Source organism: Heptranchias perlo, chromosome 36 (genome assembly GCF_035084215.1).
Source record: "Heptranchias perlo isolate sHepPer1 chromosome 36, sHepPer1.hap1, whole genome shotgun sequence".
Classification (NCBI taxonomy): domain Eukaryota; kingdom Metazoa; phylum Chordata; class Chondrichthyes; order Hexanchiformes; family Hexanchidae; genus Heptranchias; species Heptranchias perlo.
Genome location: NC_090360.1, coordinates 17271822 through 17552183, shown reverse-complemented (window position 1 = coordinate 17552183; position 280362 = coordinate 17271822). Strand labels below are relative to the sequence as shown.

Genomic DNA, 280362 nt, shown 5'->3' with positions numbered 1-280362 from the left:
ATGTCCCCCTTTGCCATCATCCCTCTTCTGGGCCAGGCCCACATCACTCCTACCAGCCTGCTGGAGAACAGTTTGGAAGACAGCTTATGATTGTCACAGAAAACGAAATACTGCAGAAAGCCTAGAGGAGTATAGAAAGTACAGGGATGACTTAAAAAAGGAAATAAGGAGAGCAAAGAGAGGGCATGAAAAAATATGAGCTAGTAAGATTAAAGAAAACCCAAAGATGTTTTATCAGTACATTAAGAACAAGAGGATAGTTAAGGAAAAGGTGGGGTCTATCAGGGATGATAAGGGTAACTTGTGTGTAGAAGCAGAGGATGTGGGTAGGGTTTTTAATGAATATTTTGTCTCTGTACTCACAAAGGAAAGGGATGATCCAGACGTAGTAGTTAAAGAGGAGAGGTGTGAAATATTGGATAAGGTAAACATAATGAGAGAGGAAGTACGAGAGGGACTGGAATCCTTGAAAGTTGATAAGTCACCAGGGCCGGATGGATTGTTTCCTAGGCTATTGAAGGAAGTCAGGGAGGAAATAGCGGATGCTCTGAGGATCATTTTCCAATCCTCACTAGATACAGGGGAGGTACCAGAAGACTGGAAGACTGCAAACGTAATACCATTGTTTAAAAAGGGTTCGAGGGAAAGGCCGAACAATTGTAGGCCAGTCACTCTTACCTCGGTGGTGGACAAACTATTAGAATCAATACTGAGAGATAGGATAAACTGTCACTTGGAAAGGCATGGTTTAATCAGGGATAGTCAGCATGGATTTGTTCAGGGAAGGTCATGCCTTACAAATCTGATTAAATTCTTTGAGGAAGTGACCAGGAGGATTGAAGAGGGTAGTGCAGTGGATGTTGTCTACATGGATTTTAGTAAGGCATTTGACAAGGTCCCACATGGCAGACTGGTCAGAAAGGTAAAAGCCCATGGGATACAGGGAAATGTGGCGAATTGGATCCAAAATTGGCTCAGTAACAGGAAACAAAGGGTAAAAGTCAATGGATGTCTTTGCGAATGGAAATCTGTTTCCAGTGGTGTGCCACAGGGCTCAGTGTTGGGTACCTTGCTGTTTGTGATATATATTAATGATTTGGACTTGAATGTAGGGGGCATGATTGGCAAATTTGCAGACAACCACAAAAATTGGCCATGTAGTTGATAGTGAAGAGGATAGATGTAAACTCCAAGAAGATATCCATGGGTTGGTGGAGTGGGCGGAAAAGTGGCAAATGGAGTTCAACCCGGAGAAGTGTGAGGTAATGCACTTAGGGAGGGCAAACAGTAAAAGGGAATACGCAGTAAACGGGAATATATTGAGAGGGGTAGAGGAAGTGAGAGATCTTGGAGTGCATGTGCACAGGTCCTTAAAAGTGGCAGTACAGGTAGATAAGGTTGTGAAGAAGGCAAACGGAATGCTCTCCGTTATTAGCTGAGGTATAGAATACAAAAGCAGGGATGTAATGATGGAACTATATAAAACGCTGGTAAGGCCACAGCTGGAGTATTGTGCGCGGTTCTGGTCACCACATTACAGGAAGGATGTAATTGCTCTGGAGAGAGTGCAGAGAAGATTTACAAGAATGTTGCCAGGGCTTGAAAATTGCAGCTACGAGGAGAGATTGGATAGGCTGGGGTTGTTTTCCTTGGAGCAGAGGAGGCTGGGGGGTGACTTGATTGAGGTGTACAAAATTATGAGGGGCCCAGATAGAGTAGACAGGAAGTACCTGTTTCCCCTAGTGGAGAGTTCAAGAACTAGAGGACATAGATTTAAGCTGATTGGCGGAAGGATTAGAGGGGACACGAGGAAAAACTTTTTTACCCAGAGGGTGGTGGGTGTATGGAATTCGTTGCCCGAATTGGTGGTAGAGGCAGGGACCCTCAACTCTTTTAAAAAGTACCTGGACCTGCACCTAAAGTGCTGTGAGCTACAGGGCTACAGACCGGGTGCTGGAAGGTGGGATTAGAATGGGAACCTGGTTGTTCTTCGTGCCGGCGCGGACACGATGGGCTGAATTGCCCCCTTCTGTGCTGTATCTTTTCTATAGTTCTATGGTTCTACATGTGTGGTGCCTTGTAAGGCCACTTCTAAAGTATCTGTCAGCCTGTTTAAGGCGGCAGAATGTTGTTCACCCTGAGTCCGAACGACTGTTGTCAGGGCCTGAATGGACTCATTTGTGAGCCGTGCTTGAAGCTCAATGGAGGCTACCATTCTCTCCATCGAAGACATTCCTGCACTTACCTGTGCCACTATTCTACTAATACAGGAGTGGACTCCTCTATCCTCTGCACTATTGTGGAGAGTGTGCGTGGTACCTGTTCCAGTACATTGCAAATGTGCTGCTGTTCCTTGATCATTCTCCTTTTAAGATGTGGAGATTTTATTTAAAATAAAATTGCTGGACTATAACTTGGTGTTGTAAAATTGTTTACAATTCTCCTTTTAAAGGATGGCCCCCGGGGTTCAGCATCTGCATCCAGCTGAACAGAGCCTGGACAGAAATGCGCCCACCGACGCAAACTCTCTGCAGCTGCCCCTGCCACCAGTGTCTGCTCATACTCACCAGGTGCCAACCCAACTAACTGACTACTATGACCCACCAAAGTGTGAGTATCTGCGCTGGTGGATGGCTCGCTATAATGTGACGGTGCACCTTCAGATGCCGGGAGCTCCTCTGAGGAATCGCCCTCTGCTGTCACCGTGGTCGTTGAAGGGCCTGTACAAGAACAGAAGGCAATATTAAGCATCATCACAGATGTATCATGTTGCGATGAGCATACTGAGGTGTTCAACATGGCAAGCACTGTTAACATCAATTCATGTTGTGTGTGATGAATGTTAAAGTTGTGTCACCAGACATTTGTCGGGTGCCAGTCTTGGCGTCCCCGACGTACAGGCACTCGAGGGTATGGCTGATCTCCACGCTTCCTGTTCTGCGTCTTTGAGAACCACTATTTGTTGTGGCCACCCTCCAGTCCTCGCCCTCTCGCGTGCATTTTGCGCTCTCTTCTCCTTGAAGGGGAGAAAGTACAGATGTGTGAGTGAGTGATGGTAAAGTAGCCAGCTGATGTGAATGCATTGCTTTGGGTGAGGCTGACCGTGAAAGAGATGCATTAGAGGGTGAGTAAGAGACAGAGACATCACACTGGACGAGGATTGGGGTGAGTGGTAGTGGTGGGGTGACTAATGGGGAGGTGAGGAAGTGCTCAGTGAGTGCAGGTAAGTTGAGGATGAGCCTTAAGTGGGTGTGAGGAGTGATGTGATGGAGTAGTTTTGGCAGAATGAGTTGGGGGGGGGTGGTGGGTGATGTGGAAGACGGAATGCAGGAGAATCAATAAGTGTACTCACTTTTGCTCACCTAGTTAGGTCATTGATGCGCTTCCTGCACTGGACCCAGGTGTGGGAGAAGTTGCTGCTGCTGGTGACCTCCTCTGCCACCTCGAGCCAGGCCTTCTTGGTGGCAGAGGCAGGGCACTTCCTTCCGCGAGGTAAAACACTTCCCTCCTCCTCCTCACCCCAGCCAGTAGCTGTTGCAGCGAGGCATCATTAAATCTTGGAGCAGCCTTGCCCCTGTGCTGCTCTATTGTGCCTTTTTGGTCTTTGCTGCAGCAAAAGCCTTTGGAGCAATGGCCCTTTAAATAGAACCGCTGCAGCTGACAGCCTGTGATGCAGGTGCGCAGTCCGCCCACTGCGCAGCTTTTGGACGGCAAACCCGGAAGCCACGTTATGGGCCACCAATTAACCCGCGATTGCGTGGGAAATGGTAAGATATTATTAGCCGGGTTACCCTCGCACCCAATGACCCCCCCACTGCCTTCCCGCTGCCCTTTGAAAATCGAGCCCTATAATTATGGTGAGAGACATGAAAAAAGTAGAGTTGTATTCATTAGAGCAGAGATGATTAAGTGTTAATTGAAAGGATTTGATAAAGCAAAGCGTGAAAGATTATTTACACTGGCTAGTATATTGTTAAAAAGAGGGCTTAAATTTAGGATTAGTACTAAAAGCCCAAAGGGGAAGGCTAAAAGAAATGTTTTCGTACAAAGGGTTATTAGAATATAGAGTGCATTAGCACGGGGGTTATTGAAACAAGGTCTATCATTGAACTTAAGAGTAAATTAGATAAAGGCTTGAAGCAGAAAAATATTAAATGGTACAGGAAAGGTGCAAGGAAATGGGATTAGAGTAGGTAGCTCCAACGCGGCCAAATGGCCTTTATCTGTGCTGAAATTTCTATGAGAGTGAAATTGGTCTAGGTCATTCAAATCTAACTCTTATTGGGTTCCACAGGTGTCAGAGACCTTTGGGTACTTTGTCCAAGTGGCCATTCTTTATAATTGAGCCTAGATATTGAGTATTGACAGGCTTTTTTACCATGAAAGGCAACACAACTGAGCCCAATGCTAATCTCAAAGCACCTGCACCTTCCCAGCAGGAGTAACTGGACAGCAACAGACTGATTTCCCCCTCCTCTAGTCCAGGGGCAGCAATTGCAGTTCCAGCATTCAACTGCTGCTTCGACTGAGGCCGATTACCTCAGCACAAACCTGGGACCCTCTGGTCTGTATGACTTAGTATTACGGGAGGCAGGGCCAGAATTTTCAGGAAGTATTCCTTTCCTGTTCTCTATTCTTCTTGAGAACTGAAATTGGCTGGAATTTCATCTATTTTCAGAAACCAGAAACTTTCCTGTCTCCAGCCCTCATTGTTCTAGATAGTAGAGGGATGATTTTCTTGGGGGTCCTGAATCCGGATGCTGGACAGGCTCAACATCCCAAAGTGCACTGCACCTGACTATGTCTCGGAATATCTGAATTTAATGGCCCAGTTGCACCCTCAGTACAGGCCAACCTCCTGGCAGGGCCTTGTCGTTGGAAATTGGGCAGAAAAGTCATGTCAGCAGCACTAATGGCTGCCATGGTCAAAGCCTTTTGGCTGTTGTACAAAAACCTTTGAACTGAGGAGGGTTCAGGCAGAAGGCCCATTGCCAGTTTCTCCAGGGTGCCCCTGTGGCTGGGTACCCATCCAGTCATAGTACAGAAAAATGAACGGGAGGGTTGGGGACATTTCTTCCCACCTCATTCAAACATCCATGTTTTGCCTGCACCCACTGTGGACATAGACTCTGCTCCACTCCTCGGGGGAAGCCCTGGAAATCCATGCAAAAGCGGGCAGAGGCATAGCACTTTGGGTCTCTGCCCACTTTTTCATGACCGTTACACTCAGGAAATACCCCAAGAAAATCAGTCTTTCTGGCTCATGGGACAATAAACGGTTGGCTTCTCTCAGAAATGCACCTGTATTTTCCTGTATGCTACTGTGGCTTAACCTCATATTCCATGGCTTAGATGAAGTCTCTAAATCCAGAAAATATTCTTCCTCCACTAGCTTCAGCGACCCAAATTATGACAGAGTGGAGAGCCTGGCCTCCCATAAGAAGCTGATTCTTCCTTTTTATAGTGCCAGTTCTCAGTGACTCTGTGAGAATCTGCTGAAACTCTGAGTGGTAGGTTCCTCTGAGATTTAAGAGTTACTTCAGGTAACTGAATCCCCATATGTCATGTGAGAATGCATTGGTCCAGGTTGGGGGCAAGAAAGTTCTCACCTTAGAAAGGGAAATGTGAGGCTTTTCCAGTAGCAAATATCCATTTGCATATGGAGAGGTTCTGACTGCCAACTAGTCTCTACCCTGTTCCAAGTCATCTCAGGCTATGAAAAGCAGTATTGTCGTAGAAGACAGCTGCAAGCATATGTCTTAAAAAAAAATTCCACCACAAAACCTGGACAATAAATTCAAGAGCCAATGAAAGAACATAACAGCATATGTTAAGTAACTAGTTGTACAAAAAGACGGAGGTAACATGAAATGACTCTGAGATTTGTTTTTAAGAAGGGTTCCAGCCAGTCTAGATGACCCGGTCAAGACTGGCAATCTTGCCCTGGACAGAAAGACCACGTTTTTTAAAAAATTCGTTCATGGGATGTGGGCATCGCTGGCAAGGCCAGCATTTATTGCCCATCCCTAATTGCCCTTGAGAAGGTGGTGGTGAGCCGCCTTCTTGAACCTCTGCAGTCCGAGTGGTGAAGGTTCTCCCAGTGTTGTTAGGTAGGGAGTTCCAGGATTTTGACCCAGCGATGATGAAGGAACGGCGATATATTTCCAAGTCGGGATGGTGTGTGACTTGGAGGGGGAATGTGCAGGTGATGTTGTTCCCATGTGCCTGCTGCCCTTGTCCTTCTAGATGATAGATGTCGCGGGTTTGGGAGGTACTGTCGAAGAAACCTTGGTGAGTTGCTGCAGTGCATCCTGTGGATAGTACACACTGCAGCCACAGTGTGCCAGTGGTGAAGGGAGTGAATGTTTAGGGTGGTGGATGTGGTGCCAACCAAGTGGGCTGCTTTGTCCTGGACAGTGTCGAGCTTCTTGAGTGTTGTTGGAGCTGCACTCATCCAGGCAAGTGGAGAGTATTCCATCACACTCCTGACTTGTGCCTTGTAGATGGTGGAAAGCTTTGGGGAGTCAGGAGGTGAGTCACTCACATCCCCATTTCTGACCTTATGATGGAGGGAAGGTCATTGATGAAGCAGCTGAAGATGGTTGGGCCTAGGACAATGCCCTGAGGAACTCCTGCAGCAATGTCCTGGGGCTAGAGGATTGGGCTCCAACAATCACTACCATCTTCCTTTGTGCTAGGTATGACACCAACCACTGGAGAGTTTTCCCCGATTCCCATTGACTTCAATTTTATTAGGGCTCCTTGGTGCCACACGCGGTCAAATGCTGCCTTGATGTCAAAGGCAGACGCTCTCACCTCACCTCTGAAATTCAGCTCTTTTGTCCATGTTTGGACCAAGGCTGTAATGTGGTTTGGAGTCCAGGGGTCCTGGCGGAACCCAAACTGAACATTGGTGAGCAGGTTATTGGTGAGTAAGTGCCGCTTGACAGCATTGTCGACGACACCTTCCATCACTTTGCTGATGATTGAGAGTAGGCTGATGGGGCGGTAATTGGCCAGATTGGATTTGTCCTGCTTTTGTGGACAAAATTACCTGGGCAATTTTCCACATTGTTGGGTAGATGCCAGTGTTGTAGCTGTACTGGAACAGCTTGACTAGAGGCGCGGCTAGTTCTGGAGCACAAGTCTTCAGCACTACAGGCAGGATGTTGTCGGGGCCCACAGCCTTTGTTGTATCCAGTGCACTCAGCCGTTTCTTGATATCACGTGGAGTGAATCGAATTGGCTGAAGACTGGCTTCTGTGATGGTGGGGATATCGGGAGGAGACCGAGATGGATCATCTACTCAGCACTTCTGGCTGAAGATGGTTGCAAACACTTCAGCCTTGTCTTTTGCACTCATGTGGTGGACTCTGCCATCATTGAGGATGGGGATGTTTACAGAGCCTCCTCCTCCCGTTAGTTGTTTAATTGTCCACCACCATTCACAACTGGATGTGGCAGGACTGTAGAGCTTTGATCTGATCCGTTGGTTGTGGAATTGCTTAGCTCTGTCTATAGCATGTTGCTTCCGCTGTTTAGCATGCATGGAGTCCTGTGTTATAGCTTCACCAGATTGGCACCTCATTTTTAGGTACGCCTGGTGCTGCTCCTGGCATGCTCTTCTACACTCATTGAACCAGGGTTGATCCCCTGGCTCGTTGGTAATGGTAGAGTGAGGAATATGTCGGGCCATGAGGTTACAGATTGTGCTGGAATATAATTCTGCTGCTGCTGATGGCCCATAGCACCTCACGGATGCCCAGTTTTGAGCTGCGAGATCTGTTCTGAATCTATCCCATTTAGCACGGTGGTAGTGCCACACAACAAGTTGGATGGTGTCCTCAGTGTGAAGACAGGACTTCATCTCCACAAGGACTGTGCGGTGGTCGCTCCTACCAATACTGTCATGGACAGATGCATCTGTGACAGGTAAATTGGTGAGGACGAGGTCGAGTAGGTTTTTCCCTCATGTTGGTTCGCTCACCACCTGCTGTAGGCCCAGTCTGGCAGCTATGTCCTCAGGACTCGGCCAGCTTGATCAGTAGTGGTGCTACCGAGCCACTCTTGGGGATGAACATTGAAGTCCCCCACCCAGAATACATTCTGTGCCCTTGCCACCCTCAGTGCTTCCTCCAAGTGATGTTCAACATGGAGGAGTACTGATTCATCAGCTGAGGGAGGGCGGTAGGTGGTAATCAGCAGGAGGTTTCCTTGCTCATGTTTGACCTGATGCCATGAGATTTCATGGGGTCCGGAGTCAATGTTGAGGACTCCCAGGGCCTCTCCCTCCCTCCTGACTGTATATCACTGTACCACCACCTCCGGTGGGTCTGTCCTGTTGGTGGGAAACATCATTCAAGACTGCACTAGTGCTGTTGTGAACAGAGAAACTTAATTTCCAACACGCATGTAACGTTGGAAATAAGAACACTTGTCCATTTGTACAAAGTGAGGGGAGAGAACTTAATTTCCCCAAACTCTAAACGAGAAACCTGAATTGGGTCCACCTGTGCAGAGTTAGAAAATTTATGGCTTATGCTTACTCAGTGAATAGTATGTTATGTGACTAGGATACATTGAGAGATACATTTTTGAAGTATTTTAGCAGAAGGAACATAAAGCAAAAGAAAACAGAAAGGCAATGGATCAAACAACTAGGTTCTGATTTTAGGGTTGAACCTGATTAAACCTGTTAAATGCACTGCCCAATGAATTCCAAAATTAGGGTTAATCCGAATAAAGCACCAAAATGTCAGTGGCAGCATATTGCAGTTCTGGTGTGATACACACAGGCACTTTCCCTCTTAGCACCGGGAACATTTCATCATCTCTCCATTCTGGCAAGCAGTATTGACCTATCATGCACCTTCACTAAACACATACTCTGTTCATGACACTAACACAGCTGCAAGAAGTTCTATAGAAGGCAGGCTGAAGATGCAGTTAATGATGCACACCAACTCCTTTTAGCATTGCACTTTGTGAAGACAGCTAAAAGTGTTTATTACTTTATTTGTTCCTTCTAAAATTGCTTTTCTGATTAAACCCCCAAATGTTCTGATTAACAACATTTTCATCCGTTCACTGCTGATTTCAACTGATTTTTGACACAAATTCTGGAAAAATAAAACTCAAAAATCCGAAGGCCGATAAATACATTATTCCAAATACACCAATCATTTGTCATGATATAGATTTTGGAACACTTATAGCTGTACTCTAAAACAATATTACATTACTATTTGGAAAATGATTTTAAACTTAACAGAATGTTTCTCACAGGCAATAAAGTAAACTACAATTAAATCCATTCCAGTCAAGCGTGAGTACACCCCATAACAGAAAAATATTGTTTGTTATTCACTGAATACTTTTTTAAAAAACTTTAAACAATTTCCAAGGTCAGAATTTCATATATAACCTGGATGAAATCCTGATGCTGAAGTTTCCTTAAATTTATTGCACCAACCGTTGCTCCATGGTTGAGAGTTGTTCCATGTGAAAGGATGACCACACTGCAGGCTTGGTGAGCCTGGCTCGGTTTCACAAACTAATATTAGGCCTCACAACTGCTGTGGAAAAATTGAAATGGTGAATCTGGCAGCCACAGGTGAGGTAACAGTTTCAAGCTTATAAAGGTGCTGTTCTGAAATTCCACTGTCCCTGCAGGGCAGGCACCCCAGTGGCATTAATGACATGGGCACCTGCCCCTATTATTCAAAGACCCTGTCCCTGGCATTTCGAACAAGGTCAGGGCAAGGATAGATGTGCAGGCTGAAATCACATCTGGCCACACTTCTGATGGTAGAGCCGGGCTTCCAGAATTTCTAGGCTATGAACGTCAAAGCTGTAAATACAGTCCCACTTTAAGGACACTTTCCTCTTTCGAGATATCACTGCCAGTCAAATTTGTTTGAATAAAATATCAATGTATCAATTTTGATATATGACAATAATGCAGACTGTAAAATTAAAATACAGTATTATAGGAATAAACTGTTGTGGAGGGATGAAGTGGATGTGTTGAAAATACAATGGGGTAGATTTCCATCGTGACCACCTGGGTGGTGATCTGGCGGAGCGGGTCACCGTCCTTTATAGTGAAATCAATGAATGAAAATCAGTGGTGTCGACAACGAGCTGGCGATCTGTTCCACCATGTTACCGCCCATATGGTGAAGACACAAATCTACCCCAGTGGGGATAACCACACACTATATAGTGCTGAGGTGTACCTGACAGTAGTGTTAGAGTGTCTGTTCAGGTTCTAACAGTTTGCAATCTTTATTTGCATTTTATGCAGGATGTGATTGATCCACAGTGTGATTGGGAACAAAGAAAACCTTTATATGAATTCATCCCTGATCAAAAGAATCCTCCTACATTCTTGTAGATGGACATCCATTTTAAATATGGGAAAAGAAACTTTAATCTGGGTTACCATAGTATTTTTAAAAAAACGAAACAATAAATAGATATACAAGTTAACCAAGCGATATAAATATAACCAAGGCTTTTAGGGTTTTGATTGGTATCAAATTGATATTGTCAGTTCTGACCAATTATACATGGCTCCAGGTATGGTGAGGTGTGTATGTATTGTGGTGGATAAGGCATCACAACTGTATGGGACAGGCTGGATGGACCAGTAGGTCTTTTCCTGTCCCATATTTTTTGCATCTTCGTATTTTCTGTACTGTATAGATCTAGTACCATAAAATCCAAGACAATATTTCTATTTTTGTCACAGCCCACATCAACCAAAGTCAGAAAGAACACACCAGGAATAATTTAGAATTGCTTAACATGCTAATTAAATGCATTATCCTGGTTCTTCAGCATTAAGTGAAAGTTTTAAACAAAAGCAAACCAAACTGTTAGACAGCTGAGTGCAGAAAATGCTTAGAACAACAACATATATAGTGAACAAAGATTGCAGTATCTTCTCATCTTTCATGAATAGTTTGCCAGTATTAACATGTTTTGAGGCTTTTGCTTTGTGGTCATGATTCATTAATGGATGATGAGGTAAGCTACAAAATCAAAAGGTACAATATTCCTCAAGAAATTCACATAGTTAACTCATTGACAGTGTTAGTTTGTGATATGTGCAGTAAAACTCAAAAAGCCCACAAAGCATTAGGGAAAAATAAAGGTAAAATTTAGCTAGTGTCAGTAAAACAACTTCAACAAATACTTTATGTGATTGACCAGAGAGAGATGTAGTATGTAAAAACTTACACACAGTATGTGGAAGTAAGTAAATGTGTGATTCACTGGTTACTTTAGCAGACTAATCTCCAGTTAAAATCAGTCCAATAATTTTGTTTTCCTGTTTCCTGCTATTAATTTGTGCTTAATTACATTCATTTCCATTTTGTGAAAGGTTATCAACGATTGACGCAACCTGGGAATTCTGTTGCTACTTGAGGAATAAAACATCTCCAAATCAACTTTAACTGAAGTAAAAAGCAAAACACTGCAGAGGCCCGAAATCTGAAACAAAAAGAGAAAATGCTGGAAACACACAGCTGTCAGTCAGCATCCATGGAGAGAAGAGACATGTTTACGCTTGGGGTGCAGACCCTTCTTCAGAACTTGAATAGAACTCAAGTGTACGCAATTCAACCAGTTTGAGAAAGGTGAGATCTTCCTCAAAATTAAGATCTGATTACAGAAATAGACACTATAACATGAAAGATTCTAAGAACCAGAATGAAACTGTTGATAAAATCCCTTTTACTAAGATAAGTAGACCAAAAAATATGACTTTCAGCTTATGTTTTTGTAACCAAGAGATTGTCATTGGCAGAAATACCTGCGGACAAGACTGCTCACAGAACAGACTAAACATCTGAAATTCCTGTTTATATTTCAGAAGTAACTGTACCCACCATCATCCAGACACATTAAGAAAATTCCATAAGACTTGTCAGGGCTGTTGGGGAGGGAGAGGGGAGGGGAGAGGAAACTTGATAAATCCCTCATGCCAATTATTTTCTGAATGACACACATGATGCCTAAATTCCTTGCACTCAAAATACTCCCTCTGCTTTTACAAGCCTTGTGATATGCTAGCTTGTTACAAATATGGTAACAAAACTTCATGTGATTATCACATGACGGCTACAGTAGCACAGTGGTTATGGTACTAAACTAGCAACTCAGAGGTTTACTGAATTCAATAAATGTGGTGATTTGTGGGCTGGAAAAATTAACCATGAAAGCTGGCAGATTGTCATTAAAAACGCAACTGGTTCACTAATGTCCTTCAGGGAAGGGAACCTGCCACACCTGATCTGGCCTACATGTGACTCCAGTCCCCACACAATATGGCTGACTCTTTACACTCTTTGAAGAGATTTATCAAAATCAGTTGTAAAAAAAAAATCACTAGAGATTTTCACCACCTTCTCAGGATAACCAGGGATTGGTAATAAATGGGACCTTGCCATCCATACCCCAAGAACAAATATAGAATCATAGAATGATGCAGCACAGAAGAAGGCCATTAGGCCCATCGTGCCTATGCTGGCTCATGGAAAGAGTTATCCAGTTAGTTTTACATTCCTGCCCTTTCCCCATAGCCCTGCAAATGTTTCCCCTTCAAGTATTTATCCAATTCCCTTTTGAAAGTTATTATTGAATCTGCTTCCACCATCCCTTCAGGCAGTGCATTCCAGATCATAACAACTTGCTGCGTTAAAAAAAATTCTCCTCATCTTGCCTCTGGTTCTTTTGTCAATTACTTTAAATCTGTGTCCTCTGGTTACCGACCCTTCTGCCACTAGAAATAATTTCTCCTTATTCACTCTATCAAAGCCCTTCATAATTTTGAACACCTCCATTAACTCTCCCCTTAACCTTCTCTACTCCAAGTTGAACATTCCCAGCTTCTCTAGTCTTTATATGTAACTGAAATATGTATAAAAAGTACAAATCTAAAAAGGAATTAAAATTTGTGGCCATCCATTTGCTTAAATGTTTGGGAATTTTTTTGTGATTAAAATATTGATGGGACAACCAAAGTCAAGAAGAGGTCACCATGAATCATGTAGATTATCCAATGTGCTAATTAGGTGCATTTTTCTGGCAGTTTAGCACACCTTGAAATTAACAAAATTTTAGTACCCTTTGAATTAAGTCTTGAACATTGAAATTGCTTAACTGTCAAATTTCGTTCTTTCTTGTTTTAGAATCAAGGATTAAATATTAGGAGTCAGTTTACTGATCGTCTCAGTAATTCTGAAAATTCACAGCTTGCAAACCTGAGAGCATATGGTTATGCATGGTTCTGATTCATTTTATATTGTTAGATTACAGGCAATCATTTATCTTTAATTTTAAACATATTGTCTGAAATTGAGATTAGGTTATGGTTCTTATGGGTTCATGGCTTTTTTAGCTTTGATTCAGTACCACCATTCTGAAAATTAAAACACAAGCAATTTTGGTTAAAAGATTGCTATTTATCTCCCAGCTTTTCCCCCTTGGCTCTTGAAGTTGTTGACTCCTTGATTGGATATGCTTCCATAGGCATTGGCAACCTCTGATTCCTTACCAATTAGCCATTCTCAAAGGAAAGCCAAATAGTGAGTGGCGGCAGGTTTTTTTTCATGGAGACCTCACAGCCACACCGAATCTTGTCTTCATTCAAAGTCTATGCATACACACATTTCAGCAAAAGTCACCGAATGGTGATCAGTGAAACCCTGGCTTGCTTTTGTACTTCCTTGTTTAGGTTTGTTACTTCTATCTTAGCTGAGATCAGCTAACTCAGCTCAAAGCAGGAATTGAATGCTCTGTATGATTTAGAACTACACTAAGCAGTACCATTTGCCACTAAGTAAGCTAAGAGTCTAAAATTTAATAGTTTGCTCATAAGTGCCCTCCTTTTAGGGGCATATTTTCCTCCATTTTGTTATTACGTTTTCACTAAAATGAACAAACTAAGGAAAGAGGCCCTTTTGAGCCACATGTAAAACAAAAATGTAGTGGAGAAAATTAGGTTTTAATGGTATCTGTGGGACACCATTGTCTCTCCTAGTGTATTCTGGGTAACATTCTGCAATGGATAATATGTCATGATTTCCTCCAATGCATTTATATAGCAATCTGCACATTACAGAATCCTTACAGAACAGAGCAAGGTGTTAAGAACAGGGAATGGGGCTGAAAGTGAAAAAGAAATGTTTTTAGTAAGCTTTTGAAAACAGAATGGACGAGCTAAAGCAGAGGGGTTTTGGGAAGGAGCTCCAGAGGGCAGGGGGCATGGTGGCTGAAAGAGTGGCTGCCAATGTTGGAAAGAAGAGGCTAGGGAACAAGGAGTAGACCAGTGTGGGAGGTCTTAGGGCTGAAGTAGGGTTGGCAATGTCAGAGATGCCTCTGAAGGAAAGTAGAAGGATTTTGAAATTGATTCCAAATGGCATAGAGAAGCAGGTTGATGGAATTTCAGGACTTTGAGTGGATAAGGACATGGACTGAATGAGTTACAATTTATGGAGGGTGGAAATGGGAGGCTGGCTAGGACAGCATTTGAGAAATCGAGCCTCAAAGTGGCAGTAAGTGAAATTTGAGATATTTAGGGAAGTTGAGAATGTTTATAAGAGAGTACAATGCACTCTTTAGTTTTGTTATGTAACTTTCAAAAGACTTGGCTCATAAAGGAATATATTTTAAAAAGATAGATCTAATAAAATTATTGGACACTACTTTTGTCAAAATTGTAAATTCTGGTGAAATTTAAAATTGCAAGATTTTGCCTTTTTGGTTACTGAAAATGCTCTTGCCACTTTGTTTTCCTTTATTTAAACTGAACCCTTCTGGCAAATCTCTGATTTGCTTTCCTATTGTCAAATAAAACTGATTACGTTGCAGAGGAAACTTCCCTCCCTGCTTGTTGTAATCAGGTACTAATAAAATGTTTCCCAATGAGAAATCTTGGCCAAAGTATCTAAAAGTCAAAAACTTCTCCTTTGAAAAGATTTTTCAAACTCCTTTTCCCATTTGCAAGGAAAGTTGGTTAACATTTTACCCACAGTATTTTTACACAAATTATTCTTTGAGGACAAATTCTGTTTGTATAGCAAAATTGCACTCTATATATAGTCATGATATTGTAGAATGTCATTCAGATTCATGCGGGCCTTAATGGCATGTCAATCATGCTACTGGACATGAATCCAATTAAATTCAATTGTGCACCTTTTGAAACAATATTGCAAACTTTAAGAAATAGTTCTAGAAATGTGTGCAGCAATTTCCTGTGTTTTGCAAGTGATATATTGCAGTGCCATTGAGAAACAGTGCACAGAAGAATTTAAACACAAAGCTGAGGATTTTAGGCAGGCAATTTTAACATCAAAGTTACTCCTACTTTGCTACTTGTTTGTCAGAAATCTCTTTTGGAGGAGAAAGACAATGTCAGACTTCAGCTGAACAACTTAATTTTCTCTTCACTTTTTCAGAATCTTCCCAGGAATTAAAGCAAATGTATCTTTTTATTTAACATGAATAATTTATTAATACTCATTAGCCAGACTCACACAGGAACACTGATGTATTGGAAAGTTTCTGGCACTTCTGGAACACTACATCAAGCATGAGTCATTACCTTCAATGGAGCAGGGGCAAGAGGAGAATATTACTTTTGGGAGAAAATGGTTTATCAGCACTGTAGCACTTAAGATTAGCTTGTTGAGGTATTTATTGCTGGCTTGATAAGTACTTGTCCCATTTTCCAAATTTCTCAAATTGCATGTACATTGCTAGTCAATTTAGTGTTTGAGTAGATCCTGTAGATGCTTGGGTATATTGACATATTATCAGCTACATAGATGAGTTGTAACCTACAGTATCTTGACTAGAATGGACATTGGATGTAACTTTCCACTAGTACCGAAAGTGACTGAAAAGAACCAGCAAGAGCAGGAAAGGGTTGTTTGTGATGTTTGGTGACAGCCATTTGTATGACACTGCCAGTGGCTACTAAAGTCAATGGGCTTTCAAGTTGTGACATCAAATTGGGAGCTAGCCATCTCATCCATGACTACTGCTGGGATTTCACTGCTGCTCAGCACTCCCTCAGCATGTCCGCTGATCTGTCTGAGAGCAGAACTTTGGGCATCTATGTGAATCACTGAGTCAAGGTTGCCTGTATCTAATTTCCAAGTACGTTGAAGCCAGCCAAAAGTGCAACTATAAGGTGAGAGCCAGGGCCTCTAAAGCAACTTTGTAAGCATTCATGAAAGATGTTGCACTGAGGACCCAGTCACAGATGCCACAGGAATTATCACATTCTCTTTGGCAGACTGCACTCATCTATGCCTATACGGATCAGGGTAACGCGAATTGACTCTGGAGTTTGGGCAGTCTCAATTCGGTGCATGGTGGGCAGAAACTGTCCCTACTTTGGCACTAATTGGCAACGGGAAATGGAAAAAGTGCCATATCTCTGTAGTAGGGGCTCTTCTTGAAGTTGGGCTGAGGTCCATTGTTGGGGCTGAATAGAGTATTTGGCTTTGCTATACCTGATCTGGGAGTACTTGATGCTGGCGCTGATTCTTGAAATGGGAAGAGTTCCATTCCCTAGCACTAACTTCCCTCACCTCGATGAGTACAAGAAATTAATTGAATAAGTTGATCTCTGATTATATAATACTGCTATTTCCTAAATTTCTATGCGCAGGTCATTTTTATCTGATATGGACACAAATTATTTTTGAAAGACCACAGTAATTGAACATCTAGTGAATTTGGCATTACTTGAATTATACAGGATGACAAAATCCCAGTTACATTAATTATTCCATCTGAAGGACAAATATGTAAAGGTAAAGTTAAAACCTTTTGATCATTGTAAATAGAAAATTTCATTTGACTTATTTTATTAGTAAAGTGTTAGCCTAGAGAAGGAAAAGTAACAGGGTAGATAATTAGAAGTGACATACAGTTATGTAGCTCCCACTCCTGATCATTACCCAGGAAGATGAGTATGGAAGGAGGACAGGATAAGGCTTAAGGCTTGACTGTGACGCCTTCCATGGGCTTTACTGGGGCAGGGTAGGGGAAATTTTGCCCTGTATGCAGCTGTCTATACCTGGCCTTGCATTGCATGGTGCTGAAACTAGGTGCCCAAAATCAGAAAATGTTCAACATTTCAGTGCTTAAATCAGGCACCTTGGCCAGAACAAAATTTGAATATTTCAGAAACACATTACAGATTCGAGTTTGAAAGATGTCAATAATGGCATGAGTGTGCTTTATAAACGCACTGTTGCAAAATGTGCACTTGGTGCTACTTTGTTCATGATATGAAAAATATGGTGTACAGGTGGCACAATCTTTTTAAAGTACTTACTGATAAACAAGTTCTGGTCAAACAGTCATGCATTTTTAACTTTACAAAAATGCAAAGTTATGGGATACATAATGATATTTAGAATCAATTTGAGCAATTAGTGCACCTGGTGCAAAGCTTTGTGAGCTAGGAGTATATGTCGGGAATTCAGGCACAGAGGTGAACGGGCCTCGCAGAATTTTATGTTCATTAATTTTAGGTTTCTGAAAAATCCTCTGGGGCTCCTCTGACCTCCACAACTGAATTCCTGATACGTAAAATCTATCCTTTATTTTCGTTTTCCAGATGGTAGCAGGTACAATGCAAATAGAAGGCACTTAAACCGTTTGTATAGTCAGCACAGAGAAGTAGAGACTTTGCACCATGGTGGCAAAGCAACACAGAACAAAGGCAAACTGCTTTGCACTATGCCTTCCTTGAAAATTGATCCTAAAATTTGCTGTCCATTGACATAATTAGCCAACTATGTGTTTCATAATCAGAAGCTCTTATTAATGGCAATCATACTAATGTAGCATAGCTTAAAACTACAACAAAAAAAGATAAAATATGGCTGTGCCAAAAAAAAGATCTGAAATTTCACCAATATGCATTCAAAAATATTTGTTAATTTTATTTCAGTTAACTTATCAACATTAATAATTATTTTTAATCCACTTAGGATCCACATTAGTAGCACTGCTAATAAGTTAAGGAAGTGATAGCGCATGGAGCAAATCAAGCTCGATCTGGCAGTCATTTTAGCCTTGACCTCTTTTATCATAGAGTACGTCTGCTTGGCACTGCACACACTTCTTTAAAATACAAATGAAATTAATAGAAGGCACAGCAGTGTTACGTGACATCACAGTTTACTGGCTGTTTTGCTCCTTCACAATGCAACAACACTTTTACAGGACAGAGTACTTAGCAGCTGAAATGGGAACAGTAGGATTAAACTGAATTCAGATCTGTGTTTTTCAGATCTGAGCATTCCTTCCCCAACTTTAAACTGTAGTTTCAATATTTATTGAGCTACTACACCTGTGCTCAAAAATAATAAGGCTGAATGTTCCTCAATTGGCTGTGTACACAATTCAAATTGAAGAAATAAAGTTTAATTCAGATTTTGAAGCTCTTTGGAATCAACCCAGTTTCAAAAATCCACTCAAATAAATCTCCCATCTGCATCTGAAAATTTGTGAAGTAATAATCTGTACTATTACTTTCACAATTTGAAGATCCACAATATCACAAGACCCTTGTGTAGTCTTTGTAGACACTGGAAGATTGTAGAGTTACTGGAAGGTTAGAAACAATTTACTTGTTCTAATTCTAATTCATGTAGCATAAAGTAAATTCTTTAACATTTCCACTGCATTTGTCCAATAACTGAAACTGCTGTGTATACAGAACATAACACTGAAGGAGGCCACTTCAGTCTATCGTGTCTGCTGGACTTTTCTAGAGCATCCAAAACTAATCCCACTACCTTGCTCTCTCTCCATAGTCCTATATTGTCATTTACTTCAAATGTTTATCCAATAAAGTGTCTTATATTTGAAATAATAATGTAAAAGTTCTATGCTTTGTAGTAATTTTTGATTGAATAATCAAATGATTTTCAGAAAATAATACAATGATAAATTTAGAGTAGCTATGTCCTATTTGTTGTTCTTTCAATGGGAACGCTTAAAGGCACAAATCAGTATTATGGAATAAATTATTCACTAGCATCTACTATGATATCACTACTGGCAAAAAATGGACATATAACAACATGAAATGACACAGCAGTATCTGTTCAAAATCCATGATAAAGAAATAAGGATGTACAGGAATAATTTCATCTCAGATTTCAAATGATGGCCATAAGCCACTCAAGCTTTGCTTTGACATTTGTGATGCCATCTGTATCCTTTGATGAGATTACTGCCTTCTAATCATGTCAAACTGTCAATTTTCCTCCGTTTGGTTCACATCAGGAAGTAACCAAAAAAAGTCGATATGGTTCACTGGTTTGCAAATGACAATCCTAGACATGTGTTTGAACACATTATCAACAGAGAGGAAGCTATTTGCATTTTATCAGACTACAAGCATCGTGGGATTGAAGAAAGAGTCAATTGGTAGAGATTAAAGAAGCTTTGTAGTTTATAGTTGCTGAAGGCTAGCGGGTAAAGTGCATGCCCAGCTGAGCTTGTGTTTCAAAGGGTAAGCTGTTCAGTAACATTTGGTGAAGACTAGAGGTTCTTGTTCACACCACAGCTGGATCTCATCCTTTCTAATAGTCTCCATCAGGACAGCTGTTTCTTCCAAACAATATGAAACATTTCCTCTTGTGACTATGACTGAAGAATTAGAACTGATCGTGTTACAACTGAGATCTTACAGAAGGTCTTTACCTCAGATTAAGCAGAACTTTGCAGCTATTTCTCTGTACAATCTACATAGGGATCATGACTGGGAGACTCACACCACACAACTGCATTTACAATATTCAGAAATAACTGTTTCGCTCTCTGGGATTAGGTGTATGTAGTTATCTTTATTAGAGCAATCCTTTAGTATCATTAATGCTTGCTTATTATTATTATGCTTAGATAAAATTATTTTGCTTGGGATTGAAATAAATAAAATTAACATAAAAGAGAGCCTGTACAGAAACATTTGGTTTGGTATATCTGTAAAGATTATTGTAGATACACCAAAACAATTAACATCATCTCTATCCGGCTAACTTTTTGAAAACAGTTATTGAGAGGCACCATATCAGAAGTTTAGAAATAGCCAAGATATTATTTCCAGGAACATCACACAACAAGCAATTTAACAGTGGTGTGTTGAACAGTTGATTGAACACTGAATGTTCTATCAACTATTGTCATATACAAATGGTCACAAGTATATTAACATCCTCTCAAAGGGTATTTTGGACAGGCATTAAAACACAGACTATAGAGAGGAGAATATTATACTGAGGCATTTTATATGGTTTCTGTATTACAGATGGAGCTGTAAGCAATGTAGGTTACGTTAGATACTGTGACATATCAGTCTTAGAGAAAGATTAATGTTCTATGGTAGTGAGGGACACTGGTTATAACTTTTTTGAGTGCTACTTCTGTGAAATCCAGACAGTTATTCTAAATGGGAAATCACAACAAATAGCCAACAAACAAGAACAAGCCCTGATAAAATATGTGTCACGGAAGATTGTACGGTACCAATCCATGTAGCTCACAATGTTTAGTACAGTATCTGCAACACCAGTAAGCTAAACAACCTCCTCGAAAATTAGACAACTTTCTATGTTGCCCATTGAACTTGAACATATGGGCAGATCTATCACTGTTTCTGTTCACATCGACAATACATTCATCTATACCATCATTAATGTGGATTATAGGTGACCCAATAAGATACATAAGCATATCACAATGCTTTCACAGATGCAAAATGAAAGAAATTAATCATTGATAATTGGGCACCTCTGACCTCCACAACTGTGAAAAATGCGACCTGGAAAGGAAGGTTGATAATTATGGTGAATTAGAAGTACACCAAATTAAAATGAAATGGGAGATGAGATCTTCCAAAAAGGAGAGCTCACTTAATGATGCTTATGTAGGATTGCTTCTCGACACAGTATGCCAGAATAAGGACTGGGAAGCTCTAGTTGGGGTTTGTTGGGCTATGTAGATTTGTGAGTTGTTGGAGTGACTGAAAGATGGGTAATGTTTATGATTTTTTTCTGAATTGTTTGATTTTTTATGTTGAATATATTTTTATGGGTACACAGTAGGATGGATGCGGAGTGGTCATAGTGGCTGTATCTCAGCAAGTTTCTTTGCTGCTATATGATCGGGCAGAAATTTTTTTTGTTGCTGTCTGATTGGGAAGAATTTTTTTTGAGAGGGAGCAAAAAGGTTTAGTACCACATGATCGATGCGATCATGAAGGTAGAAAATAACCATACCTAAGCAATGAAGAAGGAAAAAATTTGAAGGATGTGCACTATACAGACAAAACATTTTATTAAATTTTTCATTTCTATTTTATGTTACTTTTTATTTAAAGGATAATATTTTTCCTGCACAGCCTGACAAACCCCATCAGGCTTCATGAACATGGCTGAACTTGAGCATGCCCGCCTCTGATATTTCATGGCTTGGCTTAACTAATTCCCTTGAGCCCAACTTGAGCGATGAATGCAAGAAAGTGCACACAGAATTCATTGTTTCCCCTTCTGGCTGGCTAACTTTTGCATCTGCGGAAATAAGTAATAATAACAATTTTTTTGTGACTGCTGTCCTTCCTCTTCCATGTCAGAGCAGAGCTGAGAGATGTTGACACATTGCCCAGGAAAGGATCAAGCTCCAGCATTGAATTCCTCGAATGCTGCCATACCACATCTCAATTTAATAGCCTACGGTCATGGCTGCTCCCAGATCCACCAACTCTGAGTCCTTCTAGGTCCCCAGCCTCCCTGCTATCAGGCCCCCACCATCCTGATCTTCCAGTCTCAATGTTAGGCTTTCTCTCTCATACTTGCAACAAGAAGGGAATTATATAGTGTAGGAATTCATCACTGGGCACAGGCTCCGTTAGAGGCTGGGTATTCTGCAGCGTGGCTCACCTCCTGACTCCCCAAAGCCTCTCCCCCACCTACAATGCACACGTCAGGGGTGTAATGTCACATTGGTGTAGTTGGAGATACTCTTCTGAGGGGAGCATTTGTACATATTTTTTGGACATAGGGTAACCTGTGCTATTTTTGATCTGGGGATATTCACACTGGGTGAAAAAATGAAATATGTTTAATTTCTCAGCACTGCAAAAAAAATCAACAAAAAATCTAATGAATCACTTAAAGAATTCTAACCTTCAATGGCATTTTCAAATAAAATTCAAAAATTAATATAAAAATATTAAAATTACTTTTATCATGCTGTTAAATTGTTTTGCTCTTACGTAATTAATATAACGGTCCAAATAAGTATCTTAGCAACAGAGAATAACCAATTATAACATCAATAGTGAATAATCTATTATGCTAAATTGGTTAAGTAAGCATACCTCACTATCAATGGGCTCTAAACCAGTTTGTTGCTATTACAGTACAGCTGTATTTGTTAAAAGTTATTTATTTCAAATGGAAATTAAATGCTTCATAGATGCGTAACTCAACTCTATTCTACATGTATGGAAAATAGATCTTCAAGAAGCATTGAACAGGAATCAAAAATTATGTGGCATTGAGGCAAACAACATTATCTGATGTTCAATAAAGGAAGTGTGTCAAGAAGGGGGTACTCTCTGGCATATAGAGAAGGTCATTTCTGAAAAGAGAATAGGGACGCAGAAAGAGCAACAACTGAACTAGAGAGGCTTTCAGTGGCTGCCATTGTTTATATTAGAATAGTTGGTTACTGTTTGAAAGCTAATGTAGAGATATGTTTTGAGTGTGTGGGTTACAAATTATTTTAGTAAATGCATTAAAATATCGGTGTTTATTAATGAGGATAATTGGGATTGGTAAACAGAAAAGTTAATTGTTTAGGGTAAAGATAGAGTTTTTGCCTGAATAACAGAGGTAGACCATTTTATTATTTTAAAGCCTAATATTTTCTGATCAATGTTACTTTAACACTGGCATTAATCCACTCATTTTCAACCGATCAACATCCGTGTTAAAATGGTTGACCCATAAGAAAATCGAGGCTGAAGTGACAATGCTATTGCATTTGTACAAATTACTTTGTTACAGTCAATATTCTGCAAATTACAAAAGTTGTTTCATTACTTAAAGAAGATTCTGAGCTGCCTTGTTTGCCAAGGCAACATTTCATAAGGGAAGTTACTTATATGAATCAATTTCCATGGGACACCTTCTGAGAATTTGTCACTTCTCAAATTTACTACTACATCAGAGACTTTTTTTTTATTCGTTCACGGGATGTGGGCGTCGCTGGCGAGGCCAGCATTTATTGCCCATCCCTAATTGCCCTCGAGAAGGTGGTGGTGAGCCGCCTTCTTGAACCGCTGCAGTCCGTGTGGTGACGGTTCTCCCACAGTGCTGTTAGGAAGGGAGTTCCAGGATTTTGACCCAGCGACAATGAAGGAACGGCGATATATTTCCAAGTCGGGATAGTGTGTGACTTGGAGGGGAACGTGCAGGTGGTGTTGTTCCCATGTGCCTGCTGCTCTTGTCCTTCTAGGTGGTAGAGGTCGCGGGTTTGGGAGGTGCTGTCGAAGAAGCCTTGGCGAGTTGCTGCAGTGCATCCTGTGGATGGTACACACTGCAGCCACAGTGCGCCGGTGGTGAAGGGAGTGAATGTTTAGGGTGGTGGATGGGGTGCCAATCAAGCGGGCTGCTTTATCTTGAATGGTGTCGAGCTTCTTGAGTGTTGTTGGAGCTGCACTCATCCAATCACTTAAAGAATTCTAACCTTCAATGGCATTTTCAAATAAAATTCAAAAATTAATATAAAAATATTAAAATTACTTTTATCATGCTGTTAAATTGTTTTGCTCTTACGTAATTAATATAACGGTCCAAATAAGTATCTTAGCAACAGAGAATAACCAATTATAACATCAATAGTGAATAATCTATTATGCTAAATTGGTTAAGTAAGCATACCTCACTATCAATGGGCTCTAAACCAGTTTGTTGCTATTACAGTACAGCTGTATTTGTTAAAAGTTATTTATTTCAAATGGAAATTAAATGCTTCATAGATGCGTAACTCAACTCTATTCTACATGTATGGAAAATAGATCTTCAAGAAGCATTGAACAGGAATCAAAAATTATGTGGCATTGAGGCAAACAACATTATCTGATGTTCAATAAAGGAAGTGTGTCAAGAAGGGGGTACTCTCTGGCATATAGAGAAGGTCATTTCTGAAAAGAGAATAGGGACGCAGAAAGAGCAACAACTGAACTAGAGAGGCTTTCAGTGGCTGCCATTGTTTATATTAGAATAGTTGGTTACTGTTTGAAAGCTAATGTAGAGATATGTTTTGAGTGTGTGGGTTACAAATTATTTTAGTAAATGCATTAAAATATCGGTGTTTATTAATGAGGATAATTGGGATTGGTAAACAGAAAAGTTAATTGTTTAGGGTAAAGATAGAGTTTTTGCCTGAATAACAGAGGTAGACCATTTTATTATTTTAAAGCCTAATATTTTCTGATCAATGTTACTTTAACACTGGCATTAATCCACTCATTTTCAACCGATCAACATCCGTGTTAAAATGGTTGACCCATAAGAAAATCGAGGTGCTGTCGAAGAAGCCTTGGCGAGTTGCTGCAGTGCATCCTGTGGATGGTACACACTGCAGCCACAGTGCGCCGGTGGTGAAGGGAGTGAATGTTTAGGGTGGTGGATGGGGTGCCAATCAAGCGGGCTGCTTTATCTTGAATGGTGTCGAGCTTCTTGAGTGTTGTTGGAGCTGCACTCATCCAATCAAGTGGAGAGTATTCCATCACACTCCTGACTTGTGCCTTGCAGATGGTGGAAAGGCTTTGGGGAGTCAGGAGGTGAGTCACTCGCCGCAGAATACCCAGCCTCTGACCTGCTCTCGTAGCCACAGTATTTATATGGCTGGTCCAGTTAAGTTTCTGGTCAATGGTGACCCCCAGGATGTTGATGGTGGGGGATTCGGCAATGGTAATGCCGTTGAATGTCAAGGGGAGGTGGTTAGACACTCTCTTGTTGGAGATGGTCATTGCCTGGCACTTATCTGGCGCGAATGTTACTTGCCACTTATGAGCCCAAGCCTGGATGTTGTCCAGGTCTTGCTGCATGCGGGCTCGGACTGCTTCATTATTTGAGGGGTTGTGAATGGAACTGAACACTGTGCAATCATTAGCGAACATCCTCATTTCTGACCTTATGATGGAGGGAAGGTCATTGATGAAGCAGCTGAAGATGGTTGGGCCTAGACACTGCCCTGAGGAACTCCTGCAGCAATGTCCTGGGGCTGAGATGATTGGCATCCAACAACCACTACCATCTTCCTTTGTGCTAGGTATGACTCCAGCCACTGGAGAGTTTTCCCCCTGATTCCCATTGACTTCAATTTTACTAGGGCTCCTTGGTGCCACACTTGGTCAAATGCTGCCTTGATGTCAAGGGCAGTCACTCTCACCTCACCTCTGGAATTCAGCTCTTTTGTCCATGTTTGGACCAAGGCTGTAATGAGGTCTGGAGCCGAATGGTCCTGGCGGAACCCAAACTGAGCATCGGTGAGCAGGTTATTGGTGAGTAAGTGCCGCTTGATAGCACTGTCGATGACACCTTCCATTACTTTGCTGATCATGGAGAGTAGACTGATGGGGCGGTAATTGGCCGGATTGGATTTGTCCTGCTTTTTGTAGACAGGACATACCTGGGCAATCTTCCACATTGTCGGGTAGATGCCAGTGTTGTAGCTGTACTGGAACAGCTTGGCTAGAGGTGCAGCTAGTTCTGGAGCACAAGTCTTCAGTACTACAGCTGGGATGTTGTCGGGGCCCATAGCCTTTGCTGTATCCAGTACACTCAGCCGTTTCTTGATATCACGTGGAGTGAATCGAATTGGCCGAAGCCTGGCTTCCGTGATGGTGGGGATATCGGGAGGAGGCCGAGATGGATCATCCACTCGGCACTTCTGGCTGAAGATGCTTGCAAACGCTTCAGCCTTGTCTTTTGCACTCACATGCTGGACTCCGCCATCATTGAGGATGGGGATGTTTGCAGAGCCTCCTCCTCCTGAACCTCTAGAAGCTCTATTAGCAATAACCATAAACTGGGGCCAGAATTCAGGCTGTAATCCTGTTTTGTTTGGATAGACTTATTAATTATGAATATTTTAATTTTCAACTGTCCACTTGTGCATATAAGTTAGATAAATAATGAGGTTAAGTGATCACAAGCACCAAACATTGGAACACCATGGTTAAGAGCAGAAAGTATGACCCCGAAAATCCATGGGCCGCAATTCCAGCAGTTAGGACAGGGCTGTGTGCACCAATGCCCTCCAGCGTTAACCCCGCTGGCATTTGCGGGGTCAATGGGAGGGCACCTCATATGCATGGGGCCGGTGTCACTACAAGCCCCATGCAGCCAGAAAGTCCAATAACTTCCAGCTATGGAAGGGGGAAGTGCCCAGGGCTCTCCCCCTCCTAAGTCCCCTTTCAGCTCCTCATTGAGCCCCTGTAAGGGGGCTAATCCAAGTTTCTTAAAATAAAAACATTAGCAACTTCTTCTTTGAGGGTCCAGGCTACTTCCCTCACGTGAACAACCTTCTCCGCCCCCCCGCCCCCCGCCGTCGTCTCCCGTGAGGACCATCTGTGTCCGTCTGGAGGACGGTACTCCTCATCTCTCTCGTGCTGGTGAAGTGGGAACTCCCAGTATGGGGAGTCCCAGCCGCTGTCTCTGACTCTTTAATGTTATCGGCAGGGGCTCTGTCCTTTACACGGCTGTCTGGGAACGCTCAAAGTTAGCAGGGACTTGGTGCAGTCAGGTCCCTGCCTTTTCCCGGTTGGTTCCATTAGACTCTCGCTAGAGTTATGGCAGGAGTTTGGCAGAATTCTCAAGGAAATTCAGGGTCTATAGCTTTATGTGGTTATAACAGAACAGCAACAGTTTGGCGGAATGCTTGAGTAAGAGAAAAAGGTGGTGGGAAATAAGCCACCTGTAAAACTCTTTGTGAATTTTCCACTCACAAAAATAATATTGTCTATTGGTCTAATTGTGCAGATTGCAGGTTTATATTTTTCCTCTGTAGTCAGGTTGACACTATGCTGTAATACTTGTCCCAATGTTACAAGTGTAACTAAATATATGAAGTGTAAATTTCATTTTTTTTCTCCAAATTATGCTGAGAATTACTGTCATGACCCTGGATTATGAAGTTAAAGCTTTGAATTATTCTCAAAAGTGTAGCATTCAATTGCCTGATTGTACAAAATGTAGGTTTTAAGTTTTAAATGAGTCTGTGTGAATACTGAATCAGAATCTGCCTTCCTTTCCATCCAGAAAAATTGAAATCACAGCATGTACTAATGTGACCATCTGAATTGCAATATGCATTCATTTTACAAATATATACATGTTAGACTCAACTGTAATATAATGTTGGCAAAAAGAACCCAGTTAGGATTACATTTTAGCAACAATTTGCAATAGTTGTACCAAATGGAATTTTAATTCATTTCTGATCAATTTCTATAAATGCTCATTCTAGTTTGTTGGGCAAGCTCAAATCAAATCAACCAAATCAAACTTAGCTCGCACCTTCCTAGAATAGCATACTATCACTGGGTTTTGCCACTTACAAACCAGACTACTTGTAATGGAATTCCATGATATCCAATAAATAAAGAATTTGCATTTATATAGCACCTTTCACAATCTCAGGACATCCCAAAGTGCTTAACTGCCAATGAAGTACTTTTAAAGTGGTAATGTGGTAAACGTAGCAGCCAATTTACACACAGCAGGATCCCACAAAGAGCAATAAGATAAACCGAACAGATAGTTTGTTTTAATGGTGTTGGTTGAGGGATAAATTGTGGCCAGGACACCAGGAGAACTCCCCGGCTCTCCTCTGAATAATGCCACAGGATCTTTACACCCACCTGAAAGGATAGATGGGATCTTGGTTTAACAACTCATCTTCAAGAGTGCAGCGCTCTCTTAGTACTGAACTGAAGTGTCAGCCTAGATTATGCGCTCAAGTCTCCAGAGCAGGGCTTGAACTCATGACTTCCTGACTCGGGTGAGAATGCTGGCACTGAGCCAAGGCTGACACATAAAAGGCACCACCTGCCTATCGGAGAATTGAACCCTGGTCCCCTATGTGACAAGCAGGGATACTCACTATTATACTAACAATGTACAACATTGGTACTCCCATTCACTTTCTGTCCCACTGATTTTACATGGATCTTGGTTATTTGCAATTGATAGAATAATGAAATGACCAACACAGCCAGAAGAAGATTCTTGTTGAGACTTTAGGAAGAGCAGTGTGAAGCATTCAAGATGTGTTGTGGGCTTCTTTTTACCATTATCCAATTTTCAGCCAAAGATATAAGAATAGAGAATAAGGAATAACTTATAGGTACTTGTGTGATATGATTTTCTTTCACAAGTAAACTGACCAAGCACTTAGGAGTTATGGCCTGTACATGAATAAAAAGAATAATCAGAGAACATGGACCTAAATAACTTATTCTATTTAAAATGCTCAAATAGTACAGAGGCCAGATGTTACACATCGAACAAATATCTATGGGAATGCAACAGAATTATAGTGGGGATCACATAAAATACAAAATAAAATGAATTGAAAACTGCAGAAGTACATAACAGAGTTAATCTTCCATGCCTTAATATATACTGACAATCTACAATATCACTAAGAAAAAAAATTACAGACTATCAGATTTTCATACAAGTGTCATTAGTAATTAGAGGCATGAAGAAAAAGCAGACATTATTTCATATTTCTAGTCAAAAACTGTGTTCTCTTACACAAACTGTGGTCTAAGGGATACCCTGGAGTATGATTTTTTTTTCTTGCATTAGATGACTACACACTAAAGGTTTGAATTTATTTGGTCATCGCACCAGTGTCTTTTGGTAAGGCATGTGCGTTTTACATTAGAGTGATAAAATTAACATTACACACAGATGAACAACTATAAAAGGGCAGTAAGTACAGATCTTTACCTACTTAAATAGTAGGACGATTTGTGATCTTACAGTTCCATTACAAAACTACTGGCAAACTTTTCTTTGTGACTTCCTATATTTTGTGTAGTTTATAGTCAGAGTCAATAATAAACCTAAATATTTGCAGGGGATAATTATTCTTTGATGATTTAAAAAGCTTACCAGGCTAATGTAATTGACATGGAAGTGCAGAGTTCAATATCCAAATTACAATTCACCAGCCTTTCCTGTTTGATAATGATAGGAATAAATGAGAAAGCTGCAGATGATATGTTTAATATCTAATAATTCTAATACAATCCTGGACCAGACAAAATTATAACATTATATGTACTATAACAATAGGGGAACTTTCCTTATAAACACTTGCAAACACTTCCAGACTGTTTTGAAGGGATTTACAATTTCAAGGAAAAAAATTAAAAATCCAATATTTTACTTTCAATTCACTGAAATAAAAGTTATTTTTTGAAACGAAATCAGTTATTTTGAAAACTTCGAAGGGTTGAAATATGGTATAACATTATTCGATCTTTTGTTAATCAGGACCACAAATCTGCATAACATTAGACAAATTATAACATCATACGGCTATAACAATACACAAACTCAAATATGTATAAAACATACCAAGCACAGCTGGAACCAGCTACCAGCTGTCAGTATAACATTGTGCTTAGCAATAGGCAACTAAATGTTATATGAACTCAACTGCATTTAACTTTTGTTGTAATAGAATAAAACTACCCATATCTTTCATAGATGTGTAAAAGGACTACTATTGCAAATGGGTTACTCACACAATGACCGTAATAAATCTGATAATGGAAAAAATTTATAAACATAAATTTTCCTTTTTAATTGTCACCCCTCCTCTACTTAAGGTACTGGCTCATGCTGGGGTAAAGTTGCTCAAGAACTGAGGCCCTCTGACTCATGTATGAGCCCACACAGTGAGTGTTGGCAGTCTATTCGATGACAGGGAAAAGCTGAGCTCAACCTTGTCCTCAAATGGTGTACACGAACACATCCTTTCTATTGGAGTCACAGGAACAGGAACACTGGGATGGGGTGTGCAGCTGTTTATTCAACAATTTTCCGCAACAATAAAGTCTTCCAGACAAGAGTGCTGGAAGCACTACTAGAAAGAGTGAGATAGGAGAGACAGAACTCATGGAATGGAGGTTCCTCCCTCAGAAGTGCCTGATGCAGCTAACATGGATAGAAGGTGCAGAAAAGGTCAATGCCATGTCCAGAGCTCACAGAACCTGGAAAAATCTAAGTAAGATATGAAATCTGAAGAAATCTAAGTCAACATTACTGTTATGTACAGTAAGCATCTACCGCAAACGGGCATGCATAAAAGTCAGCCATGCCAAATGTTAAATTCTTGTCTGCTGAACCATAAGGAAACTAGGGCAATGAATACTTAGCACAAATGGGATTGCTTCTCTTGGGGAAAGATACAATGAGCAACTGCATATACCAACCTTTGTGGGCAGCAACATTTCTTTGAGGGTTCACAACCTAGTAGGATGATACTTATTCAATTTACAGCTGCTTGGTCCTGTTGGTGCTCCATTTGTCAAATGACAACCGTCCATTGTGAAATACTATGGTGTAGGTGCAAAAGAAGTTCAGTTTCTTTGCCCTGCTGCAATATCATGAATGGCTGAAGAGTCCAATTCTCGAGCGACAGTCCTTGCCACAGATGGTGTAGACGTAAATCAGAGCCAATGATGAAGCCTATGCAGCATTATCTCGAAGCCTGTTGCACTTTTCTCTATGCCTGTCTTTAGCCTCTTTGGCTCCTCGATGCAGTGCAGCCCTCCAATGTGGCCTGTTGTTAGCCACATATTCCCAGCTTGTAGTATCGATGTTAAAAGTTTTCAAGTTCCTCTTGCAAGGTCTTTACACCTGAGCCTGGGTCGGCCCAGCGGTCTTGAAGCATCTGCACATTCTCCATACAAAAGCTCCTTTGGAATTCGCCCATCTTCCATCCGATATAGATGACCACTGGAGGTGTCTGTGTTTGAGAAAAGTTATAGACTTGGCAACTTATCTTCCTCAAGTATTTTGGTGTCAGGAATTTTGTCTTCCCACTTGATTTTTAGAATACGACGGAAACAGTGACTTTGGAAAGAGTTTAGTCTTCTCTCAGGCCTGTTGTTGGTGGTCTAGGTCTCGCTGCCATATAGCAGCATGCTCAGAACGAACATTTAGTAGACCCGTATCTTGCTGTTCAATGTAAATTTCCTATTATTCCACAAACACTTAGTCAATTGGCCGAATGTGGTTGCTCCCTTTCTGATGAGTTTAGCTCATCATCTAGAGAAAAGTTATCTGATACAATTGATCCTAGGTAGCAGAAATTGTGGACAACTTCTGGCATGGTGTTAGCTATTGAAACTTCTCGTGGAGTCAACACACCGTGTTGATCACTATCATCTTTAGACTGACAGTTCGTCCAAATTCATTACAAACTAGCAGAAAGCTATTGCAAAGTGGTTTAAGTTCCACTTTACTGTGTGCAATGAGCTTTGCATCATCAGCAAAAATAAGTTCTTTTATCAACAGATGTTTGATTTTACTTTTTGCTCGGAGATCGAGCGATTGCAACAACTGTAAGGGAATTTCTCTCCTTAGTGTTGCTAGCAAGGCATTCGGATGGGTCATTCTTAAAAGATTGCAAGTACTTGTTTGAACGTGTTTATCCAGAGAGTCTGCAGCTTCCGTGCTGTTAAATCAACAATCGACATGGACTTTGCACTAAAGCAACTGCAAGAAAAGTGTCACGAGCAGGGAAAGCCTCTTTACATGGCCTTTATAGATCTTACAAATGCTTTTGACCTAGTCAGCAGAAAGGGCCTTTTCCAATTGCTGGAGAGAGCTGGTTGCCCTCCCCCCACCCCCCACCAACCAATCCTCCTCAGTCTGATTTGATCCATCCATGCTGGTACAAAGGCTACAATCCAGTACAATGGTAACCAATCTAAATTTTAAAATCTGTAGTGGTGTGAAACAGCGATGCATTTTGGCACCAACGATCTTTGCTATATTCTCTGCTGTATAAGCTTTCTCGTCTAGTGCCAAAGGGATATTACTCCATACAAGATCAGATGGGGATTCATTTACTTGCAATGTTTCATTAATTTTCTGCTTGTAAGATAAGATGCCGTATAATCTGCAAGTGCAGATTTGTATAGATGGTGATTCAAAACAATGCAACACATTTGAGGAAACTCATACAAGCTAACCTACAAAACTAGTAAAAATTGACAGTCCCAAAAAAGCAGACAGCTCAAAAACAGTCCTGAAGATAGGCCTTATGACATGTGAAGCAAAGGAATAAGACTAAAAGCGTAGGACGACATGGGTTTGTCATAACTTAAGGTACAGGCATACCCAACATCCCATTCCTTCTATTGCAGCGGCAAAAAAGCTCAAGTTCACAGGAGCACACTTTGCAGCAAATTTCTGAAGGGAGATCCAAATGTCGAAGTTGTGGGATTTATTTTGGGGCAGGGATTAAGGGGATTGTTCCCTGGTTCTGACAGCCTCCTTCCCAACTTCCAACCAATCTAACTGACTAATAATAAAAACCTCCAAACCCTGTGGAAAAAAGTTAATTTTTCTTGCAGATGTTGCTTAACCAATTGCTGGTGCAATGGAGAACTGAATTCCATCCCCATATTAGACAAAATAGTGTAGGTTTTAGCTGAAGAATGTACAGCTAATTTGTCAGTACAGGGAACAGTTTGCAGTCTCTGCGACAGTGGTAGTTTAATATGAGGGCTAGCAATGTACTGTACGTGCACTATGTGAGCTCCGGAATATCATACGCTTTTCAATTACCTTATCTAGTTCTTCAACACTGTACTGCCAAAAAGCAATTTGGCAGTGTGCAATCAACAAGTTGGAAATGTGCACTGTTCCACATTTCCAATATTACTTCCATGGAGCCATTCTTGGAACTCTGACAGTAATTTCTAGCCTATATATTTTACATCTTGAAAATCAGCTCTCGTGGCTTTTGTGGATTTTAATGTGACGGGAGCTCTCACAGTGTCATGCCTCAAATAGGAAAACGTCTAATATGACTTTGGACAGAACGGTATACTTTGCAGCCAGTAGACTTGGGCCCTCTGGAGTGGAATGTGAGCATAGGCCGGGAATCGTGTGGAGAATCCCTTTTTTAGGATCCCTATCCGATTCGCGTAGAATGTGAGCCGGTTAATACAAAATGTGCAGGAGTTTAATTTCAATATTATTAATTGAGGCATTGGGCTCGATATTAGCAGGGCGGCGGGTTCTCAGCGGGGGGTCGACTGGGCGCATGGGTAACGCGCCCGGTGAAATCAGTGTGCTCCGCATGCAATCGTAGGCTAATTGGAGCCACTTACCTGTGCTTCCGGGTTTCCCGCTGGTGAGCTGCGTGGCGGGCGGACTGCGCATGCGCAAGCGAGGTCTGTCAGCTGGAGGAGCCCTATTTAAAGGGGCAGTCCACCAATGCTCCTCCTGCAGCAAACAACCAATGCTGAACCATGGAGCAGGCCAGAGGGAAGGCTGCCCCAAGATTTTCAGACTCCTCACTCCAGCTGCTGCTGGATGGAGTGAGGAGGAAGAGAGAAATCCTTTTCCCGTCTGATGGGAGGAAGTGCCCTCCGTCCACCACGAAGAAGGCCTGGCTGGAGGTGGCCGAGGAGTTCACCAGCTGCGGCAATGTTCCACGAACCTGGGTCCAGTGCAGGAAGAGATTTAATGACCTAACCAGGTCAGGCAAAATAAGTATACTTACGCATTCTCCCACACTCCGTCTTCCAAATCACCTCCACCACCACACAACCCCTTCTGCACTGCCACCACAACGCTCTCGCATCACTACTCACATCCACTATTATCCTCACCTTGCCTGCACGTACTCACCGCCCCTGACCCCGTTCGAACACTACCACGCAACCCAATCCTCATACAATATCATGGCTATGTTGCACACACACCCTCCCATGCATCTCCCTCAAGCTCAACCCCAATGCATGCAGTGGCTCACCATGCAACCATCACTCAATCACGCCTCTGTGTTTTGCCTTGATATCAGAAGAGATGCCAGAATACCCGGGAGAGGGCACGGACCGGAGGGGGCCCGCGACACCAGGTGGCACTAACAGACGCAGAGCAGCAGGCATTGGACGTCAGCCGCACGCTGGAGTGCCTGTCCGTGGCGGATGCTGAGGCTGGGATTGCACAAGCGGCCGGTGACAGAAAGCTAACACTCAGCACTCATGATAACGAATGATCTTAGCATCACTTCACATCTGCAGCACCTCAACATCTGTCCACATGCTTAATATTGCTTTCTGTTCTCTTGCAGGGCCATCTGCGAGCGCTGTGACCGTGGAGGTCCATCGTCACATCTGAGCCATGCATCCACCAGTGCAGATACATACACCTCGGTGGGTCCCCGTCCTCACTTAGTTGGGCTTGCACATGGTGAGTCACCACGCAGATGTGAGCACGAGCAGACCCTGGTGGCAGTGGCAGCCGTGGAGAGTCCGCGTCGGTGGGAGCACTCTTCTCCAGGCTCTGCTCAGCTGGACCCAGATGTTGAACCCTGAGGGCCAGCCGTGAAAAGGACAGTCGTCGAGGGGCAGCAGCACATTGCCGAGGTGCTGGAACAGATGCCGCGTGCACTCTCCACAATTGCGCAGAGGATGGAGGAGTCCAACTCCTGCATGAGGGGAATGGTGGCACAGGTACAGGAGGGTATCTCCGAGATAGTGTCGCAGGGACGTGAAGGCATCTCTGAGATAGTGTTGCGGGTAGGTGCGGGAATGTCTGCGATGGAGGAAAGGCTAGCCTCCCTCGAGCGTCAAGCATGGCTCAACAAGGAGTCCATTCGGGGCCTGACAACGGCCGTTCGGATTCAGGGTGAGCAACATTCTGCCGCCTTGAACAGGCTGACAGATACTTTACAAGTGGTCTTCCAAGGCCTCACACAAGTCCTCCAAACTGCCGTCCAGCAGGGTGGAAGGAGTGATGTGGGCCTGGGCCACGAGAGGGATGGTGGTGAAAGGAGACACGGAAGTGGGGACGCCACCCAAAGCGCTCCCACGTCTCACCCATTGCCCCCCTCTCAACCAGTACCCGCAATGCTGCCCCTTCTCCAGGTGGCCGGGTCTGCCCCGCACAGGTGCAGGTGGAGCAGTCTTTGGAGGGGCCCTCATGGGCACCCAAACCCAGAGGGCGTTGGCCCAAATCATCTCATCGGTCAGGGCATGGACAAGAGCAACCTACCACTACCTCTGCTGAAGCCACAGGCGTAGCACCACATAGAGGTTCCCGGAAACGCAAGGCGAAGGTTTTGTGAGCACAAAGGGAATGCACGAGGGTGTCTGACGATTTGTCATGTTTTTTATTTATATTTGTTTTCTTTCACATGCACAATAAATATTATTATTATCACCACTACTGCCACGTCTTGCCCATTCTTGACTGGCTTGTGGAATAGGTCCCTTTCATGGGGTTCACCATGAACACGCACACTTGATGCAGAGTGGGTGTAGGTGTATTTGCAGGGCTCTTTTGTGCAGACGACTGAGAGACGTCGGCAACGTTCCCGGTGGCACCCTGGAAGGATGCGGAGGAGAAGTTGTTGAGGGCAGTGGTGACTTTGACAGCGATAGGTAAGAAGATAGTGCTCGGGCCAGCCGGGAGCAGCTCGGCATGAAGGAGGCTGCAGATGTCCACGACTACATGTCGAGTGACTCTGAGCCTCCATGTGCACTGCTGCTCAGAGAGGTCCAGGAAGCTGAGCCTCGGTCTGTCGACCCTGTGGTGAGGGTAGTGCCCTCTGCGACGCATCTCTCTCTGTGGTTGCCCTCCCTCCTGCTGTGCTGGTGGATGTGTCACAGCACTGTGATTTGGATCGCCACGTGTCAGAGGTGGACGGCGAGGCTGGTGATACCGTTCACCCTCCGAGGAGGTCATGACTGCAGCTACGGCAGCCCCCATCCGGAAGATGTACGTTTGAGGGGGTCCGCAAGGAAGGTAAATGTGTCTCGCCACCGGGGTAAGTGTGCAAGTTTGTGAATTTTATTGTTAGGAGGAGGGTGGTGGAGGCCAAACTTTGTCCAAAGTGACAGAGTGGCCTCCTGCAATGAGTGAGGGTCTCCCCCCCCCACCTGTCAAATGGACCTATGCAGCTGCCACAGGCTGATGGCTGCAACAGACATATTTTAATGAAATTATAACTTCCACAGTTATAATTTCATTACAATATGTCTGGGCTACAAAGAAATCTATCATGAAAAGTTCCAATGGTACACAGAGTTTTGCTAGGTTTGTCAGTTTGTTTGCTATCTGCTTTAAACTAACCATCTTTGAAAGACATTTAGGCCGTTAACAAAGCAACAACATTTTTGAAAATTTCTGCCTTGTCAATTAGAGATGAAATACAGACAATCGCTGGTCTGAGATTCCCTCAACATGGCACTAACATACAGAAAGCAGCTGTCTTGCACAATTCAGATTTTAACTCAAAATGCAGGGATTTTAAAATGAGATTTTAACCAGCCATGTAAACTATTATTCACATGACTGATGCACTGGACCTCTATCAGATGACCAAGTACAAGGGTGACAAGTGACTCTCAAAACCCTCTCAAAAAATTGTCACCCTTTTGCATCAATATCAAAGTTTTAATATAATATGAAACCCACTATTATAGGTTTCTTTTTGGAATCTAATAGATTTGTTGAAGTTTTCTACTTTAAATTTGTAATTTCTATTCTAAGTAACTGTATAAACTTAGTCACAATGTTGTAATTTGATATATATTTCCTGCATTGGACTGTTTAAATTATTTCAAAAAATTACTTCATTCTAGTAAGTCGCTTATGAGTAGTCGAGTGTCTGGGATGTGGTTTCTGCAGTGCCTCCACTGTGGGGGGGTGAGGGTGTAATTAGAATCATAGAATGCTTACACGACAGAAGGCCATTTGGCCCGTTGAGCTCGTGCCGACTCTCTGCAAGAGCAAGCCAGCTAGTCCCACTCCCCCGCCCTTTCCCCATAGCCCTGCAAACTTTTTTTCCTTCAAGTATTTATCCAATTCCCTTTTCAACACCATGATTGAATCCGCCTCCACCACCCTTTCAGGCAGTGCATTCCAGATAATAACCACTTGCTGCGTAAAAAAGTTTTTCCTCATGTCGCCTTTGGTACTTTTGCCAATTTCTGTAAATCTGTGTCCTCTGGTTCTCGACCCTTCTGCCAATGGGAACAGTTTCTCTCTATCTACATCCCTCATGATTTTGAACACCTCTATCAAATCTCCTCTCAAACTTCTCTGCTCTGAGAACAACTCCAGCTTCTCCAGTCTATCCACGTAATTGAAGTCCTTCATCCTTGGAACCATTCTCGTAAATCTTTTCTGCACCCTCTCTAAGGTCTTCACATTCTTCACATTTTGTGATGCCCAGAATTGGACACAATAATCCAGTTGTGGCCAAACCAGTGTTTTATAAAGGTTCATCATAACTTCCTTGCTTTTGTGCTCTATGCCTCTATTTATAAAGCCCAGGATCCCGTATGCTTTTTTAACCACTTTCTCAACCTGCTCTGCCACCTTCAGCGATTTGTGCACATATTTTTTAATATACGTTCATGGGATGTGGGCATTGCTGGCAAGACCAGCATTTATTGCCCATGCCTAATTGCCCTTGAGAAGGTGGTGGTGAGCCGCATTCTTGAACCGCTGCAGTCCGTGTGGTGAAGGTTCTCCCACAGTGCTGTTAGGCAGGAAGTTCCACGATTTTGACCCAGTGATGATGAAGGAACAGTGATATATTTCCAAGTCGGGATGGTGTGTGACTTGGAGGGGAACATGCAGGTGGTGTTGTTCCCATGTGCCTGCTGCCCTTGTCCTTCTAGGTGGTAGAGGTCGCGGGTTTGGGAGGTGCTGTCGAAGAAGCCTTGGCGAGTTGCTGCAGTGCATCCTGTGGATGGTACACACTGCAGCCACGGTGTGCCGGTGATGAAGGGAGTGAGTGTTGGGGTGATTGATGGGGTGCCAATCAAGCGGGCTGCTTTGTCCTGGATGGTGTCGAGCTTCTTGAGTGTTGTTGGAACTGCACTCATCCAGGCAAGTGGAGAGTATTCCATCACACTCCTGACTTGTGCCTTGTAGATGGTGGAAAGGCTTTGGGGAGTCAGGAGGTGAGTCACTCGCCGCAAAATACCCAGCCTCTGACCTGCTCTTGTAGTCACAGTATTTATGTGGCTGGTCCAGTTAAGTGTCTGGTCAATGGTGGCCCCCAGGATATTGATGGTGGAGGATTCAGCGATGGTAATGCTGTTGAATGTCAAGGGGAGGTGGTTAGATTCTCTCTTGTTGGAGATGGACATTGCCTGGCACTTGTCTGGTGCGAACGTTACTTGCCACTTATCAGCCCAAGCCTGGATGTTGTCCAGGTCTTGCTGCATGTGGGCTCGGACTGCTTCATTATCTGAGGGGTTGTGAATGGAACTGAACACTCTGCAATCGTCAGCAAACATCTCCATTTCTGACCTTATGATGGAGGGAAGTTCATTGATGAAGCAGCTGAAGATGGTTGGGCCTAGGACACTGCCCTGAGGAACTCCTGCAGCAATATACCCCCAGATCTCTCTGTTTCTGCACCCCTTTAGAATTGTACCCTTTAGTTTATATTGCTGCTCCTCGTTCTTTCACTGTATGTATCACTTCGCACTTCTCTGCGTTAAATTTCATCTGCCATGTGTCCGCCCATTCCCACCAGCTTGTCTATGTCCTCTTGAAGTCTATTACTATCCTCCTCACTGTTCACCACACTTCCAAGTTTTGTGTCATCTGCATATTTTGAAACTGTGCCCTGTACACCCAAGTCTAAGTCATTAATATATATCAAGAAAAGCAGTGGTCCTAGTACTGACCCCTGGGGAACACCACTGAATACCTTCCACCAGTCCGAAATTACAGACTGAAAAGTTTTACATTAAGAGTTTCCTCCAGTCCGAAATTACAGCCTGTCAAGTTTTACATGAAGAGTTTCCATTACAAATGTGAACGTAGGAATTTATAATGGAAAAGTCGACAGGAAGTGCATTTTTTCTTCCTGGCGATTCACTGACAGCAACGTGGAATACAAAAGATCAGGCATTTGAACATAAAATTTTTAGTCAATCTCACAGTAATCAGTCAAAAGCTGTATATCGTAATTCAGACTTTTCATTTCCATTATATAAAATGAGCATCGTCCCAAAATAGCCTGTAGCCAGTCACACATGGAGGCCCGGAAGCTAGTGGGAGCAAATGAGTGAGTGAGCGGGGTGGGGAAACCAAGGGAAGGAATGTTGCACAAGATCCGATTATGAAGCTCCATGATGCAATGGGACATGCAGGACTAAGACTAAGACAATGGGAACTCTGTCAGTAGGGGAAGGCTAAGAAGACATACACGTAACAGCTGAGGCTGGGGTTCTGGTTTAGGTGAGGAAAGATAGCAAACTGTCATGGCTGCTTGGAAGTTCAAGTTTTTTTTTCAAGGATGTGTTTTCTTTTTGGTGAATTGGGACTTTTTTGAGAGGTGGTGAAGTTATTGTGTGTGAGTTTTACATGTTTTTTTGATTGGTTGCTTTTTAGTGAATGTGCTTTTTAGCAAGTTTTGTGCTCTATACACATGCAGCCCGAATTAGATACAGGGTACTGTCTTATACTAGCATTAGAAAAAATAAACGTTGACTATGACTTTAAGTGTACTCTAAAGTAAGTTGTATTGCAGACTGTGAATACACAAAACAGGGCAATGCAGACAGAATTTTATGGCCCTTCATAAAATGTCTGGCGGCGACACCAAAAGGGTAGAATGAAACTGCACATCAGGTCAAGTCCTCTAACTGTTCAGCAAGCTGACTACACTCCACTAAACACTTTGGTCCGCTTAGAAAAAAATAATACTGTAGGTATTGCAATGAAAATTTTGCAAATTTACCCTTTGATACTAAAGATAATATTTGAGCTGGTCTTTATTTGCTAAATCTGCCTCACTGCAAATGTTCTGAATAACTGCCAGGCAGGTTTATGTCAGCTTTTTAAGGATCATATTTTTGTATCAAAGTAAGCAAAATTGTGCACTATAATGGTGTGAACAAATGGATACCCTTGGTTGAAACCCCAAGCATTGTGCCATGAAGTGGCAGGATGTGGATTAATGTTTGTGATTAGATACAGGTTGCATTTTGCCATCTCAGACATTGTGTCATGCCAACGTGCCAATCAACAACCAGGCAAATCATCATTGGCTAGGAATGAAAAGCAGAGAGCCAGTCACTATGACATAATAAGAACATAAGAAGTAGGAGTAGACCATACGGGCCCTCGAGCCTGCTCCACCATTCAATAAGATCATGGCAGATCGTCGACCTCAACTCCACTTTCGCGCCTGATCCCCATATCCCTTGATTCCCCTAGAGTCCAAAAATATATCTATCTCAGCCTTGAATATACTCCCTCCTTCGTCAGGTGAACGGTATGGAAATGACATTTTCGAATCCTTCGCATTTTAAAATCACAGAACAATGCCTGGTGATTACTGCCCATTGCCAAGGCAATCACAGTGAGCAGACAGAAAGGTGTCACCTAAAAAGGCCACCGAATATACAAACCCCCCAAAAAGAAGAGAGAAGGAAGACAGTCAATGACCCGTTATATTAAAAATAGATAACATTTGTTCGCTGGTGGGGTTACGTGTAGTGTGACATGAACCCAAGATCCCGGTTGAGGCCGTCCTCATGGGTGCGTCAGGTGAATGTCATTCACATTCACCTGACGAAGGAGGAAGCCTCCGAAAGCTTGTGATTTTCAAATAAAATTGTTGGACTATAACTTGGTGTTGTTTTACATTTGTCAACCCCAGTCCATCACCGGCATCTCCACATCATGGCTTCCTTAGATAAGGAGACCAAAACTGTACACAGTACTCCAGGTGTGGTCTCACTAAAGCCCTCTACAACTGTAGCAAGACTTCCTTACTCTTGTACTCCAACCCGCTTGCAATAAAGATCAACGTGCCATTTGCCTTCCTAATTGCTTGCTGTACCTGCATGTTAACTTTGTGTTTATTGTACGAGGACACCCAAATCTCTCTGAACACCAACATTTTATAGTTTCTCACCACTTAAAAAATATTCTGCTTTTCTATTCTTCCTACCAAAGTGAACCACCTCACATTTCCCCACATTATACTCCATCTGCCACCTTCTTGCCCACTCACTTAACCTGTCTATATCCCTTTGCAGATTCTTTGTGTATTCCTCACAGCTTACTTTCCCACCTAGCTTTGTATCATCAGCAAACTTGGATACATTATACTCGGTCCCTTTATCTAAGTCATTAATATAGATTGTAAATAGCTGAGGCCCAAGCACTGATCCTTGAGACACCCCACTAGTTACAGCCTGCCGACCTGAAAATGACCCATAAGAAATAGGAGCAGGAGTAGGCCAATCGGCCCCTCGAGCCTGCTCTGCCATTCAATAAGATCATGGCTGATCAGATCCTAGCCTCAAATCTAAATTCATGTCCAATTTCCTGCCCGCTCCCCGTAACCCCTAATTCCCTTCACTTCTAGGAAACTGTCGATTTCTGTTTTAAATTTATTTAATGATGTAGCTTCCACGGCTTCCTGGGGCAGCAAATTCCACAGACCTACTACCCTCTGAGTGAAGAAGTTTCTCCTCATCTCAGTTTTGAAAGAGCAGCCCCTTATTCTAAGATTATGCCCCCTAGTTCTAGTTTCACCCATCCTTGGGAACATCCTTACCGCATCCACCCGATCAAGCCCCTTCACAATCTTATATGTTTCAATAAGATCGCCTCTCATTCTTCTGAACTCCAATGAGTAGAGTCCCAATCTACTCAACCTCTCATCATATTTCCGCCCCCTCATCCCCGGGATTAACTGAGTGAACCTTCTTTGTACTGCCTCGAGAGCATGTATGTCTTTTCTTAAGTATGGACACCAAAACTGTATGCAGTATTCCAGGTGCAGTCTCACCAATACCTTATATAACTGCAGCAATACCTCCCTGTTTTTATATTCTATCCCCCGAGCAATAAAAGCCAACATTCCGTTGGCCTTCTTGATCACCTGCTGCACCTGCATACTAATTTTTTGATTTTCTTGCACTAGGACCCCCAGATCCCTTTGTACTGCAGTACTTTCCAGTTTCTTGCCATTAAGATAATAACTTGCTCTCTGATTTTTCCTGCCAAAGTGCATAACCTCACATTTTCCAATATTGTATTGCATCTGCCAAATCTCTGCCCACTCACCCAGCCTGTCTATATCCCCTTGTAGGTTTTTTGTGTCCTCCTCACTCTCTACTTTCCCCTCCCATCTTTGTATCATCTGCAAACTTTGATATGTTACACTCTGTCTCCTCCTCCAAATCGTTAATATAGATTGTGAAGAGTTGGGGACCCAGCACCGACCCCTGCTCTAGAGGGGGGAGGAGCTAAATACGATTAAAATCACTAAGGAATTGGTACTCAGTAAATTAATGGGACTCAAGGCGGATAAATCCCCTGGACCTGATGGCTTACATCCTAGGGTCTTGAGGGAAGTGGCAGTAGGGATTGTGGATGCTTTGGTAATAATTTTCCAAAATTCTCTGAACTCGGCAAAGGTCCCGGCAGATTGGAAAACTGCTAATGTAACACCCTTATTTAAAAAGGGTAGTAGGCAGAAGGCTGGAAATTATAAACCAGCTAGCCTAACATCTGTGGTGGGTAAAATTTTGGAGTCTATTATTAAGGAGACAGTAGCGGAACATTTGGATAAACATAATTTAATAGGACAAAGTCAGCATGGCTTTACGAAGGGGAAGTCATGTCTGACAAATTTGCTTGAGTTCTTTGAGGACATAACGTACAGGGTGGATAAAGGGGAACCAGTGGACGTAGTGTATTTGGACTTCCAGAAGGCATTCGACAAGGTGCCACATAAAAGATTATTGCTCAAGATAAAGAATCACTGGATTGGGGGTAATATTCTGGCATGGGTGGAGGATTGGTTATCTAACAGGAAGCAGAGAGTTGGGATAAATGGTTCATTCTCGGACTGGCAACCAGTAGCCAGTGGCGTTCCGCAGGGGTCGGTGCTGGGTCCCCGACTCTTTACAATCTATATTAACGATTTGGAGGAGGGGACCGAGTGTCCTCTACTGTAAAGACTGAAACAAAATATTTGTTCAGCATTTTTGCCATCTCCATGTTTCCCACCATTAATTTCCCGGTCTCATCCTCTAAGGGACCTACGTTTGCCTTAGCCACCCTTTTTCTTTTTATATAACTGTAGAAACTCTTGCTATCTGTTTTTATATTTTTTGCTAATCTATTTTCATAATCTATCTTCCCTTTCTTAATCAATCCTTTAGTTACTTTTTGCTGTCTTTTGTAGACTTCCCAATCTTCTATCCTCCCACTAAGTTTGGCTACCTTGTATATCCTTGTTTTTAGTTGGATACTATCCTTAATTTCTTTATTTAGCCACGGATGGCTGTCATTTCTTTTACGCCCTTTTTTCCTCAGTGGAATATATTCTTTTTGAAAGTTGTAAAATAACTCCTTAAATGTACACCACTGCTCATGTACCGTCTTACCCTTTAATCTATTTTCCCAGTCCACTTTAATCAATTCCGCTCTCATACCATCATAGTCTCCTTTATTTAAGCTTAGTACGCTTGTTTGAGAACCAACCTTCTCACCCTCTAATTGGATATGGAATGTAACCATCTATTGAATGTAACCCGTCTATCACTACTCTCTGTTTTCTGTCTGTTAATCAATCCTCTATCCATGCTAATATATTACCCCCATCCCCATGAGCCCTTATCTTGCGCAACCACCTTTTATGTGGCACCTTATCGAATGCCTTTTGAAAATCCAAATATACTACATCCACTGGTTCCCCTTTGTCTACTCTAATTACATCCTCAAAAAACTCTTTAAAAAAAATTTTGTCAAACACGATTTCCCTTTCATAAAACCATGTTGACTCTGCCTAATCATATTATGATTTTCTAAGTGTCTTGTTACCACTTCCTTAATAATGCATTCCAGAATTTTCCTGACGACTGATGTCGGGCTAACTGGCCTGTAGTTCCGTTTTCTCTCTCCTTCCTTGCTTGCTTGAATAGCAGTGTTACATTTGCTACCTTCCAATCCGCTGGGACTGTTCTAGAATCTAGGGAATTTTGGAAGATCACAACCAATGCATCCAATAAATCTCACACATCTCCTGGCAGCCAGTTATATAGGCTGAGGTTAGAGACAAGCCACCAGCCCATTTTTTGTATGATGCAAGGATGGAAAATAATGTACACAAAACAAATAAAAGTATTTAATGCAGAATAAATGTTTTTGAGTAGTACAGACCAGAAAGTCCCAGGTTTGATTCTTGGTCTCTGCGAGGTGTCAACAGTGTCATTACAATTAGCCCCATAAATTTAAAGTACATTCTCATCAAGGTACATTTTAAAATACTGAATTGGTTCTTGTATCAACGTATATAAGCTAATTTAATCTTGCAATTAGATCTTGCACAATTAACTACTTGGCAAATTTACATACCTTGGATTTTTAAAACACCCTAGGGGTAATTCCACGACCTGCGTAGGGAAGGAAGGGAGGAAGCTATGCTTAAAACTAGTGTAGTACTGTCAACACCCTACAACTTTGCAGCTCCGATTCTCCAACCTATGCTTCCTGCGAGCACATCTCTCCTCCATCCGGAGTGCAGTAGTGCAGAATTAGTCTTCATTTGCTCATTCAAATGGGCTGACGCATTTCCATAATCACACATCATCCTTATATGAAATCTGCTTCTTTCACTTTCTGTCTTGTTGAGATAACATAGCCCAGATTTAACAATTAACCCCAACTTCAGTAAATTGTGTACTGGAATTTAGGTAGTACTCCTGCTAGGTATTTATTGCTCATCCCTAGTTGCCCTGAGGGTATCAAGAGTCGAACATGTCATGTGGGACTGGCTTCACATGTAGGCCAGACTGGGTCAGGGAGGCGGGCTGCCTTTCCTGAAGGACGTTAGTGAACCAGTTGGGTTTTAATGACAATCCAGTGGAGTTCATAGCCCACAAATTACAAGATTTATTGAATTTAATTTCATAACTTGCCATGGTAAGATTTGAGCTCACAACCTTTGGGTTGCTACTTAGCTACCATTCCCATATTTACCACTATCAAGTATTAACATAAACTTACCTGATATTGTGCCTTTAACGTAGAAAAATGTCCAAGACACTTCAGAAAAGCGTAATGAGACAAACATGGTTGCCGATCTAAAGGAGATTTAGTGAGCGTGCCCAAAAGCTTGGTCAAAGAGACGGGTTTCAAGGAACATCTTAAACGAAGAAAGGGTGATCCAGAGGTTTAGGGAGGGAATTGCAGAGTGTTGGGCCTAGACAGCTAAAGGCATTGTCACCTATGGTAGGGCAAAAGAGGGGGGGATCCATAAGAGGCCGGAGTTCTTGGAGGGTTGTAGGGCTAGAGGAGGTTACAGAGATAGAAGGGGCGAGGGTATGAAGGGATTTGAACACGAGGATGAGAATTTTAAATTGACTCCAGGTTCCCCAACATCTCCTAATTTAGGTCAGCAAGTACAGGGTTGATGGGTGAGTGGGAATTGGTGCGGGTTAGGATACGGACACCGGAGGTTTGGATGAGCTAATGTTTATGGAGTATGAAGGATGGGAGGTCAGCCAGGAGAGCATTGGACTAGTCAAATCTGGAGATGACGAAGGCACTGCTACTGAACCCCAAGACTGCCTCCAAGAGTTCCAGTTGCAGCTGTAAAGTGTGCCCTGCTATAGTACAGCCATGCATGTCAATCAAAAAATTGTAAAATTGTCTTCAGTGCTTTGCATGAGGCAGCAGTCAATGTACAACAGGTTGCAAGGAAACACTTTGATGCATTCATCTACTTGGTGTAAGTTACTGTCAGGTAACGTTAACTTGGAAAAAAATTGCTGACCTAAAAAAAATTTACCATCACTTCCCATGTCCTCTGGATGTTGAATGACAGCCTTCACCCTTCCTGCTACCTCCTTTCAGGCACTACTCTTCTGTAAGGAGAGTGCCTTTTGCCCAATTTTTGAAGCAGAACCTCCACTGTTGCATCTATCAAGGGACATGTTCTTCACAGACGCTGTTCCATAAGTGAAATAGAAATGAATTTCAGCCTCGATACCATTTTCTGCTGCTAAATGAACATGTAGTTTAGTCAAGGGGTTAGTTCCTGGTGGTTCTAAGCAAAAGGATTAACTTCTTCCTTTATGTGATTTCAGCATTCAGACAAAAAGCAATACATTATATCTAGAAGCAGGTGTTGTTGATCAAAGTGAGATTCTTCCTTTTGGGGTCAAGCAGTCTTGGATAACATTCTGGTCGCCACACTACAGGAAGGATGTGATCGCTTTGGAGAGGGTGCAGAGGAGATTCACCAGGATGTTACCAGGGCTGGAGCGCTTCAGCTATGAAGAGAGACTGGGAAGATTGGGTTTGTTTTCCTTGGAGCAGAGGAGGCTGAGGGGGGACATGATTGAGGTGTACAAAATTATGAGGGGCACAGATAGGATGGATACTAAGGAGCTTTTTCCCTTCGTTGAGGGTTCTATAACAAGGGGACATAGATTCAAGGTGAAAGGCGGGAGGTTTAGAGGGGATTTGAGAAAGAACTTTTTCACCCAGAGGGTGGTTGGAGTCTGGAACTCACTGCCTGAAAGGGTTGTGGAGGCAGGAACCCTCACAACATTCAAGAAGCATTTGGATGAGCACTTGAAATGCCATAGCATACAAGGCTACGGACCAAATGCTGGAATATGGGATTAGAGTAGACAGGGCTTGATGGCCGGCGTGGACACGATGGGCCGAAGGGCCTCTATCCGTGCTGTATAACTCTATGACTCTATAACATAGGAACAGGCCCCTCAAGCCTGTTCCACCATTCAATTAGATCATGGCTGATCTGTATCTTAACTCCATCTACCCACCTTAATTCTGTAACACTTAATACCCTTACGTAACAAAAAGCTCTCAATCTCAGTTTTGACATTTTCAATTGAACTAGCCTCAACAGCTTTTTGGGAGAAAAAGTTCCAAATTTCCACTACCCTTTGTGTGAAGAAGTACTTCCTGACATCGCCCCTGAAAGGCTTAGCTCTAATTTTAAGGTTATGCCCCCTTGTTCTGGACTCTCCCACCAGAGGAAATAGTTTCTATCTACCCTATCAAATCCTTTAATCATCTTAAGCACCTCAATTAGATCACCCCTTAATCTTCTATATTCAAGTAATACAAGCCTAGTCTATGCAACTTATCCTCACAATTTAACCCTTTCAGCCCCGTCTTTAAGAACCAGTGTTATGTGAATGAGTTTCCTTGACTCTTACATAACATATAGGGCGTCATTTTAGCACCCGCTATCGGGTGCGTTCCTGGCCGGGGGGGGGGGGTTCCGAAAATCGGAGAATCCCGGAGTGGGTCGGGAGCCCGACTCCAACCCGCCCACTTCCGGGTTCCCCACTGACGCGCCGGCGTGAGAGTGCAGCCCCCGCTGGTGGGAATCCCGCAGGCAATTAAAGCCAGCGGGATGCCACTTGAAGCTATTTACTTTGCTTGTTCAGGTCATTAACTGACCTGATTAAGGGATTATGTGAGGAGGGGTGGGATTTTAAAGCAAACTGGGACTGTTTCCCACACTGGGGGAAACACTCCCAGTTCAAATGGACCTGTTGCAGCTGAAAGCCTGAGGCAGCTGCAAAGGTCCATTTGACGGGAGGGGGAGACCCTCACTCATTGGGACAAAGTTTGGCCTCCACCACCCTCCTCCAGACAATCAAAGTCACCAACTTGCACACTTACCCCGGGGTCCAGAGACATGTACCTACCTTGCGGACCCCCTCAAATGTACATCTTTCGGATGGGGGCCGCCGTAGCTGCAGTCATGACCTCCTCGGAGGGCGAACAGCATCACCAGCCTCACCAGCCAAGCCGTCCACCTCTGACACGTGGAGCTCCACAACAGAGTGCTGTGACACATCCACCTGTGCAGCGGGAGGGAGGGCTACCGCAGAGAGAGATGCGTCGCAGAGGGCACTACCCTCGCCACAGGGTCCACAGACCGAGGCTCAGCTTCCTGGACCTCTCTGAGCAGCAGTGCACATGGAGGCTCAGAGTCACTCGACATGTAGTTGTGGACATCTGCAGCCTCCTTCATGCCAAGCTGCTCCTGGCTGGCCCGAGCACCATCTTCTTACCTGTCGCTGTCAAAGTCACCACTGCCCTCAACAACTTCTCCTCCGCATCCTTCCAGGGTGCAACCGGGGACATCGCCGACGTGTCTCAGCCGTCTGCACAAAAGAGCCCTGCAGTGACACAATGGGTGGCATCAGTTGTCGGTCTTCATAGTGATCCTCAGGAAAGGGCATTATTGCACAAACCAGACAAGATTCGCGAAGACATGGCAGAAGTGGTGCCAATATAATATGTAATGTGAGTTAGTCAGAAATTCAATATAAGTAACAACCATGACAAACCCTCAAACACCCTTGTGCATCCCCTTCATGCTCACGACACATTTGCCTTACGCTGCCTACTGCACATATGTGATGCATACCCTGTGGCTGCAGCACTGGTAGTGGCAGGTTGAGTGAGTCTGACCATGAAAGAGATGCACGAGAGGGTGGGTATGAGATAGAGCCATGAGATTGTATGAGGATTGGGTTGAGTGGTAGTGGCGGGATGAGTACTGGTGAGGTGAGTAGGTGCAGGTAAGAGGAGGATGAGGTTTGAGTGGGTATGAGGAGTGATGTGACAGAGTAGTGTAGGCAGTGCAGAAGGAGATGTGGGGTGGGGGCGGTGAGGTGGCAGACGGAGTGTAGGGGAAAGAGTAAGTGTACTCACTTCGGCAGACCTACTGAGGTCATTGGAGCGCCTCCTGCATTGTATGCAGGTGGGCGATATGTTGGTGGTGCAGGTGACCTCCTCTGCCACCTCAAGCCAGGCCTTCCTGGTGGCAGAGGCAGGCCGCTTCCTCCCACCCTCCGGGGGGAAGATCTCTGTCCTCCCCCTCCTCCCCAGCCCGTGTATTGATACCTGGAGTGAGGCATCATTAAACTGGGAGCAGCCTTCCCCCTGGGCTGCTCCATGCTGTAATTCTTTCTATTTGTTGCAGCATCTGTCAGTGGAGGACTGCCCCTTTAAATAGAGCTCCTCCAGCTGACAGATCTTACTGCGCATGCGCAGCCCGCCCGACGCGCAGATCAGCAGTGGGGAACCCGGAGGACCAAGTAAGTGGATCCAACTGGGCTACGATCGCGCGGGTGGCTGACTGATTTCGCCGGGCGCGTAGCCCCCCCCCCCCGCCGGGAACCCGCAGCCCTGGTAACATCGAGTCCATAATCTTGTGAAAAATTTGCACAGATTGACAGTTACAACTTTTTAAAGACATGCTTGTGTGCTTGAGTGACATCTTAAAAGGAATCTGTTGCAAAAATGAAGCTATTTTGACTGTGTTAGAACATCTTTGGTTTCTTTATTGCTGGCCGCAGTACATGCAGGATTCCTTTTTGTTTCTGATGGCTGTTTCTGCGAGCTGCAGGTAGACACATTAGAGTTTGGGAAGCAGTGGATCACATCTGATGCACCATAACTAAAGTATTTCAAGTTGGTAATTCTTGACACTTCAAGTACAGACAAAGAAAGGCAAACAACAGTCAAAGAACTTAAATTTAAATAAACTTGGGGGAAAATCACAAACTCAGATGAAAAAAAAATGTCTGTTTGACCTGGAAGACTAAAGACTAACTGGATTAATTAAGGAAAGCCAACACGGATTTGTTAAAGGCAAATCGTGTTTAACTAACATGATTGAGTTTTTTTGATGAGGTAACAGAGAGAGTTGAAGAGGGCAATGTGGTTGCTGGGGTGTATATGGACTTCCAAAAGGCATTTGATAAAGTGCCACATAATAGGCTTGTCAGCAAAGTTGAAGCCCATTAAATAAAAGGGGCAGTGGCAGCATGGATACAAAATTGGCTAAGTGACAGGAAGCAGAGGGTAGCAGTGAACGGTTGATTTTTGGACTGGAGGAAGGTATACAGGTGTTCCCCAGGCTAGAGAGGCATAGAGCACAAAAGCAAGGAGGTTATGATGAACCTTTATAAAACACTGGTTTGGCCACAACCGGAGCAGTGTGTCCAATTCTGGGCACCACACTTTAGGAAGGATGTGAAGGCCTAGGAGAGGGTGCAGAAAAGATTTACTAGAATGGTTCCAGGGATAGACTGGAGAAGCTGAAGTTGTTCTCCTTAGAGCAGAGAAGGTTGAGAGGAGATTTGATAGAGGTGTTCAAAATCATGAGGGGTCCAGACAGGGTAGATAGAGAGGGAAACTGTTCCCATTGGTGGAAGGGTCGAGAACCAGAGGACACAGATTTAAGGTGACTGGCAAAAGAACCAAAGGCGACATGAGGAAAAACTTTTTTACGCAGCATGTGGTTATGATCTGGAATGCGCTGCCTGAAAGGGTGGTGGAGGCAGATTCAATCGTGGCTTTCAAAAGGGAATTGGATAAGTACTTGAAGGAAAAAAAAATTGCAGGTCTGCAGGGAAAGGGCGGGGGAGTGGGACTAGCTGGATTGCTCTTGCAGAGAGCCGGCATGGACTCGACGGGCCGAGCGGCCTCCTGTGCTGTAACCATGCTATGATTCTATGACTTGCACCACCCACTGGTGGAAAGCCTACAATTACAGCGTGACAAGCAAATCTTGACTTAGGGTTTTTCCATTTTAGTTGTTGACATAGGAAATGTTGACTGAGGAATTTTACATTAGAAATGTTGATATAAAAATGTTACTCAAAAATCATGCCACAGCATGTAAGGATAATATGGATAGGAAGTCCACACCATACACAAGACTTTTAACATAAAATCATCTGATCTACCATGGCATTGCTGACGTTGAATTGGAAGATATGCTCAGGTGCAATGTCTCAAATGTGAGAGGGTGAAAGTCTGCCACTTATAGGAAGGGCAGGCTACATGTAAGACTTTTAATATTATCTATAGGAGATCTCACGTGGTGCTACCAAGGTGAGTGAGAAGTTTTGTTATTTTAGAAGTTTGTTAATTTAATAAATAATATCGGTGCTTAGTGGTCAGCCTAGCAGGAATTCCTGGAGTCCATGAATATCAGTAATATCAGAGTCAATTAATTAATCAAATAAATAAACAAATTAAACAAACAATATGGAAACCAATGGAAAAAAAATCTGAGCTGAAGAATTAAATGAATACTGTAGGCCGGGAATGAAATAAATAATTACAGAGTTAGCTAGCCCTTTTAGTAGGCATCCCTGGATTAAATAAATATCAGAGCCAGGAATTAAATAAATATCGGAGTCACATAATTAAATAAATAATATCGGGCCAGGATTTAAATAAATAATTACACAACTGGCTGGACATCTCGAAGGCTTCAAAGCCACAGAATTAACTAAATAATACCAGGTCAAGAATTAAATATTATGGATCTTGTTGGGCCTGCAGGCAGAAAATAAAATGTGATGGAAGCCATGCTTTTCATTGGTAGCAGAGAAATTAATTAAGTAAATAAAAAAGGCAACAATGATTGAATTAAATAAAAAATGACAAAAAATGCAGCAATTGGTGTCAGGAGGCTAGAAAAAAATAGAAGTGAGGCTTGATTTAATTTAAAATGAGATATATTGGGGAAATTAATAAAATAAAAATGTGCCTGACTTGGCAAGAGGCCTGCAGCAATACCATAACAAGCAAATAGGCTTTTCCCATCATAAAAGTGTTCTTGACTAAAAGCGTTTCACAGTAACTTCTCTGCTTCTGCACTCTCGGGAGGTCCCTTAGTGAATTATTATTGAGTTTGTCAACTGATGGAGTCTTTAATAAACATAACTTTCTATAATTAATGGCTTAGTGGTAGCATTCTCACCTCTGAGTCAGTGCAGGGTTCAAACTCCACTCCAGAAAGTGGAAACCGGAGCTCCGGCCTGGAATTCTTGGTTGATATCCAGTGGAATAATCATGTCTGGTGGGTGTGAATGGCCCTCCCTCATCATATGGTTGTGGCAATCCATTAAACCTTCCTGTCATAGAGAACTAGCCACCCTATCGACTGGTATAAAAAGGTCAGACTGTTAATCAGTCTGCAAATTCTTCCACTACTTCACACTATTCTCTAAGGAAAGAATCTGAAGATATGAAAACAATAACCTCATAAAATGATCAAAGGTTCATCGTTTATGCAGTTTCCAAGTTTTCATATTTAAAAAAGTCAAGTTTCAAAAATGGTTCAGAACTGAGTTTTTAAAATGAATTTTCAAGCAAGAGGGAAGTGACTGAAAAAATCTTGATAAACAATCTTTTTGCTTTGTTTTCTGTCAACAAAGAAACCATTTTTGCTCTAATTACAGAGGTTGTCCATCTATGAATAACTCAATGGAAAAGCAGAAATTGTTAATAAATTTAAATAAATTTCAGACTTTCTTGAAATAAAGCTTTGAGAATTCAACCTCCAGTTTGTTTAAAAGTATTTTGTAAAAATCAAAGAAATTCTCAAATCCTTACAGGAAGAGGCAACACATTCTTTCTACGTCAACTCATGCTAGTGCACAGATTGTAATGCGGGAAATTCCACAAACTGCTCATGCTCAGAATGCAGATTGCACACTGGGAAACTTTGCTACACAGGAATGCATCATTGGTCCCATAAGTTATGTTCAATGTAACTGAAAATTAGTTCAGGTTAACAACAGGAAATAAATCATCAAACCTCGCTGATGAGTCAAATGTTATTTTCACAGAGAAAATTATGTGCCAATATTAACTTCACCATATGAAAAAAAGAGAGCACATCCAGTCAGTCCTCTGGATCTGGTATATTCTACATTATCATACCAATAGCTTATTGAAGTAGGAGTGTCATTTTATATATATTGCAGAGCATGATGTATGTGTATAATGTTTGTAAAAAGCAAAACACTGCAGATGTATGTTTAATGTCTACCTTTATCTGCATTCTCTAAACCCCTTTCAGAGAAAGGAGTCTTAAGTCAAATGCTCTTAATCTTTCCTATCTATGCCCATCATTGATCCATATGCCAAACTATGCCTGATGCTGCTCAAGGCACTATCATTGCTGTGCCTGATGACTAGGGTGAAGATAAGGAGAAAGAAGTAAAGAAAAAGACAGTGGATTTCAATAGCACTATAAATATGGCCCAATATCTGAGGTAAATATTAAACAGATAAAAAAATAACACCCAGTGGTAACACTTCACAGGTTATCTTGCAAAAAGACTTTATTCTTGGTTGGACATGAGAAACTCAGGGATATATCAGCCACAGGTATCAAGAATTGGTCCTCAAATCTAATCCTGAAACAGTGAGAGATGGGAGTGGACAAGAATATATTTAATTTTGTGCAGGCTGGCTTCAACTGGCAGAACAGAGAAATTACATCTTTGCATCATAGTATGCAAGTCAACTTGGCACCTGGCCAAACTTGGCTTTCTCGTCAATCTGCTGATTGCATTAGTTTATCACCTGGCACCATGTTGCATGAAGCTCAGAGATCTTACCACTCAGAGCTCCACTGAGATTTTTGATGGCCAGCTTGACGGGATTGTTGAGGTATCAGACCCCCACATCCCTAAAATCCTGTGTAGGGTTCTTATAGTGATGCCAAAGTTATACTGAAAACTATCTGTAGTCTTTGTATAATTATATTAGTACGATTCATTGCTGATTTTTTTTTGAATGTGAAAAATATGATTAACATTCATTTCTTTAAAAAAAATTGATAAATAAAGTCATCTTTCATTAATGGCGGAAAACTTACCTGTGAGTGGTTCCTTTCCTGCACTATGTGATGAAATTTGACCACACTTTCATTCAGTGGATCCTCATTTATTTTATGGATCATTGGCTTACCTTGTGTCAGGTAAAATCAACAGGGTAAAGAATCAAATTAAGAATCAGAATAAAGAATCATTTCCATCTGTGTAATGATTGATACCGTTCTTTTAAATATACATCACGTACAATAATCGTTGTTACAATCAGATTGCTTACAAATTCAAAAGTTCCTCTATGATTGCTATTAATGCAGTCCAACTGTTCAATAAATCAGTGCTTTCATGTACAGATAATATAAGAGGAAAGATAATAAATTCATGCTCAGATGGAGCTTGCTCAAAAAAAAAGGAAATTAATAAATATAAAAGCAGAGGTAATGTTGAATTTGTGCAAAACATTTGTTATGTCATAGTAGAAATAGTGCACGCAGTTCTGGGTAATCCATTATAGGAAGGCAATTGGAGATGTGGAAAGACTACAGCCAAGATTTCACAAAATTATACCAGTAATGAGAGGCTTTGGTGATGAAGAAAAGCTTGAAACATTGGGGACCTTTTTTCAACGGAAACAAAAAAGGTTGGGGGTGGAGGGATCTATTAGAGGATCTCAAAATTAAAATAGGTTTTGAGAGAGTAAATGGTGAAAGGTTGATTCCACTGCTTGGTGAGTCTGTAACAAAGAAGCAAAATTTCATGATTATCACTAGAAGAACAAAGAGGGAACTATTTTTTTTCATCCAGGGGGTTATTGAGGTTGCAAGTATAAGATCATTTAAAAGAGAATGGTATTTGAAAAGGACACATATAAAAGGATACAGGGAAATGGGATTAGAATAGATACTTTCAGTTAAGAAGCCAGCATTAGCAGAGACTCTGGGCCAAATGGCCCCTTTCTGTGCTCTAATTTCTATGATTCTATAAATTAAAATAGTAATAGTTTTTTCTAGGTGTATGTCCTGTTTCTTAGTAACTGGGCTTGGCTTGGTGCTGATTGATACTGGGGTGGTCATATTCAATGCCTACACATCTCAATACAAATTTGCTGTAATAACCACAAAAGTAGATTTATTGCCAAAAATAATTCCAGAGTAGTTGCAGAGCATTAACATTATTGCAAATAGGAAAGTGCTTGGATTCCTAATTATGTTATGTTGTATAAAAATTCAATGTTATTTATTTAGTTCCAGCAACTTTTACTTTGTAAATCAAATTTTTAACACATGAAGAAACTATGGAATGGCAATACTTTATATATGGAGAATATTTATATAAAGTATATATTTAGCCACCCAACAATGACTCTATATAGCTACGGCTAGATCCAGGATCCTGGTCCTGCCCACTTCCTATGTAGCCAATTATTAGCTTGAATAATCTGATTTGTTCCAATTAAATATTGGGAAGACCGAAGCCAAAGTCTTCGGGCTCCGCCACAAATTCCATTCCCTAGCACCACTCCATTTCCCTCTCTGACCACTGTCTGAGGATGAACCAGACTGTTCGCAACCTCGGTGTCCGATTTGACCCTGAGCTGAGCTTCCAACCCTATATCTTTTCCATCACCAAGACCGCCTACTTCCACCTCCGTAATATCGCCTGTCCCTGCCCCTGTCACCGCTCATCGGCTGCTGAAACCCTCATCCATCCCTTTGTTACTTTCAGACTCGACTATTCCAATGCTCTCCTGACCGTCCTCCCACCTTCCATAAACTTGAGCTCATCCAAAACTCTGCTGCCCGTATCATAACTCGCCTCAAGTCCCATTCACCCATCACCCCTGTGCTCAATGATCTACATTGGCTCCTGGTCCAGCAACGCCTCGATTTAAAAATTTTCATTCTTCTGCTCAAATCCCTTCATGGCCTCGCCCCTCCCCATCTCTGCAACCTCCTCCAGCCCTACTACCCTCAGAGATCTCTGCGCTCCTCCAATTCTGGCCTCTTGCGCATCCTCGATTTTCATCACTCCACCATTGGCAGCCGAGTCTTCAGCTGCCTAGGCCCTAAGCACTGGAATTCCCTTTCTACGCCTCTCTGCCTCTCTCTCCTTCTTTAAGTCACTCCTTAAAACATGTCTCTTTGACCAAGCCTTCGGTCACCTGTCCTTATATCTCTTTATGTGGCTTGGTGTCAAATTTTGTCTGATAGCGCTCCTGTGAAGCGCCTTGGGACGGTTTCACTACATTAAAAGGCGCTATATAAATCCAAGTTGTTGTTGAGTAGAATGAGAACCATTAATGAAATACAAGAAAATCTAAGGGCTCAATTAATTTCTACCCAGTGCTGCAAAAAAATGTTTTCTAAGTTGTTCACTGCTGGTCGAATAGGATTTTAAAAAAAAACACTTGCTTAAATTAACTTTTCAATCACCACCAACAGTTATTGGAGCTTTAACCAGTTGAAACTAATCCTATAAAAAGAATAAAATGTACCTTTCCTATTCAGAAGAAGCTACTGGTGGGATAACGAGGATCATATAGCAAAGTAAGAAACAATGAAGGATTGGAGACAGAGGAAGAAATACCATTTGTTACTTGCAAACTTTAGAGTTTCTTTGCAATGTACTGAGCTTTAGCATGCTTTACAATAGCCCAGCTCTCAAGTCAATCTGAAGCCACAACTCCCACTTGAAGCTGAATCAGATCAGTCCCCGTCAGTGATATCATGCAGCAGCGTGGCAGTAAGATCTGATTTGGCGGGCGGGCCTCCATTAAAGTAAAGTTTTGGTATTTTTAAAAAAAATTATCAAGGATAACTTTTATAAAGATGTATTTTTGAAAGTAAGATGGGGCAATTTCTGCAATAAAAAAATATTTTAGGCATTAACTCATTAGCAAGGACCAATATCTACTATAGTTTCAAACACTGTTACTAACAAAAATTTATTCAGGATCCCAAATCATTGATTGATGCATTTTATTGCATACTGTACAATATAAATTAGCTGCACTTTGCATTTTATTTTATTTGTTGCACATTTCAATAGGTATTGTGCAACATGTACAACTTGACATAGTTGTAGTTTAAAGAAGCATAATTGCTCAATGGCAAGTTTTTGCAAAGACTCAGTTCCCACCACTGCCAGGAACAACCTACTCGGAAAATTCTGTTAGAACACCGCCACGGAAAATATGAAGCATCAGACCCAAAAACTACTGCACTATAAACTTTAATCATGTGCATTTTGCTGTTAAGTATTGTCACTAAGTAGGTCGCTCATTCTCTTTTCTAAGAAAAATTTAGATGATGATGACGACAACGATGATGATGTCCCTTTAACTATTGAAGTTGGGTTTTGAGTCCATTAAAGAACATATGGAACAAGATAAGAATTCCCAATGCATTCCACCAGCTACTTCTAAACGATTATGGACAATCTGCGCTATCTTGGACTCTACCAAAATTATTTAACCTCCTGAAAGAAGAGAATCTTAACAGGTAAAAATTTAAAAGAAAATAATTAGCTCGGAAAAGGCACTTACCTTCGTCAATCGGCAGCTCCCGCCTCCCTTTTACTGCTGAGTTTCCCGACCCCTGGGAAACCCGCGAGGCAATTGTTAAATTTAAATCAGGCTCCGAATTGCACTGTGGGAGCCTGATTTAAATATGTAAATGATGTGGGAGTGTCCAAGGCAGGACACTCGTAAACCTCGAAACCCGCCGCTGTGAAAATGGCAACGGACATGTACGCGACGGGTTGGGGACGCATTTCCCGTTTAAAATTCTTTTTAACTCCCCTCCGACCTGTCGGAGGGGAGTTAATATCGAGGCCCAAATATACATACCTTATATCTTGAAGCCATATTATCTAATCAACTTTCTTCCTGGTTCACATTCACACATCTTAGCAGGGATTTCTGAGTCGTAAGCATGTTACATCCTGCTTGTACATGTGCACTGGCTCCCAGTATCTTGATTCTAAAAGTACAACAATGTAATTTTATGTCATGATTGGGTGTGAACAGTGCATCGCTGCTGGAAACGTTTTTCTTGCATGATTAAGTTTAGTGCAGCTAACAACTCAGCTGAAATACATGGTGTGAAACCGTCAGTCATTCACTAGGTTCAAATCACTTGCATCAGTGGATGTAAGGTACTATTTATAAACTAAAGTCAATTATCAATTGAGCTTCAAAATCTTGTTCTGATTACAGCAGAAGCAGTATGAGTTTTATGAAGCTAATGAGCTAGTATTTAAAATGCTTTGAAAGCATTATTGCTAGGCCATAATTATTTATCAGAATACTATACTGCTGTTGTTGCAGCCTGCAAGTGTAAATTGTATGCAAGACGCCATTCTGATCTTTTAGTAAGAGATAGAAGCCTAGAAATTACTGATATTAGCCGATAAATATTTAATATTTTAAAATAAATAACACCTCCATTCAAATAATGGACAGAGGAATGTGATACAAAAACATGAAGTGTTCTTCCACTAATATTGCGAATGGTAATTTCTCACCCTTGGGATTCTGTATCTTAAGAACATAAGAAATAGGAGCAGCAGTAGGCCATTCGGCCCCTCGAGCCTGCTCTGCCATTCATTAAGATCATGGTTGGTCTTCTACCTCAAATTCACTTTCCCACCCTATCCCCATATCCCTTAGTATCCAAATATCCATCGATCTCAGTCTCGAATATGCGCAATGACTGAGCATAAACAGCCCTCTGGAGTAGAGAATTCCAAAGATTCACAACCCTCTGAGTGAAGAAATTTTTCCTCATCTCAGTCCTAAATGTCCTAAAAGTCCTCAGGCTGACCTCTTATCTTGAGACTATGACCCCTAGTTCTAGGCTCTCCAGCCAGGGGAAACAGTCTCTCAGCATCTACCCTGTCAAGCCCTCTAAGAATTTTATACGTTTCAATGAGATCATCTCTCATTCTGCTAAACTCCAGAGAATATAGGCCCATTCTACTCAATCTTTCCTCATAGGACAACACTCTCATCCCAGGAATCAATCTAGTGAACCTTCATTGTACCCTCTCTACAGCAAGGAGACCAAAACTATACACAGTACTCCAGGTGTGGTCTCACCAGAGCCCGATATAATTGCAGCAAGACCTCCTTACTCTTATACTCCAACCCCCTTGCAATAAAGACTAACATACCATTTGCCTTCCTAATTGCTTGCTGTACCTGCATGTTAACTTTCTGTGATTCATATACAAGAACACCCAAATCCCTCTAACTACCACCATTTCTTAGTCTCACCTTTTAAAAAAATTCTGCTTTTCTATTCTTCCTACCAAAGCGGATAATTTCACATTTCCCCATTTTATACTCCATCTGCCACTTCTCACCCACTCATTTAACCTGTCTATATCCCTTTGCAGTGTCTTTGCATCCTCCTCACAGCTTACATTCCCACTTAGCTTTGTATCATCAGCAAACTTGGATACATTACATTCGGTCCCCTCATCCAAGTCATTGATATATATTGTAAATAGCTGAGGCCCAAGCACTGATCCCTACGGCACCCCACTAGTTACAAGCTGACAACACGAAAATGACCCGTTTATTCCTACTCTCTGTTTTCTGTCCGTTAACCAATCGTCAATCCATGCTAATATATTACCCCCAATCCTATAAGCCCTAATCTTGTGTAATAACCTCTTGTGTGGCACCTTATCAAATGTCTTTTGAAAATCCAAATATACTACATCCACTGGTTCCCCCTTATCCACCCCGCTAGTTACACCCTCAAAAAACTATAATAGATTTGCCAAACACAATTTCCCTTTCATAAAACCATGCTGATTCTGCCTAATCATATTATGATTTTCTAAGTGCCCTGTTACTACATCCTTAATAACAGCATTTTCCCTACTACTGATGTCAGGCTAACTGACCTATAGTTCTCTGTTTTCTCTCTCCTTCCTTTCTTGAATAGTGGGGTTACATTTGCTACCTTCCAATCCACGGCGACCGTTCTAGAATCTAGGGAATTCTAGAAGATCAAAACCAATGCATCCACTATCTCCACAGCCTCTTTTGAAACCCTAGAATATAGGCCATCGGGTCCAGAGGATTGTCGGCTTTTAGTCCCATTAATTTCTCCAGTACTACTTCTTTACTAATATTAATTACTTTAAGTTCCTCACTCTCATTAGATCCTTGGTTCCCCACTATTTCCGGTATGCTTTCTGTGAAGACAGATACAAAATATTTGTTTAATGTCTCTGCCATTGCCTTATTCCCCATTACAATTTCTCCTGCCTCTGCCTCCAAGGGACCCCACATTTACTTTTGCTAATCTCTTTTTTACATATTTGTAGAAGCTCTTACAATCTGTTTTTATATTTCTTGCTCGTTTACTCTCATATTCAATTTTCTCCTATCAATTTTTTGGTCATCCTTTGCTGATTTCTAAAACCCTCCCAATCCTCAAGCTTATTATTCATTTTGGCAACATTGTAAGCCTCTTCTTTTAATGTAACACTATCCTTAACCTCTCTAGTTAGCCACGCTTGGATCTCTTTTCCCGTGGAGTTTTTATTCCTCAAGGGAATGTATATTCGTTGAGAATTATGAATTATTTCTTTAAATGTTCGCCATTGTTTATCTGCCAGCATTTCTTTTAATCTAATTTCCCAATCTACCTTAGCCAACTCGCCCCTCATAACTACGTAATTGGCATTATTTAAATTTAAGACCCTAGTTTTTAATTCCTGATTTATACTCTGTCCAACACTATAACTGCTGTTCTAGGCCTATAAACTACTCCCACCAGTGTTTTCTGCCCCTTGTTATCTCCTAGCTCCACCCATATTGATTCTATGTCCTGATTTTCTGAGCTAAGATCCTTTCTCACTACTGACTTTATTTCATCCTTTATTATCAGGGCTACCCTCCCCCCCTCCTCCTCCTCCTCCTTTTCCATTTTGCCTATCTTTTCTAAAAAAGTCAAGTACTCTGGAATATTTAGTTCCCAATCTTGGTTACCTTGCAATCACGTCTCAATAATGGCTACTAAATCAAACTCATTTATGTCTATTTGTGCCATCAATTCATCTATCGGTTACGAATGCTTCGTGCATTCAGATATAGCGCCTTTAATTTTAACTTTTTACTATTTTTCCCTGATGTGACCTTAGTCACTAATGCCCTATTACCTTTGTTAAACTCTCTGTCCCTTCCTGACACATTGCTTGTTTTTACTCAAATCACTACTCTGCTCTACAACCTTGACTTTTCTCTTTAGACTTATAAATTTACTCCTACCTGAACCCTGCCCCCCCCCACCGCCTTATTAGTTTAACGCCCTATCTACCACCCTATTATTCGATTCGCCCGGACACGTCCCAGCCCAGTTTAAGTGGAGCCCATCCCAAAGGAACAGCTTGTTCTTTCCCCAGTACTAGTACCATGCCATATGAATTGAAACCCCTGCTTCTCAAACCACTCTTTCAGCCACGCATTTAATCATCTAATCTCTTTGTCCCTCTGCCAATTTGCGCGTGGCTCAGGTAGTAATCCAGAGATTATTACCTTTGAGATTCTGCTTTTTAATTTGGACCCTAGCTCCTCAAACTCCCTCAGCAGAACCTCATTCCTAGTTCTACCTATGTTGTTAGTTCCTACATGGATTACAACAACTAGATCCTCCTCCTCCTCCTGCTGCTTCCAGTTCTTCTCTAGCTGCGAGGAGATGTCCTTCACCCTGGCACTGGGCAGGCAACACAGCCTTCTGGACTCCCGGCTGCAGCTGCAGAGAACTGTATCTATCCCCTAACACTACCACATTCGTTTTGCTCCCCCCACTTGAATGGCCTCCTGTATTACGGTGCCGTGGTTAATTTGCCCATCCTCCTTGCAGTCTTTGTTCTCACCCACACAGGTAGCAAGTATTGCGTACCTGTTGGACAAGGACAAAGGCTGAGGCTCCTCCACCACTGCATCTGGGGTCCCCTTACCTGCCTGACTCGCAGTCACATCCTCCTGTCCTTGACCACTAACCAAATCTAAACCACTACCTAACTTAAGGGGTGTGACTGCCTCCAGGCTCAAAGTGTCCAGGTCACTCTTCCCCCTCCCTGATGCATCGCAATGGCTGCACCTCCGACTCCAGTTCAACAACTCTGAGCCAAAGTTCCTTGAGTTGCAGACTTTTACTGCAGATGTGGTTGCCTGGGAAATCTTGAAACTTAAAATTTCTAAACATGTGTAATACTGCCACTATAAACAATATGAGCTGATATTTGTGGACTGCGCTAGTCTACAGATATATGCCAGGCTACGTTGTGAACTACTGAATGCTATTCAATATTTAGTGGCCCTCAAATGGTATTTCTCTTTCCTGAAGCACTAATATGCTATGTTTCCATTTTAATTTTACAAATATGCATGACATGCTGCTGTACACTACATTCTGCAGTGGGTTGCAGCATTTTTACTGTTCATAGTGTACCTAAAACAAATCTGAATTTATTGGGGGAAAATCTCCATTGTTAATATTTGCTAATGATTGAGTGAAATTTGCTAGAGCAAGGCTAACTTCATGATTTTAACGGAATTTATATTTAAACATTCAATTATGTTTTTCATAATTCTGGACGTTACAAAGTCATGCCATAATTCGATTCTGTCCCAGGTGCCCATTTTTTCCAAGATAAGAATTTATTTTTTCTATCCTTCTGTATTGAACTTAACTACTGTTGACAGCCCTGCAACAACCTATTAAAATATAAATTACTTAAACTTGCAGATATATTTTCTAGATCAAGTTTTACTTGTAGGGTTGAAATGTCAACATACTGTTCTTTTCTACTGCTCTAAAATACCTACTGTATTTATAAACCTAAGTGATACATAATAAAATTTGCAGATCCCAAAATTGGTGGCCATGTAAGTGGAGATGTGCAGGCGTACTTAACCAGTCTTCAAGAAATTCCACGGTTCTGACAAAATGGCTGACATATGGCATATGCATTGTACTAGGTGTTTATAAACAGAGATGCAGAATGCTGTATTCGGTGATGCATATTGATGGACACTAATGTTTGTTTTATTGATGTATTTTTAAAATTAACAAATCAGTGAAAATCAAGGTACAATTAGCTACTGGATCTGCAGCAGCTTTCCTGGTGGCCCAAACACATCCTCCAAGGTATGATTTAATAATTTGACAAAAGACTAGTAATGCCTAAAAAGAATAATTAAACATTTGTGCAGAATTTAGAAAATTTAATTTAATACCCTTCTTGACTTTACAGCATAAATTTTCACATTAGGGTAAATAGAATTGAATTAGACAGTTGGAATGTGCATCTATTTCCATTTCCTTATGCTTCAATCAATACAGCAGTCAACTGGTTTAGTACATAGAACCATAGATGTTTACAGCATAGGAGATGGCCATTTGGGTCACTTTATCTGCACCAGCTCTTTTTTGTTACAGCAGTCCAAAACTAATGCCAAAGTTCTGCTTTCTCCCCATAGCCTCATATCTTCCACTATTTCAAATATTTATCTATTCTTCCCTAAAAGATACCGCAGTCTTTGCCGCAATTACTCCTTAGGGCAAAGCATTTCATGCTCTGTGCAAAGATATTTCTTCTTACCTCTCTCCTCACTAACAATTTTAAACCAATGACCCCTTCTCACTGACTTCCCAATTAGAGGAAATACCATTTCCCTATTCATCCTATCAAAATTCTTCAGAATCTTAAAAACCTCTATTAAATCTCTTCTCAGCCTTCTGTTCCTGCAGAAATAGTCTTAGTAGCTCACATTTCTCCTCATAATTATTGTTCCTCATCCCTGCTATCATCCTGGTGAATCTATCCAATACTCTCTATGGATTTGATGCCCTTTCTATAATGGGACACACAAAACTGCACACAGCAGTCTGTGGCATAACCATTGCATGGTACAAATTCAGCATAATCTCTTTCAGCTAGTACTCTTTGTCCCTATTTATAAAATCCAAACTGCAATTGGTCTTATTCATGGCTTTATCTACATGCACACTAATTTTCAAAGAAGTATGTATTTGTAAGCCTTGGTGTCTCTATATCTCCACACCTCAAGGTGTCTTTTCATTGGGGAAATATTCCCATTCCTTGTTTTTCCTCCAAAAATGCATTAACACACACTTTCCCACATTAAATTACAGCTGCCACCTGTCTTCCCATTTCGCTAACCTTTTTACATCCTCCTGAGGTCTTTTACAGTCCTACTCGATGTCTGTCAAACCCCCTAAATCGGAGATATTAGGAGGGATGATCAAAAGATTTGTCAAAGAGGTGGGTTTTAAGGAGGATCTTAAAAGGAAAAGAGGGAGGTGGAGAGGCAGAGATTTAGGGAGGGAATTCCAGAGCGCAGGGCCTTGGTGGTTGAAGGCAAAGCCACCAATGGTTGGACGAAGGTGGGGGGGGGGGGAGGATGCACAAGAGGCCAGAGTCGGAGGAACAGAGAGTTCTGAAGGATTGTAATGTTGGAGGAGGTTACAGAAATAGGGATGAGCGAATTTAAATTGGAGGCATTAGGAGACTGGGAACCAATGTAGGTCATCAAGGACAGGAGTGGTGGGTGAATGGGACTTGATGCAGGATAGGATACAGGCAACAGAGTTTTGAGTGAGCTAAAGTTTATAGAGACTCAAGAAGTTTCCACATCTTCAATAAATCCGATAATTTGAGGACTAGCAGCAGAAAAATGCCATGAAAGCTGCCAGAATGTTGTAAAAGCCTTACTGGTACACTAATGTTCTTCAGGGAAGAGAATCTGCCACCCTACAAGTGACTCCACTCCTACAAAATGTGACTGATTCTTAATGCCCTCTGAAGTGGCCTAATAAGCTGTTCAGTTGTAAAACCACCTCATGGGAATTAAGGATGGGTAATGAATACGGCCTTGCCAGCATCACCCATATCCCAAAATCAAAGAAAAAAAACACCCTTTATTAATACAGTTACTTCTTCAAAAAACTATTACTTTCAAACATGATTTGCCTTTAAGAAATCCATGCTGGTTGCCTTTGATTATCCCATGAATTTCTGGAAGCTCACTAATTTGATTTCAGATTGTGGCTTCTAAGAGCTTGCCAACAACTGATGTTAGATTAACTAGTCTATAGTTAAATACCTTATCCTCATCTCTGCTCTTGAACAGAGATGCCACACTGACTAACCTCCAGTTCCATAACACAATTTCCAGATTGAAGGAGAATTGAAAAATTGTAGTCAGAGCCTACTCTCTGGCTTCTTTCAACAGCCTAGAGTGCACATCATCAGGACCCGGTGACTTATTCACTTTGCATTCTGCTAATCTTTTCAGAACCAATTCCTTCTCTACAGCTACCTCTGCCAATTCCACATCCATAGTTACAGAGTTCTGGTTTGTTGCTCTATTGGGAATATTTTGAATGGTTTGATTGGATCAGTTTCTCTTTTACTGGTAGAATTCCCCACTCCTTCTGTGTGATCCAGAAATTTGTACACATAGATGTATGATGCCTGAACTATATTGGATAAGAAATTTGTGCATTCATACAGTTTTTATATATTATATGTTCTCCTGTAGCATTGTTCAGAATAAATTGGATATGGTGTTTTACAAGGACAGCAGAGGAATGTGGAATGTACAATGTATTATTTTGCCACCAAAGGCTACAAAGTTCAACTGCTGTTAAGTAAACACTGGGTGAGGTCAGTTTAATTGGTATTCAGGCTGTAGGCTAGATCATTAGCTTTCATGATCTTTTCTTAAACTGTGTAAGGTCAGTCAGGTTGCAGACATTTTGGCTCCTGTGTCAATTACAGTATTTTCAAGTGCTGGGCAACTTCATAGATTGCAAATGATTGCCTTTATTTCTATACACTTTTTAAAAAGTGCAACAGAGAGTTTTGAATTATGATAATTGTAAGTCTGGTAGACAGAAATTGATGTACTGTTTTATTATATTAGCAATAGATACATAGAGAGATGGATAGATATATAATGGCATTAAGTGACAAAACAGCAATTTATTCTGATACCACAAACCACAGTAGCAAAGCTTGGACGTTAGGTAAGTCATTAGTACATCACTGCCTATTTATTATTCTTTAAATTATGTAGCATGTAGTTTTCTTTTAAACATGGTTTGTTTTTGAATTTTTTTAGTGTTACGTGGCATGGATACTAAGTACAGGCGGAATGATACGGGGTAAGGATAAGAGAAATAATTATGATTTAGGAGCTGAAGATATACAGTATCATGCAAGTAATACTATAATGCTGTGAAGTTTTATATTAGCACTGGTCTCGTGGAAATAAAGCATACATTTATTATAAATATAATGTACAGTATACTGATAATTCAGTTACTTTTGCATTCAAAAATTGAATTGTCCAATAATTCAAATTAAGCAACATAAATAACATAGGAAAGTAGGAACTTTAGACTAAAAAAATTGAATTAGCAATTGATTTGAATTAAATGACTTTGAATTAAGAGTTGACTGTAATTATAAGCAAATTCACACAATATCAAATAAGAACTTATAAAAAATGTTTGAAGGATATGGGTAATGCAGGCAAGGCTGCATTTTATTGCCCATCCCTAGTTGCATGAGTTGGTGTTGAGCCTTCCTTTTTCTTGAACCACTATAGTCAATGTGATGAAAGAAAAGGGCATACTGAATGAAAGTGAGACTATTAAGATGGATAGATACTTACATACACAGGTACTGATAGACATTTTGAAACTATTAAAAAACAAATAAGCTGTGTTCAGTATTGTCAAAGGGCAGGGATCTGCAATCTCTTTGGGTGTACATCAACCCAATCATTAATGGATATAGTGTTATACAACATTAAAGCTGAGCTGTGGCAATTCTGTAAAGACAACAAGTCTAAATGTGAGGTCATCCATTTTGGATCAAAAAAGGATAGAACAGGGTACTTTCTAAATGGTAAAAAGTTAAAACCAGTGGATGTCCAAAGGGACCTAGGGGTTCAGGTACATAGATCATTGAAGTGTCATGAACAGGTGCAGAAAATAATCAATAAGGCTAATGGAATACTGGCCTTTATATCTAGAGGACTAGAGTACAAGGGGGCAGAAGTTATGTTGCAGCTATACAAAACCCTGGTTAGACTGCACCTGGAGTACTGTGAGCAGTTCTGGGCACCGCACCTTCGGAAGGACATATTGGCTTTGGAGGGAGTGCTAGAATGATACCCGGACTTCAAGGGTTAAGTTACGAGGAGAGATTACATAAATTGGGGTTGTATTCTCTGGAGTTTAGAAGGTTAAGGGGTAATCTGATCGAAGTTTATAAGATAGTAAGGGGAACGAATAGGGTGGATAGAGAGAAACTATTTCCGCTGGTTGGGGATTCTAGGAGTAGGGGGCACAGTCTAAAAATTACAGCCAGACCTTTCAGGAGCGAGATTAGAAAACATTTCTACACACAAAGGGTGGTAGAAGTTTGGAACCCTCTTCCGCAAACGGCAATTGATACCAGCTCAATTACTAAATTTAAATCTGAGATAGATAGCTTTTTGGCAATCAAAGGTATTAAGGGGTATGGGCCAAAGGCAGGTATATGGAGTTAGATCACAGATCAGCCATGATCTTATCAAATGGCAGAGCAGGCATGAGGGGCTGAATGGCCTACTCCTGTTCCTATGTTCCTAAAATAAAAATCGGAAACAAGCAGCTGATCAGCCAGATTCTCAAAAAGGTACCTCCACATCAGAGTGGCACTCCTGATTTTGTTTCAATATAACTTATTAGAATGGGGAGGGGGAGGTAGTTTCCTCTGCTGTATTTCTCATCACCTGTTAACAGTGGATGCAACTCAGCTGATTAGCCAATTGGCAAATGGTCTCATTTACAAGGCTGCCTGTGCCAGAATTTACACTCTTCAGTACATACCACCGTGCTGTGCAGATTAACGATGGACGTAGTGCCAACCAAAATCCACAAATAAAACAGTGTGCGGTGACTGGAATGGAAACTTGGCACAACCAAATTTACCTTAATGCAGTCCACTCCTGATAATTCAAAGTCCTTTTTACCCTAAAAATTAAGATGTCCAATAATTTGAATTAAGCAACATCAATAATACAGCAAAGTAGGGACATAGTGTATAAAAATGTATTATCAGACAATCTGAATTAAAAGAAATAGAGTGTCACTCGATCTAAAGTAGTCACCCATGTAAAATATTGAAACCTGGATTAGTTTCAGTGAAAATATGTGTTTAATTCTGCCGGCTTCTGTTGACAAGAACAAACCCCCGGCATGAACTGTGAATCCTTAAGTCCTAACTTATCTTACCTTGAGGAGAGCCACGGTCGTCCCCCATGGCGGCTCGCGCAAATGCGCGAGGCACTAACGCGCGCTCGCTCGACAGTTAAACCCTCAGGGCCGCGCGGCCGACGCGCGAAAGAGAGGCATTCAAATGCTAACGGAAACCTGACCTCAAAGTGTTGTGAACGTCACTCTCCTTCACCTGAACGACGCCAAGTTGTTGGGGAGGAGGAGCATAGCGAAAGCTCTACGGCTGCGCCACCTCACGCGACGATAACGACCTCGCGCAGAGCATCTGGAGCGCGCATGTGCAAAAAGTTATTAAGACGATCGGTGAGCGGCAGCGACGTTTGTCGGGCTGAATGAATGAATGAATGAACAGGAGCGCGCTTCGGCACTAACTCCTGGTATTTTTTTTTGAAAAAAAGAAATTAAACTTCTTAAGGGGGGGGGGGAAAGACGAAACAAGTTTGAATCGTTTAGATAATGGTCTTTTCTAGAAAATCTTAATACCCCAAAGCCTTTCTTGCATCAAAGGACTATGCGGCACTTTTACCGTCAGCTGCAAATACTGTCCTCGTTGCACGTTGAGGCATCGAACATAATTGAGTGAAAAGAAAATAATTTTTGATTCAGTGGGTTATTTTTGTTTTGGCTCGGTTCCTGTCTTTGTGGTGGTGGAGTCTGATTTTTTTTTTGTCGATTTCAACCGCCACACACAGCGTGAATATTTTTGCTAAGATTTTAATTTTTTAAAAAATAAATTGTGCAAGATTTGCACAAGAAAGCTACGCCACAGCCTCTTTTTTGACAGGATTTCTTCAGTTTTATATGTCAAAGTGCGTCCAACAAAAATGACATTTAATACTCACCCTCCCCCCCCCCCCGCCCCCCGCGCCAGTTAATCAAGCAATTTAAACAAAACAAAAAATGACTGTGTTATATTTATAAAGGAAGGAAGGAAAAGGCCGGCAAGTTGAGTTCAGGTAAGTTGTTGCCTGCCTAGTGATTCAGGCTCAGATTCGCGAGTAGCGACACCGGGGTAATCTTGTGAAGTTGACGCGTGATGTGTCAATCATGTGGCGTCATGGCATATCCAGGAGCCGATGGTTTAACTGCTCCTGCCTCCAAGAGCTTTGATAAAAGGGATCGGTTGCCCAAGCGAACAGTTCATCGAAGGCCAAAAATAGTGGATCACCTTTTTGCATTCTGTCAGTCGGAACAGGGGGTGGGGGGTGAAACGTGTTAACAATACCTTTTGCATTGCAATTCCACCGTGCAAGAATTGGAAACGAGTTTGCACGGTTCTTTCCAGATTTGTTTTCTTTCAATCACGAGTTTTTTTCACCAAACGATATGGACTATTTTTATTTATTGTTTTCTTATTTTATTCCGTTCTTACTAGAATGCAGGCTTCATGCAGCAGAAACAGAAGGTAGGCATTTGCAAACTTAACATTCTTTGTCCTACGTGATTAAAATGAATAGGGTTTCTCAATATATTAAAAAAAACACTCGCTTGTTCCCCCGAATGCTAATACGGATGTGTTGTGGTCTTCAAAGTTTAGAGATAAACGATACTGTTGTATTCACATAGCAATGCTAATTCTTTGATGACTGTTACTTATGCGGTTAAAAGTTAGAAAAATCCATTAGTGATATAAAATGCTAATTTTGCAGCAAAAATGTGCAGTACTTGATGGACGTACACAAGTGGTATCTGTTTATTTTCCTACAGATGTGCTTTCCGGGAAGTTTATTGATTATGGTCTGATAGTACCGTTTAGTACTGATGACCGGGGTCGGTATATATCGCACATTGTATCGACGGCAGACGATGAGCTGCGGTCTGGGCGTCGCGTTGCACGGAGCACCCCCCATCAGAGTAGAGGAGACCCAGACTTGTACTTTAACGTCACCGTTTTTGGGAAAGAATTGCATTTACGCTTGAAACACAATGACAGACTCGTTGCTCCCGGTGCAACGGTGGAATGGCAGGAGGATTTTCAGAACCTATTCACGGAACCTATCCATGGAGACTGCGTATTTTCTGGGGATATTACTGACATGCCAGAAGCTACTGTGGCTATAAGTAATTGCGATGGTCTGGTGAGTGTGAAGAAACTAGCTTCTCTATTATTGTAATAGAACTGACGATGTGCCTGTTAACCTGCAGAATGTACCAATTATTGATGCATTTAACAATGCAGTCCTGTTACATAAAATCTCGATGGGGAGACGTTCTAATCAAAGTTGCAGCACAGGAATAAATATATTAGAGAACAAAACTTTTTTCTAAAAAAAATCACCAATGCAGAAAAACTACCTTTAGTCGATTGTAAAAGTTGAGTGAATAAATTTATAAAATCAGGAGCTGGGATCATGGGATATGCTTTGTTTACAAGTTAGATCTCGTATGTATGCGATTATAGATGTTGATGAATATTGTATATTAGATAAGGTGTATGAACATTGGAAGTTTGGTCATTCACTGCCCACAGTAGGTTAATTTCATAGTGATCAAATACATCGCTTCAAAATAGAAGACTTAAAACAGTGTTATTTAACGTTGCGCACAATTTCATATCGTATTACTATGTATTGGGCAGAAATAGCAAAACCTCCGTGAAACAGCAGTCCTTTACCGTACATGCACTAGTGTTGTACTATATTCAGGATTTCAGTTTTTCCGCCTTTCCTTGTGTTGTTCTGATTGGTGAGAAGTTAGGGTGATTGGGATGTTGACCTTCACCTCCTTTCCGGATTGGCTTTTACCTTATGTGCGTTACGACTTTGAACGAGCGCAAGGAAGGATCTTTCGAGTAAGTCTCATCAGGATATTGACTTTTCTTTTGCAAATGTTGGTTTGTCCAGTGACTAAAGGGCTTAGTTTAGTCTCGATGCATTGGACCTAGTATTGTAGTGCCGTAGATAGTCTAATAACGAGATGTAGTGGATTAGTGCATTGCGTAGTACGTTGTTGAGTCATGTTGATTGCATTCTGCTAATTCGTCATCTTGATGGTAGTGGATATGTCAAAAACGTCTTGTGATATTTTTGGGACGGTAAAATGGCCACAACTGTATTGTGACCATTTCAAGGTAGGACGAGAACACCTTCAAGGGTAGATTTCAGAGCGCAAATTCACAGACCGGTGATTAGAGTTTAAAGCTTGAAGCGCAAATAGCAACGTCGACATCAACGTTCAGTTCTACAGAATTGTCTTCCGGGCTTTTTGTGTTTCATTATTAACCATTGTGCTTTTGCGTTAGGAAACTCGTGAAATCAAGATATTATTGATGTAAATTCGCAAGTTATTGTTTTAATGTGAACGTTATTAATTGTAGAACTTCAATCAAATCTAGATTTTTGCCGTTTTAGCTATGACATGCCGAGGACTCAAAATTATGTTAATGAAGGAGCTTAGAGAAAACAGAACCACTGGCCAACCAAGTGTGAATTCCATGTTGCGAATGCCATCGTGTATGAAGCACGTGTTGTGTACTGTCACAAGAACATAAGAAATACAAGCAGGAGTAGGCCATACGGCCCCTCGAGCCTGCTCCGCCATTCAACAAGATCATGACTGATCGTCTACCTTAACTCCACTTTTCTGCCCTATCCCCATATCCCTTGATTCCCTTAGTGTCCAAATATCCATCGATGGCAGTCTAATCTGCAACTTCATAGTTTATCTGCTAATGAGGTTGGATTTACTTGTAATGTAAGTATCCTAAATCATTGAAAATTGCATGCCATCAAGATCTGTTCATTCCATCTCATAAGTTGCACTTTAATTTTTTTTTGATATTCCACATTTAGAATGGGAGGAATGTTTTCCTAAATACGGATGTAAATGTTTGTGATCTGCTTGTTCTGTAGAATCAATGCCAGAATTAACATGAATGAAACAATGGCTAAATTCCCCTTGAAAATGAAGTATTGTGTTCCATCAATTGATCAATATTTTGGACAATATGTCATCCAAAATGCGTACTAAGTAGTACCTCAAGATTTACTTGGATTTGTTTTCCTGAAAATTATCATTGGAGTTTGAAAGTTAGAGGCATCTTAAATACAGTTTTATAAATAATGATCAGATGCTTTCATTGACTTGGCTTTAGTCTGGGTTTAAGGTTGAGATTTTGTTGTGGCAAATAAGCTGTTGTGACATAAATACTTAGAGACTTTAATGGTTGTAAAATTGATAGAGTATTTGTATGTTATTTGTATTCTTTTTTTATTATTATTATTATTGATTGGGAGCAAGGACATGGTATGGCAGATGGAGTGTTTTGCTGTTAACCTGAAGACACCAATAACAAATAGTTTTTCACCTGTTGGAAAGAATATGTTCCAGACATTTGAATGTTGGCACCATCAAAATAAACTACAGTTGAATTGTGTTATACAGGACTAGGGACTTTGGTTAGTGCCCTTTGAAAAATATCAGGTTAAAGCTTCAATTCATCACTTTGAATTTACCATTTAATGAGCTGTTGCTGAGCAAGTGCAGATTAATGTGTATCTCAATTTTGTTGCACTACTTGAAAAACATTGCCCATTTAAAAAAAACACAGATTTTAACTTTTGTACTTGTATAAATTTTATGCTCAAGTTGAGGGATGTCAGTATTGGAGAATGTTTCCTATTGAGCATTCCCAGGTTTTTCATAGTGAGGCAAAATGCAGAGTAACAAAGTGGCTAATTTTATATAAACGAGTCCCTTTTGCAGTCTATCCTCCTTTACACTAGGATGCCATCATAGTGCTTTGTATTACACTGTGGCATATAATACACTTGGTCATAAGTAGGATCATTGGCAAGCCTTCCAACTTAGTTTAATGTTAGCCAGACAAACTGAATATACATAAACTTTTGCAATATTATCTCCTCTATAAAGTTTTTAGACATTTTGCTATTATGATTGGCAACTAACCAGTCATCACTGGTTTTGCAGGTGTCGCAGCATAATGATGCTGCAGTGTGCTGTGTCATGGTATAGTCCTGATCTATAATCTCTGCTGTACTTAAGGAGAAAACAGGCAAAGAAAATCTGAGCAAACCATACTAGATTATTTGACAGTGTAATTGTCACCATTCTAGGCACTTTGTACTGATTGTTATGATGAGAGATACTCATAAATGAGTGAAAGTTAGGTCAGGGCTGTTGATTTTTCTCACATTCCTACTCCCAATAAATCAGAACCGTGAGCTGCTAGGCACATAAACACTCATCAAAAGAACACCCAATGACTGGAATGCTCAGAGATTGATGCCAGTGATATTAATGGATTACAATGGAGCTGCTGAAGGGGGTTTCTCTCTCTAATTGTAGATCCCAAATGAAAGTGTAAGCGTGGTTTTCTGTAGTTCAAGTTCAAAAGCCTATGGTAGACTGCAGGTATGGCTATAGCTTTGTCAGCAAGGCAAATAAAATAGGAAATTTAATGAAAAGTCATGAAATAATTGGACACCCTTTTCTACAGACAATGAATTAAATATTTTTCATCGATAAGTTTAACAATATCGCAATATCACTCCAGTACGTATCAACAGACTTCAGAGTACTTTGAAAATCAGGAAGTAAGAACAGGTTTTCCTAGAGCTAGCGTGAATCAGGTTCCCAAACAACAACAACTTGCATTTATGTAGTGCCTTTAACATAATAAAATGTCCCAAGGCGCTTCACAGGAACATTATCATACAAAATTTGACACTGAGCCACATAAGGAGATATTAGGACAGGTGACCAAAAGCTTGGTCAAAGAGGTAGGTTTTAAGGAGTGTCTTAAAAGAGGAGAGAGAGGCGGAGAGGTTTTAGGAGGGAATTCCAGAGCTTAGGGCCTAGGCACCTGAAGGCACGGCCGCCAATGGTGGAGCGATAAGAGCATAAGAAATAGGAGCAGGAGTAGGCCTCTTGAGCCTGCTCTGCCATTCAATCAGATCATGGCTGATCTTCAACCTCAACTCCACTTTCCTGCCTGATCCCCATATCCCTTGATTCCCCTAGAGTCCAAAAATCTATCTATCTCAGCCTTGAGTATACTCAACGACTCAAGCATCCACAGCCGTCTGGGGTAGAGAATTCTAAAGATTCACAACCCTCTGAGTGAAGAAATTCCTCCTCCTCTCAGCCTTAAATGACCAACCCCTTATCCTGCGACTATGCCCTCTAGTTCTAGACTCTCCAACCTCTCGGTCCCTACCTGCTCAAGCCCCCTCAGAATCTTATATGTTTCAATGAGATCACCTCTCATTCTTCTAAACTTCAAAGAGTATAGGCTCATTCTGCTCAACTTAAAATTGGGAATGCGCAAGTGGCAGTAATTGGAGGAGCACAGAGATCTTGGAGGGTTGTAGGGCTGGAGGAAGTTAGAGATATGGAGGGGCAAGGCCATGGAGGGATTTGAAAACAAGGATGAGAATTTTAAAATTGAGGCTTCCCCCGACCGGGAGCCAATGTAGGTCAGTGAGCACAGGGGTGCGAATTAGAATATGGGCAGCAGAGTTTTGGATGAGCTCAAGTTTATGGATGGTGGAAGATGGGAGCCCGACCAGTAGAGCATGGGAATAGTCAAGTCTAGAGGTAACACAGACATGGAACCACACAGTTGAGATGTTCAGAAAATAACTGACGACACACATAATTCAGTGAATATCTGATGATATGCAAGGATATTTCTCAGAATTTAGGATGCAGTTAATATAACTCTATAGCAAAGAACTTTAAAAAAATTCTTGCTCATCAAAACACATTGTTAAATAGAAAGGAAATAATGTTACAAAATGCAATATTAGTATATTTAAAAATACTTCTTAATGGACAGGATTTTGAGAATTGTAGAAGTTTCTGCGAGGTGAGATTTCCTCCATTTATTTGCATCAAGATTCCAGGTGTTCTTTAAATGTGTTTATAATTTCACTTCAAATAGTGAACAGAAGAAATCTTTCCCCTTTATGTGGTTCTTCATTTTTGAAGCTCTCTGCTACTGTGTTTCATCTGGTACTTTGTTTCAAAGGCCATCAGGAATATCATTGAGCACACTTTAGGACTCTTGAAGCAAAGGTTCTTGGGTGAAGGGGATGAAGCCTGGCATAGCTGGCTTTCTGGCAACATGGGGGACATTTAATGAGGGGGTAGCGATGGAGCAACATGCTGACATCCTGAGAGGGCAACATGTGCTGCTTCTATTCTGCCACTCCCATAGGGCTGCAGCTCATCACTCTCACTAATCTGAGGGAGAGCATACTGTAGGAGATGTGATGCCTCGAAAGCCCCAATCTATGTAGTCCTGTCTTTCCAAAGTGAAACACGCGTTGGGTCTGAGTTTGGATGGCAGCCGTTTCACTTTCCATCAAAACTGCAAAGGCTGGTAACACAGACTCCTGGTGTGAGGGCCCGGCTGCAGCATTCCTAGAGGAGGACATATGTTCCAAAGCAGGTGGCAGATTACTGATGCTTTACAACAGGATGCCACACAAGCTGGAAGAGGACCTCCGTACTTTCAGCCGTGGTGCAGAAACTCCTTGGCAGGCCTTCCGATACCTTGTATAATTGCTTGTGTGATGCAAGCAGTTTTCTTTTCAAGGTTGGTCCCTGAAGTCAGCACTCTGTCCTGTTCAGCATTACTGAGCCGTCCTTGCCACCACTATCTGCTCCTGCTCACTCTTGCTGGGTGCTTCATTAAGTGTAGATCCCCCTAATTCATTCTTTAACCGACCCAGGGTGCCAATTTCTGTGCTGGTGCTTGGGAGGGATGGAGCGCATGATGGAGTATTGTCCTTTTCCAAGATGTCTTCTACGGGATCTTGTTGCTGAGGGACCTAGAGGAAAGAGAAAAGAGATAACAGTTAGCATGGCGTTTGGTTCTGAGCACCACACCTCAGGAAGGATATATTGGCTTTGGAGAGGTACAGCACAGATTTACAAAAATGATACTGGGCTTGAAGGGTTAAGTTATGAGGACAGGTTGCATAAACTTGGGTTGCATTTTCTTGAGTTTAGAAGGTTGAGGTGTTTAAATTGATAAAAGGATTTGATAGAGTAGATAGAAGATATTTCCTCTGGTGGGGGAATCCAGAACAAGGGGCCACAATCTTAAAATTAGAGTTAGGCCATTCAGGAATGAAATCAGGAATCACTTTTTCACTCAAAAGGTAGTAGAAATGTCAAATTCTCTTCCCCAAAAGGCTGTGGATACTGGGTCAATTGCAATTTGCAGGACTGAGATCGACTGATATTTTTATTAGGTAAGGGTATTAAGGGATATGGATCAAAGTCAGGAAATGGAATTGAGGTACAGATCAACTATGGTCTAATTGAATGGCAGAACAGGTTCGAGAGACTGAATGATCTATTCCTGTTCCTATGGCATTGTAGCAGATGATCAGCTTCACAATGCAGCTTGAAGTTTTCATTCTCGCTGCACAATTTTGTTATTTTTTTTAACCTGAAGGGGCACATATAATAAGCAGAGACCTCATTCAGATAAGCCCCCAGACTCTCCATCTCCAATGCACATCACTCTTGAATTAATTTCTAGAGCTTCCTGCTTCATCTCAGTGAGGCCATGACGCTGGGCGCTCCTCCCCAGTCTTACTTCTCTCCCTTGTGTTGTGCCCCGTTTTCTCCTGCAGAAAGGGAGGATGAGAGTTAATGAGTAGCTACTGAAAAGGAAAGTGCACATTTGTGGTGCTTCTAGTTGTAGTGCATATGCTGAGAGAGAGAAGCAGCCAGATGCAAGCAGGATGGAAGGTGTTGAATGGAACGCAAGTGGCTGGAATGTGAAGTGAGGAAGGAATTATGTGTGGAGTTCCTGGTTCTGCAATTGCTACTATGTGAGAATAGAATGCTGAAGGCAGCAAGCAAGAAGTGTGTGTTTGGAATGAGAATGAGGTGCTATAGTGTGCCCTTGTGATTGATGGCAAAGGATGTGTTACAGGGGGAATATATTGTTCAGAGTGCAGGGGAAGTGGGATTGGGGGTTAGTGGGGAGAGGGGACTGTTGCCAGGTGGTGTTGAGAGATGGAGAAATAAAGAGCTGTACTCACCCTTGCTATTCTTTCAGGACATTGAAGTGTTTCCTATATTGAATCCAGGTCCTGGGGATGATGCTTCTGGAACTGACCATCTCTGCCACCTCTCTCCAGGCCTGGTCTATGTAGGTCTTGGGAATCTTTTTCCCATTCATGGGGAAAGAGAACATCCCTCCTTGCCCTCAACTCTTCCTCCAGGAAGGCGTCAGAGAACCAGGGGGCAGCCTTGCGATTCATTTCTCACGATAAGCTCCTTGTAGAAATATAACAGAGCAATATGGCATAAGTGAATGCAACCTCCCTTTCTCTTTAAGAGGTGCATTCACGCTTTAAATAGGTCTGTAGGGGCCCGCCAGAAATCCCACCCGGAAAGGCTGCCCGTTCCCGACATGATCATGTAGGCAACTCGCCAATCAAATGTAAATGAGGTCTGGGAGTTAAAAAAGCTCAAGCCTCAAGCTGATGGTGTCAGCTCCCCCCCCCACACCCATCTGAAAGCTGCTCCCAGTTAAAATCCCCCCTATTAAATGAAACTATTCAGCACATGTGAAAGAGCTATCCACATATTCCCTTTCCCCATACCATTTAATTTTTTTCTTCAAATATTCTGTTCTCTTTTTAAAAAAAAAACAAATAAAACTATTATGGATTCTGCTTTCATCGCTGTTTCTTGTAGGACACACTTCTGTGTTAAAAGGAATATAATTTCTCCTAAACTCTTATTATCCTTTTGGTGATGATCTCAAATTTATGCTTTCTAGTTACTGACTCACTGACCAGTAGAAGTAGATTTTCCCTATTTACCTTATCAAATCCCTTTAGAGTTTTGAATGCTTCTATTGGATCACCTCTTAAACTTCTTTATTGTAATGGAAAGAGACCCATTTTCTCTGGGGTCTCATCATAACTAAAATCTCTCATCCATTGTACCATTCTTAGTAAATATCTTTGTATCCTCTCTGTGGCCTTGGCATTCTTCCTAAAGTAGGACACCTAAAGCTGAACGTAATATTCTAGCTTTCCAGAAGGGCTGCAGCTCTGGGGTGCTGGCGGTCCTCTAGTATCTCACCCAACTAGCCATTTTCACATGTGAGCCTCAAGAAGATCTTCAGCTGCAAGGGGGACAGTGACTGGGAATCACATCTGATTAATCCACATGTGTACCGTCTAGCTAGGGGTTATTGGATAACGACCAGAAACATGAACTTTTTTTCCTCCACCCTCCCCCACACCAACCCAGGAATGCTGAAGCTATACTGCTGCTCTATCCTTTACATTTTTTGATGGTCCCAGAGATGTTAAGATTCAACCAAAGCAGCTTTAAAAATAGCTTGTTACACTGCTGGAGGCAGTGGTCCCAAAAGAGCAAGCCTCAGGCAGTACTGATTGTCAACAAGTAAGACCGTTTTTATTTGCCATAACATATGATGGTGCAATGTAAACACATAATACTAGTGAAAATAAACCTGCAAAATTATAACAATCCAGACTATGTCTGCGCATTTGCAGAGAATGTAATTTTGCCACAAAATCAGGTTCAGAGTTCTCCAGTTGTTTGTTTGCTCATAAAACCTCAGACCATGACATGAAGTTCCAGGTTTTTGTAAAAGGTCATATGTTCATCAGTTTAGTTCCAGCTTGAAAGTCCCAGTAAAGCAGCTATGTCAACAGATTGAATAAATACTATCAGTTGTTGATAACTTGGTTTATGATGTATGTTTTCTATTTCAGAAATGACATTACCAAGTTTGCACAATTTGTTTTTATTTCAGTATTTTGTGACTGATTTCTTATTTTTCCCCTCTGCTTAGCTACTAGGGTGGGAACTTGGCCATTTCTATGGGCATAATTGGTGACACCCATTAGTTAATGTTTTTAGAGATGTGTTTAATGAGTGCAGGAAGGCACCCCACCCACCCCCATCCAGTTTTCCCCCACTCCTCCGTATAACTTGACTGACACTAACAAAACTCTTCCACTAGGGAAAACTGGAGTATGTTTTTTTTTGAAAATATAGTGTATTAATGGAATTTTTTTTGTCTTTTTGAGAAAAGGACATCAGGTTCAATTTTCAGTCATTTTGGGTCTGAGTATCCTTTAAGGAAGCTAGAATATCAAATTTTCAGCTAGACTTATAATACACTATTTTCTACAGCCTATTACAATTTTGATATATTACAACCAGTTTATATTGGCCAACGAAAAAGCAATAAAGCTTCTTTAAAGCAATGCTTCGGTTTTTCAGAATTAGTTGTTTCTGTATGTAAACACTAAATAACTAAGTGCTGATTTCTGAGTCTTGCTGAAGTTTGTCATGAAACCAGCTTCTTAAAGGCTCCTTCTTTCTCACACGCTGAGCAGAACTTTTTGAGCTTTGCCAAAGATGAGAGGTTTTGCTTATAGGTGGGTTCATCATATGGATTGTGGAAATTAAAAATTGGGAAAAGGTTATTGCACCATGATGAATGTTATGAAAATCAAATGACTGTTAAAACAGAAAACATATGCATGATTTGGAGCAAAAATCATGTCACGTTTATAGAGCAACAACACTGATTTAACAGAAGTGAGTTCATTTGTGCTCTGATCATAAGATGTTCAATGACCAGCACTCTTAAAATTCACTGCATTAACAGCTGCAACAAACATTTTTGTAATATCCCTCATGCATAGGGACATCAATGCGACAGAAGGATGTCAAGCAGGAGACCGTGGAACTGGAGTTAAGGCGAGGGGGATGCGTAATTGAAGAAATACGTTTTCAAAGGAAAGAAGAATGGTAGAAAGACAGAGAGCATTCAAGAAACTGGATTTTAGGGACTGAAACAGGGAGAGGTAGAGTTGGGTGATGATTCATTCGGGATCTTGCAGAGAAAAGGCAGGTTGGCGTTAGTGCTATTGTTAGAGCAGGGGATTCAAAGTTGTTTTTTTTTTAGAAGGGGTGGTGATGACTTCTTAATGTGGTGGGATAGTACCAGAGGGTAAGGAAAAATTGACATGAGACTGTTGAGAAGAAGCTGGGTAGTCAGGAGCTGGATCAAGAGAGGGCCAAAGCAAGAGATAGTGGGCTTCATGGAGTAAATGTGTTTGTGGGGGAACTGCAAAATGAAAGGAGGACAGGCAAGTAGCCAGAGGGGGAGTACACACCACTAGTTGAGTGGTGACAGCTGATGAGATCCTTGCCTTTAGTGTCGGATGAGAGTGGGGATTAAGAGGCGGATTGCTGTAGAGAAGAGGCATTTTGGATGGTTCTTGCTTTCTGGGATGATCCCAGGGTAAGAAAATTTGGCTTTAGAGGGAGTGGTTGTAGTGCTTGAGATGGCCAAGCAAGATCTGGCAGTGGATAGCTTGGTCAGCTGAATGCCACATATGCTGTAATATGAGGCTCATAGCCTTAGAGTCTATGGAGGGGGAGAATAGTGGGGTGGGACAACATCTGTGACCTGGTGAGGAGGGCAGTGAAGGTAGAGGCAACGAAGATGTGGAGCAGATTGACACAATTGTTGACACCTGTGTGGGTGGTGGGTCAGTCGAGGAGTGGGGAGCTGGAGCGAGCACTAGTGACGGGTGGGGAAGTAACTTGGTCACTAAACATTCACAGAACCAGAAATGACTGAAGTAGTAATGTAAACCATGTGATCAGGTCAAGTTTTCTTGCTTTTTTTTGGTTGTACTTTGCACTTTTTTTAGAATGTTAGTTGAAATGATAAGTATTCAGAGTTTAGAAAGATGAAATGATTGGTTTCAAGATGGGCAGGAATGAGCCATTGGTATGATAGACAGGCAGTTTGGGGACTACTACTGTGCAACGAGGGGGTAAATTTTCAATTAATGGATGAAAATTCCTGGGTGGGGGAGAGGGAGGAGTATGCACCTGAGACCCCAACTTCAATGCTAATGCACAAAGCTGTGCACTGGGAACATTTACCCCATGCATTTCGTAATTCTTTTACCCCATCTGTTTTGTAACTTATGTATAAGTTATTGTTGCTCATCAATTTTCCATTTAGTTTTGAAATTAGTTAAAATTATTAATGTGTGAGGCCAGATTTAGACATTTAGAATATGGGCCATATTCAAACATTGACTGACTGATTACACTAGGTCTGGAAGGTTGGAAAAATAGCCATGTAAAACTTTTCATTAGGATTGGGTGGGTGAGTAGAATTGTAATACTGTAAACTAACTGCCTCATTGGATGAATATTCAGGACAGTAATAATATGATTTAGTCTGGGTAACTGCAGTGCAGAGCTGAATCCATATGAAGAAATGTGTGAATTGTTGGGACAAGCATTGCTGGTTGGTTGGCACTGAAAATGCTACTGATATTCTCTTAACTTCAGTAAAATTATATATTTTTTTAGAATGTGGAGGAAAGGGGATGGGGTGGTGCTATATATTGGAACACTGGGACCGAATCCAGCCAAGAATCATGGGATGAAAGTCTCCTCTCTGACTGCTGTAAAGGCTGAGAAGTAAAATGAATTTGGATAGTTTTAACTCCATCTCTAGTAGGCATGAGTCCACTGCACAAAGCTGCCCATAGTTCATTGCTAATTAAGAATGTCACTCAGGGAGGCCCAACGGATGGGTGGTGTGGGAATTAAAATGTGATACCTGTGTAGCAGCAGTATTCTTCTGAGGCTGCATTTGAAGCAGATTATTGGCAGTGTAGAAGGAGCTTTATTTTGAATCTTGCTTGTCCAGTCCCTGAACTGGGATTGCTTGACACTGACATTGGACAGAATTAAATTCTGTCTATATCAGTGCAACCCATTCTTTGGTAGTATAAATATTACATGTTTTATTCTCTCCTCCCACACAACTTGCCATGATGCACGATGTTTACAGGTAAACTATGGCTAGTAATAATATGGTGCCTGAGGTGCAGGCACTGGCATTCTGACTGTTCTTTAGCATACTTCACAAAGGCATCCATCTCACCACCCCCTCCCCCGCCATAAAAAGGGTATTTCTCCCTTTCTCTTGAAGGAGTACTGACTCGTTGGGTAAGGGTTCCAACGGTGTTTGCAACCCTCCACTCTCATGTCCGATGGTGGAAGTTGGCAGGCTATTCAGCTGTGGCAAGTAACACAACTCTGATACTGTCCTCACCTGACCAGGTGCCCATGCACTTTCTAACATGGGTCACTGGGTAGTAGTTAGGAGCTGGACCCCCTGGTTGGTTTTTTTTTCTTGTCCTAGCCCAGGGTGTTGATGCCAATTATACGGAGATCAGTAGTCTTTAACCTGGAACTTTATTTATGTCTTAGAAATGCACAATTGATGCCTTTACCCACTAGGCTATTGGAGAAGCTACAACAATCCACTTTTAAGTGGAATGCAAGTGCTGCATAACCAGTGCAAACAAATAAAATGTTTATCCCACTGAGTACAAAATGTAGAACAAATATTCATTGTTTTCTAATACTGATCTCTCATCTTGACTAACAGAAAACATTTAAAGTAAACGAAGCGTAAGGAAAATAAAATCCGTCTTATAAACTGATTTTCTGATCTAAATATTTGTATTTTGTACATATTCATACAGACACACACTGGAGGTAGGATTATGATGAACAATCGAACATTGAATTAGTAAACATTGTTAATTACTTTTCCACTATTACAATCTCATTCTGTCATTTGACGTTTTTCCAAATGCATAAGTTTAAATGATCAATATCCCTAATTTTGCAATGTTGTTTAGCCAGCTTGCTGCCAGAAATAGCTGGTGATTGACAGGGGAGGAGTCGGTGGAAAATTTTCCCAGCCGCTGCCTTCTAACGGCAACGCTGACTACAGATGTTGAGTTTTTTTTATACATTTAAAAACTGCATGTAAGAACCTCTTCTTGTTAATTCATACTGAAAAGTTACTCATTGTGGTGACTAAATTGTGTATAATTGCCCTTTTAAATTTAATAGGCTGGATTGATTCGTGCAGACACTGGCGAGTTTTTCATTGAGCCATTGGAAAAAGGGCAGCAGGCACAGGAGGAAAAGGGTCGTTTTCATGTGGTGTATCGTAGGTCATCTATCAAACAAGCAGTATCAGAAGACCAACATGTTGAAGGTATTAAAAGGACTAATGGCTACTGAAAGTTTCAGCTTAAGTAAAATAAAATTCTGAACTTGTTAAAACATTTTTTTTAAATCCTGTTATTATTAAACCCAAGGGGTCTCCAGAATGCTTTCTGTGTACTAACATTGCACAATATTTAATGATCTTTATATATCCAATACTAATTTCATTAGTGTTTGCTTTCTGGATCCTTTATCTGTTTTTAATCTTTCTACAGTTTAGTGGATGTCCATGTGCTTTCTGCATTGTAATTTTTTTTGTTTTGAAAACACTGAAGAGTTTTTTCATAAATTGATATGGTATATGGAATTTTGCAAAATGTTATTTTTTTTTAAATCCTGTAAATTGACAATTTAAGGTACTATCAGCATGGTTCTGTGATTTCCCCTAAAAGGAGGCATGATTCAGATGAGCAAAGATGATGCTATTGGACATTTGAGGCAGGAAGTGACAGGCCAACCTAGAATTTGAACCTAGAACTTTCTGATCAGAAGGCAAACATTATACCAATGCACTAGGATTGGCAGCCCTAGCTTTGAAATGTTATGTTTTGTACAATATTTAATTTAAGATGCCTAATTGTAATCTGCACAATGTGCAAATTATTTTAATTTAATTGTCTTTAATGTCAGACATCCATTGGTATCTTTTTTGAATGATTTCAAATACCAACTATTCTTCATTACCAACGGCCTCCTCACCTGTGTCGTCAGCTCACCCTGATGTGTTGCAGGCCACATTTCAGGACGGAAAGTAAGAAAAATAGGAACAGATGGTGAGAGTGAATTATTGGAATGTATGGGGTCTCTCCCTGATTTTTGGGCTTGTGCAATTACTGACCCACATCCAACTTGGGACCACCCACGTATCTAATTCATCCCTGATCATTCATTATTCTAAAGATTAATCTCCATTGGAACTCAATTTATACCTTTCCTGGACTTTTTATGGACTGACTTGAGTGGTTGTAAACTGTGTGGTAACTAAATTGGTTATTTATATTATTTATGCTTTTCTGTTCCTTCAGTGCTTCTTCCTTCACTCAAGCATCCTTCCATCAGAGTCAAATTATTTAGATTTTGTACTTCTTTACAGTGGTAATCAATGATCAGCTGATATATGGTCCACTTCTATCAAAACCACTCATTGCACCCTTCTCTAAAGGCCCACCTATGATCTCGCTATCTTCTCAATCTACTATCCTTTGTCTCCAAGATCCTAGAACTGGTTATTCGCATCCACGTGCTCAGCATTCTCTGAGTTCTGACAAACCAGTTTCCTACCCACCCATGGTCAAAGTCACCAGAGATATGCTGTATATCTGCAACTATAGTTCACTGCCATCTTGACCTCTGCTGCTTTTCGCACTGTAGACCATTCCATTCTCCTGTACAGCCGCTGCTCTGTGGTATTCCATAGCACCAGTATGGTGTCAGCCATGGCTTAGTGGTAGCACTCTCGTCTCTGAGTCAGAAGGTTGTGGGTTCAAGTCCCACTCCAGAGCCTTCAGCACAATATCTAGGTCGACACTTCAGTGTAGTACCGAGGGAGCGCTGCACTGTCGGAGGTGCCATCTTTCGGATGAGACGTTAAACCGAGGCCCCGTCTGTCCTCTCAGGTGAATGTTAAAGATACCATGGCACTATTTCGAAGAAAAACAGGGCAGTTCTCCCCAGTGCCCCAGCCAATATTTATCCCTCAATCAACATCACTAAAAACAGGTTATCTGGTCATTATCACATTGCTGTTTGTGGGCCCTTGCTGTGTGCAAATTTGCTGCCACGTTACAACAGTGACGGCAGTTCAAAAGTACTTCCTGAGGTTGTGAAAGGCACTGTATAAATGTAAGTTTGTTCGTTCTTTCCTTCATGATTGCACTCCTAGTGTTTCCAATGCAGTCAGTACATCTCCAAGAGTTTGTCCTTCTTTGTCTGCATAATTGTCACGGGCGGGCGTGCCGCAAGGTTCCATCATTGATCCTCTCCTATTTATCATCTACATCTTGCCCCATCAGCGACGTAATCTGCAAGCATTGGGGCAGCTTCTACATATATGCCAAGGGCACTCTATTCTACCTCTGCTCCACCACCATTGATTCTAGGCCTACTGCTGTACTGGACAGCTGGTTACCCAATATCAAGTACTAGGTCCTACAGCTTCATGTTAACAGGATTGAAGCTAAGTTATTTTGGTTTTGTTATGCGCCTTTAGCTCTGACTCCATCAGCCTTCCAGGCTGTTTCATCACACTGAATTTGGTGGTGCGCAAGTTTGCCATTCTATTCAACTCTGAGCTGAGCTTTCAAATGCACATCTGGTTCATCATCAAGACCTCCTTCCATCGCCAGTACATTGTCCATTTACTTCATCTGCTTGAAACCCTCATCTATGCTTTCATAAACGTCAGCTAATCCAGACATCCATGTTCCACGTCCTCTGCCACACAGAATTGTAAACGGCCATTACCTCTGTCCTTGCCAACCTTCCTGTGCTCCAGTGAGTTAATTTCAAGATCTTTAGCTTTGTCTTCAAATCCCCCATGATCTTCCTCCACCCTATCTGGGAAATTTTGCCAGTCCTACATTCTAGCTGCAACTTCCACTCTTTTTTTCTGTCTATTCCCTGGTTCCTTCACTTCAACATATGAGAAAGAAAGAGCCTTCATTTACATAATACCTTTGATGTCCTTGGGACATCCTGAAGCTTCACTGCCAATGAGTTGTTTTTGAAATGCAATCACTGTTATGTAGGCAAACACTCTTGCAATTTGCGCACAGCCAGGTCCCACAAACAGAAAATGATATAAATGACTAGTTAATCTGTTTTGGTAGTATTGATTAAGGAGTACTGTCGGTCAGGGCACTGAGCAATATCCCTGCCCCTCTTCAAATAATGCTATGGGATCTTTTGCATCCAGCTGAATGGGTGGAAGAGCCTCAATTTAACATCTCACCTAATAGGTGGCACCTCTGACAATGCTGTCGCCCCTCCTTCCCCCCCCCCCCCCCCCCCTGGTTGGCCAAGATTAGGTACTCAAGATATGGAATGAGGGTTCAACCAACCATCTCCTTACTCAAGTGAGAGTGTTACCACCGAGCCACGCTGATACTCAGAAGCTGATCTTTCTTGTATCTCTGCCCTCTGGAATTTTCTTCCAAAACCATTTTGCCTTGCTCCCTCTCCCTGCCTTCAGAAGTATCTGAAAAACCTTCTGTTTCTTCCTCTTTCTCCAACCCGCCCCCCCCCCCCTCCCCAAAAGAACCCAATCAATTCCTTCACTTCCTGTTTGGTCTCAATCTGTCCCCATCATAATGTGCTCTGAGGTATTTTCCAATGTAAGGAAGCAAAATCTAAATGTTAGTTGGTGCTGAGGGAAGTTGGTCCAGACAGCACTTCCTCTCCCAGAGATGTAGCACTGTGTTGCCTTCCACTAAGTGCTCGATCTAGAATTCCCCCAGAGACGACAAAAAGTTCAAGTAACAGTTGAAGTTGGGATTCAAGCGTATAATTTTCTGGGTTGAGTCGAATACAACCAATCTGCTTATGTACAAAACTGTTTTTGTCAGCATCAAGCATTCCCAAGCTTGATGTGTCTCTGCTCTGACTCCAACTTGAGCAGTGCTTCTTTGATTGAAGCATGTAAAATTTTCCATTTCTGGTACTGGCATTCTGTAGCCTGTCAAGTGAGATTGCCAATTTAGTATTGCAAACTCGTGCTCATTAGGAAGTGGGCTTCACAGTGCTGAAATTATTTTAAATTAAATTTCTTTTCTACCCTTAAGTCTCATTTTCCTAAATAAAGACCCATCCATAGTGTAGGACGGTCTAAGCCACCACCGATTTCACCAATGTTAATCTGCTCATCAAGTTTAGATCCACTATTCTAGCCATATTTGTACTGTCCGCTACCCTCATGGTTGCACATTCTGCTGTTACAACGCAGTGAATCAAAGCAACCCTCCTAAGCAGTGTTGAGCCTCACTATAACTCAGTCATGTACCATTTAAGTGATAGGAAGCTGTAGGGGTCAAATTGAAGCCCATCTGACTGCCAGAACAGTCCATGAATCTATTTTTCTGTGGATGAAAATGAAATGTGCCTGATATCTGAAAATATTTAAATATGTCTCTGATTTCTGAAGTTATGCACATATTCTCTTAGTAAATGAAACTGGTTGTGATGCTGATCTAGTCAACTGACTGACCAATGAAATAGTGTATTCTGACAGATTCTTTAATGATACTTCAAACATTGCCTGATTCATAATGGATACATACTTAACCTTGTTAGTGGTGCATATACGTAATGTAGAACAAAGGAGCAGCTTTATAATTTCAAATTGGAGCGTCTTGGCAGGTTTACAAGGGTTTCTTTATAAATACATTCATAAATAGGGTTATGTATAAACTGAAAAGCCAGAAGTGGAGATTATTTCAATTTGGGGTTCTTCAGTTGTGATCGTGCAATCATGGTATTAACTTAATACTGCCCCTTGACTAAAATCACAATGTTTTTGTTTAAAAGTTCAAATTTTCACTTCTAATCTTGGATTTTTGTTCCTTTCCATAACTAAAATAATTGTTATGAATGCTTTGTAAGCCAAGTTGCATTCCTTCATAGAATTTTTTATCTGAAAATGGAGAAATCTATCTCTGTCCTGGTCTGTGAAAATGCTGTGACTAAATTGCTGTATATTTAGATTTGTGGAGCAAAGAAATAATGGTTGTAATGTACGCAAATTGATGGTGTTTATTCCTTTTCCCCTGACTTGACATACCAGACATTTCCCAGGAAGAACATTTTCTTTGCAGTGTACACATGCATGTATGGCTAAATTTTTAGTGTCGTTGAGCAGAGGCACAACCGCATATAAAGAATTGGGGGAATATTTGGCGGAGGGGGGGGGCAGCTATCTGGGGGAATCACTTGACCCTTCCCCTCCCCCAGCCAGTGTTTGGGCATGTAATGTTTCCCATGATTGTTTGACCAGCAGTAATTTTACAGCAATACAATTTAAGGTTTCCGTGATGTTAACCCTGATTTGCAAATTCTGACATTGGACGAATATGGTAATAAATCTTTGACATTGATTAACTAAAAGTCACAATTGAGCCAATTACTTAAGGGATATGGAGGAAATTGATCTACTTGCCTTTGTAATTCTGAACACAGTCTAAGCTTAATTCAAAGTTGCTTAATTCACGTTATGTTAATTCAGTTCATCATGATCAAAGCACCTACTGTGCTGTTTTATTTAAATTGCTTAAGTTGAACTGCTGGCTAATTTGATTTTGTTCAAGTAGGAAACTGCTTTGAATTAACAGGAGTAGATTTGTTACATGGCGTATTATGTTGAGGCATTATTCACAATCAGACCAGACTCTAATTACTCCAGCAGACTAAAAGTCAATGCATTGAAATTATTTTTTAATTATTTTATTATTTTTTTTAATGCTTTTAAAATGAGTGTGCACACCATCCTAAGGGCAGGGGAAGGTGGGTGGAGAATTCAGACACTTATACATTGGTGTATACAGCAGTAGGTACAATAAACTTGTCACTGCATCTTCTTACATTAGTGCATTTTTCAGAATGCACACATTGCACATGGGTACAAGTGCAACATTCCATGGAGGAAACCATTTCTGTGTTGAAACTGGCACAGGTGAAGACATATCCGACATAAATGTACTAATCACAGTATAAGAGGCACCACTTGTGACTGAACAATCCAAAAACTGTTGCTGTTACACCCAGGAGGGTGAGACGCCACCATTCCAAAGAGCCATTCTGCATATAAATTGGATTTGAAAGACTAGCAAGCATGGAGGGGGAAAAGAAGATGCTGGAAAGATAAGTAAGTAAGAAAAATTATTACTTCACCAAGTGAAGTATTTTACTTGACCAATTAGAGAGAATGGTATGTGGGATAAAAAAAAGGGCACTGGAGACAGGAGCAAGAAAAGTAATTCTATAGCAGCTGGTAAATTTTCTAGAGTTAAACCATAACAAAATTGCAACTGTCTTCACAACAATCTGCTGTAGTTAATCTAAAGGAATTGATAACATACTTTAACAATAAAAGTATATTTGTGCAATGTCTGCAGTGTCACCATAATTCTATTCACCACTGCAACAGAATGTGCCAAGAATATATAGTTGTTTCAATGTATATGAGTTTGTTAGTATTAATTTTTGTATTAAAATATATGTTGCTTTGCTTTGTTCACAGATTTGCAGATTTACTGACTGGCATGCTTGGGAGGACTATAAACTATCAACAAGATAGTGTTGTGTGCTGACTTGGCCACAAGAAAAGTGGATGCGGGTCCCCGAAACCCTGCAGAAAGACATTCAGTTAATCTGAGTGCTCTGAATGGTAATCTGCTGGAGCAACATAGAAGAGCGTCACTGGCTTTACGTGAATGTGATGAGCAGATTCACTGGAGAGGCAATTTGCTTCATCAGCTATGCCCATCCCAATTGTATTATGCAGTGAGCCATATTGATGTGTATTTGGGTGTTGCCAAACTGTACATTGGCATGGACATTATTAATGCCCTGATCAGGTCACCCTCATCCAGGAGGCTCTGGGACAGTGATGAGAATGTGGAAGGGCCAACATCTGTCACTTGAGGTTGACTTGTCCCCTGGACTTCAAATCCTCTGTCTTGAATGGTGTTTTCTAAAGAATGCCTGTGGAAGACTCAATGATAGGTGCAGGGTCTTCCCACCACTCAGTCGCATGGTGTGGGTAGCACATGTGTGACCAGTATTAGGTTCTCCCTTGCCAGAGGATTTGACTCTCTCCTTTGCTTGGTCACTGTCCTCCTTTTGAAATGGTCATGGTCTTAAGATGGACGGTGGAACTGATTGAAGACAACTTGTCTATGGAAACATAAAGGGCGTTGTTCTATTAATTCGTTTGGAGTGCATTGGAACACAGAAGTGTAGAAGAAAGGACATATGTCCACAGAATAATTTATTTTAAATGCTGTTGAGGAAATTGGATACAGGACTTTCTTCCTGTGGATGATTTTAGCAAGTTCATTAAGGTAACTACAATGAACAATGCTTTAAAGCCAATATTACTGCATGACAAGGTTGCTTTTAATAACATTGAATTGTTTTGCACATGTCAAACTGCTGAGACTCCAAAAAAAGCATGTTCTCTTCATGGAGTATGTGGAATTGCTTGGTAATGAAGTGCTTAGTATTTTTGACACATCAGGGCTTCTGTACTTTGGAGCTTTTGTTATGTTACATTTACCATCCCTTTTTCTCTGCCACTTTAATGTCATTAATTCGCTAGAAATGCAAATGTACACAGCTATGATAAATGTGCCTCAATTTATTTCAAATCCATCTTTAGACCTTTATTGTAAATAAGCCTTTTAAATCTGAAAACATCCAGTCATCAATGAAGAACATTGTGGCATTTTTGAAACTATTCATTTTCTTTTCCCTACACACGTTTGCCTTGTGATGTTAGTAGCATTGATTTTGTGCCATAAAAGCATCTTTGTTGAAGGAATTATATATCAGAATGTTCAGCATTGCCACCTCGGCAGGAAATTTAGGTGTAAATTGAGCAATTTTAATTTCACAATTAGAATTCATCGTGCATATGCACATTTGTGGTGGGATCTGTTCTAAAACATGTTGCCCAGACACCCACCTGGACTCTTAACATCAATCACCAGAGCTGTCCTAAGGCTCATGATCTATCTGATGTAAATGAAGAATGCAGGTTTCTTATGGATGTGCTGGTAAATGTGGGAGTCATTATGGAACAGAGCATGATAATGCCAAATAAATGATGGATCATATATCAGTAATTTCACTTGGTCCGAAGATGTAGAATTCTAATGATGCTTAACATCAGGGTTTTTGACAACATTGTTTAAGTTTTTATGTTTTATTTTGTGTTCTTCCTTGTTGAATGAATCTTTTCAAAGTTATGGGCCTTATTCATAATAGAGGTCATGAGATAATGAGCATCATTTATATTCCATTTTCACCCTTTCCCTTTTCTCCTAAAGCCGTCAACTCTTTAGCCTCCAACCTCCGGTACCTCCCCCAGGTGGCCATTCCTCATGTGAGTTTAGACAGTTAGTCTTGGTAGGTATTTTAATTGTGGGGCATACTGTTCTTGCCTGATCATGTGCACTTACTACAGGAATTGATGAAGAACACTTCCCCTCCCTCCCCCCCGCCCCCCATATCATTGAGTGCTGACAACAATTGTAGTGCTTCTACCATTGTCCCAGCTCTGATCAGAGTGGGGATCAAACTTGGGGCCTTCCTAGTCTGTATTCTTCAGCTGCTCACTTTGAGCCAGCTGAGCCATCGGGGGAGTAAGATTGGTGAAATTTTAAATCAAAATACATTCCTAATCCTAACCATGTGTGTGTTACTACATCTATTGACTGCCATAGCTAACCATATTTATTTACAAGAGTGTTGAAAATACTTCAGCACTGATTTAAAAAAATTATTTAATAATTAAAAAGATTTCCTTAATAAAGACACTAAAGATCATTTGGAATGCATTTCAAGTTATCAATGTAATTGTATCCAAGCCATAAGGGAAAAACTTGAGTGGCTTGTAGACATCCTAATTCTAAGATTTGATGAAAGTCTGTAGCAATCTCCCAACTATGTTTTCAAAATGTAATACATCTTCCATTTTGGTTTTGTTTCTATTTGAGTTTTTACTTGTAATGGCTCCTTAATTATTGCTGCTAAGATTAGCCATGTTGCTTTGCATCGTGTCTGGAGGGTACATTTATTGTGGAACTAGTCAGTCTCCCATGGTTTTGCACATGGGCAGTCAAGACCAAATGTCTACAGCTAAAGTGGGATTCGAGGTGGGGGACTATTAGACGAGGGTGCAGATCCAATTCAATCCCTATTTTAAAGTCATACTTCTGTCTTTATTTTCATGTTTGCATTATAAATTCCTATGCCCACATTTACAATGGAAACTGCCTATGTAAAGTTATCACACTATCACCCTCCTGCCAGTGGTGGTACTGTAGCACCTCCACTAGCAGTAGGAAGTAATCGCAGTGTGATAAGTTTACATAGGCAGTTTCCATTGTAAACGTGGGTATAGGAATTTAATAATGGAAAAAGTTGACGGGAAGTGCGTGCAGACTTAAGATTTTTAATAAATTATAGATAACGTGGTTCCTCATATAATATAAAAACAGAAAATGCTTGAAACACTCAGCAGGTCGGGGAGCATCTGTGGAAAAAGAAGAAGTTAACGTTTCAGGTTGATGACCGTTCATCAGAACTGGAAGAAGTAAAGATTTAACAGTTTTTAAGCAAGTACAGAGCCAGGGAATATGGTTTCTCATGACTGGAAGGGAAAAATTAACTTTTAAAAAAAATTGCCTTGGTTTCTCTTCAACGATTGGTACCAGATTGTTTTATGAATAATTCTTGGTTGAATATGCTGTTAGAGTCCAGCAAGCTGACTTTCTGCACTTCAATAGACATTTCTTCCCAGTGCCGTAGGCTGTGGTTCTACCTATGCAGTAAGAACTAAAAAATGCAAGCTGTTTTAGGCTATGGATAGGAGTCCAGGGTGTGGTAATGTTTGGAGAGATGCAGGGAGAAGAGGTTTTTGGTTAGCAGCAGAAATGAAGGCAGTTCCTATCTAGTATTGTCTTTGTTGGAAGTAACCCAAAACATTTTTTAAAATGGTTGATGGGCTGGTATCTTGTCCCTTCCCTCACTAGGTCCACTATTTGCTCCCTACCACCAGCACTGAGAATATGTGGATAATGCAAAGAGCATCACTGTCATCAAGAGTAGCACTACCTGCTGCCAGCAGTGGATTGTGTTATAGATTTATTGTCAAGATTAGCCAGCACTGTTGTAAAGAAGATGAAAAATAATTGCGAATGAGAAGGTGGATAAAAGTAAAATAGCAACAAAATAACAGTTCAAGAAGAAAAGACAAAGGAACATGGAAAGAAATACTTTATTCTGGAAAAGCAAAGGGCGAACATTTTCTTGCAGCTACAGTATATGGATCAGGTGATCGACTAGCAGTTTTGTATTCATTGTAATCCTGGACCAGTAAACCAGACTTTGTTTTGAAATTGTTGTCCGGATGTTAATTGTCTTGTGTATATTACATTAATTATATCTGTGGTTAGGTACGTAGTCCAAATGTTTCATTATTCTTGGTTGATATATTTTGTTAACAAATGCTTGTCACAATTTTGCTGTTTTTATCAAACAGGTGATTTTATGGGTTTTTTTTGTTCTTGCCACTTTTACTGGTTAATTGATTTCTGCCTCTTGTACTTGACGTTTTTTAAAAAAAACTTACAAAAGACTCTCTTTGTATAGTCCACAACAACTGAGCTATCATTATGACATAAGAGCTTTTCCTGATTGAGGCATCATGATTCGGGCAACAGGGTTTTCCAGGTCAATGGTGACCATTCCAAACAGGCCACCAGCACATTACTGTACTTCTATTTATAACTATAACTCTGTTATACTTGAGAATTAAATACTACAGTATCATCTTATCTCAGCTAAGCCATTTGGTGAGCAGCCCATGTGTTTCATGCTGGATTGATTTCAGTGTTGTTGAGTCCTGACTGCTGGGAGGGGGGGTGGTAGGGTGGGGTGAGGGGTAGCAGTGAAATATTGAGTATTAGCAGCCTCGAGCTATGAGAATTTCTATCATGCTGTTTCATTAAAAATGAAGTTGGCCAAGTTCTGACCATGTTGATTTTCTCTCTATATCGCTTCTGTTACTAGTTATGTTCAGCTCTTTTTGGAATTCTGCAACTGTGCAATTTACCACAGAAATAACTTCTGTCTGCAGAATTCAGCCTGCCCTAAGAACAAAACAAAAGAAAAATAGTTCTCCCTTCCATCCCTATATATTAAAGGCTATTAATTTATTACCCTTGTTAGAGAGGCATTTTTCTTTGTTATAAGATCCAGCTGTTTGGGCTCCTATTCTTTTGTTGGGCACAACAATTATTAATCTGTTGAATACTGAAAATCCAGCTCATCTTTCAAAATATGGAGGTCTTTTTATTACAAAGTGAAATTACAAAATGCACATAGGCCAAATGCTCAGGAAATTCCTACTTAAAACACTCTGCCTCTCCATCTTTCTCTCCTTCTTTAAGACCCTCCGTAAAACCTGTCTGTTTGACCACTCTATTCATCACCCCTCCTAATATCTCCTCCTTTCGCTTGATGTCGACTTTTGCCTGATTCAGCTACTGTGAAGCTCCTTTGGATGTTTTTCTACATTAAAAGTGCTTTTAAATGCAAGTTGTGATTGATGACCCAAAATCTGCAATCTTATGGGCTAAAGTACCATGATTAAACAATTAACCTCTAATATATTAATCATTGGATGCTCACCATGCCTCCTGCCTTTCCACAAGGTATCTCACCTTCAGCCCACTGTATTTAGGTTAAAACTAAAAGAAAAAGTCTGAAATCCTTCTTATCCTTTACAATAATTTTTGAATAGTAGTTTCTGATGGATGCTATGTAGGACATAACCCACATGGAGACCCTCTCAGCCCTTTCACATGTCGTGGCATAACCCAACCCAGAACTAAAAAGCATGGGTAAATTTACCAATCTCACATTCTCGGGAGAGGGAGAAGGCTGCACTCACCGGAAATCTGTGTTGTAGTCCCATGTTCACTTCAAACAGCAGCTCCCCACTAGGAGTGCAGGATTGATCAGTTTACCCTCCTGAGGGTGTCCTTTCTTTAATTTAAAAGCAGGACCCTTTGCTCAAATGATTTCTTCTCCATGGTCAGGCCATTATAATGTTAACTACTTTTAATGCTTAAGTAGATGATGAATGAAATTTGTTGGTCATCTAATAGCCTATCTTTGGCAGTCTGTGTGCTTAAGATGGAATCAGCATTTGGAGAAATTAGAATCATCTGTTGCACTGTGTATATGAACGTATTAACATTTCAAATAAGCAGTTTCAGCCACTGAACTGGTTTCTGAACAAAGGCATTGGCTGTTTTCCCATCGATGCGGTGTCTGCGGTCCTCCCAGCTGAATTTTCGGGAGAGAAAGATGGCTTTCTTTTTACTCTAGTTCTTCTGAAAACTATATGAAGATGGAAATTTTCCTATTTGTTACAGGTTAATTATGGTTCCATTGAGTATGTCCATGAAAGTGGAAAGAAATTTATACTTTGTTAGCAGGAATCTTTCTCCAAGATAAAAACATTGACTTTTAATTGAGAAATCAATGAAAATAAATTGCAGTAAGAGAGACTAGTGATACTGGGGTAATTTTCAAAGTTAATAGATCGTAAGTAGTTAGGTGCTTTCCTATTGCCAGTATTATCAATCAGCTGTTGTCTGTCGGCAGAAAGAACCAGCTGTGTATTACATATGTACTGCCAAAGTGAATGCAATGAATCTTATCCCAAAGACCACCTGTATAGAGAAGCCATGTGTTCATGCTATGCAACTGATGTCAGTATCGGCAATAAAATAATGAATTTGATTTGAAAGTTGCTGTAAGCACCTATATAAAATATGAAGATCATCTGAAGTTTGTTGCAAAGATGGTTGTTCTGAACAAGTTTAATTGCAGTCCTTGTGAAAGCACAAGTTTAGCAGTTAACTTCTTGTACCCTAAGGTGTCTTTCTTCCTAATGTGTTTACTCCAAGGAAGTACATAGCTGGCATGAAGAAATCAGAGAATATCAGGAGATATGCAGCTTGGCCAGAAGCAGCAACCGTTGCACTTGCAGTGGACAGAGCTAATTGCCCCACTGGAAATGGCCCAGCTTCAGCCAGGGCAGGCATCAGGTAAGCCATATGATATGGCTATGTATCTGGTAAATGAGTACAGCAGTGTCACTTTTATGCAAGATATACACTTAAAATCTTTATCTGTATAATAGATAATTTTGCATTGGTATGAAGATTAAGATGCTGTAGAAAAACAAATTTTATGATCTGAATTAAGCATTTCAGATTCCCACTCAAATTGAGCCCCATTTGGGTTATTTTGGGTTCTGATTGGCATGTGTCCAATATACAAATAAATGGCTCTGCAGAATGGACAGGATGTTGGTTGCCATTTTACAAATTCTGTTTGTTTTTTCCCATCATGGTGGGTGGGTGAGCAGTAATGTTTTATGTCTGCAGCTTCAGCAACAAAGGTAGGTGTATTAAAAAAATATATATTTATCAAAGAACAGCTGAGTGTATCTATTATGACTTGTTTACACAAATCACTAAAAGTAGCATCGCAGGTTAATAAGGCCATAAAAACAGGCAAAATAAGTCTTCATTTCTGGAGGGATAGAATTGAAAAGCGGAGGTTATGTCCCAGATTCACAAGGATGATACCAGAACTGAGAGGATATACTTATCAAGAAAGGCTGAACAGGCTGGGGCTCTTTTCTCCAGAAAAGAGAAGGCTGAGGGGTGACTGGATAGAGGTCTTTAAGGTAATGAAAGCGTTCAGTAGGGTAGACGTAGAGAAAATGTTTCCACTTGTGGGGGAGTCCAAAACTAGAGGTCATAAGTATAAGATAGTTGCTAATGAATCCAATAGGGAATTCAGGAGAAACTTCTTTACCCAAAGAATGAAAAGAATGTGGAACACGCTACCACAAGGAGTAGTTGAGGCAAATAGCATAGATGCATTTAAGGGGAAACTAGATAAGAACATGAGGGAGAAAGGAATAGGAAGGTTTGCTGGTAGGGTTAGATGAAGTAGGGAGGTTCGTGTGGAGTCTAAACGCCAGCATAGACCAGTTGGGCTGAATGGCCTGTAGACTCTCTGTTTTTCTTTTCAATTACTTTAAAAGTCTTATGTCTGCACACATTCCTTACCTGTACAACCTTACTTCCTTTTGTCAACTTTTCCCATTATAGATTCCGAGATCAATATATTAGAAACTGTCTACGTAAACGTATCCCACTGTAATTGCACCTTTCTGCCAGAGGTAACATTGTAGCACCCCAGTTTTGCAACTCCATGACTTTTTGGGAGCATAAATCCTTTTCAGGATGTTGGCACGTTGTCAAGGTCGGCATTTATTGTCCACCCTTATTTGCCCGTGACAAGGTGGTGGTGGGCCGCCTTCTTGAACTGTTGCCATCTGTGTGGTGAAGGTACTCCCATAATGCTGTTAATAGGGAGTCCCAGGATTTTAACCCAGCGACAATGAAGGAATGGAAATATAGGCTTAGGATGCTGCCCTGAGGACCGCCTGCAGTAATGTCATGGAGCTGAGAAGATTGGCCTCCAATGACCATAACCAAGAATAATGCGCTATAAGACTTGATCTGCACAACTGCTTCTGCCTGACCTTCCCCTTTGGCAGCCAACTAGCTATGAATGCATACTCCCACCTGCCCAGCAGCTTCCCCGCTCACCACGAAGCCAGAATTAAATGTATCCCAGAACGAACTGCTTTTCAAGTGTAGTCACTGTTGTAATGTATGGAAACGTAGCAACCAATTTGCACATAGCAAGGTCCCACAAACAGCAATGAGATAATTACTGTTTTAGTGATGGTTAAGGGATAAATATTGGCCAGGATACCGGGGAGAACTCCCCTACTCTTCTTCGAATAATGCTATGGGATCTTTTACATCCACCTGAGAGCGCATTTCTGACAGTGCAGCTCTTCCTCAGTACTGCACTAACGTGTCAGCCTAGGTTATGTGCAGTAGTCTCTGAACTGGGTCTTGAACCCACAGCCTTCTGACTCAGGCAAGAGTGCTATCACTGAGCCAAGGCTGACACTTAATAACAACGCACAATAATCAAACAGAAATGAAACTTCCTAGGTTTGTGGTTATCATTGCTTTTAGTTTTAGTTCATCAAGGTTGATTTTATCATAAATCTTTTCTTCATGCCAAACCAGGACCTGGTAGGGATTTGTTTCAAGTTCAAATTTGGTTTCAGTGCAATGCAAGTGATCCAAAACCTAATTTGAACTGAAATGGCACTTTTCCTCTTGCAGTTGGCTCAAACGCTCTGAAGCCAGCATTTGAATTTTCTGAAATTCAAAATATTCAGCTCCAACGTCTAAACCTAAAAGCTCAACTCTAGTATCCATTACACTAAAACCCAAAGTGAGTACCCATTTTTTAGTCATGATTGTTGTCTTAACGATGGGAAATGATGCCTCTGTGTTGTATCGTAAATTTATACATCTTTTGAATTATTTGAGAGGAACTGTTATTACAAAGACCACCAGGATTCAAAGATTGTGTCGGTCTGCAGTCTGCCACAGAAACTATAAGGATAAATTTTTTGAGGTCCTGCTCCTGGTGCAGAGCCTTACACGCGAGCATGGATCACAGAGGTGAGCACATCTGATTGGTGGAACTCCCAATTTTTCAGTGATTAAAATTACTCGCTAGCAAATTGGGAGCACCATGAGTTGGGCATGCTGACCTCTGTGCTCGATTCTCTGACTCGCACTCTTATTGATGAGGCTCCATGCTGGGAGGCTGGCCAAAATTCTAAAAACATTCAAAAAATCTTTCACCCCAGACCTGCAAAAGTGGTTGGTTAATCTTTGAAGTTTGGTAAGTTGATTCATTCACAGTTCATTGTGTGCAAAAGTATACCCGTTGCACTGTTTATTGCTCTTTGCTGAGACATCATTATGGTGTTGATGTCCAGTTGGTGGCAGGATCCAATCTATGTTCAGTATCATGTCTTTATTAAATGTTTGCTTTAGAAAGTAGTCAGGTTTCAAATTCAGTATGTTATATAGTCTTTTATTTGAAGACTGTGCCAAGAAGACAACTATTTAAAATTTCTACAGAATCTGTTCCCCTCCCCTGCAATTAAATAATTGGAAATCCCTCCTGAAGAATTTGAGGGACCCTGGACATTTTTAATTTGAGTTCACTCAAGTTATGTGGCGAGACTGGAGAAGCTGGGGCTGTTCTCCTTGGAACAGAAAAGGTTATGGGGAGATTTGATAGAGGTGTTCAAACTCATGCACGGTTTTGACAGAATAAATAAGGAGAAATTGTTTCGAATGGCAGAAGGGTTGGTAACCAGAGGATGCAGATGTAAGGTGATTGGCAAAAGAACCAGAGGCGACATGAGGAAACATTTTTTTATGCAGCTAGTTGTAATGATCAGGAATGCACTGCTTGAAATGGTGGTGGAAGCAGATTCTATAGTAACTTTCAAAAGAGAATTGGATAAATACTTGAAGGAAAACAATTTTCAGGGCTATGGGAAATGGAACTAATTGGATAGCTCTTTCAAAGAGCCAGCACAGGCATGATGTGCTGAATGGCCACCTCCTGTACTGTACCTACTATGATACTAATATGATGGTTTGCTGCAAAAATATTGGTATCTGATGTCTAAATGGAAGATACCAACTACAGAGTACAACTCCTAAATCCACATTTTAATAATTAGTCGCGGAGATAGTTTACATTTCTATCTGTGAGACTCATAGTTAACTTTCAAAAATGGTATCCCATGAAGAAAGGTTGGTTGGCAGATTGATATTGTTAGTTCTACTATCCATTGTTGCTGTTCATCACCAAGGTCTCGGGTTGTGTTTATGGGTACTGCTGTTTAGTGGGAAACTGTAATGGAGAAACTGGAAAGGCTGGCTGTATGCAGAATAGAGACAGCCAGGGCAGAATGAGAGCAGAGCAGCTTGTATAAAGACTGAGAAATGTTCCAGACAGCAAAATGGAGATTCTAGGAATAAAATGGGAAACAATTGGTGGTAAGTGGTAAACTATTGGATAAAGCACCATGTAACAGTGCTACAGTTTTGCTAATGCTAGCGCCTGTTCTGAGGTTTCTGCAATTAGGTTGGATATACATAACAGAAAAGGTTATGTGGAGATTTCATAGAGGCGTTCATGAGTTTGAACACCTCTATCAGAAAAAGCTGCTCGTGCAGTGGTCTTGTGGAAGAAATTATGTTGAAGCTAGTATGAGTCTAACCAACTCCTTCATGAATATAACAAACATAGTTATAGAGAAGGCATAGTTATAACACAGGTAAGACATGTCCTATGACTGTACTTGTAGTGCTGTGACTCTGTGTTCAGTTTCCAGTCATCGCTTGCTTCTTGCATGCAGTATTGTGCTTGCCAAATTGCAGTGCTGTGACTGGGGCTGACTCTTTGTGGATACAAGGTGAAACTATACTTGTGGTACAATGGCAAGTACAGCATTCTAAAGTGGGTAGCCAGAGCTGAACATAGAGCCATAACAGTTGGCAAATACAGTATTGTGAGCAGTATGGTTCAGTCAGAGAGTGCAATGTAATTCAGTCTAATGAGCATCTTGCCAATACAATCACATTTGCTGTTCCCTGATCTATTTGTGATAGCAAGGATATAGTGTTTTACCAGCAGCAGAGTAAAAAAAAAAGCACCATGAGAAACAATATATTTTGAAGTTCATTAAAAAAATTATTTATCTAATATTTATCTTGTTCTTTGAATAAGCATTTTTTAAACCACCTTTTCCCATTTCAGTACTGCACTTTAAACTATGAATGAATTCCAGCTGGTTTACCATCACACTGTTTCCAAAAGACTACCACTGATAATGTATTTAGTTAAAGTACAGCAAATGCTTATACACACATAACATTGTATCAGAGTGATTATATCAGAGTGTAAAAGACTATTGTAAACATGCATATTATTGAAGAGTTTATGGTTTCTGGTCTGATCTAATTTATTCATGAGAACAAATAGCATTTTAATAAAAGAAATAGTTATTTTATTAAAAATAACATTTAAAAATTCTTGACCAAAGTCAGCTAATGAGATGTTGTATGTAATCTCACAAGCTTGTGCTACCAGAGTGGAAGTTACATAGAATTACATAGCATGTACAGCACAGAAACAGGTGTTTATGCTCCACACGAGCTTCCTTCCTTCTTACTTCACCCCCTGGGAGTGCCTGGCAGAAACTCAGGCGTGCACTGCCTATAATTTTCCATCTGTTACGTGCAGGACAATTGTGGGTAACGCACAGCCAAATTTCCTGGAAGTTGAGTAACACAAGCTTGTAAGATTGTCCCTGTGGTCTTCCTTGCCTTGGAGATGGAACAGTTGAACACTTGGACAGATTTGGAACATATTGCCATTCAGGCCTGCTAAAGTCTCCAAGATTATTATTTGCTACATTTTAAACAACTTTGAGATCCAGAGGCCTAACCATGGAGAAGGAGGTCCACCCACAGTCAAGGGTAGAACAGGACCCTAACAATGATATCCAGAAGATACCCCTGCTGAAACACCTTTACTGTGAGGAAGAATCATACGCCAGGTCCTTGCATGCGAGACCTTCATCTAAGTGCCTGAGCTGGCAGGTGCACTAACCGTCCTATTAACACATGAATAATGCAGTCACCCAATACAACTGTTATTAGATTGATTCCTGGGTGAGAGGGTTGACCTATGAGGAGAGATTGAGTAAAATGGGCTTGTATTCTCTGGAGTTTAGAAGAATGAGAGATGATCTCATTGAAACATATAAGATTCTGAGAGGGCTTGACAGGGTAGATGCTGAGAGGTTGTTTCCCCTGGCTGGAGAGTCTAGAACTAGGAGGCATAGTCTCAGGATAAGGGGTCAGCCATTTAGGACCAAAATGAGGAGAAATTTCTTCACTCAGAGGGTTGTGAATCTTTGGAATTCTCTACTCCAGGGGGCTGTGGATGCTCAGTCATTGATATTATTCAAGATTGAGATCGATAGATTTTTGGACTCTAATGGAATCAAGGGATATGGGGATCGAGCAGGAAAGTGGAGTTGAGGTCGAAGATCAGCCATGATTTTATTGAATTGTGGAGCAGGCTCGAAGGGCCGTATGGCCTACTCCTGCTCCTATTTCTTATGTTCTTAACTGTTACATTTTTTGGGTCTTTGCTGCATTTCTTCTACACACTCCAGCTTCTGTATTTTAGATTATCACAGAAGAGTCTTAGCTTCCAAAAGTCTCAAGAGTATCTTCAGTAGCCCCGATACTTAGGCAAGTAGTCAGTCCATTGTAACAGAAAAACCTTCTGTAAATTATTTCAGCTATTGGATTGATCGAGTATTCCACAGGACCTTACTCACATCAACAAAAAGCAGCAGAGCATCCCATAAGACCTTATTTTAGAGTGTAGTAAATTTATTGAACAATATGTAAACAAGTGAACACATAGCAATAACTTGCATGTTATGCATTTACAGTAGATATATGGTAACCACCTTTCTAACTGAGTTATCTTCGAAGGTTCTAACTGAATCGACCCTCTGGTTTGAACCATCTCATATATATACTCTTCAAATCAGTCATGGATATGAATAACTATCAGCTATCGTCAAAAGTAATTGCCATTCACACAGATAACTGAGCAAAGCCTATTTTTGTTTGCTTCTCCCTCAAGCTTAAGTAGCTATGGAGACAGCCGCCAAATACTCATATTTGTATCAAGTTAAGGCGAGGGCCCAATTCTGACTGCATTCGATTTTGTGACTGATTTAAAGGGACTGCAGAAGAGCAGAAACTAAACAAAAATGCTTCCATTTGTCACAACAACTTCACCAACATTGTCCTCTATATCAACACAATTACCATGGATGCCCATCCTTTGATCTATTAAGACTTTGTTATGCTTTGTCAGAAGAAAACTTTCTGGACATGGTTAAAATGAGGTGCAAGCAAGTTTAATACAATGAAAATGGTGAGTGTATGTGTCTAGTGTTTACCTTGGTGACAGCATATGATATGTATGTTCTAGAACCTAGATGCTATTTCAGTTACGGTGTAGTGAAGTGGTTGTCTGCTGGGTATTAATGGGAGCCTCTTTCAGCTTGAATGCGTGCCTTGCCACTGTATGGGTATGCATGGTACGGAATGAAAGAATTGTAGGTTGTGTGAGGGCTTGATGTGGACCAGTAGTAAATGTGGGACCAGTTGGCGGGCTCCACTTTGGGTCATGCACACTTGGGCCATCTACAGGGTAAACGGTAACGTTGGGTAATCTTAGATTGGCAACTTTCTTAAGTTCTGCCATCGTCTTCTGCATCTGTTCCCAGGTATTGCGAGTAATGTACACAGTGTTGAGTGTGGCTGCCACCTCCTGCACAGATGTGCTTTAGGGAGGGTGGCCTGGAGTGCCAAACATCGAACCCTCATGTCCAGCTCATGCAGCAGCACCTGCACTTTGCCAGCCAACCAATAGCGTTTGGGTGCCGATTGACTCCATCACTTGCCCACAGACTCCATTTCCTGCCTCCACATTTGCTTTGCCATCCATTGCTCCTTGCTGTATTTGATGCCCCATGTAAAGGCTGAAAAAGACTCTTGTCCCTATATATGGCCACTTGCCTTTTAATTCTGTTGTGCAGCCCTTTAAGGACTGATGACAGGCACTATATTTCTTCCTCATCCTAAAGGCCCATCCAAGATAGGAGGTTACTTTGCATATGAAATGAGGGCCAACCCAATGATCTGGTGATCAACCCTTCTTGATTTGGGCCAGCAAATGCTTGCAGTGCTTCAGTATCAGGACTAGAAAATAGGCCTCTATTGGCTATATCATCTTATTATTTGCCAAGGTAAATGCAATACATTTTCAAACAGGCTAGAAAATATCTATCTAAATTACCTAAGCTCTAAAGTACTGCTTTTGTAGGGTTATGTTTAATACTGGCGTAATGTATACATTTAAACCGGATTTAATTTAGTTTGTTTCTTAAGAAATGTGTACAAAAAATGTCCTAATGCATTTTATTACCATTCAAAGCGAATCATAATATTTGTCCACTGTCATTTGAGCATTTTAGGTTTTTTTCCTGTAGTAAATCTCTGTATTGAGGAATAACGAGACTAATCTCTTAAATAATGATTTGATCAAATTTAATCAGGCCCTCAACACAGTTGTCCTGGTTCCAAATATGGAGATATTGTTTCTAGTCGTATACACTTACCTGGGTGAACAGGGAAAATGGCAGCTGGAAACAGTGTGAAGAAATTACTTCATTGGTCAGTTTTATGGCACTTGCTGTTATTAAATGGTAGCTTTGAAAAGAAATTGAGGCTTTTGATTGCTTGATTTTTCTATTGGTTACTAATTCCTCATTGGTACTTTTGCTTCTTTTTGATTTGTTCATCTTTAATCAATTAAATATTTGATAGGTAACTTCAAAGGGTAAGTGCTAATTTTTGCATTACGGACATGTGACTCTTCGCGATATGATGGTGCCCAAGATGTGATACCTATGAGGTTATACTTTCAGGTGTGACATCTTTGGTGTGAAGCGAGGAACGGATGCTAGATGCAAGTTTTTTAATTATTTGGGTATCATTTATCCTGTGAGTTGGGAGATGCCTTTGGAAATAAAATAAAAATCTTTCCACTGGTTATGACAAAACAAAAAAGTTTCATCTACACTAATGCTATCTCTTAGAGTTGAAAATCCCTACAATATATTACTGTAAGTACTATGAAATGATGAACATTATGATATGAGACAGTCTAACTTATCTGTAACTTTGTTACTTAGTCAGCCTCACTTATGGAGATATTTATCACACTACTTGCTGGCTATGAAATGTCTTTTATATAATCCTGAATGTGGAACTTATCACATGTCTGTCTGGAATTATATATATATATATCTATCTATCTATTACTCACCTTTGACCCTCCTCCCCTAGTCTTAAAAAAAAGTTATGTGATATGCTTACTGTTGTGTACCCTAGATTATACTGCTTATGAGTCAGAACAAGACTGTGCTCCTTGTATTTTACTTATGTAATGTACCTGAATACCTACAAACAACTTCTCATATTTTACTCTTCTGCTTAAAGTACATAGTTCATAATGCATGTTTAGTTTCATGTGCAGGAGTAATTGACAATGTTACAAATTACAGATTGAAACTCATTAAACATCAAAATTCTGAGCAGCACCCTTCAATCGATGACTGAAATTTGATTTTAATGATTTTATAGGAAAGGATCTGAAAATCTCTGAATAATTAACTTGTAAGTTTGGAATTAAATGTAAAATACCTATGTTTGAAAAACTATAACTACGATATTAAATTGTTTTATATTAATTATTGCTAGATCTGGCTTATAAACCTTATTGACAATGAGTAAACTGATTAGGCAATTTTTTGCACATGGACTGTTTTTGGAACTCCGTATAAGATACATCATTTTAATGGTATTTATGTATGTCAATTAATTTATTATAAAAGCAATACTGATTTTATTGTTTTGCTAAATTTATTTCTCCAAAGCCACGAAATTTGGTGTTGGTGACCTTGCAAACTCTTTAGACATCATTGAGGGGAAGTTAAGTCATCCAGCACGAAAAAGAAGACATGCAAAGAAAGATGACTACAACATAGAAGTTCTATTGGCAGTAGATGATTCTGTTGTTCGCTTCCATGGAAAAGAGCATGTGCAGAACTATGTTCTGACATTAATGAATATTGTAAGTGGTCCTATATGCTATTTATTGTATTTCACACTTGCTTTATTAGTAATAGTTGAATTTCACATACCTGCATTTTATGCTATAAATTCTATTATATTATTGACATATCACATGCCATGTGTAATAGAATTATATTATGAGTTTCTTTTTCTGCATTCTTACTAGATTTCAAATTACAATGTGGGATAATAACATATATATGAATTCATCTGAATTTCCTCTCTCTGCTGTTGTAGCAGAGCTGGTAACCTGTTTAAAGTAAATGCCGTAGTACCTCTGCTAAAGTAACGGGGATGAAATTCAACTGAGCGGGTTAAGTGCACAGATGTTATTCCAGGGAGTAATTTCAAGATCAATGTGTTTAATTGTCATTTTTTAAATATATATGTCCACAGTAAATGTCCGTTGTGACCGACCTAATGTGCATCTTCGATTGTTAATAGTGTTCATACAGTAATATTTAAAAGTAGATATTGCATCAAATCGTGAGGTCATAAATTCTGAATTTCACAAATATGGTGCATGGGGTCTATCCACAAAATTAACTCATTCTTTTGTTGTCTTCAACAAACCATTGATAAATCAGGTAATCTGACAGTGGGAATCCATAAAGGTGATTTATCTCATCAGAAATTGTCTTTCTGTACAAGGTTTTCTCATTTCCTAATCTGAATTGCCCAGATGGTTTTTAGTTATGTTTTTCCCATTGTTTTCAGAACTCGTAAGTCTGAGATTTCTTACCAAGAAATCATAGAATATTACAAGCTGCTTGAGCCTTCAAATTAGTGTCTGTATTTTTCTCCACATGAGCCACCTAGTCTAATCCCACTTTCCGGCTTGGTGTACATTTTTGGCCTCTGGGGTCAAGATTACTTTTACCAGCATGAATTTGAACAACTCATTTTATTGCTAAGTTCAAGCTATATTGAGTCTTGGTTTAAGGGAAGGCCTTTTCCTATAACTGATCGTCATGCTTGGTGACTTCTAGATCATGATCACATTGTATGGGTTCTTGACAAAAGTTCTAAAACAAAAAAATGAACAACAGTTTAAAAATTCATGTGGCAGAATTAGACTTTTTCTAGTTCAGTCTGCCACCAGGAGGTATGTGAGGAAAGAGTGAGTTGGCTCACTTTTCTCTTCCTCCTTCATGGGAACTGCTTCGGCTTGGAACCTTCTCAAATGGCCCCAGCTGAGAGCAGCTCACCATGTGTAAAAGTGTGGCACTATGTTTGTTTGCTTCAAGTTTTAAGTATGTGAAATGCCTGTTCTGTATTCCACTCTGTAGATTTCCAAATAGTCTCCTTCTGCACAGAAAGGGGCATTCACATTGGTTAAGAATTTTTTTAAAAATCTGTTATGGTGACAAGAAGGATACAGAAGAAAGCACCAGAATGATTGTGGGGATTGGACTATGAGGAGTGATTATGTAAATTGGGCATGTTGTCACTGCAAAAGAGAAGGTTGAGAGGTGATATGATTGCTATTTTTAGGATTCTAAAGGGACTAGATAATGTAGACCATGACAAGGTATTTTACCTTGTCTAGAACAGTAGAACTATAGGACACGGCCTGCGCTTGAAGGGGGGTAAATTCAAAACTGATCTGCGGAAACAATATTTCAATGAGCAAGTGGTCAATCTATGGAACAGGCTCCCTAGGGAGATGGTGGAAGCAGTTAGAATTGATTCATTCAAATGCAAATTAGATAGATTTTTTTCAGAAAATAACATTTTGGGATATAGTATATGAGTAATTTGTGACATGACGTAGTAAGTGTAGCAATGTTTGGGAGGAAAAAGGTGACCTCCTATTTCTCATCTACACGCTGCCCCTCGGCAACATAATCGGAAAACACAATGTCAGGTTCTACACGTACGCTGACGACACTCAGCTTTACTTCACCACCGCCTCTCTTGACCCCTCCACTGTCTCTGATTTGTCACACTGCTAGTCTGACATCCAGCACTGAATGAGCAGCAATTTCCTCCAAATAAATATTGGGAAGACTGAAGCCATTGTCTTCGGTCCCCATCACAAACTCCGTTCCCTAGCCACTGACTCCATGCCTCTCCATGGCCACTGTTTGAGGCTGAACCAGACCGTTCAAAGCCGTGGTGTCCTATTTGACCCTGTGATTAGTTTCCGACCACATATCCATTCCATCACCAAGATTGCCTCCTCCATAACGTTGCCCGTCTCCACCCCTGCCTCAACTTATCTGCTGCTGAATCCTTCATCCATGCCTTTGTTACCTCTAGACTTGACTATTCCAATGCTCTCCTGGCTGACTTCCCATCTTCCACCCTCCATAAACTTGAGCTCATCCAAAACTCTGCTGCCCATATCTTAATACGCACCAAGTCCCGTTCATCCATCACGCTTGTGCTTTCTGACCTACATTGGCTCCCGGTCCGGCAAAGCCTCTATTTTAAAATTCTCATCCGTGTTTTCAAATCCCTCCATGGCCTCACCCCTCCCTATCTCTGTGACCTTCTCCAGCCCTACAACCCTCTGAGACCTTTGCGCTCCTCCAATTCTGGCCTGTTGCGCATCCCCGATTTTAATCGCTCCACCATTGGCAGCATTGCCTTCAGCTGCCTAGGCCCTAAGCTCTGGAATTCCCTCCCTAATCCTCAATGCCTCTCTGGCTTTCTCTCCTCCTTTACAACGCTCCTTAAAACCTACCTCTTTTACCAAGCTTTTGGTCACCTGTCCTAATATCATCTTATGTGGCTCTGTCGAATGTTTTTTGATAAAGCTCCTGAGAAGCGTATTGGAACATTTTACTATGTTAAAGGCGCTATATAAATGCAAGTAGTTGTTGTTTGGACCTATGGTTCCCAAAGCTCTCCACCACTGGGGTTTTTCTCGTGTCACGCCTGGGTAGGTTGTAGACTGATTGATAGAGATCGATTGCTACGATTAGTCAACAACTCCATTATCATTGTATCAGGTGACTACCAAGCTTGGTAGAAGGCGCACTAGATGGGCCTATGTCTTTTTTCGTCTAGTTCCTAAGCCTTTGTGTCTTCTCTTGTTAGATTGTCTGACTTATCCATGTTTGAAGACTGAGAAATACTACGCATTAAATGAGAGAAACATACTGAATTGTCATTGCTTTTTTGTGTGAGTGTAGGGGTGGAGAATTACATGCATTGCTGTTTCAGTGATGATCAGCTGCAGTTTTCATGCAGTGCATGGGAAGCCCTTCTGAGACTCGAGGTGGTTGAGAATGTATCTATTTGCACAGGCTATGTGTTTGCTTATAAGAGTCAGTGTAAATCAGTAATAATATGCATGTGCTAAGTAGTAGGGACAAGTTTTTAAATATTAGTATTTGTGTCGTAACTTCACTATGTTAAAGTCACCATTTAAAGGATGAAAACGCACTGCGTGATGTTAGAGTACGGGTGCTTAATGTGTTTGGAGGAAATTCCTTTGCCCAACATTTTAATGTTGTAAACAATTTTACAACACCAAGTTATAGTCCAGCAATTTTATTTTAAATTCACAAGCTTTCGGAGGCTACCTCCTTCCTCAGGTGAACGATGTGGAAATGAAGTCCTCGAAATGAAGTCGCATTTATAATTCACAGAACAATGCTTGGTGATAACAGACAGTTTTTTCAACTGCCCGTTGCCAAGGCAATCAGTGTGCAGACAGACAGGTGTTACCTGCCAGGTCTCAGAATATACAAATCACCAAAAAAAACAACAAACAAAAAAAAAACAGAGATCGAGAGGTAGAAACATAGAAAAGACAGCAACTGACCCGTTATATTAAAAACAGATAACATTTGTTCGCTGGTGGGGTAACGTGTAGCGTGACATGAACCCAAGATCCCGGTTGAGGCCGTCCTCATGGGTGCGGAACTTGGCTATCAATTTCTGCTCGACGATTTTGCGTTGTCGTGTGTCTCGAAGGCCGCCTTGGAGTACGCTTACCCAAAGGTCGGTGGCTGAATGTCCTTGACTGCTGAAGTGTTCCCCGACTGGGAGGGAACCCTCCTGTTTGGCGATTGTTGCGCGGTGTCCGTTCATCCGTTGTCGCAGTGTCTGCATGGTCTCGCCAATGTACCATGCTCTGGGGCATCCTTTCCTGCAACGTATGAGGTAGACAACGTTGGCCGAGTCACAGGAGTATGAACCATGCACCTGGTGGGTGGTGTCCTCTCGTGTGATGGTGGTATCTGTGTCGATGATCTGGCATGTCTTGCAGAGGTTACCGCGGCAGGGTTGTGTGGTGTTGTGGACGCTGTTCTCTTGAAAGCTGGGTAATTTGCTGCGAACGATGGTCTGTTTGAGGTTGGGTGGCTGTTTAATATAACGGGTCAGTTGTTGTCTTTTCTATGTTTCTACCTCTCTATCTCTGTTTTTTTTTTGTTTGTTGTTTTTTTTGGTGATTTGTATATTCTGAGACCTGGCAGGTAACACCTGTCTGTCTGCACACTGATTGCCTTGGCAACGGGCAGTTGAAAAAACTGTCTGTTATCACCAAGCATTGTTCTGTGAATTATAAATGCGACTTCATTTCGAGGACTTCATTTCCACATCGTTCACCTGAGGAAGGAGGTAGCCTCCGAAAGCTTGTGAATTTAAAATAAAATTGCTGGACTATAACTTGGTGTTGTAAAATTGTTTACAATTGTCAACCCCAGTCCATCACCGGCATCTCCACATCATTTTAATGTTGGTATTAGCCCAGCACATTTTCAGTGTGGAAATATTGAGCACCACGGCATTGCCGTCTATATTTGGCTAATTAGAGATGTTTGGTTTGTCAAAATTAATCATGAGTTGATATCAATAATTTTGAAGGGCTTATGCAGTAAATTTGAGACTCTTATTAAGTTTTTAAAAATTCATGCCAAAACAAGAACATAAGAAATAGGAGCAGGAGTAGGCTGTATGGCCACTCGAGCCTGCTCCGCCATTCACTAAGATGGCTGATCTTCGACCTCAACTCCACTTTCCCGCCCGATCCCCATATCCCTCGATTCCCTTAGGGTCCAAAAATCTATCCATCTCAGCCTTGAACATACTCAATGACTAAGCATCCACAGCCCTCTGAGGTAGACAATTCCAAAGATTCATAATCCTTTTAGTGAAGAAAATTTCTCCTCGACTCAGTCCTAAATAGCCGACCACTTATCCTGAGATTATGCCCCCTAGTTCTCGACACTCCAGCCTCTCAACATCCACCCTGTCGAGCCCCCTCATAGTCTTATATGTTTCAATAAGATCACCTCTCATTCTATTAAACTCCAGAGAATATAGGCCCATTTTACTCAATCTCTCATCATAGTACAACCCTCTCATCCCAGGAATCAATCTGGTGAACCTTTGTTGCACCCCCCTCTAAGGCAAGTATATCCTTCCTTAGTTAAGGAGACCAAAACTGTACACAGTACTCCAGGCGTGGTCTCACTGCAGCAAGATTTCCTTACTCTTGTACTTCAACCCCCTTGCAATAAAGGCCAACATGCCAATTGCCTCCCTAATTGCTTGCTGTACTTGCATGTTAACTTTGTGTTTTGTGTAGAAGGATACCCAAATCCCTATGAACACTAACATTTCTTAGTTTCTTACATTTAAAAAATATTCTGTTTTTCTATTCTTCCTACCAAAGTGAATAACCTCACATTTCCCCACATTGTACTCCATCTGCCACCTTCTTGCCCACTCACTTAATTTGTCTATATCTCTTTGCAGACTCTTTGTGTCCTCCTCAGAGCTTATTTTCCCACCTATCTTTGTGTCGTCAGAAAACCTGGATATGTTACTCGGTCCCTTCATCTAAGTCATTAATATAGATTGTAAATAGCTGAGGCGCCAGCACTGATCCTTGTGGCATCCCACTAGTAACAGCCTGTCAACCTGAAAATGAACCATTTATTCCTACTCTGTTCGCTAACCAATCCTCAAGGCATGCTAATATATTACTCCCAACCCCATGAGCCCTTATCTTGTGTAACAACCTCCTGTGTGGCACCTTATCCCAATGCCTTTTGGAAATCCAAATATACTACATCCACATGTTCCCCTTTATCTACCCTGCTAGTTACACCCTCAAAAAAAACTCTAGTAGATTTGTCAAACATGATTTCCCTTTCATAAAACCATGTTGACTCTGCCTAATCATATTATGATTTTCTAAGTGCCCTGTTACCACGTCCTTAATAATGGATTCCAGCATTTTCCCGACATCTGATATCAGGCTAACTGGCCTGTAGTTCTCTGTTTTCTCTCTCCCTCCTTTCTTAAATAGCGGGGTTACATTTGCTACCTTCCAATCCACTAGAATCTAGGGAATTTTCTGCAGCCACCTCTTTTAGAACCCTAGGATGTAGGCCATCATGTCCAGGGGATTTGTCTGCTTTTAGTCCCATTAATTTCTCCAGTACTTTTTTTCTGACTAATCTTAATTACTTTAAATTCCTCACTCTCATTAGACCCTTGGTTCTCCACTATTTCTGGTGTTTTCCGTGTCTTCCACTGTGAAGATAGGTACAAAATATTTGTTTAATGCCTCTGCCATTTCCTTATTCCCGATTATAATTTCTCCTGTCTTAGCCTCTAAGGGACCCATGTTTACTTTTGCTACTCTCTTCCTTTTTACATACTTGAAGCTCTTACAATCTGTTTTTATATTTCTTGTTAGTTTACTCTCATATTCTATTTTCTCCCTCTTTAACCATTTTTTGGTCATCCTTTGGTTTGTAAAACTCTCCCAATCCTCAGGCTTACTATTCTTCTTGGCAACAATATAAGCCTCTTTTAATCTAATACTATCCTCAATTTCTTTAGTTAGCCACGGATGGATCACATTTCCTTTTGGAGTTTTTATTTCTCAATAGAATGTATATCTACTTACATAGTAGTACTTATCTACCGTCATATCATTTACTCTAATTTCCCAATCTACTTTAGCCAACTGACCCTGCATACCTATGTAATTGGCTTTGTTTAAGTTTAAATCTCTAGCTTTGGACTTAAGTACGTCATTCTCAAGCTCAATATGAAATTCTATCATATATTATGTTAACTCTTCCCCAGAGGATCCCTTAAGAACATAAGAACGAGGAGCAGGAGCAGGAGTAGTCCATACGGCCCCTCGAGCCTGCTCTGCCATTCAATCAGATCATGGCTGATCTTCAATCTCAACTCCACTTTCCTACCCAATCTCCATATCCCTTGATTCCCCTAGAGTCCAAAAATTTATCTATCTCTGCCTTTGAATATATTCAACTACTCAGGATCCACAGCCCTCTGGGGTAGAGAATTCCAAAGATTCACAACCCTCTGAGTGAAGAAATGCCTCCTCATCTCTGTCTTAAATGGTCGACCCCATACCCTGCGACTCTGCCCTCTAGTTCTAGACTCTCCAGCCTCTACCCTGTCAAGCCCCCTCAGAATCTTATATGTTTCAATGAGATCCCCTCTCATTCTTCTAAACTCCAGAGAGTATAGGCCCATTCTACTCAACCGCTCCTCATAGGACAACCCTCTCATCCCAGGAGTTAATTTAGTGAACCTTTGTTGCACTGCCTCTAAGGCAAGTATATCCTTCGTTAGATAAGGAGACCAAAACTGTACGCAGTACTCCAGGTGAGTCCCTTACTATGAGATTGCTAATTAACCCTGTCTCATTACAGAAGACAAGATCTAAAATAGCCTGTCCCTGGTTGGTTCCATGACATATTATTCTAGGAAACTGTCTCGAATGCATTCCATGAACTCAACCTCCAAACTACTTTTGTCAATTTGATTTGCCCAGTCTAATATGAAGATGAAAGTACCCCACGATTATTGCATTACCTTTGTTACAAGCTCCTCTTATTTCTTGATTAATAACCTGTCCAACAGTATAACTACTGTTAGGGAGCCTATAAACTACTCTCAACAGTGTTTTTTGCCCCATGTTATTTCTTATCTCCACCCATACTGATGAAGATGATGAGCATAAGAGCTGGGTTACCTTTTGTCATCCTGGATACTACTAAAGATGATTGGACTGTCTGTTTTAGGGTTATTGTTCATTGACTTGTTTTTGTTGTTTTGAGTCCATTTTTTTGTTACTAAGGAGCTCTTTTTTTGTGTTTTTGCTTTTTAACATGCAGTTCTGTCCTACAAATGAAAGGACCAACTTTCCAAAATATATTCCAAAATTAAAATGTAACTGCAATTTGCACTTCCAGAGCAGAGAATAGCAAATGTATCATGATATTCAAAAAAGGAGTGGGACATAAAGCTGAAAATTCTAGACTGGTTATCCGGACATCCATAATTGGGGAAAATACTTAGTGCTATCAGTAAAGAATAAGGAGTCGTCTGTATGGAGTTAGAAGCAATAGCTCATCCCTCACAAATCTATTGGAATTCTTTGAGGAGATATTTAAATCAGTTGAGGTTATCCTGTGTAAATAGTTTGTTTCAACTTTCAAAGGCGCTTGATAAAGTTCCATATGTAAGACTTCAAAAGAAAGTTGAGGTTAATAGAATGAATGTCATCTTTGCTAGCTGAATTTACAACTTCCTTGACAATAGAAACTAAAGATAATGAGAGGTAGCAAAAGCTTTGTCTTTGGGTGGTAACTAGTGAAATTGTGCAGGGTTGGGCTGAACAGGGTGGCTTCGGTCTTGCCATTTTGAGCTGCAAAAAGTTCTGGCTCATCCACTACTTTTCATTCCCTGTTGTTCACACTATTCATGGCCGTTATGGGGTAACTTCCACTATACCCCAAGGTTCCATCCTTAACCCTTCCTATTCCTCATCTATATGTTGTCCCCCAGTGACATTATATGTAAGCATCAAGTGAATTTTCATGTATATGCCAACAATACCCAGTTTTACTTCACCACCACCTGTGATTTGTGACTTGTCACTGTGCTGGATGACTACTTGTCCAACATTATCATGAATGACCCAGAATTTTTTGCCCCTCAATATTGGCAAGACTCAAACCATCCTGTTCAGCCCCCTCCAAAAACTCCACATCTTAGCTCCTGATCTTGTTTTCTTTCCTGGATGCTAGCTCAAGGTCATTCTGATTGTGCATAATCTCGGTGTCATGCTCAACCCCCAGCTGAGCTTCAAACCCCACATCCAGTCCATCACTAAGACAGCCAACTTCCACCTCCGAAATATTTCCCTCCTGCTTCTGTTCCAATTTGACCCTGTGTGTTTGGACATTTTGCTGTGTTAAAGATTCTATATAAAAGTAATTTGGTATTGGTCAGTTGATTTGCTTTTATTACTTTGTTACATCAAATATTTTGGTGGATGACATCAAATGATGTGTATGTATTTATGCTTGTGTTTGTGTATGTATGTATCTATCACACGCGCACACATGCCCGCGCATGCAGACACATGTACAGGTGCTATATATAAAGCATTTACTATAGAAGGAAAGGTAGATTTGATCATGACAATAAATAAATAGTAATGAGTTTAGGAATAGGAAATCCAAAAGACGTACACAAGTAAGGAGCATCGGTTAGCAGAAGTGCAAAAAAATTGTGTAATTATTATCCAATTACTGTAAGTTTCCAGTCAATATGAAACTGTAATCAACAAGGCAAATCAAGCACTGAGATGCATCTTGATAGTATTTGATTATAAGTTAAGCAAGTCATTCTAAAGTTACATAGATCGCTGACAAGATTATAGCATGCAAGGAAGAGGCAACCTACCTCCAAGAACATCAGTACATTATATATTGTGCTTCGGCAGCCAGCTCCTGTAGCCCAGGTCTCCAGGCCAGATTTTGTCAGACTGGCTGCCGGTCTAACTGTGCACTGCACTAATGGCGTCTAGACGTGCCCTCCTTGACATCATGATGTCTATGACTTTCTTCTCTTCCCCCCCCACCCCACCCGCCCCCCCCCCCCCCCCCCCCAGCCATCTGTTTCCATTTTGAACGTTGCATTGTTTTTAGTTGGTGTTGTGGCACAATTAAACTGCATACGGAGTGTCCAATTTTTCACGCCACTATATGCATGTACTTCCCCTTTTCCTTCAGTTCACAGAGAGACTAGCGGCATGATTTAAAAGTATATTCAGGAGAGCTCTGCTCCTGGGATGCTTTCCCGAGACCTGGTCAATAATATAATGAGATTGACTACTATTTAGGGGGAAAGAGTAATTTTGTTGAATTTGTTTTCGTTGGAGAATTATAGAAAGTTACAGCACAGAAACAGGCCATTCGGCCCATCAAGACGGTGCCAGTTTTTTTTACTCCATATGAGCCACTCTTCCAAATCCCTGCTGTCTCTCCATATTCTTTAATATTCCTCTTTTTCAAATAACTGTCCATAAATTCCTTTAAAATTAGATAATGAAAAATGGATCGATGGGCCCAATGGGTAACGTAGATGCAAATATCCTATTTAACTTTTGGAGTGGGGGTGAAAACTCTGCCCAGCTGGTTTGTGGAATAATAGCACCCTCCTCACCCCAAGTGGCTTTAGAGATTTGCAAATGACTTTGAAACAAAAATTGTTTTCTTCCCACTCCCTAAAAATACTCTGTGGTAATCTACTAGCTGGACAGAACTCACTGTTAATTGCTTCAGTGTTTCATTTTTATTTCACCAAGCTTTTTCCAACTCAGTCACAAGATGTGAAGAAGAACAATCTGCTGTGCTTTCTGATCACAGATTGAGGCGTGGAGGAAATCTGTCCATAAAGTCAACACACTTCTGTACAATTGGACAGGCTTCTGTGACTTCACAAACAGAATGCATGTTATGATGTCAGATGAATGAATGAGTCGACATCTGGCAACCAGATGCTGTTCTGTAGAGAAATACAGGAGAATTACATTTGTTTAGTCAATACTGAGACTCATTCTCAACAATGTTAAAAGCATGAATTGTGAAGTCTTTCTGTTCGTGTTCATTTATCTTCAGTTCGGGTCATGCAGATTTACAAAGCAAACAGAAGTGTAAGAACTATCATTTAATTTGTAGAGTTTTCTTATATGCTCTATTATTTATCTTTTGCCAAATTTTCTTCCCCTCCCCACATGATACTCTTTGCTGTACAGTTTCACAGGCATGGGCAGCTCTCCGCTGCCTCAGCCAAGTGTCCATTCTTAATATGTGAACCAAGACAGTGAATGTGTGCAGGCTATTCAACTGTTTAGAACATCACCACTGAGCCCGATCCTGTTTTCGCCCGATGTCCACATGCACTTTACTGCAGGGGTCACTAGATAGTAATCATAGAACCATCGACATTTATAGCACAGAAGGAGGCAATTCGGCACATCGTGTGTATGCTGGTAGATTTGGGAAACCTGTCTTTTTTTTCCTAATTCCTGGGGCACTGAGGTCAATTGTAGCAGTAATGGTGCTATGGCTGAATGTTGTAATAGTTAAGAATGAAGTTGAAATAGACAGATATTAGGACAGGTGACCAAAAACTTGGTCAAAGAGATAGGTTTTAAGGAGCATCTAAAAGGAGAGAGAGGCGGAGAAATTTAGGGAGGGAATTCCAGAGCTTAGGGCCTAGGCAGCTGAAGGCACTACCGCCAATGGTGGAGCGATTTAAAAAAAAAAAATCAGGGATGTGCAAGAGGCCAGAATTGGAGGAGCACAGATATCTCAGGGTTGTAGGGCTGGAGGAGGTTACAGAGATAGGCGACAAAGCTGATGCCTAGTCTTAGAGGTATGAGTTGTGAGGAAACTCTTCAGCCAGTAAGGAAGTATCTGAGAGGTGATCTTGGAGGTGTGTAAGATTGTTAACAGCTTGGAAAAGGTATAGCCTGAAAACTACTTGGAATTAAATTGCGAGAGTAGGACAAGGGGTCGCAGATTCAAACTTGTTAAAATTAAGACTAATATCAAGAAATTCTAATTCAAATAGAGTGATCAATACATGTAATGAATACCTCAGTAGTGGAGCTGAAAACCCTGGAATCATTTAAGAACCAATTTGATGCTGCAGTGGGTTTTGTGGTTGGGGGTGGGGGGTGGGAGAACAGAATTGGAGGTCATTCTGGATGGATAAACTAAGATGGGCTGAATCTGTAATTATCTTGTGAGCTACCTTAGCAGATACTGGAAATTAAACCAGGACCCTTCTGCTCTGTCCAGGCTAGTGCTGCAAGCACAGTGCCTTTTCTCACTCTGCCTCCAGAGGAGCCCATCTTGCTCTTCATTCAAAGTTATAGTATTTTATACTTCTAAACCTATGTCATTCTGGGTGTCTTTGTTAATATTCACACTTTACTACACCCTCTACCCTCTACCCTCCAATAGAAAGACTTGCATTTATATAGCGCCTTTCATGACCTCATGACATCCCAAAGTGCTTTACAGCCAATGAAGTACTTTTTGACATGTAGTCACTGTTATAATGTAGGAAACATGGCAGCCAGTTTGCACACAGCAAGCTCCCACAAACAACAATGTGATAATGACGAGATAATCTTGGTTTTTTTAGTGATTGTTGGTTGAGGGATAAATATTGGCCAGGATACCGGGGAGAACTGCCCTGTTCCTCTTCAAAATAGTGCCATAGGATTTTTATGTCCATTTGAGAGGGCCGACTGGACCTCGGTTTAACGTCTCATCCAAAAGACGGCACCTCTGACAGTGCAGCACTCCCTCAGTACTGCACTGAAGTGTCGGCCTAGATTATGTGCTCAAGTCCCTGGAGCGGGACTTGAACTCACAACCTTCTGACTCTGAGGCAAGAGTGCTACCCACTGAGTCACAGCTGACACCAATGAGACACCCTTTCTACCCAACTGCCTCCCCCACCTTGGCAACTGGCCAACTCCTCCTCCTCCCCTGTCCCCACTGAGGCCCTGTGCCAACCCTCCCACTGGGATACTTTTCCAACCCCCTTTCCCCTAAGAGCTACTTTTCCAATACCCCATGCAACTGAAGTAGTTTTTCCCCTTCCCCATTACTCCTTACTTCCTCTCCCCTCCATTTCTCTTCTCTCCCATCCCTTCTCCTCTCCCACCCCTTCTCTCTCTTCCCCACTGCTCCACCCCCGCCCCTGCCGCCGTCACTGAAGCAGCTCAAGGACTGGGAGAGCATGGGTGAGAGCTGCTGAAACAGCACAGAGTGGGCCGGAGCAGCACATTGAATGGAAGGGAGTCAATTGGAGCAGCAGGTTCCAAAGTGACAGAAATTGGCAATGGAAGCCCAATAGTAAACAATATAAAACAGTGTTGAATTGTGAGGTGCAGCAAGGTGCATTCACAGTGTGGGGCTGATGGGTTCTGAAGTTGAGCCTCTTTATTTTAATATTAATGCAAATACCTGAAAAATATCCTCAGTCACTGGAGTAGAAGACTGGGCTGAGATCCATGAATAGAAAAGTTGTTGGAAGGGCTTGTAATGGATAAATTTATTCGTTTTTCCAGAGTTGTTAAATTCGTTATGTTACAAATTTTATTTTTAGGCGTATATAATGGAGTCAGTGGAGAACTAACACGATTGCTGAAAGCACGTTGAAACATGGGGATCAATTAGTTGTTTATTGTGATGTTTGCTGATTGCTCACAGGTTACTTTCTAGTGAATGGAAAAGAGTAGTTACTAGTGGAAGATGCCATGTGTAGTTCTTGTAGTTAAATTATAAACCAGTTCTTCATTGGAAGATGTATGGTTTTATTACACCAGCTCACAGAGGAAATGTTTGCACTTATTCAATTTTGATCGGTTTAAAAAAATTCAATCAACCAATGATGGTTTTTGATTGGTTGAGTTTTAGTAAATGAAACCTCTCAGTTAATCAGTATGCTTTGTACCTCATGGATATGCCAGAAAGGTTCCCACATTTACAGGCACTTTCCAGATGCAAAACTTTTAATTATATATAAATAGGTATGTCAAAGCTCAACACCTAACTGTGCTTTAGGCTTCCGTATTATGGTGGACACCTGGAATGCTTCAGGCATTTGCTACATGAGCAGGCTTTTGGTTTTGTTTCTCTTTCTCTCATGACTGCATCATGCACCTCGATTGAATAGTGTGGCTCCTTCTCATGCAGTGGATATGAGAGCAATTCCTGGAACGCTATCAGTGGGAGGGGCTACCCTAATCTTGAAATCAGTCTATCCACTGTAGCAATTCTCTGTTAATTTCAGGGTGTGAGGGAGTTTGGGTTAGTTCTGCCTACCAATTGCATGCCTTGAATCTCACTTTTGTTGTAAAAGTTAGAGTAGGAGGAAGAGCATTGCTTTATCAACGTGCATTGGGTAGTTAGCAAGGGAACTCTGAAGCAGAGAGACAAGGATAGTATGACAAGAATCTGAGACAAGTGGTTATAAGACAAAAGCATAGGGAAGAGAAACAGGTGAGAGGGAAAATAAATACCAATGTCTATTGTTTTTAAAAATGAATTAAATCCTAGGATTCAAACAGGGTTATTAAGGCACCCGAGGGTGTTGGTAATCCAATTCCAAATGGTGCTTTAACAAGAAGCTCTGTTTGATTTTTAGGATTTAATTAATTGGCAAAATATAAACTAGTAATGGTGAAAACTCATTAATTTGAGAGGTAAGGCAGGTAGCTGGGCATGGCTAATAAGGTTAACAAGCTCTCTGTATATAATCATAATAGCAGCTGTGTGAGTGTGTGCTGCATCGGGTAACACAATGAGGGGGTTCTAATGATACGATAAACTGTGAGAATGAAGCTCATGCAATTCATAAACTCAGAATCCCAGAGATTGTATTACAGTCTGAAACACATTTGCAGACAGCTGGACGTAATGCCTATGACCTTCTGTTTTGCCATTTGTGTTGATTTCTTTTACTGCTGTTACTGCCATATTTTGGTGTTTGAGTCAGGCCTCAGAGGGACATATGATCAGAAGAGGTGAGAGAGTTTTTTTAAAACTCATCGCATGATGGGAAGTTTTTTTTAATCTGTTGTTACCAGAACAGTCATTATAACCTGAAATTACTGTTAGTGATTTTAGTGGAGAATGCTTATTGTGTTAATGTAACATTTCTTAGTCTGCAATTTTGATGCAGGTATCAATCCATTCATTTTAAATAGGCCAATAGCTCTGCTAAAATGATGGACAACAGAATATCATGTGAGCACATTAATTGTTTGCTAATATTACCAAATATAATTTTTAGGCTTATTATTTTATGAGAGTTCCTTGGCATGAATTCTTTTCAAATCCAAATTTTATTAATAACCAGTTACCAATGTGATTATACACTTATTATACATGAGTCTGGCTGTATGGAAGTTTATTTTTCCCATCCATCACGTATTTTGTGAAATCGAAGAATAAATATCTGGTTTTTCATCTCTCCCAAAAGATCACATGGTTTTGGGTGGGGTGGGGAGTGTATATATTGTGATGCACAAGGTATCACAATTGTGTGGGACAGGCTGGAGGGTCTTTTCCTGTCAGTCATTGTTCATAAAGTAATGCTGTAGAACTAGAAGCATTTGCAAGGTGTGATTGAACAATAAGAATAATTTGCGTGTGTGAAGTTGTACCAAACTGGGGACTTTTGAGTTTTGGTTCATTTCTCTCATTCAGTGTCCTATCATAAGTTTGGTAAGATGGTCCAAAGATACATCCATTTTTTTTTTTAGTTTTACCTGTCTTCTAAATATGTTCTTTAAAAAATAAAATTGTGCAAATGGTCAAGTAGCTACTACATCATCTTGGATTACATCCCAAAGTTCGTTAAAAACATTCTGTATACTTAGCACTTAAAAGTGAAGGGTTTTTATTTTCATTATAAGTTGTGGCTGTAACTCTTCTCATCTATTCTGCTGAATGATGGGGTTCATAAGTTAATTGTAATGGTTAGAATCCTTTTGCATTACTAAAAACTGAAGTATCAATTAAAGGACAACTCTTTCAACTTGAGAAAAAGAGAGTTGCTAAATATGATACTATATTCTGGTCTGCTGACCTATTGATTAACACATGCTGAATAATTTTTGCCACTATTTTAATCCCATAAATAGACATGGAAACAGAAGACTAATTCAAACAGATGCACCAAAGTTGTATGAGTCATTGCAACTCAGCACTTCATATAGAGTTCTTTCTGCATTCCCACAACAACTGCACTCCTGCACACATTGAACAGATAGCTAAGTCACCAGACACATTCATAAGAGCAGTCAAGGACAAGAACAGGCATTTTCCTCCAACAAAGCTCATCTCTCTAATACTCTAACTCACATAGCCCGGCTTTCAGCTACATTTTGAGCATCCACAACGTTTTTGGCCTTAGTGTATTGCACAACAGATTATTTCAAACATTTATCACTTTGGCCAAAAACAAACATTTTTGCATGTAAATTTATTCATTTGTTTTTTTTTCATTCATTCACGGGATGTGGGCATCACTAGCAAGGCCAGCATTTATTGCCCATCCCTAATTGCCCTTGAGAAGGTGGTGGTGAGCCACCTTCTTTAACCGCTGCAGTCCATGTGGTGAGGGTTCTCCCACAGTGCTGTTAGGTAGGGAGTTCCAGGATTTTGACCCAGTGACGATGAAGGAATGGCGATATATTTCCAAGTCGGGATGGTGTGTGACTTGTATGGGAACGTGCAGATGGTGGTGTTCCCCTGTGCCTGCTGCCCTTGTCCTTCTAGGTGGTAGAAGTCGTGGGTTTGGGAGATGCTGTCGAAGAAACCTCGGCGATTTTCTGCAGTGCACCTTATAGATGGTACACACTGCAGCCACGGTGCGCTGGTGGTGGATGGGGTGCCAGTCAAGTGGGCTGCATTGTCCTGGATGGTGTCGAGCTTCTTGAGTGTTGTTGGAGCTGCAATCATCCAAGCAAGTGGAGAGTATTCCATCACACTCCTGACTTGTGCCTTGTAGATGGTGGAAAGGCTTTGGGGAGTCAGGAGGTGAGTCACTCGCCATAGAATACCCAGCCTCTGACCTGCTCTTGTAGCCACAGTATTTATGTGGCTGGTCCAGTTAAGCTTCTGGTCAATGGTGACCCCCAGGATATTGATGGTGGGGGATTCGGCAATGGTAATGCCATTGAATGTCATGGGGAGGTGGTTAGACTCACTCTCGTTGGAGATGGTCATTGCCTGGCACTTGTCTGGCGCAGATGTTACTTGCCATTTATCAACCCAAGCCTGGATGTTGTCCAGGTCTTGTTGCATGCGGGCACCGACTGCTTCATTATCTGAGGGGTTGTGAATGGAATCGGACACTGTGCAATCATCCCCATTTTTGACCTTATGATGGAGGGAAGGTCATTGATGAAGCAGCTGAAGATGGTTGGGCCTAGGACACTGCCCTAAGGAACTCCTGCAGTGATGTCTTAGGCTGAGATGATTGGCCTCCAACAACCACTACCACCTTCCTTTGTGCTAGGTATGACTCCAGCCACTGGAGAGTTTTCCCCGATTCCCACTGACTTCAATTTTACTCGGGCTCCTTCGTGCCACACTCGGTCAAATGCTGCCTCAATGTCAAGGGCAGTCACTCTCACCTCACCTCTGGAATTCAGCTCTTTTTTTGTCCATGTTTGGACCAAAGCTGTAATGCCTTCTGGAGCCGAGTGGTCCTGGCGGAACCCAAACTGAGCATCGGCGAGCAGGTATTGGTGAGTAAGTGCCGCTTGATAGCACTGTCGACAACACTTTCCATCACTTTACTGATGATTGAGAGTAGACTGATGGGGCGGTAATTGGCCGTATTGGATTTGTCCTGCTTTTTGTGGACAGGACATACCTGGGCAATTTTCCACTTTGTCAGGTAGATGCCAATGTTGTATGTGTACTGGAACAGCTTGGCTAGAGGCGTGGTTTCTTAATTGTTGGCCACAGTACACATGAGGTTAATTAAATAAAAACAGAAAATGCTGGAAATAAATAGTAAGTCAGTCAACATCTATAAAGAGAAAAGACTGATGTGTGTGTGGCGTTTCAGGAGTGTTACCAGATCATCACAACTGAAGACCTGTTGAAGGACCGCGCCCCCAAAAAATTATAATCTTTCTCCTCTCTTTATAGCTGCTGATCAACCTGCTGTTATTTCTAGTGCTTTCTGATTTTACAGTATTTTTTTCTTTTTACCACATAGGGTTAGTTTCTGTTGGTTGTTTCTGCAAGGTACAAGATTATATATTTCAGTCTGGCAAGCTGATTTAATTATTATATGGTTGAGTTTAATTCCTGTCAAGCACGGCTTTAATATGTTTAACTTGCCTAAACTATTCATTTTAAACCTACTAACCCACAGGAGTTCCAGAATTGTTACACAAGCGTTGTCTGTGTTTGAACCCTGCAAATGGCAGTCAATCTATGTACATATAAAAGCCAGTTTGTTCTGATTTGTTTTCACAGGTTCTTAAACAGGTAGTTCAAGTTATGTGGCATAGATCAAAGAACCAATCCAGCTTAGAGTGGCAGTTTTGATTGACGGCTGTGCCTCAGACCTATGACAAGGGGCAAAGTGAATGATTGGATGTGACCAATAGACAGATTCATGGCTGGAAGTTTCTAGTGTAGCTTATCACAGTTTGTGTATTATTTGTCCAAATTCATTGTTTGGATAAATATTGCATCCATTGAGACTAAGAAGTGCCCTTTTTATCAAATGGAATTATAATGGCCAGTTTAGATTGTACAGAACTGCTTTAAGTGGAAGTGGTTCTGTATGGAATTTGCCCTAGTTACGTTGTGGTCCGGATTTCAGTGTGAGTGCCAACACAAAATTAACTACCATGACTAAATATATGCCTGCACAGTTCAAAAGTCACAATTGCAACTTTAATCATCTGACCACAAACTCCCCCCAGATGTCTGGAGAAGGTCCATTCAGATCATCATTGGGCTAAACACCATAGCCGGAAGAAATGATAGCTTGCGGCAACTTACATCACCAGAAATAAGATTGTCTCTGGTCTCATGGGGAAAAGAGTGCCTCTTCAAGCACCAATCTGTGTCCAAGGCTCTATCCCAGCTTGATTTAAGTTGAAATGCTGCTTTTGAAGTTGGGGCTTCGGGTCAACAGCAATGCTGTAATGCAAGATGAGTTAACCAAAGGCAGCATGCTAAGAACGCATATATTGTATATAATATAGAGATAGATAGATATGTACAATATAATCATGGAAATTATCTTGATATATTCCATTATATTGTCATGAACATGGGATTACATAGTCGTTTCCATGGTATGCCATTTGCTGCTAGAGGAAAAATGGTTTGCACTATTTGCGGGTAGTGCCTCTTCAATAGAGAGAGGGTGGGGGGTTGGTTCGGTGATGTTAGCCATTAAAACATATTTGGTTGCCTGCCATCTCCCCAAAGAAAATTTAGCCCCACCCTTTTCTTCTCCAGTACTACTACATCCCTTGCTGGAGATATTGACTCGTATTATCATTTGGTTCCACACCGTTGCAATCATATAGTCTCTCCGCTGTTCTGGCTGAGTTTGAATAAATTAGCACCGACCTACGCTCTTGATCAGCATGATTCAGTGCTACGTTATGAAGTGTGAGGAGAGACTTGAAGGGCATGATTTTGACCCCGAGCCAAGAAGGGGGCCGGGGGTCAAATTGTGGACGGGAAACCCGGAAGTACAGGTTTCCCAGATATCCTTGCAATTTTGACATAAGAGCGTCTTTTTTTTTGTCTGTTTGCTGTCCGACTGGCCAGCCTGATTGACAGTCGGACGGGAGAGCTGCCAGGGAGAGGACGTGTTCAGGTAAGTCTTTGATTGGATTGGGGTGGGAGGCAGCACGTGGGCATAGTGCATTGTGGGCATGGGGACACTGGTGGGCATGGGTGGGTGTCAGGATTGGAGGTCACGCAGGGGTCTGCGATCATTGGGGGGGAGGGGCGATCAGGGATCATCGCGGGGTCCCACGATTGATTGGGGGGGGGTGATCGGCGGTCATCACAGGGGCCCGCGATCGTTTGCGGTGGGGGGGGGGGGTTGTTGCAGGTAGGCTTGTTGGGCCTAGGGGAAGCACTGCTGCTCCTCCAGGCCCACAAGCTGTGCCAGAAAGGCACTTACCTGCAGTCTCGGGCCTTCTTGCCTCCTCTCATGAGGTGTGAAGGAGAAGGCCTGGGAATCCCCCCCCCCCCCCCCCCCCCCCCCCCCCAACCCGGGTTGAAATTGCAAAATCTTCATAAATGGAGGCCCGCAGCCGCCTTGAAAAGTTTTCGTGACCAACCCACCTCCTGGGAGCGGGTTGGTCGCCCGCCCCTCGTCCCGCCCTGGTGAAAACCGGAAATGGGCGGGTCTGAAATGGTTGCGATTTTGAATGCCCCCAACCCACCTGTTTTCAATGTTAAAATCATGCCCGGAGTGTCTGATCTGAATGGTGATGGGGGGGATCATTGCTGCAAATTAAACATTGTCCTGAAAGATGAGTAAGTTTTATTCAATTGTATAGATGAGGAAGTGCATTACTGAAGGGAATTCTCCCTTACTCCCCCTCTTTAATGCTCATCTATGAGAAAGAGAAGATCTACAAAGTGGCAGGTTAGTCCTGATCAAATCCATGCCATTTTGGTAAACTAAACTCTGTCACAACAAAACAAGGCTGGAGATGAACTAAAAAATAATAATTGATTTTAAAGAAATTGATCGTGGCAGAGATTTGATTTTCTGAGAGGTGAACTCTGTAGCAACTGTATAAAACAGGAGAACAGTAACCTGATGATTTAAGAACAGATTTGTATTATTTTACATCACCTGCTAATTCTGCAGTGCTCTTTTCATTGATGAAAATATGTATATGTTTTAATAACAGAAATCTCCATGTTGCTGCCAAATGAGCACAACAATATACTGCAGTATAATAAAACTGCTCAGATGTAAGTTTGAATTACGCAAAAACTAATTCAGTAACTGGTTACAAGCCGCGTCAATTCTGCTTTCATTAAAGGTTCCACCAGTTCCTGACACCGTAATCAGATTATTTTAGAAATCCTTCAAGTCAGATTTTGTAGCAAACTGGTTTCAATCTGTAACAGTTACGATTTGGCCCCAAAGGTGGTCTGATTATTATACTTGGTTAATTACTGCCTGGGGAGGCAGAAGCTGCTACAGAGGTCTAATTAAGTCATGGGAGAAAAACACGTAGCAGAAATGAAATCTCAGTTGGTTTGAAGTAGTGAATAAATGTTTTCTCAACTGAAAGCTATTCACAACATATGAAGCTTTCATTAAACACCACAGCCTTTCTTCTATTACTTGTGGTTAATTTAATTTTACATTTAGAATTGCACACATCAAGCTTGGTCATGACTTTGATGTTTGAACTGTGAGTTAGCTCGTCTATGTGCATATAATCCACAATCAACAATGTTACATTTGATACATGAAGTTAGATTTTCTACCTCCTGCTCCCCCCGCCCCCCCCACCCGATTTTTTTTGTGGGTGGAAACTTGCTTGACGACGTGCTCCGCTCCGTTTTCCAATGGGTTGATCCAGCAGCCTAAGATGTGGCCACCTGCTAGGTTCTGGTGTCCAGCACTCAAAGATCGGTGGAGGAATAATTGTCAAGAGGCCATGCGTGGACCCCAGCAGTATCACTGAAAGTTTCCAAAATATATATTTTTTTCAAGCAGCTTGATGACTGCCTCTTCCATTGCGACAGGCCCCAAGACCTGCTGCAGCAAGTCTCCGCCCCCAGTTTGACGCAGCTCTGGACGGAGGCCTGCATTCAAATTACCCCAGGACCAGAAATTTGGTCAGAATTGAGAGGCATCTCGAGCAGGCAGTAGTCCTGCTTTGCTGAAGATGCCCATCCAATCAGAACATCCAAGCCAATAAATCAGTGCGTACACTGGAGGTTCATGCCTTTTGGGATGCCTTTTTACATACTGAGAAATACTGTTAACTTTGTTTTGTTTTAACTTCTAAGATTCAGTTCCTAAGATAATGCTTTGTTTAAATGATATTTTGCTAAAGGAATTTACTTTAACCTGATTTCTCATTTGAACAGCCTTTTTGGTGAATTAAAAGTCTTGTCGGTGAGGGTAAAATATTTGGACGCGACATCATTACTCACCCAGCAAACCTCATCATTCTTTTGTAGGAGCATGTGCACAAACTAATTTATTGTTGTAATGCATATCATTATTACTTTAATATTTACTATTTGATATTTCATACCTGTTTAAAAGTAGATGGCATGTACACTGGCAAAAATAACAATCCCTGTTTGAGTATTGTATTGTAGCAGTTTCTGAGTGACCCACCCACTACACAAACCTGAGTATCATACCATTCCTGAATGTCATAAAATAAAGCAGCATTAATACAAGAACAAATCTCAAGCCTCATCATGTGGTGATAAATTAAGCACCTGCCAATAGTTCAACAAAGTACAATAATACAAATTAAGAATTGTTTCAGACCATCTCTTTCCTTCTGGTCAAACAAACCTACGTATAATAGAACATTACCCTTTTAGTCTTGAATTCCTGGTGAAAACAGGATCAGGCTCATCTGTGATGGATTCTGCAGCCGAAAAGCCTGCTGAAACTCAAGAAATTCTAAATCCGCAGTCCTGTTGCAAAGCTTCACTCTCCAGGAACACCCATTGGGAAATTGTGAGTGAGTTCCTCATGGTTTTCTCTCCCATCAGTTTTAATGGATAAAAAAAAAATCATGGGGAGCAAACCCATACTGACATGCGCTCCAGGCAGGCCTGAGGCTCTGCAGCAAGAGTTCTCAATTGGAAAATCGGTCCCGCGTGTCAAGATTCATAATTGGAAGAACGGTTACTCGGGTGAAGTCCTGGAGGGCAGCTAGTACCAGTGGGACCGTACTCTCGCAAGGGTCAGCCTTCAGGAGAGAAGGGGAGAAAATTGGAAGAGGTGGTAGGAGGGTTGGGGAATGTGAGAAATATACAATGAATTGGTTTTCCATTTAATCCTCTTTATTGATTCAAAATGTGAAAATTTGCTATTGTGAAAATTGTATTTGTAGAATGTTTAGTCAGTGCTGTAGTAGCAAGTTTTAGGGCCGATCTGAGTGGTGTGGCGTACCAGACAGGAAGCTCAGTCTGGAATAATCATCACCACAAATATAAACAGCTGACTGGAGCTGAATGCCATGGATTGCAATCATGCCTGTAAGCAGAAGCACTGCATGTCTTCAGCAATAAAAGCATTCTGGTGCACCCCTCCAGACCAGTCTTTACAAAATGAGAGTTGCTGTATAAGTTTTGTCTTGGAATAGTTAAGAGGAAAGCTGGAACTTTATGCAGATAAGAAGATAAACTGAATGCTGGAAGTTGAAACACAGGCAGAAAAGTTTGGAAATGCAGTGTGGCTCAGAATTCCAAAGGAACCCAACCAAAATGTTAACCTTTTTTCTTTATGATACTCACTGACTTACTCCCTGTTGTCCTGGCCAACTGTATTCCTCGACCAGCATCATTAAAACAGATTATCTGGTCATTATCACATAGCTGTTTGTGGAACCTTGCTGTGCACTAATTAGCTGCCGCGTTTCCTATATTACAACTGCGCCTACATTTCAAAACTACTTAATTGGCTGTAAAGCGCTTTGGGACATCCTGAGGTCGTGAAAGGTGCTATATAAATGCAAGTTCTTTTCTTTACTGTGGTTTTCCAGCATTTTGGATTCTAGCTGTTGCTGGTGTCACTGCTTGCTGTAAATAAAGGAGTTGTTGGCAATTAGTTGAGTATTTGTGGACAGTAATTTTAACAGCGTCTTTAACCTAAATAATAGCAACATTGATGTCTGTATGTCTAAATATTGTGCCTTTGTGCTTTGAAAACAGCTGTTTCCAGCGCAATCTTGGAATTGTTCAGACAGAGGATTGAGAGGCGTGTGGTCTTCTACATGTAATAAGGGTGAAACCAGCCAGATTTTCAGGTTATTGTGTGGAATGCTGGACCTTTGAACATTGAACATGGCTAGAGAGGAGGCACGATCACAGCTGAGGATGGAGAGAAATGAAATCCGGGCAGTCTGGATGAACAACAGTCATGGGATTATTACTACATCAGGATAAATAGAAGATCAGAGAGGGGGAGACGCATAAGATCAGGGCCAGGAATAATTGAAAGTTGTCTAGGGTTTTGAAATTGTTTTTTCAGCTTTAATCTCCCAGGGTAACACAAGAAGCTTTTAATGTTTGTCATACCCCACAATGCATCATAGGCTTTCTTTATTTTTAACATTAATGACCACATTTTCCTCATTTGCTCAAAAAAGTTAATTATTTTTGGCCAGGCCCAATAGGAATGACAGGTGCTCCCTATTTTGCTTTGGCTGCTTCCGCCCAACTCTAATTCAAAAACAGGAATGACGGAAAGCTGACCTATCACATTGCACCTGCAGTGCTCATTTTGCACTTCTCAAGAAGCTAGATTGGTGCATAAATGGTGACTATCTTGTTCATCCAGCTGTGGAGTGTGCAATGCTTGGTTGATATGGCCAAAGATTTGGCAAAAATCATTTTTCAAGACTGTGACACAGACTGCTTGTTCGCTACCTTGACTGAAATGATGTGTGGTATCCTGACCCGACCCCTGCTGGCAGCTCACCCACTCAAAGCTGATAAGTCAGCCACCCTTAATATGGAGATGATGAATGTACATATAGAATCATACAGCACAGAAGGAGGCCATTCGGCCCATCGTGCCAGTGCCGGCTCTTTGAAAGAGCTATCCAATTAGTCCAAATATGATTGATGAAGTTAGAAGTTTTTAAAAGATATATGTAGCACTGCAATACCTGATCAAGCTGATACCTTTATTTTTCATTCCTTTCATTATAAAGGGTAGATTTCCCAATCCAGTTTGCTGCTTGCCCCAGCTCTCTCTTTTGGCCAGCAACATTTGCTGCACCCACGGTTTCTCAATATTCTTTTGGGGATCACCAAGCTATGTTTAAAAAAAATATTAAGTTGAACCATCATATCAAATCAAGATGTGATTTTTTTTTTTTTTGTTTTTTTTTCACTGGGATCGTGCAGTTTATTTCACGAACCCACTTGGACTGGACCTTGGGGAAGCTCCATGTGCAATGGAAGTCTTAAATGGGCGGAGGTTTATTAGCCATTTAAAAATTTCCACTTAGAGTGCATTTCTAGTACTGGGTTTCATTAATTATTTTGCTATTTTTAGTACAATTTAAAATTGTATCCTTTTGTATTTTTGCTATCACTTTTTCATAGAAGGTAATTTCTACAATGGGTCTTTTTTATTAAAAAAAATTATTGTCTGCTAAGTCACCTTAAAGCTGACTAATAGAAGCAATGGCATTCAGAACCAGAACGTTTGAAAAAAGGAGGGAACATGATACAGGCGCTCTTCCAATACCAACTTTCATAGATGACTCGTTGCTTCCTAAGTTCCTAAGTGCAAGCTACAGAGTTCTGTGGCAGTTAGCAAATTCATCTGCAGATTCATCTTACTATTTCCCTAACCCCCACCCACTTTTTTATTCATTCATGGGACATGGGCGTCGCTGGCGAGGCCGGCATTTATTGCCCATCCCTAATTGCCCTTGAGAAGGTGGTGGTGAGCCGCCTTCTTGAAAGGCTGCAGTCCGTGTGGTGAAGGTTCTCCCACAGTGCTGTTAGGAAGGAAGTTCCAGGATTTTGACCCAGCGACAATGAAGGAACGGCGATATATTTCCAAGTCGGGATGGTGTGTGACTTGGAGGGGAACGTGCTGCTCTTGTCCTTCTAGGTGGTAGAGGTCGCGGGTTTGGGAGGTGCTGTCGAAGAAGCCTTGGCAAGTTGCTGCAGTGCATCCTGTGGATGGTATGCACTGCAACCACAGTGCGCCGGTGGTGAAGGGAGTGAATGTTTAGGGTGGTGGATGGGGTGCCAATCAAGCAGGCTGCTTTGTCCTGGATGGTGTCGAGCTTCTTGAGTGTTGTTGGAGCTGCACTCATCCAGGCAAGTGGAGAGTATTCCATCAGACTCCTGACTTGTGCCTTGTAGATGGTGGAAAGGCTTTGGGAAGTCAGGAGGTGAGTCACTCGCCGCAGTATACCCAGCCTCTGACCTGCTCTTGTAGCCACAGTATATGGTTGGTCCAGTTAAGTTTCTGGTCAGTGGTGACCCCCAGGATGTTGATGGGGGGGATTCGGCGATGGTAATGCCGTTGAATGTCAAGGGGAAGTGGTTAGACGCTCTCTTGTTGGAGATGGTCATTGCCTGGCACTTGTCTGGCGCGAATGTTACTTGCCACTTATCAGCCCAAGCCTGGAAGTTGCCCAGGTCTTGCTGCATGCGGGCTCGGACTGCTTCATTATTTGAGGGGTTGTGAATGGAACTGAACACTGTGCAATCATCAGGAACATCCCCATTTCTGATCTTATGATGGAGGGATGGTCATTGATGAAGCAGCTGAAGATGGTTGGGCCTAGGACACTGCCCTGAGGAACTCCTGCAGCAATGTCCTGGGGCTGAGATGATTGGCCTCCAACAACCACTACCATTTTTTGTGCTAGGTATGACTCCAGCCACTGGAGAGTTTTCCCCCTGATTCCCATTGACTTCAATTATACTAGGGCTCCTTGGTGCCACACTCAGTCAAACGCTGCCTTGATGTCAAGGGCAGTCACTCTCACCTCACCTCACCTCACCTCTGGAATTCAGCTCTTTTGTCCATGTTTGGACCAACGCTGTAATGAGGTCTGGAGCCGAGTGGTCCTGGCAGAACCCAAACTGAGCATCGGTGAGCAGGTTATTGGTGATTAAGTGCCGCTTGATGGAAGGTGTCGTCGACAGTGCTATCACTTTGCTGATTGAGAGTAGACTGATGGGGCGGTAATTGGCCGTATTGGATTTGTCCTGCTTTTTGTGGACAGGACATACCTGGGCATTTTTCCACATTGTTGGGTAGACGCCAGTGTTGTAGCTGTACTGGAACAGTTTGGCTGGAGGCCCGGCTAGTTCTGGAGCACAAGTCTTCAGCACTACAGCTGGGATGTTTTCAGGGCCCATAGCCTTTGCTGTATCCAGTGCACTCAGCCATTTCTTGATATCACGTGGAATGAATTGAATTGGCTGGAGACTGGCTTCTGTGATGGTGGGGATATCGGGAGGAGGCCGAGATGGATCATCCACTCGGCACTTCTGGCTGAAGATGGTTGCAAACGTTTCAGCCTTGTCTTTTGCACTCACGTGCTGGACTCCGCCATCATTGAGGATGGGAATGTTTGCAGAGCCTCCTCCTCCCGTTTGTTGTTTAATTGTCCACCACCATTCACAACTGGATGTGGCAGGACTGCAGAGCTTTGATCTGATCCGTTGGTTATGGAATCGCTTATCTCTGTCTATGGCATGTTACTTCCGCTGTTTAGCATGCATGTAGTCCTGAGTTGTAGCTTCACCAGGTTGACACCTCATTTTTAGGTACGCCTGGTGTTGCTCCTGGCATGCTGTTCTACACTACTCATCGAACCAGGGTTGATCCCCTGGCTTGTTGGTAATGGTAGAATGAGGAATATGCCGGGCCATGAGGTTACAGATTGTGGTAGAATGCAATTCTGCTGCTGCTGATGGCCCACAGCGCCTCATGGATGCCCAGTTTTGAGCTGCTAGATCTGTTCTGAATCTATCCCATTTAGCACAGTGGTAGTGCCACACAACATATTGGATGGTGTCCTCAGTGCGAAGACGGGACTTCGTCTCCACGAGGACTGTGCGGTGGTCACTCCTACTAATACTGTCATGGACAGATGCATTTGCGACAGGTAGATTGGTGAGGACAAGGTCAAGTAAGTTTTTTCCCCTCGTGTTGGTTCGCTCACCACCTGCTGCAGGCCCAGTCTGGCAGCTATGCTCTTCAGGACTCAGCCAGCTCGGTCAGTAGTGGTGCTACCGAGCCACTCTTGGTGATGGACATTGAAGTCCCCCACCCAGAGTACATTCTGTGCCCTTGCTACCCTCGGTGCTTCCTCCAAGTGGTGCTCAACATGGAGGAGGACTGATTCATCAGCTGAGGGAGGACGGTAGGTGCTAATCAGCAGGAGGTTTCCTTGCCCATGTTTGACCTGATGCCATGAGATTTCATGGGGTCCAGAGTCAATGTTGAGGACTCCCAGGGCCACTCCCTCCTGACTGTATATCACTGTACCGTTACCTCTGGTCGGTCTGTCCTGCCGGTGGGACAGGACATACCCAAGGATGGTGATGGAAGAGTCTGGGACGTTGGCTGAAAGGTATGATTCTGTTAGCATAGCTATGTCAGGCTGTTGCTTGACTAGTCTGTGGGACAGCTCTCCCAATTTTGGCACAAGTCCCCAGATGTTTATGAGGGGAGGACTTTGCAGGGTCGACTGGGCTTGGTTTGCAAGCATGTGTAGGGTGGCTGCCTCCAAGGGAATCTAGGGCATGCAATTTCTCAGCCGTCTGCCAGTTTGGGTCTGTTCCCTTTGTATTGCATGCCATTGTCATGCAAGCAGAGAAGTAGTTTTAAAATGTAAGTTAAAAGAGCACATAGATTGTGGTCAACCTTCGGCCCATCCTGTGTGTAAGTACGCGACTGTGCACCGTGTAGCTGGGTTGAGTTTGAATGATTTAATACGTGAAGCTCTTTGAAGATGTGAGTATGTTAAGGCATTCAATTGTAATTTGGAGCTTAATATGTGCTGTGCTGGAGTATGAGTATGCATGGTAAGTAAAGAAAGAACTTCAAGGTGTGATGGCTTGGCATGGGTCAGTACTAAATGTGCAACAGGTTGATGGGCAATACTTAGTGGCATGCATATTTGATCCATTTACATGTTTAATGGTACTGTTGGGCAGTCTTACCTTGACAGCTTCCTTAAGCTGTGCCATCTTCTTCCTCATCTGTTCTCTGGTTCTGGGGGTAGTATACATAATGTTGAACCTGGCCACCACCACCTTCCAGGAATGTGGCATCTCTGGGGAGCATGCTTTGGAGCGTCAAATAGGGCAGCCCATCTCATGCAGCAGCATATCTACTTTGCCAGCCATCGAATGGGATGTTTGGGTGCTGTGTAACTGCATCTCTTGTCCACATACCGCTTTCCCTGCCTCTCCATTTGTTTTGCCTTGCTTTGTTTTTGCCATCCATTTCTTCCTCTTCCCCCATACAATCTTTTGAAAAGATTGACAAATATTTTAAGATTAATTGCAGCCTTTAGAAAAACAAACAATTTTTGTCCTCATACGGCCACTTGCCTTAACAGGACATTCATCTTTAAATCTTTGCTGCAGCTCTTTATGGGCTTACTCTATTATTTTCCTTTATGTGAACTGCCACCTGCAGACACAAGCTGGACAGGGAGATAATAGGTATATAGCCTTAGATATAGTGTGAGATTGCACTTTGTTCAAATCAATCGGTGAATGACATGGTTGCACCTATGTGATCCCGTGGTCTCTACACTAAGACTAGTTTTTCACAAAGCAAAACTGAAGGAAGAGAGTTGGCATCATCGAGGTTAATCTATCAATTCGGTGTTAGGTTGTTTATGTACCGAAAGCATAAGTGTCCCTAAACTGACAACGAAAGTAACCTTTATTTATTTAAATATATAATTTATTTTCCTGACTTGAAGCAGGCAGTGTGAATTTTGTGTTAGCCAATGAATAACATCAAGGCAAGGCAATCTTTGCAATTGTGTAATTTATTTTTCAACAGTTTTCCTTAATGTGGATCTCTCCTCCAGATATTAATTATTATAATTGGTTGAGTTTATTGGGAAATCTGATCTAATAAAAAGTAATGGGCCACAAATTGCTGCAATGGTGGGTTTGATGGTGAACAACGTTGGACTTTTATGCTTACCATTGACATTGCACTATATTTGCGCAGCAAATTGCTGGAACATCGATCTGCTAACGCCACAGTGATGTCAATGTCGCACCTGGGACCTCGTGAATGTCATGCCCAATGGCTTATCTGTGTGAATTAGAGTCAAATGGAATATATAGAGAAAGAGAAAGAAGAAAGAGAGTAGATTAAAAGGGAGAGAAAAAAAAAGTAAGATAAAAAATTTAGAAGAACAAGCAGAAGAAGAGGATATTGTAACCCAGTTGTGTTTGAGAATTGCTGTATTAGTCCTTGATAAGTTGATGAGTGAATGGCAGGGTAGGTGTGCCAAATGTACAAATATTCTTGACTCATGAAGTATAGTACCAGTAGCCCTGTGCATCATGACCAGGAATGGTGTAACACCTAGTGGATATGCCATTGCACTGCTTTCATAGGAACATAAGAATTGCTAGATGAAAAAAGACTAATGTCCATCTAATTTGCCTTCTACCAATCTGGTAGTCACCTGATATAACAATAATGGAGTTGTTGACTAATCATAGCAATCAATCTCAATCAATTCGCCTACAACAGATCCAGAAATGACTCGAGAAAAAACCCCAGTGGTGGAGAGCTTTGGGAACCATAGGTCCAAAGTCTCTTTTTTTTTCCTCTGAAGCCTGCTACATTTATCAGATGTCAAGTCTCAAGTTACTCATGTACTGTTGCTCAAAATGTTATTTTCTGAAAGAAATCTATCTAATTTGCATTTGAATGAATGACCCTCTTCCGAGTGTTGAAACAGCTTTGTATCCTTAAAATGATTACCTTCCAACACTAACAGGAGTGTAGAAGGCAAGACCAGCACAAAAAAGACAGATAAAAAGTATAATGGTATAATAAACCTCTAGGAGCAACTCACTACCTGCTGGAGTGAGACTACACAGCCTCGCTGGTCCGTTTATGGGCCTCCAAGGTGTCATGTGAGATGTAAATCACACCATTACCAGGGCCTTCTACGACATTAATTACTAGCCATAAATGGCTGCAGCAGGAATAATTCGTAATAATGTAAAATCCAGCAATTTCATCACCATTCAGTTCAATAGGGCTTCTCATGGCGAGAACAAACTTTTATTCGCTTTGGTGAGGTTAACGGCAGAGTGGCACAAATCATCCAGCAATTTACAGAGAATCGGAACTCATGGCGTATCTCTTTTACTCCCTAAATTGCTGGATTTCTCTGAATTAATAATGGCGAACGAAGTTAATACGTCATTCTAATGGCGTGACTTCCCAGCAACTTCTGACCCAATGTTTGTGGATAGTTTCTACCAATAAGTTCCTGTATGGTTAATTTAAACACTGCAACTAATCATATATTACAGCTTACCTCTTTGCAATTAGATTACAGAATATACTGTATATTACTGTAATATCAATCAAATCTGTTATTTCAGAATTCTTTTAAGACTTCTGAGGAAATGTTGTTTTGCCAAGAACAATATAAGTTTAAACAGCAACTTCAAGCCCTCTTAAAATTATCCTTTTGATTTATGGAAAAGTAGACTGGCTGGTAATGAGAAATGAAAGACAAACCGGTGAAAGTTAATTATTTTGCTCCGTTGAATGTTGGTTTAGAAACTCTTTCTTATTACCTTATATGCCAAAATCACCTTTGACGTATGTAGGTTAGGTCAGGTCCTAAAAGTATTGCATAACAGCTATTTTGCCTATTGATTGTACAGTCAGTCACTCAAGATTACCTCACGAAATATACTGCTCCTCTGGGATTGGTGTATTTTACTTTTCAGCCTCCCTAATCCTACTCAATTTTTACTTCCCATTCTTTATCTGCTAAGTAATGATATGTTGTATTTTGATCTGAACTACAATACTGATATCGTAAAGAACATAGGGGTGGAATTTCCTGTGGGGGCGTAATTGGGAAGTTACACCCAGAATTACGCCCAGTTGTATGCCCACATTGCCAAAATCAATTTACACCTAAATTTCCTGCCAATCTCATTTGCACATGTCGGAAGGTAAAATTCAGTGTAAACATGCGGAGATCCGCATAAATAATTGGGGCTGAGGAAAGTATGTAACTTGCACCATATTTTCCTCCTTTAAGTATGAACATTAAAGTTTGGAGCCATTTAACCACCATTCATGCCATCAGGCACAGCATGCTTAAAAATCTGTAAACATGGAAGCTTTTCAATTTTTAATGTGACCGATGCCATAAAAAACCCAGAAAATACAGTGCAGATTTCAGTGAGGATACATTTTTTAAAAATTCTTTTAAAAATCACAACACACCAGAAAAATGACTTTCCTGCTGTGCCTAAAATTCTGGGCTTAATTTTACATCCATTTTGAACCAGTGCAATTGCAGGAAATGCACATGTATGGCTCCATGGCTGTGGGGTGGAACCATTATAATGAGCAGAGATGCATTCGGGCGCAGGGCTCAATAGAAAGATGTAAAAGATTGAGGAAATTCGGGTGTAGCGTAATTACATATGTAACACACTTGAGAGACTAGTAAATGTTGGTATTCAGAGGGATTTGGGTGTCCTTATATACGAATCACAAAGTTAACATGGAGGTACAGCAAGCAATTAAGAAAGCAATGGCATGTTAGCCTTTATTGCAAGTGGGTTGGAGTATAAGAGTAAAGGAGCCTTGCTACAATTATACAGGGAGTTGGTGAGACCATACCGGGAGTACTGTGTACAGTTTTGGTCTCCTGACCTAAGGAAGGATATACTTGCCTTAGAGAAGGTGCAATGAAGGTTCACTAGATTGATTCCTGGGATGAGAGGGTTGTGCTGAGGAGAGATTGAGTAGAATGGGCCTATACTCTCTAGAGTTTAGCAGAATGAGAAGTGATCTCATTGAAACATATAAAATTCTTAGAGGGCTTGACAGGGTAGCTGCTGAAAGTCTAGAACTAGGGGTCAGGATAAGGGGTTGGCCATCTATGACTCAGATGAGGAAAAATTTCTTCACTGAGAGTTGTGAAGCTTTGGAATTCCGTATTTTTTTTTATTCGTTCACGGGATGTGGGCGTCGCTGGCGAGGCCAGCATTTATTGCCCATCCCTAATTGCCCTCGAGAAGCTGGTGGTGAGCCGCCTTCTTGAACCGCTGCAGTCCGTGTGGTGACGGTTCTCCCACAGTGCTGTTAGGAAGGGAGTTCCAGGATTTTGACCCAGCGACAATGAAGGAACGGCGATATATTTCCAAGTCGGGATGGTGTGTGACTTGGAGGGGAACGTGCAGGTGGTGTTATTCCCATGTGCCTGCTGCTCTTGTCCTTCTAGGTGGTAGAGGTCGCGGGTTTGGGAGGTGCTGTCGAAGAAGCCTTGGCGAGTTGCTGCAGTGCATCCTGTGGATGGTACACACTGCAGCCACAGTACGCCGGTGGTGAAGGGAGTGAATGTTTAGTGTGGTGGATGGGGTGCCAATCAAGCGGGCTGCTTTATCTTGGATGGTGTCGAGCTTCTTGAGTGTTGTTGGAGCTGCACTCATCCAAGCAAGTGGAGAGTATTCCATCACACTCCTGACTTGTGCCTTGTAGATGGTGGAAAGGCTTTGGGGAGTCAGGAGGTGAGTCACTCGCCGCAGAATACCCAGCCTGTGACCTGCTCTCGTAGCCACAGTATTTATATGGCTGGTCCAGTTAAGTTTCTGGTCAATGGTGACCCCCCAGGATGTTGATGGTGGGGGATTTGGTGATGGTAATGCCGTTGAATGTCGGGGAGGTGGTTAGACTCTCTCTTATTGGAGATGGCCATTGCCTGGCACTTACCTGGCGCGAATGTTACTTGCCACTTATGAGCCCAAGCCTGGATGTTGTCCAGGTCTTGCTGCATGCGGGCTCGGACTGCTTCATTATTTGAGGGGTTGCGAATGGAACTGAACACTGTGCAGTCATCAGCGAACATCCCCATTTCTGACCTTATGATGGAGGGAAGGTCATTGATGAAGCAGCTGAAGATGGTTGGGCCTAGGACACTGCCCTGAGGAACTCCTGCAGCAATGTCAGAGGACTGTGGATGCTCAGTCATTGAGTATATTCAAAACTAAAATCAATAGATTTTTGGACACTTAAGGGAATCAAATGACAAGATAGGGTGGGTAAGTGGAGTTGAGGTCAAAGATCGGCCATGATCTTATTGAATGGCGGAGCAGGCTTAAGGGGCCGTGTGGCCTACTCCTCCTATTTCTTATGTTCTTTTGTGCCCAAGTTTGCATCTGTTGCCCCAGCCTGTCAGTCTGTTCTTTAAAAATGACCTAGCACTATTTTGCTTTGTAAATCAAAATGATTTTTGTTGGTACTGCCAATCTTCAAATTGTATTTGCATCATGTGCAAATTACACCTTACAGTGTCACAAACAGTGTCCGTCTCTGCCAAGAACTGAAAATTAGGTCAAATGAGGGTGCAAACCGATCTAGACAAGCAGTCCTACTGTAGGATTCTTAATCTTTTTCTCTTCCTACTGATCTGAATTTTATGCCTTGAGAGCAGGTTGAATAGTAGGGATAATATTTGCCATTTATCCCTCCATGCAACAAAAATAGCCAACTATTGTGATCTCTGACTGTCATAATTGATGTTGACTGCTCAAGCTTGCATTGAGTTTAATTATTGCCAGGGAAAATATGTTAAGATTGTTGGAGTTAATCTGGCAGTTGCGTGATGTATGACTGTTAGTCTTTCAGATCTGAAATACGTAATTGCTCGACAAATGAAATGAAACAGCAGATTAGATAACACGTTTGGCAGGCAAGCTATGATAGGAATAATCCTATTAATATCACCAAATGAATCAACTGCTTCCAGGTATCCTTCCAAATATCATGAATTATAAAAGAAACTCTAAGGATGGAAGATACATCATGGAAGTCAACACGGATGGTAATGCTTAACGTATGGAAAAACTAATAACTGACAGGTGATGAAGTCATAAGTGAGTTGTTGAGTGAAATGCAATCTGCATCTCAAGTCTAGAAGTTATTTTTCATGCTAGTGACTGAATTTTGGTACTAGGGATAATTTTAGTATGCTTTTTTTTCTGCTGTTGAGGTGGAAGATGTCAATGGATTACATTTTGGTGTCCAGTGGCAATGTCGAGCACTACATGAGCCAAATACAAATGTAAAGCTTCTTCTTGTCGACTCAACTTTGCCTTAGCTCCAACCTCAAAGAACATGCCCTATCTCACCAGTGGGATTTTCTTATCTTTGGCTGGTGAGCAAAATGAAGAGTGAGATGGCCAATTTGTGCCAAGAAGTTAGTGATTTTGTGTTCTGAATTTGTGCTGATTGAGACCAAGGTTGAAACTGCTCAAATTCAATTCATGTAGGACTTTGGGAGATATGGGACTTCCCTCCCATCGTTGTGGCCAGGGTTCAACCCAGGTCACAAAAGGTAGAAGGATGTTGGGCTAATCCACTGGGCTACCCAGTTCCCTTGCGTGTTTGTCCTTTAGCACGATTACATTCAGTCTTGTAAGGGCCAGGTGATGATGATAAATTATGAGAAGTATGCAAATGAGGGAAGAATTAAGTAACTAATTTCAATTAAGTTGCAAATGTGTAAAGCAACTGAAAAACTTGACATCATAAGAGCAAAAAAATCTTCCAGTCATCTGAGCCCTCAAAACTGGGTTGCAGCCGTCTTGTCCAAGTAACCAATTATTTTTTTTAACTTGCATAAGGTCTCCCATTTTGCTCTTTGCTCAAAAATAATTTCCATCAAATTTTGTCATTTGTCTTTCTCTCTTGCACTTTGCTAGCATCTTCTATAACTATTGTGAGATGCGCACTTATAATAGGGCAGCACCACGTGATGAGGGGGGGAGGAGGTCAGACTGTTAGTTTTTGTGTATTCATTACATGGTAAATTCAGTGATCCCACCTTCCCACGAGGGAGCTGTGAGTAAAGGGAGAGCACTTTGGGACCAGTGATCATAATTCCATTAGTTTTAAGATAGCTATGGAGAATGATAGGTCTGGCCCAAAAGTTAAAATTCTAAATTGGGGAAAGGCCAATTTTGATGGTATTAGACAGGAACTTTCAGAAGTTGATTGGGAGAGTCTGTTGGCAGGCAAAGGGACGTCTGGTAAGTGGGAGGCCTTCAAAAGTGTGTTAACCAGGGTTCAGGGTAAGCACATTCCTTATAAAGTGAAGGGCAAGGCTGGTAGAAGTAGGGAACCTTGGATGACTCTGGAGATTGAGGCTCTAGTCAGAAAGAAGAAGGAGGCATATGACATGCATAGGCAGCTGGGATCAAGTGGATCCCTTGAAGAGTATAGAGATTGTCGGAGTAGAGTTAAGAGAGAAATCAGGAGGGCAAAAAGGGGACATGAGATTGCTTTGGCAGATAAGGCAAAGGTGAATCCAAAGAGCTTCTACAAATACATAAAGAGCAAAAGAGTAACTAGGGAGAGAGTAGGGCCTCTTAAGGACCAACAAGGTCATCTATGTGCGGAACCACAAGAGATGGGTGAGATCCTAAATGAATATTTTGCATCGGTATTTACAGTTGAGAAAGGCATGGATGTTAGGGAACTTGGGGAAATAAATAGTGATGTCTTGAGGAGTGTACATATTACAGAGAGGGAAGTGCTGGAAGTCTTAACGCGCATCAAGGTAGATAAATCTCCGGGACCTGATGAAATGTATCCCAGGATGTTATGGGAGGTCAGGGAGGAAATTGCGGGTCCCCTAGCAGAGATATTTGAATCATCGACAGCTACAGGTGAGGTGCCTGAAGATTGGAGGGGAGCAAATGTTGTGCCTTTGTTTAAGAAGGGCGGCAGGGAAAAGCCTGGGAACTACAGACCGGTGAGCCTGACATCTGTAGTGGGTAAGTTGTTAGAGGGTATTCTGAGAGACAGGATCTACGAGCATTTGGAGAGGCAGGGACTGATTAGGAACAGTCAGCATGGTTTTGTGAGAGGAAAATCATGTCTCACAAATTTGATTGAGTTTTTTGAAGGGGTAACCAAGAAGATAGATGAGGGCTGTGCAGTAGACGTGGTCTACATGGACTTTAGCAAAGCCTTTGACAAGGTACCGCATGGTAGGTTGTTACATAAGGTTAGATCTCACGGGATCCAAGGTGAGGTAGCCAATTGGATACAAAATTGGATTGACGACAGAAGACAGAGGGTGGTTGTAGAGGGTTGTTTTTCAAATTGGAGGCCTGTGACCAGCGGTGTGCCTCAGGGATCGGTGCTGGGTCCGCTGTTATTTGTTATTTATATTAATGATTTGGATGAGAATTTAGGAGGCATGGTTAGTAAGTTTGCAGATGACACCAAGATTGGTGGCATTGTGGACAGTGAAGAAGGTTATCTAGGATTGCAACGGGATCTTGATAAATAGGGCCAGTGGGCCGATGAATACCAGATGGAGCTTAATTTAGATAAATGTGAGGTGATGCATTTTGGTAGATCGAATCGGACCAGGACCTACTCCGTTAATGGTAGGGCGTTGGGGAGAGTTATAGAACAAAGAGATCTAGGAGTACAGGTTCATAGCTCCTTGAAAGTGGAGTCACAGGTGGATAGGGTGGTGAAGAAGGCATTCAGCATGCTTGGTTTCATTGGTCAGAACATTGAATACAGGAGTTGGGATGTCTTGTTGAAGTTGTACAAGACATTAGTAAGGCCACACTTGGAATATTGTGTACAGTTCTGGTCACCCTATTATAGAAAGGATATTATTAAACTAGAAAGAGTGCAGAAAAGATTTACTAGGATGCTACCGGGACTTGATGGTTTGACTTATCGGGAGAGGTTGGATAGACTGAGACTTTTTTCCCTGGAGGGTAGGAGGTTTACGGGTGATCTTATAGAAGTCTATAAAAGAATGAGGGGCATAGATAAGGTAGATAGTCAAAATCTTTTCCCAAAGGTAGGGGAGTCTATAACGAGGGGGCATAGATTTAAGGTGAGAGGGGAGAGATACAAAAGGGTCCAGAGGGGCAATTTTTTCACTCAAAGGGTGGTGAGTGTCTGGAACGAGCTGCCAGAGGCAGTAGGAGAGGCGGGTACAATTTTGTCTTTTAAAAAGCATTTGGACAGTTACATGGGTAAGATGGGTATAGAGGGATATGGGCCAAGTGCAGGCAATTGGGACTAGCTTAGTGGTATAAACTGGGCGACATGGACATGTTGGGCCGAAGGGCCTGTTTCCATGTTGTAAACTTCTATGATTCTATGATTCTATGTTAGAGAATAGGCTCTACAATTCTGTCGCTTTAGTGCCGACCCCACGCCCTTTAAGCACGGCTCATCAATGGAATGATTGAATTTATCTTTATCTTGTACATATTGTAGAATAGTCTTTCTCAGACAGCATGTGCAGGATAACAAAAATGTATCTCCCTGGCATTGCACTCAAACGTAAAGATATATGTAGTACAGGAGCATGTAAGTTGTTATAAGACTTTGTGTAGCATTTTATAATGCTAAATCTCAAATTCATGAAGTCAAGATTCTCTCTTTTTATAAAGTCCTTTTCTGTGACTAATTTGAGCAAATCTATGTGATTTTGATCCAATGCTAATCTATAGCAATGTAAAGCTTGTTATATTTGTTTACCTTTAAAGTTATCAGTCATCCACGCCGAAGGTTGCAGGGTCTGTCAGACTGGAGCCTAGGGTCTTAATTGTGCTCGCATGGTTGACTTAACTGCTCTAAATGTAAACAAACATACCAAATTTTAAATGACTATAATTTCAGTAATATAAGAGAATCAAATCTGATTTTCCACTCTCCCAGTTAAAATTATGTTATGGAAGTGGAGTAAATGAAGTAAAACTCATTATGTGCCACTGCAGCTTTTCAGTTTTCCTGTATAATTTGCTCCTAAATATATCTTTTTGTTTTTATCATAAAATGACAACCGTATTCTGCATTAGCACCTCCAACAACTGCCAGAATATCTGTATTTAAAAAAAACCAGAAGAAAAGCTGTTAAATTAGCGCACATTCAAATGTTTGGTTCTGGAGCCTACTACAGTCAGAAGGGACAGAGAATGTAGTCTGCTCTTGTATGAAGTGTAATTTTGCCACATAATAATGTGATCACATCATAGGTCATTGAGTGTGAACTTAGTTTAGTTGATAGTACCCTCACCTCTGAGCCAGAAAGTTCCACTCCAGGACTTCAGTGTAAAATCTAGGGTGACTCTCCAGTGCAGTATTGAGGGAGTGGCGCATTGTCAAAGATGTTAAACCAAAGCCCCTTCCATCCATTCCAGTGGTTCAGTGGATGTTAAAGATCCCATGACACGAATTCAAAAAAGAGCAGGTTGTCCTGGTCAGCATTCTTCCCTCCATGAACAGCATCAAAAAGAAAATAATATTCATTTGTCTCATTGCTGTCTGGGACATTGCTGTAAGTAAATTTGCTGCCACATCTACCTAAATAACAGTGACTGCATTTAAAAGCAATTCAAACTATGTGTAGTGAATTCAGAAATGTGATAAGGTAATTTATAAATGCCATTTTGTTCTTTAGTGTATGTTACTTGTATACATATATTTACAAAATAGCCAAAATTTGCAGTACAGCCCAGAAATGTTTTGCTGTACGGATGAACCTTAATATATATCCTCTTTTTTTGTAATATAGATATGTATGATTGTTCCTTATAAATCTATTTGTTTGAAATGAAAAGGGAGCACAAGAGGTTAGTACTTTTGTATTTATACACTTATCATAGATAGTATCTAATACTCATTTACAATTGGCGGTTTCCTCTTGAACTTTAGAACAGCCTTTCTGCAGTGCTGTTTTTCCAAGAAATATTTGGCATCATGTGAATTACAGCTTGCATGAAAAATTATTTACTATCTGACTGGAAGAAGTACCGTAGACAATTAACATGCAGTCATTATTATATTGTCAAAAAACATCTAAAATATTTCTTTCAATTTTGGACACAGAACCTAATTAGTATGCAAACTCAGTATTGATACTTGAAATGTTTATTTTTTGACTGAAATACGTCTTTTTGTTGTAGATGGGCCTTGATTTTTAGTTAAAGTAAGAGCCCTAGAAAAATCTGTTTCTTTAATATTGTAGTTGATCTCATTAGAACAGTGTGTTGTTTCAATAGTGGTTTCACTTGTCTATTCTCCCTGCAGGGATTGGAATAACTATAGTTCACTGTTCTATCTTTTTACTAGCTGGACTTGTGCCATGTTCAACTAAAAACAGAAAACTCAAATCACATGAAGGGTGTGTTTTTGTAGTTTGATAAACATCTGGTTTACAGAATTAACTCACAAGAGTAGCGATACACAGTCTCTGCTACACTTTCAACATTTGGGGTTTCCATTCTATTAAAAGCTGAGAATCTTTAAACATTTTAGGATGTTTTATGATTAGTTGCCATAGTCTTACAAAAGAACTTTAGTTATTTTGGATGAATGCGGTATCTAAAATTGATATAGCACAGTATTTTGTTGATAGAGCCTCAGATGTGCTAAATAAATCCATTGTATTTTTTCCTCAGTTTTCTCCCGCTCCACACCTAAAGGTGTGACTTTTGCTGGAGTTCAGTCCTATGGGCACTGGTAGCACTTCAGCACCATTCTTTGTCAGCTTAGTGGTGAGGGTCGGCAGACTATTTGACCATGGAGGGCGGCATAACCCTATTCTTACCTGATGATCGTGCATGTGCACTGGTTCGTAATCAGGTGTGGGAAACTTGATGGTGTTTTGCTCCTTCCGTAGACCGGGGTCACAGGGATAAATTATAATACACCCACTACTGCCCTGGCGTAGGTCGGCTAACTCGGGACAGACTGGGGATTGAAGCTGGGAACTTCCTCCTCAGTACAACTCTAGGGGGTGATTTTATTGTTCATACGTTATAGGGGTATGGGAAGTTCCATTTCCTGGCACAGAACTCTAGCTGCCAGGAGCACATAACGGGGAATCCCCCCTCGTACAATCCTCTATCCATTCATTTTGATTGTCTCTTTATAATAGATATAAATTCATCAGTATTTTTGGGAATTTGCTTTAATTTTTCTGTGTTTTTGAACAGTGCCATTGATTCAGGACCAACATGCGTCTCATTCAAGCGTCACATTCCAGTGGTGCTTTAATTAAATATAAAAATTCTAATCCAGGAATAATGCTTTTTGGCAAACTAAATATGGGTTCATTGGAACTTGGTTTTATTTCAAAAGCTACCTTTAACACAAACTTCTAAGTTGGGCTATAAGTTTGTCATTCTTTTTGACTATGTGGTGCTAACCTTGCACAGCACTGAAGGAGCTGAAACTTTGCTTTTTTTTACTGTTAAGAACCAAAAGGTTTTTTCCTTACTTTATTATCAATAAAATGCTAAATATCAAAACTATAGCTTCCCAAGTGCAGGCATTGAAAAAGATGACTCAATAATAACTCTTTTAGTTGAAATAACATTTCTGATTGTAGACTCTCATCTCACAGAGAAGAATCTTTCCCTTTACCAGAAACAAACCCTGATCCCCTAAAGGGCCCCTGTTTGCACCAGTGAACTTGCAAGCAGCCTGTTGGAAGATTTTGCTCGCAATGTGAGGATTTTTCTTTATACAGAACAATTGGAGAAATTTTTAATTCTTCACTGCATTTAACATTTTCAGAGTATGACCACAGAACTGTTACCATTCACGTCGGCTACTCAGTGAACAGCTACCCCCACAAATAAGTTGATATTCTTGAATGCAGATTATCACGCAATGGAAAACAAAGTTACCTTCCTTTCCGATATGTACACTACAATTAAATAGGATGCATTACTGGAGACTCCTCACTGCCAGGAGATTGATCTGTGGTTTAGTACAGGTCTGTGAATGGGATTTCTGAATGTTAGCTTTGTCCTCTGCTGATGTCAGAACTGGTATATTTATTTTTTCACAACCGGTCAGTTTATTGTTCTACATCAGCAGCCTCTCACGTCTTTCTTCAGCTATTGAACCCCTTCCAGTGTCAACACGTTCATTCTGTATGAAGCTGTTAAAGCACAAGAAGTGTTTTCACAGATTAAGGCAATATTTCTTTTGATTAAACAAGGTTACTATATGCATAGCTAAGGGAGACGGATTTCACCATTCAGGAGTTGAGGGAAGCAAGATTTGCCTTTTTAATCTGACTGCTCAAGATGTTTGCTCAGCAGTGGGCTAAAAGAAAATGCTTAGACTTAAAATTTGCACTCGGGGTTCTGTTGTCTTCATCTCTAACTGCTATGAAACTGGCTTCTTTAGCTTTTCATGTAGGAAAAAGAGGTAGTAAATCTCCAACTTTTTTGAGAGGTAGAGAAAATAGATAAGAGATATGTTTGAGGGCACTACGGCAGTTTTCATGTTAGCTTTGCATAAATGCCACCTAGCCATTAAAATGACATCGTGTGGCTTTTTGTAGCCCGAAGATTGGGAAAACATTAAAAACCAGCAAAGGATGACTAAAAGAATAATAAAGAGGGAGAAAATAAATTGAGTAAACTAGCAAGAAATATAAAAACTCTCAGTAAGAGCTTCTACAAGTATATAAAAAGGAAGAGGGTAGCTAAAGTAAACATTGGTCCCTTAGAGGATGAGACTGGGGAAATAATAACGGAAAACAAGGAAATGGCAGAGGAATTGAACAGATATTTTGTATCTGTCTTCACAGTGGAAGACACGAATAACATACCAATAATAGTAGAAAATTAAGGGGCAAAGAGGAGGGAGGAACTAAAAACAATCATTATCATTAGAGAAAAGGTACTGGGTAAACTAATGGGTTGAAAGGCTGACAAGTCCCCTGGACCTGATGGCTTGCATCCGAGGGTCTTAAAGGAAGTGGTTACAGAGATAGTGGATGCATTGGTTGTAATCTTCCAGAATTTCCCAGATTCTGGAAAGGTCCCAGCGGATTGGAAAACTGCAAATGTAACACCCCCATTCAAGAAGGAAGTGAGACAGAAAGCAGTTAGCTATAGACCAGTTAGCCTAACATCTGTCATTGGGAAAATGCTAGAATCCATTATTAAGGAAGTTGTAGCAGGACATTTGGAGACTCATAATACAATCAAGGAGAGTCAACATGGTTTTATGAAGGGGAAATCGTGTCTGACAAATTTATTAGATTTCTTTGAGAAAGTAATGGGCAAGGTGGATAAAGGGGAACCAATGGATGCAGTATATTTGGATTTCCAAAAGGCATTCGATAAGGTGCCACATAAAAGATTACTGCACAAGATAAGAGCTCATGGTGTTGGGGGTAATATACTGGCATGGATAGAGGATTGGCTAACTAACAGAAAACAAAGAGTCGGGATAAAAGGGTCATTTTCAAAATGGCAATCTGTAACTAGTGGGGTGCCACGTGGATCGGAGCTGGGGCCTCAACCATTTACAATATATATCAATGACTTGGATGAAGGAACAGTGTGTCTTGTGGCCAAATTTGCTGATGATACAAAGATAGGTGCAAAAGCAATTTGCAATGAGGACACAAACGGCTCGATTTTCGGACGTCCGAGCCGGCGGGTTCGTGGCGGGGGGTTCCGAAAATCGGGGATTCCTGGGGCGGGGCTGGTCCGGAGCCCGCCTCCAACCCGCAATTAAAGCCGGCAGGATCCCACTTAAACCAATTAAGTAGATAGTTCAAGTCGTTTGCAGACCTGATTTGTAGGATATTTTAGGAGGGGTGGGATTTTCAACTCAACTGAGACTGTTTCCTGAACTGGGGGAAACACTCCCAGTTGAAATGGACATGTTGCAGCCACCAGCCTGTGGCAGCTGCAAAGGTCCATTTGACAGGAGTGGGGGAGGGGGGTGGTGGGGGAAACCCTTACTCATTGCAGGAGGCCACTCTGTCACTTTGGACAAAGTTTGGCCTCCACCACCCTCCTCCTGACAAGAAAATTCACAAACTTGCAACCTCAACCCCGGTGTGCAGACACATCCACCTACCTTGCTAACCCCCTCAAATGTACATCTTCCGGATGGGGGCCGCCATAGCTGCAGTCATGACCTCCTCGGAGGACGAACAGCATCACCAGCCTCGCCGGCCACGCCATCCACTTCTGACATGTGGAGCTCCACAACACATCCACCTGCACAGCAGGAGGGAGGGCCACTGCAGAGAGAGATGCGTCGCAGAAGGCACTACCCTCGCCACTGGGTCTACAGACCAAGGCTCAGCTTCCTGGACCTCTCTGAGCAGCAGTGCACATGGAGGCTCAGAGTCACTCGACATGTAGTCGTGGACATCTGCAGTCTCCTTCATGCCGTGCTGCTCCCGGCTGGCCCGAGCACCATCTTCTTACTTGTCGCTGTCAAAGTCACCACTGCCCTCAACAACTTCTCTGCATCCTTCCACGGTGCCACCGGGAACATTGCCGACGTCTCTCAGTCGTCTGCACAAAACAGCCCTGTAAATACACCTACACCCACTCTGCAGTGACACAATGGTTGACATCGGTTGTGGGTCTTCATGGTGATCCTCAGGAAAGGGCATTATTGCACAAACCAGACAAGATTTGCAAAGACGCGGCAGTGGTGGTGACAATATAATATGTAATGTGAGTTGATCAGAAATCAAATGTAGTTAAAAACCATGACAAACCCTCAAACACCCTTGTGCATCCCCTTCATGCTCACGACACGTTTGCCTTACGCTTCCTACTACACATATGTGATGCATGCCCTGTGGCTGCAGCACAGGTAGTGGCAGGTTGGGTGAGGCTGACCGTGAAAGAGATGCATGAGAGGGTGAGTATGAGACAGAGCCAGGAGATTGTATGAGGATTGGGATGAGTACTGGCGAGGTGAGTAAGTGCAGGTAAGATGAGGATGAACTTTGAGTGGGTGTGAGGAGTGATGCGATAGAGTAGCGTTGGCAGTGCAGAAGGAGATGTGGGGTGGGGGCAGTGATGTGGCAGATGGAGTGTACTCACTTTGGCTGACCTACTTAGGTCATTGAAGCATCTCCTGCACTGTATGCAGGTGCGTGATATGTTGGTGGAGCTGGTGACCTCCTCTGCCACCTCGAGCCAGGCCTTCGTGGTGGCAGAGTCAGGCCACTTCCTACCGTCTGCCGGGGAGAAGATCTCTGTCCTCACCCCATCCAGTAGGACCTGGAGTGAGGCATCATTAAACCTGGGAGCAGCCTTCCCCTGGGGCTGCTCCATGTTATAATTTTGGCTCCTTGCTGCAGCATCAGTCAGTGGGGGACTGCCCCTTTAAATAGAGCTCCTCCAGCTGACAGCCTATGATGCAGGTGTGCAGTCCGCCCGCTGCGCAGCTTTCCAGCGCAAAACCCGGAAGCCAAGGTAAGTGCCTTCAATTCGGCTGCGATCGCGTGCGGAGCACCCCGAATTCACTGGGTGTGTTACCCACGCGCCCAGTCGTCCCCCTCCTGCCAACCCGCCTCCCTCCTAAAATCGACCCCAAAGTGTCTGCAAAGGGATATTGACGGGTTAAGCAAATGAGCAAAAATTTGGTAGGTGGAATATAATGTGGGAAAATGTGAAGTCATCCACTTTGGGAGGAAAAATAAAAAAGCAAAATATTATTTGAATGGAGAAATACTACAAAATGCTGCGGTACAGAGGGATCTGGGTGTCCTCGTACATGAAACACAAGAAGTCACCATATGGGTGCAGCAGGTAATCCGGAAGGCAAACGGAATATTGGCCTTTATTTCTAGGGGGATGGAGTATAAAAGCAGGGAAGTCATGCTACAACTGTACAGGGTGCTGGTGAGACCACACCTGGAGTACTGCGTACAGCTCTGGTGCCCTTATTTAAGGGAGGACACAATTGCTTTGGAGGCAGTTCAGAGAAGATTCACTGGGTTGATTCCGGGTATGGAAGGGTTGTCTTATGAGGAAAGATTGAATAGGTTGGGTCTATACTCATTGGAGTTTGGAAGAATGAGAGGAGATCTTCTTGAAACTTACAAGATTCTGAGGGGACTCAATAGGGTAGATGCTCAGAGCATGTTACTCCTCATGGAGGAATCTAAAATTAGGGGGCATTGTCTCAGAATAAGGGGTCGCCCGTTTAAGACAGAAATGAGGAGGAATTTCTTCTCCCAGAGGGTCGTGAATCTTTGGAATTCTTTACCCCAAAAAGCTGTGGAGGCTGAGTCATTGAATACATTCAAGGCTGAGTTAGACAAATTTTTGATCAGCAAGGGAGTCAAAGGATATGGGGAAAGTGGAGTTGAGGTAAAAATCAGATCAGCCATAATCTCATTAAATGGTGGATCAGGCTCGAGGGGCCGAATGGCCAACTCCTGCTCCTATCTCTTATGGTCTTTTCACACAATCTTCCACCATTTCTAATTTAAGCTACCAAATAAAAACTAATTTTCAATTACACGCAATATAACTAGCTGGAAATTAGGTCCTTGATCTCGATAAAACTACAATGTGGCAATACTGCCATTGTAATGCAGAAAATGTGTGTTCATCTGAAAAATCCAGGAAACCATAATTTACCAAACAAGAAGTCGAATTAATCACGGAAGTTGTTCTGAAGAGAGGTCTTTGGAATTGTATGAATCCACCAAACCCTGGAGCATGGGAAGAAGATGTTGAACAGTTGAATAAGATCTATTGTAATGAAAGAACCTGTGAGGATACCAAAAAAATTTGGTGCTATCAAGATGGCTGGCAAAATTTCTCATTTACGTCCCTGAGGAGGAATTTGTATCCTGTGACCACTGATGGCTGGAGAGGAGAGAGTGATGGAACTTTTTAAGCAGGGAATCTTTGGAGAAAGTGATGGAACATTTTAAGCAGGGGATCTTTGGAAAGAGTGGTGGACCTTTTTAAACAGGGCATCGTTGGAGAGAGTTGGTGGCAGTGCTGATTCTGGTGAGTTTCTCTGACTATGTATGAAGCACAAATGACAAAGCATGTTGCCCAGTACATAGCAAATGAAATCCTATGTTTGAATATTCCTTAACATTAATAATGAAAACAGTATATATATTTACTAATCTGCCTTGCATGCACATGACAAATATACTGTAGCTATATAAACTTGTAAGCTTATAATATAATTCTCAAGGACTTCATTATCTCTCTTTGTAGATTAACCTGGACAATCTTAAATTCCAAGAGCACAAAATACAACTGATGCATCATAGAATCATATAACGAAGAAGGCGGCCATTTGGCCCATCGTGCCTGTGCTGCACTCTGAAAGAGCTACCAATTAATCCCGCTCCCGTGCTCTTTCCCCATAGCCCTGCAGATTTTTCCTTTTCAAGTATATATCCAATTCCCTTTTGAAAGTTACCGTAGAGAACCTTTACAGGCATAATGATGGCGTGCACTAGAATCAGCACATGAGAATATGCAGCACCATAAGTACAATTTACATCATCTTCACCCCCAACAAGTGCACTGATCGGTATCTGAGGATGTGATGTGAACATTGGAGGAAGTAGATGCAGGTGTTATAATCCAAGGTGATGAAGGCTATGCCTAATGGGAGATGATATGTTGCTACATGATTTCTGAGGCGCATTAGGATTAGAGCACCAGTGTTGCCAATAGGTGTATTTAACTTGTAGGTACTAACACACTATAGAAAAAAATCACATTTAAACCAGTTTAATGTTGTGGGATGCATTTCTTTGATGCTGTTAATTCATCACCTCTAGTTGCTCTCATCACTATTTACAGATGTATAACCACCAGTTCTGCACCCTAACGTAATATAGTTTAAAATGCTCTTCCCAGAAACAGTCCTACTTTGAAAGGGCAAAACCTGCAGTTAGGCTGCTGTGTCTTTCACAATTTAGGTGGCCTTGGTACAAAGATTGTGTTTGTCTACCATTATGCTTTACTGAAATCCTAGTGATACCTCTGAGCATGCATTGATATACATTATGCAGCTAATCACTTTTTTAAATTCATTCATGGGATGTGGATGTCGCTGACATGGTCAGTATTTATTGCCCATCCCTAATTGCCCTTGAGAAGGTGGTTGTGAGCCACCGCCTTGAACCGCTGCAGTCTGTGTGGTGAAGGTTCTCCCACAGTGCTACTTCAAGCATCTATGATCTACATTCCACATTTGCATCATTAATGTGTAAAATCTTGGTCACTCATCATGCAACAGATACAAGGCGGCATAGCTGAATTGCATGGTATATTACAATACTCCTTTAGAGGCCGCCACACCTCTTTGAATTTTAATGTAACTGGTGCTGGTCTGCAATCCACTTTGAGTATTAGATTAGCAATGGGCTGCATTCTTTGGTACTTAGGATTACTGGACCTTCAGGATGACATCCCTATTGGTCTAGGCTAGGTGGATATCTGCACTGAGGCTAGAGAAAACTTTGGCACTGTTATAAGTTTAGGGGCTTGATAGTCTTTTGGATACACCAGTGCTGTCATTTGCATAAATGGTCTGAGCATCTCAGGTTTAGAAGTGGTTAGATTTGAGCACCCTTCTAGCATTTGAGTTGATGTATTGTACAGTTTGAATTATTTTCACGTGGTAAATAAAACTCATGTTCCTTACTCCAGAACTGTATCTCCATGTTTTTATATCTGCAAGTCATAGGTTGCGGTTTTCTTTTATGGGTGGGTTGTTGAATCTGACGAGATCATAATTTAAGAGTGCTATTAGAATATTGTTTAAGTGTCTTACAAGGAACTTCAGACTGTTGACTAGCAGTACAAAAAATGGATGATCAGGATTTTTAGGAATCCAGTAGACCTATTTAGACTTACACCATATGTATTCTATTTAATGATAGTCAAGGAACAATTGATGACAGGTATTGGCTTTTTAATTCCTTTACTACCAGTGGCAAGTGTACTTATTACACTGGTTGTTAAAATCAGTGTCATTTGGGGGTCAGCAGTGAATGAGTTCAACGTTGATTTACAATTCTAGGTGTATTGACCAGTGAAATAGAGGCAGGATTAGCTTGCCACTAGATATCGTTTGACTTGACAGCGTATTCCTAGTTTTCCCCAACTTTAATTTTACAGATGGTCATGTATGAAGTACAATGTTAGAAAACTCAAAAGTAACTTTTCACAGATCTCCAAACCACAACACAATAATGCCTTTTTAATAAAAAAACAGATTGCTTAATTAATAACCTGCTCATTAAGTCAAATGGCAAAAATTGCATGTTTCAAAACTATGCATTTCTGAAATTTTGTTAACTGGCTGTTAATTACAGAGAAAAACTGTCATTGTCCTGTTTCCCAGTTTTGATTTCCCCAATATTAATTGCTTGGGTAAAAAGAGAAAATTTGTAAAAGTAAAGCCTCAACGAGGAAATGTCAGAAAAAGGCTGGAATATGTACGTCCTTGAAGTCAAGACACGTCTGTATGTAGCAGCTTACCCAATAGGAGCACGTTTACTTCAATATACTTGCTGAGTTTGAGACGGTTTGGTTTTGTTGTTACAGGTTGATGAAATCTACCATGATGAATCATTGGGTACCCACATCAACATAGTTTTGGTCAGGATGATTATGGTAGGCTACAGACAGGTGAGTCAGTGTCAACATAAAACTTTATTTAAAGGTAGAGTTCTCCAACTTACTAGTTGCTGGATATTAATTGGAACTGTTGATCACTTATTTACAAAACATTTATTTACCAAAACAGATTACACCATTTTTAAATGAATTATAACGTGTTATGGGAGAGAGGTTTTAGAGTATTATATGAACTGAGCCATCTACTTGTATTGGTAGGGCATGATGTATAGACTGAGGAGACCTAAAGAGAGGAGGAATGGAGCAAATTAATGCCGTTTTCTTTCATTTAAATCGTTTCATGCAACATATATAGATTAGTAAAAGAATTCACATTTGCATGTTTTTTAAAAATTCACGAGTTTTTTTTAATTCATTCACTGGATATGTGCATAGCTGGCAAGACCAGCATTTGTTTCCCATTCCTAGTTGCCCTAAGAAGGTGGTAGTGGGCAGCCTTCTTGAACCGCTGCAGTCCGTATGGTGAAGGTATCTCACAATATTGTTAGGTAGGGAGTTCCAGGATTTTGACCCAGCGACAATGAAGGAACAGAGATATATGTCCAAGTCAGAATGGTGTGCGACTTGGAAGCAATGGTGTTCCCATGCACCTGCTGCCCTTGTCCTTCTATTGTAAACAATTTTACAACACCAAGTTATAGTCCAACAATTTTATTTGAAATTCACAAGCTTTCGGAGGCTTTCTCCTTCCTCAGGTGAATGTTGTGGAATTTCAAAAGCTTGTGAATTTCAAATAAAATTGTTGGACTATAACTTGGTGTTGTAAAATTGTTTACAATTGTCAACCCCAGTCCATCACTGGCATCTCCACATCTTGTCCTTCTAGGTAGTGGAGGTTGTGGGTTTGGGAGGTGCTGCTGAAAAAGCCTTGGCGAGTTTCTGCAGTGCATCCTGTAGATAGTACGCACTGCAGCCACGGTAAAGCGATGATGGATGGAGTGAATGTTTAAGCTCAAATCAGATTTGTATATGTTAAGTGGATTTGATCATATAATGGCCTAGATTTCCTTCAACAGACAGTAACAAGTCATTGTCTGCAGTAAATCTGCCAACCTACCACTCTGGACTAAAATATTCAAATATTCTGGCAGTGCGCCATGTATATTTTGGTGCTAAGTGCAAGAATCAGATCAGATTGCAAAAAATTCTTTCTTGGAGCACCCTTTCCCCATATGCCTTGCTAATGACATGTGCCGGAGCGGTGACAGACCATTTCCATTTGTATTAAATCTTGTCTGTATAGTGTGCTTCTTATCGGTCTTATCTCCACTGACCAGTGGAAAATGATCAGCCTGATAGTTCCTGCCCATAATTACCCTAATACACCCTTTCATCAGCAACAGATTAATGCAGGCATTAGTTAACATTCCCACAAAGTCGATATTGGTTAATTGGGCAGTATTCTAACCACTACAAGGAACATCTAGGACAACTTTTTAAAGCTTCCAAATTATAACAGATAGCTGTCTTGCAGTTTCTGAAATTAGTGTGTCCATATACATGAATTTCCTCCAGTGATCTACCTTTACTGCACATAAGAGTAATGTATACACTCCATGTAAGCATTTTTTGGTGAGATGTTAATGTCAATAAAACATTTGCAGCAATGACTAGTACATTTAAACACTTTGATGTACCACTGATGCAGTAGCTTCGGGAGATGCATGTCTATAATTATTCCATTTCTTTGAACTTCTTTCACAACACTTTAAACTGACCTTTGTAAACATCTTGCTGCACACTGAAGATGTATCTACTTTAAAATTGACACAAAATTGTATTTCAAGGTAGCCACAGACAAAATAGCTTTGGGGTGTTCTTGTGCATGCCTATAAAAACCTCAAATAAGTTCAACTCTGCCAGACGTGTGCTGTGCGTTATGCATTTTTATTGGCAAACATCAGAGTTAGCACAAAAAAAGTTTCCTTTGCTCCAGCTGTCCAACACTTCTCTGAAATTTATTGTCAATATAAAACTTTCACCTTCTGATAGTTCCAATTGTTTCGTAACAATTTTAGTTGTTAACTAAAGAGACATTGGGCCGATCTTGCTGGTAAAAAGCACGTTGTTATTAATGTGCAAATCGGTCAGCAAGTTCAGGGGATTAAGAGATACGCTGTGAGTTGTGAATCTCCAGAATTTGCTGGTCAATTTATGCTGCTCCGCCGTTTGCTTCGCACAAACGACATCTCGTCTTTGGCCTCCCCGTTATTTTTAAGAACTAGCTAGATTTACACATTCATTGCCCATTAAACTCGTCACAGGAAGTTAAGTCTGGTAATTAATAATGTAAGTACCTTTTTAACAAGTGATAATTATTAATGCAGTGCCAATCAAACCTCCCTGGCCCAGAAATTGAACAATTTAAACTGTGAATTCTCATTCCTTCAGGTGGTAAATTGTTCTTGGAGATTTCAAAAATGTCAAATTTTAAATGTTTAAATTTTCTCTTAATTTTCCTTTATCTTTTTTTTTCTCTCTCTTAATCCAACCTTTCTTTCCCTCTCTTTATTTCTCTCAATACTTGATTTGACTCTAATTCACCCTCCTTCTCAGTTGTTCCTTTGTTTATTTCTCAATCCTTAAATCTCATTGGCTAAGGAGATACACTGTTGGTCCCATCGTTCACTGAGGTCCCAGATGCCCTGTTGCTCTCGCTGCCTCATTATCAGCTCGCACTTCCAGCAAGTTATGACGCAAAAAAAATTTTGAGCTGAAGGGTGCAGAGCATGCCGCAAGATACCCTGCTCTAGCAAGACCCGGCCCATTTTTGCAAGAACTCCCTCATCCCCTTTATGTCTCCTAAAGTCTCATGATACACATCCCCAATGACTTTCTTCCCTCTAAGCAACATTTTTCACCAGTTCTAATTAGTTTTTCTTAGCTTCACCATCATTTTTTAAGGCTATTTTTATATTATTAAAAAAGTCTAAATATTTTCCACAAAGAATACACCAAGAGTTCAGTCCCTACACTGAACCACCAAGCTCCACGTGGCCTCAAATGCATACATAAACTCCATCACTAAACGTAGACTTATGAAATCAACTTGTGGTTGTATTCCGCTTGTGCTGTACAAAAATATAAACCATAGTGTAAACCAAGCCGGCACAGGTCGATTGCCTTTCTGTGCAGAATGTCAACCTGTATCTTAATTATTTGGTAATTGACTAAACCCGTGTGCATATTTTATATATCAGTTTTCAAATCTGTTTATTTTCACATTACTTATTAGAATACAATGAATTTGTTAACCTGCCAATTATACTGAAACATTCTCACATTAGGAAGAATTCAGATTTCTATTTTGCATCTCCATTGAGGGGATGTGGGTCCAACCATGCAGTTCCATGTGCAATGAGTTCCTAGCCAACACTGTCTGTAGGAAAATTAAAAGGTGCAGATATCACACACTTAATGTATTCAAGAAGGAGATAGATATATTTCTTAATGCTAAAGGGATCAAGAGGTATGGGGAAAAAGCAGGAACAGGGTACTGAGTTAGACAATCAGCCATGATCATTTTGAATGGCAGAGCAGGCCCGAAGGGCCAAATGGCCTACTCTTGCTCCTATTTTCTATGTTTTCTATGTTACTTCAAATGGAACAGCTTTGTCAGAAGCCTGGGGACTGACTACAAGCTCTCCATTTGATTTTGGGAAGTGACTATGGTGTGGAGGAACCCTGGGAGGAGGAGCAAGTAAGAAACAAAATGATTGAGACATAAACTAAAACTAATAAGTCCTGAGTATTAGAAAAGCAAGGATTTCATTTTTTTAAAAATCTCAATTAATTCGTACTTTCTCAGGATCCATCCCTCATGGGTGCTTGGTTGCCAATACCTCGTGCATTAGACTGTACACCACGAAATCATTTCAGAACCATCAAGCAGAATTATCCACCCTGACAGTGGGAAGAAAATTTCTACGGATAAGCTATTGGTGGTTCTTGGAGCTTTTATAGCAGTTATATTTTTGTTTTTAGATACAAGACACTTTGAGCCCATTTGAACTTTTTTACTCACTGGTCTCTGACATGCTTTCCAAAAAATTTGCAGACTGGTTATGATTCAGTGGACAGGATACTTGGACTTAATGGTTTCGGGACATGTAATTAGCCCTTCTTGAACATTTCCTGCTACATTGATACCTCTCTCAAGGAATGGGTTGTTCATTTCTGAGGATAGTGAACCCAGGGTGTATGATCCCAGTCACAAATTGGTTACACATAAGCTGACTCCACTGGGCAATGCAGCAAACGCTGCTGTTCTTTCATGCCCATTACTGAGCTGCAACTATTGATGGTCTTTCATTCTCTTCAAATGGAATGTTGATCCTGAGGGAGTCTGACAATCCTGTACTTGCTAAGGAAAACTTGGTTGTTGGGTTTGCAAGAGGTGAACATCAAGTGACCTGTAGCTCTTCTTCCCATCTAAACATGGTTCCTCTCAGACCCGCTGCGTGGAGACTCAGCTTTTGAAAGGTGTAGGGGTGCCAGCTGATGACTTTTAGGCTCAGCGATAGACATTCTTTCAGCATCCAAAATATTTTTCCACTCCAAAGGCATTTAGTAGCAAAAGGCTATTTGATTTCTGGTTCCAGGATAATCACTTTATTTCCATAAACTCTGAGAAAAGAATGAAGATAAAAGAAGATTATCAGAATATCAGTGTCTTGAGCAGAACTCCTTTGAAGTTCATCTGATGCCTTTTCCAGCTTGCCATACCTCTGTAGAAAGGAATATCCCATGGTGTAGAGGTTTATGAGAAGTTCTGGTGTTTTGTCAGACACTCGATACTAGCATCTGATCATAATCCTGTTCTCCACACATGTATGTGTACTCCATCATCATGTGTCATTATGTTTTTTCAGTCTCAAAACAGTCATGCTGCTGGCTCTGGTTCCTACATGTTAAGTCAGTGAGCTTTAAGCTATATAATGAATGAGCTATATTTTCTTTGGCACTCGGATAAAGCTATCTATAGACCACATTCAGATTATTGCCTAAAATTGTTTTCAGTATCATCTCTCGCAAGAGATTATGTTACTGAAACTAAACCACTGCCACATCCTTTGAAGGTCAAGTGCAGATTTCACAGGGGCCATATTTCTAGTGTTCTCGGATACACTATGTCAGTAGGATTAAAAATATTTGTGTAACTCTCTGCAATCAAATTAAACAAATAATTCCAAACAGCCCACCTAAATTTATGGCACTACTTTGGTATCATCTAGAAAATAAATAAAGGAAGTTGGATAACTCACCTTCGTCATCTAACACCTCCCATCATTCTTTGAATGTAGTTTTCCTTAAAATATGGTCTGCTAATAATTCAAAATTATTTTTTGTGCTTAAAAAAAAAATCATGTTGTCCAGTAATTCAAATGAAGCAATATAAACAATAATGAATAGAAGGAACGTAGTGCTATTTAAAAAAAAAAATCAGATTATTAGATCATTCAAATTAAGTGACTTTGAATTGACCAGAAACTTAACTGGACTAGCCACGTAAATACTGTGGCTACAAGAGCAGGTCAGAGGCGCAGGGTATTCTGTGGCGAGTGACTCACCTCCTGACTCCCCAAAGCCTTTCCACCATCTACAAGGCACAAGTCAGGAATGCAATGGAATACTCTCCACTTGCCTGGATGAGTGCAGCTGCAACAACACTCAAGAAGCTCGACACCATCCAGCACAAAGCAGCCCGCTTGATTGGCACCCCATCCACCACCCTAAACATTCACTCCTTTCACCACCAGCGCACCGTGGCCGCAGTGTGTACCATCCACCGGATGCACTGCAGCAACTTGCCAAGGCTTCTTCGACAGCACCGCCCAAACCTGCGACCTCTACCACCTAGAAGGACAAGGGCAGCAGGCACGTGGGAACAACAACACCACCTGCACGTTCCCCTCCAAGTCACACACCATCCCGACTTGGAAATATATCGCCATTCCTTCGTCGTCGCTGGATCAAAATCCTGGAACTCCCTACCTAACAGCACTGTGGGAGAACCTTCATCACACGGACTGCAGCGCTTCAAGAAGGCAGCTCACCACCACCTTCTCGAGGGCAATTAAGGATGGGCAATAAATGCCGGCCTTACCATCCCATGAACGAATTTTTTTTAAAAGTAGACTGTATACAATTTGTGCCTTTCTACTCATTCACTAATTTAGAGTGTGTGGAGCTTATTTAACACATTGTAATGTTGTTATTCCTTTGCTGTGTAAGCATGATTTACTCTACAGCTGCCTTCATTGAAAAGATATGAGAACAGTTCTGAAGCTATGGCTCTTATTCAGCAGAAAATAGGGAAAAGCCCCGTGATTTTCCCATTGCAAGCTACGGCTGTGATTGTACTATGCTATCTGTTTGCCATAGGTAGCTATAAGTTGCAGCTAGTGGTGCCTGATTTGTAGTGCCTGCTAGAACTGCACTCTTGCGGCCAGTAGTGAACATACACGCTTACAGGCAATTGCACACATCCTCCAATTGTAGATGCCAAATTTTGATTTGTTTTGAGATTGTGGACAGAAGCATCCATTTTATCAAAACACTGCCAGACTTCTTACACCTGGCATGACACTACACTCAAGTTATACTCCTTATGGTGTCATACCCAAGGAGTGTGAGACGGTCTTCTCAAGGGAGGGTGTCACACAATTGGGTTCCACAGTCAGATTAGGACTTGACTCTGGATTTATACTGTTTTGATTTTCGTGTCCCCACAAAGTGGAAACCATTTTGCTTCAATGCAGTGTTGACAGTATAACTGCATCCTGTAATCTCCTCTCTTTCTCCCCGTCCCCAACAGTCCATTGGATGATAGACCTACGTAATAATACTCGAAATGTCCCTATACCATTAACTACAGTCCACATACCATGGCTGAGGTGGTATATGCAACTGAATCACAGGGATTTCTGACCCTTTCAGAGTTTGCAAGTAGGAGTCATATAGGGCCCGATATTAGGAGGGAGGCGGGTCGGCAGCGGGGGGGTCGACTGGGCGCGTGGGTAACGCGCCCAGTGAATTCGGGGTGCTCCGCTCGCGATAGCAGCCTAATTGAAGGTACTTACGCGTGCTTCTGGGTTTCCCATTCCAGACCTGCGCAGCGGGCGCACTGCGCACCCGCATCACAGGCTGTCAGCAGGTGGGGCCCTATTTAAAGGGGCAATCCTCCAATGCTCCTCCTGCAAAGAACCAATTTTGGAGTATAGAGCAGGCCAGAGGCAAGGCTGCTCCAAGGTTCTCTGACTCCTCACTCCTTGTGCTGCTCAATTGGGTGAGGAGGAGGAGGGAACTTTTTTTTTTCCATCGGATGGGAGGAGGTGTCCTCCCTCAGCCACCAAGAAGGCCAGGCTGGAGGTGGCCGAGGAGGTCAGCAGCAGCGGCAATGTGTGCAGAACCTGGGTCCAGTGCAGGAAGCGCTTTAATGACCTAACCAGGTCAGCCAAAGTGAGTACACTTACGCATTCTCCCACACTCCGTCTTTCACATCACCTCCACCACCACACAACTCCTTCTGCACTGCCACCACTCCTCACATCCACTCAACCATCATCCTCACCCTGCCTGCACTTACTCACCGCCCCAGTTCCCATTCGAACACTACCACGCAATCCAATCCTCATACAATCTCATGCTATGTCTCACATGCACCCTCCCATGCATCTCCCTCACGCTCACACCAATGCATGCAGCGGGTCACCATGCAACCATCACTTAATCACGCCTCTGTGTTTTGCCTTGATAGGAGAAGAGATGCCACAATGCCCGGGAGAGGGCAAGGACCGGAGGGGGCCCGCCACACCAAGTGGTCTTAACACACGCGGAGCAGCAGGCACTAGAAATAAGCCGGACGCTGGAGTACCTGTCCGTGGCGGACGCCGAGACTGGGAATGCACAAGCGGCTGGTGACAGAAATCTAACACTCAGCACTCGTGATAGAGAATGATCTTAGCATCACTTGGCATCTGCAGCACCTCAACATCTGTCCACATGCTTAATATTGCTTTCTGTTCTCTCACAGGGCCATCTGCAAGCACCATGACTGCGGAGGGTGATTCCTTAGAGGACCTGCCGGCCTCTGAGGGTGCATCGTTACACCTGAGCCAGCCATCCACCAGTGCGGATACACACACCTCGATGGGTCCCCGTCCTCACTTAGTTGGGCTTGCACATGGTGAGTCACCACGCACATGTGAGCACAAGCAGACCCTGGTGGCAGGGGCAGCCGTACAGAGTCCACTTCGGTGGGAGCACTCTTCTTCATGCTCTGCTCAGCTGGACCCAGATGCTGAACCCTGGGGGCCAGCCACGAAAAGGAGAGTCATCGAGGGCCAGCAGCACATTGCCGAGGTACGGGAACAGTTGGCACGCGCACTCTCCACAATCGCTCAAAGGATGGAGGAGTCCAACTCCTGCATGAGTGGGATGGTGGCACAGGTACAGGAGGGTATCTCCGAGATAATGTCACAGGGACGTGAAGGCATCTCTGAGATAGTGTCGCAGGTAGGTGCGGGAATGTCTGCAATGGAGGAAAGGCTAGCCTCCATCGAGCTTCAAGCACGGCTCAACAATGAGTCCATTCAGGCCCTAACAACGGCCGTTCGGATTCAGGGTGAGCAACATTCTGCCGCCTTAAACAGACTGACAGATACCTACAACTGGCCTTCCAAAGCTTCACACAAGTCCTCCAAACTGTCGTCCAGCAGGATGGAAGGAGTGATGTGGGCCTGGGCCACGAGAGGGATGATGGTGAAAGGGGACATGGAAGTGGGGACACCACTCAAAGCGCTCCCACCTCTCACTCATTGCCCCCCTCTCAACCAGTACCCACAATGTTGCCCCCTCTCCAGATGGCAGAGTCTGCCCCTGCACAGGTGCAGGTGGAGCAGTCTTTGGAGGGGCCCTCACGGGCACCAAAACCCAGAGGGCGTCCGCGCAAAGCATCTCATCAGTCAGGGCATGGACAAGAGCAACCTGCCACTACCTCTACTGAAGTCACAGGGGTAGCACCACGTAGGGGTTCCCGTAAACGTAAGGCGAAGGTTTTGTGAGTACAAAGGGGGATGCACAAGGGTGTAAGACAAAATGTCATGTTTTTGGTGTACTTTTGTTTGTTTTGCAAAAAAACATAAAAATTTGTTATCACCACTACTGTCACGTCTTTGCAAATCGTGTCTGGTTTGTGCGATAATGCCTTTTCCTGCGGATCACCATGAAGACCAAAACCTGATGCCACCCATTGTGTCACTGCAGAGTGGGTGCAGGTGTATTTGCAGGGCTCTTTTATGCAGATGACTGAGACATGCCGGCGATGTCCCCGGTGGCACCCTAGAAGGATCCGGAGGAGAAGTTGTTGAGGGCAGTGATGACTTTGACAGCAACAGGTAAGAAGATGGTGCTCAGGCCAGCCGGGAGCAGCTCAGCATGAAGGAGGCTGCAGATGTGCACTGCTCCTGAGAGAGGTCCAGGAAGCTGAGCCTCGGTCTGTCGACCCTGTGGCGAGGGTAGTGCCTTCTGCGATGCATCTCTCTTTGCGGTTGCCCTCCCTCCTGCTGTGCAGGTGGATGTGTCACAGCACTGTGTTGTGGAGCTCCACGTGTCACAGGTGGACGGCGAGGCTGGTGATGCTGTTCGTCCTCCGAGGAGGTCATGACTGCAGCTATGGCGGCCCCCATCCAGAAGATGTACTTTTGAGGGCGTCCGCAAGGTAGGTAAATGTGTCTGCACACCGGGGTTGAGGTTGCAAGTTTGTGATTTTTTGTGTTAGGAGGAGGGTGGTGGAGGCCAAACTTTGTCCAAAGTGACAGAGTGGCCTCCTGCAATGAGTGAGGGTCTCCCCACCCCACCTGTCAAATGGACCTTTGCAACTGCCACAGGCTGGTGGCTGCAACACGTCCATTTCAACTGGGAGTGTTTCCCCCAGTACGGGAAACACGCTCAGTTGACCTGAAAATCCCACCCCTCCTAAAATATCTTCCCAATTAGGTCTCCTAACGACCTGAAGTATCAAAATAATTGCTTTAAGTGGGATCCCGCCGGCTTTAATTGCCAGTGGGAATCCCGCATGCTGGGGCTGCGCGCGCACGTCAGCGCGTCTGTGGGGAACCCGGAAGTGGGCGGGTTGGAGCCGGGCTCCGGACCCGCCCCAGGAATCCCCAATTTTTGGAGCCCCCCGCCACGAACGCACCCGCTCGGACATCCCAAAATCGCACCCATAGTCTTCACTTCCTATGTCTTGAGCCACCATTCCCTTCAGAGAAGTCCTTTTGGAACAACATTCTGTGAACAGATCTGCAGTCTCGGTTTCTTTTGCCACTTGTTTCAGTAGCCATTTCAAAAATAAACTTGTTGTGAACACAAATAGAAAGTCGAGACCCATTATATCGGATAATATTTTGAAGTCAGAGAGCTATGTAGAAAAAGTCTGTTTCTACTCTGTGTATGTGCTTATGGTAAATGTGGCTCTGCACTAACACTGGGTATTCAACTCAACATGGAGAAGTGTTACATTTCCCAGTACTGACACCCCTATGTTGATGGACAAAAATACTGTAAGTGAGATGAATGCCAAGTTATACAGCATAGCGCTTCAGTACTTCACTTCATGTGAAATGCCTTGTCACTGATCCTTAATTCAGAAATCAGCATTATTCAATTATCCAAGTTCCTGTTTGTACTTGGAAGGTTATTGATCTGTGGTTCTTAGACATAAATTGATGTTTCTAAAAAATACATATGCTACAAAGCAATTTAAATGCATTAAAATGATTAGTAGTTTTCTTCCACCAGTAAAACAGAACAGCTGTTGTTGAAATGGTCTTTTTCACATCCAGACAATTCACAGATGTCCCTGTTCTTCAGTCGTGAAATAAGTGGACTTTGTATGGTACCTTTAGTTCATTCCTTTATTGGAATATGTTCCTTATTGCCTCTTACTCTCTACTGCTCTAACTGTGAGCAGGAGCCATGATATTTCTTCCTAGAACTGCACATGAATGATGGAATCTGCATTGTTGGTTAGCAAATAAAGTGTGTGTTTTGCAAAATTATTGGAAAATTAAGCTTAAATAAAATCTGCTGAAACCCACAACAACCCCTCTTTCCCCATCTACCCACCCACACACACTCCTTCTCGTACTCGCTTTCACACTAATTTGATCATCAGGAGTCTGGTTTGCCATTCTACTAAGAGATTCATTATCTACTTGTTCAATGGCCGCACTCTAGACATTGTACCTGGCATCACTTTTGCAAGTAAAAATATCTCTCATTCCCTGAAAAAGATTTTATTTAACTTATTTATTTTTTTATTGCTTAGTTTGTACCAATCCAGGTAGTAGGTGTGTGGTGAATTCTTTGCAGTGATCATGGAATACTCATCATTATATTTATTCACCGGGCACTTTGAGTGTTAAATATTGGTGTAAAGGTCATACATTGCCATCATGGGTAGTGTAAAGAGCAGTTTAGCTTCCAAGCCCAAGCCTTTATGTTAGAGTAATCAATGAACATTTTTGTAGACTCTGTTTTCTTGGAACCTGTGTTGTGTTGACCTCATTTGATTTATTTTTATTCTTTTCCTTAAAATATATAGACGAGTCATTAATTTATTGGTCTTGTGGTCTCTGCAACTGCTAACTGTTAAATAGTTACCTTGAATTAAAGCATTCCATATCATTTAAAGCAAATCAGCCCCTTGAATTAATGCATTTCATATCATTTAAAGCAAAGTGGGAGGATTATTAGAAGCAGTTGTGACGTGCTTGGCCCTCACATCAGTAATACCATGCAGGTGGAGAAATTTAAGCTTTCTACACTCCATTGTACATACTGAGCTGATCTGACTGCTATGTTTAATCGCTGAGAATCGCTGGACAAGTGATTTCTTTTCGAACCAAAGTTTTAGCACATAGGGATTAGTTTTTCCACTTGACTTCAAAATTGCTGAATGCCAAAATGAAATGTGACAGCCATGCAAGAGTGCATTGTAACGTACATCACCTCATTCATATTTACTTAGGAATCCTCATACATGAGCAACTAAAAGAATATGGCCTAGTCTAGAAGTAAGCTATCACAACTCTATACTTTTGTGTTGTACCTTTCACTTCCAAATAACTGCAGATAGAGCTAGCTTATCATGATGTTCTTTTGTAAGAACAGGGAGTGGATTGGTGTACCTATAAGTGTCATCATGAATATGCAGACCTTTCAAGCTGCCAGAGTAAATGGACTCTGGACCTTTTTCTGAAGGTTTCTGAAGGGCAGGTTTTCCCAGAGCACCAGTGAGGAGGCTCAGATTTCCATCCTCAGCGAGGTGCTGGGCAAAGAGTCCATGCTGCAGGCAACAATCCCTTGCAGTTGCATTTTCCAGTAGTAAGAGTCAGAAATTTGTGGTGCAGATTTTTTTTCTTTCTTCCCCCCCGCCCCCCCACCACCCCCCTCCCGGGGAGCTCGAGTTATAAGCATAGCCTGTTGCCCGTCCAGAGGAATTTTAAGATGCGCTTGTCAAAGAATCAGTGAGTTTGCATTCTGATGGGTGGCATCTGCTATGGATAGAGGAGATGGAGAACTACGTTCATCATTATTGAGTTTGCTGTTCTGGGTATGATAAAACAGGCTGTTCTGTGCATCTGAGTCAGTGTATATCTTGGCTGGAGTGGGGTCATTTTTTTCTGTAAAGGATAAGAGCTTGGTTGTTCCTGTTACATTTAGGTAGCTGAAGCCTGTCTCTGACTGCAGAGCTTTATGATTCACAACCCAGTATATTTTAAATGGATATATCTGTGTGTCTTGAATCAGAATTTTTTTTAATGCAGGAGACAAAGGGCTTTCTTTGACCAGCAGTACGGTGAGAGACTTTCTACCTGTACACTTTTGGAACGCTTGAGCAAATGAGCTTCCTGTAAGTCAGCTGCAGCTCATGTTGCAGATGACTGTTTGATCAAGATCAAAGCCAGTCCTGCAGAAATCCTAGTATCCAAATGTGTTTCTCCTAGGCAAATTGTTTGAAACTCAATCTTCCGTTTTGCATTAAATTGAACATAATAGAAAAGGAAAAAACATGAATAAAATCAGAAGATGGTGGAAATGCACAGCAGGTCAATCAGAATCTTAAAGGGAAAGACAGGTTAATGTTTCTAGTTGTCACCCTTCATTATAATGATCTGAAGTGTTGTGCATTTCTAGCATTTTCTGTTTTAACATATTTTGTATGAAAAACTGAAGACTAATATTTCTTAAAAATAAAAAAACAAATAAAAAGCAATGTGTTCCCACATTTAAAATATCTACACATGATTTTGTAATTGGAGGCATTTTAGTTATTAGGTTGCCCTGTGTCAATGCTTCATGCATTCAGACTGATCATCGAACTTGTCTGGCACTTAATGCGAAACTTAAAATGTATAGTTAGTTATATTAAAGTCTTGCGTCTTGCATCTATCTATCACATCGTGCCTTTCAAAGATGCCACACCTGAAAGTGCCTCATCTCAGGCTGTCATACCTCAAGATTCATACATCTACAGGGCAAAATATTACTCATTGATTAAGACTTACTCCTTCCCAGTTACTTTCCTCACCCTTTCTTGGAAATATTCTGAATTAATTTTTATTCCGAATTGGCAAACCTGGGTTTAGGTGAACTGTTTAGACCACCTGGGCTTCCCAATCTTCTCACGTGTAGTCAATAATTGAACAGATTGTCACTTTCCTTCCATCATCAGACCACCACTTTACTGCACAAAGAATTATATAGCCACATAGTCCTGGTATAGCTGAAGAGAAAACAGACGGAGGGATTCGAGAATGACTTGAACAGGAAAGAACGGGGCTGTGAATGTTTCCTGCTGGCTTCTGGCTGCTTGCTTGCTCACCTGCCCATGCAAAGTGCTTCTCAGCCTTCCTGTTCACTTGCCCGCTCTAGCTACTTGACGGCCTGTCTGCTTCCTGCTTGCTTGCTCGCACAGCTCTGATTACTTTGCAGTCTGCCCACCCAGCCTGAGTACATCCTGGCCTGCCCACCCAGCATAAGTGCTTCTCTTTTATTTCCTTGCTCACCCCAAGTGCTTCCTGAATTGCCTGCCTGTGCAAGTATTTCCTGCCCCACCAAGACTCGAAAGAGCAGAGTTAAAAAGTGAATGAGGTGCAGGGAGAGAGCAAGAAGTGAAGGATGAGTGTAAAAGATGAAAGAGTGATGGATAATGAGAATTGAATCAATGAAGCAAGAAGTAAAGGAAGAGGACATGAGAGAGAGACTCAAAAGTGAAGGAGGAGGTGAAAACAAATGGAGTAGAGTGTGAGACACTTTTTTGCACAATTTCTAGTACCAGTATCTTTAGTTAGAGGGGTACAAGTCAGAGCTCTAACTATGAACAATGAAGAAAATCTACCAATAAGAAAAGCAGAAACTGAATCATTCAAGTCACTTTTTTAAAAAAACAACCTAAATCCACAGCTGCCATTGTTTTACTCAATAATTAAAATTTCTAATATCAAAAATAAGCTTTGTAATATAAGGAGATTTTAAAAATGACATTTTCCAATAATATGATTACATTTACCTTTATTTTTTCTTCTATGTCTTTGAGCATCTTCATTAATATTTTAGTTAGGAGACTTCAGCCTCTGGAAAGCATACAGTTTGAGTTCATACTCTTCCTATACCTAATGCTCAGTCAGCTGAAGAGAGTTAAGAACTGCACTGGTGTCTAAATCCCAGGACTGCAGTCTGAAGGTGTGTACTGTGGAGGAATGCCAGCATGCATCAGTGCAACAATGCAAAGCCTATTCCATCTCAGGCTATAACAGTAAATATGCATTTGTTTTTTCAACAATTTTCAGCAACTTAAAAAAAAAATTTCTAATCTGAATTTGGTAGTATGCAAAAGCTGCTAATAACCAAGGAAGAAGTGCAACCAATCAAATTTCAAATTCTTTTTTGCTACCATCTTGGAGCCAACAAATCTACAACTGGAAATAGGGTTTGTTGTGCAATAGAGACCTTAGCCTCTCTCAAAAGCTAGATCTTAAGTTCAAGACATTGACTACAATTCAGTTTGGACCAATAGAACAAGGGTTTCAATTCGCTCTGTCAGCAAGGGCCCTCCATGAAATAAGAATGGGCAATCTCAACCAGTTCCCAGTACGTGTGTGCGTGAGGACATACCTGCAGAAGAGGGTATTATGAGGTGGGTTTGAGGCATGTTATTGGGGTAGAGTAATTGATGCTGATACCTGCATGCTTTATTTTTGATGAGCACAAAATTGATATCTTTTTTAAACATTCTTCGTCCCCTTCTCCAGTTTCTTTAGTCCTGTTCTGTTATGTTATGTCCGTGTGCAAAAATGTGCTTTTGGAATGGGCCTACAGGACAAGTAAAACAGATTAGTAGACAGTCATTGCCTGTCTACCCCCTCCTCCCTCAAGAAACTTGTGTTTCAAATCACAACTTTCTGATAACATACTGTGCTATGAAGTTATAAACTGGTGGGAAAATATTCTCCATATTCCATTGTAACAGATGCTGCCTGACCTGCTGAGTGTTTCTAATATTTTCCATTTTTATATCAGATTTTCAGTATCTGCAGTATTTTACATTTTGTATCATCTAATATAACCCTTATTAAAACACAGAATAAGGTTTTGCATTTATATAGCACCGTGTTACATTCCTCACAATATCCAAAAGCGCTGCACAACCAGTGAACTACTTTTGACATGCAACCACTATTATAATGTAGGCAACAGTATCCAATCATAAGGACTCCAAAATATCTTCTCGACGCAATAGGAGATAGTTTCCTCCATTCACTAATGTTAATGGAAAAAGTTAGCACAACACAAAGTGGTTTCCCTATTTTATACATATACCAATCTGGTGAATAGAGAAAAACATGCCAGTAACTAGTAGGTCTGTATTAAATTTAAGAAAATCTTGCACATATCAATCAACCTTCATTGGCAATTGATTTAGGTTATAAATCGGTGTACTCATTTAGGCACTGAATTTTGGCATTAAAGATGCACTGCCTTCAGATAACTTTTGTCCTTTGGAGGAGGAAAACGTGTTTTTTTTGTGTATGTGCCCGACACATACTTCTTAGAAATCCATAACACTTTTACACCTATAGATCACTCAGCTGCCAAATCAGAAAAGACCAGCAAACAACTGTTACTATCTCTACAGCAAAAATGCCAGTGTGTCTGAGTCTCTTGTGTGCAAATGATACTTGGTACTGTGCTAGAGACAGACACCATTAATCTGTCAGAAATGGTGAAATGGTTAGTCCCTTTAACACAACTGAGTGAAATACACAAGTAGTAAAATCCTTTATCTGATTCATGATGTTTGGTGCAGTCCTGCTTCCTATTCATTTGGTTTCATTGCTTACTCCTATGACTCTAATCAATTTGTATTTATGATATACTGAACTGTTTTTATTTGGCTGTATAATTGGAGCATACTGGAACTGATTTAAACTGTATACAGTTGTAAAGAAAATTAAGTCCCCTGATGGTTCGGTGCGTAATTGCACCTCATGGATCATGCACCTCCCGATCACAGTGTTTGTCCAATGAGGGCTTAATCAGCCTCAGCCACATGGTCTGGCCACACAAACTGACACAGGTAAGTGCTAAGAGCAGCCACTTTGGGTGAGGTACTGGAGGGATGTGGGTGTCCATGGAATCACACTGCAGCACATGTCAGTGTTTCAGAACTGAGCAAGGGTAGCGGAATGAAAAAGGGAATTTAAGTTTTATAAGATTGTTAAAGTATAAATCAAAGCTTAAAAGACACATAGCAAGTATTTTCCACGTAAAAGTTAGAAATGTGTGCAGAGTACCAGGATCAGGTTAAGATAGCTTTTTTCCTGACTTTGGAGATTTTTCCACAGTTGAATGTGGATTAATATTCTCCATATTCTAATATAATGCAGTAGTTCAGTGGAATTAAAAGATTTGATAAAGAATAATCAAAATAAAATTGTATATAATGAACTCAATCCGATATAAATGATCAATTGACAGCTTGGTCTAAAAGTGCATTTTGTGATGTGGTGCTAAGCAATGCAGATAAAAGGTCCCAGGTATGTGCTGAATTAGCTGATCTCGGTCGGGACAGCAGTTGTGGGTGTTGGCCTCAGCACCCCTGGGCTAGAGAGAGGGGGAAAAATCAGGCAGGGATTTCGCTCCTGATTATTATTCACTATCCCCAAGAAAATACACGTGTGGAGTTGAACAAGGTCAGGATGGGGCTCAGCTGTGATACCACTTATGATCGAATACACTGTTGACATGCACGTTAAAAAAATGGCCACTTGGGCAGGATAGCAGAGGAATTGCTCCCCAGCAAATGCCAGCTTTATAAAAAAAATTCCAGTTACAATTTCAGTGTCTCCACAATACAGCCGCATACCATTTAGAAACTGCACAGATTCATAAATTCCTTTTATGAGTCCTGAAATGGAATTTTGTTTTGAGCAATGTTGAGCTACCTTTTTAAAAACTTGACTTTATTTTAAAAAGTTGTTAGCTGTGCTCTCTTTTTGTTTTGTAGTCGATCAGCTTAATAGAGCGTGGGAATCCTTCTCGAAGTTTAGAACAAGTTTGCCGGTGGGCTCATACTCAACAGCGCTCTGATCCAAAGCATGCAGAGTATCATGACCATGCCATATTCCTTACCAGGCAAGATTTTGGTCCTGCAGGTATGCAAGGTACTGTATTGTTCTCGATCAGGTATGTGCAGTACTGCAGTGTGTGCAGTCTGAATTCTGCATCTATAAAAGGTAACTTCTCCAGAATACAATTACAGATTCAAACTAAAAAATAAATAATTTAGCATGTAGTAAAAGTAAACTATAATTTGTATTAACATCTGTAGTGCTGACATATCCTTAACCTTATTTGCCATTTTTGAACTGTCCAGTTTTGAAGCTTACAGATGTTTTTTGTCCCCAAAAGCTCCTTTCTTTTACACAGCATGTTTTTAGAAGCACTTTTGCATTCCCACTCTGGTGTTTCACCTTTTATACACATATATTAATCAAAATTTCCTAGTGGTGTTGTCCCTGAATGAATTACAGCTGTCAGAAATGCTTGAGCTTTGCTTGTTTTCAGCTAGGTTATTGGCTGCACTTTGACTCTCTCTGGCAGTTATTCTGTACAACAGGTTGAAGAGCTTGTCGGCTTCCAGTTTCGCCTTTCATTTTTCACATTTGCCTAGTCTACTCCTAATGAATATGGTGGCTCCTCCTTGTATTTCATTGGATTAGAAAATTGTTGCATGATTCTCCTAGCTCAATGCTCTTAACTTCAAGAACCATTGTATTCTTACAGTGGCCATTTTATATATCAATTGAGGACATTTAAAGTAGTACATTTTGTTCTTGTTTATCATTGATTATAGTTTTCACTAATTCGACAATGTATTCTTTTGCTTATATTGCTCATTTATTATTGCTAAATGGCCTATTATACATGTTGCAACTAAAACAATTCAATGCAAGTAAACTGTATATTGCCAGATACAAGAGCCAAACACATTGTACCATTTTGCTATAACTGCTTAAATATAATCTCAAAATGATTTTTTTACAGCTTATGATCGCTAGACATTATCAGGATATGGTGAGACATCCTGATCTTCTCTCTATGAAAAAGACAAAAGCATTTAAGAAATAATCAAAATGTTCCTCTTTCAGAATGCTAGTTATTGAGGGAGACTGTATTCATTATGAATAAACGAGATTAAGCTTTCCTTTGAACAGTGGCTTTTAAGCATCTTTACTAACAGTTCTTCCTGCCTGCAAAATTTCCTGAAAGGTCAGAATTGCATGAACTGCACAAAATTAAATGAACTGAGATACGCATTTTAATAAGACAAATTTCTCGCCTTCACTGTGCATAGCTGGATATCTGCACACTACTTGATCGAGGAACGTATGTAAAATGTAGTTTGTAGCTTTTACTTTTTCATGTTAAATGTCTGTGCCATATAGATAATATATGCCATAATATCTCATTATCACTGCTAGCATAGTTGTGCCTTTGCTGATGCTTATTATCTCTGGCAGAGGGTGTATCTGCAGTACAATGTATGAATTGGGTCAGCCTGATGATCAGCTTGCCTGCAGGGATTGTGGTCACTGTAAACAGGTGCTTGAATTCTGCTGCTCAATGCATCACTTTCAATTTTCAGTGTGGTAGCAATGACACTGGAGGAGCTATTAGGGCAAAGTGATCTTTGTCAACGTTCACACTATGTAATTAGCCCTTTTATATGGTGCATGTTTGCTGAGGTAGAAAGAGTTAATCATGGTGGCATGATTTTCTGAGTGGGTCTTGTGATAGTTTTGGAACTTTTTACAAAATTAGCAAAAGATTTTTATGGAAAGAATATTTAAAAATGCACTTCAAATATGTTTCAATTTTAATATCAACAAAAGATAGGATGGGTATTACTGGCCTCCCCATTTATGAATACATAAATAAATTATGTTTCAGGCTATCAACATTACTAATGGAGGTCTAGACTCCTCATCTTACTGTTATCTATCATGTGCCTTTTAAATCTGTTTCTTATTGGAAGAAAGGTTATTTAAATAGTATTGTAGCTCATTGTATCAATAATTTTACTTCATGTTGAAACTTTATTATAATTGGGTTTTCAGCTCATTCCAAAATCTGAATCTATGATTTCTGATTTCCTCTCCCTCACCATTTATTTCATTTCTACTTTCATCTCCCTGTAGATTTCCCTGGGCCAAGACTGGAGTCAGGGGACCAGCTCCTGGGGGTTTACTAAAGCCATTCTTGAACTGGCAGCTGGGAAGGCCACAGGAGTGGCTGGGGTAAATTTGCCTCCAATTTTTTTTCCCACGGTGTCTGCCTCTGCTGGTAGCGCTGAGATACAGAATTCAAGTGGTGAATTGTGGGCATCGACCTGTGTTCTGCCACTCCCTGAAAAAACACTTTGGGACATCAATGCACTTGTACCCAAGTGTGATCTTTTAGAATTGGATTTCTCGATTTTACAGTCAGTTTTCTAGGTGACTTCAGGTGTTATTGATTGTGACACCTGTTGTTGTATGTTCCTGAATTTTTTTTTCATCGAGAAGCCCATGTAAAGTGCTATGGCCTATAGAACAGGACATCACATAGGGTGAAAACAATAGGGGAGAAAGCTTAGAGACGTTGCTTAAAGTTAATTTGAACTGGAAACTTGGTGGCAAAGTGGACTAGACATTCTTCTTTCACCTCTGTGATCTGGGCTGAAATCCATCCCAGAATGATGGGATGGAAGTCTCCTGATGAGATGGTGCCTTGAGTCATTTAATACCCTGTCAACCTAAAATTTGAAGTCACTTCATATACTATGAAGACAGAGGACTAGGAGACATTCTTCTTCTAAGATTGATCTGAGGCAGGTTGTAGGGAATTTTACTCTGTATTTGGCCATGTTATAACTGATATAGGAGTGCTTAATGCCAACACTGGGCACCCCAATCTCATGAGTACTGTCTATTTCCCACACCAGATACCCTCTGGCCTCTCTGCATGAGGTTGCCAATAAGTGCTAAATTCACCACCTTTAACAACTCTCACCTTGATGAGCACAAAAATAATAAAAAGAATAACATTCATATGAACTGAGCAGTTTCAGAAAAAAATGGAAATTGAATCAATGTAAATTGGTCCAGTTCAAATCAGTTTGGATTTAGAAAAGACTCGCAAGCCATTTTCCAATTGTATGGGGAGAAGAAATGGAACCATATAACAAAGTATGAACACTTTTCCAATTGGAACCCTGGTCAGGAGTCCAAAGCTGTAGCTAATGGGCTAACCCACATGGAGCCTTTTTTTCAAAATGAATAGTTTTAATGTTAGAATTGACAAAGAGAACGAGTATCCCAAGTCATTTAGTGTCTTGTCAACCTAAAATTTTAAGTACCATCATATTATACTATGAATACTTAACAATTAGAGATATTCAGCTTTGGGTCTAAATTAAGAAAGAAAATAACAGGTCAAATCCGCCATTAAAAGAATGGAGAGAGGTATTCGATAGGAGTGCATTAAGCATTTAGTAATCTCTGGGTTGCAGTTTCCATTCAATATTAGTGCAGTCAATACACATACAAGAAACATATTTTTTAAAAATGAAAGCCATTTATTCCTGTTACATGAGACTTAGTGCTGTAGAACTTTGGGTCTGAGATTGATAGTTTTATCAAAGCCTGCACTCAGTTGTGATTTTGTTTAAAAACTATATTTAATCTCGATGCACTTCTTATTCCCCCCCCCCCCCCCCAAAAGATAAATGCTACTTGAAAATGGTGTAGAAATTTTTTTTGAGTAAACAAACTATGGCAAAGGAGACATTGTTTTAGTGATACTTTAGCTTACAGTTTGAGTCTTCAGAGGATTTACACAGCTGTGAGGTTTATAAGCCGATGAGCTGTAGCTGTAAGTGTGCGTGAAATGGATTTGTGCAGTTTCAGCTTTCTCATGAACTCTCTGCTCTGTATTCTGCTCAGGTTATGCTCCAGTGACAGGCATGTGCCATCCACTCCGAAGTTGTACACTCAACCATGAAGATGGATTCTCCTCTGCGTTTGTGGTAGCCCATGAAACAGGTCACGTGTAAGTGTGTACTGCAAGAATACACCAACCTAGACACCAGAGGGGCAAAATTCCATATAAACTAAATAGCAAGCTTCGGGCTGCAAAACAAACACTTCCCCCACCCCAGTACATATAGGTAACTAAACGGAGGGGGTTGGCACAATTGAAGGAGGGGAGAAATAATATTTAACTGAATATATAAAACCTTATTAACACAGTTACATTAAAATGTACACATATTATTGCGCAGATAATAGGTTAGAGATTTAAATGGTGCAGTTATCAGTCTGAGACCGATAGCTGCTGTATCAGTTCCAGTCAGGGACTATCTCATTGATCCTGCCCAACTCCAATTGGAATTGTCCTGCTCAGGAGAGAATTCTGCGTATGTGTGCTTACAGGCATGTGCCGAGCTCCGTCTCTGGCTTGTTAAGGTAAAAAGCTTGGACACCCTAACTTAGGGGATGACTTTTTTAGTTCCAACAAAAGTTAGATCAGCTACCCCTTGGTCTTCTCTGCACTAATAATGGCGTCTATCAAAATAATAGGAGAATTGGGGCAGTGGTGCTCTACAGTAACCATTTTTATGCAACTGGCAAGCAGAAAGTCAGGATACTCTTGGCAGTAATACACTCCCAAGTATCACTGACAAACGTTAGCATCAGGACAATTAAAGGTTAATACCAGCTAGAAATAATAATGTGTACAGCAAATTCATGTGACTTTCTCTGCTCCTTTCCTAGTCTCATTTTTTCTGTAACCCTCTCGTTGGGCTCAATTTTGAAATGGTGGCGGGTTGGCAGCGTGTGAAGATGCGCGTGGCAAAGCCAAATTTAAAGAACCTACCTTTGCCGACGCGATTGCGATGTAATTGACGGTGATTAAAGTTGTTTCTGGGTTTCGCAGCCAACCTGATTGAGAGGCTGGCTGCCGACAGGAGCTGCAACGCCGAGGTGGGGTGGGGGGGTGTGGTCGGAGAAAGAGAGAGACGTCATCCGGCACTAGAACAGAGAATGGAGGGCACTGAAGATCGGTGGGAGAGAGAGTGGAAAATTGGGGGTGGGGGGGGGAAAGAGTGGAAGATTGGGGGGGGAAGATTTGAGGGGGGGGAAAGGAGTGGAAAATCGGAGAGGGTCATTGGGGGAGAGGGGGAGATTGGAGAAGGGCATCGGGGTGGTGGGGGGGGGGGGGGGGGGGAGAGTGACATCGGAGAAGGAGACGTTGGAGCAGGATGGAAAAGTAGGTTTATTTTGTCTTTTAACTTTGTGCAATAGTTTTTTATTTAATTTATCTCGTTTATTTTTGCCTGATCCGGCCCTTCACGCATGGTTTGATTAGGCGTGAATTGGAAGCCATGGGAAAGCTGCCCAGATAAGTTTAAAATCGTTTCAACTATCTACTACGTCAGAAATAAAGTACCTAAGTACCTCAATGAGGTACATTTGGTTCTTCAATTATCAAGCCGGCGGGACTTCTCGATTTGTGAAGCACGCGTGCGCACAGGTGCGTCTGTGGCAACCCCGGAAGTCGGCTGTTGGAGCCGGCTTCCGAACCTGCTTGGGATTTTTGCTTCCCAATGCACCCGCAATTTGATTTTAAAGTTGAGCCCCTTGTCTTTCTGTTTGCCTCTATTGTTTTTTCTCTCTCTGCTTAGGGCTCTTGAATGCTTTCAGTGTGATGTCTGTATCTCTGTTCCTTATTCTTTGCTCACTTGTCTCACTCATTCTATTAGCCTCTCTTTCCCCTTTATGTCCCTCCTGTCCTTAAAGTCTCCCAATGACTCTCTCAGATGCTCAACAATATAGGAGGCATCATATTCTGGGTTACAAGTTAGTAGGGGGATTAGGTGGGGGGGGGTTGTTAGAGACAGGTTTCAATATGCATGCATGAGAGAGGGGGGGAAAGTAAGATTGGGAAAGGGTGAGGGTTAGGGCAGGCGGGACTGCTGGGGGAACTACAGTCCAAAGTAAGTATTAGTTAGGGATGGCTCATGAGAGGCAAGTGGTAGAGAGTGCAGGTGTTTGGGGGGGGGGGTGGTAATTGAGTTTGGGAGCAATTAGGAGACTGGGGTCTGGCAGAGCTGAGGTTCGTAAGAACTCTGGGGTTGTGGTCTGGGGCCTTAGAGAACATTGATATGGGGCTGAGTGCCTGGATTATGGCAGAGAGAGGAAGAGTAGAAGAGCTCAAAGGGGATGGAGAGCAATCTGGAAGATTGGGATTTTCACTCTTCACATTCAATTAGCTTGGTATTGCCTGTGAATTTGACCAGGTCCTACAATTCACCACAGAGTACTTGTGTTACATAGATAGCTGTTGCCACATTTTTCTTTCTCCAAACATCTTCATGAAAATTTTCATTCATATAGAAATTGACCTTATTCTCAGGGCTTCAGCTTAGTTGTCCCAATGAGATTCATCAATTTGGGTGGAGGTAGGAAATAGCAAGGGTAAGAAATCGCTGGTGGAAGTAGTATATAGGCCCCCTAACAGGAGCTACACTGTAGGGCAAAATATAAACCAAGAAATAATGGGGGCTTGTAAAAAAGATAATGCAATAATCATGGGCGATTTTAACTTTCATATAAATTGGACAAATCAAATTGGCAAATGTAGCCCTGAGGATGAGTTCATAGAGTGTATTCGGGACTGTTTCTTAGAACAATACATTGTGGAACCAACAGGGGAATAGGCCATTTTAGATCTCGTAATGGGTAATGAGATAGGATTAATTAATGACCTCAAAGTAAAGGATCCCTTAGGAAACAGTGATCATAACATGATAGAATTTCACATCCAGTTTGAGAGTGAGGATCTTGGATCTGAAACTACTGTATTAAACCTAAATAAGGGCAATTACAATGGCATGAGGACGGAGTTGGCTAAAGTGGACTGGGAAAACAGATTAGAAGGTATGACTGTGGATAAGTAGTGGCAGACATTTAAAAAGATATTTTATGACACTCAACAAAAATATATCCCAGGAAGGAGGAAAGACTCCATGAGAAGGGTGTTCCAACCATGGCTAACTAAGGAAGTTAAGGATGGTATCAAGTTAAAAGAAAAGGCGTACAACGTGGCAAAGATTAGCGGCAAGCCCGAAGATTGGGAAAACTTTAGAAACCAGCAAAGGAGGACTAAAAAAATAATAGAGGGAGAAAATAGATTATGAGAGTAAACTAGTAAGAAATATAAAAACTGACAGTAAAAGCTTTTGCAAGTATATAAAAAGGAAGAGAGTAGTTAAAGTAAGTATAGGTCCCTTAGAGGATGAGACTGGGGAAATAATAATGGAAAACAAGGAAATGGCAGAGGCATTGAACAGATATTTTATATCTATCTTCATAGTAGAAGACACTAAAAGCATACCAATATTAGTTGATAATCAAGGGGCAAAGGGAAGAGAGGATCTAAAAACAATCACTATCACTAGAGAAAAAGTACTAGGCAAACTACTGGGTCTGCAGGCTGACAAATCCCCTGAACCCGATGGCTTGCATCCGAGAGTCTTAAAGGAAGTGGCTACAGAGATAGTGGATGCGTTGGTTGTAATCTTCTAAAATTCACTAGATTCTGGAAAGGTCCCAGGGGATTGGAAAACCGCAAATGTTAAAGCCCCTATTCAAGAAAGCAGGTAGATAGAAAGCAGGTAACTATAGGCCAATTAGCCTAACATCTTCATTGGGAAAATGCTAGAATCAATTATGAAGGAAGAAGTAGCAGGAATTTAGAGACTCAAAATAAAATCAAGGAGAAAGGTTTTATGAAAGGGAAATCGTGTTTGACAAATTTATTAGAGTTCTTTAAGGAAATAACGAGCAGGGTGGATAAAGGAGAACCAGTAGATATAGTGTATTTGGATTTCCAAAAGGCATTCGATAAGGTGCCACAAAAAGGTTACTGCACAAGGTAAGAGTTCATGGTGTTGGGGGTAATATATTAGCATGGATAGAGGATTGGCTAACTAACAGAAAACAGAGAGTCGGGAATGCAATCTGTAACTAGTGGGGTGCCGCAGGGATCAGTGCTGGGGCCTCAACTAATTACAATCTATATCAATGACTTAGATGAAGGAAGCGAGTGTACTGTGGCCAAATTTGCTGATGATACAAAGATAGGTGGAAAAGTAAGTTGTGAGGAGGACACAAAGTGTCTGCAAAGGGATATGGATAGGTTAAGCGAGTGGACAAAAAATTGGCAGATGGAGTATAATGTGGGAAAATGTGAAGTCATCCATTTTAGTAGGAAGAATAATAAAGCAAAATATTACATAAATGGAGAAAGACTTCAGAATGCTGCAGTACAGAGGGATTTGGGTGTCCTCATACATGAAACACAAAAAGTTGGCATACAGGTGCAGCAGGTAATTGGGAAGGCAAATGAAATATTGGACTTTATTTCAAGGGGGACGGAGTATAAAAGCAGGGAAGTCTTGCTACAGGGTGCTGGTGAGACCACGCCTGCGTACAGTTTTGGTCCCCTTATTTAAGGAAGGATATACTTGAATTGGAGGCGGTTCAGAGAAGGTTCACTAGATTGATTCCGGGTATGGAAGGGTTTTCTTACGAGGAAAGATTGAACAGGTTGGGCCCATACTCACTGGACTTTAGAAGAATGAGAGGAGATCTTATCAAAACATATAAGATTCTGAGTGGGCTTGAGAGGGTAGATGCTGAGAGGATGTTTCCCCTCCTGGGAGAATCTAGAACTAGGGGGCATAGTCTCAGAATAAGGGGTCGCCCATTTAAGATGGAGATGAGGAGAAATTTCTTCTGAGGGTTGTGAACCTTTGGAATTCTTTGCCCCAAATAGCGGTGGAGGCTGAGTCATTGAATATATTCAAGGCTGAGTTAGACAAATTTTTGATCAGCAAGGGAGTCAAAGGATATCGGGAACAGGCAGGAAAGTGGAGTTGAGGCCAGAATCAGATTGGCCATTATCTCATTGAATGGCAGAGAGGCTAGAAGGGCTAAATGGCCTATTCCTGCTCCTATCTCTTATGTTCAATTTTCTCAAAATTATTTAACATTCATAATGTTCTACTATCAACTTGTCCTAACTCTTTGTTGCAGCAATTTGTTGCAAGGCTTTAATTCACTATAGCAACTTATCAACAGTCTCTCAACATGTCACCAGGCTGGTTGTGTTTCTTTTGATGCCTCACTTAGCTATTCAGGTTTTTTTTTCCTATGCTTGCTGATTGTGATACTGTTGTTTCTTACAAGGATTTGTTGCCAAATTTGTAATGACTTCACCTCGCAATGATTCATTGCATTGTTTTATTTTCTTGCAGCCATTTACAATGATAACTTGTAGTTTGTTGTCACATTCCGTTTTGCACAATAATTTGGGATGATACTTATGCAGCTTTTGTTTCTCATAAGGATGTGCCACAATATTTGTGACTCATAATTGCAAGAATCGGCCGAGACACTTAACTCTTACATTTGTTTGCACGACACTTCTTTCGCAGAGATCTGAAGCTCCATTCAGGATCCTCTTGTTTCTCAAAGATCTGCAATCCTTAATTCATGCTTTCCATAGTGATTTGCTATAACACTCTTCAATTTCTTGCTGAGGCCGATAAGCACCTTCTTGCTTCCAAGAGCTGATTACCACTCTCGTCCCTTGCAGGCAATGGTGGCCACCATCTCGTTTCTTGGTTGGATTAATAGCTCCCCTTGTAGAAAAGTTGACTGTTTTCTTGTTTCTTGCAGGAAGTTATTTGGCACTGTCCTGTTTTTCTTTTGCAAATGTTGATTGTCAATCTGTGTGTTGCTCACACTGATTTGCCACAGTGCTATCAGCTCTAGCAGAATGTTACTGGGTTCCCAGATTTCTCAATGCTCACATGTTTATTACTAATAACAGTTCATTGTAACACTCATTTTTTGCTCAAATTGCTTTCAGTATTTTTTTACCAGCCTTTCATTGTTTGTGTGGGTTAATCACAAGGCTTACATTGATTGTGTGGGTTTGTCACCAGCAACTCAATGATTGTGTGGGTTTGTCACCACCATTGGAAGCCAATCATCTTAGCCCCTAGACATCACTGCAGGAGTTCCTCAGGGCAGTGTCCTAGGTCCAACCATCTTCAGCTGCTTCATCAATGACCTCCCCTCCATCATAAGGTCAGAAGTGGGGATGTTCGCTGATGATTGCACAATGTTCAGTTCCATTCACAACCCCTCAGATAATGAAGTCCGTGCCTGCATGCAGCAAGACCTGGACAACATCCAGGCTTGGGCTGATAGGTGGCAAGTAACATTCACGCCAGACAAGTGCCAGGCAATGACCATCTCGAACAAGAGAGAGTCTAACCACATCCCCTTGACATTCAACTGCATTACAATAGCCGAATCCCCCACCATTAACATCCTGGAGGTCACCATTGACCAGGAACTTAACTGGACCAGCCACATAAATACTGTGGCTACGAGAGCAGGTCAGAGGCTGGGTATTCTGTGGCGAGTGACTCACCTCCTGACTCCCCAAAGCCTTTCCACTATCTACAAGGCACAAGTCAGAAGTGTGATGGAATACTCTCCACTTGCCTGGATGAGTGCAGCTCCAACAATACTCAAGAAGCTCGACACCATCCAGGACAATGCAGCCGGCTTGATTGGCACCCCATCCACTACCTTAAATATTCACTGCAGCAACTCTCCAAGGCTTCTTCGACAGCACCTCCCAAACCCACGACCTCTACCACCTAGAAGGACAAGGGCAGCAGGTGCACGGGAAGACCACCACTTGCATGTTCCCTACCAAGTCACACACCATCCCGATTGGAAATATATTGCCGGTCCTTCATTGTTGCTGGGTCAAAATCCTGAAACTCCCTACGTAACAGCACTGTGGGAGAACCTTCACCACACGGATTGCAGCGGTTCAAGAAGGCGGCTCACCACCACCTTCTCAAGGGCAATTAGGGATGGGCAATAAATGCTGGCCTTGCCAGCGATGCCCACATCCCATGAATGACTCAAAAAAAAACCTTTCAGTAATTGTGTGGGTTTGTCACCAGCCTTTTGTTGGTTGTGTGGGTTTGTCACCAGCCTTTCGTTGGTTGTGTGGGTTTGTCACCAGCCTTTCATTTCTTCCAGGTTTATTACTGTGCCATGTTTTGCTTAGTGAAATTTGTTGTGATATTCTTTGAGTTCTTACGGGGTTTTTTTTTATTCGTTCATGGGATGTGGGCATCGCTGGCAAGGCCAGCATTTATTGGCCATCCCTAATTGCCCTTGAGAAGTGGTGGTGAGCCGCCTTCTTGAACCGCTGCAATCCAGGATTTTGACCCAGCAACGATGAAGGAACGGCGATATATTTCCAAGTCGGAATGGTGTGTGACATGGAGGGGAACGTGCAGGTGGTGTTGTTCCCGTGTGCCTGCTGCTCTTGTCCTTCTAGGTGGTAGAGGTCACGGATTCGGGAGGTGCTGTCGAAGAAGCCTTGACGAGTTGCTGCAGTGCATCCTGTGGATGGTACACACTGCAGCCACAGTGTGCTGGTGGTGAAGGGAGTGAATGTTTAGGGTGGTGGATGGGGTGCCAATCAAGCGGGCTGCGTTGTCCTGGATGGTGTCGAGCTTCTTGAGTGTTGTTGGAGCTGCACTCATCCAGGCAAGTGGAGAGTATTCCATCACACTCCTGACTTGTGCCTTGTAGATGGTGGAAAGGCTTTGGGGAGTCAGGGGGTGAGTCACTTGCCACAGAATACCCAGCCTCTGACCTGCTCTTGTAGCCACAGTATTTATATGGCTGGTCCAGTTAAGTTTCTGGTCAATGGTGACCCCCAGGATGTTGATGGTGGGGGATTCGGCGATGGTAATGCCATTGAGGTGGTTAGACCCTCTCTTGTTGGAGATGGTCTAATAGGGATTTATAATGTCAGCTTTGTTTCTCACACAGATTTCTAAAGATGGTCTAGGAAATTTTCTGCTAGAGCAAAGGGCAATCTTCTTGCATTGTTGATTAGTTGCTTTGCATTAATAACATTTTTTTTAAATCAGAAAATTATATTATCTCAGCACCATCTTCATGCATTGTTTAAATTAGAACCTCATCACAGCCTGCTACTTCATGGATTTCATAACGTACAGAACAGAAATGAATGTCTGTGGAACTTAACACCTGAGAGCAATATCTTCATGATATTTTTCATTGATTTCTTCAATCCAGTTCAAACATCATTTATATTGCATGAAGATTTCAGTGCTGGAGTTCACCAATATCCGCATTACGTATAAGGGTGGAAATTGCGGTCAGTACTGTTCTCGTATGTATGCTTAGTGCACTCATACCAAATTCCTCTGCACCATTTTAAAGTGAGTTAACAACTGTGCTAAAATAGCAGAGGGGAATTGTGGTACAAGTGAGTTACATGTTCATACGAGAACAACATTGATCGTAATCTCTGCCCTACATGCAATAAACATAGGCTGCCCCACCAGTCCTGGCATCTTATAGTAGCCTGAATTATGAATGGTTTTCTGTGTTTACTTTGTAACGTACTCTGTATTTTTTTTAAAAAGTAGAAAGTTTTTGCAAGATTTTCATAAGAACCTTTACATTGATGTCTACAGTTCAAAGTCAGAATGCAATGTAATGAAAGCTGCAGTTGAATGCAAAGTGGTCACGGTGACGGTTGTGTATCAGCACCATCTACAGGATCCAATTAGAAAGGCTCCTTCTCATTGCAGTTCAAACTCCCAAAGACTACAGCAGTACGGTTGGAACATAGGAATAGTAGTTGGCCATTCAGCCCCTCGAGCCTGTTCCGCCATTCATTTGGATCACAGCTGATCTGTAACTCAACTCCATTTACCTGCCGTTAATCCATATCCCTTGATACCCTTAGCCAACAAAAAATCTATCAATCTCAGTCTTGAAAATTTCAATTGACCCAGCATCCACAGGTTTTTGAAGAAGAGAGTTCCAGATTTCCACTACCCTTTGTATAAAATAAAAAGTGCTTCCTGATTTCACTCCTAAATGGCCTACCTCTAATTTTATGATTCCCCCACCAGAGGAAATAGTTTCTCTATCTACCCTATTGAATTCCTTTTATCATTTTGAAGACCTTGACTTGATCACCCCTCAACCTTCTAAACTCAAGGGAATACAAGTCAAGTTTACAGCCTGTACTCATAATTTAACCCTTTTAAGCCCTGGTCAATCTGCACTGAACCCCTTCTAAGACCAATATATCTTACAGCAGTAATGCATCTGAACAATTTATCCAATTTGCAAGAAAGCAGAAAACTTGCAGTTATATATTTCATGACCTCAGGATTTCCCAAATCACTTCAAAGTCATTGAATTATTTTTGAAGTTAGTCACTATTGTAATGTATGGAAATGTAGCAACCAATTTGTGCAGAGCAAGATCCCACAAACAGGAATGAAATAAATGAGCAGACATTCTGTTTTAGTGATGTTAGTTGAGGGATAACTGTTGGCCAGGACACCGGGAGAACTCCTCTGCTCTTCTTCGAACAGTGCCATGGGATTTTTTACATCCACGTGAGAGGGCAGTCAGGGCCTCGATTTAACATGTCATCCGAAATACGGCACCGCCAACGGTACACCACTCCTTCAGTATTGAAGTGTCTATCTAAATAGCCCAGTAACAGTCCTCACTACAGATAGCTCTTGCTACCAGCTCCAAGAAAGTATTTCCCTTATTGTGAAGGAGCGTAGCCCTTCCCACAACAAACATGTGGATGGGAACCAGTGTTGCATGTCACAGTGCGAACAAGTGATATTTGACCTCCGCTTAGAGAAATACTAATTATTCTGTGGGAGTTCTAGGAGGCTCACTCAGCAGAAATGGCCTTAGTCCTCCAAAACCTAAACTACCTAAGATAATCAGTAACAGTGACCCACCCATCTACTGACTAGAACCCCAACTGAACCCTTATGACCCAGAACAGACAAATTGCTTTAGCCTTACACCTGCATCGCTTCCAGTACAAGCACACTGTGCCACTAACCTTAAATGTATCAATAAGCCTTACCTATTAGAGTTTTTTGTGGGTATAACTAGCAAGGTAGATAAGGGGGATCCAGTGGATGTAGTATATTTGGATTTTCAAAAGGCATTCGATAAGGTGCCACACAAGAGATTGTTACACAAGATCAGGGCTCATGGGATTGGAGGTAATATATTGGCATTGGTTGAGTATTAGTTAACAGACAGAAAACAGAAAGTAGGAATAAACGGCTCATTTTCGTGTTGGCAAGTTGTAACTAGTGGGGTGCCGCAAGGATCAGTGTTTGGGCCTCAGCTATTTACAATGTACATCAATGACTTAGATGAGGGGGCTGAGTGTAATGTATCCGAGTTTGCTGACGATACAAAGCTAGGTGGGAAAGTAAGCTGTGAGGAGGATGCAAAGAGGCTGCAAAGGGATATAGGTAGGTTAAGTGAGTGGGCGAGAAGTTGGCAAATGGAGTATAATGTGGGGAAATGTGAAATTATCCACTTTGGTAGGAAGAATAGAAAAGCAGAATTTTTTTAAAAGGTGAGGGACTAAGAAATGTTGGTATTCAGAGGGATTTGGGTGTCCTTGTACACGAATCACAGAAAGTTAATATACAGGTAAAGCAAGCAATTAGGAAGGCAAATAGTATGTTAGCCTTTATTGCGAGGGGGTTGGAGTTTAAGAGTAAGGAAGTCTTGCTGCAATTATATAGGGCTCTAGTGACTTACCTTCATTGCACCCCCTCTACGGCAAGTATATCCTTACCTAAGGAAGGATATACTTGCCGTAGAGGGGGTGCAATGAAGGTTCACTAGATTGATTGCTGGAATGAGAGAGTTGTCCTATGAGGAAAGATTGAGTAGAATGGGCCCATATTCTCTGGAGTTTAGAAGAATGAGAGGTGACCTCATTGAAATGTATAAAATTCTTAGAGGGCTTGACAGGGTAGATGCAGAGAGGCTGTTTCCCTTGGCTGGAGAGTCTAGAACTAGAGGTCATAGTCTCAAGATAAGAGGTCAGCCATTTAGGACTGAGATGAGGAAAAATTTCTTCACTGAGGGTTGTGAATCTTTGGAATTCTCTACCCCAGAGGGCTGTGGGTGCTCAGTTGTTGAGCATATTCAAGATGGAGTTCGATAGATTTTTGGAAATCAAGGGATAGAGCAGAAAAGTGGAGTTGAGGTAGACGATCAGCCGTGATCTTATTGAATGGCGGAGCAGGCTCAAGGGGCCGTATGGCCCACTCCTTTTCCTATTCCTTATGTTCTTATCCCACAAGCACTGTGTAATGTAAATGCACAGTGACTTCACAGGGTATGTTCATCGATGTTAAACTCAATATAATAAACTTTAGATAATTTTGAAAAAGCCAAACTTATTTTTGCTGTGCCAACATTGATTTCTAAAAAGGGTTTAGTTTGCAGTTTAACTAAATGAAACACAGATGTTGCATAGCATAATATTTATATAATAGCAGCTTAGAAGGGATAAGTCAATGTATGTTTCTTGTCTATAAACACTGAATGTTAAAGACTAGGATAAAGATCATTCTTTAACCTTTAGTATTCTCTGAGGAGCAGAATGATGTGTTTTGCTTGTTGATGTGATAAAATGATGTGCGTATGCTCAGCTATTTAACTTGTTTGTTATGAAGGAAATTCATGTGTCTTGAAAAAAAGTATTAGCTGGAGTATAATATGACATTCGTGCATTTAAGGAGAGAGGGGGGGAAATAAATGGCTTTGCAAAATGAATGGATGGCTTTGGAAAGCATTTGTGGTCCCAAAGGATTGAATTCACCTTAGTAATTCAGCACCGTCATGACATTTACATTATTAGGTATCAGGTGTACAGTATTGTTCTAATACTTGGCTTCTTTCTAGAAGATGTCTGCTACCACGTTTAATTGTGTGAACCACTTGAGTGAAAGCCAGAAACACTTGCATTTCTGTAGAGCCTCATCACATCCTATGGATGTCTCAAAGTGCTTCATAGCCAGAGGATTACTTTTGAAATGCACTCACTGTCGTTCTATAGGCATACGTAGCAGTCAATTTTGGCACAGCAAGATCCCACAAGCAGTAAATAAATAAATGACCAGATTTTTGATGGTGTTGGTTAATATTGATCAGGTCACCAGGAAAATAATCTGCTCTTCTTTGAATAGCGTCATGGGATCTTTTATATCCATCCGAACAGGCAGACGTAGCCTCAATCTAAAAGATGGCCGCAACAATGGCATTGAAATGTCTGCCTAGATTATATGCTCTCGTCCATGGTGCAATTTGAATGCCACAATGTTCTGACTCAGAGGCAAGCATGCTATTAACTGACCCAAGGTGATACTTGTCAGTTTGCAAAAAAGGAGACATAGATTTGACATTAAAGGTTCAAAATTAGAAGAGGCATCATTGCCACAGATGCAAAATTAAAGGAACATTATAATGCACGTATTGATGTCAGCATATTCAAAACACAATATTTTTCATTTCTAAAAATGCACTTTACACATTCCCCATAAATAGATTCACATATTAGGAATGGCCAATTGGGACCTCTGAAAGAGTACCCCAGCATCACTGAACACCTTTGGGCCAGGGAGAGAGAAAATGGGGGCAGAAGAAAAAATAGCTGGAAGCTCGTCCACTGATCACTATTTGCATACAATGGAACCTGTTTAAAATTTAACTGAAAGTCTGCAAGTCACCGACATTAGGTTGGAATTCTGAAATATCACAAGGTAGATTTTCTAATTCTGCTGTCTGGGATCCCCAGTCTTACTGGACTGGCCTCATATGGGCTAGTCCACATGGCTAAATGATTAGTGAAGAAACAACATGCAATGCATCTCACTCTATGGGACTCTTAACACAAAATGAACTTACAACTGAATTTACCTGCCTTTTGTATGTGGTATGGAAAGTTGACTTATGCTAGCGACTCCCAAATGCAGTCGGGACGTCGGGTTGAGGGAAGGATGAGCAGCAAATCCTCTCCAGCGAGAGGGAAAATCAGAGACATCACCGCAGCTCCAAGTGGCCAGTTGCAGAACAACATTAATAGATGCCTAGGAGCAGATCACCTGCACCTCTTGGTTGGAGAATGGTGTGTAACATGAGGTGGGGGTTTAGCATCTAATCAGCCTAGATTTTCCAATCAACATTATTTTAAACCCAGCATTAATCTGTTTAAAATGAATAGGTTAATGTTGTGTTAAAAAAAATCCCAAAAGGAAAATCTAGGCTATAGAGGGCACTGGAAATATTGTAATACTAAGAGAGATGTAGTTACTTTCTGAACATCAACATGGGCACAGCTTATTTGACATGAATTTGCAATTTGGGCACAGATAGCAACTGAGTGATTTTGACAACTGAGTCTGTAAGATGAGTTGTCAGGATAATTTGAAATTTTGGTACAGTGGGTTAATTTATGGTCCTTTCGACTCTGGGACCTAGGTTTGAATCCAGCCCATACTCATGAGGTGAAAGTCTTCACTATTCTGCCAGTAAGTATCCTTCGTCACATGAGGATAATTGTAAACAATTTTACAACACCAAGTTATAGTCCAGCAATTTTATTTTAAATTTAAATTTTATTTTAAATAAAATTGCTGGACTATAACTTGGTGTTGTAAAATTGTTTACAATTGTCAACCCCAGTCCATCACCGGCATCTCCACACATGAGGATAGGCAGTTTTGATCCATTTTCTAATAGGTGTGGGCCCACGACACAAAACTGAACATAATTTGAAGCCAATTTGGTACTAGATTGACAATCCCACTCATAGAGCACATAAGGGCAGTTGGTGTCGAAAATGAGGAAAAAAACATACTTGGACAGCAGGGGGTGCTGTTCTGAGATTGAATCCGTGTATAGGGAGCTCCAATCTGTATACATCAGAGCTCTAACTGACCTAGGAGCTCATGAAGCCGACACCAGATGCAAAAATAGATATCTATGATGAACCAAGCTATTCATTTAACTGGATGATCTGATACTTACAGTTTGGTGTACTTATAGATCTTCAATTAAATTTTGAGGCCATGGGAAAGCATGATTTAGAGTAGGGGATGATGTGCTGCGTCTGAATTTCAACACAGTGAGGATGCAGGGAGGGGGGTGCAGAAGAGGGTGTGGAATGGCACTCGGGCATGCAGTCAGGAAAACAGTATTGATTAAATATGGAGACTAGAAAGGATGTGATGGAGGGGGAGACGTAGAGAAGGATTGTCTATCAAATGTCACATTTTTTTTGTTATCTGTGCGGGGGCATGAGAAAGGTGCTACAAGTGCCTAGTCAGATTTATGTGGCTTATGTTAGTTAAAGGTTTTGAAAATTGTGTTTTTTGCCTCCAAAATTAGTTGAATGCGTTATGCTATGAATATCATTATGTAATAAAACTTATGTTCATACTGAAATATCTCACTGTTGCATTGTATAATTTTAGTATGTCTCTCATGAATAAATAGATTTCCAAAATGACTAACATGTGCTTGTTAACAGTTTAGGAATGGAGCACGACGGGCAAGGTAATCGCTGTGCTGATGAGACGAGTATGGGCAGCATAATGGCACCTTTGGTACAGGCCGCGTTCCATCGTTATCACTGGTCACGCTGCAGCAAACAGGAGCTCAGTCGATACATACAGTATGTCGTTGTATTTCAGTATCGTAACCTATGAAATTCTGTATTCAGGTTCCACGTTTTAGTCAGAAATACCTATATATCGGTGATGGTAATTAAAATATTAAAGAGTTGCTGGATCACTATTACATGTACTATATAAAATACAACATGTTGGTTACAGTTGTCTTATACTATAGGTACACAGACTTGAGTGGTGCAGGGCAAGGTATGACCAGAGTTATACCGCTGGCTCCTGTGCCACTCATTGTCTAGGGATAAGAGAGTTGATATGCATGCCCAGCGCTCCATTCATTGGCTTCTGAATGTTGGTTAAATTTTTAATGTTGGGGAGCCAACAGACACACCTTGTGTTGACATTCCGCTAATATTAAACACGTGAAAAATTAAACTTCACAAAATAATACCCAGGCAATTCAGTGGACTTTTTAAACTTGCCTTTACACTGGTCTGCAGTTAATGCTATGAAGCCCCAACAATGTGAGACTGCCACTTACCTAATTGAACTTTGTTGACTTTTCACCCAGATTGCAGTGTATAAATTTGCATTGATGCAAAAGCTGAAACCACTTTGCACCGAAGCAGACAGTGTAGTGTAACTCGTTGCTCCAGTGTTTAGTTGCTCTTTTCATCATAAATCTAGAGGAGGTAATTTTCCAATCATGTGGTGCCTAGCCTGCCAGCAGTGCATGCTAGAAAACAATTGCATGCTGCGTTCCATTTTACATCCATTCATAGCAGCACACTCTCGATTCCCAATACGTGAAGCCAACTAATGAGATTTCCTACTGGCAGTGCGCACTCGGAAAATCACAAGAGTGGATAATTAGATCCCTTATATTTAGATAACATATAAGCAGCACACTTGAAGTTTTTACTTATACACCACATTGTACTGTATATGGGGCAAAGTCAGCAAGACTGCACTCTCAAATAGAGCCTTGCTAGACCTGAACCAGTGTCAAACATTTGGGGCTTTGTCCCTATGTCTGACTTGCACTCTCATCTAGCGAGGCTCTGCTGCAGAAGTGTAGCATTGCTAAATTTGCCCTTGTATACCTTGTATATTATGCTGGAGGGTCCCAGTTAACCTATGCAACTCCCAGCTTCTGATACTGAACATAAAGCTCCCAACTGCCAGGGATGAGAAACTATAATCCCAGTTTCTCAGGTCTCTTATAACTGTTTCCACTTAGGTAGAGAGGGATATGAGGATATTTAGTGGGATTTTTTTTTAACCATGAAGGGTTTTAATAGGGTGAATAGGGAAAGTCTGTTTCTTTTGGTTGCTGAATTACTGATGAGGGTTATCAGTTTAAGAATTTAATTAGAGTGTAGAAGGAGGCTGGGGTAATTTCTTTATGCAGAGGGTATTTCTTTGCCACAGAGAGTGGTTGAGGCAGAGACCATTGCCTCTTTAAGGGAAAAGTGGATAAGTATTTAAAACGGGAATATACAGGGCAGTGGGATTAGTTTTGGATTGTTCTAGCAAAGAGGCAGCACTGGCACGATAGGCTGAATGGCCTCCTGTTTTGCTGTATATTGTTCTATGGTTAATGACAGTGCTCTAAACCGGGCAGTGGAGCTGTGCATCCAGGAGGCTGGCACACAGCACACACAAGTCATGATCCTCCTAGGTAGATCAGGAACCCTGTGAAGTGTAACATTAGTATAAATGGAGTGACCAGGGATTTTCTCTCCCTCTTGTGAAGCAGTGCCTGTCTGCATTCAGCACCTCCAACAGTTTTGCAGCTGAGATTGAAAAGTCTCATATGGAACATCGGGGTCAGTGAGTGATGGGTAGGGGTTGAGTCTGCACCCTATCACTCTATATATTAGAGTAGCAACATGCTGCATCCCTGTTCCACAACAAATAGGTGCTTCTCTTTGACGTGAAAAAAAATTAATTATTTGAAACAAAATAAAATCTGATGTGACTTAAAACTTTGTACACCTAATTTCTCTCTCAATTCATGATTTCGGTCAGTTCCTATGATTGCCTGCTGGATGACCCATTTGAACACAAGTGGCCAAAGTTGCCAGAGCTTCCAGGAATCAACTACTCCATGGATGAGCAGTGCCGTTTTGATTTTGGAGTGGGTTACAAAATGTGTACAGCTGTAAGCATTCTTTCATTTCATGGTCTTATTACATATTCCTTTGCATTTTTGCTTATAATTACATTTGAAACTTCATACAAAAACAATAAACAGATTTTTGGCAATCTCTTTCCTTGAGGAAGTTGCTGCCAAGTTCAGATTTTGTTCCTTACATAGTTAATGCTGTTATGCAAGTCCAAGTCTTGGTTCGGCCTCATCTAGAATTTTGGTCCCCACACAGGTTGGGTGATATAGAGGCCCTGGAAAGGTTCGGAGGAGGACCACTAGACTGATGCCTAGCTTAAAAGCCTTTAGTTATCACAACAACGTTAGAAAATTGGGTCTTTTTTACTCTAGAAAAACATAGACTTCAGGGAGATTTGATTGAGATTTAAAATAATGGAGGGACTTGACTGTGATCATCTGGATAGATTATTTGAATTAGATAGGTTAGAGAGAACCAGGAGACGTGTATAAGTTATGTAAGCAAAGAAGGATGTCAGAAGGTTTCTCTTCGCAGAGGGTCAAGTTGCTGGTTTGTGCAGAGGGTGCGGATTCACTGCAAGTGTTTAAAAGGGAGCTCAATGAGTTCCTGGCTGATATCACTGTGTACACAGGGTAGATGGGATGTTGGTTGACGTGCCTCATGATCACTGTGGTCTTCTGGAACTCGTTTTGATCGCCTTTGAGGCTCAGAAATATTTCCAAGATTTATTTCCCCCACCACCACCGAATTAGCCTAGGGATTTTGTGAATGTAATGTCCCAGGATATTACATGTCTGCTGGTGGGTGGGAGCATTGGGGGTTATGATTGTTTGAAACAGGCTCGATGGACCAGCTGGTCTTTTCCTGTCCATCGTTTTCGTATGTACAATTAATACCATCCAGGACAGCTGCCTATCATAGGATCTCACAGTCAGTCTAAAACTATGTTTGTCCCTATTGCAGTTCCGAACCTTTGATCCCTGCAAGCAGTTATGGTGCAGCCATCCTGATAACCCCTACTTCTGCAAAACAAAAAAGGGCCCGCCATTAGATGGGACAGAGTGTGCACCGGGAAAGGTAAAAGGCCAATCTACATATTAAAAAGACATGGTGAGGGTTGAAGAATGCTGCAAGCACCATCTGATGTGTAATTGTGTCCCTGTGTTGACCAATCTAACTTTGTCGAACTTCCAGTGTTTGTAGTACAAAAGAAGCCACTTTGGGTGATAAACAGCAGGTCAAATCCATTTTAAAAACAGAAAATGGTGGAAATAAGCAGCAGTTCTGCCAGCATCTGAAATCAGAAATTATCATGGATCAGTATAATAAAGAAACTTGCTTGTCCTTCTCTTGCTTCTGACAAAGGGGCTTACCTGGAAAATAATCCCAGTGGGCAAGGACAGATTAGGATAGGAAATGGGGCAGAACCTGGAAACCCTTGGTCTCTGCCTCCAAGATAATTGTGAGTGACTTTCATCTGGGGTTGGGGGGTGAGCGGTGGTTTTGTCCACCCCTTGGAAGTCTGATCTCACAAAAGGAGATGGGATGGTGTCATCCACCAGAATTCCCGCTGCTCCTGTCTCCTCTGTCCCAAACATACTGGATGCCAACAAGTTACTGGCATTTGGTACTGTGAGCAGCGTAAGTGGGACCCACAGGAATGGCCGGAACACGCAAGAGAAAATTCTGCCTATTGATGTCAGCCCTCTTATAAAGGGGGCCAATTTCTGCCTTAAACAGATGCTGTACTGGCTTCCCCTGACAGTGGGTGGCCTGCACCTCATTTTGTTCTCCACATCCCCCTGTCCAAGATGTGCTGATATTGCAAACCCCCCCCCCACCCCCAATGTTATGCTAATTGCCTGACCTAAGAAACTCTAGTGGGATCAGGCTTCCAGTTCACTGGCAGGGCGCGTTTCCCACTCTACCATAGTTACGCCAGCCGAGCGGGATCATGGACATTCGACCCCAGGGTCTCTACCTGAAACTTAATGACTCTTTTCAGACAATAGCTTATTCTTTTAGTTGTCAAATTTTCGGCATTTGCAGTTTTTTCTTTTCATCGTTATCATTTGGTTAGTCTAAGTTTTTAAGAGTATTTATTTAAAAACCCACATCTGATTCTCTCTCCATGTCAATTTGTTGGTGTGATTAGTTGCTTATTGTATAAGGATTACCATTACTGCATTGTTTTACTTGCCTTGCAGTTGAGACTTTGTATAGATTTGTGGGTCATAGTAAAGTTGACAGTGGACAGATTGAGTCCATTGGAAATTCATCTTAATAGAAGGACTAATGTATGACCATGCTCTTTATGACTCATCTTCACAATGATGCATATCAAAAAAAAATTCTGCAATCTCATCAGACTTTGTTGGTACATTAACTCTCAGTAAATGCTGTTGTAGAGCAACTAGTAAAAAATCCTAATAATATAACAGTTTCTACACTGTGTAATTTGATTTTAAAAAACTTTTCAAGTACTCTTTCAAAATTTATAATAAATGAGGAATGATGAGATCAAAGATTTTCATTTTCTGAATCCCCAAAGTTTTTAATGTATTATTATGGAAGAACGGTCATTTTGTGTAGATCTAGTAATTTTACTAATTTTCATTTCTGTTGTAGAGCTCCGTATGTCACGAGTCTAGGACATGGAGGACAGCTCGTCCAAATCGTGGCCTGAACAATTTTCCACTTATTAAAATTAATGGATGGAAAATTGTTGAGGCGGCAAATTGGGAGCGGTGTCCTCTACTCCCAAATTTCCAATATGCACTCTTGCCACATGAAGCTCTGCAGCAGGAACGTAAACCTGCAAGGTTACCCCTATCAGCAAGTCCTGAAGATGGTTTAACCACCTCTACTTTCCAGTGGTGTTTCAAGGGTCACTGTATTTGGAAGACTTCTGATCAGTCATACAGTCAGGATGGAAGCTGGAGTTCCTGGACAAAGTTTGGATCGTGCTCAAGAACCTGTGGTGGTGGAGTGCGTTTCCGTAGCAGACAGTGCAGTAATCCCTCGTAAGTTCGTATTAGTTGGCATATGATTGCACGTTCAGAACACAGCTGTTCCACAGGTACTAGTTTAACACAGGTAACTAGTGTTGGCAGTCCCAAGTTATACTGCTGACTCCACATGTTGTCTGGTCAGGGAAAACTGAGCTCTTTGTATTCGTGCTTGCTGGTAACATACTAATATTAACAAAGAGCCAACAGGTCATACTGCAATCGGTGCAACGCTGGAGTAACACAATTTCACACTAGTTGGCTAAGTTCCATTCTTACTTCACAACTGAGTTGCACTGCAGTTTGTGTTGCTGTTTCACAGTGACCCAAAGGTCCGAGCTTTCCACTTCTGTACTCACCAGCCTGTGATTTGCTCCCTTTTGTTTTAATGAACAGGAAAATCGCAGGCTGGTGAACACTGAAGCGGAATCACCAACTAAAATGGCTGGTACATCCAGTCTGCTTTTTAAAAAAAAAAAGGCATCAAGTGGTATTACATCAACTGTGATGCATGATTTTGTTTGATTAAGTAATAGACATGACCATACATTCACATTCAGCCCATATTAAGAAACTTTTCCTTTTGCAATGGAAGACACAATATTAAAAAAGAAAGACTTGCAATTACAATGTCTTGGCACATCTTTTAGAACCGTCTCAAATCGCTTCATATGCAATGATTTAGTTTAAAATGTAATGACTGCAGTAGCCATTTTGCACACAGCACGATCCAACATACAACAATAAGATGACTAATCTGTTTTTGGTGAAGCTGATTAAGGAAGGAATATTGATTGGGAGAACCCCCGGCTCTTCTTTAAATAATGGATCTTAACATCTATCTGTACCACAGGACAGTAAGACATAGCCTTGGTTTATTGCCTCAACCAAAGGACAGTGCAGCACTTCAGAACTGTGCTAACATGTCAGGCTAGATTGTGTGCCCAAATCCTGAAGTAGGGCTTGAACTCAAAAAAAAAAAGAGTGCTACCAACTGAGGCAATTTGATTAGAAGTGAATGCTGGCAAATAATAGCACTGTGCCCTAATAATAGGTAGATTTTCTCAGAAAATTAAATAAAGAAAGAAATACTTGCATTTATATAGCGCCTTTCACTATCTCAGGACATCCCAAAGCACTTTACAGCCAAGAAGTACTTTTGCAGTCTAGTGTTGTAATGTAGGAAGCGCGGCAGCCAATTTGCGCAGAGCAAGCTCCCACAAACAGCAACTTGAGAATGACTAGATGATCTGTTTTTGGTGGTGTTAATTGAAGGGCAAATATTGGCCAAGGCACCAGGTTGAACTCCCCTGTTCTTCTTCGAATATAACCATGGGATCTTTTACGTCCACCTGAGAGGGCAGACAGGGCCTTGGTTTAATGTCTCATCCGAAAGACGGCACCTCCAACAGTGCTGCACTCCCTCAGTACTGCACTGGAGTGCCAGCCTAAATTATTTTCAGGTTTCTGGAGTGGGACTTGAACCCACAACCTTCTGAATCAGAGACAAGAGTGCTACCAACTGAGCCACGGCTGACACTGTACAAATAAATAACATAAGGACATTTTAAAACTATAATTGCATATATTACAATATAAAGGATTACATCAACAGTACAATTTTAGATGTCTAGCATAAGCTAAAATTCTGTTTTAATTTACCAAAGTATATTTTATTTTATATTCTTTCCCAGCATAGATAAAGAAATATTGTTCCTCATTTTTATCATTTAATTGACAGAGGAAGAAAATAAAATGCAACCAAACCCAGAATGACCAGTCATTTGTTCTCTTCTCCCCTGCTCTCCCCCAGCCCCCACCTCCCCAGCACAACCAGCTTCCTTGCCAGTAATCCCTTCCTGTACACTGCCAGTGAAGCATGTGTAGGCTCACTAACACGTTTAATGCACTTGTATAAAACGTCTGGGTGTAAATACATGCATCTTGCAGCTCTCCTCCATAGCTGCCCGTTGCTACACCAAATGATCTGGTGGCCAGGAGCACAGCACTCACTTGTTACTCAGATTTGGGATGTCACTATATTCTCGGATCCTGAATCAGCAGTACAGTACACAAGACCAGGAAACCTTTCTAAATTATCGAGACAGCAAGCATTCATCTCTCTGTAAACAGAGTCCATGATGAGATAAGAATGTGTATCCTGTCACTGATTGCCTTTAACCTCTCTGCAGCCCTGCCTATGGTGGTCGAGACTGTCCTGGTCCTAATTCCGAGTACAAAGTTTGCAATTCTGAAGATTGTTCTGGTCATTATGAAGATTTTCGGGCTCAGCAGTGTCAACAAAAAAACTCCTATTATCTTTACCAGAATACTAAGCATGTCTGGCTCCCTTATGAGCACCAAGATGGTGAGTTTGCCCTTGAGACTGTATTTAAATGTTCTGTTTTCACATTTGGCAAGAAAAAACAGAGAAATGTTAGTATATATGACACTGCAGATATTGGCCCAGATTTTGCTGTAGCAAGGGATTTAATAGTATCTGCCGTTAATTAGACTTGCCCTTGCATGTATAGGTTTTAAAATTTTTTGTGTGGCAAGTTGCTGAAAGTGTGAGCTGATAATGTCGCAACAAGGGAAGCAGGGCATCTGGGACCTGTGTGAACAGGGCAAGCAACTGTGTATCTCCTTAACCAATCAGACTGAAGGATTGAGAAATAAACAGCAGAAGGACTGAGAAGGAAGTGTAAATTAGAGTGGGTGAATTCAATGTCAAATCAGGTACAGAAAGAGAAATAAAGAGAGGGAAAGAAAGATTGGATTAAGAGAGAAAGAGATGGAAAGGCAAAGTTTAAAAAAAATTAAATTTGACATTTTTAAAATCTCCAACAACAATTAATACCTGAAGGAATGAGACTCCACACTTATAATAGGTAATTTTCAGTGCCAGAGAGGTTGATTGGCAGTAATTAACAATTATCACGCTGTTAAAAGGGTACTTGCACTTGAAATGACAAGACTTAACTTTCTGTGGCGAGTTTAGTTCATATTTACCACGCAAATACAGCAACTTCACGCCATTCAGTGCATTTCAGTGGTGAGGCAGACAGCGAGATGCCGTTTTCTTGAAGCTAACGGTGGAGCGGCGCAACTCGGACAGCAACTTTTGGAAATTGTCATTTAAGTGCACATCTGAAGTTGCTGTACCATTTACGCATAAATAACAGTGAGTGCCGTTAGCCTCATTGTTATTTTGACAGCAAAATCTGGCCCATTGTATGCTGCATAATTACTAGTTCAATGAATATTCGGTGCTTTATATATGTAAGGGGAGATTTTCGACTTTGTGCTGCTGGTGGGCAGCTTCACCAGCCAGAAGCATATTCAGAAGTGCTTTGGATACGATTTTCCTACAGTAATTTAAATTTCCCAAATGGGCATCCAGCAGCCAAAGTTGAAAAATTGCTCTAGTAATATACAGTAAGTAACTTGGGAACAACTGCAAAAGATATTTCTATGAATCACAAGCTGTAGTATTAATGGCTTTAAGGGTTCTAAGGCCATTCTGTGAGTAATGTGATCTCAATAACGCTGCTCTGTTCACTAAGCCAAATTGTTTCCGCCTACAATTGCCAGCAATTTGGGTAAGTTATGCATTATATCTCCCCTATCTGCCCTCCCCTGTTGCACCATGTGTCATTCCCCAGTCATGAGATTAAGCAGCCAGCCCATTGTTGGGGCTCTCCTATTGACACTGCATAACCATAAGAGATAGGAGCAGGAGTAGTCCATTCGGCCCCTCGAGCCTGCTCCGCCATTCAATGAGATCATGGCTGATCTGATTTTTACCTCAACTCCACTTTCTTGCCTTTTCCCCATATCCCTTGACTCCCTTGCTGATCAAAAATTTGTCTAACTCAGCCTTGAATGTATTCAATGACTCAGCCTCCACAGCTTTTTGGGGAAAAGAATTCCAAAGATTCACGACCCTCTGGGAGAAGAAATTTCTCCTCATTTCAGTCTTAAACTGGCGACCCCTTATTCTGAGACTATGTCCCCTAGTTTTAGATTCCCCCATGAGGGGTAACATCCTCTCAGCATCTACCCTATCGAGTCCCCTCAGAATCTTGTATGTTTCATTCTTCTAAACTCCAGTGAGTATAGACCCAACCTGTTCAATCTTTCCTCATAAGACAACCCTTCCATACCCGGAATCAACCTAGTGAACCTTCTCTGAACTTCCTCCAATGCAAGTATGTCCTTCCTTAAATAAGGGCACCAGAATTGTATGCAGTACTCCAGGTGTGGTCTCACCAGCACCCTGTACAGTTGTAGCTGCAAGCAGGTGCATCTATGAGCTGTGTTTTTACTGACCAACAATTTTCTTTTCCCCTTTTGGCCTCAAGTAGGCACTTCATCTCCAGTTAATCCTCGGTGATCCTGGCAAAGCTCAGGAGTTTGTCATGTGGAAAAATATGTTGGACTGAACCATTGACATACATCTCTGTGATGGAGTTTGTTCTTGCATTAATGCGCTGCTGCCTCTGGGCCCCTGCGCGCTGCTGCCTCTGGGCCCCTGCGCGCTGCTGCCTCTGGGCCCCTGCACGCTGCTGCCTCTGGGCCCCACCATTGCCAACATATCTTCAATTTATTTTCTTTAAAAATTAAACAAAAGGGAGGTATACTGTTTAAAATGAAAGATAACTGGGAGTGAATTGAGGCTAAAAGCAAAACTTGGAGGTTCAGATGTTTCTAATCCCCTTATGCTTTGTTTTCCGGGCTTCTAATATCGCTCATTAGTCTGTATAAACTTTTATTTTGTTTTTCTTTTCCAATCAACAAATGATAGAGGCTCAAAAATGTGAACTAATTTGTCAGTCCAAGGAAACGGGAGATGTGGTGTTCATGAATCAGGTTGTACACGACGGTACACGCTGCAGTTACAATGATCCCTTCAGTGTGTGTGCTCGAGGAGAATGTGTGGTAGGTGCACATCACTGGTACTGTCTCTGATCTCTGCGCTCCTCTAATTCTGGCCTCTGGTGCATCCCCGATTTCCATCGCCCCTCCATTGGCAGCCGTGCCTTCAGCTACCTAGGCCCTAAGCTCTTCCATTCCCTCCCTAAACCTCTTTGCCTCTCTCTCTCCTCCTTTTAAGACGCTCCTTAAAACCTACTTCTTTGACCAAGCTTTTGGTCACCCGTCCTAATATCTCTATGTGGCTCGGTATCAAATTTGAAGCACCTTGAGACGTTTTACCATGTTAAACGCGCTATATAAATGCAAGTTGTTGTCTTTTACTTATGAAGACAAAGATTGTTCCTTGTGACTTTTTTTATTGTGATTAGTAAAACCCTTTGTTGTACAGTTTTTAATTCTGACTGTTGTCAAGGGATGGAAATAATGACTGTATTAAATTATTTTCCCTTTGAAGCTTGTGGGCTGTGACAAGGATGTTGGTTCTTTTAAACAAGAAGATAAATGTGGTGTCTGTGGTGGTGACAATGCACATTGTCGAACAGTTAAAGGAACCTTTTCCAAGACTCCCAAACGATCAGGTGAGTTAAAGCCACATCTGTCAAGTCTTGCTCAGCATTCTGGTTTAATGTAACATATTTTAATACACATCACACTCAAATAAACATATCTCCACTTATTTAAATGGGTTTACTATCTGGATCACCAATTACCACAAATCTCAAAACTAATGTTTCCTCATTGTTTACAGCACTGCTTAAACGTATTGAATTCATGTATATCGGGAAATTGAGAGCAGCATGTCCACTGTTTCCAGATTTTATACGTCAAGGCTTCTAGCTGATGGATAATTATCCCCGGCAGCAGCAAAATCTCAGAAAATCAGTCCTAGAGTCTTGGCTTAGACTGACCCCTTTCTATAACTTTATGTTCATCTATGAAAATACTCACCCTGAACTATGGTTGAAATATTACTCATGGGTTAAAGGGCATGAATTGCGCACTGTTTTCTATTATGTGGCTTCAGAAACAGCTGTATTTTAGATTCAGCCGGAGCTGACTAATAATGCTGCTGCAGCACACCCAAGTAGTTAGCTGAGATCATCGACTAAAAGTGGTCTCTGGACTGTAGTGTAAAGCCAGATTCAGTATACTTGTACAACATGTTCCACAACTTCAATTTAGTTGCCTTGACCCCAAACAAGATATCATAACACAACATCTCTAATTCACATTACAACAAGAATTTGAAATTATAGAGTGCATTTCACGTAGTTGCCATCCCAAGATGCTTCATGGTGGAGCAATTAATGTTGAGCAGTAGTAGAAGAATTAGGGGAAGTGAGCAGAGGCATGATCAAAGAGAGAGGCTTTGAGGAGGCTTTTGAAGGTGAGGAGAGAAGTAGAAGGTGGAGGGATTTAGGGGGAGAGTTCCACAGTGCAGGGCTGAGACAGCAGCATGCTGTGCCACCAGTGGGAGAGGGAAAGGTTTACAGGAGGCCAGTATTGGAATAGTGGGACCAAAGGAGCCGGAGTAGGGCATTCAGCCCCTCGAGCCTGTTCCATCATTCTATTAGATAGTGGCTGATCTGTCCCTCAGTTCCATTTACCCACCATTATTTCATATCCCTTGATACCATTACCTGACAAAAATCTATCGATCTCAGGCTTGAAAATTTCAATTGACCCAGCGTCCATAGCCTTTGGAGGGGAGGGGGAGGTTCCAGATTTTCGCTACCCTTTGTGTGAAGAAGTGCTTCCTGATTTCACTCCTAAATGGCCGAGCTCTAATTTTAAGATTATGTCCTCTTGTTCTAGATTCTTCCACCAGAGGAAATAGTTTCTCTGTATCCAGCCTATGGAATCCCTTTATCATTTTAAAGACCTCGATTAGATCATCCCTAAACCTTCTAAATTCAAGGGAATACAAGCCATGTTAATGCAACCTGCCCTCATAATTTAACCTTTTAAACCCTGGTATAATTTTTGTGAATCTGCGCTGTACACCTTCCAAGGCCAGAGTATTTTTCCTGAGGTATGTTGCCCAAAACTGAATGCAGTGCTCCATCTGGGGTCCGAGCAAGGGTCTGTACAACTGAGGCATAACTTCCTCACTTTTTTGTATTTCAATCCTCGAGAAAAAGGCCAACATTCCATTAGCCTTTTTCATTACTTTTTATACTTATGCACCAGCTTATGGTGATTTGTGTACATGGACACCTAAGTCCCTTTGCTCCTCCACAGCTCCTAGTCTCTCACATAAGAACATAAGAAATAGGAGCAGGAGTAGGCCAATCGGCCCCTCGAGTCTGCTCCGCCATTCAATAAGATCATGGCTGATCTGATCCTAACCTCAAATCTAAATTCATGTCCAATTTCCTGCCCGCTCCCCGTAACCCCTAATTCCCTTTACTTCTAGGAAACTGTCTATTTCTGTTTTAAATTTATTTAATGATGTAGCTTCCTGGGGCAGCAAATTCCACAGACCTACTACCCTCTGAGTGAAGAAGTTTCTCCTCATCTCAGTTTTGAAAGAGCAGCCCCTTATTCGAAGATTATGCCCCCTAGTTCTAGTTTCACCCATCCTTGGGAACTCCTTAACCGCATCCACCCGATCAAGCCCCTTCACAATCTTATATGTTTCAATAAGATCGCCTCTCATTCTTCTGAACTCCAATGAGTAGAGTCCCAATCTACTCAACCTCTCCTCATATGTCCACCCCCTCATCCCCGGGATTAACCGAGTGAACCTTCTTTGTACTGCCTCGAGAGCAAGTATGTCTTTTCCATTAAGAAAATATTCCGATTTGTCTTTCTTGGATCCAAAGTGGATGATCTCACACTTCCCCACATTGAACTCCAGCTGCTGCAGTTTTGCCCAATCACAGTCTGTCTCTCCCATCTACACAACTTACTGCGCCACCTAACTTAATGTCATCTGCAAACTTGGATATACAACTCTCTCTTCCCTTATCCAAATCATTTATATATGGTGAGCAACTGAGGCCGCAGTACAGATTCTCGGGTCACGTCCCACCAATCAGTAAACAGAGCAGAAGGCATGAACTGGGCAGGAGGTGGTTGCAGAAGTGGGGTTTTACTGATAAATGAGGATTTTCAAATCAATACATTGGAGATTTTAGAGCTGATGGAAGTTGGCACAGGCAGGGTAATGGGCAAGCAGGACCTAGTGTGGAATAGGAGGCAGGTGGTGGAGTTTTGAAGATGGTGAAGTGATGCTCAGGAGGCTAATGAAGAGACTGTTGGAGAAGTTGAGCCAGGAGGTGATGAAGGTATGGATAAGGATTCAGCGAAGGTGGGCAATATTGTGAAGATAGAAATGCTTAGTCTCAGTAATGACTAGGTTATGAAGTTTGAAGTTCAGCTCAGGGTAAAACAGTTAAGGTTGTGCACAATGAGATTCAAGCTGGGAATTCAACCAAGGGGGAGGATGGAATTGGAGGTAAGGGTGCAGAGTCTTTGCCAGAAGTTCATCAAATTGGTTTCGGGCTTACCATTGTTAAATTTGAGAAAGATTTGGCTCATTCACAATACAATGTTGGACAAGTAGTCATGCAGTTGAGGCTGGTGGCAGAGAGGTAGAGCTAGTTGTTGTGGAGACTGACACCCACTCACGCACCTCCCCCCCCCCCCCAGCCCTACGTTGATATCATGGAGCGCCAGCACATTTATAAGGAAAAGGAGCGAATAAATAAATACTCGTGGCAGTGACCCATATCACTTTCCAGTTTATCGTTGGGGAATGTCACCATATAACATCAGATTCTTTATAGTCTCCTGAAGGAAATGTAAGATAAATGAATCTTGCTAAATGGTTGCCATTTCTTCGGGAGAGGGGGAGCCAAAATCTTACATCCCAACAGAAATAACTCTTTCCTAACTTTAATGAACTTCACAAAGGGTTACTAGATCTGAAATAGGAATATAACATCTCACTGTATATAATTTCTTTTTTTTTCAAATGGCTTGACATTAAAAGAGCAAGAGTTCTCCACAGCTCCACTAAAGGCATGCAATACGGTGGTCTGGGAATGTAAGCTATTCAAACACAGCTATTAGGGCAAGCAACTCTGTGCAGCAGAAATTACTGAAAACCTTGTGGTAGTTGTGGAGAAAACAGCTGCAGTTGCAGGGGATATTTCCTTGCAAATGCAGGTCAGTCCCTGTAGGCGTCTCCCCTCACTGGCATTTTATCACCAGCATAGTTTTAAGGGCTGGTGTTATGCTTGTTATGCACTGAACAACAAAGGATGTTTCCAGCTGGTTCAAGTAAGGCCTGGTCTTTATTGCCATCAAGCATTGAGCTCACTCATACTATTGTGTGATTTAAGTGCATGCTGACTGTAAGACTAAGAGTTGCAATAGCCAGCTGATGTTACAGGCTCAACTTGTGCTTTCTCTAGATCTAGTTGCTTTCTGACCATCAGATCTAGAATCCTGACACAGGTTGTTTCTCCTCAGCTCAGTAAGTTTCCTCGGGAAGGGCTTACTGCTTCTAAACTTTCTCTTCCAGCATATTAATGCACCACTTGTACCTCTGCATTGCTAACTGATGGTTCTAGAAGCCTAGATGCTGAATATCAACAGCGGCAATACCATCATAGTTGGCATCCATGGAGTCTCCAGTCCTAAAAGGAAACTCGTGGCAGGTTTGAAAGGTTTTGGGCGTTTAAAAAATTGGCTCAGAGAAACAACCTGCAAGACCAGCTGGCTACTTACTGCATTTTAATTGACACTAATTTTAAACAGTGCTGGTTAGCTGAGCACATGCTTTTGTAAGACCAGCTGTACAGTAACCAGGGGGAAACTTCCTTCACTGTTAGGTGAGCAGAGCACCAGCCTGGAAACATGCTTGCGATTAAAATTAAAGTGCTGTTTAGGGAAGAAACGAACAGTGGAAATTGGTGAAATTTGTCACAGGATGTCATGCCATGGCACATCACATGTCCCCACATAACCTGTCGTAGCATTATTGGATGGGTGCTGGCCCCTGAAGCACTATTTTTAAATTCCTCCCTAATAGGGGTGAGAACAAGCTTGAAGTGTAAATCTGAATGGATGTGGTTCTTCCTTATGCTCCTCAGCAAAAATAAAACCTCTCCATAAAATTTATATTGGCCTTCATTTGGGTTAAGGTAGATGAAAACTGCCACCATTTGGAGTTGAGCACCATATCCCTTAACTCTTAAAACTGTTAATTCAAAAGTGCATTGGTTACTAGGATACATAGGCCTAGATTTTCTGACCAGTTTATAGTAATGTCGATCGGCAAATTTAGACTCTGTTTTCTACACTACTTGATACATGCTTGGTACTGGATCAGACTGAAGATTTGCCTTGAGGGAGTATATGTTAGGCTGGAATAGCCTCACATGATAAATCACAGCCCATGTCAAGCTGTGAAAATTCAGGCACTATCCACACATTTCTCATTATTTACTCCTCTCTTGGGAATAAGCTTACACAGTTCAAGAAAACGCTGCAACACTATCTGGTTAGAATCTATTTCCAGCAACAAAGAAAACAAAATGCCCCATTCATTGAAAACCTCTGTGGAATAAACACATTCTCTCAATAGGGAAACAGAGACTCCTTTCTAAAAAATTGTGAACTCGGAGACATAAAGGTTATACAAGCTATGAATGATTTATTGACACTTAATGAATTTTGGCTGAGACTAATTCCCCTCGTTCAACACTATGGAAATTTATCAATACTGGATAGTGCAGGAGAAAAATAGATGGCCCCTATATTCCATTTTAACCATACATTTGGAAAGACTTAATGGCTTAGAAAAATGTGACAATGATCTGGAAATTGCTTGCCAGAGATGGCGAAAGGGAAATCTGATGCAGTACACCTGAAATGTTAAGTATAGCTTGTATTCAGTGAAAGATTTTTGCACCGATAATTTCAGACATCAATATGGGTTAAGAAGCCTGCTGGTAAAGGTCCGATCTTCTGATTGAATGCATATGAGGAAATTGCGCCCGTGTGCGCACGCGTTTCCCGCATTTCCCTGCCCATTACAGTTAATCGACGGAACGTTGCGCGGAATGCGGCTGCCTTTTCCCGTTACGCACATCCGTCCCCTGAAACGTACGTACAAAAAATGGGCCCTTTACTCTTCCTATATAAAAGCAAGTACTGAACCTTGATAAAGACATTAACCTTCTGGTGAACAACAAACAGGAAAAAGATTAAGAAAAGGAGGGGTAGAAATGCACCTTGCGCAGTAGCACTGAATGGGTGGACGGTATCGCACCTGCCGCCTGTTATACACCATGCTTAATATTCAGTTCTATTGAATTCAATGGAACTGAGTAATGGGCGGCTGATTCGATACTGCCCGTTTTGCGCTACTGCTCAAGACAAATTTCTAGGCTGGAAACTTTTCCTGGGAAGGCACCAACACTTTGAAGGTCAGAGCAGCTTGGAAGACCAAGATGCTCTGACCGTCTCTTAATGGTATGATGGCACAAACAAAAATAAGGAAAATCTGCAAAAATTAGTTGCTGATATTTCGATTTCTTTCAATCGCTTTTAAGTGAACTATTTTTAAATTATTTGTGAATGAAAGTGATTTTTCTTTAGCAGAGGAAGGTGAGGAGGAATGAAAAACAAAAATGTTTAGTGATTTCTTCATTTCATCATGTATCAGTTCTGAAGTTTCCAAAGTAAAAAATGTTTAACCTTGGTTATTTATTTCCTTGTATATCCAGTTATTTGACAGTTGACCTCATGTCTGTCCATAACATCGCCTGCCTCTGTCCCTACTACAACTTAGCCCCAGCCTGAGAAGAGCACTTGCCACGGAACTCGCCTCCAGCACTAGCCATCCTTTTGGCCTGTTTATGTAAGATTGTTAGTGGCAAAATGTGAGCAGTTGTGTGTGATTTTATATGACTGTTGGGTTAGGACTGCCCAGACTCAGTTATTTACGATCATGATAGCTACAGGGAGGAGACTTTCATGCCATCCATCTGGGCTGGATTGGAGCCCAGGTTGCAGAGGTGAGAGGACAGTGTGCTAACCCAATAGACCACCAAGTCGCTCTCCAAACTCATATTCAAAAGGAACAACTCTACTATATCTATTCAGTAACATCACTAATAATTGTACTCTTGTGACATTCACCAAGACACCCACATCTTGTTATTCTTGCAGAACATGTACATTTTCATGAAATTTACATTGCAACTAAACTGCAGTTATATTAGTTGCAATGTAAATCTCATGAGCAAACCAAACCGCAGGGTTTTATGCAATGACTTAAAAATATTCTGTGGCTTTTATAGTTTTCAAATCAAAAAGGGAGCATTGACCAAGTACGAATCAATCAATTCTAATGTTTCATGCATTGCAGGGATGTTCAAAATGTTTGAAATACCAACTGGAGCAAGACACATTCAGATCGAAGAAACTGAACCGTCTACAAATCTAATTTGTAAGTTTTTCTAGGGATCTAGCAATCTATCAATATTTTCCTCAGTAAATATTATTATATAAATATCATGTATTATATTTATGTAAATATCAGTAAATACTATCTTGAAAAAGCTTGAGAATTAGACTTCAGAGGAGATAAGTTGCCGTGGAAACTCTTAATTTATTTAGGAAAACATTGCAGCAGAATTCATGATTATATTTTCATTACCAAACACGATGTGCTTTATTTTGAAAACTTAAAACTGTGATAACTAAAACATTTCATACAATGTTTAGGATAAGTTATAACGGACATTTAATGGTCACATTTTCTTAACAGCTGTGAAGAATCAAGCAACTGGTAATTTCATTCTCAATGCCAAAGGTGAAAGTTCAAAGCCAAAGACTTTTATTGAAATGGGTCTGAAGTGGGAGTATTCCATAGAAAATGAAAAGGAAATTCTTAAATCCAGTGGCCCACTGCATGACAACATCATTGTTTTTGTAAGTAATGCCATTATTAATTTTCATTTTTAAAATAAAAATGTTTTGGCATTTTTTTCCTTTTTCTTCTCCCCTCAGAAGGTGCCAACTCATTCCAGTCCCTCTGATATCTCACCCAAATAGCCAGTGTTAATGTGTGAGTCTAGACAATGAGAATGGGCAGGCTAATCAACAACTGGGGCCATCACACTTCAGCATGACCTAACTGGACATCCACACAAATGCTGGAAAGAAGGAGCTGCTGGATAGTGGTCATCAGCAAAAACCCCAGCTGATTCCCTCCTCCCTCCTTAACCCAAGGGTCTGAGGACAATTGTAACACCTTTACTACCACCTCAAATGAGATCAATGAACTCAGAACAGTCTGGGATCAAGTCTGTGACCCTCCTAGTTTGTATGGTTCAGTAACTTGACAGTTGCTGCATTTCTCCACTGATCCATTTTTAAGGGGACAATAAATACAAGTACCAGCACATAAAATTGGTCTGATGCTAATGGAAAAACCACATTTTTAGCAAGCAAGGTAAAAATTCTTAGAGAATGCAACTCAGAATATAATGCACTGGAATATTCACCAACCTTTACAATAAGTAGTACTTTATCTCTGTTACTTTTTCTACATAGATATCATAACATTTTTAAATGGCTTTTGTGTTGAAAGAGTTGTTAAGTTGTGATTAATTCATAGAATCTTACAGCACAGAAGAAAGCCATTTGGCTCATCGTGCCTGTGTCGGTTCTTTGAAAGCTATCCAATCAGTCCCACTCCCTCACTCTTTCCCCACAGCTCTACAGATTTTTCCTTTTCAATTCAGCCTCATATTCTAAGAGTATTACACTGCCGTCTGTAAAGCACTTTGGGATGGCCTGACGATGTGAAAGGCGATATATAAATGCAAGTTTGTCCTTAGTACCCGTGGAATTACTCATAGCTCATTGTCATGTGGTAGTATATCTTCATTTCGTCTAGCATTTGAGATGGTCTCCAAAGATGTTACAAGTACATTAGACTTTACAATATTTAAGGCCAAGCTTGTGCTTATCGCACAGTCTGTAAACGGCCACCTGCCTATGAGTAGAAAGGAAAATTATACTGATTCTGGGAAAGCTTCAGAAAATATGCTTTCAAGATTGGTCCATTGCCACAGCAGAAATGTTGCATGGAAAAAGAAAATGTTTTTTAAAAAAAACAAGGCAATTCAGGCAAAACTCTTTTTAGGGATTCCATGCTCAAAATTAAAGTCACAATGTTCTGGATTTATTGGAGCTTGTTTATTTAAATAGAAGAGCATTTTTCTCATTTCAGCTTAGCCCACAAGGTGAAGATGCTAAATCAAATCTGATTTACAAGTATATTATTCATGAAGACCTGCTGCCTGTGATCGGCAACAACAATGTACTCCTGGAAGAGACTGAAAGTTACGAGTGGGCTTTAAAGAGTTGGTCCCAGTGTTCGAAAGCCTGTGGAGGAGGTCTGTTGTCAGTGACCTGGGTAACACCACTATGCTGCATGTTCATTAATACACTGCACCTCATTCCACTTCACCACAAACAGGATTTTCTCCACCAGCTTGTTGAAATTTTCTACGTTGAGGTTTTATGTAAATTAGCAGTAAGAAGGCAAGCAGAACCTTTTCACCCAAAGAGTAGCAGAGTTATGAAATAAGTTACCAAGGAAGGTATTTGAAGCCGACAGTATAAATGGGTTTGAGACACAATTACGGTGCATTTACACTACAACCTTAGCGCTGACACTAAAGTTGTGTAAATCCAGAGTTAGGCCCTGATCTGACTTTAGCGCAAAGCAGTGTGAAACTCCCTTGTGTGAAATGAAACTGCTTCACTATACTACAGCTATACAAAGCCCTGGTTAGACCACATCTGGGGTACAGTGTTCCATTCTGGCCACAGATGTGCATACAGTGGATTTTGGGCAGGAAGTATCTTAGGAAGGATATATTGGCCTTGGAGGGAGTGCAAGGTAGATTTACTAGAATGATACCTGGACTCCAAGGGTTAAATTCAAGGAAAGATTGCACAAACTAGAGTTGTATTCCCTGCAGTTTAGAAAATTAAGGGGTTATTTGATCGAAGTTTTCAATATATTAAGAGGAACTGACAGGGTAGTTAGAGAGAAACTATTTCCACTGGTTGGGGAGTCTAGGACTAGGGGACATAGCCTAAAAATTAGAGCCAGGACTTTCAGGAGTGAAGTTAGGAAACACTTCTACATGCAAAGGGTGGTAGAAGTTTGGAACTCTCTTCCACAAAGGGCAGTTGATGCTAGCTCAATTGTTAATTTTAAATCTGAGATTGATAGATTTTTGTTAGCCCCATGTCCGTTAATACCTTTGGTTAAGGCGGGTATATGGAGTTAGGTCACAGATCAGCCATAATCTCAATGAATGGCGGAACAGGCTCGAGGGACTAAATGCCCTACTCCTGTTCCTATGTTTCGCACTGGCGTTGCAGTTGTGTAAATACAGCCTTGGCTACATTTTTGGAGAGAAATTAATAGAGGGATACAGTGAGAAGACAAGTAGGCAGGGTTGATCTAACAAAAAGGGAAAGGCTGCTTGGATCCAAGTCATTATCCTGTTGCTAAAGAATAATTTAAAGGCCCACTGTTGATCCCAAGATTTGTACAAAGGAATAAATTACTCGAAATTTTCTCAAGTAACCTATAAACCAAATAACTTCAATATTTGAAGATTGAAAGATACTTCCTGCCCAAAATCCGCTGTATGCACATCTGTTATAATATACTGATACATCTGTTTACTCTCTCGTTTAAAACAGATGTTTAACATAGTGTGAAACATTTTCTACATGATTATTGTTCAATTACGTTAAGGGAAGCTGGGACTGAACTTTCCAGTGCTGTTGTACAGGGAGCAGCATTCAGCCGATGGAACAAAGTTATCTCAACTCAACCTTGTGTCAGCTGGGCAGTGCTAGCCCATCGGATCCAAATTGGACTGAGCAGGAGATGCAACCTGGCAGGGCTCTGCTTTTGGCCTGCCGCAACTGATTGGGAGATATTTTGACTTTTTTTAAAAAAAAACACCAAGTCTTTTGGGAATACTTTTTTCCCCAACTTAACGTGAAAATTAAGAACTTTCAGTTGAAAGTATTTCTCCATTGTACTTATAAAAATTGAGATTTCCCAGAGAATGCCTTTGCCTAAAGTGAACAGAATCACACCACAGTGCACTTATAGGGTTAGATTTTACAAATTAGTGCTCCTCAACACAGAGCTTTGCGTATTGAGAGTGCATATCAGGAAATTGGGTGCAGAGGTCAGTATGCCCGCATGATTTTCCGCCCATAAAAAAATGAAAGAATGGAAAATGATGTAGGGTGCGCTGCGCTAAGGTCCATGTCTGAATTCCCATCCCGCAAAGGGAGCACTAATTCACAAAATCCACACGTAGTTATCCAGTTCAAAAGGGACTCTGAATTGTATGCCATCTTATATTGGTATATTTTATAGCTTTCAAACTACAGAGCATATAAACACAACTCCATATTGAGTTTTTAGTAATCTTTTTACAGATTAGTTTGGCAGATATCACTACAAGAGTACACTAATATTGTAACTATATTTTCAGGTATACAATATACAAAATATGGCTGTAGACGAAAAAGTGACAGCAAGATGGTGCATAGGAATTCCTGTGATAACAACAAGAAACCAAAGCCTATAAGGAGACGTTGCAACCTTCACGAGTGCACGCAGCCATCGTAAGCACAACACTACTGCTTTTCTATTTAGAACTAACTGGAAGATTTTGTAAATAGTCTTAATCTGTAGAATGCATCCTGCAATGAATTAGACTGAAGTCATACTGCCAAATGTGCGTCGGCGCGTGCCACAGTCAGGCCAGTGGCAAAGGAGCTTTGTGCATACAATTAGAAACGGGTGCAGAGCTTTGCTCTGTGCATGACTTATTTTCAATGTTATTTTCAATGAGTGTGTGGGTAGGAGTGTCGAGGATTAAAATACATTTCTGACAGGCAAAATGTTAAACTCTAATTTTTCTGTACAGACCTGCTGTGTACTTCCAGCATTTTTCATATTTTAAAAAAAATATACGGGGTTGTTTGTTCTAAATAATAGCATACCATGTTAGGGTTAGATGAAGTAGGGTGGGAGGAGCCTCGTGTGGAGCGCAAACACCGGGATAGACCAGTTAGGCTAAATGGCCTGTTTCTGTGTTATAAATTCTATGTAATGACAAATGCACCAACACACAAGTTCCAAAAAATATATACTTTTTCATTCATATTGTGATCATCGTATTCAGAAAAAATGACCTTGAGGATTGATATTTACAATTTTGCATATTTACAGTTCCTGTTGCCAGATTTACATGTGCCAGAACACCACCAGAACATAGGAAGCAAGTTCTGTTAATGTTGGATTTTAATGTCGAACGTTGCTTTCATGTTTACTTCCATTCTGTTGCAGATGGATAACAGAGGAATGGGGATCTTGTAGTAAAACTTGTGGAAAAGTAGGATACCAGACAAGAGTTGTACAATGTGTCCAGCCTCTCAACGAGGGTGCCAATAGAACAGTGCATACCAAGTACTGTGCTGGAGACCGTCCCGACAATCGGAGGCCATGTAACCGCATACCATGCCCAGCACAGTGGCGGATGGGAGCTTGGTCTCAGGTACATGAACCTCACAGAATTAGTCTTATTTCTTCAAAGTATTCCAAACTAGTGAAGATGTTTCCACTTGTGGGGGAGCCCAAAATTAGAGGACATGAATATAAGATAGATACTAACAAATACAATAAGAAATTCAGAAGAAACTTCTTTACCCAGAGAGTGGTTAGGATGTGGAACTTGCTAGCACATGGAGTAGTTGAGGTGAACAGCATAGATGCATTCAAGGGGAAGCTAGATAAGTACATGAGGGAGAAAGGAATAGAAGGATATGCATAAAGGATTAAATGAAGTAGGGTGGGACATGGCTCGTGTGGAGCGTAAACACTGGGATAGACCAGTTAGGCTGAATGGCCTGTTTCTGTGCTGTAAATTCTATGTAATGATAAATGCACCAACACACAAGTTACAAAAAAAAAATTTTTCATTCATATTTTCATCGTATTCAGAGAAAATGACCTTGAGGTTTGATGAAATTTGCATATTTACAATTCCTGTTGCCAGATTTACATGTGCCAGAACATCACTCTTGTTTCTCTGTCCTTGATTTTCTTGACCCAGTGCTCTGTGACTTGTGGAGAAGGTATCCAGCAACGGCAGGTGGTGTGCCGAGGCAGTGATAACAGCATCAGTCATTGCAAGGGTGAAAAGCCTGAGACAGTACAAGTGTGCAAAGTGGTACATTGCAATGGTAAGGATGTAGCCACGTGTGAGTGCGTTGGCCTCAGTTCATTGTGTTCTCTGACTGTGTTGTAGTAAACAATGTTGTTCAGATTGTCATGCTCAGCACAAACTGAATTACATGGAATGCATTTACAGAAACAGCAATTTTTAATAACACTTTTTAATGTTGGTTTCTTTTGAAATACATGGAGGTAGATTTTAGGAATTAGTGCTCCCAGAGCAGATCTTTGGGTGATGGGAGTGTATATTGGGAATTCCAATGCGAAGGTCAACGTGCCATGCATATCATTTTCTGTCTATTAAAATCAATGGATGGAAAATCGTGCAATGCACGGTGACCTTCACACCCAAGTTCCCAATATTCGTTCCCACTGGGTGATGCTCTGTCCTGGGAGTGCTAATTTGAAAAATTTAACTCTTAGTTTTTATGAACCTGTTTTTGTAATTTTATGTCCTTGCATTATAGGATGAAAAGTAAAACAAAATGTTAACTTTCTCAAAAATCTTCTTAGCCCATTTAGGAAAGTCCTCTGTTTTCACTCCAAGCACGGAAACCATTGATCAGGTGACTCCGCGAGGCCACTGGGTGTCACAGCTCGTTCCAGAGAAGCCTGTTCATAAAATTTCAACAAGTAATTTTCACTTTCCCAGCTATTCCTTGCATCAGCGATGTTTGAGTATTGGGGTAGATTTTATAAATTAACACTCCTGGATTTGCACGTCGGGATACTAATCACAATATTGGGTGTGGAGGTTAGTTGCCTCGTTTTGTGGCCAACCAAGTCTTCCATCTGTTGAAATTAACGGACAGAAAGTTTACATATTAGCCGGGGAACACAATTTCAAAAAAATTACCCATTGTGCATGAATCTGTGAATGCAGTAATGAATGTATTTGGAGACAATGGTGATAGCTGTTCGGGCTTTTTTTTGTAAAAGGGGTTTGGTTATTTCCTTTTAGACATAGAGGTGTGGATTTTCCACTTGAACCTCCGATCGGGGAGTGTGTTGTTAGCACCAACCTGACCCTGCGTGATTTTGATGGTTCAGATTTGTGTGGACAAGCTCCCGACCCATTTTGGATCTGGTATTGGGAGTTTGAAAGGAGGGGAGAGTGGGAAGTTGCATTTAAACAGTCCATAAAGGCATGATGGATAAATTTAAAGGGATGCAGTCACTTAAAAGTAAGTGACGCCTAAGGGGATTAATTACTGGTAGCCTATATAACGGCGGCAAATATTTTTAATGTATATTTCAGTGTTGATGTAACAAAAATGGCTGACACAGCAAATGTAGAGATGGGAAACCAAATCTATGGCTAAGTGATGGACAACATCTCAACCTCCTGTTTGATGGCCGTTAAGTGGAGATGATGTGAATGGGGTGGCAATGAGAAAGGAGGTCTTGCTTACTATTTCAGAGCCTCTTTCCCATAAGGCAGTTTGCCTGGAAGGAGTCAAAGGAAGAGGATTTAAAGGTGTACTTCTGCAAATGTCAGTGCCAGCCCTATGGTGCATGTTAAGTTGCAAGTGTCCTTGTATCAAATGATACAGTTCTGCAAGGTCATTTCTAGGTATGTCTGCCTGTAAATGCAGGTGGGAGGGTATTGGCAGGTGGGCGCAGTCTGCTGCTGGTGCACCCAGACCTGTCTGGCATCCCTCCAATGCTTCTCTTCTTCCTCCAAAAAACATAAGCAAAGGGAGATTCCCATTTTCCCAATATCGTGGGCAAATGAAAAAAATGGCAGTGCCAAAACACTTTGTACAAAATCTCCTGACCAACTAAGTAGAAACTGGAAAGAAACAGAAAAAAAAGTCTAGAAATTGTCTCAAAATGCTGCTACAAAGCTTGCTCTCTCATATCTAGCAGTCCTGAACGCCCATTTTATATGGACAGATGGATGATGAGTTCTATACCAGTAAATGATGGGAAATTATGTGAATATCTAATTGACTTCGGGCCCTCTTTTTCAGTACAATTGACTGCAAACTGCTGGGTACTTCTGGCACCACATAATTGGGGAAAGCGCTAAATGGGTGAAAATCTCTTGTGAAGGTTCTCTGTTGATTTTTCTGATCGGTTGCACCCACTAACTTCTGTTAACTGGGCGTAACCAATTTAAAATCTAACGTAGAATGCCCCAATTAATTACAGCCCTGAGTTCTATTAATCCAGATCCACGATAAGCACATTCTTGACTGTAATGAGTTCGTGATCTCATTTGTTTATGCAACCTAAAGATCCTACCTCAACGATTAGACATCTAACAATATAGTTCCTGCCTCAGACTACATAGAGCCTGGAGGTGACTAACTAAATAAATAGCAAAGGAAATTGCCAGGAGATTTGAGGCTGTGGGCCTGATATTGTATAACTGATAGTATAACTACTAATGCTGCTGAACTTGAAAGCAGCAGTATTCAAAATAATTACTTGGGAAACATCTTTCTGGTTCGAGAGGGAGAAAATATCACATGCAAAGAATGGGAAGATACATTTCAACATGATTTACCTTCTCTAATATGTGCAGAATAGCTAAGTCACAGAAGTCGCTAAGCTACTAATAAAAGATTATTTGCAAACTGCTATAACAGATGTTGGTACATGAATTAAACTTAAGAGCTAAGGTCACATTGCTTGGGATCTGCTCCACCACAGTGCGTGGTTGTACCTCGCAATTCTACTCAGAACTGCAACAGATTCAACAACAACTTGCATTTATATAGCTTGTTTAACATAGTAAAACGTCCCAAGGCACTTCACAGGAGTGCTGATTCTCCATTTATCCTTTGGCTATAAAGGTGCTTTTGAAGTCAGCTGGAGAGTATAAGAGATCTTCAAATTGGCAGATCATATGCAAAATCCACCCCCCCCACCCATATGACAAAAACTAACAATTGTATGGCATCGGGCAATTGAATATATGCAGCCCAAGTACTAAGTGGGAGCTTATTTCACTGTGCCAAAAGATCTGGAGGACTCTGTCCTATATTGGATCACATAGTTAGACCTAACTAAACAAGAAAGTACACCATTTAGACTGTATACCCAGGGTTTCAATGGCATCCAGAGACATGTTTCTCAGGCTCCTCCAGACTCCACATTCAGATAAGTAAATGTAAAGAAAACTTACCATGTAAGTCACAGGTGATCCCAAGGTCTGGTTTCCCTGAGTACAGCTGGCGCTGGCTGAAGACGATCCAGTCTTGCAGTGGGGGCCGCAAGCAGGCGTTGGGTGCCTAATTTGCATATGGAAAGGGCCTAACGCCTGCTTCAGGCATGGGTAAAGGACGCCTATTTGTTTTTCTCCTTCCCCATTATGGCGGGTGGCACACTTCCAGCCGGAAATGCGCATGCGCTTCCTGCCCTTAGAAGGAGACTTAGAAGGCCAGCGCCCAAGGCTCCTGATTAGAGCCATTCCACATTCAATGGTCGTTTCCTAGCATTCCTTAGTTACGCCTCAATTGGTGGTGATTGTAAAGCAGGTGTTTGGAGTATTCCTGGTAGATTATGAAGTATTACTTTTTATATTTGATAAATCCACAGGGCCTGCTTTTGGAAGATCTTTCTTGCAGCAGGGGTTGGGAATCCTCAGCAGGGCCCTCCTTCCTAGATTCTGTAGTTGTTACTGTTCCTCTGATGTGTGCAGGATATTATAGTGAAAATAAGTAGATTGTCTACCTTGTTGGATTGTCTTTATTCTTCAGATTATAGGCTTCTTAACACACCATGCTATCTCACAACCATCCCCTTAGTCCCTGCTATATATATATTTTGATTTGGCTAGGAATTTTACTGTGAAGTCTGTTTAAAAATAGCTTTTAGTTAAAGTGAATTGTTGCTATTGCACAGGCCCTTGGCTTTATATGACCTGAGGGAAGGAGGTCATGTATGTCATTCCCAGCATGATTTTAAAAAAGGAAACATTTTACCCCAAAACCAATCAAGCTTGGTTAAGTTTTAACAAAAGAGTTTACATTTATATTCCAAAATGGTGCACATACAATTAATTACTTTGAAGTTGAATCATTGTTGTAGTCAAAACAAAGTGGCCTATTTGCACATAGCAAAGTTCCCGAAATAGCAGTGAGATGAATGACCAGTTAATCTGCTTTTGTCAATGTTGTTTGAGGAAAGTATGTTGGCCAGGATGCTGGGAATTGTGTTCTTTGAGTAGTGCCATGGGATCTTTAATATCGACATGAAAGACAGCACCTTTAACAATGCAGCACTCCCTTAGTTGAAGTGCCACCTTGGACTATGTGCTCATGTCTGGAGTGGGGCTTGAACCCACAAATTTTTACCTTAGAGGAGATTGCTGCTAACTGAGTGAACATGACAGTAGTGGCGCTACATGGTTCTGTGAAAGAACTTTTTATAGCACAGTGAAATTAAGTCTTTTTCAAAGTAGTCCATTTATCCTGCACCTGCTAAATGTGTAGGATTTACAGAATTGAGGTTATGATTTAGCTTTGATAATTTAAATTTTTAAATATCACTATATTGTCACGCTCCCTTCCTGCATACATGGCTGAACCTTAGATGTAGGGAACAGGTCACATGTAGAACTGTAAAATTAATATCACTAATGTAGAAATCAATTACAGTTATGCTTAGTGAATACACGTAGGCAAAGATAATAAGAGGTATGGGTGGCTTTGGTTTATCGCTTAATTTGAAGATACTTGTTTTGCAAATTGTTGTGTAATTAGGGTTAGCTCAGTTGGCCACGGCATTTAAACCACAAGACTTTGGTTCTTAGGAAAGGAATGGGTATATTTTCATTCTAGACTTGAAATCAGGGTAGAGAAGAAACCAGAGAATTCAGATTTAATTGTATGTTCAGGATTTTGCATTAATATGCATGTTTTGTGAAGCTTCTGTATATTTTGCTTACAGTGTTTGCAGCAGGAGTATGTTGGTACATTCAGATTTCTTGCTGTGGTGTGCTTATGCTAGGAGCGATGCAGGTTTAATGGTTGAAGCAGTTTTTTCTTGCCCCTAGGGTTCAATATTTTATCTCTAGTGAATAATGCGGTCTTTCCAACTAGCAGTACTGTTGCTTGTGATCACTATCTTGGGCTGTATATGGGGAGGTCACTGTTTGCAGCTTATTTCCCCATCTATCCTGGACCACTTTCTACTCCAAGGAGGTGACTTGGGTGATTGAAGGAGAAGTTGCGCTGAGTGAGCCTCCAAGACGGATCCCAGACTGCTTGATATTTCGTAGTATTTTCTAAATGGTGAGAAACTAGGAACTGTAGAGGAGCAAAGAGATTTGGGGGTCCATGTACAGAATCTCCTCCTCTAGTCCATATGATGTATATAGTTCAACTGAGGCTGTTAGTGCAGAATGTGGGTGTGAGTTGTGAGTACACAATTTCAATCCACTTTCCGAATTTGTCACCAATGGCTATTCTCTTGAGTGTTAGAAGAAGATATCTCCACTCTACCCTGTTGAATGTCTTCCTCTGACCAGTGATTGACCTAGGGTAGCAGTGTTGCCACGATTTCAATGGTACACCATATTGAATAGTCACCTCTCTCAGGTCAGCCTGATATAAAGCCTGTTTGGTCTAACTGGATCAGCCTGAGGCAACTGCACTAATCTAGAAGCAAGGATCTTGACTGATATCATGTAGTCAATGTTGAAGAGGCATATTGGTTGGTATAGTGGCCACTGAATGGAGTCCTTGCCTTATTTATCTACTAGTGTGATAGTGGCTATCTTGAATGTGTTTGGGAGGGTGCCTGTCTGCAATACGTGGTGGAGGAGCTTAAGGAATAGAGCCTTGTAAAGTTTGGCAGAGGAATCGAAAATCCTGAATTTTCCCTAATTGGAGACTTTTTACAGCCAGCTGGATCAGGGCAAGCAGCCAGTGTAACCTGAGGGAAATTTAACGACCAAGACCGAGTGGCCATACAACTTAAAGAAGGATTTGACTTAATCACACCCACATAAGACATGCTCCAGCATAGACTACTACTTTTTGAAGCAATCTCACTTTTCTTGAATAGACCACTAAACTATCTCAGACCATGCCCGAGAATTACCCTCCCGCTCACCCTAGCTAGCCTTCTACTCCACCCCTGCCACTAATGTGTCAACCCTGCCCTCCTCTGTGACCTAGAGTTCCTAAACTTCCTACAAGCATAACTTGCTCGCTTTGTAGGTGAGAACTGACGACCCTGCACTAAAGTGCAAGACCACCAATAGGGACTTTAGGATCCACATTCACTCATGCCAAGAGGCATAAAAGGTTGCAAATCTGGAACAAAAGGTAAAAAGAGTTAGAAATGCCAAGACAAGAGGCATTGAACACATTGAGGTCAAAAGAAACTAAACAAGCTGCTATCAGTGGGCACTGGAAAAACTTCTCTGGCATACTGGAAACAAATTCTAAGGACATGGTAATAGGCTGGGAGGTTTCTCTCACATACCCTAATGCAAGGCAGAACTTAACACCAGTTAAGAAAACATATGATAATTTCACCCAGCAAAATCAACAGAGAATTTACAAATTAATATGCGTTCCTCTATATTTCCCTGCAAACTACACAGTCACCCAACTCCCCATTCTCAAATTCCTTTGTTCGTAACTAGAAACAAACAATGCTTGTTCTTGGAGATGTTACCTTGAGCAGTCACTTTCGGAATGAACATAGATCCAATTAATGGTACTTTTATTTCCTTTCCTATCAAAAAAAAGTAATCAATTTGACATTTTTTTGTAAAATCCAGTTTCACTTTCAGATTAAATATACTTGTCTTTTCAAGAACCCTAATTACTTCTTTTTGATTTAATTCACAGAGGAGCCATGCCTTGGAGATAAATCCATTTTTTGTCAGATGGAAGTTTTGGCTAGATACTGTTCTATTCCTGGGTATAATAAGTTGTGCTGTGAATCCTGCAACAAAAGGGGCCCAACTTTGCCACCTCCTTTTTCTCAGGCAGCCTCAGAGACTGAAGATGCTGAGGGCACCATCCACCCCAGTCCTATCCCAGAAATAGTGGCAAAGCCAACCCCCAATAACCATTATCCAACAGTCAAAGGCATCACTATAAGGAAGGATGAGGGTTCACCAACTACCCTTATTTCAGCTGCCAGCACCGATAATACTGATAGTTCTTCAACCAAAGTTTTTGCCACAGGATCTCAGGGAACCACCAACAGTTTTGCTACGCTAAATACTCGCACTTTTGCAAGCACATTCAGGTTGCCTCCTGCTGAACAGGCAACACGGCACAGCAACGTGGGTATGTTTGACTCCACTACCACTCATCAGCTGTTTACAAACAGGGACAAGACTTTGCCTCATACAACTAGTAGGAGCGACACATGGAGCTCAGCAACTATAACTAGACAGAGAAGGGATGACAGTGAATCAGAAACAGACTTGACCCACAGAATCTCACCCATCGTAACATAAATTGCCAATTCTACAACAGCACTGCTTTCCTTCAAACTGAACTGCAGTTTTGCAATATCCTCTCAGTGGAACCATACAGCCCTGATAAACTGCTTGATACTCTTGCTCGCTTGGAGGCAGTTTCTGCCAGTTTCAGCATACAGCTGCAGGTAAAGGTGTGCCATGCTAACAGACCATGGTCAGTATTGGTTTCATATCATGTCCACTTGAGATGGTGATAATTATACATGTATGCACTGTAAAAGATAACAGCAGCCTCATCTACTGCAACGGTCAATGTCTTCAAATACAAAATGGTGCTGCTTTAATATAAATGAACTGCGTTGGCATGAATATCAAATTTGCAATGAACATTTTAGTCCTTATAAAATTGTGTTCCTCTGACTCCTGAACAAAAGATCTCATACTTAAGGAATGGCTGTGCTACACATGATACATGTAGCTGCTCAAGCTTCCTGGTGCCATACAATATGTTAGATTTAAGCAATTTAAATATTGTCATGAAAACACATTTTCAGTACTGTTGTGGTAATTAAATGATGTATTTACATTCATAATGTACATAATGTAAATGTCAGCATCCTATAAGGTAATAGGTTTATAATGTGTAAGTGAATGATTGCTGTTATATTAGATTTAGTTGTTTTGTTGCTTGTACAAACCTGCCTTACACTGCGGCTTGGCACATCATTCATTACAGAGTACATATATTAACATAATTCTTGTTGCAGTTTGTATAGTTCCTGTATATAAATGAATAAGAGCTTTTAATTTTAATATTTATTGAATTGACATCTGTTTTGCATTGTTGAAAGAATTTATTAGCGATGGCCTCCATGTCTAGTCATTTGTGTCATCATTTTTTTTGAGTTCAGTAGAGGTTAAAGCAGTGTAATGTAATTTATAGAACCACTGGACTTTGCCAGTACAGAACCTATGTTTCCATTACAGTCAGTGCGTTCTCATTCAAAGATATAGAAGTGAATTTCTTTATAAATAACATCTCTAAACTATCATTTTTAGTTTTTTTTTAATTACTGTATGTAAAATTTAAAACTGAGGGAATCTTAAAGATCTTTGTGCATTGTTGTATAAGATCTAAACGTCTAGCCTGATATAGTGCAATGGCTGAACAATAACTGTGAAAGTATTACAGTCTATCATGAGCTTGTGAACAGTTTTTTTAAAATCTCTTCAGATATCATGTGACCTCATGTAAAACCAGTGTTTTGGATCTGCTTTGATGAAAACCAAAATAGACTGCAAATTGAATGTATGTAAGACCTACATTTGGTGCTGTGCATGACTTACAAACCACCATTCATTGTTTAATGTGTATATGCAGCTAATTAGGTTTTTAAAAACTTTTTTTGCTGCTGAGATGTACAGTATTTTCATAAGGAAATAGCTGAGTACAGTTAAAAGAAATTAGTACTCACAGCACTTAACGGGGTGATCAATTCTTCTACTCAGTCCAAATATTTAAATGCTGATTGTATTGTTGAACATTGTATTTGGTTAGGAACTAACCCATAATATGCAGAAACAATAGGTCCCTAGGATACTTATTTAAACCACTGATTAGTTTACTGATGGATCATGCTAAAAGTGGTAATAAATGCTATTTCAGTATCTTATTTTGTCAAAAGTTTTGTTGTAAATACTGCCTTCTGTTTGTGGTGTGCAGGCTGAATTCTAATATTGAAATAGTTAATATTTACATTATGTAATATTTAAAACATATCTTTCTGGGTGGTGTGACATTGATGTTTATTAATGGGCAGAGCTTCACAAGTTATGTTTTATTCCCAATATTTTCCTCTTCTGGAGGTGCTGGATACTGTTCCATAGATGATGACCACTCTCTGGTACCTCATCCGAGTGGCTATTCTTCATGTGTGACTAGGCAAGAAATGTTAAAGAACAAACTTGAATTTGTATAGCATCTTGTCACATCCTCAGGACATCCCAAAGAGCTTCACATGGAGTGGATTACTTTTGAAGTGTAATCACTGTTGTTACATAGGTGCATGCAGCAGACAATTTGTGCATAGCAAGGTCCCACAAACAGTAAATGAATGAATGGCCAGATAATCTCTTTTTGGTGATATTGATTGGGGGAGGAATGTCGGTCAGGACACCAGGCAAACAAAATAGTGCCACGAGATTTTTTTATGGCCACTTGAGTAGGCAGATAGGGCCTTGGATAATGTCTCATCCAAAAGATAGCACCTGGGACAATGCAGCACTCCCTCAGTACTATAGGTATCCTATCCCGCACTAAGTACCGCTTACCCATCACACCAGTCCATGCTGAACAACGTTGACTTCCCCCGTCCTCAACACCAAGTTTAAAATCATCTTCATCTGCAAATTTTACATAGCCTCACCTCACGCTATCCCTGCAATCTCCTGCAGCCCTACATTTCCATCCCCTGGCTGAAATCTCTGTTCCTCTGACTCTGGTCTCTTGTGCAGACTTCCCCCCCCCCCCACCCCCCACTCTACCATTGGCTGCAAAGCCTTCAGCTGCCTGGGTCCTACTCACTGCAATCCAGTCCTTAAAACTTTCTGCCTTTACAACTCTTTCTTTAAAAGCCTCTTGAACACTCCCTCTTCAACCAAGCTTTTGGTCTCCCTTCCTAATCTCTCCTTTGCTGGCAAAGTATCAGTTTTCCGTACATCTTTCAATGAAACATCTTGAGACGATTTTATGTTAAAAGAAAATGGAAGCATCAAAATCGTCATTCACTAGCATTTTGTCATAATGTCTTAGGACCTTGACATTGGCCCATTTCCCAAACAAGGGAAAAGAGTTGCACATGGCCTAGTCAGGACAGCATTGAAAAAAGCAACGTGATCTTTTACAACTGCCTCAGATATGGTCCCAACATACATTGTACATTTACAGTACAACAGTATAATTTATGCAAAACGGTTTCACTTTGTACCATCACTGCAGTAAGGGCAGCAGGATTTAGGACCTGACTGAAAACTGGAGCAAAGCAGGGTCCTTTCACTTCACTTTGAAGTCAGTTCAGACCATAACGCTCACAAACTTGGAGTTGGCTTTCAAAGCGTTGCAAAAATAGGCAGGAGCTTTGCTTTAATATTCCCTGAAGATATCCCGTGGCATTACCCATGGTGAGTTAAAAGGTGTACTGTTTTATAGCAACAGGTGTATTATCAACCATATGTATACAAGAATTTAAATTATAGAATGATACATTGAAATGACTTGCTGATTAACAGAAGTGCAATTTCCCAAGATTCTTGCTAGGAATTTGCCATGCCTTGAATTCACTTGTGTTAAATGGGCCTTGGGAGCAGGGAATTTCTACGCCGGCAGAAAGTCAGCATTTAAAAGGAGAAGTTTGTGAGTGTTGAGGTGTGAACTAACTCCAAAATGAAGGGACATTCCCTCCCACAAGGAGTCTCACTCTGCTCCAGGCCCTGAATCCTGATTCAAGTTGCACTTACATAATAACTGCAATATTGGTACAAAGTGAAACCGTTTTGCTCAGATGCCACAGTTGTGCTGTAAATGTACCCTAAAATGGATTATGAATAATCAGAAATACTATGACCAGAAACAGCTGCAATGCTGTTGGGAATATGTCTGTGGTAGTCACAACAAAGCACATAACATGTTTTTCAGTGCTGTCCTGAAAAGGCTATGTGCAGCTCTTTTCCCTTTGTTTTGGTAAGATGTTTTTGAAGAATATTTGAAAGTGTGATTTATCTTTAGACTAGTGTTATGTGCTATTTTCAATGGATTTTTTTTGTCAGATTATTTTGGATTTTTTAACCTGACTGCCACATTTTTAGTTGCTATAATTATAATTTTGAAAATGGGGATTACTTCATTTTTTTTGTGCTATTTGGAGGATAAGAATCAAAGAAGGGATGTGAGGAAGATCAGATTGTATTACGATCGCCCTCACTCCCCTTTACCCATGAAGTTGTATCTACAGGTGGCGATACGTCTACCTTGGAATATAGGAGGAAAACTGTGTCAGTGCCTCCCTAGTGAGGCAGTGACACAGTTGTGCCATCTCTTGGAATCTGAGTTCCAACTTGGAGGTGGCACTGCCAGAGGCTGTCAAGGTCACCATAGCCCTGAATTTTTATGCATTTGGCTCATTCCATGCTGCCACAGGAGACATCAGCACCATCAATCAATGTGCAGTTCACAGTATCAAACAGGAGATTAATGCATTATTCACCAGGGAAAACAACTTTACAGTTTCCCCATGTGCAGCCAGAAGACGAGGGTAAAAGAAAGAAAGAACTTGCATTTATATAGCACCTTTCACAACCTCAGGACACCCAAAGCGCTTTACAGCCAATGAAGTCCATAGTCACTGTTATAATGTAGGAAATGCAGCAACCAAATTGAGCACAGCAAGGGCCCACAAATAGCAATGGAATAAATGACCAGATTATCTGATTTAGATGTTGGTTGAGGGATAAATGTTGACCAGAACACTGGGTGATCTCCCCTGCTCTTCAAATAGTGCCATAGGACCGTTTATGTCTACCTGAGAGGGCAGACGGCCTCGGTTTGACGTCTGATCTGGAAGATGGCACCTCTTAACAGTGCTGCGCTCCCACAGTATTGCACTGGAGTATCAGCCTAGATTATGCACTCAAGTCTCTGGAGTGGAGCTTGAACCCACAACCTTCTGACTGAGCTAAGAGTGCTACTGAGCCAAGGCTGACTCCCTAGTGGAATTTTTTCAAATAGCAGGATTCCAAAAAGGCCAGGGTGTCATTGATGATACCAATGTGGCCAGGCAGGAACCCCGCACAAAATCCGGTATCCGGTGGCCTTCACTTCATTAGCATGCGGGATGCTTGTGACCATCAAAAGAGGATCATGTAAATCGATTCTTGGTTCCCCACAGCAGTCATGACTCATTCATTTTAAGGCAATCCACAGTGCCAGGATTTGTTGATGGAGAAAGACGAGTGCAAGGACAGCTCCTAGGAGATCTGGACTACTGTCTTTAGCCTTGCTCATAATACATCTGAGACACCCATGAACAATAGGAAAGTGCCAATGCAAAGAGGTCCATGTATCCATCAGGATCAATATCGAACATATTGAAGGCACAGTGAAGCAGCACTTCAGATACCTGGACTGATCAAATGGTATTTTTAATACAGTCCTGACAAGGTCTCCAAGATCATCACAGTCTGCTGCATGTTTACCAACTTTGCCATCCAACATGGTGTATGTGTTGGGGAGGAGGAGGACACTCAACAGTCAAGAACACATCAACACTAACATGGGGCCAGAAGAGATTCCTGCTGAATTATCTTTTGGAGCAGCAAGAGCCATGGGACAGACCCTCATTGACAAGACCTTTAAGTGCTCGATTCACCCAATGCATGAACAGCTTTCGCAACATGTGCACAGCGAAGTAGCCAAATGTATTCTCACCAACATAGGCCTTTGTGCTAACTCATCGACCATGAATCCTATTCCTTTCAAGAAGCCTCAGTGATTTATTTATTTGCTTAGTACTTTTTGGCCCAATGCTTAACCTTTGTGACAGTATATAGAATCATAGAATCATAGAAGTTACAACATGGAAACAGGCCCTTCGGCCCAACATGTCCATGTCGCCCAGTTTATACCACTAAGCTAGTCCCAATTGCCTGCACTTGGCCCATATCCCTCGATACCCATCTTCCCCATGTAACTGTCCAAATGCTTTTTAAAAGACAAAATTGTACCCGCCTCTACTACTGCCTCTGGCAGCTCGTTCCAGACACTCACCACCCTTTGAGTGAAAAAATTGCCCCTCTGGATCCTTTTGTATCTCTCCCCTCTCACCTTAAATCTGTGCCCCCTCGTTATAGACTCCCCTACCTTTGGGAAAAGATTTTGACTATCGACCTTATCTATGCCCCTCATTATTTTATAGACTTCTATAAGATCACCCCTTAACCTCCTACTCTCCAGGGAATAAAGTCCCAGTCTGTCTAACCTCTCCCTGTAAGTCAAACCATCAAGTCCCGGTAGCATCCTAGTAAATCTTTTCTGCACTCTTTCTAGTTTAATAATATCCTTTCTATAATAGGGTGACCAGAACTGTACACAGTACTCCAAGTGTGGCCTCACCAATGCCCTGTACAACTTCAACAAGACATCCCAACTCCTGCATTCAATGTTCTGACCAATGAAACCAAGCATGCTGAATGCCTTCTTCACCACCCTATCCACCTGTGACTCCACTTTCAAGGAGCTATGAATCTGTACTCCTAGATCTCTTTGTTCTATAACTCTCCCCAACGCCCTACCATTAACGGAGTAGGTCCTGGCCCGATTCGATCTACCAAAATGCATCACCTCACATTTATCTAAATTAAACTCCATCTGCCATTCATCGGCCCACTGGCCCAATTTATCAAGATCCCGTTGCAATCCTAGATAACCTTCTTCACTGTCCACAATGCCACCAATCTTGGTGTCATCTGCAAACTTACTAACCATGCCTCCTAAATTCTCATCCAAATCATTAATATAAATAACAAATAACAGCGGACCCAGCACCGATCCCTGAGGCACACCGCTGGACACAGGCATCCAGTTTGAAAAACAACCCTCGACAACCACCCTCTGTCTTCTGTCGTCAAGCCAATTTTGTATCCAATTGGCTACCTCACCTTGGATCCCATGAGATTTAACCTTATGTAACAACCTACCATGCGGTACCTTGTCAAATGCTTTGCTGAAGTCCATGTAGACCACGTCTACTGCACAGCCCTCATCTATCTTCTTGGTTACCCCTTCAAAAAACTCAATCAAATTCGTGAGACATGATTTTCCTCTCACAAAACCATGCTGACTGTTCCTAATTAGTCCCTGCCTCTCCAAATGCCTGTAGATCCTGTCCCTCAGAATACCCTCTAACAACTTACCCACTACAGATGTCAGGCTCACTGGTCTGTAGTTCCCAGGCTTTTCCCTGCCGCCCTTCTTAAACAAAGGCACAACATTTGCTACCCTCCAATCTTCAGGCACCTCACCTGTAGCGGTGGATGATTCAAATATCTCTGCTAGGGGACCCGCAATTTCCTCCCTAACCTCCCATAACGTCCTGGGATACATTTCATCAGGTCCCGGAGATTTATCTACCTTGATGCGCGTTAAGACTTCCAGCACCTCCCTCTCTGTAATATGTACACTCCTCAAGACATCACTCTTTATTTCCCCAAGTTCCCTAACATCCATGCCTTTCTCAACCGTAAATACCGATGTGAAATATTCATTCAGGATCTCACCCATCTCTTGTGGTTCCGCACATAGATGACCTTGTTGATCCTTAAGAGGCCCTACTCTCTCCCTAGTTACCCTTTTGCCCTTTATGTATTTGTAGAAGCTCTTTGGATTCACCTTTGCCTGATCTGCCAAAGCAATCTCATATCCCCTTTTTGCCCTCCTGATTTCTCTCTTATGTTGTGCGGGGTCTAGAATTTATCCTATTGCTCCTTTTAGGTGCTCTTATAGAGATGAGAGTGAGGTGCTGGCTTTGAGAGGTGCCACTTGAAAGTGTGACGTTTTTCAAGGATGCTTATAGATACAGAAGAAGAAAGCATGTTAGAATGCTGGCTGAAAAGCACAGCCTAAAACAGCCATCAGAGCTAATAGTGTGCCATGGTGGTTTGCTTTAATGCATAAGTGAGTATGGGGAGGAGGAATAACAAGGGAATCAGGGTGTCCTCTAGCTTCACCATGACCCACTCCTACTATGTTCTCAGGTGCCATCATAACCAGCATGACATTTTCATACTGAACGAGGGGTCTGAACTGAGGAGACCTCCAGTTCGAATCTGCTCCCTCCTGCTGTGCTGTGAAGAAGAGAAGCGGTACAGAGATGTTGGAAGTTTGAAGATTCTATAGGCCAGTGAGAGCCTTGCATCGCAGCTCATGTGTGAGTAAATGAACATGGGTCATGCAAGGATAACTTGCTTTTTAGAAACACTTTTCCAGATGGTCTAACATCAACAGTGATGGTGTGCCCTGCTGCAGTATGGCCATGCATTTGGAGCTTGGAAAGAACTGTTTAGTGAGGGCTCAGCATGCAGCCTCAGTCAGGGTAAAAGAAAACTGTTAGTGTCCTCCATACTTTGCACTATATCATCAAGTAAATGGGCAATGTTGGCTAACCTTGGCAGGCTTCCTGAGACTATTGACCTCAGCAGCAACCTACTTTCAAGCAACCACCATATTCTGCACGGAGGATGCCCTGGGATGCCAAAGAGGGTACACTCTCATTTGCACTTTGGAAGACCTTCCATCAGGCATCTGAGAATGCAGCTTATTTGTTCATTGCTGTCATTTCTCCTCTACCTCTTTGCTTTTCTTCAATTCATTTTTGGGATGTGGGCGTCGCTGGCAAGGCCAGCATTTATTGCCCATCCCTAGTTGCCCTTGAGAAGGTGATGGTGAGCCGCCTTCTTGAACCGCTGCAGTCCATGTGGTGAAGGTGCTCCCACAGTGCTGTTAGGTAAGGAGTTCCAGGATTTTGACTCAGCGACGATGGAGGAACAGCGATAAATGTCCAAGTCTGGATGGTGTGTGACTTGATGAGGAACCTTGAGGTGGTGGTGTTCCCAGGCACCTGCTGCCCATGTCTTTCTAAGTGGTGCAGGTCGTGGGTTTGGGAGGTGTTGTCAAAGAAGCCTTGACGAGTTGCTGCAGTGCATCCTATAGGTGGTACACGCTGCAGCCACGGTATGCCGGTAGTGGAGGGAGTCGATGTTTGAGGTTGTGGATGGGCCGCCGATCAAGCGGGCTGCTTTGTCCTGTATGGTGTTGAGTTTCTTGAGTGTTGTTGCAGTAGCACCCATCCAGGCAAGTGGAGAATATTCCATCACACTCATGACTTGTGCCTTGTTAGGTGGTGGAGAGGCTTTGGGGAATCAGGAGATGAGTCTTTCGCCGCAGGATACCTTGCGCACCAGCAGTTTTTAAAATGCTGCAGTTACATGTTACTTTCCACTCCCCACTCATAGTAAGTTCTCACCAGCGTGCTCAATATGGGCTGGGCGCTTGCCCATGAATATGTAATGAGACCAATCTTGGGAAATCCAGTGAGATTGGTCCAATGCCTTTGGTGATTTGGTACTATGAGGTCTTATCATTTTAGTTCTAGGACCGGGAAATTTACTCTTAAATGTACATGGTTCCCCAGAAGCTGTTTGCTGCACTGTTTGCTAGCTGAGTCCACGGGTTCTTACCAAATTCAAAACAGGGTAGAGAATTTTCCATGACACAGATAATTAAATTCTCTGCCCTGCATTGTTGCAAATAACTGGAGCCTGTAGAGTTGTAACCTTGAGCTGAAGTGTGTTCTCCAAGCAAGGCCACCTGGGACTTTGGGGGAAATTTTGATTGTCAGTGGTTGTCCAATTGAGTAGCATGGTCAACATATGTGGGTACAAGCAAATGAAAGATGTAGCATCTTTACCCAGAGAATGGTTAAAATGTAAAATAAGAATTGCATCCACAAGTAACAGTTGAGGTGACTAGCATGGATGCATTTAAGGGGAAGCTGGATAAACACGAGGGAAAAAAGAATGAAGGATATGCTGATAGGGTTGGATGAAGTAGAGTGGGAGGAGAGTCGTGTGTAGCATAAACACCGGCATAGACCAGTTGGGCCAAATGGCCTGTTTCCGTGCTGTTAATTATTCTATGTGATCTGTGTAAATGTCTAGAGCCCAATCCACAACCGCTGCCGAAATGGAACAGGAAATGTGAAAGATAGTGGGGATCTAACAGAAAATTGATGGAAAAGGGGAGGATGCCAAAATATTCATACAAGTCAGTTTATTATTTTTGAAGTGACGGTATATACTTAACTTGAATTACACTGAACAATAACTTCCATCAAACCGGTTGGAATAAAACTGCATTAAGTCTGCACATGCAAATTAAGCTTAATTGTGTGTAACAACAAAAGTGATTTCTCTTCATGGGAAGATACTGGGAGTAGACCATGTATTTGCGTATTTCCATTATCAACATTTGTTCATTTCTGCCGTTGCTGAAGGAACTAACAAGGAGCAGGTGAGGGTGAGGCCAAGAAAATCACACCTGCCAAGGACATACAGTATCTTAATGTTCCTTTACAAGGTTATTATTACAGGATTCAAATGATTTTAATACTGTGCTGTAAAAGTTACAGCTGCATCATTTTAGATTCCTAATTACAGAAATAGTCAAAGAGCACTTCTAGAAAGTACCTTGGACAAACAAAAACTACAATCACCAGAGTTATTAATTCACATTCAAGAAGGTTCTGGAAAAGTGCTTGTGACACCATTTGGGGTTGGCTACTGGGCATATCTGGGATCCTCTCTTAGACCTTTTTTTAAACGCATGGTCATTGTAATTAAAAAGGCAGGAAGTGCTACAAGGATGGTGTCTTAGTGGGATTGACAACAATTTCAAATGAGAAGGGCACAATCAAAACCCCATGGTGTGAAGAGGCTGTTGAGAATCCAGTACTTTGAGAAGCCCTGGGTTTAATGGGTCAAAACCACAGTGACAAATAGCTGCCAGCTGATTGAGACATTGCGTGTCGTGTGTGTTGGTATGGACCTCCAATCAGGGATGTCATGAATAGGAATAGTTGGCTGAAGGCAAGTCCCCATTCAAAATTGTCACTGGGGAGCTCTACAGACACCATCTGCTCTAGGCTCTATCTAACCAGAAGCTTAACAAAGTAACAAGGAGCAACTGAAAGATAACAGTAAGTGTACAGGTATCTCCCTTTATAACATTGAGGGAATGTGGAATACTACAGTGAAATATACTTCTTCAATAACAATGAGAGCAAGATAGTAACGTAATTTCAATATGCCATCTAGACATTGAAATGGGAAAGTTCTGTTCCCTTATCAATTGAAGCTGGCAGTAGATAGTACTTGAATTATTCACACAAATCAGCTACAGCGTTCCACATGTCTTTCTCTTCCATTTCCCCTTTGTCACCCTCCCCAAAGAGGAGATCAAAAAAATGTACCAAATAGGAGCTAATCACAACATGGCAATAGAATTGTTTTTTTGTGGCTTAAACAAGTCAATTTTGTTATTCATTATCACATCAAACATGACCAGATAAATAGATATAAGATAGATGAATTGACAGCACAAATAGAAACAAATGGGTATGATCTCGTGGCCATTACAGAGACGTGGTTGCAAGGTGACCAAGGTTGGGAGCTAAATATTCAGGGTTATTTAACATTTTGGAAGGATAGGAAAAAGAGTAAAGGTGGTGGGGTACCTCTGTTAATAAAGGATGAAATTGGTATAATAGTGAGAAATGATCTTGGCTCAGAAGATCAAGATGTCGAATCAATTTGGGTGGAGGAAAGAAATAGCAAGGGAAAGAAATCACTGGTGGGAGTAGTATATAGGCCCCCCTAACAGTAGCTACACTGTAGGGCAAAATATTAATCAGGAAATAAGGGGGGCTTGTAAAAAAGGTAATGCAATAATAGTGGGCGATTTTAACTTTCACATAGATTGGACAAATCAAACTGGCAAAAATAGCCCTGAGGAGGAGTTCAATGGAGCACCGAGTGGATAGCTGAGAGTTTGGTGAGTATGGGAGTTTAAGGGTTAATCTCTTTAAAATCTAGTGTAAATTGCTAACAACTGTTTAAGTTCAATTTTAAAGTTTAAATTTTTAAGTTTCTGTCAGGCTTCAGCAGAGAGAGCTGCTGTAGTTAGTTAATTGGTTAGCTGGATTAAACTGGTTCCTGAAATAGGAGCAGGCCTGAGTCATCTGAGTCACAAACAGTAGAAATACAGGGCCTGTAGTGCAACCAGCACTGAGTTCAATGGAGCACCGAGTGGTCAGCTGAGAGTTTGGTGAGTGTGGGAGTTCGGTGAAGTGGGGGAAGGAGGTGCTGCTTTGCCTTGCTTTTCCTAACTTTTTCCGCAGAGTGGCGGCAGACCTGAGCAACAGAAGACTGAGAGTGGGGATAAAAGCAGCAGCAGACCTGCAACAAGAGAAAACTACTGTGCGACGTCACAGGTGAGTCGGAGAGGTAAGCACAGTATAAAAGGAGAGACAGAGAGCGGGAGGAGAATCTGAGAGGTGAACGCAGTGTAAATCTAAGGCAAGTCACGGCAGCGCAGCTTGCACCCGTGATATGCTCCTCCTGTACTATGTGGGAAGTCATGGACACTACTAGTGTCCCTGGTGACCATGTGTGCAGGAAATGCGTCCAGCTGCAACTACTGGCTAACTGTATTTCGGAGCTGGAGTTGCAGGTGGATTCACTGTGGAGCATCCGCAATGCTAAGACTATTGTGGATAGCACGTTCAGTGAGGTGGTCACACCGCAGGTAAAGATTACGCAGGCAGAAAGGAAATGGGTGACCGCCAGGCAGAGTAAAAGGACTAGGCAGCTAGAGCAGGAGTCCCCTGGGGCCATCTCCCTCTCAAACAGATATACCGCTTTGGATCCTGTTAGGGGAGATGGCTTATCAGGGGAAAGCAGCAAGAGCCAAGTTTGGGGCACCACGGGTGGCTCTGCTGCACAGGAGTGGGGGGGGGGTGGGGAGGAATAAGAGTGGCAGGGCTATGGTGATAGGGGATTCAATTGTAAGGGGAACAGATAGGCGTTTCTGCAGCCGCAAACGTGACTCCAGGATGGTATATTGCCTCCCTGGTGCTACAGTCAAGGATGTCATGGAGTGGCTGCAGGGCATTCTGGAGGGGGAGGGTGAACAGCCAATAGTCGTGGCCCATATCGGTACCAATGACATAAGTAAAAAAAGGGATTAGGTCCTGCAAGGTGAATTTAAGGAGTTAGGAGATAAATTAAAAAGCAGGACCTCAAAGGTAGTGATCTCAGGATTGCTACCAGTGCCACATGCTAATGAGTATAGGAACAGGAGAATAGACAAATGAATGCGTGGCTGTAGGAGGGAGGGATTTAGATTCCTTAGACCGGTTCTGGGGAAGGTTGGACCTGTACAAGCGGGACGGGTTACACCTGAGCAGGACCAGGACCAACGTCCTCGCGGGGGTGTTTGCTAGTGCTGTCGGGTAAGGTTTAAACTAGAATGGCAGGGGGATGGGAACCTGAGCAGGGAGACAGAGGAGGGGGAAACAAGGATAGAAACAAAAGACAGAAAGGGAAGAAGCAATAGTGGAGGGCAGAGAAAACAAGGGCAAAAAACAAATAGGGCCTTAGTGCAAAATAATACTAAGATGACTAGCAATCTTAGTAAGACAAGTCTAAAAGCATTGTGTCTTAATGCACGGAGCATTCGCAACAAGGTAGATGAATTTAACGTGATACAGAATTGGTTTATACACCTGAGGGGCGAGAACTCTACTTGCCAAAAAAAACAGCCATGGACAACTAAAGAGGTAAGGGACAGTATAAGACATAAGGAAAGGGCATACAAAAAGACAAAAAATGGCACAGATCCTGGCAAACGGGAAAGATACAAAGATCAACAAAGGGTCACAAAACAGTAAGAGCTACAAAAAGAGAGTATGAAAAGAAACTTGCAAGGGATATCAAAACCAATACGAAGAACTTTTATAGTTACATAAGGAAAAAGAGGGTGGTCAGGAGCAGTGTTAGCCCCTTAAAAACTGAAAGTGGGGATGTTGTCATTGACAATGGAGAAAAGGCGGACATATTGAACGATTACTTTGCTTCAGTATTTACAGTAGAAAAAGAGGATAGCATGCGGGAAATCTCAAGAAAACTAATATTGAATCGGGGACAGGGACTCGATAAAATTAATATAAGTAAAGCAACAGTAATGAAGAAAATAATAGCACTAAAGAGTGACAAATCCCCAGGACCAGATGGTTTCCATCCCAGGGTTTTAAAGGAAATAGGTGAGCACATTGCAGATGCCCTAACTATAATCTTGCAAAGTTCTCTAGATTCAGGAACTGTCCCTCTAGATTGGAAAATTGCATGTCACTCTGCTTTTTAAGAAAGGAGAGAGAGGGAAACCAGGGAATTATAGACCAGTTCGCCAAACGTCTGTTGTGGGGAAAATGCTGGAGTCTATAATTAAGGATAGGGTGACTGCACACCTCGACAATTTTCAGTTAATCAGAGAGAGCCAGCATGGATTTGTGAAAGGTAGGTCGTGCCTGACAAACCTGATTGAATTTTTTGAAGAGGTGACTAAAGTAGTGGACAGGGGAATGTCAATGGATGTTATTTATATGGACTTCCAGAGGCATTTGATAAGGTCCCGCGTAAGAGACTGTTAGCTAAGACAGAAGCCCATGGAATCGAGGGAAAAGTACGGACTTGGTTAGGAAATTGGCTGAGCGAAAGGCGACAGAGAATAGAGATAATGGGTACATACTCACATTGGCAGGTTGTGACTAGTGGAGTCCCGCAGGGATCTGTCTTGGGGCCTCAATTATTCACAATATTTATTAACGACTTAGATGAAGGCATAGAAAGTCTCATGAAAGGCATAGAAAGTCTTGTGCCGATGACACATAGATTGGTGGCATTGTTAGCAGTGTAGATGAAAACATAAAATTACAGAGGGATATTGATAGATTAGGTGAATGGGCAAAACTGTGGCAAATGGAATTCAATGTAGACAAATGTAAGGTCATCCACTTTGGATCAAAAAAGGATAGAACAGGGTACTTTCTAAATGGTAAAAAGTTAAAAACAGTGGATGTCCAAAGGGACTTAGGAGTACAGGTACATAGATCAGTGAAGTGTAATGAACAGGTGCAGGAAAATAATCAATAAGGCTAATGGAATGCTGGCCTTTAGACCTCTAAATATAGAGTACAAAGGGGCAGAAGTTATGCTGCAGCTATACAAAACCCTGGTTAGACCGCATTTGGAGCACTGTGAGCAGTTCTGGGCACCGCACCTTCGGAAGGACATATTGGCCTTGGAGGGAGTGCAGCATAGATTTACTAGAATGATACCCGGACTTCAAGGGTTAAGTTACGAGGAGAGATAACAGAAATTGGGGTTGTATTCTCTGGAATTTCAACAGTTAAGGGGTGATCTGATCGAAGTTTATAAGATATTAAGGGGAACGAATAGGGTGGATAGAGAGAAACTATTTCCGCTGGTTGGGGATTCTAGAAGTAGGGGGCACAGTATAAAAAATTAGAGCCAGACCTTTCAGGAGCGAGATTAGAAAACATTTCTACACACAAAGGGTGGTAGAAGTTTGGAACTCTCTTCCGCAAACGGCAATTGATACTAGCTCAATTGCTAAATTTAAATCTGAGATAGATAGCTTTTTGGCAACCAAAGGTATTAAGGGATATGGACCAAAGGCAGGTATATGGAGCTAGATCACAGATCAGCCATGATCTTATCAAATGGCAGAGCAGGCACGAGGGGCTGAATGGCCTACTCCTGTTCCTATGTTCCTAATTAACAGCGCAGATAGATATTAACAGGTATGATGTAGTTGCAATTACAGAGGCTGCAGGGTGACAAAGGATGGGAACTGAACATCCAGGGGTATTCAATATTTAGGAAGGACAGGCAAAAAGGGAAAGGAGGTGGGGTAGCGTTGTTAGTAAAGGAGGAAATCAATGCAATAGTGAGGAAGGATGTTGGCTCGGAAAATCATGATGTGGAATCTGTATGGGTGGAGATAAGAAACACCAAGGGGCAGAAAACGTTGGGGGGTTGTCTATAGGCCCCCAAACAGTAGTGGAGATGTAGGGGAGGGCATTAAACAGGAAATTGGAGACACATGCAAGAAGGGTACAACTATAATCATGGGCGACTTTAATTTATATATAGATTGGTCAAACCAAATTAGCAATAATACTGTGGGGGGGGAATTCCTGGAGTGTGTACGTGATGGATTTCTAGACCAATACGTTGAGGAACCAACTAGAGAACAGGCGATCCTAGACTGGGTATTGTGCAATGAGAAAGGATTAATTAACAATCTTGTTGTGCAGGGTCCCTTAGGGAAGAGCGGCCATAACATAATAGAATTCCTTATTAAGATGGAGAGTGAAGTAGTCGAATCCGAAACTAGGGTCCTGAATCTAAATAAAGGAAATTATGAAAGTATGAGGTGTGAGTTGGCTAGGATAGATTGGGGAACTTTACTAAAGGGATGACGAATGATAGGCAATGGCTAATATTTAAAGAACGTGTGCAGGAATTACAACAATTATTCATTCCTGTCTGGCGCTAAAATAAAACTGGAGAGGCGGCTCAACCGTGGCTTACAGAAGAAATTAGGGATAGTATTAGATCCAAAGAGGAGACATATAAAATTGCCAGAAAAAGCGGCAAGCTGAAGATTGGGAGCAGCTTAGAATTCAGCAAAGGAGGACAAAGCGATTGATTAAGAGGGGAAAAACAGAGTATGAGAGTAAACTAGAAGGGAACATAAAAACTGACTATAAAAGCTTCTATAAATATGTCAAGAGAAAAAGATTAGTGAAGGCAAATGTAGGTCCCTGACAGTCAGAAATGGGGGAAATTATAATGGGGAACAAAGAAATGGCAGAACAATTAAACACATACTTTGGTTCTGTCTTCACAAAGGAGGACACAAATAACCTCCCAGAAATGTTAGGGAACCAAGGGTCTAGTGAGAGGGAGGAACTGAAGGAAACCAGTATTAGTTTAAAAAAAAATAGTGCTAGGGAAATTAATGGGGCTAAAGGCTGACAAATCCCCAGGGCCTGATAATCTACATCCCAGAGTACTAAAGGAAGTGGCCCTGGAAATAGTAGATGCATTGGTGATCATCTTCCAAAATTCTAAAGACTCTAACAGTTCCTACAGATTGGAGGGTGGCAAATGTAACCCCACTATTTAAAAAAGGGAGAGAAGACACAGGGAATTACAGACCAGTTAGCCTAACATCAGTAGTGGGGAAAATGCTAGAGTCTATTATAAAGGAGGTGATAACAGAACACTTGGAAGGCATTAACGGGATTGGACAAAGTCAGCATGGGTTTATGAAAGGGAAATCATGCTTAACAAATCTACTGGAGTGTTTTTGAGGAGGTAACTAGTAGAATAGATAGGGGAGAACCAGTGGATGTGGTGTATTTGGATTTTCAGAAGGCTTTTGATAAGGTTCCACACAAGAGTTTAGTGTGCAAAATTAAAGCACATGGGATTGGGGGGAATATACTGGCATGGATTGAGAATTGGTTGACAGACAGAAAACAGAGAGTAGGAATAAACCTGTCTTTTTCCGGGTGGCAGGCAGCGACTAGTGGGGTACCGCAGGGATCAGTGCTTGGGCCCCAGCTATTCACAATATATATCAATGATTAGGATGAGGGAACGGAATGTAACATTTTCAAGTTTGCAGATGACACACAGCTGGGGTGGAATGTGAGCTGTGAGGAGGATGCAAAGAGGCTCCAATGTGATTTAGACAAGTTGGGTGAGTGGGCAAGAACATGGCAGATACAGTATAACATGGATAAATGTGAGGTTATCCACTTTGGTTGAAAAAAACAGAAAAGGGGAGGTGCAACGAGACCTGGGTGTCCTTGTACACCAGTCGCTGAAAGCGAGCATTCAGGTGCAGCAAGCAGTTAGGAAGGTGAATGGTATGTTGCCGTTCATTGCAAGAGGATTTGAGTACAGAAACAGGGATGTCTTACTGCAGTTAAACAGGGCCTTGGTGAGACAACATCTGGAGTATTGTGTTCAGTTTTGGTCTCCTTATCTGAGGAAGGATGTCCTTGCCATGGAGGGAGTGCAACGAAGGTTTACCAGACTGATTCCTGGGATGGCAGGACTGACGTATAAAGAGAGATTGGGTCGACTCGGCCTATATTCACTAGAGTTTAGAAGAATGAGAGGTGATCTCATCGAAACATATAAAATTCTAACAGGACTAGACAGACTAGATGCAGGGAGGATGTTCCCGATGGCTGGGGAGTCCAGAACCAGGGGTCACAGTCTCAGGATATGGGGTATGCCATTTAGAACCGAGATGAGGAGAAATTTCTTCACTCAGAGGGTGGTGAACCTGTGGAATTCTCTACCATAGAAGGCAGTGGAGGCCAAGTCATTGGATGTATTCAAGAAGGAGATAGATACATTTCTTAATGTTAAAGGGATCAAGGGATATGGGGAAAAAGCGGGAACAGGGTATCGAGTTAGACGATCAGCCATGAAGGGCCGAATGGCCTACTCTTGCTCCTATTTTCTATGTTTCATAGAGTGCATTAGGGACTGTTTCTTAGACCAATTTGTCGAGGAACCAATCAGGAAACAGGCCATTTTGGATCTGGTAATGGGTAACAAAACAGGATTAATTAATGATCTCAAAATAAAGGATCCCTTGGGAAGCAGTGATCATAACATGAGAGAATTTCACATCCAATTTGAGAGCGAGGATCTTGGGTCTGAAACTATTTTATTAAACTTAAATAAGGGCAATTATAAAGGAATGAGGGCAGAATTGGCTAAAGTGGACTGGGTAAACAGATTAGATGGTATGATGGTGGATAAGCAGTGGCAAACATTTAAAAAGATATTTTCTGACTCACAACAAAAATATATCCCTGTGAAGAGGAAAGACTCCACAAAAAGGGTGAACTAATCCTGGATAACTAAGGAAGTAAAGGATGGTATCAGGTTAAAAGAAAAAGCATACAACATGGCAAAGATTACTGGTAAGCCCAAAGGTTGGGAAAACTTTTAAAAACCAGCAAAGGATGACAAAGAATAATAAAGAGGGAGAAAATAAATTATGAGAGTAAACTAGCAAGAAATATAAAAACTGACAGTAAAAGCTTCTACAAGTATATAAAAAGGAAGAGGGTAGCTTAAGTAAACATTGGTCCCTTAGAGGATGAGACTGGGGAAATAATGATGGAAAACAAGGAAATGGCAGAGGAATTGAACAGATATTTTGTATCTGTCTTCACAGTAGAAGACACTAATAATATACCAATAATAGTAGAAAATCAAGGGGCAAAGGGGAGGGAGGAACTAAAAACAATCACTATCACTAGAGAAAAAGTACTGGGTAAACTAATGGGTCTAAAAGCTGACAAGTCCCCTGGACCTGATGGCTTGCATCCGAGGGTCTTAAAGGAAGTGGCTACAGAGATAGTGGATGCATTGGTTGTAATCTTCCAGAATTTACTAGATTCTGGAAAGGTCCCAGTGGATTGGAAAACCACAAACATAACATCCCTATTCAAGAAGGGAGTGAGACAGAAAGCAGGTAACTATAGACCAGTTAAGCTAACATCTGTCAATGGGAAAATGCTAGAATCCATTATTAAGGAAGTTGTAGCAGGACATTTGGAGACTCATAATACAATCAAGGAGAGTCAACATGGTTTTATGAAGGGGAAATCGTGTCTGACAAATTTATTAGATTTCTTTGAGAAAGTAACGGGCAGGGTGGATAAAGGGGAACCAATGGATGCAGTATATTTGGATTTCCAAAAGGCATTTGATAAGATGCCACATAAAAGATTACTGCACAAGATAAGAGCTCATGGTGTTGGGGGTAATATACTGGCATGGATAGAGGATTGGCTAACTAACAGAAAACAAAGAGTCGGGATAAAAGGGTCATTTTCAAAATGGCAATCTGTAACTAGTGGGGTGCCGCAGGGATCAGTGCTGGGGCCTCAGCTATTTACAATATATATCAATGACTTGGATGAAGGAACAGAGTGTCTTGTGGTTAAATTTGCTGATGATACAAAGATAGGTGGAAAGGCAAGTTGTGATGAGGACACGAAGTGTCTGCAAAGGGATATTGACAGGTTAAGCGAATGGACAAAAATTTGGCAGATGGAATATAATGTGGGAAAATGTGAAGTCATCCACTTTGGGAGGAAAAATAAAAAAGCAAAATATTATTTGAATGGAGAAATACTACAAAATGCTGCGGTACAGAGGGATCTGGGTGTCCTCGTACATGAAACTCAAAAAGTCAACATACAGGTGCAGCAGGTAATCTGGAAGGCAAACGGAATATTGGCCTTTATTTCTAGGGGGATGGAGTATAAAAGCAGGGAAGTCATGCTACAATTGTACAGGGTGCTAGCGAGACCATACCTGGAGTACTGCGTACAGTTCTGGTGCCCTTATTTAAGGAAGGACATACTTGCACTGGAGGCAGTTCAGAGAAGGTTCACTGGGTTGATTCCAGGTATGAAAGGATTGTCTTATGAGGAAAGATTGAACAGGTTGGGCCAATACTCATTGGAGTTTAGAAGAATGAGAGGAGATCTTCTTGAAACATATAAGATTCTGAGGGGACTCGATAGGGTGGATGCTGAGAGGATGTTACCCCTCATGGGGGAATCTAAAACTAGGGGGCATTGTCTCAGAATAAGGGGTTGCCTGTTTAAGATGGAAATGAGGAGGAATTTCTTCTCCCAGAGTGAATCTTTGGAATTCTTTTCCCCAAAAAGCTGTGGAGGCTGAGTCATTGAATACATTCAAGGCTGAGTTAGACAAATTTTTGATCAGCAAGGGAGTCAAGGGATATGGGGAAAAGGCGGGAAAGTGGAGTTGAGGTAAAAATCAGATCAGCCATGATCTCATTGAATGGCGGAGCAGGCTTGAGGGGCCGAATGGCCTACTCCTGCTCCTATCTCTTATGGTCTTATGGGACATGTACATAAATGGCCTCTGGATTTTAAAATCAATGCATCACATTCTTTGTTTCCCAAAGTCAGCAGCTAAGGACCAGTAAGAGGAGGATTGGGAACCTGCCCCATTGGGGAAAAAATAACAGTTCACGTTTCATGAAAAATTCTTGGTTTGGGGAATTGCATTCCACCCTGATTTTAGTTGTCTTTACACAAAGGTGGGAATTTTAACTACCGGGTGGGAAAGTGGCCTAACAAGGGTCTGGCCTGTCCAGGAGCGGCAGCTGATTTTAACGGCCAGGCCTCATTAACGTCCCAACTTTTCTGCCCAAACCAGGAAGGAAGCGGCGTAAAGTTGGGTGGCCCAGCGGCTGTCTGCTGGGCCCAAGGTAAGTGCAGGGACGGGGGCAACAGGGGTTCCAGGGCGGTCAGTGGTTCAGGAAGTGGGGGGAAAAGAGAGTCGTAAACTTTATTCGGCCCGCAGGAGAATCCTGTTCCTCCTGGCCCCACAAAGGAAAGCTTTAAACTTGCCTCACTGAGCCTATTTAGTCTTCAGATTAGGTTCTCACATTAGAGGGAGCTGCAGCGACCATCCCGCTGGCTTCCTGGTTAAGATGGCGTTGGGATCCTATTTGCATAAGTGGATGAGGCTCCTGCCTGATTCCTTGGGGCTCCTCATACACCTGGAAAACTGGGGGTGGGACCGGTAATTTGATAATTCCATTTTAACTGCCCCCATTCTAAGCAGGGGAGTAAAAATTTCCCCCAAACACATCAGAATAGTATAAAACCCACTTTCAAAGAAATCAATCTTGGACAGTAGTGGGCCGTATCGCGTGGGGTATCTGTTATACTCCCTGCTCGATATCCAGTTCCATTGAAGATGTGTAAAAACAGTCTAGTCTCTCGCTTTTTCTCTCTCACTTTGTCTTGCCTTCTCTGATTCTCACTCTGTCTTTCCTTTTCTCTCTTTGTCTTGCTCTCTCTCACTCTTTGCATGTCTCTCTCTCTGTTACTGTCTTACCTGCTTCTCTCAGCACCTCCCCATGGCAACATGCCTGAGATTTGCAACCCAACATGTAGAGGAACCCAAGTACAAGAGCGCACATCTGATGATCACATCACACTAAGTGTGTGTTGTCCAATGCACTCTGCTACCAAGCCACACGAGAAACGAATAAACTTAATTTTTGACTTTTTTTTGCTATTCCCTTAATTTATGAAGTATGTTGAGACACTGGTTTAAATCAAAATTGGAAATTTCTAAGCTCATTCAAGTAGAGCTTTATAATTTCCCATGCGCTATGGGCCCCGACAACATCCTGGCTGTAGTGCTGAAGACCTATGCTCCAGAACTAGCTGCGCCTCTAGCCAAGCTGTTCCAGTACAGCTACAACAGTGGCATCTACCCGACAATGTGGAAAATTGCCCAGGTATGTCCTGTCCACAAAAAGCAGGACAAATCCAATCCGGCCAATTATCGCCCCATCAGTCTACTCTCAATCATCAGCAAAGTGATGGAAGGTGTCGTCGACAGTGCTATCAAGCAGCACTTACTCACCAATAACCTGCTCACCGATGCTCAGTTTGGGTTTGACCAGGACCACTCGGCTCCAGACCTCATTACAGCCTTGGTCCAAACATGGACAAAAGAGCTGAATTCCAGAGGTGAGGTGAGAGTGACTGCACTTGACATCAAGGCAGCATTTGACCAAGTGTGGCACCAAGGAGCCCTAGTAAAATTGAAGTCAATGGGAATCAGGGGGAAAACTCTCCAGTGGCTGGAGTCATACCTAGCACAAAGGAAGATGGTAGTGGGCTAGGACATCACTGCAGGAGTTCCTTAGGGCAGTGTCCTAGGCCCAACCATCTTCAGCTGCGTCATCAATGACCTTCCCTCCATCATAAGGTCAGAAATGGGAATGTTCGCTGATGATTGCACAGTGTTCAGCTCCATTCGCAACCCCTCAGATAATGAAGCAGTGCGAGCCCGCGTGCAGCAAGACCTGGACAACATCTAGGCTTGGGCTCATAAGTGGCAAGTAACATTCGTGCCAGCCAAGTGGCAGGCAATGACCATCTCCAACAAGAGAGAGTCTAACCACTTCCCCTTGACATTCAACGGCATTACCATCATCGAATCCCCCACCATCAACATCCTGGGGGTCACCATTGACCAGAAACTTAACTGGACCAGCCATATAAATACTGTGGCGAGTGTCTCCCCTCCTGACTCCCCAAAGCCTTTCCACCATCTACAAGGCACAAGTCAGGAGTGTGATGGAATACTCTCCACTTGCCTGGATGAGTGCAGCTCCAACAACACTCAAGAAGCTCGACACCATCCAGGACAAAGCAGCCCGTTTGATTGGCACCCCATCCACCACCCTAAACATTCACTCCCTTCACCACCGGCGCACTGTGGCTGCAGTGTGTACCATCCACAGAATGCATTGCAGCAACTCACCAAGGCTTCTTCGACAGCACCTCCCAAACCCATGACCTCTACCACCTAGAAGGACAAGGGCAGCAGGCACATGGGAACAACACCACCTGCACGTTCCCCTCCAAGTCACACACCATCCCGATTTGGAAATATATCGCCGTTCCTTCATCGGTGGTGGGTCAAATCCTGGAACTCCCTTCCTAACAGCACTGTGGGAGAACCTTCACCACATAGACTGCAGCGGTTCAAGAAGGCGGCTCACCACCACCTTCTCAAGGGCAACTAGGGATGGGCAATAAATGCTGGCCTTGCCAGCGACGCCCACATCCCATGAACGAATAAAAAAATCTTTCTTTCTGACCAACGCATTGTATCTCTGAATATCACGGAAGTAGTGACTGATATAATAATTCCTGTAAGCCCATGTACATTGATAGTTATTACTATATTGGTAATGTTCAGGCTTAGCTCGCAGATGTAGCCTTGACGCAACATATTGGCTGTAGCTTAAAGGCTTTGTGGATGAGATAATTGCAATTATTCTTAACATAGGAGGGATGGTCGCAGGTTTGTACCAATCGAGGATTCAGCGTTTCTTAAAGTGTGTACACAGGCAGAAACACACAAGTTTTACTTCCTGTCTTTGAGCCACCATAATCAAAAGCTGCAAGTGGATTATAATTAGAATGTGTTGAGACCGAAGCAGATTCAAAGCACAAGTACTTTGAAGTAAATCTCAAAAGACACATTAACTCCGTTTCTCTCTCCACACTTGCTGGGTGTTTCCAGCATTTTCTGTTTTTATTTTGCAGAATAAACCTACCTCTACTATGGCCTAGCAATGTGCCTCAGGCCAATTTCAGAAGAGTTCCTTCTGCTTCAAGATAATTAAAAGTCAACTTTTATTGCCAATTTTAAAAACCCGTGCTTTTCAGGTTCAATATTTAGCGTTGAAAACCAGGAGAAAAATCAGAGAAAATTTTTACCTCTCAATTATATATGTGAAGAGCCTAACCCATGTAACATGCATCGTTTGGGCGCGGGTGTTGATAACTGAAAGTGGTTCTCATTGTGTCCGTTTTACGTCCATTAAACGGGCACAAGGTCCAATTTCCACCCCCTTTGAATAAAGTCAGTCTGCAGAATTTATTCACACTCGTCAATCTCTCGTGGCCTCGCTCACATTAGTTGGAAGACAGGGTATGGTAGATTTTCCTCTTAACGACGCCTCAGAAATTATTTACCTTGCCTCCAAAGGCTGCAACCTTCCCCCCTATCTTCTGCAGAGATTTCAGTCTGAGGTCCCTGTGCAGGCACCCCTCTTTTAGGACGCCCAATGATTGCTGCCACTGGATAATGAGGCGGGAAGCCTCAATATAAAAGGTGCACTGGGCTTGTGCTCGCTATGGGAGCAGACCAAGGATCAGTTCCGTTCATCAGATAAGTCCCAGGAACTCCCAGGGCAGCACAATGCGGGTTGATCTTATCACAAAGAGTCTCTGCCCTATTTTTGAGCAAAGAAGAATAACAAGCCTTCTTGTGATGTGGAGATGCCGGTGATGGACTGGGGTTGACAATTGTAAACAATTTTACAACACCAAGTTATAGTCCAGCAATTTTATTTTAAATTCACAAGCTTTCGGAGGCTTCCTCCTTCGTCAGGTAAATGTACTTCTTGTAATAGTGGTTTTTAGAGGTTACAGCACCATCCCATGTAGGAAGTAAGAATAGCAGGTGTTACCATTACTGTTACAGCAATATCATCTCAAGGATTTTCATACATAAGATTATTATGCGATTGCACTGAATCCTTTAATTAATTAAAGAGGCCTTATACAATATTACCTAGAATGCTACCCCAATATTCAGTATCTGTACTTTTCATGTTTGTGGGCCTTTATGTTAGATATTTTCTAGGGTTCGACGTCACATGCCACTCCAACATGCAGACTTCTTGCCCCTTATGATCTGGAGCGTGTCTTATTTTGTCCCCAAAAGATAAAGGGCTTGCATTTATATAGCGCCTTTCAGGACCTCACAGACCCCAAAGCGCTTTACAGCCAACAAAGTACTTTTGAAATGTGGTCACAGTTGTAATATCGAGGCAAACAATCGTGAGACCCAGGGATCAAACAGAGAACCCTTACTTTGTAGACTAGCTCCTGCAATGTATAACATGCCACCATCTGATTCTCTTCTCTTTAACTGAACATAAGCTCTGGTGGTAATAGTCAAAGTTAAATTCGTATCATTGCGTGAGGTCAGGCCAATGCAGTGCTGCCTGCAAAGAGCAGCAGATACACAAGGAGTGCCTTGGGGTCAGTGTGCAGGATATCCAGCAAGGGTTTGCTCTCTTAAAACTGGACTGCGCACCGTGAAGAAGAGATTTTCCTGATTGCAATTAACCATAGTCGCAAGGAGGGGGAGGAGCATGACAGTTTCTTTTGAAGACATAGCTTATGAGGTGTTGTTCCATGAGGTCCTGCAAGGAAGGGTGATCCCCTTTGGAGTTCATGGGCAACTTCAATTAATGGTGGATGTGAACACTGCTTGGGTGAGAAGGTTAATGCTATATGGCATGTGCATAGATCATGGCAGCAGATGAGGAAGAAGCTTTCAAGACTCAGGAAGGTTTCCAAGGTAAGTTTATTCTCACTTTACGTGGTTTACCTTGTTCACAATTTGGCGACATCATCCAAAGACATAGGGACAGCTCATCCAAAACTCTGCTGCCCATATCCTATCCCACACCAAATCCCGCTCACCCATCACCCCAGTCCTCACTGGCCTGCCTCCGTCTCCTACTTTAGGACCCTCCTTAAAACCCACCTCTTGGACTAAGCTTTTGATCATCCTTCTTACTATCAACTTCTTTAGCTTAACGTCATTTATTTTTGACTATGCTTTTGTAGAGCACCTTGATGTATTTCAACATTAGAGGTGCTATATAAATACAAGTTGTGGTTCTTTTAGGATATGGCCTTTTGGTAAATGCCAACAGCAGATTCTCTTACCTTGGTGCAGTATCATAAAGTCAATATGCAAAGCACTCAAGCAACTGTTCACAAATGCACATGGATGCCCATGTTACTGGCACAGAAATATGCAAAACTGTGGCAGATGGAGTTCAATGTGGGGAAGTGTGAGACCATCTACCAAAGACAAATTGGAATATTTTCAAAATGGCGAGAGACTAGAAACTGTGGAGCAACAAAGGGATTTAGGTGTCCAGGTACACAAATCACTAAAATCTAGTGCACAGGTACAAAAATTAATCAATGGGCTAATAGAATGTTGGCCTTTATCTCAAGGGGGATGGAATACAAAGGGGAGGAAATTATGCTTCAGTTGCACAGAGCCTTGGTCAGATCCCACCTGGAGTAATGAGTTCTGGGCACCGCACCTCAGGAAGGATATATTGGCCTTAGATGGGGTGCAGCGTAGATTTACCAGAATGATACGGGGACTTAAAGGGTTAAGTTATGAGGACAGGTTGCATAAACATGGGTTGTATTCCCTTGAGGTTAGAGGGTTGAGGCGTGATTGATTGGAAGTGTTTAAAATGATAAAGGGATTTGATGGAATTGATGCAGAGAAGCTATTTCCTCTGGCTGGGGGAGACCAGAACAAGAGAGGCATAATCTTAAAATTAGTGCTAGGCCATTTAGAAGGGAAATCAGGAAGGACTTTTTCACACAAAGGGTAGTGGAAACTTAGAATTCTCTTCCCCAAAAGGCTGTAGATGCTGGGAGTCAATTGAAATTTTCAGGACTGTCTTAAATCACCGTGTAAGAGTCTTTTTTTTTTATTTGTTCATGGGATGTGAGCATCGCTGGCCCATCCCTGATTACCCTTGAGAAGGTGGTGGTGAGCCGCCTTCTTGAACCGCTGAAGTCCATGTGGTGAAGGTTCTCCCACAGTGCTGTTAGGAAGGGAGTTCCAGGATTTTGACCCAGTGACGATGAAGGAACGGCGATATATTTCCAATTGTAAACAATTTTACAACACCAAGTTATAGTCCAGCAATTTTATTTTAAATTCACAAGCTTTCGGAGGCTTCCTCCTTCGTCAGGTGAACGATGTGAAAATGAAATCCTCGAAATGAAATCGCATTTATAATTCACAGAACAATGCTTGGTGAGTACAGACAGTTTTTTCAACTGCCCGTTGCCAAGGCAATCAGTGTGCAGACAGACAGGTGTTACCTGCCAGGTCTCACAGAATATACAAATCACCAAAAAAAAACAACAAACAAAAAAAAACAGAGATAGAGAGGTAGAAACATAGAAAAGACAGCAACTGACCCGTTATATTAAAAACAGATAACATTTGTTCGCTGGTGGGGTAACGTGTAGCGTGACATGAACCCAAGATCCCGGTTGAGGCCGTCCTCATGGGTGCGGAACTTGGCTATCAATTTCTGCTCGACGATTTTGCGTTGTCGTGTGTCTCGAAGGCCGCCTTGGAGTACGCTTACCCGAAGGTCGGTGGATGAATGTCCATGGCTGCTGAAGTGTTCCCCGACTGGGAGGGAACCCTCCTGTTTGGCGGTTGTTGCGCGGTGTCCGTTCATCCGTTGTCGCAGCGTCTGCATGGTCTCGCCAATGTACCATGCTCTGGGGCATCCTTTCCTGCAACGTATGAGGTAGACAACGTTGGCCGAGTCACAGGAGTATGAACCATGCACCTGGTGGGTGGTGTCCTCTCGTGTGATGGTGGTATCTGTGTCGATGATCTGGCATGTCTTGCAGAGGTTACCGTGGCAGGGTTGTGTGGTGTCGTGGACGCTGTTCTCTTGAAAGCTAGGTAATTTGCTGCGAACGATGGTCTGTTTGAGGTTGGGTGGCTGTTTAAAGGCGAGTAGTGGAGGTGTGGGGATGGCCATAGCGAGGTGTTTGTCCTCATTGATGACATGTTGAAGGCTGCGGAGAACATGGCGTAGTTTCTCCGCTCCGGGGAAGTACTGGACGACAAAGGGTACTCTGTTGGTTGCGTCCCGTGTTAGTCTCCAGAGGAGGTCTATGCGATTTTTTGCTGTGGCCCGTCGGAACTGTCGATCGATGAGTCGAGCGTCATATCCCGTTCTTACTAGGGCGTCTTTCAGCGTCTGTAGGTGTCCATCGCGTTCCTCCTCGTCTGAGCAGACCCTGTGTATTCGCAGGGCCTGTCCATAGGGGATGGCCTCTTTGACGTGGTTAGGGTGGAAGCTGGAAAAGTGGAGCATCGTGAGGTTGTCCGTGGGCTTGCGGTAGAGTGAGGTGCTGAGGTGCCCGTCTTTGATGGAGATTCGTGTGTCCAAGAAAGAAACTGATTCTGAGGAGTAGTCCATGGTGAGCTTGATGGTGGGATGGAACTTGTTGATGTTATCGTGTAGTCTCTTTAGTGATTCCTTGCCGTGGGTCCATAGAAAGAAAATGTCGTCGATGTATCTGGTGTATAGTGTTGGTTGGAGGTCTTGTGCAGTGAAGAAGTCCTGCTCGAACTTGTGCATGAAAATGTTGGCGTATTGGGGTGCGAATTTGGTCCCCATGGCTGTTCCGTGTGTTTGGGTAACGAACTGGTTATCGAAGGTGAAGACATTGTGATCCAGGATGAAGCTGATGAGTTGTAGGATGGCTTCCGGAGATTGGCTGTTGTTGGTGTTGAGTATTGATGCTGTCGCAGCGATGCCGTCATCGTGGGGGATACTGGTGTATAGTGCCGAGACGTCCATCGTGGTGAGAAGTGTTCCTGGTTCAACTGGTCCGTGGGTACTGAGTTTTTGTAGGAAGTCTGTAGTGTCGCGACAGAAGCTGGGGGTTCCCTGTACGATGGGTTTCAGGATGCCCTCGATGTATCCAGAGAGGTTCTCACACAGGGTTCCGTTGCCTGATACGATAGGACGTCCGGGTGTGTTGGCTTTGTGTATCTTTGGGAGGCAGTAGAAGTCTCCCACGCGATCGACAGTTCCGACGGGCCACAGCAAAAAATCGCATAGACCTCCTCAGGAGACTAACACGGGACGCAACCAACAGAGTACCCTTTGTCGTCCAGTACTTCCCCGGAGCGGAGAAACTACGCCATGTTCTCCGCAGCCTTCAACATGTCATCAATGAGGACAAACACCTCGCTATGGCCATCCCCACACCTCCACTACTCGCCTTTAAACAGCCACCCAACCTCAAACAGACCATCGTTCGCAGCAAATTACCTAGCTTTCAAGAGAACAGCGTCCACGACACCACACAACCCTGCCACGGTAACCTCTGCAAGACATGCCAGATCATCGACACAGATACCACCATCACACGAGAGGACACCACCCACCAGGTGCATGGTTCATACTCCTGTGACTCGGCCAACGTTGTCTACCTCATACGTTGCAGGAAAGGATGCCCCAGAGCATGGTACATTGGCGAGACCATGCAGACGCTGCGACAACGGATGAACGGACACTGCGCAACAATCGCCAAACAGGAGGGTTCCCTCCCAGTTGGGGAACACTTCAGCAGTCATGGACATTCATCCACCCACCTTCGGGTAAGCGTACTCCAAGGCGACCTTCGAGACACACGACAACGCAAAATCGTCGAGCAGAAATTGATAGCCAAGTTCCGCACCCATGAGGACGGCCTCAACCGGGATCTTGGGTTCATATCACGCTACACGTTACCCCACCAGCGAACAAATGTTATCTGTTTTTAATATAACGGGTCAGTTGCTGTCTTTTCTATGTTTCTACCTCTCTATCTCTGTTTTTTTTTGTTTGTTGTTTTTTTTTGGTGATTTGTATATTCTGTGAGACCTGGCAGGTAACACCTGTCTGTCTGCACACTGATTGCCTTGGCAATGGGCAGTTGAAAAAACTGTCTGTACTCACCAAGCATTGTTCTGTGAATTATAAATGCGATTTCATTTCGAGGATTTCATTTTCACATCATTCACCTGACGAAGGAGGAAGCCTCCGAAAGCTTGTGAATTTAAAATAAAATTGCTGGACTATAACTTGGTGTTGATATATTTCCAAGTCAGGATGGTGTGTTACTTGGAGGGGAACGTGCAGGCGGTGTTGTTCCCATGTGCCTGCTGCCCTTGTCCTTCTAGGTGGTAGAGGTCGCGGGTTTGGGAAGTGCTGTCGAAGAAGCCTTGGCGAGTTGCTGCAATGCATCTTGTGGCTGGTACACACTGCAGCCACAGTCTGATGCACTTTTAGTTACTGAGCAGGCTGTCCAAACAATTCAAAAGGCTCACACAATAAATTACTATTAGCATCTGCGATTCAGTCAGGTCTTAAAGGAATGCAAACCAAATTAGAACTGATTTACACCTTCAGACATAAAGTACCCCAAAGTGTTTTGCGTGGCAGGGTGCCCATTATTGGAACTGTGAAAGTGCCAGATTAAAACATGCACAGATGGCAGATAGGGTCCCATAGTGCCAAAAATGCTTAAAATGGACCCAAAAAAAGCTACAACTGAAGGCAAAAACTAACAAATAGTTTAGCCAGAAAACTAACTTATTCACCTAACATGCACACACCCTTCAAGAAAGCAAATGCCAAAATGACTAAAGAGGCCCTCCAGCCAACACCTATTTTTATGGGCATTAAACCACATCAGCATGTCCCCAATGTTGATACGGTTTATGGGGCAAGTACTTAATTCACATTTGTTTTGGAGCCTCATTGAGGGGAGGACACCCATGTATGCACACCTTTAGTTCCCACGTTGTTGCCTGGCTGCTTTATGGCACACTGAGCACTTTGGGCAAGCAACAGGCTTAAGGCTTTGGGTACCCAATAGACACTGCTCGCTGGATTGACATCGGTGCTAAACATTTCGAGATGACCCCGTCATCTGACTTATGGGGCTTCATTTTAGCACCCGCTATCGGGTGCGTTCCTGGCGGGGGGGCTCCGCAAATCGGGGAATCCCGGAGCGGGTCCGGAGCCCGGCTCCAACCCGCCCACTTCCGGGTTCCCCACAGACGCGCCGGCATGCGCGCGCAGCCCCCGCAGGTGGGAATCCCGCAGGCAATTAAAGCCAGCGGGGTGCCACTTGACAATATTTATCTAGGTATTTCAGGTCATTAACAGACCTGATTAAGGGATTATGTGAGGAGGGGTGGGATTTTACAAACAACTGGGACTGTTTCCCATACTGGGGGAAACACTCCCAGTTGAAATGGACGTGTTGCAGCTGTCAGCCTGTGGCAGCTGCAAAGGTCCATTTGACAGGTGGGGGGGGGAGACCCTCACTCATTGCAGGAGGCCACTCTGTCACTTGGGACAAAGTTTGGCCTCCACCACCCTCCTCCTGACAAGAAAATTCACCAACTTGCACACTTACCCCGGGGTCCAGAGACATGTACCTACCTTGCGGACCCCCTCAGATGTACATCTTCCGGATGGGGGCCTCCGTAGCTGCAGTCATGACCTCCTTGGAGGGCGAACAGCATCACCAGCCTCACCAGCCTCGCCGGCCACCCCGTCCGCCTCTGACACGTGGAGCCCCACAACACAGTGCTGTGACACATCCACCTGCACAGCAGGAGGGAGGGCAACCGCAAAGAGAGATGCGTCGCAGAGGGCACTACCCTCGCCACAGGGTCCACAGACCGAGGCTCAGCTTCCTGGACCTCTCTGAGCAGCAGTGCACATGGAGGCTCAGAGTCACTCGACATGTAGTCGTGGACATCTGCAGCCTCCTTCATGCTGAGCTGCTCCTGGCTGGCCCGAGCACCATCTTACCTGTCGCTGTTGAAGTCACCACTGCCCTCAACAACTTCTCCTCCACATCCTTCCAGGGTGCCACCAGGGACATCGCCGACGTCGCCACAAAAGAGCCCTGCAAATACACCGACACCCACTCTGCAGTGACACAATGGGTGGCATCAGTTGTGGGTCTTCATTGTGATCCTCAGGAAAGGGCATTATTGCACAAACCAGACAAGATTCGCAAAGACGTGGCAGTAGTGGTGACAATATAATATATAATGTGAGTTGGTCAGAAATTCAATATAAGTAAAAACCATGACCAGCCTTCAAACACCCTTGTGCATCCCCTTCATGTTCACGACACATTTGCCTTACGCTTCCTACTGCACATATGTGATGCATGCCCTGTGGCTGCAGCACAGGTAGTGGCAGGTTGAGTGAGGCTGACCGTGAAAGAGATGCACGAGATGGTGAGTATGAGATAGAGCCATGAGATTGTATGAGGATTGGGTTGAGTGGTAGTGGCGGGATGAGTACTGGCGAGGTGAGTAAGCGCAGGTAAGATGAGGATGAGCTTTGAGTGGGTATGAGGGGTGATGTGACAGAGCAGTGTTGGCAGTGCAGAAGGAGATGTGGGGTGGGGGCGGTGATGTGGCAGATGGAGTGTAGGGGAATGAGTAAGTGTACTCACTTTGGCTGACCTACTTAGGTCATTGGAGCGCCTCCTGCACTGTATGCAGGTGGGCGATATGTTGGTGGTGCAGGTGACCTCCTCTGCCACCTCGAGCCAGGCCTTCCTGGTGGCAGAGGCAGGCCGCTTCCTCCCGCCTGCCGGGGGGGAAGATCTCTGTCCTCCCCCTCCTCCTCACCCCATTTAATGATACCTGGAGTGGGCATCATTAAACTGGGAGCAGCCTTCCCCCTGGGCTGCTCCATGCTGTAATTTCTTCTAATTGTTGCAGCATCTGTCAGTGGAGGACTGCCCCTTTAAATAGAGCTCCTCCAGCTGACAGAGTTTACTGTGCATGCGCAGTCAGCCCGACGCACAGATCAGCAGTGGGGAACCCGGAAGACCAGGTAAGTGGATCCAATTAGGCTGCGATCGGGCGGGGGGCAGACTGATTTCACCGGGCGCGTTACCCACGCGCCCAATAGCCCCCCAGCCGCGAACCCGCAGCCCTGCTAACGTCAAGCCCATGAAATCGGTTTAGCTCTGTAAAGGATGTTCAGTATTAAACTGGGTAAAGAAGAGAGAACTTGGATTTATATAGTGCCTTTCACATCCTCAGGACACCCTAAAGCACTTTACAGCTAATTAAGTACTTTTGAAGTGTATTGGTACACCAGGCACTGGCCCCAATACAGCTACAGCTAGGAAGGAAAATATGGAAAATAAAAAACGTAAAAGAGAACAAACAAACTTGCATTTATGTAGCACCTTTCACAACCTCAGGATATCCCAAAGCGCTTTACAGCCAATGAAGTACTTTTGAAGTGTAGTCACTGTTGTAATGTGTGAAACGTGGCACCAATTTACACCCAGCAAGCTCCCACAAACAGCAATGTGATAATGACCAGATAATCTGTTTTAGTGATGTTGGTTGAGGGATAAATATTGGTCAGGACATGTAATATTAATTATTGCCTTCCCTATTGAAGGAGTGAGCCCAGGAATACCCAGCAGAAAGATCAGGAATGGCAGGGAACAACAATTACTACACAATTTTTTTCCAGTTACACCCCAGGTGAAATATGAAGCAATAGTGAATGGGCAGATATGGATTCTGTGGTTACATATGGCAAACTGCTTGTAATGCAAGTGTCCCATTGACATAATAACATTAGCCATATAGGGTGTGATATATGAATTTTAGCTGCAATAATGATACAAAGAGTGGAGCCCTTTCCTATGCAGTGAAACTTCAAACTGCTGGATAAATCCTTCATAGTGCAGAAAGTAAAGAGTGATCATTATTGGTGGAAGACCGTCTGGTGATGTAAGGTTGGTATTACGGAGGCCGTATACCCACACCCACTGCAATTCACGTCCTGTGTTTGAAATGCTTTTAGTAAAATGGTATGCCCTACGAGTGGCTTTTGCTCAAGGTTCTAGTTCTATAACTGCAAAGTGTTACCCTGGCTTATGCATGCAGATGAAACACCAACTTCTATCTGCCTTCCTTTATGTCCCTTTGTTTATCAGCACTGTTTAAACTAAACTATTTGCTTCTTCTAGACAAAGCTGCTTTATGATGCAAGAGCACAATGGGAACTGGAAGGAGAGGCTTTCGGCAGAAGACCTTACTACCGTCTGGCTGTGAGAACCTTCGAGGTGTAGGCCCATCTGAGATGGAAATAAAGCACGTTATATATGGGAGTGATTCAACAATGTTTCCATTTCATGGTTTTGATGACAGTTGTGTGAGCTTCACTCTCACACAAGTGCCAGGCAATGACCATCTCCAAGTAGAGCGAGCATAATCACCACTCCTTGACATAAATGCCATTACTATCGCAGGGTCCCCCACCATCAACATCCTGGGGATCACCATCGACCAGAGACTGAAGTGGACCGGCCACATAAATACTGTGGCTACAAGAGCAGGTCAGAGGCTGGGTATTCTGGGGCGAGTGGCTCACCTCCTGACTCCCCAAAGCCTTTCCACCACCTACAAGGCACAGGTCAGGAGTGTGATGGAATACTCCCCACTTGCCTGGATGAGTGCAGCTCCAACAACACTCAAGAAGATCGACACCATCCAGGACAAAGTAGTTCGCTTGATTGACACCCCATCCACCACCCTAAACATTCACTCCCTCCACGACCTGCTCACCGTGGCTGCAGTGTGTACCATCCACAGGATGCACTTAATTGGCTTGGTTGCTCTGAAGAAGTCTTCAATTGCTACTAATTAGTAATGGGTGATCAAGCATGCCAGATTAGTGCTTATAACTTTAGTTTTCACAGGGCTGAAAGTCATCATTAGTGCTATAAGCTCCAGCTGATGCTGCTTTCACTATTTTTCAGCTTTTTACTCCTGTTGACATAAACCTCTATCGGCAAAAGCAGCAGGAAATGCACCCACGAGGCTTTTAATATATTTGAACACATAAAAAAAAATGCAAAGATCTTGAACTGTAAGCAGTTTACTGGCAAATGTTTCAAGTAATCAGAAATAAATTAATAATAATATATTATTATAGAAATAGCAGCAAATCAGGATTTGTAACAGCTCTCAGTCACTTCACATCAGTTGTCTGCAGCTTCCATCACTTGCACTTCAAGTACCGTTTACACCTTCTGAAATATTAACGTAGCTGCTGAAATACAGCTGTGATAGTTTGGCTGCTGTGCTACGGAGTAAACGTGTGGATTGTCAGATACTTGCACAAGTTCCACAAAGTATTCTCTTTTCTTCGCCTCGCAAATGTACACTTGAAGCGTTTTGCAGAATGTATAAATGACTTATCTCAAGTATCTAATACCACAGCAAAGCTAAAGGCACTTTTCCACCAAGCCTTGATTCATTGCTATGAAATAATATCTTTGTTGCAGCCCAGCAGCTAATCGACCAACTGTAAGGTGCCTTCCAGTGATTCCATTTATATCTGCCTTGTTTTTGTTGCTCCCTACGAATCCAAGCAGGATATAAAGGATGAACTAGTGGAGAGTTGCTGGCGTAAGTGTTCTACAAAATCCACCTGTGCCTGTGACAATGCCTGGTTGATAAGGGACTTAGGCAACCAACCCTGTAAAGAAAACATATACACCTTAAGTAAGGAGCTCCGGCATTTTATCAAGTGTACGAGAAACAGATAAGTGTAGAGCATTTAAAGAGAAACTACAGCTCTGCATAGTTTTAATAACAGCTTTTATTTTCAATCTCAGCTGTTGTCATCCAACGATTTTAACACAGTAAGTAATTGTTAGTTCCTCTGATGAGTCACTGAGCATAATGCATCGTGTGTTGTGATACCAAACCATGCAGATCAAAAAGGTTCCAGAGCCTATCTCTGGACTGTACTAAGTTAGTTGATCCCAGTGTAGGCGATACAATTGGAATCAGTATCCCCCCTTCCCGGCCAGGGAAGGTAAAATACAGCCTGTGGTCCTGCTCTAGCTCATTATTCAGTGACCACCCTCGCTAGAACGTTGGATATCAGGATCAGTCTGGGATGTGATGCTGCCTATGGTTCAATAGCCAACTGACACTAAGGGTGAAATCTTCTGAGTGCCTCCCCCCACCCCCCCCCCCCCACACACACACCACGTGGCAGAGCCTTGCACACAGCAGGTGGCTGATTGGAAAATTGTGGCTGTAGTTCCCGCGACCTTCTGATAAGCCACTTGCTGCGTGCAAGGTCCAGCCAACGGTCCGGGGATTTGGGAGATTTTGATCTAACCCTCTAGGCTTGTAGGTAAAGAATGGCCACCTGGGTGGGATACCAAAGCAGTGCCAGAGCATTTTGAACCATCTGTTACTGCTAACAGGGGAGAAGCAGTAAGAGACAAACCTGGAGGAATAACTGGAGGTAGAAACACAACATCAAATGGTAGAGCAACAAACTAACCTTTAGGTCCATGCTGAGAAGCCAAGTAAATTGAGTCTTATTCTTGTTGTTGTCTGCTGGATGTAGGATAATACAGGAAGGCCCAGTTTCAGCTCTGCTGGGAGAAAACCTGTCTTAGAAATCTTTTTTTCATATTTTTAACAATTTGCAATAGAAGCCTGCTCGAATGGGTTGATCAGAATTTTCTGCAGCTGTTCTGTACCTTACAAAGCCTTTCTGCGCTGGCATGAACTTGGATTCTGTAGCTATTCCAGCCAAATAGCAGTATGACCCTTCTTTCCAGCAATGCCTCACGTTCACAAAGTCTCTCCTTCCAATGATGTTTCCGGCTGTGTCTCCCATGATTTCATGAGTTACCATGGTTTCATTACCAATTTTTTGGAGGACCTGAGTGAAATGTTAAGAAGCATTTGTCAAAAATATATTCCCCAGGCAAGCTATCCAAAGTGCGTTGAACGTGTGAAAAGGAAGAATTCCAGTTAACCTACATGTATGTGTTTGACACTTGGATTCCATGAGCTCATTTGGTCCACTTTTTCATAAAGTTCATTATGCACATGTTCCATACTTGCATCCAGAACAGCCTCCAATTTGAAGACCTTTCCAGTTCCAGGCAGAACTTTGCTCACAACATTGTCGCCATTCTCCTGAAAGAAAAGAGATGTGTTTCTTATTAAAACCAGTGGTCTTCACACTCCACCACAGTTTTGTCTCCTTCTTTTACCTCGCTGGGGTATTGTTATATGGGTATTAGTTGCCTTCCTGCATTTTACCCAACTCGCCACTCTTCATCTGTGTCCCTGGACAGTGAGCGTCATCAGGTTATTCAACCTCAGAGGCATCACAGTTCACCTCGACCCTGACCTCACCCGACATACATAGACATGCAGCAGGTGTCACTATATAGCGAGTAGCCATTGCAACTCTAGATGACTTTTATCCGTCATAGCACAAGGAACAATTATAACACCCTCAATTCCACTCCAGCTATGATACTAACTCAACTTAGACCAGGCATCAAACCTGGCTCCTTTCCTAGTCTGCGGAGCTCAATACCAAAGGATGGATTTACCCTCTGAATCATCATTGTGGCCCTGTTCTCCAGGTGTTAAATTAAAAAGGTGCCTTGGCACCATAATACTGTGACCATTAAGACCGAACAACATGCCTTCCTCAACCCTCCTGGCAAGCTTGGGGACATCAGCAACTGCTTTTAATGAGCAACTGATTCAATCACGCCAGTAGAATAGTTAACTATCAGATTCCTCTTGTCACTCGCTTCAAAGGAATCATCACCAGGACGAAAATTACCATTTTGATTTCCGTTGTCCATCCAGCATCCTGGTTTAAAATGCCCAGAGCTTTATGTAAAGCTTCTTCCCCTTGCTTAACGTAGGACAACTCTTCTGTGTTAAGAGTCCTGTTTGTTTTCAGCCTTTCATCTTCAACCTTGAAAGCTGTGATAAAATCAAATATTATAGCACAAAGTGAGATAAACAGTACTTTTTTACTCTACATTTCACATGCTCTCCCTCACCAACAGTTTTCTCCCCTGTTCTTTTTAAGATGTGGAGATGCCGGTGATGGACTGGGGTTGACAATTGTAAACAATTTTACAACACCAAGTTATAGTCCAGCAATTTTATTTTAAATTCACAAGCTTTCGGAGACTTCCTCCTTCCTCAGGTAAATGTTTAGGAGCTCCTGAACATTTACCTGAGGAAGGAGGAAGTCTCCGAAAGCTTGTGAATTTAAAATAAAATTGCTGGACTATAACTTGGTGTTGTAAAATTGTTTACAATTGTTCTTTTTAAGGTAGTGATTTGTTTGGGAAACATTCCTTGGGCAGCTGCAGCTGATGCCTCGTCCAGGTACCTATTCTATCAGCCTCAATATGGGCGTTGTGGGGCTAAAAGGGTTAAATTATGAGGACAGGTTACATAGACTAGGCCTGTATTCCCTGGAGTATGGAAGATTAAGGGGTGATGTAATTGCGGTGTTTAAGGTGATTAAAAGATTTGATAGGGTAGATAGAAACTCTTTCCTCAGGCGGGGGAATCCAGAACAAGAGGGCATAATCTTAAAATTAGAGTTAGGCCGTTCAGGGATGATTCACGTCAGGAAGCACTTCTTCACACAAAGGATAGTGGAAATCTGGAACTCTCTCCCCCGAAAAGCTGTTGAGGCTGGGGGTCAATTGAAAATTTCAAAACTGAGATTGATAGATTTTTGCTAGGCAACGGTATTAAGTATTACTGAACCAAGGCGAGTACGTGGAGTTAAGATAAAGGTCAGCCATGATCTAATTGAATTGCAAAACAGGCTCGAGGGGCTGAATGTCCTCCTCTTGTTCCTAATGTTCCTATATATTGAACTGTGGAGGCGACCCAGCCAAGCCTGATCTTGCCCTCACCCTCGCCTGTGCATTTTCACCAGGGGTTACTGCACAGATCTGGTCAAACGTCCACCCTCCCCAGCCTAGTGGCACTGAGGCCTTAGATGCTCCCCTACTGCTGCTCAATCCGAGATGAGATGCCTCAGTTACGATCAAGGATCGAATCTAGGATCTCCACGGTCTGTGTGGCTCACTGCTAGCATTATTAAAGGAGCCGTGCATTTTATCACCGTCACATTATTGCCGGGAACCCCAAAGCGCAGAATTACCCTTAATAGAAACTACGGAGTTTTGCAGTTAGTTCCTCAGCAACACAAAGAGGGCGTGTCAGAATACGTGCATACCTGCATGAAGGTTCTTTCTCTGGGCCAGAGTATCCCAGGTGCCTGGCAGAAAAAATTCTTTCATTTTCATTCTTCTCAGTTCATGTACTAATGCATCCACTGCTGTTCTTTTCAATCCTACATGAAAAGGACATTGAAAAAGGTCAAATAAGTCCACTTAACCTGACTTAGAAAGTGCCTCAAAGCCTCGCACACCAGCGACAGACACATAGGTTAGTATTGTCTGTTCTTCTTGATTCAAAGTTTGTTCAGTCAAATTATCCTATACTTCAATATTTTTAACATTAACATTCCCACTTTGCTGCATTACTTGCAATACTTAATTCAAATTATTTGATGTTTTAATGTAAAAAATAACTTAGAATTACCAGCTGACTGTACACATATTGCAAGATACTTAAACAGTTCCAAAAATTTTTGTCTTGACTCTCAGGATGCCACAATGAAATGCTCAATTGCCATTGTTCATATCTTACCTGTCATGTTCCTGAAACGCTGATGTGAGATTCCACAGCACAGTTTGAACGTTGCTGGTAACATGGCTTTCAGGCTCTGTTCTGAACTTGTGCTTCACTTGCACAGTTGCTCTGCCCTTATACTCACTGCATGAAGGCCAGCATTTCAGATAAGAAGAGTGTGGATAGATACCCACCAGAAGAATACAGCATTCAAGGACAGAAGCAGAGGGAGCAATGAATGTAGTGCTATCATAGGGCACTTTACGATAGCCTCCTAAGTAATGTACAGCACTGTGTAATGAAGAATTATTCACTGATGACCATAAGACATTTTCTTGTCTTGTTTCAATAATAAGGAATCTTACAACACCAGGTTATAGTCCAACAATTTTATTTTAAAATCACAAGCTTTCGGAGATTATCCCCTTCGTCAGGTGATTTATCCCCTGACGAAGGGGATAATCTCCGAAAGCTTGTAATTTTAAAATAAAATTGTTGGACTATAACCTGGTGTTGTAAGATTCCTTACATTTGTCCACCCCAGTCCATCACCGGCATCTCCACATCATTGTTTCAATAAAGCAGCAAGTCCTCTCTTCCTTGGAGGGAACTTGCTCTAAACCAAGCAGCCTACTCAAATGTCCCCATTTACATCAAATTACGCTGCTTGTGTTAACATTTGGGAATAGAAGTAGAAAATGCTGTAAATTCACTGCAGGTCTTACCTAGGGTCACTAACTCTGGTTGGACGTATTCCTGGAGGTTTCTTCACATGACCTCCCGCCTCCAACCGTCCCGTCCTCACACTGTCACCATTGATCACCTAAAACGTCCATCCTCGCGGTTTAATGCCTTCCCCCACCAATTGGAAGGCAAACGGACTCTTCATTACCCGATTGGATGATTCTTGACTGTGTCAAACCGCCTTTTTTCCAATCCAATATTTTTATAACTAATAAATGAAAGTTTTGAAAGAAAATGAAAGAAAAACACTTTTGTTTATCGCCCCTATGATTTTTCTCCTGGGTTACTCGCGGTAGTGTCCTGGAGATTAATCTTTATTCCTGGAGACTCCAGGTCAATCCTGGAGGGTTGGCAACCCGAGCCTGATCATATCTGAAAGGAGAAAGACAAGCTTATGTTTCGAGCAGTCAGAGCTGAAGGAACAGGAGTGCTCAGGCAATGAGTTAGAAAATGGTATTGTCAACAAGTTTGTATGGTGAATAAAGTGTATAAAAATCATACTTCCACAGATGCCGTGTTGTTTATACACTGTAACGCCCTGTATCATGTCCTTATTCCTCTGGAGGTATGTTAAACCGAGGCCCCATTTGCCTGTTCCAATGGTGCAGGTGGACTCTAAAGGATCCATGTCACATTTCGAAGAAGAGCAGGGAGTTCTCCTGGTCCCTGATCAGTGTTGCCCTCTAAACCAATACTAACAAACAGATTAACTGCTGATTCACCTCACTGCTAAGAACTTGAGGAGACATATTCGCATCGATCTCAGATTTACGAATAGCAATGTCGCCCATTGGAGTTCCCTAGGATCTAATGTTGCTACAATCCTTCCACCAGTGGAAAAAAAATCTGAGTGATTAGGATGGGAGCATTGAATGGGAGCCTCAGAGGCTTAAGTTCTATACTTGTGTAGGCCCAATTAATGTATTAAAGTAATTCACTTAAAGTAAGGTCATTCACAAATTTACCTACAGATACTTATGTCGAGAAAGAAGAGAGAGAGAGAGTAAAAGGGCAGGAGAGAGACAGGGAAGGGAAGGAAAGAGGGAAGGAAAAAAACAGACAAAGGAGGGGGATTAGAACAGAGAAGAGACAGCGGTGGAGTGAAGCAGATGGATGATTGTGGTGGAGGGGGAGACAGAAGTAGAGGAAAAGAAATTGGAGAGTAACGTCTCATCTTCAGACCACAGTGCAGCACCCTGGCTATAAATGCATAACAAGGGCAAGTTAGAGCATAGCAAAGAGAAGGACAGATTTCTTTGGAACTCATTTATTGACTTAAACTGCCTCCTGTGACTATTATTTGGCCTTGCAGTAGCTGCATACTTTTCATGTTTTCATACAGACTTTTTGATGTCAATTTTTTGTAATATGTTATGTTTGCCATTAGGGGGTGGTGTTGCAGTTCCTGCTGTTGCTGCCAGTGTTAACCTTCTGATCTGATTTCCCTCAGCACTTGTTTAAATTGAAGAATGCCCAATAGTGGAAACCACAGATTGAGTTGGATAGTGTCTGAGGCACAGAGCCATTTGTTCAGCGATAAATGTTTTAACAGCAGTCGACCCCTGAGCTTTTTCAACCTTTCGCAAAACATGGGAGACACATAAAATAGAGATCTGATGGGAGAGCAGAAATAGAATGTAAGGCAGAATGACAGAAAGAGGATTAGAAAGACACAGAGGGTAGAAATGGAAGACAAAGATGGAAAGATGAGTGAGACAAACAGTAAAGCAAAATACAAGGACAACTAGTAGAGAAAAAGTATAAACACTATCACAAGTTGCTGTGAAAGTAACATTAGTAACAATGGAACAAAAATTCTAAAACTCTTATTTGTATAGATACAACTTTTTAATACCATGCAATGCATTACTTCCATGTCCCTCTGGACGTATCTTAAACCAAGGCCCGTTCCAGTGGTGCGGACAGATGTTCAAGGTCACTAATCGAAGCAGAGCCTGGAGTTCTCCTGCTCCCTAAACCAATACTGAACCAATAAACAGTAGATTAACTGCTGATCTGCCTCATTTCTACGAAACAACACTTCGAAAAAGTAATTTGTCATGCCAGTGTCTTGCTCTGTTCGGACAGCCTGTTCAGGAACTGAAAGTGCACAACACTGTTACACGGTGGTGATTGAGGACAGTCACACTACACTCAGCGGAGCAATAAAGGCAGCTCAAGTAGAGTATTTCTGTGTTTCTCCTCTCTGCAGTCAGCTGGACTCCTTATCTCTGCTGTGCTTGATTGTAGCGCTGGGATTAGTAACTCGATGTCAAGGCAAAGGCTGTGGTTTCAAACCAGATGTTTTAGTTTGTGAGGAAGGACGCTAATGGCCATAGTTTTTTCAATGTGTTTGTTGTAGATACTTGGCAACAGCAGAATTTGTTTCCTGTTCAAGGAGCGGTGAAGCTGTCATAAATGAATTGTTAATTTAATACTTAACATGATCAAAAAATGCTCCAGGCTATTTTTCTTCTGCGTTCTCCCATCTTACAGATACTGATTGTTTCGGATACAGTTCCATAGGTACCAGCACCTGCCCAGTATCTCATCAAGGAAACCACTCGTATGGACAGGACTACAGACAGTGAGGCCTAGGCTTTCCAATTTGAGTGCATGTTCATTGGGGCAGGAGGTGCACCCCTGACCCTGCCTGGCTTTCCAGCCCCGGGGTTATTTGGGTTCTAGAGGCTGGCCTCTGAGCTGATGGAGAAAAGCTGGAGTTCTTCTTTTAAACACTTGACACTGCGCCCGAGGCCTGTGCAGGGCAGCAGTCCTGGGAGTGATTGCCCCAGTAGAGCTGGTCAGGCCACCCTCTGCTGACCTGTGAATGTTGGATGTCGGGGCCAAAGATGGCCCTTGCTGCCAGCGTTCTAACCGGGAAAATGGGGTGATACACAAAGGGGCCGCCATGTTAGACACCATCGGCTCTGCTATCCAGGAAGTGTGGGGGAGAGGTAGGGAGCAAGGGGCACATCGGAACACGGGCACGGAGCAGCTTTCTGGCCCCGTCTGCTCCCGATCCAACTGGCAAGAAACCCTAGGCCTGAGTGCCAGTGGGATATTCGATTGTAAACTCCAACCCTGTCGATGACATCTGTGCACAGGAACTTTCCAGCAAAGGTCACTGAGTTCCAATCCATGATCTTTGCTGATTTTCTCCTCCCCCTAAAGTGACCTTCCTGGGGCAGGAAAGCCACTTTGTAACATTGAGGCCACTGCCTTGACTGAAATCAGATGACTCAGCACAGACAAGGGAATAGGATCTGGGGCCTTTTGTAGGTTTCTGTACTATACCAAGCAATGCCTTTATCGATAGGTCATTCGGGAGCTTTCCAGCCTCAAAATCAACCCCCAGCTTTGTTTAGCCTTAATATTTACATATATTATTTAAATAAATGATATCTCAGACTTGTTTTTGATAACTTTAGATGTTTTATATTTTAATGGTTTATTTTAAATTATAATTGCATCATATAATAATCAGCTGCAGTCAAAATTAATAGTTAAAATGGCATGTAGTCTCAACAATAGATACTGTTTAGGAAATGTATTTTTGTATCAATGAAAACTTAAGTAAAAAGATTCCATGTGCATTTAAGACGCTGTCCCCCAGTGTTAGAAATGCAAATAGTCTATAAGCAGCAAGTACAGGGTGTGCACTCATCTCTAAAGTGTGTTGGCTATTTTATAAAATTCAGGATGATTTGAATGTTTCTTGCAATTAGAAGTCTAAAAGACAGTAACCTGATTGTGTTAATCTATAAAACAGAAGAGGCAGGGAATATTGTAAGTAGCCTTCAGACCGAAGGAACTGTAGAGGCGGAGTGGGATGTAATCTCAAAGTCACTGGGCATACAGTTAGTTCAGAGCACGTATTGTGTAGGCAGTCAGAAATGACTATTTCCATTTGGAAGAACAATACGAGCTAGTGACAATATTACACAAACCAATTTGTCACAGATACGGTGATGTAGTGGTTATACTACTAGACTGGTAACCCAGAGGTCTGGATCCAGTGGAACTTAAGTTCATATCTCACCATGGTAGTTTGAGATTCTGTTTTAATAAATAAAATGCTGGTATCAGAAAAGATGTGGAGATGCCGGTGATGGACTGGGGTTGACAAATGTAAGGAATCTTACAACACCAGGTTATAGTCAAATAAAACAGTTGGACTATAACCTGGTGTTGTAAGATTCCTTACATCAGAAAAGGTGACATTGAGGCTGTCAGATTGTCATCAAAATCAAACCCTTTAGGTAGGGAAATCTGCCGTCTTTATCTTGTCTGGCCTATATGGGCATTTAGTTCCACACTGTAAGAATATTGGAAATAGGGAGAAATCGACATCTTTTTCTTAAAGCTACTAACCATCATGCTCTGCAGGCTACGCTGCCTATTTTGCTGAGTTTGCAGCTTATTTTGCTGAATTGGAAACTGTTAACCTTTGACTAGTAATTGACCCGTCTCACTCTCATTGCTGGACAAGGCAGCTACATGATGAAAGCAGAACAATAATCCAAAGATAACAACAAGACCACGACCTTGATGAGATACATAGTCAGTGTTATCTTGAAAGGGGTTTTATGATTAAATGAGTAAATGTTAAAACAAGCTGACCATCTGGAATTCTTTGAAAAACAACTTCGTTAATCTATCGGCTGCTTATGAGTGTTGTTCCACATATGGTGTGAGTTTCCTGCCTTGGGCGGGCGGGGGGCAAAAAAAAACAATGTCTTTTGAGCTCAGGGCAGAGGAATCAGTGAAGGCCACCCAGCTGTCGAAAGAACACCTAGCTGTCTGACGACGACACCGCAGTCAGAACAGCACCTGGCTATCGGAAAACTACCTCACTGTGGGAAAACTTGAAACAACTACGTCGCCAACTTAATTACGACCTCTGCCCAAAGATCAAACGGGGTAATATTGTTTTGATCTTTGTTGTCTAAATATTTGATACCTTTACATGTTTGATTTGACTATTAATAAATGAAACATTGATTACCAATTGGTGTCACCTCCGAATTTGTCACAAATTGGCGAGTCAGCCAGGAGGTGACTGATCAATGTTTTATGTTGACATAGAGTCAAACATCTAGAGGAAAATACGTTTAAATATCGACAGATTTAATTTGGCCACAAAAGACGCGAATTGTTCAAGTTCCGGAAGTGAGGTTTTGTTTAGTATAAGCGATCATGGCAAGTGTCCACGAAATGTTAGAAAAGGAGCTGAAAAAGAAACTATAGGGGTCCAAGGAACCTTTAGAATTAATCTCCAAAATTGTGGAGAAGGATGAGGCTTCGGAGATGGCCAGAGAATGGGTCGAGGAGCAAGTTTGAAATAAAAAGATGAAGGAGAGAGTTGGTAAAAGGACGCTTATGTGGGCAGCAAACTTGTGTGGACTTAAGAGTAAGAAATGTAATAAACAATTAAAAAAGGAAATTAAGAGACAGTCAGGTGAAAACGAAAGCTTGAAAGAACGTCTGACTGATGTTTCGACTATACTGGAGAGTTCGCAATTGATGGCTAAAACTGCGACAGCACAGGGACTACAGAGTCAGAAAATATTACAAGAGAGAGATAGACTTACAGAGAAAAATAGGAGACTAGAGTTGGAACTCGCCGACTGTAGAGGGGCTTTAAGGGAGATTATGCGCTGACCCATAAATTCAGTAGACCACACACGGTGTAAGTTAATGATTCAGGAGTTATAGGGCAGATTGAGCTAACAATGGGCTGTGGTGGAGGAACAGAAGGGACAAATTGGAACCCAGATGGGGAAGGTGAGGTAGATTGGGATGTCTGGCAGGAGCAGTGGGGAATGAGGATTGCCAAGTTGGTACTATAACAGTCCTGAGTACGGAGGGCTACCCGTACCGGTAAATGTGATTACCACTACCCCCAGACTCAATAGGCAGGGTAACGTGACCACTACAGTTCAAGAGGAGAAATCAATTTCCCTTCCTGAGGCAATAGCTCTGTCTTGGGAACTAGGACCCATTCAGGAGGTGGACAATCCAATAGAGGTGTCCCATGGAATTAGCTCTTTTAATATGGTCCACCAGGAATTGTCCGAAATAGATCAAAAAAGGGTAATATGGACTGAATGTCTCCATTAACCCCAATATCCATGTCCCCGCCACCCCCTTGCAGGAAGTTAAGCTCTATATTATGCGCATATTGGGGGTATGGATCAAATTAATGTCAATAGTTAATGTGGGCAAACCACTCAGGGTCCACAGGAACACCCACGGGCCTTTGGAAACAGGTTATGGGACCTGTTTGAGCTGACTCAACCCAGAGAGGTAAGGGCTCCAACCAGAGACTCCGAGGTGTTTAAACAGGTATTCCTGTCTCAGTTACACCTACTGGTGAAGACCCCCTTTGGTGTAAGTGTTAATAAAAAGACCCTGTAGAGGAATCTCTTGGAGGTGGCAATTCAGGCCTGGGGAACTCTAAGAGACCAATAAAGAGATCAAAGCTCCACAGAAAATATCAGCTGTAGAGGGACCCAGCAGATGGGTTAGTAGTGAAAGGAATATGGAAAACAATAGGGGTAACAACAGGTGTTTCCGATGTCAGAAAATGGATCACTGTGCTGTGGATTGCCAGAGTAATGTAGCGCTCCCTTGGCAGAGAAGCAATGAGGGAAATCAGACCACAGCTCCCCAGAGGGGAGGGGTGGAACAAAAATTGGATAAGTTAATCACCCTCTTGACTACCCAATAACTGACCGGCCCGACCAAGGCCCACGTGCGAGGAGAGGGAGAACTTGTGACAGGTCCCGGTCTCCGGACAGCCGGTAGTAGGGCTCCAGCATGATGGTTGTAACAGACCAATCATCCCTGTCTTCATTGATGGAGGCCAACGACAGTTGATGTTATTAGATATGGGATCCACTCTAACGGTCATACATACATGTAGTATATTTGGATTTCCAAAAGGCATTCGAAAAGATGCCACATAAAAGGTTGTTACACAAGATTAGGGCTCATGGGTTTGTGGTAATATATTAGCACGGATACAGGATTGAATAATGGACAGAAAATAGAGAGTGGGGGAGTAGGGCTAAACGAGTCATTTTCAGGATGGCAGGCTGTAACTAGTGGGATGCCACAACGATCAGTGCTTGGGCCTCAGCTATTTACAATCTATTAATGACTTAGATGAAGGGACCAAGCGTAAAGTATCCAAGTTTGCTGATGATACAAAGGTAGGTGGGAAAGTAAGCTGTGAGGAGGACACTAAGAGTCTGCAAAGGGATATAGACAGGTTAAGTGAATGGGCAAGAAGGTGACAGATGGATTATAATATGGGGAAATCTGAGGTTATTCACTTTGGTAGGAAGAATAGAAAAGCAAAATATTTTTTAAATGGTGAATCTATTAAATGTTGGTGTTCAGAGAGATCTGGGTGTCCTCGTACAGGAAACACAGGAATTAACATGCAGGTACAGCAAACAATTAGGAAGGCAAATGGAATGTTGGCCTTTATTGCAAGGGGGTTGGAGTACAAGAGTAGGGAAGTCTTGCTACAATTGTACAGGGATTTGGTGAGACAACACCTGGAGTATTGCGTACAGTTTTGGTCTCCTTATTTAAGGAAGGATATACTTGCCTTGGAGGCGGTGCAACGAAGGTTCACCAGATTGATTCCTGGGATGAGAGAGTTGTCCTATGAGGAGAGATTGAGTAAAATGTGCCTATATTCTCTGGATTTTAGAAGAATGAGAGGTGATCTTATTGAAACATATAAGATCCTGAGGGGACTTGACAGAAAAGATGCTTAGAGGTTGTTTCCTCTGGCTGGAGAGTCTAGAACTAGGGGGCATAGTCTCAGGATAAGGGATCAACTGAGATGAGGAGGAATTTCTTCACTCAGAGGGTTGTGAATCTTTGGAATTCTCTACCCCAGAGGGCTGTGGATGCTGAGTCATGGAGTATATTCAAGGCTGAGATCGATAGATTTTTGGACTCTAGGGGAATCAAAGGATATTGGGATTGGGCGGGAAAGTGGAGTTGAATTAGAAGATCAGCCATGATCTTACTGAATGGTAGAGCAGGCTCGAGGGGTCGTAAGGCCTACTCCTGCTCCTATTTCTTATGTTCTTATGTACCCCATTCCCTGCTCGCTACCCACGACAAACTGGAAAACTCATACCACTAATCGGGTTTGCTGGGTCCACACACCTGGCCCCTGAGATAAAAAAATATAACAATTCCATGTGTAAATTGGAAGGGAACCTTTGGGACAGTTATTGCCATGTGCCTGTTGGACAGTAGGGGCATCTTAGGATCTGACCTTCTATCAGCACACGGGGTAGTAGTAGATTATTGTAATAATTTACTGCGGTTCACAAACCTCGGGGGAGGGGTCCGAATAGTTCTTGATGACCACGCTATGTTTGCCATTAAAAAGCCTCTCGCTTATGTGGGCCCTGTGCATGACAACGTCGAGATCGCAGCCATGTTGGATCAGTACTCAGGCGCCTTCGTGACACACAAACATGATTGTGGCTGACTAGAAGGGGAGGAGGAGATCAATGGATCTCCCCGCGTAAAACAGAAACAGTATCCTCTTCCAAGGGAGAGTCATGAGGTGCTGCAAGAGATGATTGATTTGAAATGAGGGGTGATTAGGGCAGGAACCTTCGTTACGATTTCACCTATCTGACCAGTGTGGAAGCCTGACGGCAGCTGGAGATTGGCAATCGATTGCAAGAAAGTATTTTCCGTGACCCCCATGGCCACTCCAATGGTCAGGGAAGCCACCCCCCCCACCTTCTATCGCAGATACCCAAGAAGGCCAAGTGGTTCCCCACCCTGGACATTGCAATTGGGTTCTGGAACATTCCCATTCAAAAGGAAGATCAATACAAATTTGCTCTCACTCACAATGATCAGCAATGCACTTGGACATTTCTGCCACAGGGGTTCCATAACTCCCCCGCTATTTTCCATAAACGAATGGCTGCCATTGTAAAGACATTTTCAAACCTGACTGCCTCCTACAGTACATGGACGAAACAGGAAAAGAGCACAAGGAACTGCTAAATGAATTGTTCAACTTCCTACACACTGCAGTGCTTAAATTAAACCCCCAAAAAGATGCAGTTCCTCAAGACTCAGGTGGCCTTCTTGGGAGTCACTATCTCGGCTGACGGACGGAGTCCTGACCAACACAAAGTTGACATTATTCAATGCTTGCCATTGCTTATATCCAGGACAACTCTACTGCCATTTTTGGGATTGGTGGGATACCAACGAGCCTTCATACCCCATTTTGCAGAACTGGCAAAACCCTTCTATAACTTGTTAAAGGGTCCAAAGGACACTGTGAAGGAAGGACAGGCAGAGGAACACACTGAATCTCTGAAACACCTCAATACGGCAGTGATGGAAGCTACCTGCCTCATTTCACCTGGAAAGTACTGCCACTGAGGAGAGTCTGGCCGGGGTCCTTTGCTAAGATTTACATGACAAACTCATGCCAATTGCCTCACTTCTCGAATTCTGACCAGCTTATAATGCTTGTCACCTTTTAGCCACCTTCTGGGCAGTACATTACTTCACGTATATAATCGGCCTACAACCATTAACTTTACATTCCACCCACACTCCTCTGAACTTACTGTTGAAACCAGGCGATACCTTGGTATCCTCAGCACTGCTGAATCGCTGACCCCAATTATTAATGGAAAGACACCTTGACATGACACCGAAAGGAACTACATTACTGCCCAACATGTTGGTATATGCAGGGGAATCCCACCAGCGGCCCCTCCCACTATTGGACTTTGAAACGCGCCCTGTCTCAAGGGAACCACTCGATGGTGCAGAAAACGTATACATAGATGGCTCCTCTTTACGTGTCGATGGGAAACCTATGACAGGCTTCACGGTGTGATAGTGATTGGATCACCCAATTCCACTGCATCCCTCGTTCGGCCCAATACGCTGAACTGACATCCCTCCTCACAGCTGTGACATCAATGTCACATAAGGCAGTTAACATTTGGTCGGGTAGCACCTACATTGTGAACACCACTTTATCTCTTCCCTTATATTGTAAAAATGATTTTAAAACAACCGAGGGAAAGACCCTGACTCACGCTGGGATACTTAATGCTTTGTGGGTTGCCCTAAAGAATAGAAAGGTGGGATATCACATTGGGAAAGTTAAAGGCCATAGTAAAAAGGGGGACCAACACTCAGAAGGGAATTCTCAAGCTGACCAGGAGGCGAAGTGGGCTGCCAGGTCTGCATCAACGTTGGAACCCCCTCCCTGTCTCAGGTCAGTCCCGTCACCTTGCCCTCCTCCGAAATAGGTTTGATCACCTTGCAGGATTCCTCTGATCCTTGCCTGATGGTAAAGCACTGGTACTGGCACACAGCCTCTACCTCAACCCAGGGAGTGGGCAGGTCATATAGAGATAGTCAATGGGGACCAGACTCTCCTAATGTTCCAGCCCAGCAATGGGGCAATACCAGTTGTGTGCGTCCCACCCCAAATAGTGGAGGAATTCTTCCACCTTTTCCACGCGCACCCTACGGGGGCGGAGGGGGGGGGGGGTGGGGGGAGGCGGTGGGGTGGGGGCACCCGCTGGCACCATGTCAACCAGTTAAAACCCGGTGGCAAATGAACTAAGTCAGAAACAAAATTGATAAGCAATCCAGGTACTATGTTTGTGTCTTGTCTAGACCTGAAGGGAGCCACCAACTATGTGTGCAACATCGCAGCCACCATCGCAGAAACAAGTCTCGTTACAAAGAGTCATTCGCAAGCCATTAGTGAAGGTTTCTCCTGCAGTCGATTGGAGGATGATGGGGATACCTGAAGATATTGAAGGTGAAATCATCTCCAGGATCAGAGAGACACCGCCGACTGCCATTGGCATTTGGATCACAATCATGATATGTGTACATGTATAGTGGAATGGAAAGGGCCGCTCTTGATTGGGTGTCTGAAGGAAAGTTGGTGGCCAAAGATACCAAACCCGAGGAACAGCCAAGTAATCCAGAGCCTGATCAAACAGAGGGATAACGGGTTGTCGGCAGCCAGTGCGAAACCACTCTGGACAGTTCAGACAGAGAAAGCGGAAACAACTGAACATGTTCTCACCATTGACAAAATCACCTGTGCATTCCTTGATTGTGACTTAAACCCAGACAAACCAAATGATATATTAAAGCCTGGAGCCACAGTGGGCCAATTTCATTGTCAGCACCTGTTTTCCCATCACAAAGTCTTTCAGTTGATTATGTCATGATGGGGTGGGACACCGGACTAAAGGAATAGGCGCTGTTGACCGGAGGTCACCGGTTACGGTTACTAGCTTAGTACAAAGAGGAGAAGAGTCAATTCTCTCTTAACTATCAATTCACTTTATTCACACCATTAGATCATATACATATAGCTTATACGTCTGGTTAGATATAGGCAGCAGTTTGCACCAGGTTATACAGTTTTATACCCAAACTAAGATCTAAACGCACACCCACTAGGTTTCTCTGACACTCCCTGAGTGGTCACAGAATATAAAGGATAATACCCGAAAAGGAGAGCTGATGCTGGCCAGGCGTTCCGTTCTCTCTCTCTCTCTCGACGTCGTCTCTACGTCCCTGACGTAGGTTCTTTCACTTCCGCGATGGTTGGTCTCCGGAGTCTTCGCTCTGGCTCCACGCCCCAGATCCTTCATTCTTATTCCGAATCTTATCTCTTCAAGCTGTGCTGTCTCGCTCTTTCGTTGGTTTAGGCTTTCTCGGTTACCCTGTGTCTTCTCCTCATTGGCTCTGTCCCAAGGACTTAGGTAGCATTACCTCATTACTCCTTTTCTAAATAAGGACTTGTGCCTTATCACATTTCCTTTGTCTTTCACAAAACTTAGCTAATTCAAACCGGTTCCAGACAGCTAAGGCCAGCGACTGAACTCAGGTTACTTCAGTTCAAAAGTTGTTCCTGCCCGTGTGTGTTTCAGCAGCTGACGTCTCAGGTTACCTGCAACCCCTAGCCAACAGCGCCTTGTCAACATAGCTGGGCACTGGTTGAATGACAATTCCTCCTTTGTGTGAAGATGTATGCTGATGTGTGTATATTACAGGAACCACCATGATGGTCATGATGGGGTTGACATATGCAATTGTAAGATGGATTATCGTCGGGAACTGAGGCGACCTCTCCCAGTTCCACCCATGTTGGCCAAATACATCATCTCGGTACAGGGTGTAGACAATGACACCATAACTGTCAGGGATGGTGGCCCATTGGTTTTGGAATGCCGAGTTATTCCTAACCCGGAATACAAATGGCAACTGCCCACCAACGGACAAACCAGCTTCTATTCCATTGCAGAGGGAAAGAAGGTGTGGGCTGGGATTAGTATAGAATGAAGATCGGGTATTGTTTTGGAGGACTATGTTATTTTAACCCGAAAAAGGGTGAGGTGACTTCTAATAGTAACATGACCCTCTGACCTGTAGGGTGTGTACTGAGTGGGTGGGGGGAATGTATACACATCCTCTTAGAGTGTGCCGTACATTGTGCTCCCTGAACCCAATGTGGTGGCTGAACTAGTGCGGCAGCTTTGTTCTCCCTATGTCCATGAACAACATGAGGGACGATACATTTGCACCGGCGCCCGAGAATCAGATAATCCGTCACAAGTTAAAAAGAATTCTGTTAAGATTCAAGTGCACCAAGAATATCACGCAGTTGAATCGAGTGATGACGGGTCTTTATTCTCTGATGAATTGCGTAACGGACTGGTGGTTCAGGTTGTGTAGACAAATGTAAGATATGAGGCGGTCCCAGTTATTGTCGATTTAAGTAATGTAATGCTTCTGCAAGGCTTATGCTTTGTGCATTATGCTAACTGGGCTCGTGCCGTATTACCTCAGATATTAGATGGGTTCCACAAGCGGACCGCAGGGAGACAATGGAAGGAAGAACGGGATGGGGAGCAAATTACCCATATCTGACAACCCAGATCTATCACTGATCGGGTGACTGGGGAAGCTGCCGCAGGAGAAGTATCTAACAGGTTGGATATAGAAAATCAGTATTATCATCAGGGAAGACTGACAGGATAAGTGAGGCAATTATTAATCAAAATAAATTAGGGTAACCTGGACCTGATTGATGAGGGATCAGAGGGTCTCTTGTCCATCAGGGCGTCCATGCAAGCAGGATAAGCTTAACAAAATCATATACAATCAAGAGGCTATTGCGTCTCAAACCTCTAAGGCGGTGGTTTGCAGCATGTATCTGAGCCATTGACAAGAGAGAATAGCAGAAGGGCTGAGAGACATAGTTGAGGGAAAATTATCCACTTGGGTAAAGGATGCACAATTGATCAAGTGGTTACCTGGCGAAACTAACCTGTGTCTAGTAAGATGCTTTGCGAAGGTGCATATTGCCGAAGTGCCTTGCAAACAGCGTGGGGCCCAGGAAACCTTACTTCAACCCTTTCTTCAGCAAGGTGATGCCTGGACCTGTGAAACTAATTACACCCAGGGCCACCAGTCATGTGGATGTACCCTGCCAGTGAATCACCCCTCTGTGACATGCGGGTAACGTCAAAGAATCAGTCTTCTCCCCCTCAAGATGGGGAATCTGTAAGAATATTGGAAATAAGGAGAAATTGACATCTTTTTCTTAAAGCTACTAACCATCATGCTCTGCAGACTCCGCTGCCTATTTTGCTGAGTTTGCAGCTTATTTTGCTGAGTTGGAAACTGTTAACCTTTGACTAGTCATTGACCTGTGTGGCCCTCATTGCTGGACAAGGCAGCTACGTGATAAAAGAACAATGACCCAAAAAGCGGAGCGATAATCCAAAGATAACAAGAAGACCAGGATCTTGATGAGATAGGTAGACAGTGTTATCTTGAAAGGGGTTTTTGTGGTTAAATGAATAATGTTAAAACAAGTTGACCATCTGGGATTCTTTGAAAAACAACTTTGTTAACCTATAAGCATCTTATGAATGTTGTTCCATATATGGGCTCAGGGCAGAGAGATCAGTGAAGGCCACCCAGCTGTCGAAAGAACACCTAGCTGTCTGAAGACCAAACCGCAGTCAGATGAACACCTGACTATCAGAAGACTACCTTACTGTCAGAAAACTCGAAACGACCATGTCGCCAATTTAATTACGACCAGAGATCCTAGAGATCAAACGGGGTAATATAGTTTTGACCTTTGTTGTCTAAATATTTGATATCTTTACATGTTTGATTTGACTATTAAAAAATGAAACATTGATTACCAATTGCTGTCACCTCCGAAATTGTTACAACACCAACATGCAACACTGGTAGGAGTGACCATCACACAGTCCCTGTGAAAACCAGGTCATCTCTTAACACCGAGGACACTCTCCATCGTGTCATGTGGCACTAACACCATGCTAAGTGGGATAGGTTAAGAACAGATCTAGCAGCTGAGGTGCCAACCTGGTGAAGCTATGACACCGGACTACATGCAATGCTAAACTGCAGAAGCAGCAGGCTATAGACAGAGCTAAGCAATCCCACAACCAACAGATCAGATCAAAGCCCTGCAGTCGTGAATGGTGGTGGACAATTAAGCAACTAACAGGAGGAGGAGTCTCCTTGAACATCCCCGTTCTCAATGATGGCGGAGCCTAGCGCGTGAGTGCAAAAGACAAGGCTGAAGCGTTTTCAAATATCTTTAGCCGGAAGAGCCAAGTGGATAATCCTTCTTGGCCCCTTCCCAAGGTCCCCGACATCACAGTTGCCAGTCTCCTGCAAATTTGATTCACTCCACATGATATCAAGAAACGACTGAGTGCACTGGACACAGCAAAGGCTACAGGCCGCAACAACATCCCAGCCATAGTGCTGATGATTTGTGCTCTAGAACTAACCGCGCCTCTAGCCAAGCTGTTACAAGCTGATGCCAGTACAGTTACAACACTGACGTCTACCGGACAATGTGGAAAATTGCCCAGGTATATCATGTCCTCAAAAAGCAGGACAAATCCAACCCGGCCATTAACCGTCCTATCACTCTACGCTGAATATCAGCAAAGTGATGGAAGGAGTCATCAACAGTGTTATCAAGCGGAACTTACTCACTGATGCTCAGTTTGGATTCTGCCAGGATCACTCAGCTTCGGACCTCATTACAGCCTTGGTTCAAACATGGACACAAGAGTTGAGAGTGACTGCCCTTGACATCAAGGCAGTATTTGACCGAGTGTGGCACCAAGGAGCCCTAGTAAAACTGAAGTCAATGGAGATCTGGGGGTAAACGCTCCAACTGCTGGAGTCAGCCTTGGCACAAAGGAAGGTGGTTGTGGTTTTTAAAAATTTTTTTTATTCGTTCATGGGATGTGGGCGTCGCTGGCAAGGCCGGCATTTATTGCCCATCCCTAATTGCCCTCGAGAAGGTGGTGGTGAGCCGCCTTCTTGAACCGCTGCAGTCCGTGTGGTGACGGTTCTCCCACAGTGCTGTTAGGAAGGGAGTTCCAGGATTTTGACCCAGCGACAATGAAGGAACGGCGATATATTTCCAAGTCGGGATGGTGTGTGACTTGGAGGGGAACGTGCAGGTGGTGTTGTTCCCATGCGCCTGCTGCCCTTATCCTTCTAGGTGGTAGAGGTCGCGGGTTTGGGAGGTGCTGTCGAAGAAGCCTTGGCGAGTTGCTGCAGTGCATCCTGTGGGTGGTGCACACTGCAGCCACAGTGCGCCAGTGGTGAAGGGAGTGAATGTTTAGGGTGGTGGATGGGGTGCCAATCAAGCGGGCTGCTTTATCTTGGATGGTGTCGAGCTTCTTGAGTGTTGTTGGAGCTGCACTCATCCAGGCAAGTGGAGAGTATTCCATCACACTCCTGACTTGTGCCTTGTAGATGGTGGAAAGGCTTTGGGGAGTCAGGAGGTGAGTCACTCGCTGCAGAATACCCAGCCTCTGACCTGCTCTCGTAGCCACGGTATTTATATGGCTGGTCCAGTTAAGTTTCTGGTCAATGGTGACCCCCAGGATGTTGTTGGAAGACAATCATCTCGGCCCCAGGACATTGCTGCCTCAGGACAGCATCCTAAGCTGCTTCATCAATGACCTTCCCTCCATCATAAGGTCAGAAGTGGGGCTGTTCGCTGATGATTGCACAGTGTTCAGCTCCATCTGCAACCCCTCAAATAATGAAGCAGTCCGAGCCCGCATGCAGCAAGACCTGGACAACATCCAGGCTTGGGCTCATAAGTGGCAAGTAACATTCGCGCCAGATAAGTGCCAGGCAATGACCATCTCCAACAAGAGAGAGTCGAACCATCTCCCCTTGACATTCAACGGCATTACCATCGCCGAATCCCTCACCATCAACATCCTGGGGGACACCATTGACCAGAAACTTAACTGGACCAGCCATATAAATACTGTGGCTACGAGAGCAGGTCAGAGGCTGGGTATTCTGCGGCGACTGACTCACCTCCTGACTCCCCAAAGCCTTTCCACCATCTACAAGGCACAAGTCAGGAGTGTGATGGAATACTCTCCACTTGCTTGGATGAGTGCAGCTCCAACAACACTCAAGAAGCTCGACACCATCCAAGACAAAGCAGCCCGCTTGATTGGCACCCCATCCACCACCCTAAACATTCACTCCCTTCCTAACAGCACTGTGGGAGAACCGTCACCACACGGACTGCAGCGGTTCAAGAAGGCGGCTCACCACCACCTTCTCGAGGGCAATTAGGGATGGGCAATAAATGCTGGCCTTACCAGCAACGCCCACATCCCATGAACGAATAAAAAAAAAGTAAAAAGTGGTGATACAAAATAAAAAGCTGTCATGCATTTACAGTGTCCTAATGGAGCAGGGGCTCGCACTGATTTCACCATGACTCCAATGTGAGCTTATTTATTTGTACAGAAACAGATGAGAAGATATCAACAGTATGGGCTCTGAGGTAGTGAGCACATGGATCTGACTCTGTCCAGGGTGGAAGTAGAGATCGAGAGAATCGGGTGGAATTTTGAGTGGATGATTCAGGGGCTGACCAGATAGATTTTTGCTAATAATCTCTTGCGCCGAACCCAATGTTAATTAATGTTGCAACCATTCCTTAGCACAGGCTAAGTTAAACATTTAAATTATCTGAAATTTCTCTTCCCTATTTTACAGGCGTCTAACCCATTTAAAATAAATCATAATTGCTAAATTAGTGGAGTGAGGAATTTCAGATCACTACATAATTTTGGAACCCTTTTCTTAAAGATTTTAAAATAACGATCTATTAAAGAAACACACGGATTAGTTTTGGAATTTTCTGCACCCTTGTGCCTTGGTCCAAGAGGTGAACAGTATCTTGTTTGATAATCGCTCCTGTGAAGCGCCTTGGGACGTTTTACCGATTGCAGTTTTGAGGTACAAATGGGCGGAAGGTGCATCCACCTGTACCAGCAGTGACCCACACTGGTCCTTAAAGGTACCACTGAAGCCTGTTCAGAAAACCGCCAAAAGTTTCTTTTTAACTTTTATTTTTGTGGGGTTCACAAAAAAATTCTGTCCCGCTGCCAGTTAGTGTGAGGCATCCTCCCCCACCTCCCCAACCCCCACTCCCCTCCCCACCTGCACTCCCCTCCCCCACACTCTGCTCCTCCACTCCCCTCCCCCATCCCCACTCCTCTCCTGCACCCCCCCACCGGCTTCAGATTTCCGCCTGCTCATCATCAGCAATTATTTTTCATTTGCTGAGCGAGGTGGATTCTCTTGGCAACTACTGGAAGCCCCTCAGAACCATAACCTTTGACATCAACAACTACAGCAACAACTCGCATTTATATAGCGCCTTTAAGGTAGTAAAACCTCTCAAGGCTCCTCACAGACAAAAATTGACACT

At 42.1% G+C, this 280362-nt stretch overlaps 2 protein-coding genes and 1 long non-coding RNA gene across 3 annotated transcripts; 1 reads left to right on the top strand and 2 right to left on the bottom strand.

Annotated features, from left to right (window-relative positions):
- Positions 1 to 54440: 54440 nt before the first annotated feature.
- On the bottom strand, positions 54441 to 68469 carry LOC137303981 (uncharacterized). The gene is made up of 3 exons (XR_010958496.1): positions 68335 to 68469; positions 57849 to 57981; positions 54441 to 54734 (listed from the first exon to the last, which is right to left on the bottom strand). It is a non-coding gene; the product is annotated as an uncharacterized lncRNA (long non-coding RNA).
- A 1502-nt stretch (positions 68470 to 69971) lies between these two features.
- On the top strand, positions 69972 to 223837 carry LOC137303925 (A disintegrin and metalloproteinase with thrombospondin motifs 3). Its single transcript, XM_067972336.1, has 21 exons — positions 69972 to 70415; positions 83275 to 83422; positions 105725 to 105921; positions 155093 to 155176; positions 172761 to 172917; positions 176740 to 176845; positions 191318 to 191461; positions 193446 to 193578; positions 194507 to 194620; positions 196418 to 196566; positions 198744 to 198919; positions 201359 to 201492; positions 201944 to 202067; positions 208874 to 208954; positions 209276 to 209439; positions 210746 to 210911; positions 213051 to 213183; positions 213911 to 214118; positions 214677 to 214806; positions 215312 to 215431; positions 221611 to 223837. The coding sequence occupies exons 1-21, from the start codon at positions 69972 to 69974 to the stop codon at positions 222228 to 222230; spliced, it is 3732 nt and encodes a 1243-aa protein (XP_067828437.1). The 3' UTR covers positions 222231 to 223837.
- A 33274-nt stretch (positions 223838 to 257111) lies between these two features.
- Positions 257112 to 261871, bottom strand: LOC137304152 (steroidogenic acute regulatory protein-like). The gene is made up of 7 exons (XM_067972652.1): positions 261768 to 261871; positions 261292 to 261408; positions 259864 to 260009; positions 259041 to 259199; positions 258755 to 258939; positions 258553 to 258646; positions 257112 to 257730 (listed from the first exon to the last, which is right to left on the bottom strand). The coding sequence occupies exons 1-7, from the start codon at positions 261829 to 261831 to the stop codon at positions 257611 to 257613; spliced, it is 885 nt and encodes a 294-aa protein (XP_067828753.1). The 5' UTR covers positions 261832 to 261871; the 3' UTR covers positions 257112 to 257610.
- Between the last annotated feature and the right edge of the window lie 18491 nt (positions 261872 to 280362).

Excerpts from the sequence above, each read along its gene's own strand:
- LOC137304152 (XM_067972652.1), bottom strand. The coding sequence starts at position 261,831 with ATGTTACCAGCAACGTTCAAACTGTGCTGTGGAATCTCACATCAGCGT. Across the intron at positions 261,409-261,767 it reads GCGTTTCAGGAACATGACAG|GATTGAAAAGAACAGCAGTG; the intron begins GTAAGATATGAA and ends CTTTTCATGTAG. Across the intron at positions 258,647-258,754 it reads GCGCAGAAAGGCTTTGTAAG|AGCTGAAACTGGGCCTTCCT; the intron begins GTACAGAACAGC and ends TTCTCCCAGCAG.
- LOC137303925 (XM_067972336.1), top strand. The coding sequence starts at position 69,972 with ATGCTAATTTTGCAGCAAAAATGTGCAGTACTTGATGGACGTACACAA. Across the intron at positions 172,918-176,739 it reads TGGTCCTGCAGGTATGCAAG|GTTATGCTCCAGTGACAGGC; the intron begins GTACTGTATTGT and ends TATTCTGCTCAG. Across the intron at positions 202,068-208,873 it reads CAAGACTCCCAAACGATCAG|GGATGTTCAAAATGTTTGAA; the intron begins GTGAGTTAAAGC and ends CATGCATTGCAG.